At 49.0% G+C, this 285263-nt stretch overlaps 4 protein-coding genes and 1 long non-coding RNA gene across 8 annotated transcripts in view; 2 read left to right on the top strand and 3 right to left on the bottom strand.

Moving 5' to 3' along the window:
- EDA2R (ectodysplasin A2 receptor) overlaps window positions 1-12379 on the bottom strand; it is a 12938-nt gene extending 559 nt beyond the window's left edge. Inside the window, exons 1-9 of one of the 3 annotated variants that reach the window (XM_076347116.1) lie at window positions 12217-12379; window positions 6254-6353; window positions 5398-5576; window positions 4456-4541; window positions 3955-4119; window positions 3283-3429; window positions 2323-2813; window positions 1643-1691; window positions 1-1210 (exon numbers count right to left, since the gene is read on the bottom strand). The exon at window positions 1-1210 is cut by the window's left edge and continues 559 nt beyond it. In XM_076347116.1, coding sequence (XP_076203231.1) covers window positions 915-1210; window positions 1643-1691; window positions 2323-2813; window positions 3283-3429; window positions 3955-4119; window positions 4456-4541; window positions 5398-5576; window positions 6254-6340 — 1500 coding nt within the window. In that variant the 5' untranslated portion in view covers window positions 6341-6353; window positions 12217-12379 and the 3' untranslated portion in view covers window positions 1-914. Of the gene's footprint in view, window positions 1211-1642; window positions 1692-2322; window positions 2814-3282; window positions 3430-3954; window positions 4120-4455; window positions 4542-5397; window positions 5577-6253; window positions 6354-7447; window positions 7498-11279; window positions 11337-12216 lie in introns of those variants that run through there. The other 2 variants (XM_076347117.1, XM_076347115.1) reach the window with 2 other exon arrangements.
- Window positions 12380-106094: 93715 nt separating this feature from the next.
- LOC143164473 (uncharacterized) lies at window positions 106095-111144 on the bottom strand. The gene is made up of 2 exons (XR_012996081.1): window positions 110962-111144; window positions 106095-107283 (listed from the first exon to the last, which is right to left on the bottom strand). It is a non-coding gene; the product is annotated as an uncharacterized LOC143164473 (long non-coding RNA).
- AR (androgen receptor) lies at window positions 109670-176638 on the top strand. Its single transcript, XM_076347114.1, has 8 exons — window positions 109670-110670; window positions 142135-142286; window positions 152222-152338; window positions 159126-159413; window positions 166790-166934; window positions 167818-167948; window positions 168520-168677; window positions 169688-176638. The coding sequence occupies exons 1-8, from the start codon at window positions 109670-109672 to the stop codon at window positions 169841-169843; spliced, it is 2148 nt and encodes a 715-aa protein (XP_076203229.1). The 3' UTR covers window positions 169844-176638.
- A 9637-nt stretch (window positions 176639-186275) lies between these two features.
- Window positions 186276-257866, bottom strand: OPHN1 (oligophrenin 1). 2 transcript variants are annotated; one of them, XM_076347112.1, is made up of 24 exons: window positions 257667-257866; window positions 236327-236422; window positions 230100-230161; window positions 227609-227680; window positions 218437-218538; window positions 217292-217402; window positions 216451-216555; window positions 215370-215499; window positions 213923-214023; window positions 211683-211774; window positions 211481-211559; window positions 210167-210200; window positions 208263-208325; window positions 207136-207210; window positions 204626-204710; window positions 204197-204255; window positions 202559-202664; window positions 200609-200768; window positions 196149-196296; window positions 194489-194794; window positions 191804-191969; window positions 190238-190288; window positions 189381-189431; window positions 186276-188996 (listed from the first exon to the last, which is right to left on the bottom strand). In XM_076347112.1, the coding sequence occupies exons 1-23, from the start codon at window positions 257818-257820 to the stop codon at window positions 189389-189391; spliced, it is 2400 nt and encodes a 799-aa protein (XP_076203227.1). In that variant the 5' UTR covers window positions 257821-257866; the 3' UTR covers window positions 186276-188996; window positions 189381-189388. The 2 variants fall into 2 exon arrangements, with proteins under 2 accessions (XP_076203227.1, XP_076203228.1); XM_076347113.1 differs by lacking the exons at window positions 236327-236422; window positions 257667-257866 and adding an exon at window positions 231684-231770.
- An 830-nt stretch (window positions 257867-258696) lies between these two features.
- YIPF6 (Yip1 domain family member 6) lies at window positions 258697-265778 on the top strand. Its single transcript, XM_076347110.1, has 7 exons — window positions 258697-258756; window positions 259800-259928; window positions 260459-260537; window positions 260953-260995; window positions 262036-262161; window positions 262267-262424; window positions 263022-265778. The coding sequence occupies exons 1-7, from the start codon at window positions 258718-258720 to the stop codon at window positions 263138-263140; spliced, it is 693 nt and encodes a 230-aa protein (XP_076203225.1). The 5' UTR covers window positions 258697-258717; the 3' UTR covers window positions 263141-265778.
- The last annotated feature ends 19485 nt before the right edge of the window (window positions 265779-285263 follow it).

Below are 285263 nucleotides of genomic sequence, written 5' to 3'. Positions count from 1 at the left end.
CCTCCAGCTGCCGCCCGGCACTGGCACAGCGCCGGCTGCTCCCCAGGGCACGGCGGTGAAGCGGCCCTGCCTCTGCCGCCCTGTGTCACCGCAGGGTGGTTTGCAAAGCCTCGGTGCTCGGAGGCGGCGGTCAGCAGAAGTCCGCAGGGCCGGGGCGCATGGCAGTAGCCTGGGGAGTGAGCCAGCACCCTCCCCAGGCTGGCAGCCACAGCACTGCGCTGTAACAAGGACATACGTCAACCCATCCTGGGGATCAGTCTGAGACTCCTGCAAGAAAACTGCACCGCTTCACAAAAAGGACATGAAGGGGAAGGCGCCAGGGTGGCACAGGGAGACCGAAGGCTGGAGCCCGGCGCAGCAGCCACAGCCAGATCCTCTGCCGAGGACCGTCTCCGGCACAGAGGGAGAGGAGCGAGCAAAAAGTAAACTGGGAAAGTGGCAACTGGCACCTGGGAAAGCGGAGCACGGGCCAGACAAAGGACGGGAAAGCTGGAATGGGAGGGCCCGTAGGAGGGTGGCTGCCTGTGGAGACTGAGCCCTGTGGCCGAGGGACCCCACGCCAACAGCATGGGGCTCACTGCAGAGTGAGAGCACCGTGGCACAGGCGGCACAGCGACTGACGACACTCTGCTGCCAGACAAGGGTGTCAACACAGCCAGAGAAAAATGGCCTCTGGAGGGGCCTGAGCGAACCCTCCCGTATGGAGGCTGGGAGAAAGCACGGCTGCAGCCTCCCAGCGCTCCCCCGAGGAGGGACGCTTCCCCTCGCGTCCTTCTATTCCACGGTGCAAAGACCATCTCCACGTACTCCCCACGTGCACGCCAGAGAGATTACGTGACCGCAGGGCTACCGGATCCTCTCCCGTACCAGTATACACAGTGCCTGGAGCTTCCTCCGTCCCTTCCCTGTCCTCTCTAGCGCTGGCAGCCCTGAGCCTGGCTGAGTGCGAAGTGGTCGCAGAGCAGGAGCAAGGCATCGAACCGCTGGAGCCGCTGCAGAGCTTGGGCCAGGAGTGGGATGGTGACCGCGCCTCCCGCGTAGGTGAAGTGAGCGACGAGCTGCTCAAATCCAGATATCCGTCCCAGCAACTGGGGCGCGACCCCCAGCTCCAGCGCCACGTGGCTGAAGTTCTTCACACCATTCAAGGAAGGGTCCAACAAGAAGGCAAGTGACTGCACCAAGGAATGGGGCAGCTCTGCTACTGGGAGACCTGGGGGCAGCAACACAGCAAAGCGGTGTTAGAAACCAACCTATGGGGCTAGGATAAGGATAAACAGAGCAGCCAGACTCCAGCCCCTGTCCCTGCCAAGCAGGTGAAACGCCACCCTGCCAGGGTAGGTATCTCCTCCAACATCACTTTCAGAGCTCAGCAACATGGAGCTGGCTCAGTCCTGGGGAGGCTGTTAACTAGTGACAACTGGGCGTCCATCCGCCACCCACCCACAGACCATTCAAGGCAGCATCACAAAAAATCTACCCTGTGAACTAGCACCAAAGGCCACAAAAGTCAGGTAAGTCCCTGTGATGACTGGCACCTCCACGTAGCCGTGGTGGGCTTCTGGAGGAGCTCCCTTCCAAGAATCTGCCTCTCTCCGCTACCCCAATACTTGTAGAACAAACTTGAGGCTGGAGAGACACTTACCCTTCGCCGTGCTGCTGATCTGAGTCACGAGGCTCTGGGCATCACCCACCTGGCAAGACAAAGACCCCAAGGTTGGTGGCAGTCTGGTGAGAACAGCAACGCCTGTCACTGCTCTCAGGGCCATCACAGAGGCTCAGAGGAATGCTGCTTCTCCTTCCAGCACTACCATTCCACGGAGCCAACGACCTTCTTGGGATGCTCCAGGGCCTCCCAGCAAACTGCTTCCATAAACGGTCACCTGGAGCTAAGCTGTTAAGCCCATCTCTCTGCCAGACATTTTCTGAGCCTCAGTGATGTTAGTCACCGGGTTCTTACGAGCTCACCAGAGAGGGAGGAGGAACCAGCTCCCCCCCACTGCCAGGTAAGCTTTCTGGAGAGCAAGAGGACAAGAACCACTCAAGAGCACATCAGTTAAAGATATGCTTATACATTCAATAAATTGACTCTGATCTTTTGAGTGTTTGAAACCGCCCCAGCAAGTCACGTCTCCATGGCTGATGGCCTGTTGAGTGACACATCACTAAACATCTGGCAAATAATTTTTGATAATTACCAGTTAGTCCCAGATATTAATGAACCTTAGTCTACGTCCCTAACCCACTGGCGAGTCCAGCACCCTGTGCCCGAGCCCCAGGTGTCCGGAGGCGGTTCAGAGGAGCAACGAGGCCGGAGGAACTTACCGGCTGCTCCCCGCTTTTGGTGGTGGGATTCGGGAAGGCGGAGGGCGGGCGCCGGGCCCCCTCCTGCCCTGCACTACCGCTCTCTGCCGGGATCCTCTGCGCTGCCCGGCTCGCCGCATCCTCCGGCCGCTCGCCGCCCACAAACTCTGCCTGGGTGGAGAACTTCTGGAGGTCCAGCTCGGTGCACTCCACCGGGGTGTGCGGCCACTTGTGCTGCATCTCGGAGGCGCAGGAGGAGAGGGGGGCCAGGGCCTCCACCGTGCCTGGCTGGCCTTGCCTGGGGTTGGAGGGTGGCAGGACCCCAGCCAGGCAGTCACCGCGGCCTGAGGCCCGGATGAGGGGCTGGCTTTCCAGGAGGCTCCTGCCCAGCTGGGCTTTGGAGGCAGTGCCGACCACGACGGCCGGCGGCAAGTCCATCTCCGGCTGGAGAGAGGGGAGCTGGAGACCCACGGCTTCCACATCTGAAGTGAACTGCACCGCTTCCACGGGGCCTGAAACCAGAAACCGGTACGGCTCAGCAAAGCCCGGGATCTGCCCTGGCCCCTTCTGGGGGTCTGTCAGCCCTGCTGTTAAACCCATTGGCCCAGGGCCTGCAGGGAGAGCTGGGAGCACCCTGCCAGAGACCAGACCCCTGTCCCCTGCACCACCACTGAGCAAAGCCACTTTTGTGCCTTTCTGCAAAGTTTTGAGTGGGGTCGATCACTCCCCCAGTCACAGGGAGAGCAGGAGCGGGCTGGGGGGATCAGGAGCCACAGGGGCTGCGCGCAAGCATTTCTGGTACAAGGTCTGCAAGCGTTTGTTAAGAGAGGTCCCAAATTTCATGTTGGTGGGACTCAGCCACCGTCCAGCTTTGTCCTTCCTGCCTAAGGGCATATCAGTAGGTCCTAGGACCGTGCGAGCTGGAGCCCAGCACCACCCTCCCTCCCCCCAGAGAAAGAGGAAGGTGCCAGGAGCAGGTACCTTCTGCCTGCCTGTAGCAGGGGCTCAGGTTCTTCACACCCAGGCAGCAGGGACCAGACATCTGCTCCTCACACAGGAATCTGCCGGGCACTGCTGCAGTCGGGAACATTGCTCGCTGGCCCGAGAAGTTCTGAGTCCTCAGGAAGACTTGGAGGATAGAGGAGAACCAGTCTGAGCGAAGCTTGGCTTGCTTCCCCAGCACGTCCTCAGCTGTGCGGTATGTCTGCCGGCGAGGAGCTGGAAGCCAGCAGCTCCCTGGCACGCTGCTGGACACCAGTGTGCCCCAATCCCAGCCACCAAACCTAGTGCCCTCTTCCCCCACCAGTCCTATGGTCCTGCCTTGCAAAGAGGCACTCAACCTCAGCCTGCCCCTGAGAAACTCCAGGAAGAGAAGATCGCCAGTTCTGACAGCATTGTCCTCCGACTAATTACGGTACTAGGGAGGAGGGAGGCTCCTCCGTGCCTTTGAGCAGGCAAAGCACAAGAGAGGTCCTGCAGATGTGAAAAGCAGGATGACATGTTTATTCCATATGAGCAGAGGAACCTTTGGGTCACTGTACGCTGCAAGAGCAGCAACGCTACAGACAATGCTCTACACAGTGAGGAGGGGGCCACAGGCATGTGTGAACAGCAAAGGGAGAAGGAAGAGAAGCACTGTAGGCATTGACTCACCTCGCTGGCACTGGCTCTTCCAAAACCGCTTGCAGTAGATGATTGAGAGTGCCAGAAGCACCAGTACGATGATGACCAGGGCACTGCTGGTCAGTGCAAGAAGGGCCGTGTCCTGCGGCGGTACGGTCGGGACGGCTACCTTCACCAGGTTTGTTCTGGACCGACCTGCAAACACACCAGCCACAAAACATTGGAGCCTAACCCCGAGGCTTGGGCCACCCCCTCCCTGCCAGTCCCTCTTCATGTGTAATGACCATGCCTCCTCCAGCAGGTCTGTGGGACAGTGGCTTGTGCTGTGGCCAGCGGAGTAGGCTTGGCCAGCAAACGGGATCAGTGAAAGGATGGTGCACATCTGAGCGCACACCTTTGACACGGTCACAATGACTTAGCATGTACCATTACTCTGCTCCACCATGTCCTCACCACCCCCTCTACCCCAGAACACCTCGCCCCCCCCCCCCCCCCCCCCCCCCCCCCGCCCCGGCAAGGGACAGCACGTACACTGAGGCTCAGAGGAGGGCGTCTGCTTGGTGCAAGGGATGCACTCCCAGTCCAGCTGCCCGCTGATCCGCGCCTTGCGGTAAAACCTGCCAACAGAGCAGAGGGTCTCAGCAGCGCACGGCCCCGCGGCGAGCCCCCACCAGCCCGGCTCTGGAGAGACAGGCGGTTTGTCCGCTCCGCGGCAGCGCGGGGAGAGCCGACCCCCCCGCACTCCTGCCCCAGCAGGCTGGGATGCCCCAAGGTAGCAGCTCTCTCAATCGCTGGCTGAAGCCATACCCGCAGCTACTTTTTCATGTCTGTCGCCACTTTGGCCAAGGAGTGACATCACTCGAACTGCCTTCCCCCCCGGCCCTGCATCTGCTGAAGTGGGCAATAGTGATCAATAGCCCCATGAAGCCACAGAAACACCCCAGCCTACCACGGCGTCTGGGAAGAGGCTCATAAACCAGAGCCCCGACTCATTCCTCTGCCCCGAGTCCCACTGCTCGCCAGCACGTGGTCTGCAGCCCTTGGGCATTTTGCAGGCTGGTTGTATACAGCAGTCTTCATTTCAGCAACTCCTTAAACCCATCACCCGAGGCACAGTCTGTCCTCCTCTTTGGGGACCACCAATTGTAGTCATCTACAGCCGCTCATCTTCCAGGGCTTAGCCACCCTGGTGTCCACAGGAACAACTCAGGCCTGGAAGGAGTTTTCTTCCACTGCTTGTTCATGGGAGCCTTCAGGTTCCCTTCTTTGGAGCTACAAGGGGGCCATCGGATGGGTCTGATTTGCATGTCATTAGCAGTGTCCTCAAAGAGGCAGCCCTGGGTCACCAGGGCTCCTCTTACATCCCATGTTCTGGGTGGCCTCAGATAAAGCCCCCTCTGTCCATCCCCTCCCTGCACACTCCCAGGTGCGGCCACTATGGCTCCGCTTGAGCCAGGATCCGGCCCCACTCACCCCGGCAGGCATTCCCCACAGATCGCGTTGGTCGTTGCCGTGCAGTTGGACTTCTGGACGCGGTTGATGAGGGTGCAGGACAGGCAGGGCTTGCAGCCATGATGCCCCCAAATGTCCTTAAACTTCCTGGGAGGGCAGGCAACGCACTGCGCATCCCCCCCGCTGCCATCGCCACAGTCCTGCAAGACACGAGGTTGAGCGCACAGCTGCGGCGAGGAGCCACTTCAGGTCCCAAAGTGGTACCGAGGTGAGCGGCATCCCTTCTTTGGGGGCAAAGAGTGGAGGGGTTACCGCTCATGCAAAGGGTCCTCAGAACCCAGCCGAGAGCAGCTGCCACCAGAGCAGCTCCAATGGAGACACGCGGGGAAGCCCTTTGCTGCCCAGCCAGGGCCCACTGGCTGCGTTTAGGGAGGAGGAAAGCTCTGGCAGCGACGCGCTTTGGGAGACACCGCGGGGCGCCTGGGCAGGAAGCACCAGTCCCACCGCCGAGGCTGGGCCGGACCTCCCCCGCAGCCATGTCCTGCTCGCGCCCACCCAGCACGCAGCCTGGCCGGGCAGTGCGGCTTCACCCGGCGCTATGGACCAGGAGGAAATTTAGATTTCCATCAGCAAAAAGGAAAGAGGGCACCCCGAGCAGCAACCTGAAATCCCTTCCCACCCGTTACTTCCATCATCTCGCCCTCCTATCCAAGGTGAGGGAAACTGTTCACCGTCCTTTCCCACTGAGTCCCAGCTCTTCCCAACATGCCGGCACCTAAGACTATCCTTCTGAAGAAAGGCTGGCAGAGGATTCCCCTAGCACTGTAAAAGCCTCGGTGCCAGATGATTCCTAGTCCTTCCAGAGCAGCCAATTTACCTTGGAAAGCTCCTGCCCGGGCATGCAGTTTCTGCAGGGGATGCATTTCCCATGCTCATCCAGGTACTCGCTCTCTTGGCAGTCCATCGGGGCTGGGAGCCTGAGGAGGAGAAGAAGAGAAGGCAGAGAGGTCACAGCCAGCCCCAACACTTTTAAGATGAGCAGCGTGCCCTTTTCTGGGCAGAAGTTTCCGCTCTGGCCAGGACGGCAGTCTGCATTTCTTATGCATCACGGATGTCACTGGCAGGAGGAGGCTGCCTGCTCCCACCGCACGGCAGGCTGCTCCAGCAGCTCAGGAAGGGCTTCCCAGCAAGGCTGGGGATGAACTGCCTGGTTTTGCTGCCTCATCGTAGCCTTCATGATGGAGCAAATGAAATTTCGTTTCCAGTATTAAGGTAGACCCACCGATTGCTCAGGTCACCGATTCGCAGGAGGCCAGTGGACTTTGCCAGCCCTGGCTGTAGGTCTGGGCACCCCAGACTATCGGTAGAGAGCTCAGTCCCAGCAAAGTCCCAGCTTCGGGACCCGGCAGCCCAGCTCCGGCCAGCGTGGCTGCGTTGGTCTGACACGACCAAACGCTGGTGGCCGGCTGTGTCCCCAGCAGAACAGGACACGCACTTGCCGCCCCGCTGCGCCGGCCTGGAGCCGTGCAGGCTGTCCAGGCTCTCGCTCCGCACACATTCCGGCTCAGTGCAGGCTCGCTTGCAGACATCTCAGAGCACCAGCTGAACAAGCACCCACCTCCCTCAAAAACACCATCCAGAGCCTTCCCGAGGTGAATTAATGGCTCAGCTGAAGTTAGCAGCAGAACTGCCCCAGCCTCAGTGGAACCACAGTTTGCACCTTCAACGAGGGCAGCTCACAGGGGAACACGGGACCGGCATCTCACCGAGAACAAGCAACTCAGACTGAAGCTACAAAACTGAGCAATTTAGTTGGAGTTTTGGGGCTGTCTGTTCATTTCTGCATATTCTAGATAGGTTCGTACCATAATGACAGAAATGGAATAAAATCCACCCCCACTAGACCAATCTTCATTTTGCTTTCCCCATAACCTTGTGCAGCAAATCAGAAGAGAAACAGTGTTCAACCAGCCTTGAGAGCAAAACTCATTGACTTCCAAGCACCCACCAGGAATACGGAACACCTGAAAATGCTCTTTTGAAGACCACCGCCCTGAACAGCCTGAATCACCTGGGAAAACCTGGCATTTCAACCAGAGCCGTCCTGCTCCACAGCCTCGGGAGAAGGAAAAGCTCAGCCGGGATGCCCGTCCCCTGCAAGGCTCTAGCAGCAGAGGAGGGAGCAGACTGCAGGGCTCTCAAGCACCCCCCGGCCCCTCCTGCCACAGCCCCCTTCCCCTCCCATCTGCACCGTTCCCGGGCACCGAACACAACGTCCCACAGCAGCATTCCTCTGCAGGCTTTTTCTGCGCTCCTCTGCTTAATCCCCCACCACTCCCTTGCCGGCTGCCTTTTGGAAGCAGACACTTGGACGGGCTCCCCAGGCTCTGAACAACCGAGATTCATTTGAGATGAAGTCTGCCCCGGACGAGCATAGAAAGTGAGTCACCCCTCGCCGCAGCTCCCGCACACGGCCGGGTCTCATTAGCTGTTACAAGGAAAGGCAGCGCAAGCCAGCGAGGATTGGCGATGAGAAGCTAAAGGAGCTAAATTTATCTTGCAAACATCTCGGGAGGGGCACGATCACAGCCTATAAATAGTGTAAAGGTTACTGACACTACCGAATAAATAAAGGAGATTTGTCACCATCTCAGAAGGTGGCGAAGAGGGAGCTCGGTGCCAATGCCCAGGGAAAAGCACAGGGTTTAGTGTTAGGGTTCAGCTACAGGCTGAATGCAGTAGCAAAAATAAAAAGGGGGGAGACAGGCTCAACAGGGGTGACACGCAACTGCTTCGGAGGGCTGGCACACTAACGGCCTGAACCCAACCTCTCGGTGAGCTCCGAGCCCACACCCCCTTCACCCGTGCCAGCGGGTGCCTCTGCCCAACGCAGGGGGGTCAGCGCTGCTGATGCTCTGGTCCAGAGCTTGATTTAGGCTTTCGCTCGTAACAAGAGCATAAAGATGTATGAAACAGCGTTGTAGGCAACAGAAAAGGAGCCAAGACACTGGAGTCTGGAGAACAAGGGGACCGATTTTCATCGGCTCTCCAAAGTGCCACTGTAATACAAGAAAGAAGAACTGGTGGGGAAAAAAGCCTCCCAAAACCAAAAAGCAAACCAACAGTCTTTTTGGTGAAACTGTCTTGCGAACGCAACACGACCACTTTCTCTCACACATTTACAGATTCTTCTGCACTTCAGAAGGGTCTGCAGCTAGGGATACATCCCTCCCAGCCTGCCTCCCCAGGAGAGGCACAGCTTAAACCAGTTTCCCAAATACAGAAAGTTACACAGGCAAAAGGAATCCCGTGGCAGTGCAACTCCACGCATGAGGATATCTGCCAGCATGACGGTATCACTCCGGGATGGCGGGGGAAAAAGCACACCACAACCATGCCAGCAAAACTATTAAGCATAGAGCAGGCCTGCTATTTCTCAAGCCACAATATAATGATACATGGAAGAACGCTTTGTTGAATATCTGGCATGAAACTCAAAGCTGTGGGATTTTTTTTTTACTTCTTATTTTAACCATACCAGAACCAAGACATTTAATTTGTAAGTGGAGCATACATCCAAACTACATAGCACTGCCCTGGTAAAGCAGCAATTTCGGATAGTCTAATAAGCCACTAAAACAACTGGTCCTAATTAGCAGAAAGTAAAAACCAAAAACACAGCAAAACCCTCCCACCTCTTTGGAAACTACATGGGACGTCAAGGTGACTGCCAGAGCAACAGATTTTATTTGCCAAAGAGGAATATAAACATGACACAGTATCAATGCACTTTTAAGTTGGAGGGAAACAAAATGTACTGCCATCGTTTTGAGATGCATGAAAACTTCTAACTTAAAAACATCATCATTTGTTAAAGGACTCTTTTATTGTCTTAGTGGGACAATTTGCCTCAGCAAGGCAAGCAGAGTGTGCTCCCCACTGCGTTGTTACTCAAGATAGCAAAAACATGAGTTGCTGAATGAATTTCACTGCATGAGATAAAAAGCGTTTCAGCAAAGCTACAGTGCAAGTTGCAGTTCATTCACCTCTGTGACAGTTCTGGAGCTCTCTCATTTTCTTTTTCCTGTGAAATGTAATTGTCAAAAAAATTTGACTATCTGGGAATCTAAACTATATATATATATATAAAAAAATTTCTTTTGTGTCCAGCTAATGGATTCTGGTAGGAAAAAAAGCGCAAGGAAATCAGTAAGTGAAAGAGTACAAAAAAATCATCAGTGAAAGCGTTAGCGCTTCTGGTTCTCCCTGTCTGACCACGGCCGGTACCGGGGGGCAGGCAGGGCAGGCAGCACGGCGCAGGACCCGCAGCAGGAGATGGGCCGGGCTGGTCCCTGCCCCAGGCGCAGGCCCTGTCCTCTCGAGCCATGGGTCTCTGCTCGCCTGGGACAGGGGGGTGGCCGAGACCCACCTTCAGGGGCTCTGACACCTGCACACCTGCAGCGGCTCTTCTACGTCACCGCGCGAACCAGCGGGATGTCGCAGGAGGTTTCTACTCTGCTGCACGACAGACTAGCACAGCCAGGCAGTAACTGCGGCTCAGATGAGATACTTGTATATATTGGAACATAAAACTAGAGAGCTGAAATCCTAAGTAAGAACTGCAAGTGAAAAGGAGGGGGGGAAAAATTGAAATGTTATCTGGAAAATATTACTGCATGCCTTGTGTATGGCAGTGTCTAGTCCCAGCCTTTGCTCAGTTATTCCTCTGCTCCTGCTCATTAGTCTGCACTCGTTTTGTCCGGACAGCATCTCTCTGTGCCTCCCTCCACTACAAACCATGCTGGGAGTGACTCTGCCACCCCTGAAGGATGCTTTGTAGATGAAGGACTGCTCAGGGAAGCAAAAGTAGGGGAAAAAAGGCTGAATCTGACTCTTTCCACGTGGCTTGGAAATCAGCAGGTTTTCCAATATATTTGGAAATTCTACTCACAAGATCGTCCACTAACTGTTTAATTTGGAGTGGCTGGGAACTTATGTTTGCTTTAGGTGAAAACACCCCAACCTCAGGCGGGAAGCACTCTGGGCTGGTCTCATCTCTCTTAACTGCACTGCACTGCAATAGTCCCCAGGTTGCAACACTCACTTTCTACTCCTGCTTGCTCGTTTTAGCTGCAGAGGGGAGCAGCTGAAACACTACCAAAAAAGCCCCCAATACAGGACAGAGTGCATTACTCCTGGTTTTGCTGCTGTTCCCATTCAGCTTTGCAGAGTCCCACGAGGCACCCACCCAGACACAGGTCTATCCCTGCCCAAATGGAGGGCTGCCCCCGGCACCACGTGCCCGCGGGGAGTGCCGGTTCCCCTGGGGAGCAGGAGCCAGTTTACAAGCTGCAGTGGACAACCGAGGCTCGAGAAAGGAGAATCCCGGTTCCTGGAGGAACATGACATCCCTCCGGAATGTGGATGACTTCAATTCTCGGCCACCCCGGGTTGCGGCTACAGGGCTCTACTCCTGTATTCACTGCGTAGAGGTTTGATAAATAATTATAGATTGGGACCATAACTCCTGATTTTTTTCAAGTTCTGGCTGTCCACCTTGGGCATCCACACTCTGCCTTATTAGATATCTCAAGTAAGACTTCCAAGACTCCTATCAATTTTTATAAAACCTTGGATTTCTACCTGGTTTTCACCCCACACCTACTTCTCAGTAATTGTCACTGTCTTGCTTGCAATAATAATTCAGTCTCTTCGGAGTGCCTGGTTTTTTTCTTCAATTCTTAACACCATCATAAACTCACACAGATTACACCGAGAAAAGCATCATGTAATCTGAATAATGACTGTTATGAATAAAAGAATTTGCAATCAGCACTTATTCTGAACTACTTAAACGCGCCCTGAGCAATGCTTGACACCTTTCGATAGGTGAAAATACTTACAGCGCTTTCAAGGGGGGAGCGCACCACCGCGTGCCCCCGCAGCCGACCCCAGCAAGCACCCGGTTACGCAGCTATCGCCGCTGCGCCCGCAAATCCTCGCGTGGAGGTGAAGAGCGAACCGAGCACCTCGCGTCAGCACCTGCAGATCCGAGGCCTACGACCGCTTGTTTTTGACTTAAATAATCAAGGGAGGCTGGTGGCGGGCTGCGAGACACGGGTGCGGTGCGCCATGTGGCGTGCGCGGCGCCCCACACGCGCTGGCTCTGCGATGCGTGTGGCGGGGGCCGCCCACGCGTGTGCGCCGCCCACGCGGTGCGGGCGGCGCCGTGGGCGGGCGCCGTCCGCGAGTCCCCGCCGCGCCGGAGGCCGCCCGCCCACCTGCCGCGCTGCGCGGCCCGGCAAGCCCCGGCTCGCCCGCCGCCTCCCCCGGCCCGCCACGCGCGGAGCCCGGCCGCCGCCCGCCCCACGCGGGGCGAGCTGCCGGCGCGGCCCCGGCCCGCCGAGAGCCGCCCGGCCCCGCCGGCGCCCCCCGCCGCCCGCCCGCGGGAAGGCGGGCGCCGCGCCGGGATATGCCCGGGCACGTCACGGCGAGGGGCTCCCGGCCCGCGGCGGCAGGATGGCCCCGCATCACCCCGCCCGGCCCCCCCCAGGCCCGGCACGCCCTGCCGGGGCACCCCCGGTCTCCGCATCCCCCGGCCCCCGCACCCCTCGGCCCGGTACCCCCGGCGCTCGGAGGCGCCCGCCGGAGCCGGCTGCAGCCCACGTGTATCGCTGCCGCTGCCCTCCCGGTTGCGGGACCCGCCGCAGCCCCCGCCGGTCCTCCCGACCTCCGCAACAGCCCCCGCCCGGCGGTGACACCGGCACCGGGGAGGGTCGGGACCGCCGCCGCGGGCGGGCAGGCAGGCGGGCAGGCAGGTGCGCGGACCCCGCAGCTTACCTGTGTCCCGGTGCCGGCAGGGCGGTGCGGACCTGGACGGGCAGGGCGGTGCGGAGCGGGACGGGCACCGCAGGCAGAGCGGTGCGGACGAGGACGGGCAGCGCAGGCAGGGCGGTGCGGAGCGGGACGGGCAGCGCAGGCAGGGCAGGGCGGCGCGGAGCGGGACGGGCAGCGCAGGCAGGGCGGTGCGGAGCGGGGCGGGCAGCGCAGGCAGGGCAGGGCGGTGCGGAGCGGGACGGGCAGCGCAGGCAGGGCGGTGCGGAGCGGGGCGGGCAGCGCAGGCAGGGCGGTGCGGAGCGGGGCGGGCAGCGCAGGCAGGGCTCCGTCGGACCCCGCGTGGAGCGGAGCGCAGCGCGTCCCGTCCCGGGCAGCGGGGAGCACCCTCCGCCCCGCCCCGCCGCCTCCCATTGGTGGCCGCCGCCGCCTGGGCGGGGCTACGCAAAGGCAAGGCCCTTGCCGGGGTGCCCGCGAGCGGCACCGACCGGCCGCCCCGAGCACCGGGGCGGACGGGGAGCGGGACCGCCCGGGACCGCCCGGGACCGGGGAGCGGCAGGGCCCGGCCCGGCAGGGCCCGGGAGCTGGAGCCGCAAAGCGCCACATCGGCGTCTGGGCAGAGCAACGACGGGGCGTTCCGGTGTTACCGGCCGCGATGTGAAAAAAGAGAAACCCCGGGCCGCTCGTGTCCGTGCGGGCTCAACAGCCACCGGCGGCAGCGAGTGGGTGCCGTGGGACGGGGAAGGCAGCCGGGAGCCCCAGGCGAGGACCTTGCTCCCGAAGACCTGGATTTGTTTGGCATCTCAGCTACAGGCCTACGGGTGTCGGAAGAGCCCCTGTCCAACCACCCCTCGCCATCACTGGGAGTGAATACACATGATAAATGAATAAATTTACCTTTTTCGGCTGTGGCTCTGCTACACCGTGGGCACGTACAGTGTGTGTAGGCAGGCAAACACCGGGGCAACACAAGATAATTTGCTGGGTAAAAAACTGGCTGGAGGGCCGGGCCCAGAGAGTTGTGGTGATGTTGATGTCGGTGGCCGGTCACGAGCGGTGTTCCCCAGGGCTCAGTTTTGGGGCCGGTCTTGTTCAATGTCTTTATCAATGATCTGGATGAGGGGATCAAGTGCTCCCTCAGTCAGTTTGCAGACGACACCAAGTTGGGCGGGAGCGTTGATCTGCTCGAGGGTAGGAAGGCTCTGCAGAGGGACCTGGACAGGCTGGATCGATGGGCCCAGACCAACTGTATGAGGTTCAACAAGGCCAAGTGCCGGGTCCTGCACTTCGGCCACAACAACCCCCTGCAGCGCTACAGGCTTGGGGAAGAGTGGCTGGAAAGCTGCCTGGCGGAAAAGGACCTGGGGATGTTGGTTGACAGCTGGCTGAACATGAGCCGGCAGTGTGCCCAGGCGGCCAAGAAGGCCAATGGCATCCTGGCCTGTATCAGAAATAGTGTGGCCAGTAGGAGTAGGGAAGTGATCGTGCCCCTGTACTCGGCACTGGTGAGGCCGCACCTCGAATACTGTGTTCAGTTTTGGGCCCCTCACTACAAGAAGGATGTTGAGGTGCTGGAGCGTGTCCAGAGAAGGGCAGCGAAGCTGGTGAGGGGTCTGGAGAACAAGTCTGATGAGGAGCAGCTGAGGGAACTGGGGTTGTTTAGCCTGGAGAAGAGGAGGCTGAGGGGAGACCTCATCGCTCTCTACAACCACCTGAAAGGAGGTTGTAGCGAGGTGGGCGTTGGTCTTTTCTCCGAAGTAACAAGTGATAGGACGAGAGGAAATGGCCTCAAGTTGCGCCAGGGGAGGTTTAGATTGGACGTGAGGAAAAATGTCTTTCCTGAAAGAGTGGTTAAACATTGGAACAGGCTGCCCAGGGAAGTGGTTGAGTCACCATCCCTGGAAGTATTTAAAAGACATGTAGATGAGGTGCTTAGGGACATGGTTTAGTGGACATGGTGGTGTTGGGTTGACGGTTGGACTCGATCTTAGAGGTCTTTTCCAACCCCAATGATTCTATGATTCTATGACCATGACCAGGGGGCTTCTCTCACGCTCAGAATTAAACTCCTAACAGCGCCTCTGGCGTGACTCATCGCTTGAATCTTTGGGGTGGTTCAGGGGTGTTATCCTGGAAGTATCCCAGGATTATTGTGCAAAAGACTGACTCCACCACAGTGTTTACCAAATTGCCATGTGGAATCTAACTTTCTTGCACAGGAGGGAGTTTATTTTCCCAGTAGTACTGATCTTGGCACTCTCTCTTCGGTTTATTGTGCCTCCAAACTACTTAGCTCTTAAGTTTTGATCTGCCAGGCCCATTGCAAAATCGTGCTGTCTTCCCAAGCTTTGGGACGTGGAGGGTAGGCAGAGTTAGTGCTGCTTATCTCGGTGGCTTTGGGCAGTAGCTCTCAGTAACAGTTGCACGAGAATGTGTACCTGCACTGTGTTTGGTTTTAAACCTGTTATTTTGGGACATTCTCCCCATTTCTCTCTCTTTTTTCAAAATTCAAGCAATGTCTCTCCAGCAAATGCTTTTAAGAAGTCCCATAAGTTCCCCACCATCATTGCATAACAGATTCTAGAGAAGCTAGACTGTCAGGCTGGAATAACTGGAAGGATTTTATACGAAATTCAGTTAAGCAGTCAACTTCCTCACTGTTTTCTCACTAAAGTCTTCTGATTTTTCACAGCTCAGTGCTTCAGCCAGGTTAATGATGCAATCTCCACAGGAAAAAAAGCTCAACATGAGCTGTTCTGCAGTGGGATAAGGATGACTTCATCTTTCACATGGGGCAGTTTGCCTCATGCGGGTCCGTGCCTGATGCAACTGGCCTGCACTGTAACGCTGCTGCCCCTCTTGCATCATGCAGACGGCAGTGTGCAAGAGGCCAGCGCTGACGGAGGGGCTGCCTCGCGTCAGGGCTCTGAGGCAAGCAGGACAGTCAGGGACAAAACCACCAGCTTTTGGAAGGCTCATATAAGAGTTGTTTAACTGAGCAAAATTACATCAGCAGAGATCATCTGCAGAATTATTTTCCGCTAAAAAGCTGATTGAATCAAGGTGAAAGATTTGCAGTAGAGCACCTGGCACACCACACCGGCTGGCTGATGGGTGGTTATCCGCAGGAGCTTCCCCGAGCCCCTGCGGTTTTGTGGTGGTCCCGCTGGTGGCTGATGCACAGCGCTGCTGAGGCACCGGGAAGGTGCACTGCAATGGCCAGCCTGAGCCCACCGGCGCTGGGGCCGAGACTGAGGCAGGCAGCCCCGCTCTTGCCCCAGTTCCTTTCTCTGGGGTTCTGCTGCCCCGCTTTGTGGCCTCATGGGAGCCAGAGAAAACTGCCAGTAGCGCTGGAAATGCTGTTACTGTGGTGGTGTTTTTTCCCAGTCAGATCAGCACCTCACAGCCACATACATACAGCACCAGTGCTGCCCCGAGGATGGCTATGAAAGCCTACAGCGACCTGGGGAGGTGGCAGGGCTGCCCTTTTGGTAGCAGCACAGACTTAGACTGGCTTTAGTGGCTTGCCAAACTGCACCAAGGAGTGACTGGTTGTGTGATGTTTGCCAGATTTCTGATATTCCATATGCAGGGATCGTTGGGTCAGGTAAAGTGCTGTACATCCAACAGATTTGGGTGTATTTTGCAGGCTAAGGCCTTTGAGATGTTAGCTTCAGCCTACAGAAACATGTCCTGAGGTATTAGGTGTTGTGACTGTAATTACCTGATATGCTCAGGGTCACATTATCGTCATGAAGTTGTAACTATGTAGCATAATTAACAAAATTACTGTATTATGAGTTAGCAAAACCATGAATTCTGAAGCAGGGAATCTGGTTTACAATTTTTTCTTACATACTGGAGCATTTACAACACTAGAGGGCACCAAGTCCAGGCACGAATCTATCATGGGGGCAAAGCAGACTGTAAACACCCCACCCGCACGCAGACACACACACACATACGCACACACAAATACCCTCCACTGACACGGGTGGCTCGTCCACTTAACACGTGATGTGGTGAAGAAGTCACGCTTGTACAGTCAGCTGGATACCTTCCACCTTCCCCTCCGTCTCAGATCAGCGCTCTGCCCATCCCTGCCTAAGGTGTCACAAAATCGTATTTTAACTGGGTGGGGAGGCTATAAAAGGCAGTGGGAGCAGTGCAGAATTCCCCTCTGCAAATGCTCTGATGCACCTGGCCTCCAGGTGAGACCTGTTGGAGGTGCTCGATGGAAGTGCCCGGTGCTCAGCCAGACACGGCATTCAGCTGAAGTGTCATCCCTGCCAGGCTGACGTTTCTCCAGTTTTAGTTCTTGCTTCACGGTCAAGGCCACCTCTTCAGAGCTGCCTTTGTTGCTTACCTTGTGAGAGAAGCTGCTTTGGGCTGAGATCTACTGAATTTTCCCTATGAGAAATTTCCTGTGGTTGCCTAAGATATAGCTGAGCAGTAGAGTTTTGAGGTGATTTGTGACTTATTTGTTCTTTGATTCAGTGCCCTTTCCACTTACAGTGCTCAAAATAATAGGGCGTGTGTTCAGAGGAACTTCTTACCGTGCCTGGCCATATGGCGTTTACTGCACCTATACATCTAACTCAGCAAGCATGGTTTCTTTCCAGGGCCATTGCATAAATCAGGTTTTTCACATGATCACCCCATGCATGCTATGACTCTTCTGTACATGTCAGTTAGGATTTGTTGCTGTCTTTTTTGTAAAGGTATTTAGAAGACATTTGGCTTCTCTAAAATACTGTCTTGTGGTGCCCCAGGGCTTGAGCCAGGAAACTAGGTAAGCCTTTCCCAAGACAGGAACGTGCTTTCCAGGGCTCATGGCGCGTTCCTCCTGGTGTAAGCCTGTGCCACTCTGGGCTGCAAGTCTAAATGTGAGCTGGACGCTGCCTGGGAGGTACAGCCCGCGGAGAGGTTTTAAGATTCCACTTAAATCCAGGTTCATCTGACCAAGAGACTATAACCCTCCGAAACAGAGACCTGTGCCTCCAAACCCATCCAGGCTGCCCTGTCTTGACAATGATTTAGCATCTTCATACCGCTCTCAGAGGCAGCGACACTCGCTTTCTGGACACAGCCTGAGGGAAAGGGGATGGATGGTAGTATCTGCTCTTACATCAGCACCCATTGGCTAAGTCGCTTTCCTGGGAAGTGGCGGAGGTAAATGCAGCTCCCCTCTCAGCGTGAGAAGTCACAAGCTCACCTAAGAACAAGTATTGCTGGCCAGAAGTCATCTGGCCGACAGTCTTTCTCTGGCAGAAATAAGGACAAAGCTAATGTGATACTTCTCCAGAAGACCCTCCCAGCCTCCCAGCAAACTGAGGTTCAGGAACAAGTGATGCCTCTGCATTAAATAATGCAGATGGCTTATTTGTCCAGTGAATTGTCCAGCCCATAAAAGCCAGGTAGGCTTTTACATCCTCAACCTTCCTGAGCAGAGTATCCAAACTCACCTGTATGGGACACAGTCATGTCCCCTTTCAAACCTGCACATTAGCTCTTGGGTATGGGCCTGTAAAAGTTAATGACACAGCATCTCATTTGCCAACGCCTGAAGTCCTTACTTGGACCTACGGTACCCCGTCACAAATCTTTCCAGGGCACTAATGGTTAAAAATGTTCCCATTCTGCTCATCTTCACATTTGGAAAAAACAGCCTCCGAAATAAAGGTTATCACTTCTGTGCCGGAAAGCTCATTTGTTTGGTTTCCCCAGCTATCTCAGCCTGTCTCTCGCTGTAAGCCTTGCCTTTGTACCACTCTCACAGGGCTGTTTTTCCACAGCATCTCGTGAGGCTGAATCACGGGAATTTCCGTGTGCGCTGGAAGGTGTGAGGACGCACATTGGCAGGCAGGCATGGGCAGGACACAGGACATTGCCCGCAAGAGCTTTGAGGAGGGCCAGGCCAGCGTTGATTTCAGCACTTCCCCAGAGGGGAATTGTTGTTTTTTCTTGCTGCCAGAGGAATTAAGAGCTCAGAAACTTGCCATGCGTTTGTTAAGCTGTCTGCAGCCGAAAACGCGCGGGCTCCCTGAAGAAGCTGCTGCTCGGCCCCGTGTCAGCAGAGGGCACTGGATGCTCGCTGGGAGCAGCCAGACCCCGCAGCCGGGACTGCTCACCCCTGCACAAAGCAAGTTACATCCGCAAATTACCCTCTTGTTCCCAAGCTTAGTTTATGAAGGTCACGCAACCACCGGCACAGATTTCATTTTACTTTGCCTTAAATTCCCCTTTTCTTTCCTTCTACTCTCCCACCCAGTTTCACTCATTTTCTCCAGTTTTTCCGCACCACTCCTCTGCTGTGTTCCTTCCCAGAGATAAAGTGCAAGGCTTTCTGAGTAACTGAGACCTCTTCCCCACGATCTCGTTGACCATGCTCTTCACCCCTTTCAGTCCGCACAGCTTGCTCATGTGTGACAGGACCCTTTGGACCTCTCTGTTTCATACAGTTATGTGCAACAACCAGCAGTTTTAACTGTAAGAATAGAAGCAGGCAGTACCCCGGACAACAGAGGTGATCTGTTCAAACTCAGCATTGTACAGGCAAATGGTCCTTGCTTTCACACTATTATTCTCAACAGCAAGCCCCAAATGAGTTGTGCTTTGCCTCACTCCATTGTTCACTCCTCTCCATACCGTTGCTAAAAGCCCCTTTTTTCCCACCAGGGCTCGCACCCTTCAGACAGCTAAAGACAACTCAAATATCCTTACTTAAAATCAGCAGATGAGCCAAGAAGGGGGACTCAAACCATTCTGTCTGTGCTTGGTTTTGATTGTAAGCAGGTGGTATAGTATGGCCTTGGGGCGTCATCACATCAGAGATGGGACACACCAACCAAACTTTTCCAAAACAGCAAGTATGGTGAGGAGACTGCTGCATCTTCTGGAGAAGGGGCCAGCGAGGCTTTGGAGGCTCTGGGCGGATCAGGGGTGCTGTGGATCTCTCCCCAACTCCTCCTTAACTCACTGCTTTCCAAGTGATCCAAGAGAAGAGAGCTTGGGATCCATCTTTGGGGGACAATATCCTGCCAGAGAAGCTGCAGTAGGTAATGATCTCTGGTACTGCTATGTGCCCCCTCCACCTTCCTGAGAACGATGACCAGAAATGGTGTTGGAGGACACAGACCATCTCCAGACCTTTTCCACTGCTTGAACAGAGAGGGCCACTCCAGCTCTGTGGGGAGAAGATTATCACAAAGGCACGTGGAGCCAGAGGGCCTGGGCTAGGCCACCACGCTATGACCACCGACATCATGGTCATGCAGCGGAGCTGACTCCTAATGGCGCTGGTCTCCTCTGCGGCACCTGCAGTTTGGCAGTGGCACCCCTCTCCTGCTGAATAGGAGCCGTCACTGCGCTGGGGCCACACTGGGATTCATGTACGGGGCTGGTACGGGACCACCCCACCAAGAAAAAAGAAGAGAGCAGATGTCCTTTATGCCTGCTGCTCAGAGTCCCCCTGAAGAGAGCCCGTCTCTGCCCCCCAGACCCGGGATCAGACGCCGGATCCCGCCCAGCACTTGCCCCAGTCATCCTGCTATTGCCCCCTTTCGTTGGCATCCTCCAGCTTCCCCCTTCGCTTTGTTTTTCCACACCGAGGCATTTTGCTCTTTCCCTGCTGTGTCTCTCACTTGTCTTGAGTCACTCACTAGTGATTTCCAGCCGCCATTTATTTACCTCACTCCTCTAGTGGAAATGTCCGTAAGGGACTATCGATTCTTCTCCCATCGGGGCCACAAGGCAGCAGTCGTGCTGCCAGACTTGCAGTGACCCTCCGACTGCTCCCGGCTCTGGGCTGCCCACCGAGCTTTGCCGTCACCAGCTGGCATGGGTTACTCTTCCCTGCAATCAGTACTCTTTCCTGAGCAACATCTTTGCACAGTCTCTTAGCTAGGACAAACACCCCAAACTGGCCCAATTCCAAGTGACATCAGAGAAGGCAGCATCAGACCTCTCAGGAACAATGGGAGAGACTCAATTGTCTTAGGGGACCAAGTGTATATGTCCAAGAGCAACACGCAGGGAGTCCACTGCTTGCCTAGGAGTGGTCAGATGCAATTGAAAACTCTCAAAGAGAAAAGCACTACTCCTGTACCCAACCCTATTGCCTACATAAGTCTTGCTGGACTTAATATGCTTGGTTTTGGTTCTTTGCAATGCTCTTCAGGTGGTCTTTCTTAAATGAAAAAGGATAGGAGTATCCAGAGAGGTATTCTACTTTGTTTCACACAATTAAAGCCATTAGCAAAACTGTATTTACAACTACATAAGGGAAACAATCACACATATGTGGGCAGTAAAGCAGAACTGTTTTTGATGGAGTTACTCTAGCAACTTAGAGCCTTGGAATTATCACCTTGCCATCGGCAGTCTGCCGCTCTCCTGACACAGCAGCATGCTCTGTGCTCCCCTGCACTAGCTGGGCTGGAAAAGCAAGGAGGCGGTTGTCCATCAGATTTCTTGCCCTTTGTCACTGCCTCTGCTGCAGAATGAGCTCCCCACAGGCTTCCTCAGCCTTCATCGGGGGCAACGCTATTTTTCAGAGCACTGGCAGAACTGCAGAGGGGCCTGGAGGTCTTTGGCAGCAGGGAAGAGAACAAAAAGAAACTCTAATTTGAGAGAAAAAGGACAAGGAATGGTTTTAGCTTTTTCACACTCCCAACTGGGAGGATGAAGAGTTCTAAACGGTAGAGACTGCACACCAGCGAGTCACAGCTCCAGCTAGCTGGGTCACGGACCCTGCCACAGGGTCTAGGAGTGTTAAGCATTCAGCTTTCTTACTTGTGTTGCCGTTAAGCCCAGAGTTCAGATTCTGAGTCCTCTATTAACAGCTGACATTTACGTAGGGACCACAGCAAATAAGGGCTCATTCCAGCTCCCGCTGCAAAGAAACTATGCACTGAAACCGCAACTGCTGCTGTACTCCCCGCGTACGTCTGGTGGGTCATCACCAGGATACTCTTGTGGTGGAAGAGTGGAAAAAGGCATAGTGGAAAAGGCATAAATACATGAATAAGACCATGAATTAACAATCAGAATGAATAAGTTGGTGAGCCCCAAGCAAAAATTAACCTGGCAAAACAAAAAGCACAAAATATCCCCCCAGTAGGGAATTATTATTCTCATGTGGTCTTTTCCTTCCTTCCTTCCTTCCTCCCTCCCTCCCTCCCTTCACCTACCAGAGTATCTATGTTAGAATGAGTTTCACCTAGGAGGGCACACACAATTCTGCTTATCCTGAGTGTCACAGGGATCTAGCTGTTGGTACAGGGTGTTAGGAAAAGGCACAAAATTCAGAAGACTCTGGAAATCTTTGAAAGAAATAATATGGCAAAATATTTTTCATCTGGAACACCTCTTGTGTTTTCTCTTAGCCTTTTCAAAAGTAGGTCCATGTTTGTTTTGGTTTATAATAAAATGAAATTGAGTTTGTGTGTTGATTTTACTCTGTTTTCATGTTGAAGAAGAAAAGCAAATATATGCTGTCTCCATCCTTTTCACAAATTACTGGATCACAGGAAGCAAAAAGAAAATTCTTTCATTTGAAGTATTTGATTTTTACAAAGCTATGTGGGAATGGACACATTGTGACTTTCATGCTTCCCAGGATATCAGATTCCTGCTGTCCATGATCAGTTCTTCTGGAAGAGACAGATCTCACCAGATGTATGAAAACCTGCAAGGCATGCTAACGTGACTGCTGAGGGAGATTTGGTAGCAAATTTCAAATACACCAGATGAGAGCAGGATGACGTTTTGTCTTAGAGCACGAGAAGCTTCTTGAAGCTCTGTTAGTTTGCTGAGCGATTGTGTTTTAGGGGGGCTGCAATCGGGGGCTGAAGAAGAGGCCATCGGTGGGCTACAAATGCTCCACGTTACAACACTGCAGACCAGAGTGCATACAGAAACAGGAAGGGCAGAAGTAATTGCCCCAACTGCAACGAACAAAAGCTGTTGCTGGTTGTAATACCCACGGCAGGTTAGGATCCCCTTCTGCCCTCAGGTAGCAGTGAATCAGGTAGCAGTGTTTTTGTGGTTTTGGTGGGGTTTTTTTTAAGGCGGAAGGTGCTTCTCTGGTCACTCCAGGTCAGAATCCAGGAGGAATACCCCCAGATAAATGGGGGCAGTGAGAATGACAGAGTGCCTCCTAATTTCAGAGGGGAAAAACCCACCCAACAGATGGGTGGAACAACTGGCTGGATGCTTTGCTGTCCTTTGCAGAAGGAAATAGTTCCAGAAAGTTAGCTGTCAGCTGGTTAATGTGTTCCAGCTGTCTTCTTCCCTGAGCCGAGTTGTACAGGGAGGAAGAAACCCCAGGAAGGAAGATCCTGCCCATGAAGGAGGTTCACCAGCCAGAAGAAGACTGGTCCTTCACTGGACACCCACCATTTTTCATTCCTCAGTTACACATCCTTCCAACACTTCAAGGAAAATCTGATGGGAACCAGCGTCTTGGGCATTTAGCAGGAAAGAGGCAGAGTTTTACCTGCAGAGTGAAAACAGTTCTGCATAATCCCTAATGCTTTTCATGGCATCCATTTTTGGCAACCTGTTCTTTCAGCATGATTAAAAGTAAAACCAGAACAAATAGAAATTGTTGGCACACATCTTTCCCCTGCAGCATTTAGAGGACATTACAGTGTATTTCACGAGCTCTCCTTTGTCAGAACTGGTAGAAAGTTACTGACAATCTTTCTGGCAGTCCCAAGATGCTCTCAGAGAACAAGCAAGCATGTCCTAATAATTGCATATTTGAGAAAAGTAGGAATTATGTGCTTAAAACTCATTGGTTGTTGCTCCCTAGTTAAAAAAAAAGATATTTGGATATTGTATTGTTTGTTCTTTACTGACTCACCATCTTAGCTAAGGGCAAGCTGGTGTCAATCCCAGAAAGAGTAAAGACGGCATAACTGCTTGAATAGCACTGAACCAGCCCTTACGCCACAGCCTGGATGCAGGGCGCATCGCGGCATGTTTCAGCGTTCATATGACTGGGCTAAGTGCCCCTGTGCCTTTCCCTTCTGGAAGAAGACACCACGGAGATACTGCTATTTCTTCCTCACCCCGGCTCAGTTTTACAGGAAGAATCAAGTAGATAATAAAAGCTACAAACTCCCCCATACACTTTGAACAAACCTGGTGCATTTCTACCACTATTCTAACTCTCTCATGTACCACTTTTAGCTTGTCAGACAGGGGTTTCTTTGTTCACTGTTTCTGCTGTCACGAACCCAGGGTCAGCCATCGCTGGGCACCTCCTCACTGCTCAACCCTTCCTTCGTGGTACTGCCTCTTTCACTGGCAACACAAACACTCTCACTGCTCTCTTAACCCTGATTAATGATTATTCTGTGTTGTTGGTCTTTTGCATGGCACCCAGGAGGAGAGATGTTCTTCCAGACCTCAAGGACAGACCCTGCCTTGAAGATCTCTCATGCCAAATTCCAATGGCAGAATAAAAACGGCAAAGAGCACAGGGAGCCTGAGCCAGGCACTGGAGCTGGATTGCGTAAAGCTGTTGATGTGACAACCTGACAAACAGTGGGGTGAGGCTGAGAGCATTGGCACAGACTGTTGGCTCAAGGACAAGGTGGCATGAACCTGACAAAAAGGACCATATGCAGATGACCAGAGCCATGTAAAGGTTTGCCTGCAGGTAAAGACAAGGGTTTGATTTAATGGAGGGAAAGACTTCAGAAAGGGAATTACCGAAGAATAGAAGAATGAGCTTCCAGGGCCATGCCAAAGGACCCTCCAGCCTGGTACCCTGATTCTGACAATAGCCAGATGTTGGGACAGGGGGAAGAGAATAAAAACAGAGCACAAACATTTAATTAGTAAACCTCGATGGACTTCTCTTCCTTGAACTCTCTAGTTTGCTCCCAAACCCGTGGACAAATGTAGCATCCACAGAATCTTTTGGCGAGCAGTTTCATGGCTCAACTACCTGTTGCGTAAGGAAGCACCTCCTTCTATTTGTTCTGAACTGGAAACCCAGAGCTCGTTTGACAACCTCTAGTTTTTACGTTACAGGGGGAAGTGAGCAATCCATCCCTGGGCATCCCGACCAAGCCGAGGAGCAGGAAAGAAGAGGTTACTTCTTCAGGTACACTGCAGCCTAGTCCGACTTGTTTACCATTTATTCTTCTTGCTTGTGTGACTGGTGCTGCTAGATTGCAGCTGCAAAAACAACACTGCTTTTCATATACATCTTCCAGTCTGCTCACGGTAAAGAGAAGAGCTTAAGCTTTCTGCAGGGAAGGATTTCACTTGTTGCCACTGAGTCCATCTGATTTTGCAGACGTGTAACTCCTCTGATTTCAATAGCAGGCATTCCATTTGCAGCTGAACAGAAGTCAACCTTAAATGTGTCTATACATCAGGTGCCAAAGCTGGCAGTTCAGAATAAATAGTTAACCAGAAACTCAGCAATGGCAGTAGCAACCTCCTGCCTAAGGTACGTTTGTAGGCATTAATACAAATTGACTGTTCTTAACCACCTGGCAATAACTATGACTGTTACACAGCTACAGTGTTATTGTACAACTAAATAACATTTCAGCCTTTGACAAATGAATATTGTAAAGAACTGTTTCAGAAGGGCAGTCACAGCATGAAGTCAGCTTAAATCAGTGCGATTCTTTAACGTACCAGGATCTTTGGGCAACCTTTTGCTCTCACTTGTACCCATAGCTTCATTCTATGTCAATTGATTACATTCTTAGAATTGATTTTTTCAAACTTACTTTCAAATCCATGAGAGATCTTCCTCTCTACAAGAGACTTGGCGGTGTTCAGGGGCTGCAGGCATTACTTATTCCTGTTTTCCACTAAAACTTGAGCCCTGACCTTCCATCTTGATAACCCATGGAAGCTAAGAAGAGCAGATTCATTTTTTTTCAACCACTAAAAAATTTCTGGTCAGAAAAGGCAAGTTCTTTTGCCAAATAAAAAAGTGTTGTTAGCACTAGCTAATATACCTTACTTTTAAGGATCAATTCAGACTTGTTTATAAAACATCAGTGCACTGGTGCTGGCCCATACTTTGGGATAGTGGACTACATTGCAGGTGAAGTCACTGAGTGTCCCATACTCGCGGGGTGCACTCAGCTGTGAAGCTGCGCTGCCGCTGCTTTCCCTGTGGCATGAACAGTGGGAATTAATGTGTGTACACAAGAGCGTAGCTGTCCAGATGTCAGGGTTAGAGGTCTGTTACATACAATAAAAAGCAGATCCTGCTTCTCTCTTCCTTAAATATTCAGCTGTTTTCACATGCACTAGAAAGAAGACTTAGTTTTCAATTTTATTTCACACACACAACCCCCAGAGCAGCTGAAGGCAGGAGCAGACTGTCTTTTAGACAGAACTGAGCACTGCCAGCTCCTTTGAAATCTACTGGCAGCTGAGAGCATTCAGTAAGTAATATTTTTGTTGAAAAGTATTGTTTTATTAACATCAAAATACTGCTGGGAATCATACTGATTTAGAAGGAGTTTTTATCAGCTTTCTGAGGTGCTCTCTTTCAGTGAAGGACAGATTCAAATTAAAACACTGGCTTTTTGCTTTTCTATCTAAAAGAGGTATTTCAGCACAATATCATGTCACAAAAACACCGGAGAGATTTTAGTTTTGGATTCAGAATGGACTTTTTGCTCCCTGGAAGGTGGCTTATGCCATCACTCCAAAGCCTGGTATCAAAACCTTCCGCATCACACACAATATGAATTTGCATTCATTTGTAACGGAATAATGCAGTGAAGATTCAGCTTCCCCTGTTGTGAAATACCTACTTGGGGTTTGTTTGTTTATTTTGCTACTCAGTGCATTACATCTTGGCTGCCACCACTCCAGTAACATAACACGTCTGCAGACTCATTCCTCAAAACCCCCTGAACCCCCATGGTGGGTTCCACACAAGTGTGTACCGCTGTAAAATCATTCAAAAAGATCATATTTTATCTAATTTATGTCTCTTCTTTCTTATTTAAAAACGCACATCCCAGAAAAATCATGCCATTTATACTGATCTATCGTATTTTGCACATAGACAAAGTGCTGCAACAAGCAGGGGTACAGCTGGACCGCTCTTGTGAAGGCATGAAGGGGTAGGAGACGCTCCAGCTGGTACGCATTAGTCAAGCTGGTTCAATACAGAAGTAAGAAAAAGAGTCCCTATGAATAAACAGAAAGCCAGCTACAAGCTTTGTTTTTACAAACTCAGCTTTGAGTCATTCCAACTCAGGTATCAGCACTGGTGTTGCCAGTCACCCACAGCTCAAAGATCCCTTTTTTCACCTTTCTCTGAAGGCAGAGATGCTTTGCTGTGCTTTCTTTAAAATACAACATTTAAGTCAGGAAGCACCAAAGCAAGGGCGCTACAAAGTCCACATTTCCCAAAGAAAGGGAAAATGCACATAAAGCATCAAGGCTTCTGAATACAAAAGCTAGCTAAAGAGGTAAGCAATCTCAGTTGCTCACAGAAGGGTCTCTGGTTGTAACCTACACGTATTGCAGGTTCCAGTAACGCCCTCTGGTAGGTTCATTCAGCTCCCACTGAACAGCAGCGTTCATCCTCTGTCAGTGAAAAATTAGACTTAACTTACAGAAAAAAGTATAACAGCAGCAAAGCCGAGATTTGTAACCACATCTCCTGGCTCCAGCCCATTCCCCTTACACCATGCAACTGCCTTGCGGGAGGACAACCAAAACTAACGTACAGTAGAACTGAATTTAGCACTTCACTTAAAGGCCAACAGGAATGCAAGAACGAAGCCTTTTTCTGCCATTCTCTGTGTTATGCTTCTTATATGGCTATACCGACATGCATAAACCCAGGAGGGTTTTCGGCCTCGACAGCAGTTCTGCTCTGCTGTCCTGCACCCTCAGCTGCTGGGACACACAGCAGCTCTGCTAGAGCTGAAGTGCTGGGGAGTCACAGCTGAATAAAGGATTTGTGAAAAGTGAGTGATGGTCATGCCACTCTGAGATGTCACCCTGAGGAAGGGTTGGTGGCCAACACCACACCAGACGGGTGATGTAGATAAACAGCCATTAGGAGCCACAGGGATGGACAGACCTTGCTTCATTTTGGACTTTGAGCAGGACTGGAGCAAGGTTTCCAGAAATGAGACAAAAAACTTCAAAACACCCACAGTTGCCAGAGGTTTGTAAGCAAGGACAGCCTCTTATTTACTGGGCCCAACTCCTACGTCCCATCGAACAAGCAACAACTTGACCTACAGGACACTTTCCAAGCTGGATGCCATGTGTATGAGAGCAAGCCTGTAGTTATCTACCATCCATGCTCGTATTTATAGCCTTCATTTATGGCTGTGTTATTGTTTGGTGGCCTTTTGTCTTTTTTTGGCAGCGACAATGACTTTTCTGCTGTAATATAAACGAGAAGCCATGCCCATGAGCGTATTCCAGGTCATTTTCACAGTACAGTGGTCACAAACACTGGGCAGGCCGCCTGCCAGGACGTCTGCGCTGGCCTGCTGTGGGGCAGGCAGCTCCAGCACTGCCACGCATGCTGGTATGTGGGTCTGCAAAAATAGAAAGCTGCTTAAAGACGGGCCTGGGCCATGATTTCTCTTGATATACCTCGTGGAGGAAGCGGTCAGAGCATGAATGTTCTCTGAAGGTCAGGTGGAGACATTTGCACCAGGACCTAGTGCACTCAGAGCTTCAAATATTTCTTGGCCCAGGCTATTGGAGCTCCCAGGAAAGTTGCTTAGAAATCCAGGCAATGTCATTGTTTAATTCGTTTCTTCCTGGGCTCATTTTCTCTTGGAAAGTAGAAGCAAACTAGATGATCTTCTTTCCCTCCTGCCTCCAGCCTCTTCTCTGGCTAACTTCAATTTGAGCACTTTTGACACAGCTCTTATTTTGCTCACCTAGCTGCAGACTTCAGCTTTTCCAAATTTGCTGTTTTCCCCAGAGGACGAAACGTGTCCATGGACAAGCACAGCCTCAGAGACTCCCCAGAGCAGGAGGACTTGGTCAAACCCAGCTCAGCAGAGCCCAGCGGGCAGTGTGAAAAGAGTTAGGCACTTCTAATTAGGCTCATTTTCCTGCCTGAATCACCGTGCCGGGGCTGGTGATTCCTTCCTGCAGGCAGGAAGACACAGAGGGAATAAAAACCTGAGGGGAGAGTCTGAAAAGGCGAGCTCCCAGGGGTGAGCATGTGGGGTGCAAATGAGGGAACACCGAAACGAGACGGGAAGGGTGAGGGTGAGGAGAGCAGGATGTGCTCTCCCATTCGGCCAGGGCATGCGAAGGAAAGCACGCTCAACGCTCGTGGAGATGTCGGTCACGCAGAGCAGCGCAGCAGCAGCAGTGCATTCCCAGGACGGCACGCACTGGTCCACGCAGCCACGAGGCAGGCCCAGGGTCCATCTGGGGAGCCCAGAAAGGGGGAGCTCAGTTTGACACCCACAGAAGACACGGACCCGAGACCCTCGTGCCCGGCTTGTCTCCAGTGGCGTGGAGGGAGGTGACCCTTCGTAGCCACTTGCACGACTCGGGGACCCGCCGGCACAAGAGAAAACAGTAGATGAATCTATCACTTCTTTCATTGCAGCTGGTTTTGCCTTTGACTTTGTTGATCTTTTCAAGGCAAATATCAAATAAAGCCCTGGTGAAAACAAACTGCCACAGATTTATGACTTCAGTTCTTAATTAAATTTTTCTTTTGTAGCTGCTCGCTCACATGCAACACTCGGCTCCACAGTGAACCTAGAAGAAGGTAATAAATACAGCTTTGCCCTCCTGATGGGTAACTCTCCCTTCTGGCCTGGGGAGAGATCACTCATCGTTCCCCTGCTGGAAGCAGACAGGGCCAGGGGGGCCAGGCTGTCCACGACCGCAGCGAAGAGCCAGCAGGGTCTTTCAGGCGGCTGGTGACCGTCCCTTGATTCTGACTCAGCTTCAGCTCAAGGTTTTCCAGCTTGGTTTGACATTTGGCAACAAGTGAGTCATGACAGGGAGTCACTATGTGACATCTGCTCAGATGATGGATATACCTCTTTGCCCAAGAGGTGCCCTCTGTGTAAAAATCCCAGGCAAGAAAAGGCAGCCCCGATTAGCGCTCTTGTCTATCGAGAAGCATTTCTGGGTCTCGATAACCTGCCTTCCGATTCAAGGAAAGGCACAATTATGAGGTAGCTCAGAGGACACACGTAGAGCAGCTGTCTGTGCTGCATTTATTCTGGGTTTTAGCTTTGCACATTTTCTACATGTGTTACAAGAAGGAAAAAAAGCGAGCCCAGGGCAGGCTGCTCCCGGAGAGCAGCTCACAGCAGCCTGAGCAACACGCGCAGCAGAGAAGGGAAGAAGTGTGAGTACGTTCTCCGTGCCAGCTGTTGAAGAACAAGATCTGAAGCAGACTCAGAATAAATGCCCCTAAGAAACGGAGAAGAAAGGAAGAGATTGTGAGGAAACAATTCTGACTATGAAACATCTTTTGCTGTAATTTTTGGCTTGTTGAACAAGGGACCTCCAAAGTACTCGTGCTTTGGACTGTGTTTTATTGCATGGATATTTTTGTGGATGTACCTCCTCCCTTTTGTGATTCTGGGCACAGTTTCCCTCCCAGTGGGACCCTCAGCATTCCTGAGAACTGCAGCTATTTTCTACACAGGGAAATAGCATCGGAGGAGCTAGCTAGCCAGATGAGAAATAAGGCAATTATTTTTGGAGGATAATATGTGTTGGAATTGATTTCACTTCTAAGGGTACACTATAATCAAAAACTGACCATTCATCAGTTTTTCACAAAACTGCTTACCCTATTTTTCCAGAAATGTTCTTGAATCCAAATTTTAATGAGGTATTTTGTCTTTAAAAAACTCCAAATAATGACTCCCATGTTTAGAGCAATAAATTTTCTCATTGCAAATTAGTAAAATAATAAATGCAATTATGAATTCTGAAAAGAAAATATTTTCAAAGAAAATTTGGCAAAATATACCGCAAAACTATTATAGCACAATACTGCAAACTGTTCTAAGGTAAACACTACCTAAAACATTTGCATTTAAAAAAAAAAGATTTTTCACTCAAAAAAAAGTGTGGAAAAGCAGCAACTGTTTCCTATAAGAATTATGTTACTGGCTCTTTTTATCATGATATAACAAACTGAAAATCAGCAGAGAAGGCAGCAAAGGAGGACAAGGAGGACATTTCTCCTAGTCATCTATCTTCCCCTGCTACAGGATACATCTAAAACTTATTTCACCTGGTGAAGATTTTCTCTGTTGCCATTACAGTATCCTCTTACGCTCCTGAGCTCATACCTATATTGCTCCACAGCATGGTAATCTGTGCCACACAGCCGACACCCTCGCACAACAGAAATGCTCCTAGCCATACGCAACACTGCTGGGGGAGCGCTGCTTTAACAGCGTAATCGCAGGATACTGCAGTTATCCTGCTACCCGAAGCTCCACCTGACACAGGTGGCCAGAGCGGTGTATGTAACGCTATCTTTAAGGCCTTCACAATTTTACTATTTGCAAAGGACAATGTGTACATCTTGCATTATACATTGACTACATTTGTATTTATGTTGCCCAGGGAAAGCAGAGCGAAAAAAACAACAGACCACAACATGAAAAGACTGCTCAATATAGAGCAAAAATGCGTATGTGCAAGATCAAACTGATGTATACAGACTTATTAATGGAAACATGGAGATACTGACAGCATCTATTAGCAGCTAGTCCTTTCAGGTCCATCCTAGCTATTATCCTAGCTAGTTAGGATTTCCGTCATACACACGACCTTATCCTAGATGCTTTGATAGTTCGTTTCCTGTTTCAGCTGGCTTCTGTTCATAGCAGTGAAGGCTGGATTCATACATAAGTTTCTTCTGCAAATTCAGAAACCCAACAAAGTAAATTTTCTTTCCTAGAAGCCCTTAAGCGCAAGTATCCTTCATTCTTTCCACTCTGTCCTGCCTGTCACACCAGACAGTATGTGTGGAAAGCGAAGTATGTTTTATTGAGGGGGGAAAAGGAAACAAATCACTATGTGTGTACAGCTAGTAACTAAGCTGTAGAGTTTATGACTACGATTTCCCAGCTGTCAGCATCATATGGCATGAATAAATGTCTCTCTAATGTCACTTTAAATGTCACTCTTTCTTCCACTCCCTATTCCACTACTAATTTTCTTGTAGGAAAAACATCTTTGCTCAAGCGATGTACCTGGTCAGTCTCCAGCCTCCCGGAGGATGAACTGCTCCCTGCTCTCTGTACAAGCCACCTTACACCGATACCCACTGCCCAGGCGGTGTCCAATGCCCACTGTCCATCCCACTCAAGAGCAAGGTGTTGTGAACACAGCCCTGTAACCATCTAGCAACACGGCAAGAGCAATGGCATTGTGCTACGCTGATGCATCAAACTGAAATGAATCATTACCAAAACGGTCCCTCCGGGAGGGCAGCCGCCAGTCCTGCAAAGGAAGGTCTGCCTCTCTTTTGATTCCTGCTCGTTAGCTGAGCAATAGATGGTGATAGAAAGCATGTTCCCTTAAATCCTCTTGCCAAAATGCTCTGGCAATATAATATCTAACAATAGTAGCAGTTATACAAAGCAACGTAAAAGTCATTTCTCACTGCATTTACTCAGCCAATTAAAAAAAATCAATCCTGTTTATGATAATCCTTTTGAAGATAAACGTTGCTGTGTGTTTCCAGTTCCGTCTATTTTTCTCTTCCATTTCCTCAGTGATATGCATGTTAATTTTGTATTGTTAGTTGTGTCTGTGTTTGTGTGCTAGACTCCTCAGTTTTCCTTCCATTATTTTCTTTATGGACAAAAAAAAAAAAACCAACCCCAAAGCTTTTGGCAATTGTTTTGAAAATAAGAAACTGCATTTAATGACTCTGATTCTATAAAGAAATTTATATATAAAGAATGGGCCAAATTTTAACTTTCTTAATTTCGACAGGCTCTCTATTAAGCATAAGTGATGTTTCCTTTCACAGGAGACTAAGCTAGACTTTTCTTTGCCTTGTTACGTGGCAATAACCATGAAAGATACAAAGCAATCACCTAAGCATTTTTCCTTTCTCAAATCCCATCCAATATATAGATATTACTGGCAACAGTCATGTGAGAAAATATACCAGAGGACGAAGCATTACTGACATCAAAATACATTAAATGAAAAATACAGGGGATCTGAGATACTTGTGGTATGTATTTAGTAAGAAGACCCTTTTCGGTCACATCTAGCCCACTAAACAGGCAAGTTTGAGACTGATGATGTCAGTGTGCCTTTTACAGAAAAGTTTTAAATGATCCAAGTGGTGGGTTTTACAATAAACGCTTTAAGCCCAGGTTTCTGACTGTGTATTCAGATCACTTTCTTTCATATTCAGCCTATTTTCCTTTTATCCACCCTTTCACTGGCATGTTTTAATCTTCAGGTTGTAGCCAAAATAAATTAAGTTGACAAGTATTCAGTTAGTGGCATGTTTCCTTATTAAGGAAGAGAAAGTGAAAATATAGAACAAATTACACAGATAAGTATCAGAAAAGTCAAAGCTAATCAGATCTCGGCATGTTCATGTGAGAGATTGGCACAGAATGCACTCTCATTGGACTGAAACATCATTCTTCCGTACAAATTTCTATCCCTTTTCTTCTTCTTCTCTTCCTTATACCATTTAATGATCATGATTGCTCTTGGGAAATTTTTTTTAATATTTTCCAATTGAAAATACCAGTGTTAGTGCTTAATCAGATATAATTTAGCTCAAAATAACACATTTCTACTACTTCCATCACAGAAGTCCTTAAAACCATGTCAGGTTTGGAACCACAGTCTAGATGAAAATAGACTGAAACATCAAACAAGCATACGCCAGTATACAACATTTAGACAAACTTCAAACAGGAGTTTGAACTCCTTCACTTTTGTTCTGTACTTCGTCCCCAGTCTCACGGGAGCAAAAGGAGGATTCAATGAAAAACAAATAAGTCAAATACAGAACTGAGTTCAAAGACGAATAACAACAGATACTGCTATTATCTATGGCAATAGACACTACAAAAAGAACAGTTCAGAGAAGGACATAAAACCCGCTGCTTCAAGCTTTAAACTGATTTTGGTTTATATCATTGGAATATTTCGCATCTGCTTCCTGTACAGCTTCTTTCACATTTTTATCCAGCACTGCTGGATATAATCACAGGCGCAATAAGTAGTAGTCAATTAACAGAATTAGTGGTTGGACGAGGCAGTGGTTGTCCCTATCCTACTAGCACTAATGGGCACAGTATAGGTTCTGTGCCAGGTGGCGGGATGATGGGGTACCACCCCACAGCGCCTCACATTACAGCGGCATCCATCTCCAACCTTTCTTTCTCTTTCCCTTCCTCTACTTTTAGCATAGGATCCCAGTCCTTTAATCAAACTGGTAAATGGCAACATCTACAGTATGGTCTAGTGTGTGGTTTAGTATATATTTCAATATGCTAAGCTTTCCACATAACTCTTTCAGAATGGCCACCAACATGAAAGCTAGAAGCCATAATCCCAGCTTTGGTAGCACATCTACTACTAATACACAGGGAAATATGCATGCAGTTTGTAATGGCCACATTTTCTTGTTGCAAGCCTGAAGTGTCAATGAAGGCACAAGTGGCCATGTTGCACAGAAGTACAGAAGACATGCAATTCACACAGCTGCTGAAGATCCAAATGTCAACCTGGTCTCATTGCAGGACATAAATTCATTAAATGAAAGTGGCTGCAGAAATGAATTATCATGAAAATTACTATTTTTCTTCTTTTTGCATTTCATGTACAATCAACGGTGCAGAAGTTTGTGAGGTGGCTGATTGTGGTTCTTAGTTCTTCAAAACAGAAAATGTTTCACAGCGACAGCTCTCTAGATTCATCAGAAATATTCTCTTTATCAGTTCGGAGTAGGAAACCCCGCCTGAATTCCATGACTGGCTGCATCTGCGAAATCAAATGGAAGCAAACAAACGCAGGCTTCAGCGGAGCTCATCTGTGGAGACCACAGCTGAGGGATCACCATGCAACCTGGATGACAACAAAGGGAAACTTACCAAGCGTGAAGATGGTCTGATAATACCATCTGATAATATAATGATAACAAAATTAGAAAACAGCCCAATCAAATCTAACAGGATATCCTAGGAGTGTACCATTGCTTTACAGGCAATGACACTGAATCACAAAGTTTGAGTGAGTTTTAACCTCCTCAAGTCTCAGAATCAAATGAATGTCACCTGCTTCAGTCATGTGCCTTCTTCATAAGAACAAAGGCACTCATTATTCAGGGTAAAGCAAATGATAATCTCTCTTGGCCAAGGCACCGAAGCATGCTTCTGTGCTTTTGTTGAAAAGGCATTAATAGAGGATGTGGAACTTTAATTCTAACTAGACTGGGTTACTGTGTATCTTACTCTGTAACTGAAGCAATTGATAGATCCCTTGGCTTCCGGAAAATACCATCAGCTTCTTCAGAACAGCACTCAGTTGCCAACTACCATTCCTCCTAGTACAGATGCCAACCTAGCTTGAAAGAAAGTTGACAGACTTGTGGAGGCAAGTAGTTGTAGAAGAACGCTGCAGCACAAAATGAAACCGCTATTTACTTCCCACTCAGGGAGCCACTGCATGAAAAGCAGTGCGAATCTACTGTTCAGGCTCCAATAATCTATGCACAGAAAACTGATGTCCACATTAATTCAGGTGTTGAGTGGATGATGAGAACAGCAGAATTCAGATGTGTCCTGAAGTTTCTTAAGAACTGTGAATTTCCCTGCCAAATCATGGGAGGTGTGTGCATTGGTAACATGCTCAGGAACGTGCAAGCTGCAGTCTTGTACGAAGGAGAGACTGAAATGATCTTGCACGCTATTCCCTCTCTATTGTAAAAAACTGAGAAGAGGCAGAAGAAAATTAAGATGCTTGAAATGACATCTCTAATGTCTTCTAAGTAATGCGCAATATATTTAACTGCTTTCAGTGAGGGTTAATATTGTGTTTTACATTTTGCATAAACGTATAGATTAAGAATGTCTTCTTTGATCAATAATTGTTTAAAGCACTGCTTCTTGTAAAATATCTTTTATGTGGTATTAGAGCCTTTAAGAACAGAGACATATGTCTTCAAAAATCACCATCAGTTTGGCACTTCAGATGGTACCTCTTGCTGAATCTTTTAACTTGAGTCACCAATAAAAAAATAAAACCTATTGCCTCGCTTTCTGTTTTACTTTTCACCTAAAGTCAAGCTGAACTGGATCTTTGCCAAATTGTAATAGTTAAATACTGTTTTTCCCAGTGTGTCTGGCCCAAATGAGAAATACAAGTGCCAAAACTTTGCAAGGAAGCCTGTCTGCATGTATCTGTGACCCAGCTGGAAGCAGGAAGTGCTAAAACACACCAAGAAATTATTTTCACAAAACTTCCCACATACACTGTGTGACACCAAAATTACTTGGAGACGCCTATGACCATCTTAAAAAAACAACCTTTGGGAAGGTCATCCGTCACTAGCTCTCATCACGCCCTTTTATCCCCAGTGAATTAATGATTTTGGACATATACATAGAAACTTGAGGAATTAAAGTAGCTTATGGCCAACTTAAGAATGCAGGCTTCAAAATTTTGCTGTTTCTGAAGAGAACTAGTAGGAATACCTCATCTCAGCTTGGTTAGCAAGCAAGCACCGCTGTGTTGTACATAGGAGCTGACCTAATATATTCCATCCATTTCAGAAGAGCGGTGAACATGTGTAGGAACCGTGTCCTGATCTGCACCCTGCCAGCTGACACTTTTCGACCTGCAGCTGTTTGCAGCCAGGCTCCATGACAACACAGAACCTGATAAGCTTGACCAGCTGAAAACAGGTTATGATCCACACTGACGGGCTTCCCCAGCAATCCATTACATAAGGAAATGCCATGAGCAGCTCTTTGTTGGTCGTGCCTCTCTTCATTTTATCAGTGCTCCAAGCTCCAGCTCCTGCTGTAGTCCTGCCCTCCTGGTCGTGGGCCATGCCTTGCCTGCTGGCCAGGTGCATCCATGGATTTCCCCAGTTTCTGACTCCACCTCATCCTGACCTCAGGGTTTGGCTTCACCCTTGACCTCTGCTTGATTTTCCACACCCCCATATGCAACACATGGCACATCTAGACAGTCCAAACGGGGACGTTGTGTTATGCTTGACATTAATGACCTTTTCTACCATTTCAGTTGAACATGACGTGGCATCCTCTAAGAGAGGACTGGAAACAGATAGGTTAACTTGCGGACAGGTGCAGGCAACTGAGAGCAATATGATAGTAGCAGAAAGGCCTTAGGAATTCTCCGATGAAAGGGAAGTATATATATTACCCTCCACAAACTCCTCATTTCACACTCTGGAAGATCTGGAAGATTTAAATCATGTCTCTGCAAGTGGTCATGAGCTGGGCAAGCCAAAGAAGAGGCATCCAGACATGCATTTTCCTCGGAATCAGAGGAACCTCTGGCAGCCAGTAGCTGGCTGTGCAACTGAAGCCAAGGAAACGTCATGCTGCTGGTAGTGAGTGGCCTCCTCCCCTCCTCTGGTGACAGAGGGATTCCTGGAGTTCCTTTATTAGAGGGAGATGTGTCAAAATGAGCCTAACAGGAGTGCGTGTAATGAAAGATACCCAGTGAAGGTACAAGAAGCAGAGTTTTTCACTCATCCCATCATAGGATGAATTAACACCTACACTAATTGTTCTTACAGCAGTCACTGATACAGACAGTAATATAGGAACGGTACAAAACCACTAAGTGAAAACCGTAACAAGGGGAGATCCTTGCTGCCATTAAAAAACCCAGAACTGACCACCTCTAAACATTCGCCCATGCATATGCACTAACGTGGTAAAACAAATTACATAGACCTCCTAGCCAACATGCTTCGGGGCACACGCTATTGCCACGTGAGGGTCAGGAAGAGTGTTTAGGACAGTATTGTACCAGTGCATCAAGAAGACTTGACTTTTTTTTCCTGTGCAAAGGGTTAGACAACATCCTAATAACTGTCTCAGTGAAGGAATGAGTCATTTAAGAGGCTGAGACTGCTAGAGAGCTGTCTCCTGTGAACAAAAGGTCCACACAGCATGAAGCCTTTTACAGACAGCACCAGTTCAAATGTGTTAATTATTGTGAGCGTGCTTCCAGAATCACTGGGGGTATTCCTGGAGTAGACTGGGCATGTGACTGCCATTATTTATTACCAAACACTGCCAAAGCCTGCTGCATTAGACATGCATCATGGCAGTTGACCCAGTTAAATACACATGCACTAAATCAGGTCTCAGTTACAAAATCATTTCCATAGTTTTCAGCATGCATGTCCATACTCGTAGAATATTCTCAAAAGGCAGCATAGCATATTGCAAGCTTTACCACTTGCTGTAGCATACAGCGGTGAACATATTCCAGAGCAGAGGAGGTAAAGGAGCAGTATGAGAGGAGGTGCTCCTGGTACTTTTCAAAAAGCACACTAAAGTAAGTGTGTATCTTTAAAGAGTGCAATAAGGGACTAGACACTTGGGAGATTATCCTACAGAAGATACTTTCTGTTGACCAAACCTTGCGCATTAACATTGCTGATCCTTTACTGAAGTGCTAGATATCAGTGGTTCCAAGAAGTTCAGCAGAGCGGTATCAGACAATCGTGTTTTTCAGTAAACAGAGATGATCAAAGCCGGAGGGTAACTCGTAGGTGTTCAGGGAATGCCACATTCAAAGCTAACAATAGGCTGAACACTGGATGCCATTTCACGCCCTGTTCCAGGGCTCATGCCAGCCAGACTGTTTCACTGATCAAAAAGACTGAAGTTGTATTTTTACCTTTGACCCAGTGATTCCTGTGGGGCTAAGATTTCAGCCCTGTCCGTTCAGAGGCACTAAGTACTCAAAGCTTCCAGTGGTCATAAAGAAAACAACTTGGTCTAAAAGTCAGTGCTGAGCAGACTTTGAGAGGGAGAGGTCACATTCCAGAGAAAGGGAAAAAGCACAGGAAAGCATTGTGTATGGTGTTAGCGTGTCTGCAAGGCTGGAGCCCCCCTTCCTCATTGCCCTCTCCTCCACCTTGAGCAAGACTCCCTCCGTCTTGTTTCACAAAACATCACTGGGTCAGAGAAGTTACTTGCCTAGAAAGTCTTGTTGAGAAAACTTCTTTTTCTTAAGGACAACTGCTACATACTGTAAGGGTTAATCCAAGCACTACATAATGAAGAAAAAACATAAAAACTGTGGGGGGTCAGTGGGGGGTGGAGATTTCACACACCTATCTATATGCATTTAACTCAAAAGAGCCGGTCTGGGCATGCCGTAAAGCTGAGAGAAAAAGAGAGATTCCTCTTCTTTGGCACCCCTACAGCCTTCAGGTCTGTCTCTCTCCCTCTACACTGACTGTCTAGGGTACTTAAGGCAGGAACCTAACCTGGACACTTGAAGTAGATCAGGTTTTAAGCCCTACATGAGGACACTGAAGAGCTGGATAATGAGCTGAAGTTTGTTCACATCATTTAAATACCTAGGAAAAAAAAAAGTAACTTTCACCTTGCTGAGATTAATTTTTTTATTTGAATGATAAAACAGGAATGTCTTGGCTTCTTGGCCTGGGGATGTGTGTATAACTGAGATTAATTCTGCATCACTCTTCTGTGTCACTCTTCTCTATCACTTCTTTCTCCAGAAATCAATTAGTCTTGAAAACAGAAATAACTGAGTCCCATAATTAAATCTCATCCTATCAAAGCCAGTGGTTTAACTGGGACTTGTGACTGACAGTAACACTTTGAAATAAAAAGTTCTATCAATATGAAAATTGTGCATCCTGTACTTCAAACAGTTATTTCAATATTTAACAGTTATTTCTAGTAATAATCAATAATCATGGGAATTGCTCTTGCAGGTGTAGAGCACAAAAATGGTGTGCTCATTTCCATTTGCTCATTAAAACTGCACAACAAAAAATATTGTACCCATATTTCTCCCTGCTATGCATGGATTAACACTGATTCAGCCATTAATATCCCTGCCTAGCATTAATGTAGATAAATAATCCTACCTCTGACTAAAAAAAAAAAAATTATTACCATTCCACAGATTTTAGTTCCGTTTTCTTGATATTATATAGTTAGAGAAAAACCTATAGAGTCACAGTTACAAACTTAGTATAAAATAAACTTTAAAGAAGGGGAAAAAACCCAAACCCATATTCTGGTAGCAATGAGATGTTAATAAAAATCCCAAAAGGTTATTTTCAATGAACTTTCTTCTTACCCAGTATCACAAATTGTTTTGTACAGAGAAAGGAACCAGTTAAACATTTTGTGGAAAGAGGAAATACTGAGTTTCTTCAAGAAAGAGGGGAAGCACATGGAATATAACTGTGCAAAACGTGGTTTTCAGTTGGATTGTCACTCACTCCGTGTTGCCAACACCCAGAATTTCACCATTAATCATGCAATGTTCAGATTTTTAGCTTCAGTTCCTGGTGTCAGATGACTACATTCAAACATCAGTCTCATTGTTTTGTTGTTTTGAAAGCAGAATTTTAAAGGAAAGCCCTTCCAGTTGCACAGGATAACAAAAAAATGGTCTGAAAGTTCAAAAACAATGAATTTTTTTTTCTTCACAGTGCTCTTTTCAGAAATATGAATAATGAATGATTTTGAAGCACTGTCTCCTGATATTTTAGAGTCTCACCTACGATTCTGATAGACTGGATAACAGCACTACTGTTTATTTTCCCTGAAAGAACATACCAGCAGCAACTGTCTGTCAACAATGTCTCTTTTTAACCTGGTTTCCTAAGTGAGTAAGGCTTATCTAATTTTATTGCCTTTCTGTCCTTACATCTATTTGTTAATAGCCTCGTTACCTTTTGAAGCCATTGCTAGCTTCACTCAGATGTGGCTCAACAGCAAAGGTCTTAGAGAAACCAAGCTGCTACAAGTTTTGCGCAATCAGTGGTGTCAGTGATAGATGAGAGAGATCCCAAGTAATACTCTCGTGAAAGGAAAAGCTACGGTGTGAGCTCAGGCATGATCTGTTCTGCTATTTGTGTGCTGCTGCCAGGGTGGCAGTTAGGAGAACGGGAGGGAGTCAAGGGGATGGAGTAGCAGAAATGGATTAGACAACGTGGGTGGACTCTGCAACAGAAGATGTCAGGATGCTGTTGGGAGAGATGAAAAGGGATGTGGAATGAACACCGGTAAAGAAATCAGGTGGCAGTGCTCAAAAGACAGCTCGTTTTCAAGGGGTGTTGGCTCTTGGTCCACATGGCTAGTACTTGGAGCCTTACGGAATTGTTTCTGTTAAGAGGTGAAAATTATGACGTGAGTCAGGTCTTTTTTTCAGTTCATTCCTTCCTATTTACAGGTGTCGAAAGTTCTTTTCTGTAAACATGGTAAAGGTCAGCAAGAGCTAGAAGTTTCCATGCTAACAGTTTCCAAGCACATTTTTCTAGCCAGTCCTGTGACCTGAAGCGCTGGTTTTGTTCTCTCCTTGCATCAAACTTCCAATGAGTTCTCAGGCTTTCCAATTGCCTTCTGCCTGGAACACAAAGCCAGACAAAGGTGCAATGCCCCACAAGCACTGGCAGCCAGTTTCCTAGGAAAACATCTTGTTTCGCCACAGTTATTTCTTGTTTAGGACTTGCAAAGCAGCATTTCTGCTGCAACCGTGGGCAACGGTTTCTATTGTTTATACTGTTGTTACAGAAAGGTGCGTAGTGATGTTTTCCATTTATCAGGATGAGAGGTAGCCACCTCTTCCATTAGCTTTATCAAGAACTTTGGTTCCCAACATCCCAGGCACGTTTGTTAACCATCATTAGTATCTTTTGGTATAACAGCTCTTTTTCCATATGGAAGCAGACTTAAATTGTGATTTCCACCATTCTTAAGGAGGTGTGTGAAGGAGGATTTATTTTTCAGTGGAAGACACCTATCACACTATTACATGACTGAAGAAACAGTAAAGTGAAAAAAGGACTTACTTTCCAAAAATAGATCCTTATCATGCTCTGTAGCTGAAGTATATGTTGGAACATGCACACAAGTCATAGGTAACAGATATCCTGACTTTAGATCATAGTTTACAACAAAATAAAGCTGAAGTGTAAAACCAGTAGAGGTTAAAACTAGAAGGGGACAAGCACATATTAGTGATGGAGAAGCAGGTAACAGAAGGTTGTGTTACAATTACGGAGGAAAGAGAAGAACCAGATCTGAAGAGCTGAAAGCAAGAGGATTTGCTTCTCGAGTTTCTAAGCAAACTCCAACACATGACAAGGCAATCAAGGAAATGGAATGTAAAATTGCTTTTTTTACAGCTGAAGCCTTCATATTGACCTCATATATCAGAACCTCTAAAGATGAAACAAATAAACTATGCTGCCAGGCTGGTCTTGCCTTCCAGTGGCACTGCTGCACATAAATACACTATGGATTTGTGCCTGGGGCTTGACTGCTTCACTTCAGAACTAGCACTGCGGTTGGAAAAAGCAAAAAGCTTTGCCAGGCTTGTGTGGAGCGGGAGCGAATGCTGCCTGCTGTTCTGCAGTGACCCCCTCTGACTCATCTGGAAGCGGTGCAGGTCCGTGGGAGGCAGAGAAAGTTCTGAAAGGAAAAAGGTGAGAAGCTTTATGCCACTCCTCCTTAATTCATGCATTCTGTGCCAAATTCTAAAAGTCATCAGTGAAATCCTGCTTAAGGTAAGAGGGGTGTTTTTGGAGAATTGGAAGATTGATTCTGAGACTCACCAGTGGTGTACTTAGGTGGGCCAAACTCAAACTCAGTTTTGTTTCTTCAGTGGCATGCCAGGACACATACAGGCACGGTAGACAAAAGAGGCAGAAACATAAGACTTATCAGGAAGGCAGTGCCGTGTGTCTGTAATATTTACCATGCTAAGGCATTACTGTCTGATTGGCAAATGTGACAGATTTATGGGTTGGGAAGGAATCCTAAACCTTTGGGAAGGAAACCAAAGAAAGGAAACTAAAGCAAAACCAGAAGATAGTGTGAATTCTTGATCACCACTGAGGGAAAGTTCAGCAGTGTGGGCTAGCCAGGGAACTGTATGCGAACAATGACAGCCAGATGCCTGCATCATGAAAAAGGCATCTTCACCTCTTTGGACAGCATCTTTTTGTTCTAGAAAGAAGAAAGACATCTGTGCAGGGAGGAACTGATGGAAGAATGTGAGACTGCCTGAGGAGCTTGGAAGAATGAGGGTGTGCTAACTGAACAGAGAGTAAGGAATTGTTCCAGCACAGCAACAGGATGGGCAGGAAGAAATTGGTGACAAAGGTGCTGTGTGGGGATAAAGGAAGTCCTACGGTACCCACAGTCTCCAAAGCCTGGTATCTTCTGATACCACCAAGGCAAAGCGGGTAGAAAAAATGCCATCATTTCATCAAGTAGCATCTAACTTTGACTGTTACTTAAACTTTCACAGAGTTAAAGAGGATTTAAAGTAGGGAAATACAAAGTCATGATAACAAAAGCACAGCACTTTCACTGTGAAGGGAATTGCAAGAAATGGGACCAGTGATGTGGCTTTGTGAGAAGGTTCTCAAAAAGCAGAAGAAAAAGAAATCTGGGGGATTCCGCCACTCCTCACTTTGCTGCAGAAATGGCAAAGGTAGGAAAAACAACAACAAAAGACAAAAATTGAAATCAAGGAGAATTAAAGAGATTTTAAGCACTTTAGCAAGTATATTGAGATGAGAAGCAAGGAAAGTGCAAAGGCAGTTTTCAAATCAATGAGTAACGGTGTTAGTGATGGAACTAACACTGGACAGTGAAAAATCTGTCAAAAAAATAATGCCAGCACACAGACGATGCTAACACTGCCACTCTGGGCAGTAGATTGGCGTTGTTAACGGCTCTGGTTCTTTGGATGACAATCTACGCAATTTCTGAAGGTTTTCAGACCTGGTTTCTAGTGTCCCTCAAATCCTTGTCAAGCGGTGGGCTGGTTCCACATCCCTGGCACAGCACATCCCAGGCCCACTGCCCTCACCAAAACGTGGCGTGAAGCTGCTCTGTGTGCTGCTGCATGGAGAAACGACACAGAGACACCCCACAGAGCAACCCTGGAGTCCAGGCAGCCCGGGAGAAGTGAGAGGAAACGCCATGCTTCCCTCCCGCGTTACCTGGAGAGCAGGGCCTCCTCTCGCAGCCCGGGGCGGCTGACCCGCTGCTGTTCGGGCTGCAGCCTCTCACCTCCCAAAGGCTGTCCTGGCTGTGAGGGTGCTGCAGCCGCCAAGTGAACATGCCTAAAGCAGTGAGCCGCCTTTTGCTTTCCCTGACAATTAAGAGGACGCTGAGGTGAGAACAGGGAGATGAGATGGGTGCAGTCAAGGACAGGGGAGTGAGAGCCTGGGCGCTGGGTGGCCTTACAGAGCCAGCGCTGCAGGGGAACCCGCAGCAGCAGCCCCAAGAGGGAGGTGGGGGAGCACATTTTATGTGAAGGTCGACATCCTGCCCTACCACACATCTCACACCGGCTTTTCAGGATTATTACATATCTGAGCACCACACACTCATAGCAGGTCTTGGCTCTTCCAGCTCTTTCCGACAGCGATAGCAGCGACAGCTATCGGCACTAGGCGCTGCAATATCATTACACGTCTACCAAGCTGGGAAGGTTGCCGTGGGGTTTCAGGAGGCCGTGGACCATGCCCGGGCCCGCGGTCCCGTCTGAGGGAGCGCTGCCCCCCCGGCCGCAGAGCGAGCAGGGCAGCAAAAGATGGCGCCGCTCCGCCTCCTGTTCCTGTGGCGAAGGCTCCGCGCTGCCCCGGCGGCGGGGCCACGCATGCGCGGTCGCGCCCTCCCGCTCCTTCCCGCCCGCGGCCGGGGCTCGCCCTCAGAGTGGAGGCGCGGCAGAGCCGCTGCCATGGCGGCGTGTGAGGCGGTGGGTGGCGGCGGCCGCTGTGCCTCCTCGGCCCAGCCGCCCCCCTCCCGTGCCTGTCGGCCGGGCCCGCAGCTCACAGTCACTCTGAAGAGCGAGCTACCATGTGTAAATCTCATCGAGTTCGATGGAATGAAGTTAAATTGTATATTTTAGGGCTTCTTGCAAGAATTGGTCCCAGTCAGTGCCTGTGAGCACTCTCAGAAGATGCTTTTTATGCAGCTTTCCTGCAGTGTTTGCTCAACCTGAGGGCCGTTAAATAGCAAATACTGCACTCTGGACTCAAACCAAAGGACTGATACGTCTAGGGGCACGGTGCGCTCAGACACCGATCTCCAGCCTTCAGCAGCAGCCCGAGAGCTCTCCCTGCCCAGCACAGCCGCGCCACCGGTGAGGAGAGCCCGGCCCTGGAGCCCCCACCCGCCTCGGCGCCGCCATGGAGGAGGCATGCTCCAGGAGCAGGGCCTGGGCTGGAGGCCTGAATGTCAAACCTCTGCCTGAGAGTTCCTTAAAGCGGTTTTCACACAGAAAAACCTCTGGTATCAAGCCATAAGGTAACAGCCAGGGCAGAGGGGAGGACAACGAAGAAGGAATGAAAATGCCGGCAGGAGGAGAAGAGACCAAAAACGTCTCCGAGTGTGGGCAGCACAGTGCATGCAGTTGCTCAGCAGCTCTCCCACCTTGCTGTTGTTCCAGGGAATGTGGCAGCAGTAGTGGGACCGTGTGGTTTCTTGAGAGAAAAAAATGGCACAGACACTGTTTACACATGGACTTCAGGGCCTAATTTTAAATCAGAAACTAGCTCCGCAGGCAAATATTTTCTTTTTGACTGCACAGTGCTGCTTTTAATGAAACGGGGCCCATTCAGTGAGGTATCACATACTGATTTTCTTCAGCCACCTTCAGTAGGAGATTATGGTCAACAGCACTTTCCGGGACTTTTTCCTTTGTGAAAGTAAAATCATTTTGGTGTACTTTTGAATCTACAGCTCAGTGCTGCTTGAACTCAGTAAAGACAATAGACACCTCCACCAGTATTCAGCAGCACACTGATTTCTGCTTGCTCTGGCTGAGATAAAGAAAATTGGTGTTTTGGTTTAAACTGGCTGTGAAGTGCTGCTGTCATGCAGTTTTTCTCAGGTGGACGCTTGCTGCTCTGTTCTGAGCTATCTAGACCAAGATGTGATGAAGCCTGCAATTCACAGGACGTGTGGTAGACAGCTTCTAGAAAAAAAACCCTCACCTTAAATAACCTAAATAGTACCATTTTTTTCTGTAACTCACTGGCCCGTCTTTTGCTTGTGGAATGACTTCCAAATCCTCACATAAATACGCAACACCATGTGTCATTACTGCATGCTTTACCCCTCATGCTGTTTCCTCACCTATGACCACAGTGACAAAACCCCTGACAGCTTTTTGGGGTGTGAGAAGAACATTCCCAGTGGCTCTTCAGGAACTCCTGGCCTAAGGGGAACGAGTCGAGTCTAAGGCACGCGGGGCAGTGTTACTCATTTGGCCAAAGCTCTCGTGCACAGGCAGCTTTGCCGTGGCAGCATCTGTGTGATGAGGATGCGGAAAGAAGGGAGCACCGGGAAGATACCAGGCGGATGTAATGAGCTTGAGCAATTATAGTATCGCTGTTGTAGCTGCTCACACCAGGGCTGAGTTGTGCTTTGGGGCAGAGGGCAGTTTTGTTGAAACAATTACAACTGAGGTTTGACATTGAATAAAATGGATTCCCATCATTGGAAAACAGAAGTGGGTTTCTCTGTAGGAAGTAAAGGAATTGGTTTTCATAGGATCATAGAATGGTTTGGGTTGGAAGGGGCCTTTAAAGGTCATCTAGTCCAACCCCCCTGCCATGGGCAGGGACATCTTTCACCACAGATCAGATTGCCTAAAGCCCCATCCAACCTGACCGTGAACACTTCTGGGGATGGGGCATCCACAACCTCTCTAGGCAACCTATTCCAGCTGGACATAGAACCATTGACTGCAACACTTTGGAGGCAGCCATCCAGCCAATTCCTTATCCGTCAAATAGTCCATCCATTTTTGTTTGTGTTTGCAATGTCTGGAAGTTGTGGCTGGCTGACCAAATGATCACTGCACTTTGAAACACACTCCAGGTGTTGTCCTTCATGGCTGTGGCTGACATAGCTCACATGAGGCATTTTGGGGGCTGTTCTGGAGCAGCCAAGACAGCTTCCCTGCTGCTGAACTGTTTCCAGCACCAGAAGTTCACCCCATCCTCCCCCCTCCTTGCGATGGGGTGTTTCTCTTCACTGTGGTCTACGTAGCAGCAGCAGCAGCTGCAAAGTTCAGGCATACTTGTGCTCATTTGAAAACCAGTAAGAGTAGCCCTGTTGTGCAAAGCAAGTGTAGGGACATAGAGAGCTGTATGAATAAATGTGAGAGACCAGGATAAGCAACATAGATTGAAGTTGAATGAAGTTAAGGTGATCACCAAAGGCTTCATATTATTCTCGTGTGATCTGCATGGAATGTCCATAGAAGTAAGATGAAACAGTGAACAAAGTGACCCAGAATTCCTCATATGCCAGATGTCCGCTAGTTCCCAGATCTTTCATGACAGTTTGAAATTATGCCTATGCCCTCCTCTGAGGTGTCTCAATTTGCTGATAGTGGAACGAACAGTCCTAAAATGTTACTTTTATTTTCAGTTCTTCTGTATAATTTTCTCTAGTCTTTCCAAATATTGGCATACTGCTATATTCCTTTTCAGCAGTCCTGGAGTCTGCACTTAGAATTTGTGGTGAAAGACAGTCCATCAGTATGCAAGAATAGTTGTGAGTTAGTGCTATTAAAACCAATGCAAGAGACTTAATGGCCCTTTAATCCCCACTTCTTTTTTGAACTCCCCAGTATCACAGTATGTTTTCCCCTTGATGGAGCAGTATTTATGCTCCATATTTCATGCATAAAATGCATTCAGTTGTCAATTCAGAACAAAAGTAAGAAGGCAACATTACCTATGCAAATGCTTTAGCTAAATGCTTTCTTCATTGTTCCCAAAAGGAAAAAAATGAGACAGCATGTAGCCATAATGCCCATCTACAAAATTTCTGATCTTTAGTTTTAGTCATCCTTATTAGGTGCACATACACTGCTTATGTTACTCTGCTGGATGTGCATTTTCTTCTTACTGCAACAGTTTGTGCATGTCACCCTCAGTGAGATGTTCAAATTAGGTGCAGCGTTTCCAGAAAGATGCTCCAGCGTACACCCAAAGTGGGGAAATCACAAAGAAATCATTTGCTGTCTAGCTGAATGAAATAACTTTACTGTTAAACTATAGAATTTGCGAATTTTCATAGAAAAATGGTCTAAAATTAGGATTACTGAAAGATTGCTGAAAGCATTCCTAACAGTGGAAATTGTTGGGTTTTTTTCAGATTTATTTTTCCTGGCTGTTACCATCTCTTTCATCTCTCCAGAAGATGCTTAAAGGTGTCTGCTCTAGTTTAACAGGTAAAAGAGAAGTGATCTGCAGTGGGAACTGGAGAACTAGCTTTATTCTGTGATGACTTTTTTTTTCCCCCCCATTACATTATTTTGCTTTTAACCTTTGCCCAAAGAAAATTCACTAGTCTGTTAGGCTAGAAGGGGCATCTTCTACATACCCCTGTTCCCCAGGCAGGATCAGCTGTATTTATATCATTCCCAAAGGTTTTTTAACCTGTTTTTAAAGACTATTGTGACAACTGTATGTTTGTTCTCCACATACGCACATATGCACATAAATGTGCATATCTATTTAAATACTTTTAACCAGGGCAGCATCATGTTAATACCTCTATGCACGCACCTTTGAAATCTGATTACACTGTTACATGTGGCTGGTGAGGTCATTTTAAGTTGGTAATATAAATAGATTTGGCTACTTTGCAATTTGATTCTACGTACTAAACTGCTGTTGTTCTGCTAACATGATGGCTGCGTAGCATCCATATCATCTACTCCCAGAATTTATATGGCGTGCATTACTGTAGTATCTGTCTGGGATCCCCTTTAGCAAACTGCAAAGTGAGGCTCAAAACACCAAGGGGGAAACCCATGAAACCTCTTGGGTATTGCAACATTCAGCACCTGGTGCCTGAAGGTGTGGCAGCTGACAGAGTGCAGCCTAAAGAACTTCAGGCATTGAGCGTGTGGCCACTTTTATAGATGTGGTATTCTTTAGGTGGAAGCTTAGGGCACTTAAAGACATTCAAATGTCAAGAATCAGGCAAGTCCTGAAGGCACCATCATCTCTTCACAGACCTTTGCCTGTGCAACTTTCCCATGGCTCTATAGAAGGTCTATAGCTCAGCACAGAGTCCTTTGATCTTCTGAGTCAACATAGTAGGTGTGGGTTCATCTTTTCCCTATGTGTAAAAAAGTAAAGTCAGGTTTTAAAAAGAAGACTATAATCTAGTGTGTCTCTGAATATTATATACATCAGATCTTTCAGGGATCCAGTTTGGTTTTGAACCCTGTAGCTTAAGATTTGATAGAATTTATTGAAAGCTTTTTGATGGAGACAGGTGACAATTGGCAAACTATGTCTTAGAGCAGTCAGAGTTTTCAAGGAAAAATGTATTTACAGTAAGAAAAGGAAAAATTGTCAAGAGATTTAGAACTTCTAAAAATAATGTGATCGTGATTTAAATCAGATCTTTGAACTTGCAACTGGCTGGCAAATTATGTATGCAAATTCATTTTGGTATATCTTTCCTTCATACTAAAATGGTGATTGATATAGAACTTTATGGGGAAAGCATCCAGAAAGAGCTTTGAATGTTTGCATAACAGATTTCTATTTAGTTAGGAAAATAGCTATTCTCAGGCAGAAATTTTATTTTAAAGGCAAATGTTGTTAAAGTGATAGGAGCACACAATATGGAATCTGTGAGTTATAGAAAAGGAAGTTCTGGAAAACAAACTTTTACATATTTCTCAAGCAGCCTCAGGAGTTTTGGGAACTAAAATCAAAGGTCTAGCCAGAGGAGTCTCCAGGTCACAAATAGAGGTAGCTCAGCAATTTACAGAGTGCAACTTAACCATGCACGGGCTGGTTTCTAGGTGTTGCTCTGAACTGCTGTAACTAGGACATTCTCTGGCTTCTGCTGAGGAACACTACCGTGATAGTTCAGAGAATTACTTTTAGATCTTGCCTTCTGACCACCAACTTTGAACTAATGACACACAGATGCAAGTCTCTTTTTCTGTCTGTTCTCCAAACTGGAGCAAATATGACAGAAGCAGACAAGCATGATCCTTTTTATCACTCTCTTTTTATTAGACTACTTCATATATGGGTTCCATGAAAGCACAGTACCATAAGACATGAGTCCTATTACAGAATGATTAGTCTAAGGTTTCTAAAAGGCCTGTCCTTCATTTAGGCCTTGTTTTTTTTTTAATTAGTTTTTCTCTGCTATTCTGGCAGCGTTCACCAGTAGTTTTCTGGTATTGACACTTCCTGGTTATTTAACATGTCAGAATCCTTCAAAAATACAGTTACCTGTTGAATTAGTGACAGTTTTGTTTGTTTTATTCATTTTATTTGCATAAAATGGAGGGACACGAAGAACTGCTTCAGGGATTGTGTGAAGACCGTGAGCTTCTTTCTTCCATGCTCTGGTTCACTGGTGGGCCCCACAAAGCCCCGGAGATGCTGCCCTGGGTCAAAGAAGTTGTGCGCCTCTCTCTAGTGAGAGGTAGCTTCTTAAATTGTGCAACGCTCCTCAAGGCTTTGTGGGATTGTACACCTGGCTTTGTTCCACTCTGCTTCATTTCTCATTTCTGATGACAGATTCATCAGTGCAGCTGATAGCAGTGAAATGAGCTTTTGTAATACCTCCTCTCTGTAGACATTTCATGGGAGCAACAAGTTGAAATTATGCCTGCTCCCAGTCTCTTCTGCTATTTTAGTTTAAACAACTAGTGTTGTGTTCTTGTGTGACCTGTCCTGGAAGACTACAAAAAGGCATTAATTTTGCAAATGGCTGTGCTGCCTGAAGACAGCACTGTCCCAGCTGCTCAGCCCCACTCACAGGCTAGAAGTTTCCACCCCCACAGCTCTGTTGGCAGATGGGATCAAGTGAGTACTCTCTTCTAGACACAACATGTTAGGCTAGTGTAGTGCTCCAGTGGTGAAACTGGGAAAGCAGAGACCTTCACATTGTGGATGGTGATGAACCAGCTTCAAGCTAACACAGCGAGGTCAAGAGAATGTCTATAAATGGTTGCTGTCCTCGTTTACAAATAAACATTTCTCTCATTCCTGGACTGTGTACAAATACTGCAGAAACAAAACAGCCTTTCAAAGCAGAATCTAGAGCACTTTGTGATACAGACTTCATCAGGTTAGCACTGTTTGTCTAGAAGGTCCACCCTGATATCTCATCATATGGGAGACTATGCAGGATGTTCTTAACGGTACTATTTATTTCAGTCAGATACAGCAGAACTGTTCGTAGTAATGGGCATTATGATGTGCTTTATCGTACAGATCTTATTGGCACCAAAAAATGCAACACAGTACACAAAACATAGCAATAATATTCGGCCTTTAAGGAGGTCTGTGCCATGTCTATAATTCTAAAAAGTTGTTTGTATCTGTACCTTACATGCTGAACAACCTAAATTCCATTGTGATCTAGAAATTTACCAGCTTATCTAGCAGAAACATCTTGAATCCTAACGTACACTCTTAAAATCTTAACTGTTCTATCAGTGTATCAGCTTCGTATCTCTTCAGCATAATACCCATAAACTCATTCCTAACATAGAATGTGATCTATCTTCATATATAGTGTTGGAGTAAGGAAAAGAATAGTGTTATTTAGAGGCAATTACTTATGTACAGGATTTGTAAGTTAAATGGTCACCATACCTCAGTGAGAAGCATAATTAAAACTCAGTCACAGCAGCATTAGATTTGTTGGTACTGATACTCCCTGACCAGTTTGGACACAGATTTATTCCATCTTTGAATTAAATTCCAAATGAAGGAACATAACTTTTTTGTTGCAAATTTCTTCAGTCATCCACTGAGCAAAGACAAGAGTGACCAACCAGGAAATTATCCTCTAGTCAAAATTACTTGTTTGATGAAGATTTTGGAGATGTCCAGCCTGCTGCTTCAGAAGTGACTGCAGTGTAGTGGAGAGATATCTGAGCTAGCAGTACTTGAGTACCAGTAGCAGTCCAGGCATGGCATCACAGATGTCACCCTGACCTGTATCACCTGGCGCAGCAGTATGTCTGTAAGACAGCGGTTTTTACATAACCTCTACAGATGACTAAGAATTAGGGGAAATTAGGGACATTCCCTTTACCTCACATGCATCTAGGACATGAGTTCAAAATAACTTAATGACATAATCAGTTGATTCCTTTGTTCCCTTAAGTCTTTGCTAATGCTGCACCTATCTCATTTCATATGCAGGAGTCCTCTGTATACCAGATGACTTGCAAGGATGAAGTTACTTTATTAGTAGAATAAGAGGAAACTCTGAAGAACTATGAAGTCTTTTTCAGAGCCATGCCAGAAGCAATCTGCCCATACCCTTGGATAATTTTGTACAGAAGGCTCCATATGCTTCTAATTTGGGCACTCTCTTGTATATTTTTAAGAGTATCTTTCCTTGTCAAGAGTGATCCTTTCATGACAGTCTGTATGCAAACACCATGGAAAGTGGTGCTGAGGTTATGACAGGAAGAAAATAGATGACAAGGTTGCAAACTGAGAGACAGAGAGTTTCTCTCTGCTTCTGAGAGAGGTTCAGATGGAGCCATGACGGGGAGAGACAGCAAGATTGGAATGAGTCTGTCTTTGTTCCTAGACTGCGTGTGTTAGCATTAAAATCACCTTTGGTGTTGCATATGAGGCTGGACATGCTGCACATTAACATCCGTCTCTTTGCTTTGGTTTGTAAGCCAGGGTGACTTCTATGTCTGTCTGGGCTTTGTTAATACATAGTAGAGGTGGAATTACACAGCTTTCAGGAAGCTGTGGCCAAGTTCACTTGGGTAGAGTCTCAGTGTGGACTGTTAAGTAAAGAGCCTTTACTTGCTGCTGTAGAAATGCATCCCTCTCTCTGTTGTGCAGGAATGAGGAAACAATGTCAGAAGACAGGATAAGCTGATATCTGCACTGAATTTATACAAGCATGCAATTAGGATGATAACACATACTGCATCATGGGGAATATCAGATAATAGGAAGAGTGATGGAGAAAATGTAAAGTGTCCCACACCTTCACTATATCCACATGCCAGAAGTTTCAGGAAGGCCTGTAAATCTATTTAGTCACTTTCTGCTTTCCCTTTTCTCACATGTATCTTAAAATTCCTGATACGGAACAGAAGGAAAAGTACCAAAGGACCTAGAGGGAGGGTGCTGTTCTGTTATTGGCTTGGCCGAAACTAAAAAACTCTGGAAGTTGTCTTTGAAATAGATCCCAATAGCATCCTATCTGAAAAGTTTTCCCAGTCCATTTTGGATACTGCAGCAACAGGAATTCCAAATAAGTCTTTGAACAGTCTGACATTCTTTGTCTGTTCAATACGAGCAGCATGTCACACTCAGCAACATATGAATTCAGGCTTTTGAAAAAAGATGTGGGAGGAAAATAACATTAGCTTTATTTAGGACAATGCAATCATAATGTATTTATTTCTTCATATGAAAAGATGGCATGGGGTAATTGTGCAACTAAACTCAGGCATTCATTTGGTGACTGCTTAGAAAGCTTCAGATGCTTTTTTCTTGCCAGAAGGAATTAGGCACTAGATCCCATTTCTCATCTGAAAGAGCTGAACCGTTTAGTTCTAGCATTTACATGGATGAAGTTAATGAGAGCTGCATCACATTTATGTCTACCAGTGAGTCATTGAATGGCTTGAGTAAGTCACTTGCTGACCTTTTTCATCTTGCATTCATAATTGTACAGTTGTTGCCTTCATAAGACAGGATGGAGAGCCTTGTTGTTAAAGTGAAGTCCCTGGAATTCAGAATGGTGTGATGAAGAGGTGGTTAAGAAACGTCTGTGGCTGAGAGAGCCTAGAAAGCTTAGCAAGTACTTTGGGAACAGTCGCGCTAACCACTAGGCTATTGCATAGAAAGCGAGCTCTGCCAACACTTCTTCCTTTAAATGCCTTTTCTACTTCAGGGTCTTCATGTTCTAACTTGTGAGCAGACAAAAGAAGTCATGATCAGGTGCCTAGTCAGACATCCTTGGTGCACACTGTGCAGCAGTGATGTCTCACCAGCATTCAGATGAGCAAGTTGCTTAGCAGATAGCCAGGCTCCCTATCCAGTCTCACTTAGACATTCAGTACCTTCCTTGCTTTTTGACCTCACAGCAGCCTTAAGCACCTTGGTTAAGTAGCTAGGTAAATCAAGTACCCAGTCTGAATACTACCTGTGACCTACCTACCTTGTTTATGGGTTTACAATGCTCTCTTATTTTATTGATGAGATGGGCTGTCAGTATGTGTGCTATCACTTTAATAGTCCTTTGTGAAAAATAGGTGCCTTTCCCTTGCTACAACTACAGCCAATAAGGATACTAGGTCCGCTTAGCACAGGATTTCTGGAAAATGTAAATAGTTGAAATCCGAGTGTGCCCTCATCACCAGCCTTGGAGAAAAAGGTGCACTTCCCTCCCCACCAATGGAGCTGCTATTGCACAGAAAAGAGTTCAGCTTATATTGAGCCTGAAGGAGAGAGTGTGTGTGCCTAACTCTGTAGCCTATCGGTTGGGGCCATCACATTAGATTGTGAAAGTTTTGGATTTGGTTCATCACCTTGAGGATTCTCATGCAGTGTAACTGTTGTCTTGAGCTGTCTGCTGCCTCCTGGCACAACTTCAGCAAGGTGGAGTGAAGAAGGTATAATGTCTGAAAGATCCTTCATGCTACGCACTTGGGAGTTGGAAAGGAGTTGAACCCAGATGTCTGATTGCCCAGACAAAAGCATTATTTGCTGAGCCAGTCTGCAAAAAGGTATTGTCGTTGTCACCACCTTGTTGACAAGAACACTTGCGCATGTGAAAGATGTGGGCACACTATTCTCAGTGCTAGAATGATTGTAAGTATTGTCATTCACAACTGGTTCTGAGTCACAACAACAACTTTTCAGCCATGGCATTGGTTCATAAGCTCCACAGAACCATGGGATTTTAGATGAACGACTATTTTGAACTTTGTTGTTGTTGTTCCATCATGTGCAGTTTGGTGAAGAGCAAGCTGAATGTTTCTGGCACAAGCTGCTTTGGGTCCCATTTTGAGGTGTTTGGCTCTGCCTACATGCTGTATATGTAGTCTGGAGTTCTAGATCTCACTTGTAAGATATATTTTTAGGGATCTGAAAATCAGATTGAATCTAGCCTTTAGGCATGCCAGTGCCTAATACTTGCATATTGTATCTCAAATAGAAGTGTTATTTAAGGAGAATTTTACTTTTTCTGGCAATTTGGTCTTTTTTCTTTAGGGAGGCTGAGATTTCTGCAGAATACCACTATTTAGCTTGTCAAGAGTACTCCTTCAGGAACAAAAAAAAACCCCTGTTCTGGAAAGTGCAGTTCTCCTTTCTCACTTTCCTACAACTTGGATCACAAATAACAACTGGTTTTAGCTCATCGGGATTTCTTTCCATGACAGGAAAGTCCATAGGGTGAAGCCATTTACGAGCAAATAGATTTGCCGTAATGGATTTGTCGTAATTGCAAAAATTGTCCTCACATACCCTGCATGTGTATTACTTGGACAAAAACTAAAATGCTTTTGGAATCACTCTTGTATGCATTTCTTTGTGGAAATTAACACAGGCCGTGGACAGTTAACAGTTCTCCATGTTCACTCTCCCTAAATAATATTTTATGGCAAAGGAATAATCTGAGAAGTCCAAAATATAACTGTCATTAAAACATTTGCCTTGTAGTGTGCTTTTGCACATTGTGACTTCCAGGATTCATAACCAGTCGCTCAGAGCATGACATTGGTACAAGACTTGCTCGAGGCGTCAGTTTACCAAGTATATGTTTTCTATACACTGTGTATGCCACGACTAACCAGAACATCAACCAACCATTCCACATTCTTTGGTCTACTCCTGACTACACCACTGTTTAGTTGGAATATATCTGTTCTGATTCCTCAGCTGACACCATGCTTCTTAAAAAATGTACTTTTTTTGGGGAACAAGCACAGCAACAACAGTGGCAGAAAAAACCCATTGTCCCTCCAAACCCTTTCCTTCTTGGTCATAATTTGATTCTACTTTTTTTTTCTGACTTTTGAGAATTTCATAATATTACCCACATGATTCTCTTAGGTCTTTGCTGTATATAAATACCAGACGAGTGGAAGCATTGGAAGATAACAGAAGGGAATAGCCACCAACATGAAGGTGCTAAAAATAAATCATGTCAAAATTGTTAGATTTCTTGTCATGACATGCTAAATAGACATTATGGGTAGGGAGGATGACTAAAAGTGATTTGAAGTTTGTCATGTATCATGTGTATCATAAGCAAGCTAGGGAAACATGATCACTCGGAAACTTACTGTGCACAAAAGTGTTTGGAACCAGTACCCAGGGAGGCTTGATCAACAATTATTGATGAAATGTTTCAGATGGGAATTCAAAGTCATCTGTTCTAGGCTCGACTACATTAATGTCTCCTTTCATGTGCTGCATGAAGAAATGAGAAGTAAATTTACTAAAATGGCAGTTGCAGAAACTGCCATTTTGCAGAAACTGGACAACATGGCAGATGTTAAAAGACAATATTGGAACTCTTAATACTCTTGGAAAATAGGAAGAATGACTGGGTGTAGGATGTAGGATAGAGAGGACAAATAGAGATCAATGCATAGAATCATAGAATCATTAAGGTTGGAAAAGACCTCTAAGATCATCGAGTCCAACCATCAATTCCCAATGCAATTGGGAAGGAGTGACCAGGTGCCAAGATCCAAGATGGGGAGTGAATGGCTGTTCAGAGAAGAATGTAGAGTTATAGTGGATCACAAACTGAACATAAAATAAGGTCTTACTGTTTTAAAAAAGGCTGATAATACGATGTTTAATTAGGAATACAGCCAGCAAAACAGGTGAAGTAATCTTATGGCTCAACTGAGTTTTGGTAAAGCCTCAAATAAAACACTTAATTGAGGCTACTCTCCAAAGAAGATACAAACTGGCTGGAGAGCCTGCAGGCAGAATAACAAAAAATCATCATAGATCCTATAACCTGTCTTTATAACCTATAAAGACAGATTACTGTCTGCAAATATGTAAAATGCTGTTGCACAGAAGGGAATAATCTGTTCTTTGGGCTCATGCTGGATAAGATGAGAAATAATGTGCTTAAACTGCAGCAAGAGTGATTAAAGCAAGACATAAGGTAAAAAAAGTATTGGCAAGGGACAATGAAATCGCTGGAATAGATTGCGTGGGGAGGTGGTGAAGTCTCCATTACTGGAGGTCTTTAAGAACAGGCTGGACATGCATCTGTCAGGAGTGGTTGGTTTTGATTAAACTTGGTTTGTGGCAAAAAGATGGATTATCTGGTCTCTGGGGCCCCTTCTGGTTTTCTGTGATGCTATTGTTTATCTTATGTCATTGGAGTACTCTTTCCTGTGGTCTTGGCGTGCTGTAGGAGACTTAGTAAGGAGTGTGAACTCATTCTAGCTGTCATGGTGTAGTGAATGCTGCCAAGTGTTTGTTGCTATTGTTTACAACCTCTATGATGGAGAATGGAGGCTAATGAGTTTCCAACCAAGTTATCGAGGATCCCTTGAGTTCATGCATAAGATGTTCCAGACACAACAGAAATAGGATAGCTTAGGTGTTTTTATGAAACCTCAAAATCATGTATGTTTTTCTCTTTCTCTACAATTGCTGGCCAGTGTCATTATTCATTTTGTAGATTAGAGTCTTGTCAGGTCGTTTGTCTCTTTTGAAATTCTGATACATCCTAAGTCTGACTCCCTCCTTGCAGCAGTGTTGGCACAGTATTTCCTGTAAGCTTCCTGTTCTCTCTTGCTGAAATTTTGCAAGCCAACAGAAGGGTCCGGTGTTTCATTGGAGATTTATGGGGTGTCTTTATGATTGACCAGAAAAGTTTGGGATGTTTATTATGCATTTGTTCTTAGGGGTATCCTGATTAATTTTGTCAGGCATTATTGCATAATATGATCAGTAAAGACTATCTGGACTCTTTTCTGTACAGGTTTCTTCTTTATGATGATGTAATGTTCACTCTCAACAGATGAGAGTTTCTTTTGGGGAAATGAATTAGATGGTTGGAAGTATCCAGCCCTTCATCTGATATGTGCAGTGCTATGGTTTATCTTTACATGTAATCGGAGAGAAATGCTACAATCCACATCGTCACATCAGGAAATTTTCAGAATAAAGACCTCTATTTTCTCTTTCTTGGCTGTGGAAATAGTCTCTGCTCTCTTCTTTTTTAAATTACTGATTTTTGGTTTTTTGTTTAGCTTGTCTTATTTAATATTGTGGAGTTTGCAGACTTTGAGAAAGGGACATGACTTTTTTTCAGGAAGTCATCTTAACAGTCTCTTCAGTGACAGTGAAAATATTCCTAGATTGGGCTTCCTCTCCAACTCCCATTTTCTGGCAGTATCATTTGCCAGGGGCATAACCATGCAAGAAACATTTAATTTAGAGTAGCACATACAACATTTGTTCTACTCAAGTCTTCCAACATCCTATAACAAATTTAAACTTCTGTAAGACCAAGAGCCAAAATGAAATTATATCTTAAGTGAAAAGCAGTAAGATCTAGGACCTGTATGAGCTGTGAATTTGTTTGAATAATTCTAAAACACTAACTGCTGCAGATGAGGATGAAACAGCTTGTTGTGGTTCCCATCAGACTGACCTGGAAGTGAAATTGTGTCGTAGGCCTTGATCTAGCAATTTGTCTTGCCATGAGCCTGTGAACAAGACTTATCAACCAGGCACTTGCAATACCACTAGAAATGCAAGTGCGCATTTCCTACACCTCGTCTGTAGCTGAGTCCAACCATCAATTTCAGAGGAAAGCAGGAAAAACCTGCAAGCTAAGTCATGTGTGGCAGGGGAACAATGGCCCATGGGGTCTTTCCAGGAGCATACAGTCAATCAAAAGAAAGCCCCAAGGCAGGGGGGTCAATTCCATATGAACAGAATATAAAGAGTTGGAAAGCCAGTCTCCTTTCACACTCCCTTGAAAAAGCTTGGAACTTTTGTCATCTTTGTGTCATCTTTAGCGAAAGATAATGGATCTAAATATTTTGCTTTCCTCTGCCGGTGGCATTTCTTTTCCTAGGCTTTAAATCACATCAATTTTTTCATCAGTCATGGGATCAGGGTCTAGGAGAATGGGGGGGGTCAATTTTGCCAATTCTGCCTCAGTCACCTGGTTACAGTACTGAGCAATTTACACACTTGGCGACACCTCAGCTAACTCTCTAATCCCTATGGATTTGCACATACACACCTTGTTGAAATCAAACCAACAGCTCCATGGACTCTTCCCGAGCTGCTTGCAAAGCTGACCAGGACAGAAGATAGTGACATCTAACTTCCCTTCAAGGAAGCAAATGGGACTCTGAGCCCCCAGCGGGAGCAGATCTGTAGCGTAAGAATGGACATAAGCAACAGAGCACTGCTTTAAAGGTGAAAGTAGTACTAGAAAAAATGAAAAGAGGAAAAGAAACTCACTCTGTTCTTCCACCATGCCACAGAGATAATTCTAGTGCTATTGTACTAGTTTGTATAGACGCCTGTGGCAGACCTGTCTCCAAATACAGCTACACTACTCAGTCAGGTTGCCTTCCAGTGTCCCTAGTTATCTGCATCACTTGTTTTCTCATGGATTTGGAAAAAAAAAAAAAATCAGTTAAAAAAGAAATCAAACAGAATGGACACTGAAGTTGGTCAGTGAAACAGGCACCAAGACAGTAAGCATTTAAAAGGCAACTACCAGACTTCCCAGGCAGAGTTTTATTCCATCCCATCCCATCCCATCCCATCCCATCCCATCCCATCCCATCCCATCCCATTCCATTCCATTCCATAAGCTGAAGTAAAAAATAACATGGCCAAAAATCTAAATGATAATAATGATAACAAAAAACCCTGATAGACATAGGACAGATACTTCTAGTACCAATACAGTTGAACAGAGTGTACCGTGGTAAACATTGCTGCACTGGGCACTGGCCAAATTGCTTTATTCAAATGACCTTTGGTTGCAAAACCATGCCTGCTATGTAAAAAGTAAATAAATAAATAAATAAAAGTTTGCAGCGGTTAGTTGATCAAAGCTATTGTTTGTCACTGTGTCCTCAGCAGAAAGCAATGTTACAACCTACAGACTGGATAGAATTGTTTGTGTGAGGTCTGATGGGAACTGATAATTCTGTAGCCCAAGAAACTGAGGAGGAAGAAATAGATGGTTATCAGGTTTTTGCTTTTGGGGATTTTTTTCCCCAGTGGTTCTTTATTATATTTTTGACGTTTGCCTCTCATATGTCCCATATGAGAATTTCTCAGTCAGTGTTAAGCAATAACTTGTATAAGAAGCCAGATTAGAAAGGGAATTAAATGGTGTCACAACTCTGTCTTGTGCCATTGTTCCAACATGTTTACCTTAGAAGTAGATGTAGTAATTAAAATTCAAACTGGAGCAGGTGTGCAGAAAGAATATTAGGATGGCAGGGAAACAAAGAGCCTTGTATACAGACACCAGAGTTATACTCAAAGTGCAAGCTGCCATATGGGCTAGAGGTATTTGAGTTATCTTTAAAACTCGATAGCTTGAGGGCTAAAAGAAAGAAAACTCTTTGTGCATAAATGTGCCCTGTTCCCAGGAGGAATAGAAAGGAGGAGGAAAAACAACCCAATTACTTTTTACGATGATGTTTGATGAATTTCTGAATGGGGTTATGTGATATGGTGCCGAAAAATATGAAGAACTATACCTAATGACTTGCAATATCTCTAATGTCCTCTGTTCCTGTGAATTTGTGCTACTAGTCTGTGCTTCTGTTCTAGACTGGAAAGCCTTGAAGTAAGGACAGTCCACTTTTAAAAGGCATAAAATAATTGAGCCTCACCAGTTCCACAAAACAATGATGCTGGAGTTTCTGTTCTATTACTTAACTCTGGTGGGCAGAGGTGGGGTATCTGTAGGGAGAGACACATGAATATTTGTCTCCGATGCTGGTGTTCTGAGAGTTTTCACTTGTATTTTTGCTTTTTATCAAGAAAAAACATGCAGATACAATCCCCTGTTAAGATCACCATGGCCAACGTGTCAGAAAAATTCAGTAGTCCCTCATTATCATCACCTTCTGCCCTTGTACCATTGCAAAAACTGACAAGAACTGTGCAAGGAAATATATAGGTTTATAACAAGGAAATATCTGGGGGAGCGTGGAGGGGAAAATAATAGTTCTTGCTTTCAGATAGCCATGTGACCCTCTGAACATGTCAGGAAACTGAGTTCTCTGACATTCTGGCTTTAATCTTTGAGTGTATTCGCAGCCAGAAGTGAGATGAGGTATTTTTATCTTTTAATATGGGGAGAGCAAACAGAGGAAAAGAATGGGTACGCAGATATTGTGCAAGTGGAGTTGTGTGCTTATGTATGTGTGGGAGAGAGACGCAGTCCATTCTGATGGAAGAAGAGGCTCTTGCTAGCTGACAACAGGGAATGCTGTCTCTAGTACAAGCAATTTAGGGATCAGCAGCTGATCCCTGATGAGATCAGGGTATTAAAGCCCAAATAATCTAATCCAAAAGAAAGAAACAGTGGAACTGCAAAGTCAGCAACACAATGCCTGTCAGATTTGCACCCGCAAATACAGTATTATAAAAGCAATAACAAAAACTAGAAGGCAGAGACATGCAAATGCAATGCAAGTCATTTAAGAGAAGAATGCAAAGAGAAGCTAACTCGCTCTTTCTCACCACCTCACCCCATTCCCCAGATGATACACATATCTTTGTCAAGTTTTCAGTTCATTTTTCAGGCAATTATTGCTTCCCACACAAGAATGAACAGAAGCTGGCGGATATATTGCGTGGGTAGCCACAGACGGAAGTGGATGGAATTGGGTGGATTAGCCCTGGGACACAAGCACATCTGTTAAAGGATAACTTTCTGAGTGCAGCAATGCCAGGAGTGGGACGCTTGGGTACGACAGCACTGGACCTGTGGCAATCATGTAGTGTCTGTGTGTAACAGGCAAGTGTTAAAGAATGGTTTGATACTAAGCTGCAGCTCAGGTCTGTGTACCAAGTGCAATGTAGTGCACAGTTATCAGAGCTGGAAAAGAATAAGCTTTCACCATAGTTTTTGCCTGAAGCAAATGAAACTCATATCTCGGAGATATATCGCTAGAGAGAATCCTGGAAGGAACAGCCTGTACCATTATTTATGCCTAGTAGAGGCATAACAAAATAAAAGGGCTGAAAACTCAAGTTAGGAAAATGCAATTCAGGAACATGACATGGGTTTTTAATAGTTGGGTGGGCAGCTGTTGGAACACACTATCAAGAGAGAAGTTAATTTTTCAGCACTTCAGAGAAGTAAATCAGGACTGGAAACTTTTATGAAAGATGTTGTCTAGTTCCATGAGCAGTTATCAAGCTTGATGAGAGTTTATTTGCACAGCAAGGCAGACTATACCCTAATATCCTTCATTGCAGGTGTTACTGGGCAAAATTGCTACAGCTTGTGTTTCAGAGATCAAGTGAGATACAGTGGCCTCCTTTAGCCTTGAAGAATACAGGAAGGGTATGGGAGAGGCAAAAATGCAAAGGTCTACTTTTTTGTGCAATGGCTGTTCTCTTACAACAGGAGGATTTTCACCACCATTATAGGACATTATTAGGGAATATGATAATGGACTTGCCGTAGCTAGTATAGCTGTGTGAATAAATAAAGTCAGTTAGCATATCCCCATGAAACATTCACAATAGATTTTGGTTCCTGTAAAAGAACATTAATGACTGTGTTAATTATGTAATGTAGAAGCAGCTTACAGTGACATATACCTAGGATCGTGTATATACATATGATGGCTAGATATTGAAATATTCCTTCCCACAATGTTTTTTGTAAAAGTTCCATCAATTTGATTAAATTTACCTTGTGTGTTACCATTTACTAAGGAGGTTGACTATGGTGACTGTCTGAGGAGCCTCAGAGGACCATGATGACCCAGGTGACTCAAATTTCTTTCTTGCTGTGTTAGAAGAAAAGAAACTGCACAACAAAAACTCTCCTTTCTGTGGCCAGGCATGGTTGGTCAATCAACCACATACACAGGTAGAAATTGGGGATTACAAACCTCACAGTCTTAAGCTAATAGCCTGGGGAAGAACAGAAGTTTCCCTTATCTTGTGTATTAATTTGTACCTGCATGTTTTACAGCCAGTGGAAATAGCATATTAGTCATTCTTAAAAGCTATTTGATACGAGTAGACCAGAAGTCCTTCCCAGTATTTCACTGTCTAGATCACCGCAATCATGTTTATCCATTTTTAGAATCCATTTTTCAGTCACTTTTAAGAACTCCTGCCTTGATGCATTTCCTACTTTGTCATGTTTGGAGTGTGGGCTGGCTCATGTTGCACCTAGGCAGAGAAAGAAGCAGAATTACAGAATTTGGAAATACAAAGAACCCATGAAATCATCCATTCATCCGTCTGTCTATCTATAGATTAACATTGTGATGTTCACTTCTGAAAGGCTGCTGGATAGATTTTTCAACCACTTTCAATAAGAGATAGTTCCACTGTCTTAAAACACATTGCTATGAAGAGTTTCCAGATATTCAGTCTTGACAGTCTTCTCTGGAAGAAAAGAAATGCATCTTCTATCCACTGTGCAAGTTCAGTGCACAGTGGCTAGAAAAAAAAGTCTGATCTGCCTGCATTCTTAGCCTGAGAGAGCCCCAGAAGCAGCCCTCTGAGAGCCCTCAAAAGAATTGTGAAGAGGTGTCAGAGAATGATGAAAACGCTCCATTTTCTATGTTATTTAGTGGGCTGAAGATTCCTGATTTCATCCCAGTTCACAGCATTTGAGTGGCAATTTAGGAAAGGTTGAAAACTGCTGGATTTTCATACTGTAGGTTTTCTTTAACAATGTCAGCACATTTCCTTGAAGCCATGTGTCTAGTCTGTGTGGATGGACAGAGGAGGAAGTTTTGTTTATATTTAGACTTGTTCCAGCCATGAAATTAGTAGAAATAATAAAGATAGAAGTAAAGATTAGAGAGATTTTAATTTGGTACAGGCATCATTAATGGTTTATTTGCTTTTTGATCTTGGAACTTGTGCCATCTCTTAATAAATAAAAATGCTCCATAGCAGCTGCAAAGAACAATGGGGAGATGAAGACAGAGCCAAAAGCAGTAGAAGCTAAGTGGCCTGGGACAGGTACTAAAGTCACGAGCAATGGGCCACATCAACACACTGTTATTTTTGACTGATGTAAATGGAAAGTTGCAGATCATACAGAAAGGAAGTCATCCACGAGAAGTATTGGGAGGCTTTCTGTCATTGTTTTGTGCATTATTACCATAGTAAAACTGAATTAAATGATGCCATATAGTTGGTAACAACATAGTCTTCTTGAAAATGAGTTAGAAAGCACTTCCTCGTCCATGACAGAGGTTAAGACAGAGTGAATTAAGCATGAGGTCTAAATATGTACGTAATTTCCGTGGCCTTCCCTGAGACTGAGAAATGTTTTTGTTTGCAGAAATCCGGGTGAGTTAAACCAGGGCTACTCCTAGGCATTCCTTTCTGAACTCAGGCTTTCAGCCTTTACTGTTTTCAGGGGAAGACGCAGCGTCACTTTCACTGAAGGTAGAGTGTTGCAGTCTCTTCATGTTAACCTGTGACCATTTTAGCATATCTGAAGTCAGGACAGCACCTGCTGTTTTTATTTATCAGGGACAAAGACCAAATTAAACAGAAAGTGTTATCTTTCACAAAACTTGGTGATAATTTTTTGTGGATTGCATCATAAGACAGAAAAAAAAATCATAAATCTGCCAAGAATCCAGTCATTACCTGTCATCCTTGGAGGATTCGCTGAGTACACACAGAGATTTTGGGGTCTTGCTCTTTTTGACCACCGTAGGTATATCTTTACTCTCTGGTCAGATTGCATCTTTTGCACTTTTTTTGGCCTTGATTCAGAACAAATGAATATTTGCAGCTTCCATTGTTAGGATAGAGAAAGCAATTCTTAGAGGCCTTCACTGCCCACAGAATATACAGATATTCCTCTTTCTTGCCTCTTTTCCCCTGTGTTTCCCACAATTCGTATACAGCTTAAGCATAGCATTAATGCAGCATTGTTTTTTAAAATATTCTAGGTTCACAGCATTCTAAAATATGTCAGTGAACCATCTGAAATTTTTGCTTACACGTTCTCACATCTGTGCTTATGTATCTTTCCTAATAGTGGTGCTGTCCTGAGTAAGGCATTTTACTAAGGAAAAAATAAAAATGGTTTATCAGGATAGTCAGTGTTCGCTAATGCCTTCAGCAGATTAGAACACTGACTCACAGCTGCTTTACTTCAGTTTTATGCCAACATAACTTTATCATGAATGGGAAAGAAAGGAGGCTTTTCCTACCTTTGCCACTGAATCACTCCTTTACCTCTATTGATGTGCCCAGGGTTTCCATGTCTCAATTATCTTCCATTCAAAGGGATACATTTCCTCAAATTACTCAAAGGATGTTTAGCTAGTTCAAGTTTGTGTAGTACGTTGTCATTCTTGTTGGAAAATCTCTGTGTAAGTGTTGATGCTATTCCTTATTGTTTTCAGCTTTGTACTATCTAAACTCACATGCCTTTTGATTTTTTTTCCTGTGTTTATTTCTGTATTTATTGAACATATTCATCAAGCTTCATTTAGAAAGTTTGATGTAATTACAGCTATGATTGAGTGAAGTGATATTTTCCCAGTGTTTCATTTTATTACCCTTTGTACATATTGGAAAGAAATGCCAACTCAGTTCTGGCTTTAGAACAAGTTTTGCTTTTGTTTTCAGTCAAACTAACATTCTCTTCCTTTTAATGGTATCTTTTCCAAGTCTTAAGAAGAAATCAGCAAAATTTAGTTGTCTAGGCTTCTTTATATCCTCTAAGGAATTTCAGTAAGCTCTCCTACAATACCTTGGGGTGGTGTTGGTGGTGGTTGTTTTCTTTCAAAAATCAGAATCTTTTCTGGCTTGACTATATAAAGGATTCTCCGAGTGCAGCTTTGAGTGCTTATGAAAACACGCTGTCAGGTAGGAATAGGTGATTGGAAATCAGGTCAAGGCCCAGTACCTTGAGAACTGCAATCACGTGGAATAGTTATGACGCTTTCATTTCATGTGTTTAGGAGCCACTGAGTAAATATTATCCCTGATTTACAGTTAGACGAAGCAACTTGACCGAGACAGACTGTGGAGGAACTGGATTAAAAGTTTTGACTCTGGTGAGTGCTTGGAAAATAATTAGAGGGTATGCTAGGGCCTTGCAGTTCCTTGGCATTTTGATTTGCAATTCATGTGAAGACTTGCCTAATACTTAGTAAGCAGCATCAAAAGAAGTCACGCCTTGATCTTTGAGATCTTTGCCAGAAAAATCCAAACAAAGGAATTATCTTCTCTTCAGTGCTTGACAGCTGTCTGCCAAACAGATAATGTTCTTTCCATTCTTCATGGATATCCTAGAACAGTCCCAAGCTGATGATTTGGCAATGTGTAAGGTCTGAAGTTTATTTGGGAATTTGGAGTTCTCTGCAGGCTTCAGTGAATATCTAGATCCTCTCCAAGGGAGCAGTTTGCCATCAGTACTTCTCCAGTCAGATCAGTGTTATTTTTTGATTGATTAATGCTTGCAATCCAGAAAAAGGCTAGATTAAAATTGCATAACAGAGTTCATTAACTTAAAAGCATAAGTTGGATGAAGCAATGCTATACAGAATAACTCTTTCCCAATAATCTAAATAACTTAAAAGCTCGAATTCACTTTCATCGTAGAATTTATTTACCAACATTTTGTCATACATATGATTGAACTCCATCCATGGAAAGCAGTATAGCTGACGCAATCAGGCCAGGGGAACTCACCACAGCAATGAATTAGTCATGGATCCATCATTCCAGAGATTCAAGAAGGAGGTTATTAGTTAAGTCTCTTTGTTCTGTGCTTTGCCTGAGACAATCTTAGGTGATTTTGGCAGCTTTTCCAGCCTTCAGTTTTCCAAATTGACAAAAATCTTGAGTCTGGTTGATGAATGGGTGCTGTTATCCCTTGTTGCTACTAAGAGATTAGCTCCTGTTTCGCTTAGACATTCAGATATTTTTGATACCAGCATTGTCTTCTTGCTTGCAGAGAGAATATACAGTAGTGATGATTTCTCTTTATATTATAGCCTTTTTTCCTCTCTTACTTATATACTAGCTGCTTTCTGATATGATTGCAGTTTCTTGGGTGTAGATGGCTCAGTTACTCTTTTGGAATTATGTGCAATCCCCTTTGCTTTGCATGTGTTGGCATAAAAAAATGACAGATTTGCCTGAAGAAAAGAGAAGACAACATCATCACATGGCCAGCTGAGGTCTGAGAACTGCTGGGGTAACAAAGTGTCTGTAGGCATAGACAAAGAGCTTCAATACCCACTAATAATCATGGTTTTCTACTTTCAAAATCGTGAGTTTGGGTATCTGATTGAACATCTGTTAACAATATGAATAATTTCAGAAGTATCTAGCAATGGAAGCTGTATAATATCATGCTTGCATCTCACTTAAGAGCAGATTCCTCTAGTTAAACATGAGCCAGGTGGAGGTCATCAGTACAAATGCAGAGTACAAAATTGCAAATAGGAAGAAAGTACTAATGTTCATTATCTACCAGTAAAACTCCCCAATCAATAGTCAGAGTTCTCAGTGGAACTAATTTTCATTATCTTCTGGGTCATATGCTTAGAGCAAGATTTGCTGGGCTTCTTTAAATTTCTGCAAAAAAGATTTTATTATTTCTCCTTCAGTCTAGTTTTTGACAACTGTAACAAAACACTTGAAGCAAGTGTGTACATTGTGCTAGTCACCTGACTTTTTGAGATGCCTGACTTTTAAGAAGACATAGCTATTAAAATACCTCCAAAACCAATCAAAAAATCTGAACGCAGATTTATAGGAAAGGAAGCAATTACTTTACCTTTTTTTTGGAAATGCATTCTTATAATGCACATGCCTGGGGGTCTGAGCAGACCAGGCTGGTCCAGGAACCAGGCAGGTGACATTTCTCTATAGCTTTGCCAATGAACATCGATCTTGACTTGTTCCTCCACTCTGAATCCAATCACAGATTTCTAGAAATCCTGCCTTTTTACCTGAAGAATCTTTGAGCTTCCATCTTCCAAAATACCCTTAATAATAATAATAGTTTGTGATACTAATAGTAGGTAGCTGGATATACAAAGTTGTGAAGAAATCTCCTATCTGTTTGAGTCCTAAGTCAGCATGTAATGGACCCATGTCCTTAAAATTGTTCTGATGCTGTCCTACTTACCTTCACCGAGATGGAAAGTCTTGAGTTTGTTTTGCATCTGTCTGTGTAAATGCAGGTGACATCATCTGATGGACAAATTCATTAATGATTCAGATAGCTAGAAGCCAGGTCATTTGAACTTTTCTACTAGTTTCCATCCAAAAACCACAACATACTTCAAAAAAAAAGCTTGTAAGTAAAGACTCTCAATCACTACCAGAGCAAAGGAATAAGTAATGGCTATTTCACAGGTTAGAAGATAATATATCAAAGCAACAGCATGCAGCATTTTTTAATATTTCACAAGAGACGACATATCAAAGAATCACAGAATGGTTGAGGTTGGAAGGGAACCCCTGGAGATTATCTAGTCCAACCCCCCTGGCCGAAAGCAGGATCAGCTGGAGCAGGCTGCCCAAGACTATGTCCAGGCAGGTTTTGAATATCTCCAAGGATGGAGACTCCACAGTCTCTCAGGACAACTTGTTCCAGTGTTTGATCATCCTTACAGTAAAAAAGTTTTTACTTAGGTTTAAACGTACTTTAGTTTGTGCCCCAAATCTACATCAGATATAAGCACATGCCTTCTCTTCATGTTCAGTTATGGAAGACAAGATGGAGACAAATAAGCAGCACATTTCCCTGACTCCTTGTCCTTTGGCCCAAGCATCAAGCAGCTGCTCTCTTGTTTTTCTTATTTGACTGTCATTGCTACTAACATTAGAGACAAGCTATTAGCAGACATTTCATAAGACATCTTCTGAGGCAGAATGCAAGCTGAGAAATACTGAAGTTCTAAAGTCTCTGAAATTAAGAGATACAGAGGCTATATATTAGTTTAAAAACCCAGACAAATACAAAAAGATATATGGGCTAGCAGGCTTGCCACAGTGCTGTGACCATTTCAGCAGCTTTATTTACTACCAGCATTTTGGAAGGAAGGACAAAAGCGTAAGCCAGAGGATGATTAAAGAGTGAGCTGGGGAAGTTTAGACTCCTTCAGAATAAATCTGAGTAATGAACAGCATTTATTATGTCTGTTTAAAGGCAAAGTAATAAGGACAAAGGGTAAAGCTACACTAACAATTAACTATGAATTCTGGTTTCTATTTGTGACTCTGCCACACAGCTACACCCATGTAAGATTTCTATACTTGCTTGCCAGAACAGTTACTTTCCAAGACCATGATTTCTGTGCGAGCAGGAGGTAGATATACACTTCAGCCATTGTCCACAGCTGTAGACAATCAATATGCACCGTGCTTGCAAATACAGATAGTTCTTCCCAAGAAAAGCTTACTCCAAGCTGAATTCCTTACTCTGATATCTTCTTATCTTCCGCCAGCATCAACTCTCTCAAATGCCGACTGCAACTTCCCCTTCTGCCTACCTGGAAATTTAGCTGGCTGTTTGTAAATCCCTGTTGTGCATTTAACCCTTATTTTCCTTGTGGACTGCAAGCCCAGACGGGGCTTAGCAGATCCAGGCTGGTTCCTTCTTTTCAGTATAACCAGGTGCTTTCATTGTGCTGCCTGAGGAACACAGTGCTGCTGGGTCTGTACTTCAAGAAACACAGCACGTCCCTTGCTTCTAGTCACAGTAGCCCCAGTAGCCACCATGCCTCACCATTTAGAATGAGCATTCAGAACTGGGCACGCCCTGGTCAGAGTGCGGTGTGGAGAGAGTCTCAAACATTGCTCTCCTGAAAGGCAAGGGACACAAACAAGAGGTGTGATAATGCTCAAGATACGTCCTCGCTATGCAGAGTACAACAAGGATTTGTCAATACTCCACAACCTCAATCCACTTCAATTTCCCCACTAACTTTTTTCACCAAGGGGAAAAACTTCCTGATACCATACCATTTTACGCAGAGAAAAGTGTCACTGCATATATCTTGCCCTGTGTTATTGTGGTCTATGGCAATAATACAAGCTCCCAGGTAAATATTTTTATCATGAGATCTCAAAGATGCCTGAGATTAATTATCAATACTGGATATGTTCTGTCATTCAGAGTGATATCTTGCTCAGGGGCTTGGAAAGCTACTTACATCTGATTGTTTTTGGACAAATGCTCTCATTCACCACAGAAGTTAGTAGTTGTAAAGACCAAAAATAAATGACACTGAGGTGCAAAATCCCCTCAAGAGAAGTCATAGCTCACCAGGTAACATGCAAAAAATAAAAAGGTTTCTATAACATGCTGACAGAAATTTTTTAACATGAAACCACTTGCATATGGTACCAGCCATTTTGTCAGCTGAAGAGGAACATCACTCATGTCTCTACAATGTGTTTACATGTCTTTACAATTTCTTTCATGCTTCAGTGTTGGTTAAGCTCTTGAACAGAAAGCTTCAGTTCACAACATTTTAACATCTGGGTGTAATTACTGAGTTGTGTCAACTTTCATCAGATAATGGAGCTAACTTCAGAACAGCCTAAAGGTTGTGTTTTGTTAGAGAGCGGTCAGAGCAACAAAATTTGCAACTGGACTTCTTCAGAGTTCAAGTCAAGTGCCTACTTGGTACTTAATACGGATGCAGATTTGCAAATTACCTTACGTTCAGTTTTCCATTTGAGTCTCTCTCAAACTGTTTGCCTGCAAATAATGACATACCTGATCTTCTCAACATGATTTATTGTATATGCTGAAGCAGAAGCAAGTATTTCCCTGTTTGAATTACTGGATTTGTTTTCCCAGTTCAAACTTTCATCCACTTCTCAGACTATGACCATATGTTTTCTTTTCTCTCCCTGTTTTTCTCTGACTTGCACTATTACCTACTAAATTTACAGCTTGTTTATGTTGGTCAGCAGCTTCAGAACCTATACATGGCTCCCATCCTCTAAGTACTTGGATGAATCACTCTTCTTTGCAAGATGCTATCTGTTGCCAGTGTTGCAAAATACCGACAAAACTGTAAACTTTTACTTATCCTGTTGAATTTAGTAGTCATTTTGCAGTGACTGCAACCCAGATAAATTACAGTATCTGCCTCTTTATTGATTTGTATTAATTCCTGAGCTTGGGATGGATATTTTTTGGTGTTCCTTTCAGAAGTTGAAGTGGGAATCCAGTGCAAAATTAGCAACTGGATTCCATTTACATCATTTCCCTGAACTATTTCTCATCTAAGAACAACAGCCGCAAACCCCCTCTGGCCAAAGGAGGAAAATGCTTCTGTTTTTCTCTTTAATTGCATATACCTCACAGTGCCCATGGGACCATATTCTGAATCTTGATAGGACAGCATGAAGTATATAACCTTGCTACCTTGCTTTTTTGGTCAGCATTTTAATGCCAATGCTGGGCCAGGCATCTGAGAATCCAAAACCCTTGAGGGTTCTGTCTTCTGAGCATCTCTGTAATACAAAAAAAAGATGATACACTGGGGGAGAGAGGAGAAAGGCTGTTGATCTACACTGTATTGTCAAATGTGATATTCCTATTGTCAGTTTGTCACATGTAGCTTCTATAAGAAGTCACGAGTATGTCACCAACACCAACTCTAAGGCTGACAAAACTCTTGTACAGCAGATAGTTTTAGAAATGCTGCAAAGTCAAGAGAATTTTGTAATATATGTTACAGCCCCTGCAAAGGAGCATGCCCTTAACGTTGTATTCAATTAATTTCTTAATCAAAAAGACAACAGAGGAAGGAGAAAAAAAATCATAAACACTTCTTTGTGAAGCATGTATGGCCCATTCCTGCCTAGTCTAATGGGGAAAAAAAGAGACAATGGCTGGAAGTCACTCTGAGGTCACTCCAAAGTCAGAGAGGCTTAAATAAGAAAAAGGGACTCATTTTTAACAACAAAGTGATTAAACCCTGGAAGAGACAACCTCAACAAAGAATGAATTTTTCATTCTTGATGCCACATTCTCACTAGGTTTCTTTCTGGACCATGGGTTGAACTTACTAGGGTATGGTCTTTCATCAGATATGAGTTGCTGAACTCAATAGAATAGGATATACAGAATATCCCTCCTGATCTTGAAGGTTAGGAATTTATGGTTTATCATTATGAGAACAGAATATTCTGAGTTCTGGATATTTTACATAAACGTTTCTCACAGAATTTTTTAAACAGGAGTTCCACATGAAAAAAGGCAAAGAGAATTCTTAAAATATACCTCAACATATCTAAGACCCTTTTTTTTAGGAAGTTATGGACAGACTTCCTATGCCTTCAACCAGAGGGAAGATGTAAATATTTTTAATGTTAAGTTTTAGCACTTTCTTGTTTCTTGTAGGTGGATAACCAGATTTGCAGAAGCCTATGCATAGCTGAAGAAGCATGGAAGTCTCTGGAACAGGCTGGAGGCCATTTAGATGTTTGATGAGCTGCAGGATAGGGAGGTAGTTCTTAAACGATATTGTCTCCCTGCAGAGGCTGATGGGGCCTGTGTGAGATCCCTATACCCTATCACCCCACTTATACTTTTCTTCCCTTTATGTAGGTAGGAGAAACCATGTTTCTGGAGAAGAAAGAGCATCCAGATATCAGTTTGATAAACTTTTCTGTCTAGTCCTGTTGCTGTCAACCCTGGCTGAAGTGCAAAAGCAGTTGCTCAGCTATTAACTCTTTTATTTACAGTTTCTGCTGAGGGTATCTCAGAAAAAATGTTTTCCTGCCAATCCCATTTTCAGAAGGAACTACCATAAGTTCCACAGACAGAACTTACAGTTGACTTGAACTGTAGTTGTATTTGATCTAGGGACTATATTGATCTAGGGACTGTATTAAACAGCAGTGAAATTGTTGCATAATTCTGCTTTCCAAGGTACTGACTTAGAGTAGCAAATGAGTCTAGGGTCTGTGTGCAACCACATGGCTGGATCAGGAAGAAGGCATGTGTGTCAAACTATAAGTCTGAATTTGTTTTCCTTTGCAGAATGCACATCATGACTGAAAGAAGCTGCCATACCAAACCGTATCGGTGGCAAATCTCTGTCTGAAACAGGGTGCTCACCCTCTGCATTCTCTCTGAGTTTCATGAAGCTGAAGTCCAACTTCTTTTGAATTTGTGAAGGCATAGAAAATTTTCAAGGGAAATTCAGATCCTATAAGAAAATTAACATACATAGTCTGCTATATGTAGCACTATTACATATGTAGCACTATTATGTATGTAGTATGTATATAGATACTTGTGCTGCTTTCCTTCTGTTTACATCAGCTGTTTAGAATTAGACCAGGGATTTAGAAAGGGTGTAAGGGCCACCGGTTGAAAGCCCCTGCTCTGGAGAGGAGCCTGTCTGGAAATAAACGTTCTTGAAGTGTTTCTTCAGACACAGTAACAAGGCATTCCCTGTGGTAGCTACATGTGTTTCTCACCATTGGGCTGCTTTTTCTCTCTTGCTTACTTCAACAAAAATGTCTTTCTTACTTCTTTGCTCTCTGTTCCTGCTTCATGGCCTTGCTGTGACCGCAGGCTGCCTTGATAGAAATCACTAGCTGGAACAATGTGCTTTGCCAAGGTTGTCTTTATTTAGACAAGGCTTCTGCTTTCTGAATTCTCTTGTAGGAACGGAGGGGTCATAAAGTAATTGTGCTGCACCTCAAATTTTGGAGGCTATATGGTGCGCTCAGGGGAAAGGGAAAATGCCTTTGACATTCCTACCTTGTTTAGTTTCTTCTCTCAGTTTTTTTACAAGGAAAACAGGAACTTCTGAATAATTTAGCAGTGTAACAGACAATAAGGATTTTTTGCTTTGAATATAAGCCTGGGTTGTGGACAATCCTCCTTGCTACCAAGAGAGATAGTCAGGGCAGTAGCCTGAGCTCAGACATGACCCAGACACCCCTTTCTAGAGGAGTGGCGAATGAACTGTGGCTTGAGTTTTGCTCTCTTCACTGTATACCAGAACATGGCAGACTGCAATACAAATAGTATATGTGTTGAGCATGCATATTGTAATTGTTAGTATTCCAAGAGAGTCTGAAGAGTCTTAACACATATCAGCCTCTTCAAGGCACTGTACCTGTGGACAGTGTTTATACTGTATTTATTAAGAGTTTGCATTTAGAGACAAGAAAGGTTACAAATGGGGATTAAAAGAGCAACAGAAAACAGATTTTTCCCAGGCCAGTGGCAAAACCAGGAATGGAGTTTTGGTTCCTGTCCGTTAAACTAACAACCTTTCCTAAATTTATATCAAATGGGCACAATAGATTGACCTGGGTTTAACATAATCAAATTCTATACATATTGGTAACATTTTCTGGCTAGTTGTCAAGCCTAAACCAAAGAGCTGAGATATGAAACAAAGGGTGTAAAATAGAACACCTATGTTTTTTTAACTGGAAACAGAATTCAGAGTTGTGAGCCTGATCCTCAGTATAGGCTGTGAATTCTGATGAATCTGTGCAGAACGACAGGAGCAAGATCTGAACATAGGTGTTGGTTTCATATTTTCACACAGACGATTTGGGATGCATATTTCATCAGTTCAGAAAGGTCCTGAGAAATACGCATGATAAAAAGTACAAGTTAGTTTGAAAGAGGTTAACATCTATTTAGAATAGCATAGATTTTATGGGGCTTTCAGCTAGATAAATTCAGGCATCTTTCCTCATTTATCTGCTGTGAAACAGTCTTCTATTGCACACTTAGTCTTTTCCTTTCACAGAGGTGGAAAATGGAGGCCTCAGACAAAGCAGATGATGTTTGGTCAGATAAGGATTTAAATCGGCCAACTAATGCTGCTGATAGTGCTGCCTATTTAAGATTTTTATGTGCTGAAGAGAGATTTTGCAGTAGACAAGTAATTCATAGTTGTGGAGCAGAATCTGAATAATGGGACAGAATTACTCTGTTACCAGTTTCAGCCTCCCTGGTGCAATCTGCCTGCATGCACTGCACCTTGCCTGTCAGTGGAATTTGTAAATGCCCCTTGCAGAAACAGCCTTCCTACTGTGCTTGTGTGATTTATGTGACACAAATTCATATCAGGCAATCCATAAACATTAGTGTACAGTCATTACAGAGTGACAATGTAACAGTCATACAGTCACAATAAATCATAACGCTGGGACTTCCCTTAAATATATAATTTTCTCGCCTGCATGCAAAAGTCAAGGTACAAATGCTATTTTTACCATTAGCTTTGCTGAGACTAAGTGATTGGACTGATTATGTGCATGATTTTGCTTTTAAATACTCCTAAATGGAGGTTTGTGACATGCTGGGTCAATTACTTACTCGGGGCTAACTAGACTTACGGACATGACTCAGTGACTTAACTCTTATTCTACTCTAGAACTAGTCTCACTCAGTGCAACTGCCTTTGGACATGTTTGAAAACTTGAAATATTTGAATTTATAAACAATTAAAACACTCTAACATTTAAATTCTGCAATATAGACTCTGCTGGAACATCTGTTGAAAAGATGAAGTTTGCATTTGGTATCCTGATTTGTATAAACCTGAGGTATCATCCACATCATAATCACAGCAGAGTAATTCCCCCAGAATCAGAAGTAGTGATGCCCAGTCTCCTCTTGGTCTGGGTGATGTGATTGATGTTCCAGATGGGTTTGAAGGAGCTGGTACTCTCTAAGTGAAGTGTATTAAGGCAATGATATGAATCTGCACCTTACTAGGTATTAGTGAACAAAATATCTTCAAAAGTGGGAACTCTAACTGAAGCATTTCCATGCTTAGCGAGTGTGCAATACCTTTCCCTTATGCGACTTCTTCAGTGCCTAAAAGGGGCTGAGGTCACATTGCAGCTTTTCACGCAACAAGTCATTAGCAGGTTCTCCAACCCCTACAAATACACTTTTTTCACAACACTGTTAGGATTTAACTTCATGGCCCCCCTGGGAATAGTCCTTTTCTATCAAAAAAATTGGAGGCAGTGAAAAGATCCCACACCTGCATGCGTATGGACATACACACGCAGACAGCATGACTGCATGAATTTAATTTCCTTAGGAAAATGGGCTGAAAAAGAGGAGGAAGAGGAAGTACCATCTGACCTTCCCAAGTCAGTGATTTGTGAAATAAGCAAACATGGAATTAATTTCTTTTGTACTCCAATATGAAAACAGAATGAAATCTATGTGGGAGTTTAGATTGAAACACAAATAGACTTTAAAAAGATCAAACTGAAAAGTGAATGGCAAAAAAATATCCAGAAGGAACCTTGGTTATCTAGTAATATGCCCCAGGAGAGCAGGTTCCCCTCGCAGCTTAGCCTCTGTGCTGTGCCCAGGCTCAGATGTGAGGGCTCACGCAAACAAGGGGGTTTTGGAAACACTGGTTTGGAACTACCAGCTCTGAGGTCTGCCCCTTTTCTCTCTTAGTTTTGGGGCTAGTTGCCTTGATTCTCTGCTGACAGAATGAAGCAAAAAACAGGCAAGAAGTTGGCCAGCTAGTAAGCATGAAGAAGAGAGCTAATGAGATGTAGGTCATAAATTTCTCAAACTCTAAATATGAAGTACAATGTCATGGCTGTTTCCCTCTTCTGCAATTTTCACATGCTATTTGTTCTCAACAGACCTTTCACTGACAAGACATACATTTCCTGACATGGACATATTTTGCTTTAGCTCTTTGTCTTTTAGCCTGTAAACAATTTTGAGCAAAAGGTGCTTAGACACTCAGCAGCATATCTGAATGCTAGCAGGGAGATCCTTACCCTTCCTTTCCTCTTCTCACCTCCAGCAATAATACAACACAAAGTCATGAAGCAAATACTACTGTCTCCATCCATACCCTGATGCATCAACTCAGCCAAACGTGGATCATGCACTGGGTAGTTGAGGATTTTGGAAATGCACTATATGGCTCTTCTTGACACGAGCCACTGGTTCAGAGGAGAACCCTTTGAGGAGTCACTCCAAAATCCAACAGACAACTGATGGTCATTCAGCCTGCTCCTGAGCAGAGGGTGTTCAGCAATGTTGGAGCTGGTACCTGATTGCCCCAGTAAAGAACTTGCAGTTGGGAAGCTGGGGTGAAATGTCCGGCGGTGGTCGACTGCCTTGTTACCAATGGTCCCTTTAGGTCTGGGGTTGGCACATTTGCAGGGAAGCCATAAAGAAGGCAGTTCTGCTGCTCCACCTCTCCTGCCACCATTTCACCTGGCCAGCCGGGTAGTGCCAATGAACTCGTACTTTCTACCAGCACTAAAAAAACCCTTTTATTTACCATTATATTTAAAAAGAAATCAGTTATTTACAAGCAACCTGGCAGCTGTTCTTCCCTGAATGCTTCTTGACATCTGAGCTCTATAGCATTACTGCTGCTTGCCAGGAAGCATGCCTTTCTGAAACATCTATGTGTCGTTAGTTAGGCTGAGACGGATCAGTCTGGCCCTGTCCCATCCAGCTGCCAGCCTCAGCATCAAGGTTGCAGAAGGCTGTGACAAAATACTTGTTTTATTTTCACTTCTTTTAGAGCTTATTTAAATCTTCTTGCTTTCTAATGTAAATTGAACATCAAAACCTCTCTGGACAGCAAAATGCACATGATACCCAGGACTACCAGAGTTTTTCCCATGAAGAGTTCTTTATGTTATTTGCAGCTTTGCGCAACAGATTTTTACTTTCTGTGATATTTTCAAAGGAACTTAAATTTCAAACAAAACTTAAGCTTGTGCCATATAAGTAATAAATATTCTCATTAGAAAGTCTTGAAAGGTCTCTGGGATGATCAAGTAAATGAAAAAAATAAGCATGCGTTCAGAAATTAGATATTGCTTTAGCTGAACAGACTGTGCAGTGAAAGGCACTATAAGAATCACGGCTGTAGGTCCTGTCTCATGCAGAAGTACTCACTGCCTGCATCATGTTAGGTTATCAATTCTCTGTTGTAACAACATGGACTTCAGTGTGTCCCCTGTTTCCAAATGCACCATGATTACTGAACCTCAAAATCACTCATGTTCTTCTAAGTCTAGGACTATGTTTGTTGTTAATTGTGCAAAACTTATTCCTAATAAATTTGTTAGCAGATAAAAGTCCAGCAAATTCCGTGCAGATGGAAACAGCACAAAAAGCCTGCACAGCTATGAGCCTATGTGTAAGTATGGAAGGAAAGAAGGAACCCCCAGTAGCTGGGCAAGATGGTTTGGAGAACATTCCTTGCTAATGAGAAACACTGTATCCCAGGTGCTTTTCTTATATCTGTTCTTCAGTGGTTACTGGATCATACTGGGCATATACCTGTGATATGTGAGGACTGCTGTTCATAGGAATGAGCTGTTTGGGTAACAGCGGTACAGGAATTGCGAGTTGGTTGCAGGAATAAATCACACCAGCTAGCCAACACAAAAACAGGAATGACCTCAGCACTGGCTTTGCAAAGGCAAACTGCTTTAGCAGACTAAAAAGAAAGAAGAGGTAAGAAGGGGATCATGGGAGCACTCCCAGGGGTACCCTTTGTGTTTGATGAAAGGCTGCTTTTGCAAAAGGCCAAGGCAAGAGCAGCAGTGATTAGAGCTGGAAAGGAGCTGAAGCACATTCAGCTTGTAATGAGGCTGGACAGGGCTAACCACCTGCCAGAAGAACTGCAGCCAGCCCCGCACATGCCGACAGAGACCAGAGCTGGCCTAGGCACTGAAGGGAGGACTGGGATGAGGTCAAGCCTGTCTAACAAGAGCCCAGAACTGACCCAGCATTTAGTAAGAAATGCTTTGCCTTGATGCTAGAAATACCTGGGGAAAACTTCCCATCCATCAATGATAGACAGAGGAGATCCCGATCTCAGTATGGTAAGGGCCAGGGACAGTGTGCAGCACCAGTAACACTGATTTGCTGGCACAGAAAACTCTCTCTAGAAAGTCCAGACCTCACAGAGAAACTTCCAGAGTGGATAAAACCTCAAAATGCTGAAAATTCAAATCAGTAATTGCTAAGCACTTTCAGTTATTCGTTACCCTCCCTTCATACAAACACAATATTCACTATTTCCTCTATTTAATTGGATTCTTGAGCAGAATTTCAATTGCATCTATTCATTTTTTAAGCATAAAGAAATAGTTTTAAACCTTTTGTAAGTATCTGAATGGATTGTTATCTTTTACACATACACACACAGACCAGTTCCTGTATTCACACCAGAAAGAAACTAGACACCAGACAGAGAAAGGAGCTGGAATAGAAGAGCTAATCTTCATGCTGTCTGCTGGATGACAACTAAAAAGCCTGAAGAAACTCGTCACATGTAGCAAGTTATGAAGTGTACCTTATGTAGTGGCATTTGGGAAGCTGAGCAAGCCTGAGTTCTCTCCTAGCTCTGCCTCTGACTCCATCTGTGGACCTGGGTCACTCACTTCAATCCCAGTCAAAATACTGGCAGGCATTAGATGCTTAATGCAGATACTGCAGTCTAATGGGAAGAAAAGTTCCACCTCTCTCAGCATCCCTCTAACTCGGAAGATGCCTCATTTGACCTGAAAGTTCCTTTGGACATGTGTGAGTCTGGTTCTGGGCAAGACAAACTGACCCAGCTCAAGAAGCTTAAGCGCTGAAGAACTACACATCAAATAGCATCTATGTCGATTTTTGAAGTGCTGACAGTGGTGCTGGTTCTGCTGGCTAACATGTCATCTTAGTGAAAATACTTGTTCCAGGCAGGGCAGCTATTACGCTTGACTTATTCCACTGTTATTAGCTTTATTACTATTATTATACTTGTAATTATTTCCCGACCTGGGGGCATCCAAACCTGTAAGAGAGGACCACATCCATAATGCTTATAGACTAACCTTGCTGGTTATATGCAGAAAGGAACAGCTTCCACCATTCCTGTTGATTCCTCTTCTTTTCCTAGAAATGAACGCAAGATTTGCAGAGAAAACAAAATGCGTTGATAGTCTCAAGGACAGGAACATAGCTGAATATGTGGGGCCCTGAATTCTGGCCCCAGTTCCACTGCTGTTTAGGAATTCTCTTAAGTAACAATTGAATAAAACTCAGACTTCTCCTGCTCTATTTTCTGCTATTTTGGTCCATTCTCCATTTTTTAAATGGTCTAGATGACTCCAAAGTTTCATTATATGCCTTTTGTTATTTTACTTTGCAACAGTTATGATCCATTATTACCATAGATTCACTAAGCATGGAGGACTCCATGAGTTGCTTACATCAGATCACAAACAGGCTCTGAGAAATGTCTGTTTGTCCTTGTGAACATGTATGTCTGTAAGTTGGCTGCTGAATTCAAGCTGTAATGAAGTGCTTTGCTTTTTTTTATATATATTGGGTACAAAACAAAAGTGGAAATTTTGGGTTTCTTTTGGTATGTTTGCTTTTTAAACTCGACTGAAGAGCTGTAGAGTTCTAGATTATCCATTAACTTCAAAATTGTTTTTTCTAAAGAACGGACGGAGTTATTAAAGAGAAAAACAAAATAACCCACTCCAGGTTATTCCTTGAGTGGGAATGAGTCATCTGCAAAACTTCAACTACTACACAGCACAAGATCCTGTCTTTAAAAAGTTTCTGAAATGATTTTAAATTTGGACAAGGATTTTCAGTGCATCAGCTGAATCTCTTACTACTAAAGCAAAGGAGGAGAAGTAAAGAAAAAACCTCTATTGGAAGGATGAATTCTTTGTTTGTATTTCTAATTAATTTAAGGCTGATAAAATGCGCTGGAGTATCAGTCTCAGACCACCACAGCCCCTGTTTGTCCCCAGAACAGGTGCAATGTAGGGATCTTCTACAGGGCCATCTGTGGGGAGTGCAGCTTACTCCTGAGGTCTGCCCTAAACACTGTCCTTATTAAAGAGCATTTGCACATTGGCAGCCTGAATTTGAGATAGTTCCCGAACTAGAATTGCCTTTGAGACAAGACCACCTCTTTAAGGCCCCTTAATATACCAGCTGTTTACAAATTCACCTCATTTCACCTAATTCCCTAACTTTCAGGTAGCACAGTAGGGCTCTAATCCTCCTCCAAAAATGTAATGTATCCAATTTAGCCTGAGCTCAAAGAAGCATCCTTGACTTCAAAAGCAGTGACTAGATGAGGCAGAAATGCTGAGTTCACTGAACCCCAGTTGTACCCTGACTTCAAGCCCTGCTGTTGGCAGGAGCCAGGGCAGGACCGCAGGGCATGGTGCTCCTTTCTGTAGCAAAGGGATTTTATTAGAGCAGAATGACAGCTCTGTTGTAACTATGGCTGAACATCTCTCTCTACTTAAAGGTCAACTATTTTAAGTGCTTTAAAATCCTCATGCTGACTTGGGCTGCCTTGAATTTCCTGTGCTTCTTCAGGGTGTGATGTGAGATAATGGCTCAGGTAGGGGGTCATTTACTGAAAGACTCTGCGATTCAACCCCCTTAAAACAAGCTGTATCTTGTAACCTCCTTTAGAGAGCCCCCGCATTGCTAGGGTCAAAGTTGGTACCTAATCTTCCAAAAAATACTCTTAGTTGTTCAGGAATGACCTCAGGTAGCCCACGCTTTCCACAGCCCCTGCAGGGAATGCTTACTGCCAGTGTGAGGTTGGTGTTACGAGGCTGGTCCAGCACAGGGAGCAGGCAGAGCGCAGAGCAGGGCATGGGCTCGCGCCTGCCACGCTGTCTGTACGTCCCTGTTGTCACAGGAACCTTGGGAGTCTGTGCGACTGTCTCTGAAGCTGAGCAGCGCTGGCAGGCTGGTGAGCTTGAAATCCATCTGGTAACTTACAGGAATTGTGGCACGTATTTTCTTCACAGACTCCTAGTGACAGTCTGGGGGCAAAGATCAATCCTGTATGTTCTCAGCACTGTTTTATCAGGTGATTTAAAGCCCACAAACGGACAGAAATTCTACTTCAGAAATGGGTTTGGGAAATTAGTGGCCGTTAAATACCAGAAAGTCACTAGTAAGCAGGTGGTAAATTATGCAGAAAAAACTGTGAAGGGCATGAGGCATCAGCAGTTCCTTGCTGTTCTTCTTTCAGCCTTCTTTGTCCTAGGTGACTGAGTCCACCTTCATCTCTTGGCCTCCGGACTGATTCCTTTGGTGACCCAGGAAACTTAGCAACCTCAGCACAGTGCAGAGCATTGACCTGAAAAGTGGGCTTTTCAGGTCAAATCTGACAGGAGGATTGCTGTAGAACAAGGGCTGTCCCTTCCGTACTGCTCCAAAGTAAAATTGCCCTAATAGAGCCATAGGATAAGCCCTAATAATTTACAATTCGCATTGTACAGACCTGTTGGGAGTCTGGTAGCTACATGATCTGAAGCATGCTCTAGCCTAGATGCTCAGTCAGATTCTCTCTACAATATTGCTTCTAGCTGTTGTGGAGACCTCTGGCACCAGAAATGGGAATGATAATACTGTGTGCTGTGGCCCAGCCAATAATGGGGAACAAATTAAATAACACAAGTAGAGTCAGACCAGAATTAGACCAGATTGAGTAAGGGAATATGTTGCAATGTGGAAACTGGAAGGTTCTGCAGCAGAAGGTTGTAATTGTATTTGTGGTAACAACTTCATGTCAGGTGATACCTTGGAGAGTCCCTTAGTATATAGTTCACCCCTGGAGCAAAAGGAGCATCTGGAAGCCACAGCAGAGCTAGGAAAAACCAATGTGTATGAACACATTCTCCCATTCCCTTCTGTTTTACTAAAGATGGATTGGAAATGCTTTGTGACAAACAGGAATTTATTCATTCTAAAGCGGTATTCCAGAAGGAAACCGTCATGGATTGCCATTGGCATGGCAATGCACCAAGACCAGGTTCAAGACTGACTTTTTCAAAAATAGTTGTATGAAAAATTCTCATGGCATCCATAGCTTTCATCAAATGAGTATTTTCTGGGCTGGCTATACTAGATATCTGTGATATTAGCAGCATTCCAGACATAAATAATTATGAAATTATGAGCTACCACGGAGGGAAATTGCCTACCAGGTTGAGCCTGGTTCATCTTGATAGTCCAGTGGCAGACTGTAATCCATAGATTTCCTCTGGACAACTGTCTATCAATCTTGTCATCAAATTGTCCTAATGCTCAGACTGAGTTAGAGCACAACTGATTGTTTGAATTTCTAGCAAAAATGGATTATATTGATTTTGGAGAAGGCACAAATCAAATACTGAAATGTGTTCGTATTGGTCAAAGACCTGAACTTCCTCCTCACTTTAGTTTGGAAAAAAATGGTACTGTATGCAGAGGAGAGCTGCCGTGACTATGCATTATAGACATTTAAAGGAGGGAACAGAAGACAGCTGTTTCAAATTTCTATTTGATTTTTTTAAGGATATAATCTCTCTCGCAGTGTGTATTGGAGAACATCCGATTCACAGGGCACACATATCAGATTCTCCCAGTTTCTAAATGGGCATTTTAAGACAGTATCAATGGGGTCTAATTTTAAAAAAAAAACAAAACGTATAGATTTAATCACTGTTGGTAAACTTCTGTATCTATAAGTGTATACATATATAGATACAAGTGTATACCTCTGTTCTGAGGAAGGTCTGGAAGTAGGAGGAGGCTGCCTCACTAGACTGAGGAAGAGGTTTGAGGTATGGACAAGCAAGAGAAAAGCTACAGGAAGGTGGTGAACGGGCTGGCAAAGTGCATAAAGCTGAGGGCGTGCCTGGTGCAAGAAGGGAGGAATACGAATTGAGATCTGGAGAGCAGCGGAGACAGACAGCCCTTGGAGGGGGGACTGGAGGAGTTAGAGCATTTATAGAAGGGGATTAGAAGGCAGCAGAAATGCTCTAGCAGAAGGGGAGGAGGGGGAGATTCACCTCCACATGGCAGGTAGGTATGTAGGATCCCATGAGCAATGAGCTCGTGAGGGGAGAATTATGTTGGCAACTGCCAGAGACCTGCTGGTGTTCAGCCATTGTGCTGGGCTTGCTGTAGTGATTGGGAAGGGCAGATCACAGAGGGGGAGAGTGGATGAAGAAGCTTGCCCAGAACATGGGCTGGTGGCACAGTCTGGGATTACTGTGTTCTGGGATTGGGTGTTCTGGCAAAGCTTCGCAGACACCCCAGACCTTAATGGAAATGGAGAGGGAGAGAACAGTGAGAAAGAGAGCAGGGCAGGGAGAGATAAATTAGCAACAGAAAAAGCTAAAACAACTGAGACTTGCAAGTTTGGACTGAAAGACCTAAAAAGAGCTGGAGGGAGAAGGTAAAAGAGTGGGTCTGGACATGTGTTGGCAGTGCTGGGTAAGAAAGCCTGTGACGTTTCTGTGTGCGAGGCCAGCTGTCTGCAGGTGTGAGGGTCTGCTCAGTCCTCGCAAGGGCTCTGCAACACATCCAGCGTTCAGCTCATCAGTCTGGAACCTGCGGGCTCAGGGCCAGGTCCAGATCCCAAAAGGCGAACAATCAGCCGCTTCACCACCCTTCTTGCTAGCAGCTCCTGCCTTGGAGTCAGAGAGCCCCATGAGCATACTGGGAGCTGTGTGGTCACTCCAGCGCATTTCCCGGTGACCTCGTCTGCACTCCCCTGTCAGGAGATGGTGCCATCAACACCTCACCTCTGCCCATGTTGAGAGCTGCCACTGGAAGCACTCCCGGGTTCTGGTCTTTCCGTTTCATCGTTACGCACACATAACCTTTTATTAAGCAAAGCATCTTGCTCCACTCTCAAGCAGGTGTTTTCGCATGCAGCAAGCAGCCCAGCATGGGACCCTGGTTTACCTTTATCTTCACAGCAACAACCAAGCAGCTACTTTTCTGAAACTAAGTGAAGAACGTCAGTGTCCATTAGAAGGAGAAAAAAATCAAGGACAAGAACAAGCTGCAAAATCCTGGCCTGGACAAGAAACACACAAAGGTTTCCAAGTGGTTTTCTTTTTTTTTTCCAGGGGAGCTAAATATCACTGACCTATTTTAACCCTGGTTTCTCTGCTAAAATTTCCAACAGGAATAGTAAGTAACTGTGCAGGTGGGTCCTGATACATGGGATCCTGTTCATCAGCAAGTACACTCAAAGAGCCAACACCTGGGCTTGCTGATAATTAATCCTTCTTGTAAGGAGTGTGTTCCTTGGACAATAGCTCATTCACAATCTTTGCTTTTTCTGTGCCTGCTTCACAGGGCAGGACATGCTCTTTACATATTCTCCATGGCACTGATATTGATCTCCATTAAAACAGTCCCAGAAGAATGAAAGTACAATCACAGCGATGGATAGAATTACAGTACAGTGCCTCAAAGCTAGGCAGTGACAGCTTAATAGGCCTGCAATAAATGAACGGCAAGACAAAAACAATATGCTGTGGGAACCATAAATATGTGATTATGAAATAACAAACCAGGATTCCCCAAGTGCCAACAACCTTCTGGCATTCCATTTAAAAGCTATAAATCTGCCATGGCCCAAGTTAAGTAAATTCCCCTCGGTGTATTAAACTCTTTGTTTACAGGGAGGGTAATTACACTGACTCTTAGTGCAAATAAGAGATGCCCACTCCAGAGCATGTAAAAAATTAAACAAGGACATTTCATACTAAGCTGAAAAGCTCCCTCTGACATTCAAGGAAAACTCCCATCTTCTCAGGCAGGAATAGTCTGCACCCAGCATTGCTGCATACCTGCAGCCTTTCCCTTGATGCGGTGGGAACAGGAAGGGGTTAAAGTCTCCTGGTAGTTGTCAGTGTGGGCAGGAATGGATCATGCAACATGCCAGTTGTAAACTGAATGGGGAGGTTTTCTTCGAGAGGAGCAAGGTCAGATCCCAGGAACAGGAGCTAAGGATTTCTGAGTTTTAACCTTGATTCTGACATTGAGTTTTTATGAGCTTGGAGAAAACAGAGAACTTCACCATGGATAGATGAAGGATCAGAAAGCTCACCAACCTTACAAGGAAGTTTTTCAGGTTAATTAGGGTTTATTTTCATAGTGCTCTGCATGTGAAAGTTGCTAAGAGATACACCTGATAAGAAAATTTACAAAAGGCCACAGATCAAACCACAGCTGAGAGAGCTATAAAATATTTGTTGCAAATTCAGTGGGAGCAACAGGAATTGTTCAGATACAAGAAAGGAATGGGAATAGTGTAGAAAACCAACTCAATTTCCAGTTTCTGAATACCATCCCTCTGTAGGTCATGAGGCTGCCAAAGAGTGACAGCATTAAAGCATTCGCTTCCACCATTGACAACACTAATTCTTAAGGTTGACGGATAATTACCAAATGGACTCCCAGGGATACTGTGCAACCAGTGCCTGATACCTGAATCTAGATTTAAACTGAACAGTGGTGAATGAGCTTAATTATGCCTTGGATAAGAATGGAAGATGAAAATAAGATTGACATCAATCTAGTGGTCCTCAGAAATAATCACTGAATAATGAAATAGTCTCAGATGCCTAAATAGATCTCCTGATCTCCTTCTATGACCAGGTGACCCACCTAGTGGATGAGGGAAAGGCTGTGGATGTGGTCTACCTGGACTTCAGCAAGGCCTTTGACACTGTCTCCCACAGCATTCTCCTAGAACGGAAAGCTGGCGGCTCACAGCTTAGACAGGTGGACTCTGCGCTGGGTCAAAAACTGGCTGGATGGCTGGGCCCAGAGAGTTGTGGTGAATGGAGTTCCATCCAGTTGGCGGCCGGTCACGAGCGGTGTTCCCCAGGGCTCAGTACTGGTGCCGGTCTTGTTCAATATCTTTATCAATGATCTGGATGAGGGGATCGAGTGCACCCTCAGTCAGTTTGCAGACAACACCAAGTTGGGCGGGAGTGTTGATCTGCTCGAGGGTAGGAAGGCTCTGCAGAGGGACCTGGGCAGGCTGGATCGATGGGCCGAGGCCAACTGTATGAGGTTCAACAAGGCCAAGTGCCGGGTCCTGCACTTCGGCCACAACAACCCCCTGCAGCGCTACAGGCTTGGGGAAGAGTGGCTGGAAAGCTGCCTGGCGGAAAAGGACCTGGGGATGTTGGTTGACAGCTGGCTGAACATGAGCCGGCAGTGTGCCCAGGCAGCCAAGAAGGCCAATGGCATCCTGGCCTGTATCAGAAATAGTGTGGCCAGCAGGAGTAGGGAAGTGATCGTGCCCCTGTACTCGGCACTGGTGAGGCTGCACCTCGAATACTGTGTTCAGTTTTGGGCCCCTCACTCCAAGAAGGACGTCGAGGTGCTGGAGCGTGTCCAGAGAAGGGCAACGAGGCTGGTGAGGGGTCTGGAGAACAAATCTTATGAGGAGCGGCTGAGGGAACTGGGGTTGTTTAGCCTGGAGAAAAGGAGGCTGAGGGGAGACCTCATCGCCCTCTACAACTACTTGTAGCGAGGTGGGGTCGGTCTCTTCTCCCAAGTAACAAGTGATAGGATGAGAGGAAATGGCCTCAAGTTGCGCCAGGGGAGGTTTAGGTTGGACATGAGGAAAAATGTCTTTCCTGAAAGAGTGGTTAAACATTGGAACAGGCTGCCCAGGGAAGTGGTTGAGTCACCATCCCTGGAAGTATTTAAAAGACATGTAGATGAGGTGCTTAGGGACATGGTTTAGTGGGTGGTGGTGTTGGGTCGACGGTTGGACTCGATGATCTTAGAGGTCTTTTCCAACCCCAATGATTCTATGATTCTGTGATTCTAGTACAGATTACATTAGCTCAGTGGCTAGAAATTTGGATAAACGGAGAAACCTCCACTGCAGCATGTCTAGCTGCAGATTCCAGGACCCATCTGCTGAAATAAAAATAATCTCTACACTAGCATTTTTCTATCCGTGTCTTGGAGTACTTTACAGAAAAGGGTGGGAAGACCCTAGATGCTAAAATCTTATATGTCTATGCATCTGTCTGTTTATCTACCTGTCTGTCTGTTTATCTATTTACCTGTCTACATCTACAAGCTACCTGTCTACCTACCTGTTGGCTGGCAGCCTGTCTAAAGGAATTTATATTTTTGAGCTAATTTATAATTACTATGTTTCCTCATTCTTCTAGTGAGGGTAAAAGCCTTATTAGCCTCATTAGCCACTACAACATTTGAAGTAGATCTAGCAACAGGAATCACAGGCAATGAGCCATTAGCAACCTATTGTCCAAATGAGCAATAAATGTAGGAAGCAGCCACAGAGACCAAATTTTTGCCCTTTTTCTTCCTACACCTGCTTAGATGCAAGAAGCAAATACCAGCAGCACTGCCAGGACCTTTTGCAACTGTAAAGAAAGTAAAGGAGCTGTTTTTGTCAAGAGAGGAGGAAGTCAGGAAGCTGGGTACTGCACGAGCAGGCAGCACCGTGGTGGTGTGTCACTGAAGTGTGCAAAATATCCAAGTTCAAAACAGAAAGCTATTAAATTAGATACCCAAGACCATGGACATAAATGCAAGAGTGACTCTGGTTTTGGAAAGAATTCATGCACATCTTTGGACCCTCCTGTTTTACAGAGCAAGTGAAAGTTGGCCAGGACATGGTGCTTTGCCATAGAAAGTGCTCGTGTCTTCCAGCTTGACTGTTGCCAGAGTTTGGTTCCAGGGGAAGAGTTGTTGACAGAAGCAGAGGGGCTGGCCCACTCAAAGGACTGGGGAACTTTATGGAGGGAATTCTGTCTTTTATGCCAGTGGCCTTACACAGAGGAAAAGGAATTTTCTCTCTACTTGAAAAAACAGCTTTTTCAAGATAGCAACATCCTAGCCATTCTAAGGAAGGGCAGAGCTGACATGGAAGGTCTCTTTTCTCTGTTGGGTGTTGGTGATTCTTTCATCAACATTTTTTTGTTTTGTTTACTATTATATTGTAGTCTGTGCAGCTGTTGGTCCCCCATTTTCCTCTCAAAATTTACAATTTCATCCAAAATCAATAAGGTCCCACCCTTAAAAATGCCTGGAAGCATTCCCTGAAACTGATTGCATATGAAATGTTCTTGCTGGCTGAGAAGAAGATAGAGCTGGATAAGGAATTGTATTTCACTTTGCCAAATTAGTCGACACAATGAAGCCAGCAGTCAGTCAGTAAACATGAGGCAGAACCTGGCACCTTCTTGCAGATAGATAGATAAGACAGTACGGAGGCAACATGTCCCATATTACCCAATAGGCAGCTAATATGGATTTGCAGTGTCGTTACTGAGGTCTGGAACAAGAGCAGATAGTTTGTTGAAAAGAGTCTTTCTTTGCAGAGGAAAAGATGAATTGTAAATACTACATTGGCCCACTCAATGCCTTTGAGACACACTGGGATTTTTCAATGGGACTTTAAATATTTGCTCTCGCACTGGTGAAAACAACCGATTCCTTTCATATCATTGTTTTTCTGAGCTCTTAAATCTTTTTCCTAAGAAAATCATGGATAAGACTTCAATCTTATCTGCAGCACTGTTACGCGCTCTGATTCCTCCTTTTTTGAATCAGGTCTCTTATTCTTCAGGCCTGGCTAGATTCCACCAAAAAGTACAGATAGTTTGGACTTCACACAAACCTTAGAGCCCAAAATATTGTGGAGGCTCAAAGACATGCAGAAATCTCATTCTCAGACTTCCCTTCCTGGCCTTTGTTGTCTCTTTGCGTATCAGTTACAGTGGAGAGTAAAACCAGACAATTCAAATTTCCTTGTTGTTTGTCATGCGGCTCATTGATCTAATACTAGATGTGTTTGTGTTTTCAGGCCTAACAGGATTATTTATACATAAACCAGCTTAATTCTTGTTTGTTCAGATCAGTTTTCTCATTGTGCTGGAGTCCGGTTTTATAACAACTAAGTTTTAGGGCTGGAGAATCTTACGAGCTCCATTGGATACACAGCAGGATGATTACACTTCTGTGCCTGTGAGACAAAAGCATCTGACACGTGAGCAGAGTGCAGAGTAAAAGGACAGCAGCTGGACTGCTTGCACCAGGATAAATATGCAGAACTGTCTTGTCTTATAAAAAGCACAATGCCCCAAAGGCATTGAGGCCATTGAGGGATTACAGTCCTATTGCAGTGCTGTAGGAACATCAAAAAAGGGAAAGGAAGGACTAACCACCACTAAAAGAAAAAGAGGGAGAGCAGCCTCTCAGTTCTTTGGCTGCCAAAAATTGTACAGCCATTTGCCTTTGCCTTTTCCCATGGTAAAGTCATGGACATCAAGGGGGAAGATCACCTGCTTGGCTTTACTGTGGTCTTTGGGACATCCACTTTTTGCATTTCTTTTAAACTTGTTTCTCCCGGGCTGAAAAGTCTGAAAACATTTGGTTCTGTTTTTTTTTTTGCTACCACGTGAAGACCAACTCAGTTCAAGTCACGTTCAGCAGACAGTACAGATTTAAGGTACTCAAAGATCAGTTGTGAGGCAGGACCTGAATAGTGGCAATCAATTTGAAATTGACTACTCATTTTGTTTGTTTCTACTTTACTTTATTTTGTTAACACCAAATAGGGTTTTGTCTAATAGAGCAGAAAAACAGATGCCCCTGATGAGCTGGTGTGAGCAGCACCAGTAAAGAGGAAGGAAGCACTAAATAATTGGTTGAAACTCTTGGCTTCCCAGAAAACAGTATAAACAAGGTTTTCAGACAACTGACAGAGATTCTGACGCAAGGAAATTCCATTTTTCTTTTAAGCTGTGTTTCCTATAACATGGGTGTTTTGCCTAGCTTTCTGCTGCAGATTTACAAACACAATATTCATCCTCCAGCAAGACAGCTCATCTAAATCCATGTGGCTGGCTTCACATTTGTAACACTTCCAGAAGCCTCTGCTTTCAGCAAAACTGATGGACGCTGTAGAGTATGTGCTTCAAGGGATCATAGAATGTACCAGCTTGAAATAAATGTCAAGTGTGTGTTGATATGCTGGACCAGCTTTGTTATATGCCTGGGCTGAACCGCTGCAAGGAAAATCACATAACAGTTTTATATTCTCTGTGGCTCAGTGACAGTTGCCTGTTTGGTGCAAACAAGACCAGAAAGTTAGTGTTTCAGGCTGACTCTGTATAGGTTAGAACATGACACTGCATCAGTTTATTTTTGAAGGGTTACAACTGTATCCAGACAGAATAAAAAATGTGAAACAAAATTCATCCAAGTAAGTGAAGCGTAGCCCTGCAGGAACTAACAGAGCTACAAAGGCATGGCTTACCCACCACCCCCCCTTTTGGCCAACTATGGCCAAAATGGTCCCAGGTTCAGGGGGAGGAGAGGAGACCAGACACCAGGAATGAAATCTGGTGCTTGGCTTCCAGATGCAAAGGAAGAAGAAACAATACCATCATGCCTCCCTTCGGTCAGTGAAAAGACAGCAGCTTGCTGCATCTACAGGGGAGAGGGCTTGCAAACCGGCGGCTAGCTGGTCACAAGGGTGGCGATTATGGAATGAATCTGATAATGAGCAAGGCTTTCTGGGGAGGGGTGTACACTAGGCTAGTGAAGTCTGCAGTGAGGATAGGTCAGGTTTTCAAAACCTGACTGGACAGAGATGGCATTTCTAGTCTCTGCTTTCAAAATAGGGCTTGATATCAAAAGGCCAGATTCCTCAGGGGCAAAACTGAAAAACAATACAAATACATGCAAGTAGTGAAGACTTTTCTTGTTTAATAGGGAGCTACAGTAACAAGAACAACGTTTGTTTTTTTTTTTTTATTAGTAAAGCTGCCAGTTTCTTGATGTTTCAAGAAAACGAGACATCTGCCCATAATTTACAAGCACAAAAAGACTCCCCAAATGAACTTGCAACAACAGTTTATGAAAGTACCCAGAACATCACATGATGAACAATAATCAGCTCTAAAAAGGAAGCTTTGGACAATATGGTTCCAGTTACAATTATGTAAAATTTTAAAGTCAAGAAACATCGTTTTTTGGTTGAGCAAGGCACAGACCAACACTCAGCTTCGTAGCATTTCTGTTCTCTGTTCAGTCCACCAAAGGGTAAGAGAAGGGTTGTAACCATTAACAGCTTTCCTTACCTCCATTCCCAGTATGGGACAAGACTGCGGCCATTCAAATGCAAACCTAGCATTGAAGACTTGAATTTGAGAAGGTTGCTTTTGACTGTTAAAGCCTTTCCTGAGATTTCACAACATTTTAAAGCTTAGTAAGATATTTCTCAACCATACATCAGAGCAAGTATTGATTGCATAGTCCTGCTAATCATATAGTTCCTGCTATGTCACTTGCTCTGTGCACTGCAAGGCAGGTGTGCCCTACAGTTTTCTTATTGTTCAGAGCAGGAACCTGTCTGAAATGTGACAGGGCTCCCGCCTGGCTCCTGCACCCAAGCTGCTTTTCCGGGGCAGAAGGATGCTGGCAGTAGGGCACTGCATGCACCAGCCTTGTCCTGCTGTGGGGTTAAGACATTGCTAAACTGAGCAGCTGGACCCAAGGGATGGAAAGTGCTACTGAGTCCCCAGATTTAGACGTATTCTGTGAGACAGTATGAGATTTACTGATAAACAGAAACCTGGAAACAAAGTGCTTTGTCTGATCCAGCTATCTCCTGTAATGCATATGCATGCATACACCTCCTTCATTTTTTGGGTTCTTGTCATTCATAGGGGCTGAAAGAACTCCAGCGTGTGTGTGTGTGTGTGTGGGTGTGCGCGCATGCACGTGCACACATGTGTGCACCTATGTATGCTGTTAAGGCTGGAATTGGAGCAGCAAAGATAAAGCCTAAGAAATAAACACAACATATCTCTCCCCATGAGAGCAGTATCCTAGAAATACTGCTCAGGATGCAGAAAGGCTAGAAGTCTCTGTTGCCTCCTTATGCCAAGATTTACTGCCCTGTAATGATGTCACCAACAATTTTTTGTACTATAAGCCAAAACTTTTCAATACTAATTGAAGGGCAGTAGGAGGCAAATCACTGAAAACCTGTTTTGCCAGCAGGTTACTTTTGTACTGCAGAAGAACACTTGGTGAACATAAACCCATCCAGCCCCTCAGAGTTTCCTTTAAATTATTCTCACCTCTGCTAAGGGTAAGATACTGTGCTACATCTGTCCTAGTCACTTCAGATTGCTGCACCAAAAGGTTTCTTTATTTTGATTCACTGGAGACACTTCGGAGACACTATACTACCCATATAGTGATTTTAAGTTAATAGTATATTACTATTAGCAGGACAAAATCTATTACATCTTTTTATGGCAATCTATCTGTACCTGCACCTGAACTCACTGATCTTTGCTATCCTTATATTTCTTCATTCTTTCTATGCAGTATCACCTCAGGATACCTATGTTGTAGATTGCACAATTTGCTGTGCAGCATGAGAAGAATTCAGTTATAATCTTTAAGATGTGGACCCTCAATCCATGAGAAGCACGTTACCCTTCTGCATTCTGGTGTTTCTTATGCTACAGAAAATTTTAAAAATTAAGACTTGAGACCAATAGGAACTTCAAGGAGGTTGTTACCTACAGCAAGTGATTGCTACGGCATTAGTGCAGTGGATGACCCAGAGACAGTTCCCTTTTGTACATGAGCATATGACGTGCTTTTTTTCTGTCAAATCTGCAGGTTTCACCTGCAGTATCCACTGGGATACTGACTGTCCAGTCCTGGTCAGTGGAGACAGACGACTGTAAGTACTGTTTGTGGTGAAGATACCCCACCACAAACTCATCATCACAAGTGGGTCTAATCAACGACCACCATCATTTTAACTTTCCACACAAAGAAGCCGGGCTTGGATCAGCTGTGGTGGGCTTTGCTGTCACGTCATGCTCAGTGAGAGGTCCCTTCAGGATAGGTGGGGTGGGGTGAGAAACAGTTGACATAGCTGTTGCCCAGATGTGTCAGTGCTGTGTGTAAATAGCTCTCCTGCAGACTAGCTGGCATTTTTCCCATCATTGTGCTTAGTAGCTGTAAAATACGAAAGAGGAGAGGGGGAGACAACCCTCCACACCTGTGTGTTACAACCATTTTGCTATTTATGGCTTTCTTTTCCAGGTCATCTAAGTGAGGTTTCCCTTGACAAATACTTTTCATCTCTACTGTCTCCCTTGGGGATGCACTGTTCTAGTTTTCCTTTTCATTTATTATACAAGCATGCTTCTTCCTTATTCCAGAGTCAGGGCAGTTCCTCAGAAAGTGCATATAAGCAGTACACACCAGCCAGGCCTGGATTTACCTGACCAGGGCAAGCCCGAGGACATGTCTGATCCACCTTGCCTGTTACTCCAGGATGCTGCGTGGTCTTCAGCGTGGAATACAGTTGGAGCTGCTCAGCTCCTCCAGCCACCTTGCAGCTGCCTCCAGGTCAGTGCCCCAGGGTGTGTATTAGTCAGCAAAGGAGCCACATACAGAGAAGAACAGAAGAGACGGAAACTATCCACTTCAGAAGCTTGCCTTGCTCTGTAAGGGACAAAGGGCGCTTTTCATACTGGCCCATGCAATGCTCTGCAGGAAGAGCTCTGTGCTCAGTTAAGGGAGGCAAAGAGCTCAGAAAAGACAATAGATGGGGAGACTGTAGAGAGAACTCAAGATTCAAGAGGAATGACTTAAAATTGGCATGGGAGTGATGCAGGTTATCTCTGTGCAGTGTGCATAGATAGATTAAATAACTGGGCAGTTTGCGTTTGCACATTTGGTCACTGGCTTACTGATGTATGGAACACAAATTGGGCAAAGATTTTTCAGCAAGGATGGATAAGGGGACTAAAGGGAAAAAAAATCAGAAAAGTCAGTTCTCCTCATACACAGCTTAAATGCATTGTCATAGCGTTTGGGAGATTTACAGTCTCTTGCTGGCTAATGGTTGTGTTATCAGCAGGCTCTGTGATAGTGGATCTGTATAGCTGTCCTCCGTTGCTGCTCCTCCTTAGAAACATTCCAGCCGCCTGGAGCAGTGATCAGCTCCATCCTGAGCAGGGTTTTGCTTCCAGTGCTGCAGTCTGTGTGCACTGCTATTCAGAGTTTCAGGAAAGGCAAAATATATTAGTGCAGGAGTAAGCGTACCACGCTGCCTCAAGTTTTAATGAAGATCTATGACGCGTTAAACTACTTCTTCAGTCACACAATATATTTACCTGATGAAAGAACGGACTCCTTAGTGTCCAGTTAACAGTGAAAATATGCTTACGAAGTAAACTGTGCAGTCTTACACCTCTAGGACATTGCATCAGAGTTTTTGTGACCTGACGTGTACTGTAACAATGTGCTACACGTGTAGTTTTACTGAAGTTTCCAATGGGCAATTTCCTTCCCACAGCAGCTCATACTATGATCAACACAACCTAATCCCCTCAATCACACTCCCAGCTGAGCCATGACACATCTTTCATCTATGATATTCTTTAGATATGTTACAGGGTCTTTAAATAGCAGTGTTGGAAATAGGAACTTAAAATGACCTCCGAGACATACTGAGGAAGAGCTGTGCCTGCTAAGATGGGACAAAGACCAGTAACGTTAGAAACTTCAGATAAAGGAAGATGTTCTCATGCTTCCTTGAGATCCTCAGAGTATTCAAACAAGCAGCAACAACCTAACACCAACTATGTATTTAAGCCTGGATGAAACGCTGGCCTGCTGAAGGCAGCAGCAAAGCGCCCATGGACTTCAGAGGAGCCAATGAATCTCCATCAACCTCTGGTATCTCACCTTAGGTGGTCATCCCTGTCCGGCAATGGAAGTGGCCTTACCCCAGGCTTCTCCCAGCTGTACACTGGGAAAATGGATCTGTCAGCATTGCTGCCTTGCACCAGATTTCATACAGGAACTTATAAGTCACAACCCCATGGATTACCTCCCCAGCTCCTGAGGAACTTCAAACTCTGCCCAAAATGCAATTGTGTAAGACACGATAAGTGCTGCAAATGTGTGTTTCATTAGGAATGAAGTTTCTTAAATTTCTCAGCACCACAGTGATTGCCTTTGATCAAATGGACCAAGCACTTCAGTCATTTTGTTCAGGTGCCTGAACAGGCCGTTCTGAAAATCTGTCTCCAATTTGTGAGAGAAGGAAAATATGTTAGTGATTCTTTGGAGGTGACAGGGATGAATTTGGGCAAAGAGAAGAATAACATTTCAGGTCATTAACTGTTCCAGAAATATTACCTAAGACATCTGCTTAGTCCTGTATTTAAAGCAAGATCTGTTTCAAAACGTGTGAACAAAGGCATTTGAAAGCCACCGTGTGGGTCTCCCACTTTCTGTGCAAGCATGCTGCCGGTTGCTGAGCAACCTGGCGCTGGCCTGATGCTGCTCCTGGGCAGGGACCAGCCGGTGGATCCTGCCACATGCCAGGAATTGATCAAACTCATCTTCTCCTAAGTGCTTTCTTCTTGAGAGGTAGATGCTCAATCAATTCCCCCCGCCTCGCTGGGACAAGGCATGCAGGGTGACTGATGAACATAGCAGGATCCCCCCACTAATCTGTGCCATAAGCTTGATCAAAACTCGCTGAAGGCAGTGGCAAGGAGCCAGGCAATTCCTCTCCCAGGAGCACGTGAGGTTTGGGCTTCCTTGAGTAAAAGCAGCGTGAGCGTTGAACATCAAGGAGAGGTACAGGGGAGAGTTAAGCAACCTATGGTCCTAAATCAGAAGGATGCAACATACTGAGCAACAAGAGATGTAAGGCATGCTTACCTTTCAGAATTAAAATAGATGAAAGTGAAAACATTTTCTGCACCCGTCTGCAAAGACAATTTTTAAAGCTTCTTAACCCACCCATGCGAACTCACACGTTTATCTGACAAGACAAGGCAAAGTTAGCAGTCCAGGATTGATACAAATGGCCAAAACATTTAAAATTTTAAGAAATGTGCTACTTCTGTGTAGCACTAGGCAATCTAAGAATAAGAGACTCGATCAAATAATGAGGAAAAGCTGTGGGCGGTAGAAGTAACGAAGCCTGGCTTCCTACAGACTTCTGCCTTGTCACCGTCTGTAGGTGCTGACTGGTGGGAGGTCTCTGGGGCTGTCTGCTGTACCAGCTCTCTGGAGCCTAATAACCCATCAGCTCACATCGTGGTTCCCTCAGCGACAGCATCCAGAAGAGGTACAAATAAGATCTCTCTCACCTACTTGCATTTTTCTTTCTCCCAAATTACATGGTCTTCACTGCCGCTGAATCCTTGCTTCCCTGTCATAATTAGGTGAGAACAGTAACAAGTTCAAATACACGCACACACACACAAGCACTCACACCAAGGCTGGAAGTGCCTTTGGCTAATCAAGCTGCCTCTGCCCCAGGCAGAGAGCGGGATGCTGTTTGTGCTCCAGATTCTTTTTGAATATTTGCCATTATTTTAAATGTACTGCAAGAACGATTCTTAATTTTCCCACACAGGCTACTGTGGTTGGAAAGAACTTCATTATTTCAACATTTACGGGAGATTAATAAGGCAGGTCTTCTGCAGCTATATCATAAATATGTTAATCACTTCATAGCTGGGATAGCACAAAAGAAGTAGTACAATCGAGGTAATACTGTAAGCAACTGGCTAATGGATTATGCCTGCAACTCGCCTCAAATGAGTGGAAGCAAAACTGTTGAACTGTGTGCTATCGGCCTTTTTTTACTAGACATTAATGGCAAAAAATGATTGATTCTGCTCCTGGCAAGCTCCACGGGAGTACAATAACATTTGAGCTCTCAATGGCTGTAGATTTGTGCTCTTAAAGTTCACCTGGTATTGAATGTTTTTCAGGAAACAAAACAAAGGAACAGCTGTTAATCTTGAGTCTAGAGATAAATTTTTAATGGAATGTCCCCTATCTATCTGAAAAATGTTATTTGCTGCAATTCTGAGCAGTCACATAGGATATTCCGAGCCAAAGGATTTTTATCAGAAAAAGTGTCTGATGGTGGTGGTCTGATTGGTGTCTGATGTACTTGACAGCACTTTGTAAATAATCATTTTGGTACTGATCCAGCAAAGCACTTAAGTGAATACTTAACGTTTAGGACATGAGTATTTCCTAGATTTCAGTGGGACTATTTATATACTTAAAGACGAAAACGTGTTGAAGTGTTTTGCTGGAACAGGTCTCTTCAGCATCTCCCCCTGCCCCTAATTTTTTAATTAGATCTCATTCTGCTCTTGGTGAAGTCAAAGTTCCTGTTCAGTAATGCAGAATCAAGTCCATCATCTTTTATTTTTTTTCCTCCTCATGCATTTAAATTGACTTTCTCTGAACTGAAAGACAAAACTCTCAGTGACATCCACAGATCAAACCTAAGCCTATGGTGAAGGTCCCTTATAAATAAATATCTGTAGGGGACTTTAAAATTCACCCTTAAAAAGAAAAATTTACAAACAGACACAAATTACCTCAATACATGCTGTTGAGAGAATGGGAAAATAAAATTCAAAACCTTATCAAATTCAAGTTGAGAATAGGTCATCTCCAAAATATTGCATGATGCCTCAAGCAGAAGGAGGGCCAGGGAACAAGTTCTTTTTCATACTGTTCTCTCAGGAGATTTTGTTTGCCTCCTCTGCCGGGCAGCCCAGGTTTCTTCTCTGCGTTCTTGGAAAGCAGAGAGGCCAACGCAGCTAGAGAAAGGCAGGCTTTTGAACTCTGCTTTTCTTCACTCTCAGTGAGGGTTGGGGAATATGGGAGAAAAGAGAGATGGATTTTTTTTTATCCTTGTTTGACCTGGCAGCCCTGTCAGTTGGAAGAATCCTGCTCTGTTTATCGAGCAAGCTGTCTTTGGGACTGACTGAGGGAGAAGAAATACGAAATACCCAGATAGATGATAACTTTTCTAACCATGACTGATTTGCAATAAGCCATATGTGGAAAAAGCTTGCAGTCAGAGCACCAGAAAGAAAAGAAAGCTGTGAGTGCTGTTCCCAGCCCTGCCACTGACTCACCATCTGATCACCACCAGGTCATGCTGCTCCACAGCCACCTCACATTTTCCTGGGTGGGAAACTGGAACAATTAGTGGTACCACCGCCTCCCTCTTCCCAGATCTGCACTGAGGATCAATTTGAAAAAGATTGTAAAGCATTTTGGTGCTCACAAATGGCGAAGCCACAGGAATGGGAAAAGCAGAGATGTCTGACAGTTTTCCACCCATTTGATCAAAGAGATGAAATTTCTAAAGGCTGCAGATCTGAACCTTCCTTGAATGAGGATTAAGCCCTCTGTATTTCCACTGATTTTTCCTTCACATCTTAGGAATACACTCAAAATACTTTGCTTTTATAACTGTAGTGCATGTCTCCCCAAGGTAAGTCAGAGGTTACCTGAAATCTGAAAACTCCCTGCATCCTGCCGAGCAAACTGAACCCTGAACGGAGAGAGTGAAGCGAGGTGTGACAGCACCCATCCTGCACGCAGAAGTCAGTACTGATCTCTCCACTGACTTTGTTGAATGCTGATAGTTTGGGAGAAAACGAGCATGATAGAGATCCCAAATGTGGGGCAGGCCACCCTGCGATGCAGAGCTACAATCTACCTCCTTCCTTCCCTGCTCCCCTCGTGCTTTCAGGGACCCTGCCCTGTGCCAGGTGTCGAATGCACATTCTGGCCCCAGTGGCGGTTCCAGTCAGCTGCCTCCATGGCAGAGTCATCCCAGTTACCCGCTGCCTGCCTACCTGCTCCCCGCAGGAGAGAGGGAAGAGCCCCCCAAAAAGAGTGACAGCAAAAGGGAGATATCCAATGTGTCCAGGGGGCATGGAGAGGACAGCAAAGGTGGTTCCCATCCAGTTCCTCCCAGGGGTGATATCTCAGCAAATACCACTGATGGGCTGACACTAATTTCAAATTCTTCCTGGCAGTTCAGTGTTTTAGAGTATTAATAAGTTGTAAATGTTAATAAAACTACCGTGTTCATTAGAATTGCTCCTTTTTTTCTTTTTTTTTTAAAAAACATTTTTCCAATAGCTCTAGCTGGCAATTTCAGTGAGAGGCAAAGCACTGACTGTGGTCATGGGAATGAACTTGCTTGCTATCAAGGAGAGCTGGTCCCCAGAGAGTATGTGGGCAAGCGCAGGGGAAGCCTGCATCATGGTAGGGTACCTATTTTCCTATTTTCTCCATTGCTTTCAGCTGGAGACTCTTACCCACCCTTCAAATCTGCGTCCAGCCCACTGCTCAAACTGGAGTGTTGCCAATTACACGATGCAAAAGTTGTAGAGTTGAATCTTGTTTTTTAAACTGCTAGGATGGGGGGGCAGGTGCAGGGGAAGATTCACTATTTGCAAGCTCTTCTTCAGACCCTTCCTAAACTGGCATGTCCGAGTTTCCCCTGTAGAACTGCAGAATTATGTCGCAGTCGCAGTCTTGAACCCGTGCCCAATAATTCTCCTCAACCAAAGAGCTCTCCACATTTCAACAGCACCATTGGCTTCAGTGGGTAGGTGTTGGTTAGGGGGATGAATCCAGAGGGCAGCGAGTGAATACACACAAGTGGGAGCAGGACAGAGCTCCCATACAGAAGGACTCAATTTAACACCAAACAAGTCAGCGCTGGTTGCTGTTCGTGTTACTTATACCCCAAACAACAAATGCCTGTCACACCTTCTTTGTATGGCAAGCCCCACTGCAAATCACTGAAATATAGAAAAATCTTTCCACAGAAGGTAATAAGTTTTCCCTCATTGTGCAAGGCCCTTATCCAATAAAGCATGGTGGACACACGCTGAATTTTAAGCATAGAGGCCTCTTAGAGTTGAACATAACAATTCTTTTGTCTAAAGTTAACAGCATATGAGTACTATTTGCTATACCAGCACCTAAATGATTTGAAATGAGATGGCTACTGCAATTTTAGGTTCCTGAAATCTTGATGTTAAAATCTAAAATACTCAAACAAGAACTATGACTTCAGTGCTTAAGCTGAAATAGAAATTTTACAGACAAGGTTTGAACAAATTTCTTGCAGTTAGTTTAAAAGCAGAAGTTTTAAAAGCATTTTTATATGCTGTAGGCAGGCACAATCAGCTTGCTGAAGGTGTGTGACTTCATAGTAGAAAGAAACTGAAAATTACATGCAATAAAATTTTCTGTCTGTGGTCAGAGTGGCAGAATAAACTGTCTAATTTCCTATGAGAGCTGCATTCAAGAATAACTAACCATCCCCAGTTGACTGTTTGTTGTCCTTTAGCACAACCTGAAGTGTATTTATAGCTGTCGTCCTGTTGTACCTCTAGAGCATTAAACATTTTGAGCCAGATTCTAATGTACGGGGTTGCACTGAATAGGCCTGCAATCACCTCCTTGGAGTAAGTTCCTACAGTGTAAGATACTCAGAATCTAACTCTCACCTATCCAGGTACTAACAATCTGCTGCCAAATCATACTCTAACATGTTTAAGTCATACAGAAGGGAAAGGCTAATAAGATAAAGATTCCTAGTTAATACAATTAGAAAAGGCATCCCAAAGGATTTTATTACTGAAGCAATTGCAGTGTATAGTTAGCTCCGTATATGATTACGTATATAAATACTGGGAACCCCCCTTCAATCAGTGGAGGCCAGTCTCAGCTCTCAGCACATACCATCTTTTATAGGCTGGTGTTACTGGCATTTCCTTGTCACAGTGTTTAATTTTACTTGTCAGGCAATTCTCTCAGCCAGCTAAAACACTGAACAAGGAAGAGAATCTATTTTAAATTTGCAAAGCTTGCATCTCAGTTGCAAGCTGCACCTCACCCATGTATCTGTAATCTTCTGGTGCAATCGTTTCCATTGCAACACCCGACAAGTGCGTATCAAGCTACTGCAAGAAACCCCCATGCGGCTGTCTTCCTCCCATTCTGAAAACTCAATGCCTCCTTGATCTTTTCAGCAATTGTATAATGTCTCCAGGGAGCATTTTCATCTGTTGCAAAACTCATGATCTAATTCAGCTGCTTGCCAGGGAAAGCCTCCTTGAAGAAATTACCTCCTCTGACTTTCAAGAGAAGGTGTATGTTCCAGATGAATAAAATTAAGTCTCTGCAGAGACATTTTCACTGTCACACCAAACAGAAGTAGCAGGTAATCAGGTCACCCACCTCGCTACTGGCGATTTTCCCCCACCTTCCTCTTGCCCGCTCCCCCAGACGGTGACCATGTGGTCCTGCCGAGGCTTCTCCTGAGGGGTGCCGCGGGTTAGAGGACAGCCAAAGCATTTTAGGTAGTGCAACAAAAAGCAGGACTTCAGGAACTGAATTTTTTGGTAAGGATTCAAAATGGTAAATGCTAATAAGGGCTGGAAGAGTCAAGCTTTTAACTTTGTGAGCCTGTAGGTATTATTGAAAACAAGCCCCTCTGGTATCAGTAATGCAGAAACAAGCTACAGAAAGAACATAAGAAATGTTTACGTAACAGCTGGAGTGCTGTTATCAACACTGTGACGGGTTTTGTCTTGCTGTCAGTAACAGGTGTTTCTGGCTAATAACCTACATTTACTTTTTAAAGCACCTTCCATGGGCAAGTGAGGTCAGTCATTAAGATGTGAATACGGCTGGGGTGATGCACAGTATTAGTATAAACATTGTCACGCTTTTGGTTTTAACATAATTAATGTTTTTTTTCAATTTTAACTGTCCTCTTGAGGTCTGCAGCACTAAATAAAAGCACGAAAAAGGAAAGAGAGAAGTTGTTCGCTTAGTTCTTTTTCATGGGAGGCACAGTGCTGGGAGGAGTAGGAGGGAAGGAGGCCCTTGCTTGGAGAGGGGGTGGTGTGGCAGGAGGCTGGAGGACGTGGGGAGTGCTTGGGTGGGTTCTCAGCAGAAGGGGAGAGACCCGCAAATCTGAGTTTCAGAGTAATTCTGGCTGCTCCCCTGACTCCGCCCAGGGGCTCTGTCGTGCCTGTGGCCAACCCTGTACAGCACAAGGTGCTACGAACCGCTGGGAAATGCACAGGTGATTCAGATAAAGGATGCTTAAAAGCTCAGAATGAAAGCAGACGTTTAATCCCTTCCGTCTGTGTCTTTATGCACAAGCAGCTCCGGCAGTGGAGGAAGCTGCACGTGTGTTTCCATCCATGGCACTGGAAGCAAACGCTGCCCTTTCTCGGAGAAGCAAAGGGACAACGTGTCGCTGGAAGTCCTGCCCGTCCCTCTGGCAGTGCCAGAGCCAGGCGGTGCCTTCTCCCTCTGATCGGGAAGGACCAGTCAGTAAGCGATGGTACACACACACAAAAATGTTTTGTAGATTCACATTTTGTTCTTGCAGGATCTGCTCTCACTCCTTTCACCAACCGATCCCTAACAAGAAGAGCCATCTGCTGCTGGAAAACAGAGAGGCACCAGCGTACAGGCAGAAAGCGTAACCCGATGGCTGACAAGAGGTAGCAGCATCCTTAGGAAAGATAAAATGACGAGCTAAAAAAATCACTAAAAGGCTAGAGGGGCTTGGGAAGCAAAAATGGAAGCTTATTAGGTCAAACGTTAACTAAAATCCCTCATATTGCTTTTCACTGCATCTGAGTGATAAATAAATATTTTAATATTCTTTATGATAAAATAAAACATAAATTATTTGGTCTTGTATGAGGGTCATTAGAAGGCAAATATTAGACAGTTTTATTGGTAAACAGGCTTGTATAAGTACCAAAACGGAAGCTATAGGAATACAATATAGCTACCACGGAGCTGGTTTTAAAGTCCCGAAGATTTTTATGTCAAATTTTCATGTATTCTATGTGGGCAAACTTTCTGTTACTCTGACATCAGTAATAAGTAATTGGTTATGTGAAATCCTTTTTTAGTTTTAGCACTGTAAGGGGTATACTGCCTTGTAGCCAAAGAAATTCTAATTATATGCTTGGTCCCAACGGAGTAAGTTTAACAAATCCAGCTGTATGGTAACCATAAAGGTTTTTAACATGAAGTAAATGCAGTAACAGTTTGCTTCCATTTTCTTGGGTATCTTTACGATGTGCCTAACTTCAAGGCAAGAAGAATATGTTCTTTTTAAATATTTTTAATGGAGAAACTGCTTGTAAGATACGTATAGCTGAAACAATAAAATACATGCAAACTGATTTTTTAAATCAAGAGAATAGAGAAAAATATCTTTAAGGTTTTATAAATGGGTCCCTTTATTAAATGCCTTTTTTGTGTTGCAATTCATGCAAGTGTACATAGTGCACTGCACTAGTGCTCTTCCCACCCCAAACATCCAAACAAACATGTAAACCTACATCTTGTTTTACAGCTAAGCACATGGTTACCTCATTCAGTTGCTTTTTATTTTCTATTCAATACGCATACAACTCGCTGGTTATCTAAATAACTTGTATTCTGCTGTACAGGTCGGGCTAGTAGGTGGTTAATCAATATCAAGAGTTTTCATTCTCTATTTAGATAAGAGAAACAAACCACAAACATTGAGCTGTATCTTGTTCAGCATTATTTTTTTCAGATTTTTCTTAACATTACATTAAAAAACAGCGAATGAAGTATTTCTTAATTATAGCGTGATTACTCCTTTTATTTGTGTGCTGTATCAAGCTGCATTTGAAATCAGTTAAAACATACATGCAGAATTTTAAGATAATTTTTTCAGTTAAAGAAAATGCCATTAAATTCTGAGCATGTAAAAACTTTATTATTTAAATGTAAAAAAGTATTAGATAAATAAAGCGCTATGCACGTGTAATGCATCGCCTCGACTGCACATGGTCCCTGTCAAGCAGTAGATCTCATCCATTCACATCCCGTTTTGACCGTAGGATAGAAACAGAAGGGTTTTCCTGCCTTTCCCAGCTTTGAGTGCATGAGTTACTGAACTGGACTACTTGAACAAACTAAAATGAAAAATGTCCTCTGACCCTTAATAAGACACTTGGAAATGGTGGTTTAACTTTTCAGTAAACTTTAGGTTTAGGTGCTCAAGCAGTGACTCCCACCAGGCAGATGACAAAATTTTCTTTATGATCCTGGGAGCAAATGCAGAGAATAATACGGTGTTTTCATGTTTAATTTGACGTATTTCATAAACGATATTAAGTTTAGACATGAATCTAGGGTCTCAACTTTTAAAAAAATGTAATCAATACTCGTTCAGTTTATGTCAGTAAACCACTCGTAAAATAAAGGAAAAGTTGATGGTTCTCTTAAAATTATTTTATGCACTTGATGTATTTTATTTTCGAAACATCCCCTTTATTCTTATCTCTTCACTCCCCCGCCCCACGATACAAATTCACATCTCTCTGTAATGCCAGGTATTATCATGTTGATACGCTACTCGCATATGTAGAATAACAAAACAGGCTAATAGCTGTGCCTCCTTCCGACCAAACAGAAGAGAAAACTGAGGCAGCAGATCTTCACAGCGCCGGGAACCAAGGGAAGAGCCTTGCAGAAGCAGCTGGGGCCGGCGGAGACCTTCAGCAGCGCTGCCAGCAGCGGGGCTGTGCTGGACCCTGCAGGCACACGGCTTCTCGCTGCCTGTTCACCTAGCAGGGATGGAAGAGGCTGCCAGCTCCCCGGGCCGCTGGGAGTAACCCGGTTTAGCAATACCTTCCTCCTACTGCATCGCCTCCCCTTCCCTTCCCCTTCTTCTCTCAGCACAAAGCCGTGGTAACCTGAAGGAACATATGCTACCAAATATTCAGATAAGCCCATTGTGCTGGCTTTTTCTTTGAGTCATTATTTTATAACAAAAGCCACATGTGCCTCAGTTAGAATGAAACTGGTTTGTGAAAAAAATCTGTTTTCACTCATGGCTAATTTTCCATCTAAACGATGCATTACCCAGTTAGAAAAATAAGTGACTGCGGGGAGACGGCAGAGAGGGGCAGGGCCCCGTGCTGGCAGCCCCCGAGGAGCCGCGGGCAAAGCTCGGCCCCACGCGGGGCTGGTGCCACCGACCAGGCAACGCTCGGCTTCACTCTGTCAAGACAGCCGATACGTCTGTATGTCTCTCCAAACATATTTATCTGATTTAAACTGCAGTACTTTTAGATTGGATGTCCACCCCGATTACTGATTTTAATGTTATTTTATGTAACAGAAAACAATGTATTATAAATCTTACATGCAGATTTAATGAATAAAACCAAATACCACTGGAACGTTAGAAAAGAACGCTTCAGTATTTGTGAGACGGTAAAGCGAAACTAAATACTTTCAGCCTGCCTTAATGTTTTAGCAATAAAATACAATCAAATGCATGAATACCTTAGCCTCAACCACTGACAGGCGCGCATAAGGTCCAAGCAAACAATCCATAACACGTTCTTCAACGTCGTTCTAAAGAGAAGCACAGACTCATTTAAGAGAAAGGCACTTTTCTGAAACGTGTGTAGGCTCATACTGCTGTTCATTTTTCACTAATTTGATAATCAAAACCCCAGCTTAGCTTGCATAAAGAAAAAAAATGCATTTGCGTAGGTTTTGCCTGGTCTTTCCATAAACGATGCCTACTTTACTGTGTTAAAACATAGCTCTCAGAATTTAAGATGTAAGCGGAGATTGTGGTTGACTTCTAAACCATAGAAAGTGATTTTATGGAAAGGACTTAACTCTGCTTTAATGAAACTAGTAAAAGAACTTTCAAAGACTAAAAGTTACATTTTTATATTTGTAAGATAGTAACTGCAAGTAAAACACATTAGCAGTAGAGATTTTGCTTCGTCAACCAAGTATAAAGATTACAATACATGAAGCCTTTAAAAAATAGCATGCGCAGCCATACACATACCCACCCAGAAAATCCATTAACATTTAATAATTTTTAAAAGAAACATGCGAATACCAGGAAAACAAAACACTCGCAAGATGCCTTTTCAGCAAAGAAATAAATAAAAAAGAAAAGAAAAAAGACCAGCTTCTTCAAATTTATGTGAAGATCCAATCACAAAACTGCTTCTAAAATAACACGTCTTAGCCACATAGGCAATCAGTCAAAACTAAAGTGTCGGCTCTGTAAACTGAGAAGAACATAAGCCATTTTGCAGTCTGTCTTTATGCACGTCTGTTGTGATTAACATCTCACAAACCCTGGCAGCAAACTTCAGATGGTGGGAAAATCCGTGCACCCGAAGGTGTTGCAAAGATAGGAGAGGCCAGGAGAACACCGAGAGCAGCAGGACCAATACCAACCCAAGAGACAGAGAGCCAGGAGACACATGCAAAGGCCCAAATATATTCGATCCCAGACAGAAAAGGCTGTTTGAACATAAAAAGTCTAACTTGTACTGAGGTCTTCGCAGCTCATGATGTTTTCAGGATGTACGAACTGGGGACATTTTTTCCTTGGTGGGGATGGTGGTGTCAAACCAAGTTCTTATGCGGCTTGTCAGAATCGCATGTGTGAATAACCCACTTTTTGTTTAAAATACAAAGCCATCTGTTTCTTAAGGGATATTACACCACATCTCTGATCCTCAGCTTTTTTCAATACATTTCTTGATGCTAATCATGTGAATCCTCCCCTTGATGTTTTCCAGAGTCCATATATTTTCCTCCAGAGGCTTGACAACTGTTGGAGGCTGAAAGAGCAAAGACACTGGAATCCGCATCCACTTGGCAGGTATCTGCACGGATTTGTGGCAACAGCTAATTTTCCAGGACAGGGTGGTTTTTTTTTGCATCATTTACAGGGGATACCATAATAAGGTTCAGTTGTGAATCCTGGGTTTGTGCCTCTAGCTTTTTGCCATCGTTTCTCAAGTGCAGAGCAGCTTTGCAGTAAAGCTAGGCCATCATTATTACTGCGTAGCTGGTAGGCAGAGTGAGTTCGTACACTCATCTGTCTCCAAGAAAAAAAAAAAAAAAGGTTGTTTGTACTAATGGTACTAATCTTTCAGAAAATCCAATTAAGGCTTTATACCAGCTTTTTGAAAAGCAGTGCACACAACCTTACTTCTGCAGGAGACACTTCTCTCGCAAGCCTACCCCATGAAAAGGCACCTCCACACGTGGGTACGTGAAGAACAATTTGTAACGTGGTTAACGCTTGGCGACACAAATGCCCTCCTTCTCTCTACGTGTTTCTTTGCATCCCTCCGAAACCCCTCTCTCATCCTCTCTCGCCGTATTCCCCTTCCTCATAGCTGGAGCTGCAGCTCTTTGTTACTGCAGGGCTGGGCAGTGCCCGAGTCACCGGGCTGGGGCTTCTGGGCCACACGCAGAGCGGGAGCCCGCACGGAACTTCAGCCAAGCCCGTCTCCAGCGGTGCAGGTGAGATTGCTGAGACCTACGAGTGTTTAAGTAGGCACTCTGCACATATTCTACCACATCTCCCTCTATTTTTACCTTTTCAGGTTTTAGCTTTTTAGGGGCTATATTACTTGTCATTAAAAACCAACTTGGTGTTTCATCCGTACTGAAAGCCTACAAGTTTTCTCCGTAAATGGTCTTCCTCACCAACAGCCAGGAAGAGCTGGGCACAGCCCCGGGCCCAGCACCACCCAGGTACCGCCAGCCCCTGCCCGCTGCCTTCTTGCCCCACCGGTACCAGCTAACGGCGAGGTGCCGTGGGGCGGGCAGCGATGCCGTCCTCACCTTGCACACCAGCCCTGTGCCTTCCCCAGCTACTTTGCTGACGGGAGGTAGGGTTCTCTGGCCACTCAGGCAGTATGGAGGACACTGCCAGATTTTGCTTGGCTCTACTTAGTTTTTAATTTTTATCTTCTAAGGCTTGTAAAAATGCTTTTAAAAGTCTGGACATGATTCTTCATTTTCCCAAGTAGCTCCACTTCTTCATTTTCAACAAATTACTACTTTTTCCCTTTGTCTCCAAAGGCATTGAAATTAATGGGCTTATTTTAGCCTATCTCAAATGAGTGTGATTCCATTACCAGGTTGCCTGGGAATGGTGCCTACTAGAAGTTGCTTTAGGACTGTTATTACAGGACCAGTAAGGGGAGCTCAAGTCTTGTTTATGGTAGGTCCTACACTAATTGTCTGCTAGCTAGGTCTTTTTCAACCTTGTGCATGACCACAGTGGTCATAGTGGTACGTATGCACAAGTTGCACCGACCTGCTGTTTCTTGCTGGTGGTGAGTGGGGATTACGACAAGATGTGGAGCAGAGGAAGGAACTCTCCCCGTTGGTGAGGCGAGGGCGCCTGGTTCCCTCGGGTAGGAAGTGAACGCTGTGCGGGTGCTGAGTTGGGCAGACCCCCTTCGCCAGGCCCAGCTGGAGGAAGCTGTTGAGCACCGACCACGTCAGCGCACAACGAAAAGGAGCGGTTTTTCTGCCGAATTCCGCCCCTCCGTGCGCACTCCGCGAGCTGCCAGCCGGGGAGCGGGGAGGGCGAGCAGAGCCGCGGAGGGAAAGGAGCCATCCCGGGCCGGGGGCCGGGCGCCCGGCGGGGCTGCACGACCCCGCTCCCTCGGCAGCCGGGGCCGCCCGCCCCGCCGCCGCCAGCCGGCAGGAGGGGAACGGGGGCCGCCGCAGCCGCGCCCCCGCTCCGCCCCGCCCGGCCGGGGCGGGGGGAGGCGGGCCGGGCGCTCGCCCAGAGGCCGCGGTGGCGGGCGCTGTTCCCCGGCGGGCTGGGCCGGGCAGCCCCGTCCCGTCCCGTCCCGCTCCGCCCGCGGGGGCCGGCGCCGGTGAAGCGCCGAGCCCAGAAATTGCGGCGAAAGCCGGCGGCGGCGCTGCGGCTCCGCGGGCCGCGCTGCTCCGGGGCCGCCCCGCTCGCCGCCCCCGCCGCCCAGCCCGGCCGCCGCCGCCGGAGGGGGAGCCGAGGCGAGGGCAGGGCGGGCGCCGCGTCCCTCCGCGGCGGGTTACCGGATTAACCATTGCGGAGCCCCCGGACCGCGCCGGCGGCGCGGAGCGGTCTCCCCCGCCGCACCTCCCTCCTTCCCCCGCCGCACCTCCCTCCTTCCCCCGCCGCACCTCCTTCCCCCGCAGCCTGCCTCCCGCTCTCCCCGCGCCGCCGCTCACACGGACCGCAGGCAGCTGCCCGCGGCAGCCGCACCTGCCCGCTCCCCCGGCTCCAACTTTTCCCGCCTGTTGCACGCACCGAGCATCCCGCCCGCCGCCCCCCGCCGCCGCTCCGGCGGGGATGGGCGCCGCGGGGCAGCGCGGCTACTAGCCTGCACGGCGGGCGGCCGGCCGGGGGGCGCCTGCCGGGGCTCTCCGCCCCCGCCTCGCCCGCCGTCGCCGTTTTCGCTGCCCCGCGCTCGGCGGGCATGGAGGTGCAGCTGGGGGTCGGCCGCGTCTACCCGCGGGCGGGGGGCAGGACCTTCCGCGGGGCTTTTCAGACCTTCTTCCAGAGCGTCTGCGAGGCTTTTCAGGCGCCGCGGGAGGAGCCGGGCACCAGCCAGCAGCCGCCGGCGTGCCCGCCCTGCCCGCCGAGCCCCCGGCCGCCGCCGGGCTCGCCCACCTTCCTGCCGGCGCAGGAGCCCCGCGGCGCCGGGAAGGCGCTGCCGGCGGGCGGCCCCGCCATGGGCTCGCCCTTCCCCTGCGCCGGCGAGCTGAGGGAGCTGCTGTGCGAGGCGGGCGCGCTGCCGCTGCTGCCGCCGCCCGAGGCCGAGCCGGCGCCCAAGGAGGACCCGCTGGGCGACAGCGCCAAGCAGCTCTGCAGGGCCGTGTCCGCCTCCATGGGCCTGGCCCTGGAGGCGCTGGAGGCGTCGGGCGAGCCGGTGCCCCGCGAGGACTGCATGTTCGCGCTGCCCGCCGGGCCGCCCCGCGCCCCGCGCCCGCCCGGGGGGGGCCCGCCGGAGCCGCCGCCCGTCCCGGCCGCCTTCGCGGGCGCCGAGACCGCGCTGGCCGTCGACGCGCCCGCCGGGCCGGGGCTCTACCGCGCCTCTCCGGGGCCCGCGGTGCGGCCGCCCCCCGGCTTCAGCCTGGCGCCGCCGCCCGCCCGCATCAAGCTGGAGAGCCCGCCGGGGCCGGCGGCGGGCGGCGGCTGGGGCGCCCCGTGCCGCTACGACGCCGAGACGGCCCCGCCGGGCCCCGCGCCCCCCTGGCCCGCCTTCTTCGCCGAGGAGGGGCAGCTCTACGGGCCCTGCGCCGAGCCGCCCGCCGGGCCCTTCGGCTGCGGGCGCGGGCCGGCCGCCGAGACCGCCGACTTCCCCTCCGACGCCTGGTACCCGGCGGGCCGGGCGCCCTTCGCCGCCCCCGCCGCCTGCATCAAGAGCGAGCTGGGACCCTGGGCCGAGGGCTACGCCGGCGCCTACGGCGACGTCCGGTGAGTACCCGCGTCCCGCCGGCACCGGAATCCTGCACCCCGCACCCCGCCGGGACCCCGCACCCCGCCGGGACCCCGCACCCCGCCGGGACCTCGCACCCCGCCGGCACCCCGCCGGCATCCCGCCGGCACCGGCACCCCGCGCCCCCCGGGCCGCCCCGCCGCCTCCCGCGGCTGCCCCGGCAAACGCCGCGCGTCCAGCCCGCCTCTGTCCTGGCCGCCCCCGGCTTGATTCACCGCTCCGCGGTCGGAGCCTTCCCTTTTGCCGACATGCTGTCGCTTGTGACTTACTAGGCAAGACTGTGCCATAAATACTGCGCTAAACTCCCGGTATTCTCCGCCGTCCCCTTAAGGTTGATTGCGTTTATCTCATTTCGTTACGGGTCTGTTATCCCCCTTCTCTCGGCTGCTGTAAGCGTGCGGGAATCGGGACACTGCGCTTCAAGCGCAGACCCATCCTGAGATCGAGTTAAAATTCTCCCTGCACCTTGCTCTGCCGTGAGGTAGACGAATGGGGAATGAGTTGGTGCAGAACAAGCTGAAACTGCTGACTGTATAGGCAGGGAAATACTGCACGTGCTTTGAAGCTCTGTTTGACGTACAGATGGAAGATGTGTTTTAAAGTAGAGATAGAAGAGTATTTAGGAATACAGCAGAGGAGGAAAGGTTTATGTGTTTGAGAAGAAGGATTCGATCAGAGGTAATATTTCCTGGTGGATTAACCTCAAAAAGGGAGATTAACGGTCTCTGTAAAACAGGTATACACAATCTAAACCAGTGGGCATACTGCATCATTGCCTTTCATCATGGCAAAATGCATTACTGCGTGAGAGAACCACTGCAGCTGATAGAAACGGGAGCGAGAATGTGACTGCAAAAGGATTTTTCTGCTGGCTCGGAGGTAGCCGCAGCCACAAGTGGTCGGTACGGCCTCAGCCGGGGTTTGCATCGTTGGAGTTTCACATCCACATGCTCACCCTGTGGCACTCCGTGTGGTGGGAGCACAGATTAAAATGAACAGTAAGATTTTCCCTTTAAATTAGCACAGGGCAAATGCATCACACTCCTGCTTCTGGGCTTGTTTTGCTGCTTTAAAATGCTCACAGCTTTATTTGGGCCGTGTAGGAATTATCATCCACACAGCGATTTACTTGGGGATTTTATGAAGAGGTTGAGGGCTTGGCAAAAAAACTGGGATAAAAGTAAGGAAAGGTCAGAATGAGTCCAGCTGTGAGTGTCGTACTGGTGGCAGGAGTTGTGTGTACCCTGTGTATGTTCCTCTGGAGTCTCGATAAATCTCAGCTGGAGTCAGTGCAGAGTGAGCAGGGATGAATAAAGTTGGAAAAGTTTAACTGTCCAAACGCTGTTGATGGATGATGCAGGTTTTTGATAGCAGAAGGCTCAGCCTTGTGATGGTTTATTTGCCTGCGAAGCCCGTGCAATAGAACCCCTCACAGATAGGGAATATCGTGGTAAGGAAAACAGGTTTGGGCTTACGTGGTGGTCAGCAGGCAGTCGTGTGGGCTGGACCTGGGCAGCAGGTGAATTTTGCCTGAGTCTTGCCTTAAGAGATAAATGACGTCTCCCTTGCTCCCGCGGGAAATGCTGTATCCTCCTCTTCCTTGCGGCTCCGTTCAGCGTGCTGCATCCGTGTCCCCGCTTCCCCTGGCACAGCAGCTCCGAGGGGACCTGGGCTCCCGCTGGCAGACTTCTGCAGGAATCAGTGGAGTTGGAGCTAGCACAGAGAGTTTTTAAAATACTATTATCTTGTCCTTTGAACGCCATTGCTCGTACAGCATTACCTGGCTGCTGCGAGTGAGCGACGGACTGACAGTATTTATACCCCTCTCTGTGCTCGGATGTAATTTTAAAATGCCGTAAAGAAAGTGGAACGCTCCTTTGTGGTCTGGCTAAAGCCGTACGGATTAATTGCTGCCAGGTTTATATTTCGTCCTAGCAAAGTGTTCATTAACTTTACAGTGTGCTGCCTATCGATTGCTGTGGCTTTTAATTTTCTCCTGGATATGCAACGGTGCCAGTTCAGTGAGCAGCCTCTGCTGGCTGATGGCAGCAGATCGTGTACCAGCTTCCCAGGCAGCAGCACTTGTACGGAAAGAGGGTCATTGGAGCTAAAACACTTTATAGTAAAGTTCCCTCACCGAAGGATGGTCTGCTTTGGACCTGTACTCCCTGGCTAGCTCCTAGTGCCAGGTTTAAGTTCCTGCCCTACGTGGCATTGCACAGAAAGCTTTACCCTCTTAGCCTCGGACAGTGTAGTCTCAGCATTTTCTTTGGGAGCGGTGGAGGGCACTTCTGTGGGCTCACTGCAGCTTTACCACCCTAAAGAGATCTGCGATTCAGATCCCTGCACCGTTGCAGTGCTGGCAGTGGCAGCTGCAGACACAGCCCAATCTTCTTTGAAGAAGAATAATGAGCATTTTAAGGTGTGTTGCTCCTACTTCTTTCCCTTTTTGAACAGTCCTGCTTTGTGCTAGCAGGACCACATCTCTTCCCACCAAGGTGAACCTCTCTTCAAAACCCCAGCTCTGTCCTGGTGCAGTCTCGGTCAGGTATAGATCTGTATTTTTGAAGAGACACACCACACACACCCCCATCTTCATATATGTCATTAAAGCATGAACAGTTTCTTAATATTTTGGGGGAGTTGTTTACATTTTCCCTTCATGTAAAGTACTCTCAATTTGGGTTTGGGGTTCTGAGTAGAAGAGTTTATCTCTAAAGCCGTGAGAGAGGGGACTGGATTGCTTGAGGGATCGTTAATGGAAAATCGGGTGCTGGCATCTACCTCGACAGGATACAGCACGCACAGGTCATAAAACAAATGCTGTCAACTGCCGGGGATTGCCTCAGAAGCCAGCAGATCTGACGGGAGCGAATTAAGGTGTCCCCTTGGCAGGAGCCGTCCTCACCATTTCGTGGCGTGGTCGGTGGTCTCCAGGCGCAGGGTGCACTGGGGTGCGGGGTGGGACGGGTGCTCGGAGCAGTGCCGGTGCAGATCCGTAACTGCTGCCTGCCCCTTTGCTTGTGCAGAGGGGGGGATTTGTCTGAGTTTAGAGGCACTGAAACATTACAGAGGAAACAAAGTAGGCATTAACACAATTCGATTTAATTTAAAGCTTTTGATATGGTGTACCTGATTGTGCCAGTAATGCTTACATATAATTAGCAAATTAATCCAAGCTTTTGTTACACTGTGGACTTGTAGCTGTTTATTTTTGTGCTCTGGTTATTGCATAATTGTTACCAGCAGTCTTTGAGGTGACTAAATAACCTGTTTTAAGAGTGAGAGGCAGCACTGATAGAATAAATCCAAGGTTGCGGTGTCAAAATGACTTATAAGACCAAACACAGCATTGGGTAAGTGGTGTAGGCCTATTTGGTTTAAGCTAAAATGGAATCGAAGAAGGAGCTATTACTGAAGCAATGGAAACAAAGGTGATAAATGAATTTAGGGGGTAGTTGGCTCAGAAAAATCTAGCTGTCCATGTAGTTTCAGACATTTTTTAAGTGGCATTCGCTATTACTACTGTTACCTGTTTGGTATGCCTGTGTTTGCTGGTTACGCCTACCTGCAGATTCCTTTCTTTGGTTCAGTTGTAATCAGCTTGGGCCAGTGCCATGTGTTTATGCATCACCTGGCATAATGGCTATATAATCTTTTTGTGGCCAGCTATGTAATTGTGATACCACTTACAGATAATACCTGTAATAATTTCTACCTACTGAAGGAGGAGATAAGATTCTGATAAAAAGATCAAGGCAGGTTATTACACTAACAGATGAGACAAGGCAGGAGGCCGTTCTCTGGGCTGCCCTCGCTCCCAGCCCGCACCCAGCAGCCGTTTGCCCTGCGCTCGCCTGGGCACTGCTCTGGCATCCCCTTCCCCAGGAGAGGTCTGGGGGACCCTCAGCTCTTCACTGGCGGGACTCAAAAGCCCTTGGGAAGGGGATGACCCTCAGGTCTGCTGTTGTCAGTATGACCTTTCTGCTCAGGCGAATGGCGATATTATGTAAATATTTCTTTTGAAGACAAGCCGTGCATGGAAGAATGCTCTTTCTGAAGCCTGTCCTTCTGGCCAGCTTTGTAATACATACTCATGGTCTGCAGCTGCTGGTACGGATCCATGGACAGTGAACCTCGGGTGGCTGGGAACGTCATTGACGTGCTAAAGCTTTTCGATGGTTCCTGATAAAAGCAGGAGAGAAAGCATAAAAAAAAATTCTTCCTCATCACCTTTTAATTCTTGTTTTTTCTTCCTTAAACTTACACATCAGGCACTCCTGTTACCAGTGCTCTCGGCTGGAATCGGGTCCTTCTCCCGGGCCTCAGCTGAGGTTTTGCTCTTTTCAGGAGACTTCAGGCATCGTGTTCTGATGTTTCTGCGTAGGTAGGAGTCATTGTGTGGCAAATGAATGCTGTCTTCAGAGCACTGCATCTTCACCAGGAAATGCCCATTTCTCGTCTCTTTTATTTAGTAGGTGATAGGGTTGATCTCTTGTCAGATGTTGTTTGAAAAACTACAGATTCCATATTTTTCCTGATCACTTCCAGATTTTGAGCAAGTCGTGGGTGAACAGTGAGTTCAGTGGTGTACACTTAAATCATGGTCATCTGTGTTTTCATGTCGTGCCAGGCCAGCTTGCGTCGCTGTTATTCACCAGGCGTGACTATTCCTCAAATTAGCAGTAAATGCTTCAGGTCACAACAGAGATCCCAGCAAATTTACAGTAGGAGAAACCCTTTGTAGGACATGCCTGGAAAGTATCCTGAATTTGTGTAGGTGCTTGCCAAGCTGTCTTCAGTCACTGCTAACCGTCGGGCTTTTCACACTCAAAGGGGGAGCCTGGGGTGGATGAGGGGACCCCAGACCCTGCGGCACTTGGCTGACGGGCTCCCTGGCTTCAGCAGCTGCTGGATCAGGCCGCTGGTTTGAAGCCTGTAGATCCGCAGGGTTTATAACTGTGTGCTAAGGTCTTCTGCAGCCAAGTTTTGTCCCTGGTTGCCAAACTAGCGTTCCGCTTTTCTGTGCAGAATCAGATCCACATGGAGCACGGCTGAGTCATGGGTGGCTTCTGGAGCACGGAGCAGGGCGGCTGCCTGCCTTTGCCAGCAGTGCTGCCTTTCAAACTGCCTAAACACAGAGGGGGATGAAGCAGAAGACCCATGCAAAGCTCGGGAGGGATCGGAGCTGAGCTTTCCCCAGGATACGGCGTTAATTAAAAGCTGCTTTCATAGGTTCCCTACTGACAGGCACAAGAAGGCTGTTGCAAGCACAGCACAGAACTGTCCTGCACCAGTGCTGTGTCTGGTTAAGAGAACTTGAGACTCATTTAAATGTGAATTGGCACGCTACCAGGCTATGACAAGACACTCCTCTGTCCTGGCTTGAGTTAAGGTTGTGAAACAAGTGGTACACTGGGGCAGGGTAACTGGAATAGCCGGGATGTTCAAGTTCTGCTCAAGCCTTATTCTTGCAGGATAACAGCAGGTGCAGAGAACACCTTGTGACCAGGGAGAGCGGCAGAGATGGGCACTGCCGGCTTCCCCCACGGCTGGTGTGGCTGCTGGGTCACCCAGTGCTGGGGCACAGCGGTTGCAGTTCCTTTTCCTTGCTCTGGAGAGTTGCTGTCTGAAGGATTGTGGCACGCAAGCCAAAGCTCATTCATTTTCTTCCATGCTTAGCTGGTTGACTTGCTTTCAATTCATTTTGAGGATGCTGATTTACTTAGTCTTTCCCATGAGTTAGTTTTCATTTAAATTGATAAACGAGATTGTCCTTTTTCACAGCTAGTTACCTAGACTCAGCCCTCAGTGGTGTGAAGGCAGCAAGTGGCCCTTTCTAAAGATGGGCTGTTTGACTTAGCGCTGGGTGCACATTGGAATCCGCATCGGCAGCCTGGGTCCTGGTGGTGTAACACATGGAAAGACTGGCTGATTTTCTTTGAAGATGCCCAGAACCGCCCAGAAAACTCTCCAGACTGGAAGGATCATGTTCCTTGTGTAACACACTAGCTGAGCCCATGGGCATTAAAAAAGTGTTGTTACTCTCAGTCCTCACCCAGGTTTGTACTTGCCAGTGCAGCAGCCCAAGTGCAGTGCCGGAGGTGGTGAACAGCTCTGCCCAAGGGGCTGGCACGGCCCTCTCCTGTGCCATTAAATTGGGATTTATGTCCGTGGCAATGAATGAAGGAAAAATAACCGTTTCCAGTGTTCTTTATTTTCCAACTTGCTCCTTCCGCTCAATTGATTTTGGTTCTGGAGTTTTCCTAGTGTTTCCATAGCATATACCAAGTATCATAAAACGGTCTCCCTCTTTCCCCCCCCCCCCTCTGTCTGTCCCTCCCTGTCTTCCCTCTCTTGCTGACTCTCCCGCTCTCCAGCTCTCCCTCTCTCTCTCCCCACCGGGAAGGGGAGATGCATCACCTTGTTAAGGGACGGGCTATGGAGGGCATACACGCGCAGTGTGTTTGTGTGGGACCTGTCCATCTGCTCTTACAACACAAAACATCTATTTGCTTTTTCACCCATTCCTTATAAGACTGTTCAAGGGCAGACATTCCCCCATCCCCCTCTGTGCTTTCCCATCCTCTTCTCCCCATGTCTTGAATTTCTGAGCTCTTACACCCTCTGGAAACTGGTTCTGAAGTCTCATGCTTGATATCAACAGTGATTACTTCCCCTCCCCACCCCGGTTTCTCTTAAGTGCTGGTTGCAGTGAAAGGATACAAGACACTTGGCATAGAAAACAGTGGCTGAGAATTCAGAAAATTTCACCAAAGAAATGGTGCATAAAAAGCTGTAAGAGTATAGGTGGGTTTGAGTTATACAGGCATTTTGTGTACTCTGTCCTGTATTACCGAGGACTTCTGGGCAGGAAGCAGTAAAGGTTTTGCCCGTGACAGCTATTCTCCTACTTGTACAGATTTTACATTTTTTCTGCTGTTTGCAGTATTCACTGGTATTTATTTGTTACGCAGATGCTAGCTGTGCTCTGCATTACTTCTTGCAGCCAATCTATAGTATAACCCATTGGTTTTCCTGTTCTGAGAACTTCATTCCAGCTAAAGAGAACTAGTTAAAAATCAGTAGTGATTTGGTGCTTTTTCTGAGGTCAAAAGGGCAATATATTTTGATATACTGATTGTGAGTGAGAGTTAAAGCATGTGTTGTAGCTCGTGTAGGAACCTGTGGCTTTGCATATTGCCATATCTGAAAGAAAACCACGGCGGTGCACAGCTGTGCCTTTCCACCCACGTTTCCTTCTCGGGAGGCTGCAGGGACGGTCATCAGCCCCCAGGGCAGGATCACCACCTCAGGGACGGTCATCAGCCCCCGGGGCAGGATCACCACCTCAGGGACGGGCATCAGCCCCCGGGGCAGGATCACCACCCTGGGGACGGGCATCAGCCCCCGGGGCAGGATCACCACCTCGGGGACGGTCATCAGCCCCCAGGGCAGGATCACCACCTCAGGGACGGTCATCAGCCCCCGGGGCAGGATCACCACCTCAGGGACGGGCATCAGCCCCCGGGGCAGGATCACCACCCTGGGGACGGGCATCAGCCCCCGGGGCAGGATCACCACCTCAGGGACGGGCATCAGCCCCCGGGGCAGGATCACCACCCTGGGGACGGGCATCAGCCCCCGGGGCAGGATCACCACCTCGGGGACGGTCATCAGCCCCCGGGGCAGGATCACCACCTCGGGGACAGGCATCAGCCCCCGGGGCAGGATCACCACCTCAGGGACGGTCATCAGCCCCCGGGGCAGGATCACCACCCTGGGGACGGGCATCAGCCCCCGGGGCAGGATCACCACCTCCCTCGGGACGCGCCTCCCCTGGGGCTGCTGCCGCACGCCGAGCGGGAGGACGGTGCTGCTGCCGGCAGGTGCCTGGCAGTGCGGCCGCACTCGGTGACGATCTGTCATCACGCCGCTGAAGCCCTTGTGGGCATCGCGGCGTAGAAGGTATTGGCACGGGGCAGGGCCCGTGCCATGCCGAGGAGCCTGGGAGCCTCCGGCGGGTTTGTGGGTGCTCGTGTCAGGAGCGCGCTGCCGCTGCCGCCGGCGTGTCCCTGCGGCACGGAGCAGGCAATTCCTGCAAGTCCCTGCCTCCGGACCCCAGTCCCGGCAAGAATTAAAGCGGAAACACTGTAGCGAGGCAGTGAATGCTGAATGCCGTTCGCCGCCCGGGCAGCCCCTCCGGACGATGCGCAACTCCCCTCGCCTCCGCTCCGAGGACCCTCCAAGGCCACGCTTTGCTCCAGGCAGGAGACAACAGTTCACACTGTGTGCATGCCAGGGTGGCACCTTTGCATTGCGTGCTCTTAGGCAAATGAAAGATAAAAGGCATTGGAGAGCAAATTTCAGATGGTCAGTTCAAGGCAAAAGCACAGTGAAAACCGGAGCTGATCAGAAGTCAGAGTCTGTGCGTGGTGGGAAGGGACCCCTTTCACAAGCACACTCCTGCACTGGGAGGAAAACTGGAAATGCTGCCATTTCCTGCAGGAAGAAATTCCAAAATTTCCTAAAGTATTGGAAATTTTTTTAGTCATATGGGAACATTTCTTTTTTGTATGATGAAAGCAGTTTCATTTCACAGAGTTAAAAATAATTTGTAACAGAGAGCAGTAGTTCAGTTCTTTGTATTTTTCTGTGATTCATATTAATTACATTTTTGTCTTAGCACTGAGCTTTATTCATATTTGATAAATTGCTGATTTTAAAATGGCGGTCCTAATTTGCCATTTCTGTATTGGCAATTGTTATTCTAACTGGCTTTCAGTCTGTACTTGGCATTCTCGCTGGTGGCTGTCCACTGGGCTGCCTCAGTAGGCTGTTTAGTTTGAAATGGATACTTTCCGCTTGTGATTGTAGGCTAAAATTACAAAGTTAAATATAAAAGAAAGAAATTGTATTATTTTATCATCCCGTGGAACATTTTAAATTTATCAAATGAGCATTTATTGAAAGAAAACTATTCTGTGGGAGACTTTCTACTACTTCTAGTGAAAACCATTTGTTTCTCTGAAGCTACTCTGGTGGATCCCAAAGATCTGTGCAGTGGTTGTGTGACTGACAGTTAAACATTGGAAATATATAGAAAAACTGAAGTTCCCCCTTGCACAGCCGTTCAGCACGAGGCCTGGGAGCATCGTGCCCATGAGATCATTGCAGCCCCTGGGGCTGCGGCGTTGGCTGGGACCGCGTCCCCGCTGCGTGGTGCTCGGCACACCTGCCCGCGGCCCCGGCAGCTGCCAGGCTGCACCTTCCCCTGGGGCAGCGGGCAGGGAGCGCCCACCCCGGCCAGGGTGGGTTGAGAGAGCAGATGCTCCTCTGCAACTGCACCGGGCGAGCGTGGTGCAGCTCAGCTGGTGCGCAGTAGCTCGCGAGTGTAATCTGTGAACACGCTGCGTTGCAGTTGTTTATAGAGGTCCCGAGCAGCCTCTGCCCCTCGTCACGCAGTTCCTCAGCCCCCTCCTTTGCCGTTACAGCTCACAGAATTCTTGACATAATAGCCCAATAAGCCTTTCACCTCCACATACACGTGAGTTTTTGAGGGAGGATTTTAGTGTTCGGCATATTGCAAGATGATCTACATACATTGAGAGGTACCAGCTATGCCCGTTTTGCTCTATTCCCCCTGCATTCCCCTGTTGCATTTTCAGGGTGTTAGCAGTCTTGAACGCATTTGCAAGTGGAAGAAAAACCAGCATGGCATCATAAGCCAGAAGACAATGCTAAGCAAGAAGCATCAGGTGAACCTGGCTGCCTGAAGGGCTTATGAGACGTGGTCTTTTCCTCCTCTTGTTCAGTTTATTTCAATATTTTTTGCAACTTAAAGTAAACTTTCTTTTTTTGGAGAACGTTTTCTGCCAAAAGGGACATCTGCACTAGAAACCGATGCAAAGCGAACACTGCAAAGTCATCTCGGACAGACCAACTGACTTGTGTCAGCTGGGAAGAGGCTGCTTTTTGACGCCACATCAAATTGGTGATGTGATGCAGAGGGCATGGGCACCTTCCTTTGTTATTATCACTAGGGAAGATGTGAGCATTTGCCAGAAGTGATCTCCTCTCTCCTTGGATGAACCCATTTCTACACCATATTAATAAGAATGCCACAACGGCAAAGTTTTCTGCATGGGTACCGGATCCTTTCCAGCTCTTTCTTTTCCTCAAGAGAGCCAGGAGACAGCGTGCACAAGAGGCAGATGTCCTGTCTCCCTTTTTAGTGGAACATTGATGCCCAGCAAACAATTAAGAGACAGATACAGGCATGTCAACTTGTCGTGGTTTAAGCCCAGCCAGCAACTAAGCCCCACACAGCTGCTCGCTCACCCCCCTGGTGGGATGGGGGAGAGAATTGGAAGAGTAAAAGCGAGAAAACTCATGGTTTGAGGTAAAGACAGTTTAATAGGTAAAGCAAAAGCTGCGCACGCAAGCAAAGCAAAACAAGGAATTTGTTCACTCCTTCCCATGGGCAGGCAGGTGTTCAGCCATCTCCAGGAAAGCAGGGCTCCGTCATGCGTAATGGTGACTTGGGAAGACAAACGCCATCACCCCAAACGTCCCCCCCTTCCTTGTTCTTCCCCCAGCTTTACACGCTGAGCATGACATCATATGGTGTGGAACATCCCTTTGGTCGGTTGGGGTCAGCTGTCCCGGCTGTGTCCCCTCCCAACTTCTCGTGCCCCCCCAGCCTGCTCGCTGGTGGGGTGGGGTGAGAGGCAGAAGAGGCCTTGACTCTGTGTCAGCACTGCTCAGCAGTAACTAAAACATCCCTGTGTTATCAGCACTGTTTCCAGCACAAATCCAAAACACAGCCCCACACTAGCTACTATGAAGAAAATTAACTCTACCCCAGCCAAAACCAGCACACATGTCTTAATACCTGGCCAGTGCAGGCACGCCATCCTGTCTCTGCCAGCTGTCTTCCTCTTGTTTTCACGGTTGCTGGATTGCAAACCAAATTGTGGTATTGCAACTTCTCGTTGCTACCAGGTGTCAAGAGGTGGCTCCAGAGTGGACCTCACAGGCTTCTGCCCAGACCTGCCTGCAGCAGGGCACAGCTGTGGCAGTAGAAGACATCTGGCAGAAGACATCTGGCAGTGTCTTTTGCGAGCCTCTGCTTCAGCTGGATCTTCTTCTCCTCCCGCACAGGCTGGCGCAGATGCCAGCAGGGAATACCTGGAATATCCTCTCTGGCCACTACAAATCTTCTGCATGGGAAACCTGCGCAGCAGCATGGCCTTAGAGGGACTGGTAACCTGCTCAGAGTCCTTCCTTATAGCCCAGGCTTCACGGTCCAGCAGGCAATGAGTGTGGGGAGCCTATGGGACCACTGTCTGGATCTCATTAGTGTTCTTTGAAGAAGTCTTGAGGACAGCAGTGGATGCGTTACCTTCCAGTACGCTGGTAGGACGCGGTCAGTGCCGAGGGATCACACCGCCGGCTGTTAGGATGCTGCCACACCGACACGGTGATCCAGCATTCACCCGGGCGTCCCTGCCCAGCCCTGCTACAGCTCTCCTCAGGTTGGAGCACTACCAGTTCTGGGTCCCGCTTCCTTTCCCTCTCATCCTCGGCTGCCAAGGGCGGACCAGGCAGCCCAAAGGGTTGGTCCCTCAGTCCGTACCAGGCCTGGCACGCTGCTCAGTGGGGGCTGGTTGTTGGATGCAGGATGCTGTGCTTGTGCTGCACTGTATGGAGCACCGTGTTGCACGTGTATGTACCATCACTGCTTCTCTTCTGCAGCCCAGGGGAGCCCTGATGGCTGTGGCGTCCCGCAGCGCGCTCCCTGGGCAAGGGAGCTGGGCACAGGCCCCTGGGGTGTAGGCAGTGCAGGAGGTACCGCCATGCATCAAGTATCATCACACGTACGGGTCCTTGCAGAAGCTTGTTTTGCTCTGCATAAGAGCTTTAAATTAATCAGTACAAAGTGTAACTTAGGATTTGACTTTGAATATGAACAGTAGGAGGATACAAGGAACTTCTATCTGATATACAAAAGCACATTTGTTTTCTTGTAGGTCCCTTGTAGTTCAGGTCTTTTGCAGAGAGAGTGATGGTGGGTCATATGACAGAAAGCTGAATAAAAATGCTGATTTATTTGGGGGAGTGAGAAGCAAATCTTAAATTTTGTATACATCCTTAGGAGTGAGAACAATACACTTCCAGTGGCCCCATCACTCGCAGTTTTGAGTTTGCACCTAAGTGAGTAGGGTGGCAGGAGCCTCAGCTTGGATGTCCAGAGGCCTCAGTTTCACAGGCTGCAGCTGCAAAGTGGCGAACCTTCCTTTGGAAAGAGTTTTGGGACCCAGGGGTAGGAAATCAGGTCTGATTGTTAACAGTATTTGCTTGAAAAAGCTAATGCCTATAAAAGAAGTTGTCTTGTGAACTTCAGATTTGTGCTATGCAGCAGAAAGCATAAATTTTGCTTAGAGAAAAAAGAGCCTGTGGAAGAAGTTGATGTGTCTCTGCAGGGCTGACAGTGCTGCTGTCAGCAGCAGTGTCCTGCTGACGGAGTGCTTTGCTGATGAGCGAGGCAGGGAGCCTCATCTGTTACTGCGCTCATGTGCTAACAGCAAAGGATCCCCATGATTTCCTGCGGTCCCGGTGGAAATCCCAAGAGCAGAGGCTGGGGCTGTGGGAGGCATTCATCCTCTGCTTGCAGGTCACGCAGAGGGAGTTAAATCTGGACCTTGAGGAAGCTGGCAGCCGGGCAAGCTGCAGTCTGGTTGGGCAGGTGAGCTGCGCTCTTGACCGGGTGAAAACATCTGTCTTTTGGGAGGGAAGTGTTTCAAGGCTTGGGATTTGCAGAATACGGGGCAGTATTGACGCAGGGGAAGTGAAAACAATGTAGAGATGATGGTCATTTTCCATCATTCAACAGTTCTTGTCATTTTGAGATGCCAGTTGTGACAACAGGGCCGTAAGAAGTCAGTGCTGGCAGTTACGGTGGGAAAAGGCGGCGAGATGAACCTCAGCTCAGCTGTGATGGGTGGCGGTGGGGCTGCTGGGCTGGGGGTGCCGTGCTCCACCAGCCCCGGCTGCCTTGGCACGGCTCAGCGAGCGTCGTGCCACAGCTTTGGGGCAGCAGCCTTCAGGTAGTCCACGGGTCCCTGGGGACCTCTGGACTGCTTTGGGGGTCTGGGGAGGGTAATTGGCAATTATCTGTAGGTTTGGGTATGCTATACAGGGGGACCCAAAGGGAAACAGAAGATGGTCAATGGCTATTTTATCCTTTTATCTTCCTTTGGCCGGGGTGGGGGTGTAGTGCTCTGTCAGTCGGTGTCACTGCCCTGCACAGTGTGCCGGCGTCGCCGGAGGCTTTCCCAGCTGTCTCTGTGGGGTGGCTGGACGCAGTAATCTGTTCTCCTATCAAGATATGGAGCCAATTACTCTTCAGCCGAGGAGAGCAGAGTTTGTTTAGATCAGTGAGTCTGTCATAGCACTCGGGAGACTGATGTAGTTTGAAAAAAGCCTGATGGCTGTATGCAGCCCAGCTGGCCCTGTGCGGCCGTGGTGGGCGGTTGGGCACAGCTGTCCCTGAGCCGGCCGCGCCGCTGCATCCCAGTGCCTCCTGGTGAGGAATGAAGCAGTCCCTCCTTAGCAAGCGAGAGGTGAGGAATATCTTCACCGCAGGGAATCAAAGGAGTATGCCCGCATGGGGATAGATAGTTTGATGGCCGCATCTGCGTGAATGAGCATTCCTGGCTTTTGAGTTGGAGTGACCTCGTCCAGCCCTGACCTGGCGTTTGAGGCCGAATGCCGTGGAGAAGCCAGGCTCTGTTTTCCTGTGGTGGAAGAAAGCAGTTTGGTCGCTTTGGGATTTTAACTCAGACGGGCTGGTGGCCCTGGTATCGATAGTCACTGCACACTGCGTGGACCAGAACTGGCTTTATTTTTTAACAATAATAGTGGTATGAGTAAGCTCATTAAAATAAAAAGGAACTGGCCCAGTTGTCATGGCAAAGACTTGTGATGGAGGTTCTTCATCCATATTCCCTTTCACTGTATCCACTGCTGACTCTGTCTTCTCCGCTGATATGCCTGTGCTGGCTGTGCTACTCATCCACATCCAACTACAGCTTAATCCTTCTACCAGCTCTGGATGTGGGGCAAAGTGAAGGAGGAGCCGCCCCCGGGAGAGCCCCGTAGCCCTGCGTCGCTCGGGTGGTGAGATGCCTTACTCACCCGGGCGAGGTGCCTGCAACAGGCAGTGTTGGCAGTTGTTGCAACGTGTGTGGGTCTTTTATTCTGCTTTAAAAATAATGATTACAACCCTGATTCTTCTCATGAGTATTTTTAAGTGAAGTTCAATGTATCCTGTAACAGTAATAAAAATACTACCAGTAATAGTACTTTGTGCTTTTATGGCACTTTTCTTCTGAAGCACTTATGAGCAGCAACTCATTTAGCCTCCAGGCAACCATGCAAAATATTATTATTTTATTATTATTCCTTTTCTGTAGAAGGAGGGAGGTGAGGTTTGTCAGGAGCCAGTGGCTTTGGCAGCAGTCTCTCAGTGTATGAACGGTCGTGGGCCCTGGCAGCCGTCGGAGCTGGGCTCCAGGGGGACCGGGTTGGATTTTGTGAGAGTCCTGCAGAAGTGTACTTGTGCACTGGACTTTATGCCCTGTGTCGTGGTTTAAGCCCAGCCAGCAACTAAGCCCCACACAGCTGCTCACTCACTCCCCCCCGGTGGGATGGGGGAGAGAATCAGAAGGGTAAAAGTGAGAAAAATCGTGGGTTGAGGTAAAGACAGTTTAATAGGTCAAGCAAAAGTCGCACACGTAAGCAAAGCAAAACAAGGAATTCGTTCACTCCTTCCCATCGGCAGGCAGGTGTTCAGCCATCTCAGGACAGCAGGGCTCCATCACGTGTAACGGTGGCTTGGGAAGACAAACGCCATCACCCCAAACGTCCCCCCCTTCCTTGTTCTTCCCCCAGCTTTACACGCTGAGCATGACATCATATGGTGTGGAACATCCCTTTGGTCGGTTGGGGTCAGCTGTCCCGGCTGTGTCCCCTCCCAACTTCTCATGCCCCCCCAGCCTGCTCGCTGGTGGGGTGAGAGGCAGAAAAGGCCTTGACTCTGTGTCAGCACTGCTCAGCAGTAACTAAAACATCCCTGTGTTATCAACGCTGTTTCCAGCACAAATCCAAAATGTAGCCCCACACTAGCTACTATGAAGAAAATTAACTCTACCCCAGCCAAAACCAGCACACCCTGTCAATAGTCCCATTTACTTTAGCAGACCCGAGTGCTGTCCTTGGGGATGTCTGGCCCCGTCCAGCTCCCGGGCGCCGGGACACTGTTTGCAGGAGGGGGGTTACAGGAGTGCAGCATCTCACCTCAGGGGACCCGGGTGGGAGCCTCTGCGCTCCCCGGGTGCCTTCGCGGGCAGAGGGAGACAGGACAGGCAGGGAGGGCAGGCTCGGCTCGGGTTGCTCTCTTGCCTCTGCTTTTTTCCTGTTTAATGCAATCTGAGCAGAAGCCAGAAAGAGCAAGGTCACCCGCGCTCCTCTGTGGTTTGAAACTTCCCAGCCCCCCCTCTGGGGAGGCCTTTTTAAATAGTGAGAACAAACAAAGTCAAATGCTGACACGTCCTCAGAAGCAGTAAGAATGATTTGTTGGGACACAGACCACAGATTAAGTGATTTTGCAGTAGTAGCAGTCATCTTAAAAATATAGCCCAGCTCTACAGGTATTTATAGCTGCTGCCCTTTCCATGGGCAGCGGGTAGCCCTCCCACTGGGGTGGGAATTGGATGCTGCCTGGCTCCAGGCATCTCGGGTATCCACGCAGGGTGAATTACACCCCAAGCTCTCTGCAGGTCTCCCGGTGACTTTTCTGTGCAATCAAAAAGCAGAATGGAGCATACCGTAATAAATAAGTAACAATCCCCAGTGAAAAGCGGTGGATAAGCCTGTGTTTTTGCTGGAGGGGCTGGTTGGGTGCCTCCATCATGCTGCCCAGGGCGTGGGGCTGCCAAGGGGCTGTGTGGTGCCATGGACAACGCTGAGCTCCTTGAGATTGCACAGAAGGTGGCTGCGGCTTCCAAAACAGCTCTGGGAGCAAAAGATAGGCCTTAAATAAGGCTTAGAAAGTCAGTGCAGAAATGCCAATATTGGGACACCAGTAGTGTTTGTATGGGGCATCCTCTGCTGCGAGAGTGAGGGAGCGCTGCAGGCAGCTGTCCTGTGAGTTAGCCGGGGAGAGCAGCCAGGCACGTTTTACTGTGTGTAACCATAGTGGACTTTGGCGGCTCTGCACCATGGAGGGCTGGACTGCCTCCAGGACACACTCGCTGTGCGCCTGGGCTGGCAGAGCCCTGGTCGTGCTGTGCAGAGTGCAGAGAGCCCCTTCAGCGCGCCGTGCAGTGTCCCGGCCGCTGCTCGCGCGCTGTGCATGGCCATAGTTGTAGTGATTTATCTTTAACTCGTTTAATGTCTGTAGCCAGGTGTCTTTGACAGGCAGTGCTGGGAGGGGTGTCCCTGGATGCTGACCGCCTGATCCGGGGTGCCAGCACCACCTGTGAGGCTCGGGGTTAAGCTCTTGCCGGAGCCTGGGGGGTCTGATGTGCTGGCGACTCGCCTGAGGATGGGTGGGTGCACGCTGGGTGGGTGCAGGCTGGTGGGTCCCCTCTTCCTCTGCACTGATGTGCTCCTGCAGGGACTAGAAACTGGGGCTGGCTGCAGCCGGTGGCTTTGGGAAGAGCCCCGGAGTAAATGCCACGTTACAACAGCATCTTCACCCATGCCGCCAGACCACTGTCCCGCTGGGTGTTCCTGGAATTGCTGTCATCAGGAGCAATCCCCAGAAATGCCAGAGGGGAGGCTGCAGATTTCCTAAAATGCATTTTGTAGAGTCACTGGGACGTGTTTAGTTCCCGGGACGAGGTGGGAAAACCCTGGGCTTTGCTCTCTCTCCCCCTTGTTCTCACTGGTCAGGGAAGGCCTTAGAGGGCTGCTTCTTGTTGTCTTTCCCAAGATGATACTTCTTTTTCTGGTGGTTTCTCACCAACCCTTCAGCAGTTTGACTGGTGTTACATATTTTAGCTGCATTAGCTTCTTTGCTGGTTAGAAATGGCAGAAAAAATGCTTTGACCTTGGCCCGTGTGCTGAGAACAGAGTCCAGGCGCAAGTTTTTGTATCAGTAATTTCCTAGCGAAGGCTCGTGCCTCCTCCCCCTCCCCGCCTATCTGGAGCGGGCAGCAGCAGCGTCCGCACATTTTCTGACGTGCCGTTGGGGAGGGTTTGCACGGGCTATCTCGGCAGCTCCTGTTTCCTCTTGTGAAAGGGAGAAAAGGAGAAAAGTAATTTGTGTGCAGATCAGGTTAATTGCTTTCATTTGGGTGGCAATTAGGTGCATTAACTGGAAAATGAAATACCGCATGCAAATATTGCCCAGATGATCTACATTTTTTCCTGGATCATGTATGTGTGTGTGCATTTGTGGGCATGCGTCTCCTTCTACCTGTGGACACAACGCATGGTTTTTGTATGCGTATTCTCTTCCTGTATAAATAACTTCTCCATCCCTTGCCATCCCTTGCTCCGTCTGCAGACACCGTGGAGGAGATGTGGAGAAACACGGGTGCTTTGCACCATACTGTCCGTGGGAAGGAGTGCCAGTCACGGGGCCCCCCACCCCAGCTGGATGGGGCTCTGCGAGCCTCTGCACGGGGACGTCGCAGGGGTTGGCATGAAATCAGCACCTCTTCTTGTCACTGCTCAGGCACAAAGTTGAGAACTGAACCTCGAGGTCACCCTCGTCCCTTCTCCCACTGTCTGGAAGTGCCGGCTCTGTTCAGCAGGGCAGGTCTGGGTGGCCTGTGTTCAGCTCGGGTCCGAAGCCTGGAGCTGTGGATCCTGCGGGGACCGTGTCCCCTCCTTGGCTGGCTGCGGGCTTTGTCCCTGTGCATGCTTGTATGCTTCAGAACGCGTGAGGTCATCCCAATTAGCTCAGCCTGTTCACATGGATTTAGTTTTCTGGCTTTCAGTTATTTGCTTTGTTTTTATGCGTCCCCCATGGTCGGAGAGGAAAGTCTTTCCCTGATAATATGGTCTTCCACTTGCAAAGAAATCCGTTACTTCCTGATCTGCTCCCAAGTCCCCAGGAACATCTTTAAATGGTTAGAAAAAAGCTAGCAGCACAGGGATTTTTTTCCCTTTCGTGTTTACGGCACAGCCTGTGCCAAATGCCAGGTCCATGGTTCCTGGCCGTGTCGGAGGGTGGCTTTGAAGGGGGAGCAGTGCCGGGGCGCCTGTGGGATGGCGCATCCTCCCTGCATAGCTGTGCTGAGGGTGGGATGGGGCTGGGCTGAGGGCGGCAGCTAAGAGGGGCCTGGGGGGCAGCGGTTTTCCCTTTATTCAACTCATCCTCCGTTTTGCCACATTGATGCTTAGACACTTGAATTATGGCCTGAGTTGGAACCGTTGCCCAAGTCCCCGCAGGGGTAAGGTGGCAGCCTGAGGTTAGCAGGGCGGCGGGCTGGTCCCTCTGTGCGCCTGTTTCCGTTTAACAGAGGGGGCTCCGTGTGTCCTGCGGGGATCCCCTGGGATCAGCGGTGATCTATTTGCTGCCGGCTGTGTGGGCGGCAGGGCAGAGCCGTGCCCTCGTGGCCAGAGGAGAGGATGGGGCTCTGCCCCTGTGCACCGTCCGGCTTTCCAAGAGTTGGGGTCAAGGTGGGTGCTTGGCCGCTTTGGCAACTTTGTCCTGAGATGACTATCTTGCTGCTTGCTTAAAAGAGAATTAAGTGAGCACTCTCAAGGCTAGGAGGCCTAAAATTAGACGTGGCATCTGTGTTTTGGTTTGCAGGTGGGCTTAAAAGAGAATGATTCCTGGCTGCTTTCATTCTTCGCCTGCTTGGCAGAGTGTAGCAGAGGTGGAGCAGACAGGGTGGTGGCCTCGTAAACGATTGCAAAAGTGCCTTGGCTCTCTCAGGACATCGCTGCCCAGCAGGGTTGGCGCATCTGCAGGTTTCAGTGTCTGTCTGTGGTTACAGGGGTACCTCCCACACACACGGATCCTCTGGGGTCAGCCAATTGCTGCTGCTGCAGGGTTTTGCCCTCTACATTTCCCAAGGAATGCTGTCAGCCCCCAAAACAACAGGTCCGGCTGTCCGTGACTTGTCACTAAAAGAACGTACCGGCATCAAGGCAACGTTTCCCACAGCCGTGCTGGGTTGGGATGCCCTGGGCTCACCATGAGTGTGCCGCTGGGGTTCGTAGCAGCACAGCTCGCTGCTCATCCCCGCCAGCCCGGCCTCGCAGAGATGCCGTGGTCGTGCCACAGCCGGCAGGTGTGGGCAGCTGTGAGCCGCGGGCACGCACGGCCTTAGGGCAGCCACCGGGGAAGGCAAGGCCACGGAGCAGGAGGACCTGGCTGGATGTTAGCCGGTTGCTGTGGGATGCTGAGGAATTTGCCTCTGCGTTGCCTCTGTTGCTGATATCAGGGCTAAGAGTGCCAAGAAGACCATAGATATGTGAAACCTTCGTTATCATTTGCATGTTTACTCTTCATGAGATGACTCAAAGCATGATCTGCTTTGATGGCATGGGAGATGATATTGTTGCGTAAGTTGTGAAGTCTCCTCTAGGAAACAAATGGTTTGCCAGCAGAGCGGAAGAGAAACTTTGCAGATATAGCTTATACCCGTTTCCAGACATAATAAGGAAAAGCATTTTTATGCCCCTGCAGCTGTGTCTCTGCAAAGGTTTGGTCTTGGTATAAACATGCGTAAAAATAAACCAATTCTGCCAGTGAGTTCTGGCACCAGCCCGAAAAACCCACCGCAGGCTCTCGGCAGCCGCCTGCCCCTTCTGCGAGGGGGGATGCTGCGGGGCCGAGGGCGGGAAGTGGGGGCCGCTCCCTGAGCTGGATGTCGCTGTTTCTTCCCCTCTTCCCCATCTGTCCCCAGGGCCGCCGTGCTTTGCCGGGATGAGGAGGAGGCGGGAGGGACTGGAGCAGCGCCCCTCTGAAAGGCAGCGATGCCGCCTTTTGCTTTGCTGCCCGCGCTAGCATGTCTCGCACACATGGTGTGCCTCCCCAGTCGAGTGCCTCTGATATAAGCGGTATTTGTGGTCTTCTCATTTTTCCATGCTGGATTCCTCCGTTGTCTGCCATCTGCCTGTTTTCAACTCATGCTTCATCCAATAGAGAAATAAAAATGCAGAATTTGCGGCACCGGTTTCCTTAGCAATAATTCCACTGCCAGATGAAGCGGGGAAAATATTATATGTTTTAAATATCCGAGTCTGGAAGTGAATCCTGACATCCCTCAGCAATCCGTCTGGGAGCCTTCCTGTTATGGAAGTTGTACTGGTGGTCTGAGGTCCGAGTGTGGCAGGGAGGGCTCCGGTCTGCAGCCCCCGTTTGCACCAACTTGTTCTTTGGTGGAATAACCGGGGAGTGGGATTGTCAGACAGGTTTCCCCGAGTTCCCGCAGGAACAGAGGCAGATGCCGTCTCCAGCTGCAGAGCTGACAGGGCAGTTCATCGTCCGTAAGTAAGAGGAACGCCGTTAAGCACATGTTGCAAGCGGGGCAAGGTGTGGAGCCGTGTTCCCACTTTCTCATCACAGAATAACGTGGAAGCCTGTGTCTGCTAGAGTCTGTGAAACTCACGGGAGGTCGGTAAAATACAGTGGTGGGTGGTTCACGGGTTTTGCTGGTGTCTTGGAGGAGGTCAGGCTCCCAGCAGAAGGCAGCACCTCAGCACCAGGAATTCACTGCGTTGCTAAACCATCTCCAGAAAGTAGAGAAAATCCAGTTTATGCAGCCGGTTCAGTTCAAAGGCTAGTCATTCAAAATGGAGATCTACTCAGAGCTGAAAAAGCCAGAAAATGTGGGAGGTTTTCTTCTAACCTGTGTAGAGAATGAGGCATGGGACGGTGGTGGTATCCAACGGGTACTAAATCTTGGAGATCCCTTAGAAAAGGGCCAGTCAGCAGAGTTTGCAGCTCACAAATAAGCCTGGCTTGGCTTTAGTAGTTAATTGATTGGAAATACAGTCTGTTTTGATAAATTTAGTTCTGACTTACCAGAAGAGCAATTTAAAATGTTCACATTTCCATTGAATTTATGGATCCATTTGAATGCAACTTGACACATACCGCAAATAAAATATTAACACAGCATCTAATAAATAAGAACTGTGTCGTACACCATTTTCTAAGTTATAGAATGGAAAATCAAAAGTCATGACAAACTGTATAATTGCTTAAAAAAAAAAAAAGCGTATTTGCTAAACAGGAGAAGGCTCTTGCTCACGAAAAGAACTGTCACATCCTCTGCAGAGGCATCAACATGGCCCTATTTAAAATGAACACATTCTGCACATTGCAAAGAGAAAATGTGAAGGTAGGGAACATTACTGAATGCATTCTTTAGGGGAAGTCACTGCAAAAGACAGACGTAGAAAAGGTGAAAATGGATTGTCTACGTAGAGGTATCCTTGTTGCCAGATTAAATTCTGATTACATTTGAAGTTCTATGTGATGTTGATTTAAATCAGTCCACCTTGGTTTTCTTTCTGCAGTACCTTACCAGGTTCGGTGGAGTTAGCTGAAGGTCCTGGGGGGACCACGAGGGAAACCCTGTTCCAGCAAGCATCCTCCTCCAGGGCGTGGGCGAAGGCGAGCCCCTCTGGTCCCTGCCCAGGGACGGCTGGGGGGGTCAGCCTGGCTCTTGGAAAGAGGCAGCGCGACTCGGGGTGGTGCCCGGTGGGGGGCTCAGGGGGGTTAAGATGCTCGGGTTGCTCGAGGGTTGGCTGCCCGATTCTGCTGCCCGCGGGCTGGAGGTGACGGCGAGCGCTCTGCCAACGCTGCCCAGAGGGACGCAGGCCCTGAGGTTTCCCGTTCTGTATTAGAAAGCCAAGGCTGGTGAATGAGGCTCGCAGTGCTCGTCCTGCTGCCAGGCTGTGGAGGAGATGTCCGTGGGTTGGAGAGGGGCTCTCTCCTTGTCCGAGCGCCGAGGTGAGTGGGGGGTCTGAATATGGCATTGGCATCAGTCCCCCCGTCCTGCCAGCGCCGTGCGTACCGTATCTTCTCTCCCTCCAGCAGCTGTTGTTTTCAGTTTGAGACATGGCAGTACTTTGTTCATTGGCCAAGTGATTTGTGGAGATACCTCAGGGACCAAGTGGCTGGTTTACATGAGGTGCTCTGGCTGCACCCCGTCACTGGACACAGGTCTGTTTGTGCTGGCCGACCACCCGGCGTCTGCAAGCCTCCCCTTATCCCTATATCCTGCCAGTGAAAAGTCTCGGAGCAGGTATTGTTCTACAAAGGCTTTGTGAGCAGGAGCAGGGACTACTTGTCTAATTTATAAACGCAGTGCTGGCATTAAGATCCGTGTACTACAAAAAGAAAAGGAACATTAATCTGCACGTGAAGGGCATGTGGAGAGAGTAGCTTTGGTCTTCTGCCCCACGTTGTTCTCTGTGGTTGCGTGAGCCCAGCAAGCCGTGGGTGAGGATGGGGATTCCTGCTGGCAGAACCCCTCCTGCCCTGGGAGCACTGCACTGGTGCCGTTCGAGGTGCGAGGAGCCGTGCTGCTGGTGTGGCCGGCTGTGGGTCCGGCCGCCTCCAGTCCCCCTTCCCAGCCCCAGCACACGTGGGCTGCCGAGGGGTGGCCCTGGGCAGGGGGGTCGGAGCTGGCTCAGGCAGGGAGACATTTTGTTACCTCTGGAGATACGCGCTTCAGATCTGGCTGTTGTGAAAAGCCTCTAAGGAACTCCCATCATCTCTTCCTAAGTGTTTAATAAATGTCTTCCTATAAAAACAGACTGTTAGTACGTGGTACTACAAGCCTGCGGTACCCTGCCAAGTGCAATGACAGCCAGGATGCTTTCTAGGGGACGGTAAGCCAGTACTCCCTATCTGGCATGATGGCAGTGGGAGCATGAAATATATGGATCAAGACTATCTCATTATCTGTGATTTTCTTTATAGTCACATTTTCTTTTTGTCAGCAGAGGAGATGGATTTGAGAATGGAAGATTATGGTGTGGGTTAAACTAACTTAAAAAATATTAGTCAGGACAGACTGTTTCCTTGGGAAATAAGTAGGGCTCTCTGTGCACCAAGGACACCAAGGTCTTGTCCTTGGAGGCTCCAGGTGACTCCGCAGTCACCTGGACGATGTGGTGTGCAGCGCTGATGGCCTCGGGGGTGCTTGTCAGGGCTGAAGCCCGCTTGCATTACTCCTGTTTTGCTTTTTGTCCCCTTCATGCTTCATAATCAGGTGAGGTCCCATCTTAAGTAACCTTGCAATACGTTTACGCCGTCTCTTTTCGTAGATACCTTCTCTGTCTGGGGAAATCAAGTGTTTCATCTTCTATGAGCTGATTTATTTAAGCTGCTCCCTGAGCTCACTGGCTGGAGGTCAGGTTTGGAGGCAGAAGTTTTGGTCTCAGTACTGTATCCAAAATGCAGGCAGCTGCCTACTGCAGAGGCCACCTGTGTGGTACGGAGGCTGCAGAGTGACTTTGCCCAGGCTTTGCATTTCAGGTATAGCATACCTGCCTCCTTTCACCTTTTTAGCCTCATTTTCTGCTTCTTTCTTAGGCGTGACTGGAAGGTGAGAGCCCATGATGATCATTAAAATCAGGAGACTCCCCAGAGGTTTGGGTTATGACATGGCCTCTGCCGTCCATCCCCGCAATAGGTGCGCAGTGGCTCGGTTGGTCGGGGTGGCCGTTTGGGGCTGTCCCCTGGGTGTCGGTGCAAAGGCCGCCCCACGGGGCAGCCGGCAGCCGGTTTCTGTGCAGCTGCAGGCTGAAGCAGCCTTCTCGTGCAGCAAAGGAAAGCAAAAGGAAAAAGAGCCGTGGGGCTGGCCTGGGCCAGGGCGGGTAGGGGTGGGGCTTCAGCAGCGGCTGGGACCCAATGCATGAAAAATAAAGTGTCAAAATAAGTAAACAGAGCATTTGAGAAGAAAAAAGATAATTTAATCTGGGAGATTTGAGAATGGATTTGTGCAGCTGTGCTTGCTGAAGTTATTTGTGCCCCCTGGGCTGGGAGGCAGCCTCTGGGCTGCTGCCTGCTGCCGTTCTCGGCTGGAGAGCCCCACGCCGCTGCTTCTGGCGGCTGTTGCTGGGAGGACCTTCTCCTGAGGGCGTGCTACTTCTGCCTGCCCTCACTGCCAGGGGTGTTTGGAAAACCCGTTGTCATCTGCTAATGTTTATTTAAATCCAATGAAGATCAAGTTCCCGTATGTGTTTGCCACGGACTGCCCCTGTTGTTCACACTATGCACCGTGCTCTGCTCTCTCGGAGGTGCTATCTTGCCTCTCCGCCTCCAGCAGTTATACGTGAAAACAAGGCATGGTCAGTTTAGAAACATATTCAAGGCTATTTAGAAAGAAGGAAATAAATGCAGTGTACAAGGCTGCATGTTTATAGATTAAATCGCTCAAAGCATTTTAACAGATGGGATGCTTTAAAGTTTCCGTGCAGGCCTTGTTATCTGAATCAGCGCGGCTTAGTGACTGTGCATTGAAGATTCAGTTCAGCTCTGGCTGAAGCCAGTGGCAGTGAACGGGATTGTGCAAGAGGACGTGAGACTCGTGCCTGAAGTGAACAGTTGTGCTCTTAGGTAAACGTGGGTCTTGCACCTCGATGTGAGTCACAGACCTTTGTCCAGGCAGGAGCCATGCAACTCCATTGATGGGAAGCCAGTTATATTTTTAATACTGCATTTGAAAATGTCATGCACAGATGATGCCATTTTAAAGGCAACATTTACTACTGAAAACATCACAGTATCTCAGAAATGACAGTACTTGAAATGACCGGTCAGGGTTCTGTCATCCAAGTTTGTGTGCAAGTGCTTATTCAGTTCATGGCTCAGCATCTTCTTGAGCATTATGGCCAGGCTGATTTTTAGATATAGCGTTGTAAAGGTGCAAAACCACCAGTCACTTTCCCCAAAGGGCAAGGTGTGTGACCAAAAGTGCTCTGCTCCGGGGATTCCCAGCTGATGGCTGGTCGGGCCGGGATGAGCTGGGGTGCATGGCAGCCGCCGTGGGTGGGCAGGCAAATCCCGCTTAGGGATTATCCGAAGGCCAGTCCAGCTGAATCCCTGTGTTTGCAAATCCACCGCACTGTGCTTTAGCAGACATGTTTCTGGACAAGGCAGCTAAATCCCGGAGCGGGTTCCAAGCCCGCTGGTGCAAACACTGACACTGAGCAGTTCAAGCAGTGAGCTCATGCTGTGAGGAGGTTGTGCCAGCCGTCAGGGCACAGCCGTGTCGAGAACAACGCTGCAATGTTTCACTTCAGTCTGGTGGATTGTGCTGCTGCAACTGTTAGAGTAATTTTAAGATGGAAAATATAGTCAAATTTAAAAGTGAAGGGGGTGGAAATTGTGTTTGTTCAGTTATGTCAGAGTAGTGGAAAACAGAGGGAGTGTGAGGAATATGCATCGTGTTATATTAGCATGGTGAATTGCTTAACAAATTACTCTTATTCGAGCAGGTAGGCATGGACTGCAGAAGGCATGCAGATAAAGCAGCAAACATACTTTTTTGTGGTCTGTCTTAGGAGTCGGAAGTTCTGGGCAGTGGGGGCGGGGGGGCAGTTGTGCCTTGGCTCCTTTTGGGTAGCGTGTGCCGTCTGTTGCTGAGATGGAAACTTTCTTTGTGGGTTATGAGAAGTGGTTGATTTTTCTCTTATCCATGATTGCCCTTGGTTTTCTGTGTGTGTTGTGAAATCTGGGCTGTTTGGTGAAATTAACTATTGACAAAAAAGTGCTTGCATTGCAAAATTGTAGTTCCTACTCTACAAAAATATTTGCATGTGGCAGGAGCTCAACAGACTCTATTCGTTTCCTTAAAGAACCCTTCTGAAACGACAGTAAAATTCTCCCTATAGCCATAAGAGAGATACTGAGGTTGTTTTTTCTCCCCCCTGAAAACCACCGTGCTCCTTTGTGAGCAGCCCTGACCTTGGCCTTCAAGCCGTGCGCCAGGGCTGGAATCTCTGCCCGACGTCACTGCTGCACCAGTTGTGTCTGCCCGCGCCGCGCTATCTCCCTGCTTTGGGTTTCTGAGGCAGTGTGACACTTGCCATATATTGTGCAAACTACGGTCATGTATTCTGCAGCCCTCCGCAACGCACTCGGTGCTTGTTTTTGTCAGACCTCAGTATTCCTGTGGCTCTGTGGGATGGTGGGTGCAATCAGCAGGTACCGACAGAGTAAAAACTTCCGCTCGGAGGAAAGCTTTGAGCGGTGCATCGTGAGCCTGCTGCTGAGCCACCCCTCCTGTCCCTTGTGCAGGGGCGGAGGAGCTGCGAACGCTGCTGGTCGCTGGGACCCCTGTGCAAGTGGGTGTCTGGGGCTCTGCCCAGAAAGCTGCCAGTTCACACACCCCTGCAGCCTCCGTAAGCCATCTTTTTGGCTCATTGCAGTGTTATTACTGACATATTTTGAGAACGCCCTTAAAAGGTCTCTTAGAAACTGGAAAACAGATCATTAAAGGTAGCATTATCACAGCTCACTCCGAGTTGCCCATGTTTTCAGTTATGTTTTTCTTACAATTTTCCTCTAAAAATAAAAAAGAAAAGGCAAATTGGCATCTTTTTAAAATCAAGGGCGTTCCTGGGCAAATCCTCCCGCTCTGTGGACAGTGGCTGCCGGTAGTAAAGGTGCAGGAGTGGGTTGGAAATTGCCTTGGTGCAGGAGTGGGCTGGAAATCGCCTTGGTGCTGCGGGGCTCAGCCTGCAGCCGAGCCGCTCCGCAGCTGCCAAAACATCAATCTCCTGACGCGAAGGGGCGCTGGGGCTGAATGCTCCCCTCTGCAAACCCTGAAGGTAGGAGCGTTACACCTGGGATGAGCCTGTCTCACAGCCAGGATTAACCTTTAGTGTCTGCCAGCTCCCTCTGATTTCCATCAGTAAACGGGCAGCGGGGGGTGAGATTGGCCGAGCACACAGGGGTTTGCAGGGAGAGCCCGAGCGCCTCTGGGACGCTCTGCTGAGCACCCTTTGTGGGTGGGTGCACATATATAGGTACACTAAATACACACCTGCATGAAGGTATATTTGTACTTGCACAACTCTTCTCATGGAGAAACAGCTATTTAAAAAGCTGTTTAAAAAGCCACTCAAGCCTTAATTGCTAACCCAGTTTTCAGCTTTAAGTAATTAAGCCTCAAAAATACTCCAAGGTCTTCTGGGGGTCCTGCTTCTGTCATCACAACAGCTGCTACTGTGAGAGTCACTTTTGCTCATTTCCTATCTGAAATACACAGTGCAAAGAATAGGGAAAGCACAGTATGGAAGGCCTTATGGAAAAAGATAAATTAGCCCTTTTCAGATTTCTGGTTGCATAGAGAGGAGAAAAAAGGTAACGGGTCATTAGAGGAAGGGTCTGGTACTGCTGGAATCTAAAAAACTGCTGGACAAATAAGGCATTTTTGGCAAAGTTCTTATATCTGCTGCTGGTTATTTCTTAGTAGTGTCTGCTCTACAGTAGCACCTCAAACTGAGTGCCAAGGCTGTGCAGTATAGGGTGCTTGTGCAGACGTGGCACGGGGGAAGCGGGGGGTGCCCTGGGCCCCTGCTGGGGATGGGACAGTGGGATTGTGCCGGGAGGATGGGCGGATGCTGGGGAGGGCGATGCAGGGCCATGTTTGTGGCATCAGGACTTAACTATGGCAGATACGTTGCAGCCGACTGTATCTCCTCCTTTAATCAGTAATTCAAGAAAAGCCTTGGAAATTGAGATTGTCAGGGAAGGATAGTTGAGCAGCATCTACGGATGAGTCACTGATTCTGATTGCTGCTGCTAAAAAGATGTGAAAATGCTCAAAATGTTTCTTGCCTTAAGAACAGAGGATAAAATTGCTGCTCCAGTTATTAACCTACAATTTTGGTAGGATCTGCATAGCTCTCATATGAGGAATAGAAGATAGCAGCATTCTTGAAGGACACAACTGACAGCAAGATCAGAGGAGAGAGGTGAGCCTGGGTTTTGATCTCACCAATAATTGTCCCATTTCATGCTTTACTCTCAAGGTGTGAGGGGCTTAGAAAAGACAGCCGTACTTCAGCAAAGAGCCCTGACCTGTGTGAAAGGCAAGCCGCACCGGTACTCTGGTAACAGAGTTAGTCTTTGGTTAAAATTAAGCATCCTGGCTAGTTGTTCACATAACAACAGCAACAGTCCCTTAAGTCCTGTCTGCATCAGAAAGATTTTTCAGCCTATGGCAAGATTTAAACCAGTCAAATATTGGTTCCTCATCTGTTCTTGAGGAAACACTTTTTCTCACTTAAAACCTCTCTCTCCTCAGTTTAATTTATGTCTCTTGGGAAGCGGAACAAAAGGGAATGGATAGTCTGGACTAAAGAAGCTACTCCTATTACCAGAATTAAAATATCTGAGCAAAAGATGATAACCAGGCAGCTGCCCCTACGTGAGTCCATCGTTGTCCTTGCCACAGTTCTCCTTAAGAGTGATTGTTTTTTAAGCTCTTCCACTATAAGTAGCTTTAATCCCGATGACCTTGGGACTGCTGCTTGTGCGAGTGCAGGTTGCAGGTTCTCCCTGCATTTTAGGAGTAGTGAAACGAGACGGGGGAGAGGAGGCGGGAGAGGGGTGGGAAAGGGATGGGAGAGGGGTGGGAGAGGTGGGGGAGAGGTGGGGGACTGCGTGGGGCCGCCTGCTCCGGTGCCTGCTGCAGCCTCAGCCCGACAAGTGCAAGGCAGCAGTGCCGTGCATTACAACTTACCACAGAGATGGAAACCCCAGTGGAAAAGCTGGTGATTAGCACAGACAACACGCATATCTTCCCTTAATTAAACCTCGGCGCTGCCAGCTGCTCTTTCGGTGTGTGAGATGTCCCCTTGCTTGTGTTGTACCCAGGTGGGCAGAGCTGCCTGCGGACCTGCGGGACGCAGAGAGGCACTGGCCATGGGCGGCAGTTTGGGGCAGAGGGACTGAGAAACAGGACAGTGTTCCCTTGCCCTGGGGTCTGTGTTGGTGTTTGACCCCTTTTTCTAAAAGTTGCAAGACTTTTCAGAAGATTCACCGTATGGGTGCTGGCTGCCGTCTCTCCCAGGGCTATTTTCTGTTTCAGTGGGTTTTGGGTGTATTCACACTGTGAGCCCAAATGGGGCTTTTCTGAGTATAAAGATTTTTCCCAAGAAGTCCTGGCACTGTCACATTCGCTCTTAATATAATTTGATTTCTAAGAGCTCGCCTGCAAGCATTCAAACAATACCAGAAACCAAAAGCAGATCTGATTTTGACCAAAAAGTTGCAGTGACCTACTGACTGTTAGAAACTAATTGCCTCATCCGGTGTTTTGACAAAAAGCCAGTTTTAGCAAATAACTTAAAGTGCTATTGCTCCCCATACTGCCTGGACATGTGTTGACTTGTGATTCTGATAAGCATCTCTCCTGCTGCCATGCCTTCTGAAAAAGCAGCTTCTCCATAGATCTGATCAAATAAGTGTGTGGCAATGTGTGTCAGGAGGGAGGCGGCAGGACGGGTACCAGCCAAGAGGAAAGGGTTTGGGCATGCGGATGGAGGGAAGGGTGAGGAATACGCGGTCGGAGAGGAGGGCTGGCTCTCGGAGCATGTCGGTGCTGTGGTTAATGTGGCTGGTTGGCACTATGTCAGCCTGGCGCGCGCGGGCAGCGCGGTGCAGCGCGGCACTTGTGGGCGAAGTCCTCCCACGAGGTCCCAACTCGCGGAGACCCAGTCCCACATTTGCAGCACCATGTAAGCTGCGGGCTGTGCTGGCCAGGGAGCGGTAGGAGGGGTGGAGGTGCAGAGCTCTGCTTACTGAGCACTCCGGCACCGTCACAGTCCTCTCTCTCACTGTGCTCGGCACCTGCTTGGGTTGAGCCCGGGCTGCAGGAGGCTCCTCGTGCTTCCCCAGCAGACCTTGGAAGAGGTTATGTCAAAACTGGGGGTTGGGGAAAGCAGCAACAGGCAAAGATGGCCCCAGGTCTTCGTGGGAGTCCGTGCTCTGCCCCTGCTAAAAGCTGGTTTCCGTCCCCATCCTTGTTTCCAGCTACCCAGAGTGAAAACCCAAAATGGGTCTTTCAGACTCCTGAGCTGGCGAGTGGAAAATATGAAGCTCCATAATCCACACTGACCTGCTTCCAGCATTTAATCATAATTATTATATGGCAAACTCTGCAACCTTTATTTTTAGCTCTGAGGTTTGTTTTTGCCATTTGGTGGTTGGCAGCGCCGTGCTCTGCCCATGGGGCCGTCCCAGGGCAGGGACCTCGGTGGCACTATCCCAATGTACCTCATGTGACTGGGAGACGCAGAGGCAGTGCCTTTAGTCATGGGATGGGTATAAACAGGAGTCTACTGGGACACATTCACAGCAAATGTTTTATGTTTTCACTAGAGGCTTCTGGCTGGATTTAGTAGTCATGTGGATGAGCAAGGCATCCTGGAAGAAGGTTCAGTCCAGCCGTCGCTGGGTATTGAAAGAGGGAATAGGTAGAAAACAAGCAAGACAAAAAAGCAAGAAGAAAAGAATAGCTTAAGGGAGTTTGATAGCTTAGGAAAAATTAATTTGTTTAAATTAAGAATCAAAAGGATAAATTCATCTGTAATGAAGGGACAACAATGACCTTAATGGAGTGGGATCATGTAGCTTAATGAGCATGCAGAGTCCTTTTTTGATGTACAAGCCTCGCTATTGAAGGGTCTGGAGAATAAGTCTTATGAGGAGCGGCTGAGGGAACTGGGACTGTTTAGTCTGGAGAAGAGGAGGCTGAGGGGAGACCTTATCACGCTCTACAACCACCTGAAAGGAGGTTGTAGCGAGGGGGGTGTCGGTCTCTTCTCCCAAGGAACAAACGATAGGACGAGAGGAAACGGCCTCAAGTTGCGCCAGGGGAGGTTTAGATTGGACATGAGGAAAAATTTCTTTACTGAAAGAGTGGTTAAACATTGGAACAGGCTGCCCAGGGAAGTGGTTGAGTCCCCATCCCTGGAGGTATTTAAAAGACGTGTAGATGAGGTGCTTAGGGACATGGTTTAGTGGGCATGGTGGTGTTGGGTTGACGGTTGGACTCGATGATCTTAGAGGTCTTTTCCAACCTTAGTGATTCTATGATTCTATTGAAGCCAAAATTACATGAACACTGCAACAGCCAGTGCCAGTTGTCTTCTCTTTCTAGGCTGTGCTGTCACCGTGCCTGTACTTTGTCACACATTGTCACATATTGTACCTAGGGGCAATGTCAGGAAGAGCACCCCAGCATGGTCTTCTGCATGGTCAGAGCGAGGTTTGGCTTAGTCATTGCTTGCCTCCTTTCTGATCAGTGCTTGCCTTGTCCCATCACTGAAATTTTGAGTTTTGCCATGAACGTTCTCCCAAGCGCCATCCGCTGTGCTCACCCATAGCTCATCCTAACCTCATTTGCTGACCTTTTCCCTTGTTCTCTTTCTGTTTTACACTGCAGGTTGGAGACTGGTCGTGAACATGTCTTGCCCATTGACTATTACTTTCCACCTCAAAAGACTTGCCTGATCTGTGGAGATGAAGCATCTGGGTGCCACTATGGAGCCCTCACTTGTGGTAGCTGTAAAGTCTTCTTCAAACGGGCGGCTGAAGGTAATGCATACAGAGAGAGGAGGGAAAATCACTCCCACCTCCAAGTGTTGGCTTTCTCTACCAAAGTAGCCTGAGAGTCAAATGCTACTGACAAAAGTTCCCTCATCAGCAGTCAAGTCATTAACATATAAGTGCTGGAGGCATTTGCAGCATCATGATGTTTTCCTCCTGTTGAAAGAGGTTAAGCAGCCTTGCTTTGGGGAGCCTGCCAAGCCAAGGGGACTGAGGCAAAAAGAGTGGTGGGGACAAAATGTGGTGGGTTTCCAAGGTCTCTTAAATTACTAAAGGAGAAAATTCAAGGATAAATTGACTTCTTTGTCCTGTGTTTGTCATTCCACATTACAGATTGCCCTCAAAAAGTAGCCAAACCAGTTTGCCAAAACACAATCCTTTTCAACGCCTGATTATCTTAGTGACCTAGTGAGACCCCTAGCAGTCAGCTCCTGCTTCTCCTCTTGACTCTCAAGGGTGCTTTAAGTTCCCATCAGCCCTCCTGCGATCTCAGACCCACAACTCCAAATTTAGGGGATGCTTTTCCTCTCTTGCATCCCTTTCAGAGGGTCACTTCTCTCAATACCTGCAAAGCAGCAGAACTGTCTGTCCATCAAGAGCCGTGCTCTGACCTTGGTGTCCATGATCCTTCACCCCAACCTTTGAGAAAGCAACCTCTCCTTCATGTCCAGCTCTGTAGTGCCAGGCTCTCCAGAGATAAGTGTGAGCCCAGATGTTTCCTCTCAACAGCAAGGTCTTTGCACCATCTTTCCTTGGTGATTAGCATGTAGAAGGACCTAGCCCAGCTGTTTCCTTGGGCTGTGGGTCAGCAACATCTGGTTTCTAACTGCAATTAAGAGTCGTGATTCCTTGGCAGCAGAGTGAGAGACTCCATTGTGATAGCCTAACTGTCCGGTAATGTAATGTGCCTGTAAATCACACAACAGACTTGTTTGCTGGAGTGATGAACCAATACAAATCATCAATCTTCCATCTTCTTATTTGATGCACAGGCACACTGTTGGCCATTGGTGTTACAGGCCATGGCATCTCCCAGGGATGGGAGCGCCTTACGTCACTCCTCTGTCGAGCGGAGGTCCCAAACTGATGGTTGCTCACCTGCCGTTGTCAGAGCACTGCTTCTAGATTAATTCTAGCATTATCCTGCACGTTTTCAGAGTCGCATTTTTCCTCATTCATCATGCATGCCAGGACTGAACTTGCCAGCACTAGTTCAGGGAAGAATCGGGGCTGTGCCACAGAGGACAACAGCATCCTGTTGCCATAATAGGACAGTCAAATAATACTAATAGATAATAAGTTTGGCATATTTTTCCCAAGTAAATAATTTACAGATATGTGTCTCTGCTATACACCAATTCTGTATAAGGCCAAATGGATTGGCTTGTGCAGCCAGAGTAAATAACAGATGCTTGTTTAAGTCAGCAAGTTATCGTTGATTTATAGTAAGTGGAGTTTTGGCTCTCTCTGTCAGATAAGCTGCTGCTGAAATACCCCGTGTCAGCTGGTGAGTCCCGGAGCAGTGCTCCTCCTCTTACACCAGGGTGGGCCCCGTCCTGCATGGCGTGCGGATGTGAGATGCCTGCTGGGGGAGAGGAGGCAGCCTGGGCTGCTTGCACTGCTCCCAATCATATGCTGTGGTGTTGTTCCCTCTCCTGATTGTGATATGTCATTAATTTAAATGGTATTTATGCCTCTTCTTAGTTTTTAAGCCTCGAGGTATCGCAGAGGGTTAGAAGTGTTCGGTTGCGTTAGGATCGGGCAGCAGCAGCCCTTTGCTTTTCCCCTGGACGAGACCGTGGAGTGAAATGCCTCTGCAGTGAGGAGTGGCAGCGGGGGGGGGGACCTGCCTGGCTGTGAGGTTTCATCTTATGTTACGCTGAGGTACGTGGATAGAGTCTTTACTTTGGGGAAGAGACAATAAATCAGACTCCTTTATAAATACTGAATGCAGGGTAGTGGTAGGTGATGATTTCTATCCTAACTCTTGGTGATTTTCCAGCCAGACCTTTCCGTCTTAAAGTTGAGAAGCGATATTGAAAGCTGATATTTCAGTGTGTTCTCATGTTTTAAAGTCCATAAAATGCTTCTCTGAAAACCTTAGGTCACCTTTGGAGACTTTTTACAACAGCAGATCAGAAAGCTTCCCCGATGAGAAAAGAAACCTTTTCTTCTGCCTCTGTTACCTTCCTGTTACTGGTCTAAACCAGCAGCCTCCGACGGGTAGGAGAAGCGATGGACTGGGAACTGAAGAGCAGCACAAACAGATCACCTCGGAGGGAATGGAGAATAGCTAGACACGTAGTTTTTATTTTATCATATTCTTTGCCTAATATAATACTGAACTTACTTGGCAGTAATTCAGGGATATTGAAGAAGGTTTTATAGACATACACTGCCTTCTAAGGGATCAGAAAGGGAAAAGATTTAAAAAAAAAAAGTTATGACATTGATTCCTCTTCCCTTTTGAAACACACTGAGGGATTCGTGTGGTTTCCAGTAGAGCAGATCACTCCTGCTTTGATAAAATGTTTGACAGATTTGAGGTTTTTTGCAAGCTCAAGTCCAACCAGTTCTTCCAGAAAGATGCTGGAAGAGTTAACAGAAAAGATATGAATATTTTCCTGATCTCTTTCTGTCAGCTCTCTTGATGTATAGACTCTCTCAAGATGTTGAGGTTATATGCAGATTCTTCAGCTCTGATGTGGACTTCCTCACTTGCAAGATGGCCAGCCTCATTTTTGTAATCAAACCTGGCATTTGTCTCTCCCTTTCTGTCACCCTGCTCTGGTGTCCAAGTGCTGAGGGGTCCAGAGGGTTGGGGCTCGCTGCCCCAGCGAGAAGTGCTCCTGCTCCTCTGCTGCCAGACACACTCGCAGCCTGCAAAGGAGAACTCCTCCTCCTTCTAATTCCTCTTTCTCCTACAATAACAAAGATTTGGTAAACAAAAAGTGCATCCACCGCAGCACAGATTTTGTTTTTTCTTGACACAAGTAGACAGGGCATCACTTCGCATGGTTAGGATGGCTTGGATGAGTTAAAGACAGTAGGGTTTGGTCCTCATGATACCACACTTGTCCCTGAAACAGAAAAATGTTTTGAACACAACACACTTCCAAACCAATTGGCAGTCCAGGGGTTCCTGTTGTCCCATCCCATCCAGGAAGGGACTAATTTTTGTGTCCCCTGCATCCATCCCTAAAAAATGGTAGACTTTCCTCATCCCTCCAAGATTGCATGAGATCTGATGGCCACCTTGGCCAGTTCAGAGCTGCCTCTGTGCAGTGTTCCTGGCAGCGCAGGACTGGGATGCCTTAGGCTGTATTCCTGATGGGACTGCCTTTAAATAGCAGAGAGCTAAATGAAAAAAATAACACAGTATTTGGCAAATTTCCTAGAGGGCTAACAGCCAGACTGCTGTGCAGTCTGTTCTGATTCCCTTTCAGTCACTCTCAGTCACTCTCCATGTGGATTATTGTTCTACATTCTGACCTGCTGAGGATTAGCCTTGCACCAGAGAAATGCCTCGGGGCCAACTCGACAGTTTCTTGCCAGTTTTCAAGAAGACAACAAGTTAAAGTGGACCATTTTCAAAGACGACCACCACGTTTTAAAATGCTTTCTTCTCCTTCTCGTGGCTGACCTGACAGCATGCAAAAGAGTCAGGTCTGCAAAAGACTTCCGTGGTGCTGCAGCACCATGATGCTCCTGCTTCAGTGGTGGGTTTCTCACTACCCTTTGGGTATTATTGGCCTTAAAAATCCGTGGGAAGAGCGGAAGGTGGAATAACCAGACCTTTGAAAGCTCAGGCCCTCCTGGCACAGCCTGCTGCCTGTCTCCCGCGCTGCCTGCCAGGTGGGATTGCTTTTCTCTCCCCTTGGCGCCCGCAGACCAGCTCCCCCCAGCCCTGCGCAGCAGTGCCTCTCTGTGGGTGACCCGGTACTTCAGCACCCGCTTCGCTGGGTGTCCTGAGGGGTGGCAGCTCTCTGCGCTGTGCCGCTAACTGGCAGCTGCTTGCTGCTTCAGCCTGCGCTCGAGCTAGCTATCAGTCGGTGAACAGTCAGACATGACATTGGTTGGAGTCTGAAGCAGACAATTTGTCTTCAAACAGGCTCCAGAGTTAAAACATTACGGTTTTGTCTTGTTGCCAGAGAGCTGAGCATTTAAAACATTTTTGCTTGCTGGATTTAAGCATCTTTAAAATAAAGCCTTTTCAGTTTGCACAGTCCTATAGTTGTTTACTTTTAAAGCTCATCATTTAGCCTTGGTTTGCTCCAGGCTTCTTGCTAGATTGTCTCCTGTACGGAGCTGTTACCTGCCCATGCTGTTAGTTCGCCAACATCTGTAACTTCCATGCTTGCATTTCTCTGGCTAGCCAATGTTTTCACTTGCAGACCATCGTTTCTGGTTCCCTGGAGAGCGTCCCCCTTGCTCTTCCCACAGAGCCAGCCTGCCGTCCCAGCCACCGCAGGCTGCTGAGGTCGCTGCCCCGAGAAGGAAGAACTGGAGCTGGTGCTGAAGCCTGAAGCCTGCACTGTGTCACTGGGGCTGGATGCTTTCCTTTTGTTTTCTTTAGTCTTCTGGTAAATACAGGTGACTATTAAGAAAACAACTTTGCAAAGATAGTTTATTAATAGTGGCTTAGTGTTGGTTCCTGAGAGCTTTATAGCTGTGCCCTCTGATTATTTCTAATGGGGGCATAAAGTGGGAACTTCAGAGCCGTCCCAGCACCAAACCCGGAGGCTCAGCTCTTGCCATAGCCCAGCTGGTGACAGCGATGGGGACCAGAGATTTACAGAAGAGCACTAGAGACCCTGTGGTTACATGAGACCCTGGGGGATTTGCTTTCTCAGAAAGCTTGGCTTTATCCCCGAACTGTTAGAACTTGGTTTATGCCCTGAAATACAAGGACGTATCTCTCTTCCAAAAGGCATTTAATGGGTTTTCACATTCACAACCATAAATCTTACTCCAGACGTTTGTATAGATTACTTTGCTTTCTGGAAGAGAAAGCTACTCTGGGCACAACAGCTCATGTGGCAACAGGCGTTTAGTTAAATAACTTCTCTGGATTGAGCAACTAATCTTTCTCCATAAATCTTTATTTTTAGTCGAGACTGGAGAACTGCTCTTCCCCTCTGCTCCTGATGTTCATTGCAGTCCCAGGTAATGAGCAGGAGGACTCGGTGGTGGCAGAAGCATCTTTCTGCCTGGTGTGAGGTGGCACAGGAGGGAGCCCGAGCCACCGGGGGTGTCGCCAGCGAAGGGGGCAGTGGTACAGCAGCGTATTCGTGGTGTGCAGTGAAGGGGGGAGCGACAGCAGCCTGCAGGAGCCTCAGTTGCACAGACTGACCTCTTGGGATTCCTGTGCTGGTCTGACATAGCACAGGGGAACTGAGTACCTTTGTAACTTCACTTCTCACCTACATGCATGTCAAACAGTACCTGGATCAGCAGGGAAGAGGAGGGGTCTTCTCTAGGCATACATCTGCGGTGTCATTAACTGGGTAATTATATCTGAGGCTGACGCCTTGGCAACGTCCCCATTGTAAAGAGTCTGGGTGATTGGCTTTGCAAAGAGCAGGACCACTGGGTAAAATAGGAGAGTATGTTTAAAGTTTAGACCTGTACATACAGGTTTGCAAAGCAAGAGACTCTGCTTTGGAGTAATGTGAGAAAGCATCTCTATTGTTTGCAGGAAAGAAAAAGAGAAAAAAAATTCCAGTGTTAAACTCAATGAAAGCAAAAACAGTGCATAAAGAACAGCTGATTGCAAATGTCTCAGCTTGTTCTTAAATGAAGAGGGTAAATTATCCTGAAATTGAAACCAATTCTCTGTATACGAGAAGTTACTTAAGAGAGGTGGAACCCATCTGTATTCCAGCCACCCTTCCTTGTTCTCTGGGCATTTACAGCCAGTGGCACCTTCTCCTCCATACGCCCATGCTGTGCTCCGGTTACACAGCCGTTCGTGTCCCTGTCAAGTAGTGCACGGTCCCAGCTTGGAGAGGAGGGACGGCGTACGCCGGTGCGAATGGAGCAGAGGAGCGGCTACTGCTGGCGTATCCACCAGAGGTGCTTGGTCCGGCGGTGTGTCGTTCCATGCCGGAGGCGATGAGCGTCCCAGCCGTCACGGTTCTCTGCGGTCGATGGGACGAATGCAGGCGGTTCAGGACGTTGGCAGCCCCCCAGCCCCCCAGGCTTCGCTGGGGCAGTGACACGGTGTGGTCCCTCTCCCAGGTCATGGATTCGTTTCACAGACCGTATCCACAGCTGGGGATAGCAGTGATGAGAGTGCTGGGTTTCTCCAGGTATTAAAAGGAGAATCTCTACATCCCTAGGAATTAGGACAAGATGGGCAAGCGGCTTATTCTCATGCTGAGCAGAAGCAGACTCATGAATAGCCATTGCACGACCATTTGTTTCCCTTTTTGTTAATGGCTAACAGCTTAAAATAAACAGTGCCAGACTATGCATGTACAGTTAACAGAAAATCGGTTTCTGCCCCAAAGAGTTTATTTTGTGAACCAGGAAGCAGGCCCTTGCCATTTCAGCGAAATCACTGTACCATGACCGTGGGCTGAGTTGTTGACTGCAACTTAAAAGCTTTCGTTCATCCGAGCCCATCGGCAGGGAGGTAAAGTTGTTGTAGAGACTCTTCTAATGTGCCCATTTTGTGCACAGTGATCCAGGAGGGCTGCAGGTGCAGAGGCACCTGCCTGGTCTTGGCTGGTAGGAGATCGCTCCCTCTCCGTGTCCCTTCCCAGCAGCGCCAGAGGTGGCGGATGCTGCTGAGGAGCTAATGGGAAATAGCACGGCTGCCTCGTCGAGCAAGGCTTGAACCTGCTTCCCAAATCTCATCCGCCCCCTGCTCCCCTCCCGTGGGTGCCCATGGGTGCCTGGGGGGACAGGGCAGGGTGGGGGATGAGCCCACATGTCGGGATGCTGCCCGGAGCTTGGGGGAGAGGAGGGGGCTGGGGCATGGTGGATGTTCCTCCTCTTGGCAAGAGAATTTAGATAGAGCTGTGCCTGACCCTGAAGTGTCCTTGGGGGGCTGAGGCAGTGACTGTGCCGCCTTCCCTTACTAAAGCCATTCACAGGAGAGGCTTGACCTTTTTGAATATTTTGCGCTATTATCGTTGCAAAAATGCTGTAGTTTAGACTAGGGAGGTGAGATAGGGAAGGAGCAGGAGCCGATGGGCGAGGGGAGAGCAGGAGGGTTGTGCGGATGCTTCCGGGGCAGCACCGCTCGCGGCAGCCCGACAGCCTCGGCCAGAGACCGAGTCGGCCCCGTGGGCTGGGCTGGAGCCTCCCCGGTAGGCCCAACCCCAGCCATTTTATACTTGCGATAGTTTTGATGGGCATCCCAGGGTCAGACGTTGTCATGAGACAGAAATCTTGCAGTGCAGCTGGAGGGGAAGGAGAGCAAAATCACCTTACAGCTCTCCATGCCCATGCCTGGGAAAGCAGGGCATCCATTCTTGTTTGATGTATGCACGTAAAGAGGTCAAGTGGAGAGAGTGTGGCCTCGGCACTTGTTTCCCATAGCACAAAAATAACTCCAAGTAACCCAGTTTCAGCTGAAGTTGTTTATTACTCATCCTCCTCAATGAACTGTTAAAAGGGAGGACGGTGCTTGTGTTCTCTGGGATTTGGTGTAATCACTGCTTCTGAGGCTTGTCTAAGTGTCTTTAACACTGGTAATGAGCAAAGGGAGGGGGATGAAAAGAGAAGTGCTGATGAGAACGGTGTTAAAGGGGTTTAGCAAGATGTCGCGTGCTGCAGGCAATGCACTCTTGGCCCATTACGTCTCCAGTCTTAACAGCTAAGGCACTGGGAGTGGTGTAATGATCAGCTTTTAATGGGGACGATTCTAAGAAGTTCAGAGTCTGGTATTTTTGCAGGTCTTTAGCATAGTCCCATGCGCAGGCAGTGTGAGAAGGAGTTGATTATAACCAAGCCTTGTAACGACTTTTCTGCCACCCTGTGATGAGAGGCTGCAGGTGGGATTTTGCAGCTGGCTGCCGGTGGTGCCAGCGGAGCTGCAGCGGTGTGCTGCTGGCAGCCAGCGCCGGGGAGGAGCGGTGGGACCTTCGGTGCGCTCCTCCCTCCCAAGGGCAGAAAACAAAGCTGCTCTCTGGAGCAGGGACGGCGATGGGGAAGCAACAGGCTGAGCCAGTGACGTCTGTGATACTGGGCTGCTAAAAATGTGCTGCTTTTTCTGATTCTGGTATCTTCAGAAGTTGTGGACGTGTGTGTGGGAGATAGGGAGCTGTTAAATCAGTGCACCAAAATCAGTGCATCTCTTGCCAAAACTGGTACATTAAGCGGTTAGAATCAACCTCATCCTTGTAATGGATCTCTGATGACTCCAAAGGGCTATTCATGTAAGAATATAGAAAGCAAACACTTGCAGGATGATAAATGAAGGTTAAGCCGGATATAGAGTGATTTCCCATGTAGGCTACTTATGCAGAGTCTGAGGTGCACAGCTCTATGATTTGCTGAGACTGGAACGGTATGAAGAACATCAGATAAATCCTGATCCAGTAAATGTGTTTAGACTTGACAAGAAAACAAACGATGAGTCAGGAAGGAAAGTTCATTCTTGGCATGTCTAGCAAATGAGGCATTAAAAAAAAAAAGAGCTGAAATCTGGAGCTCTAAGGGCTGCTCTCTGAACAAGTGGAAAGGTGAGTCTAAGATACCGGTTAGTCTGACAATAAGTAACTTCTGAAATTTCTGCAAGCCCCCCTAAACCTACTGCTGCGCAGGGTCTCCCTTACAGGGAATCGCTGGTCCCAGTTTCCTCCTGGCTGGCTGTGAGTGCAGCCCAGGGGACGGGGCGGCTGGTGACAGCCTGGCATGAGACCCATGGCGGCAGAGCCTGTGGGGTGGCAGCTCCCCCCCAGCCCCGATGTCTGTAACCTGCAGACAGCAAACCCAATTAGTATTAATGGGTGGCACAAAAAATAATTCAGCCCCAAAAAGCACTGTAAAGAGAGTCGTGGTTGTAGAGGAAAGGCCACTGTCTGGAGACTATATTCAGCAAACTGTAGGTAAGTGCTGTGGCAGGGGGATCACACTGTGTTTTGAAGGCATTCTGAGAGAAAAACAGCTTGTTACAGCAAAAAGCCAAGCAATAGATGTATGACATTTAAAAAATGAGAACCAAACTATCCATATTTCATTACTTTTTATTTGCTATCTATTGACTATATCTCTGCTGTGCTGCACAGTGCAGAGTGATTTTTCTCCTTGGAGATCTTGGTCTAAAAGCCTCTGACGTGTGTGGGTAAAGAGGAGCAGTGCCACCTGGCAGCGGGGAGGGTGAGCAGAGAGGGGGTGCTGAAGTATGGCGAAACAGCAGTGACCGGCCAGCTCTCATAAAAAGCGAGTATATCTGGCAATGAACCACTCCCGTAGCAGCAGAGGAAGAACTGTGCTGTTTTTCCAAAAGATACCAACTTCCAACATAAATTTTCTGCTGGGGGGTGAACTGGGAAGCCAGCACCGATATGGTCTTGTCTTCTCCTCTCCTCTCCTCTCCTCTCCTCTCCTCTCCTCTCCTCTCCTCTCCTCTCCTCCTCCTCTCCTCTCCTCTCCTCTCCTCTCCTCTCCTCTCCTCTCCTCTCCTCTCCTCTCCTCTCCTCTCCTCTCCTCTCCTCTCCTCTCCTCTCCTCTCCTCTCCTCTCCTCTCCTCTCCTCTCCTCTCCTCTCCTCCTCTCCTCTCCTCTCCTCTCCTCTCCTCTCCTCTCCTCTCCTCTCCTCTCCTCTCCTCTCCTCTCCTCTCCTCTCCTCTCCTCTCCTCCAGCGATGCCGGTGACCCTGGTGATACTGAGAAAGCGTGAGCCCATTTCTCCGTGTAAACCTGGTCTGATCGGTACCCACCACCCATCTGCCGTTTCCTCTGATGTTTGCAGGTAAACAGAAGTACCTCTGCGCCAGCCGGAATGACTGCACCATCGACAAGTTCAGAAGGAAAAACTGCCCATCCTGCCGCCTGCGGAAGTGCTACGAAGCTGGGATGACTCTCGGAGGTACTGTCTGAATAATATCCCCTGGGTCCTTGCGACGGGCTGGGGCAGCCAGGCTAATCCTGCAGATAATGAATGTACTTGGCATATTAATAGTCAGTAAATGTCTGAAAAAATGAGGCTGATGGAGCATAATGAGCTTCGGGAAACATTTGCAGGTTTCTAATACCACAACTGTGAATATCATTAAACTTTTGTTTGAGTTTCAGGAAACATTCTTTTCCTTAATTTAAAACCTTGTTAATCTGAAAAGATGTAAACATCTGGGTTAGCTGGATTCTCACTCACACCAAAGCCTCTTTGAACAGAGCACTTCCATTTTAAGATGATTTTTCCCGGGCAGAAAGTGGCATTTTTCTTTATAAAATTACAGCCCCGATATTTTTCTTCGCTGAATGGAAGTTGCTCCTGTATCACTGGTAAAGATCCTTGTTACAGTTTGTCTCTGTTCCAAAACCTGTAGCTCTGCCAAAACCTGATAGAGTGCCTGTATCCAAAATCTGACGTTTTCTGCTCAAAATCTAGAAGCTACAATGTAGATCACTGGGTGGCTCATCTTTGAGTTCATTTGATGTGAGACTGAAGAAGAAAATGCCCTGAAAAACAGGGCTGATGGACCTGACCCACGATGAAAAGGCCTCTGACAGCCAAGCGGAGGGGAGTCCACGGGTGATACAGAAAGGAAAGCCACTGGCAGCGCAGGGAAGTGGGGGAGCCCTGGCTAGTTACATGTGCCAACATTTTAGTTTAAATACTTTCACCATTGCTGGGGTGGGCAGTGCCTCCCGGAGCTGCTGGACTGCTGGAATGTTGTCTTGAAGAACTTGCTACCGAAATGGTTCTGGTTTATTGCTCATCGAGGAGCAGTGGTTTTAATTTTATTTCTCCCCAGAACAGTTCTTACAGCTCAGGTACCAACAAACACGTTCAGTCGGCAGGGCAGGAGCCAGCCTGCTCCCCTCTGCTTTCGCAGCAGCAGGTAGTAGATCTGAGCGCGGTGGGGACACGGCTCTTGGACGGGGGTGATGCAGAGACGTGCAGCTCGCTCTTTTCCTCCTGGTAGCAAGCAGAAAAAACAAACGTCCCAAAAGGTAATGCAGTCCTAAAACCTTGTGACATCAACCCCGTGCGTTAGCTCTGACCACTCTTCACTTAACACTCCCCCTCCGTCGCAGGCAAGCTGTTGGCAAACGGCAGGGTGCTGCTGCTGCTGCGGCACTTTGGGAGCAATGTGTATGGGCACGTGCAAAGGCACACCGCAATTTCGGAGCACCAGGGAGGTGCTCGATCCACCTGATGCGACCAAGCAGGCAGTTTGCGTGCTGAAGTTACCAGGCGGCTATCTCCATCTCTGCTTCACCGGTTCTGGCCCCAGCCCCGGTCATCCAGCCCAGCTGGGGGGGAGCGAGGGCAGAGGAGCCTGTCCCGGCGCCGTGCCTGCCCGCACGCCTTCTTGCAGGAGTTCCTGATGACAGTCATTTTCGTGGCCGCTGGTGGCCATTCATAGCAGGGAGACTCCTCTGGCACCCTTCCCTTGTCTGCCTGGGAGGGTCAGGACCGGGATGCTGCCACCGCCCTGCCCATGGGATTGCTGGGCTCCTGAGCTGGGGGACAGGGGTGAGGAGCCAAACCCAGCTCCCTGGTCCACAGCCAGCAGAAGGGCTTCGTAATGCCATCCAAAACAAGCATGCTCTTACTGTTAAGTGCTTTTTTTCTGGTGATATTTCCTTAAGTAAGAGAAGACATACATCAGTGTAACCTTCTTCTGCAGGACACACTGACAAAATTAATGCTAATACTGATAGCCCCCCCCCCCTTTTTTTTTTCTTAAGCTCTTTGGGTCACCCTGACCTGTTCTGCCTGGTCTGTTTTACATTTGTTTTGAATGTCGGTTTAAAGGCAATTGTTAGAAACATGCATGCTATGAGTTTGTCCACAGTTATTTCTCCCACAGTAGAGAGGCAGAGCATTTGAAAATGCTTCCAAGCTCCAAACAGTTGTTTTTAACTGCCTGTTAATTACCAATCACTTGTAGGGTATAATAGAGCCGCCTGTGACCAGCAGACCTGCAGCTCTCAGTGTATTTAATGGGAGGAGGAGGTGACACACTGAATACCTTATTTAGGACTCTCTGCTTTGGCACAGAATGGCAATATGTCGAAGCACTTCATTATTGATTGAGATCACTCTGACCTGCAAGCTGAAATCCATTAAACAGAATCTTCTCTCCTGATCAACACTGTAAAGCCCAAGAGAAGGAAAAGCAAAAGAAAAAAGAAAAGTGATAACGCCGGTTTTGTGTACTCGGTTTGGGTGGTGCACTGTCCTGCGTCTCCCACAGCACCAATTCCTACTGCGAGCGCTGGTGCCTGCACGGCTGCATGGATCCTGCCAGCCCCCCTGCATGAGAAGTGTGTCGCTGCACGCACGGCTGCACGGATCCTGCCAGCCCCCGTGCACACACGGGCGTCCGGACCCCTCCGTCCTGCTCCAGTCTGCAGCCCGCACGTCACTCGGCCAGCGCAACTCCTGCTGAACTGCGGAGCTCCCGATTTGAGGCGCTTCCTGTTCGTTTGCTGCCAGTGCATTTTAATCTTGGCGTGCGAGGCCCTGAAGGCTGTTCCCATTGTGAGAACCAAGCGCCTCTGCCCTCGGCCGGAGCTGGCAGCCCGCCTGCCCTGCGGGACGTTTCCTCTGCACCTTCAGCCTCGCGACTGCGCCCCGTGTCGGTCCTGTCTTGGGGCAAAACCTCCCAAACACGTAAAATTCATTTCACTGATGGTAGGGCTAGAAAACTACTGTAATAACTGCTGATAGCCTGTAAAAGCCCAAGGCATGAGTCATACCTGTATTTAGTCCTAATTCAGGTCCAGTTACTGTGGTTAAAGTAGAGCTCATGTCTTATAAAAACATTTGATATCAATGTAAGCATTTCCAGCAGTGGAGAATCTAACACATTTTTTGCCACGCAGTTGCAGTAGTTAATTGCGTTCGGTGTTGTGATAGACGTACCTTATTTTTCATCTTGCCTGTCCTTGATTTCCAGCAACTGGATCTTTATTACGTCTTTGCTTGCTAGATTGAAAAAACTACTTCTACTGAATTTCTGTCCCTGCTGTGAGTATTTGTTGGCTGTGACTTAATAACCCTTTAGCCTTCTGCATAGCCACCTAGGTAAAATTGTTTACTTCCTTTCTCCAAGGTGCATTGCCTAGTCTTTACTGTTCTTACAGCTTCTGCAAGTTTGCAAACACCTCCCTCGTACGGTGAACGTCTAATCACAGTTTCCCAGTGTCAGCAGCATCAGTGCTTAAAGGCGGTGGTAAGAGGCTCTCCAGGCCAGCGTTTTCCTCCTTCACGTGGCATGGGATCCTGCTAGTCCCGTGTCCACTGAACCATCCTGCCAGCTCGGGCCTCTGTGTTTGTCTGTCAGCTTTGGTGCGAGTTCAGGCTGCCGAGGATGGAGCTCGACATTCATTGCATAGGGCTCACTTTTTCAGTTGCTCGATATATCTACTTACAGTGAAATTTAGTTTGCTTTAATAGACTGAACTTATCTGCAGACCTTAATCAATCTGTTCAGTTATCAGTCCTTAATGTTCGTTACTGTTTTCCCATCTTTGCATTGTCATACAGATTTTAGTAGACTTTAGTAGCAACGGTTCATTTTCTTTTTGGAATGAAAGTAGGCATTTGCTAGCAAAGGGTCATGAACAGCCATCATAAGAAACAAACCTGTCTGATGTTGTTTCAACATTTATAATTACTTTTGAGATGTATCACCTGAGGGATTTAAAATCATTCAGTGGTACCGTGTGATTTTATATCTTTTGAGTTTTTTAGTTCATGTGGGCCGGACTGACTCAGATCTCTTAAACGTGTCTGCTATACCAGTACTATTATAATTATCAACTAAAATTATCGTGCCAGAAAAGATAGATAGCTTGACAGGATCTGGTTTTGACAAGCCGCACGCTGATGTTACTAAAAAATTTAAAGAACACGATATAAGTCAAGTCCTGTTTCAGCTTCTCTGTCATTTTGCCTGCAGCTGAAATCAGTGTGCGGTGCCTGGGGCTGGCAGGATTTCTCCGTCATTGCTAGTGCAAAAGCCGTTTTATTCTAGGTCCCCAGAACTTCCCCGAGTCTCAGCACTCGTCAAAAATCCGTGCTGGAGCCGGAGTGCTCCTTCACCAGCTTCAGAAACGCCTGGCGGGAGGGTGGGCGGGTTAAGTCACTTAAAATGTGTGTCGCTTCTATAATCGCTCTATTGTGTGCTCCTTAGGGATTCTTGCACGGTGAATATTTTATCGTGATACCGTATAATTATGTCCTCTAAGCTTTTTTTCGAATACGTACGATATTTTCTCAGTTAACCCCAGGCCGGACTGCAGATGCGCTGTGGGTGTGACGCAGGGGCGGTGCTGTGCCCGCAGCTGCTTTTCGAGGCTTCCTGAGCGTTGTTGTCCCGACTAACAGCCGAGCCCGTAAACTGCCTGTTTTCAGTCACACGTGCTGGGGTTCGTCCCACCTTGGTTTGGGGAAGTACGGTGTAGACTTCTGCCTAGCTTAGCTCATCCCAGAACAGAAGTACAACGGATGTCTTCAATTTCTGTTTTTTTATTTGTTCCCAGTAGCTGCTGAGTAGGAGCTACCACCAAAAAGGGCTTTTGCACAGGTGACTGAATATAAGCTACTCTTTACCTCTGAAGCTTTTCTCCATCTAGTAACATCAGTATTTCAGTGATCTGTGGAACAACTGCTCCTGGAAAGCACAGACGTAGGGCTCCTCTGATAAGAGCAGTTACCATCCACCTTCACTGCTCTCCAACACGGAGGGGTTTGGTTTACGGCTGCAGTCTCAGAGCCAGCATAGTTGGTTGCTTGCTCTCTTCTCACTTCACTCAATATCTTTTAGTACTAGATAATTCAATTTTAAGAAAAGAAATTTAACATTCAAACCAAACTATGTGTGTATTTTGTATGGTGTGGGTTGGGCTCCAGTTACGCACACGACCCGATGGGCACTGATTATTCATCTTTGGAAGATACAGTTTGTTTTCTATTTCTTCTTTTAAGCCTGGGAGCTTTTCTTTCCTAGCAGCATTCCTGTCTCTAAAGGTCCAGTGCCAAGCACGACCATGAGACATGGTTTCTGCCTCAGGTGGAGTCAGCCCTGGTGCCTCCTTCCCGAATTAACGCAAGGTTGTTTGGAAACATGGGATCAGCGTTCTGCGCTCCTCTCCTTCCGTGCTGCTTGTCGAGAACAAAACCCGAGTGCAGCTTCCAGGGAGAGCGGTGCCTTACCTGTCCCGGGGGATCGGCTCTCCGGAGGTTAGAGAGGAGAGCATCGGGAGCCTGCCGGACCCTGGTGCTGCCTGTGCTGCCTGCGACTTCTGGAGGGGTGGGAGAGGGGAGGCTCGATGCTCTGGCTGGCCTGCCACCCGAGCAGACGATGGCTGAAGCATGTCACGCTGCACTGCAGCCCTGTTTTCCTGTTGCTCTCTTATTTTTATTACTCTTTTCTCCTCCTTTTTTACAGAGCAGCCGGTCTTAATTGCTCTTACAGTAGATCATCGAAAGTACATTACTTAAAGATCAATGTTTTGAATTGATTTACAAAGCTGCACTTTAACTCGACATTTTTATGTTTCGCTGCTTGTTTTTCTGATTACAGCTGAAAGGAAATTTGAGATAAGTATAATGTAATGAAGGAGCCAAAACCCCAAGGACAATTGGTTTGATGTTACATTCTTTGCTTGAATTAAGCCATCGGCTTTTTTTCTCTAATTAATTAGGGTTTTTGGAGTCGGTAAGGGGTGAAAGCTGTTCCTATCTGCAGTAGGCTGCTAACCCATGTTGTGCTGAGCACTGTCATGTAGATAATAAATTAGGTGAACACTGACACTCCAAGAATTCTGAAGTCACGCATCTGAAGCTCCTGGTGTATCTTGCTAGCAGACTGGCATCTCTAATTAACAGCCGGGTGCACAGGAGAGACACTTCATCACGGTGACATGGGCACAGTCGTTGGCTGCCTGCAGTCCCAACCCCACAAGCCCACTCTGCTGACGTTCCTCTTCAAGCTGGCCGGCAGACCAAGGCCACCCCTGCTCGAGTCTTCTCCTCGTTGGTGGGCTAGCTGGGGAGACTCCAGGGAAACAGCCATGGGACCACCTGCTAGCTTTTGAAATGTATTTTCCATAATATATTTGTAGAGCAGTGACCCAGCTGGGAGAGCTTGGCTGTAGGGCAGCAGGGGTTGCAGGAGCCCCGGGCAGGGAGAAGGCTTTTCTGTCAGTTGCAGCCCGCTTCCACTCTGGCCTGGGATGGAACAGTCCCACTTGAGCATCTGAGTGCAATGGCTTTTTTCCCTGGAACACGTCCATTTACTGAGTTTATTTGCTTGTGTTGCTTCCCTTTTTAATTGCACGTGAGTAGTAGTTTGAATCGAGTCACCTCTTCCCTCTTTTCCCCAGTTCTTCCTCTCCGTTTCTAAGTGGGAGTTAATGTGAGGCAGGTCACGGCTGAGGATGTAAATCATGCTTGTTCTTTTCCATATAGGATTAACGAGCAAATGGATTTCCTTGTGCAGTGTGTGCTCCCTTTTGTCCTTAGGTGAGGTCTGCGATGCCGGGGCACTCTTTGGGTGGCGTGCACTGAAGGAGTAGCTGCTGCTGGCCGTCAGTTTCCCTTTCCTCGTAAATACAAGTGATGGAGCTGGAGGCCAAGAAACCTCAAGGGGTTTTTTTATTTTTAAGCATCACACTAAAATGTGTCATTTCCACAGCCCGCAAGCTGAAGAAGCTGGGTAACCTGAAGACACCAGATGACGCGGAGACAGCCAGCTCATGCAGCCCCACAGAGGAGCAAGCTCCCAAGATGGTGATGACGCGCATTGATGGGTATGAATGCCAGCCCATCTTCCTCAACGTCCTGGAGGCCATTGAGCCTGGCGTGGTGTGTGCCGGCCATGACAACAGCCAGCCGGACTCCTTCTCCAACCTGCTGACCAGCCTGAATGAGCTCGGGGAGAGGCAGCTGGTCTACGTGGTCAAATGGGCAAAGGCCTTGCCAGGTGAGGAAGAAAACTAACAAATCCCGTCCCTTCCCTGGCACGTTCCTAAAGCCCCCTGCTTGCATCACCTGGAGTGGGTTTCGAAGGAGGTGGTCTGCAGCCCATGTCCCACCATCACACAGTTCCTTGGGGGAGCGTCTTCACAAGGTGCCTGGCTGTGTAATATCTCCATAAAGCAGGCTGCGGCAGCAGCAGGTTTGTCTCCTTTGGGTGGCTGGTTAATGGGAGAGGTGACTAAGGGGTGACAAAGTATGTAGAAACTTGGGCTTTTGGGTCTGTCCCCACTGATAACCCCCGGCACCGAGTATTGTGTAGGCATGCGTCTGCTTCCCTGCGTGGGAAGGGCTGTTGCTGGTCAGGGGTTCAGGGTCTTGCTCTCTTCCCGCTCTCCGTGCAGGGGTTTTGCTCCACTTCCAGGGCTGTGTCCGCCAGACCTGCAGAAGTCTTCTCTAAACAAGTAATAGCCCCATCCCGTAACCTGCATGAAGTGGTGAAAAGGGTAAATTCCCCAGGTGAATCAGAAGTGTGCCACTTCATGATGTGAAAGTGAGATGGGGGAGACTGGGCTGAAAGTAGCTGAGGCTTGAGAGATGGGAGAAATCCTTCCTCGCCATTTTTGTATTTCACAAGACAATTAATTGTAAAATAGCAAAAGAGAGATACAAAATCCCAAGGGGCTTCTTCCTGGCAGTCAGGTTGCTCTTGTGTGACAGGCTGCTGGAATATATTTATGATGCATTCAGAGTCGTGATACGGGAGTGCATTAGGGTCGGGAAGTTTCCAAATGGTGATAGTTATCAGGTGCTGTAAATTAAAACATCCTGGTGATATATGTGTTTCGCTGAATACACTCCTTGGTTCTGAGCATTGCGTGTTACCAGTCTAACACGCTGCCCGTTGCATGTTGTAATCCTGCCAGCGGAATGAGTGAAATTACAGAAGACTGAGATCACTCTGGGTGCAGTGGGATCTGGTTCACCTTCCAGCATCCCTGAGACTGGGGCGTGGGGACGATACCAAGCTGCCTTCCTCACCCTGGCCCTGTTCCTCAGGAAATGCCACAGAAGACAGGGATCCTGCTCTTCATGTGTGGGGTGATATGACCAAAGGAGGAAACTGAGGCAAAATAAGTTTGCCACTACGTGCCAAAACCTGGTGATGAACTGCAGTCAGACGTTTGACTGCAGTCAGACGTCAGAAATTCAGCAGTCCCCCTGGAAGTAGCTTGACCGGTGGTCCAGGAGGGGTGTTAGTCTGAATATGATTAAGTGAAGAATAGCCCATTCTATTTCTTGTATTCTTGAGTCAGAAAAGGTTCACCTAGCTTGTGAAACCAGGGACAAATCATGCTTTCTCTTCCGGCTTATCTACATCATACATCAAGATTTCTTCAGAAAAGTACACGGAGACACCACCAAACCGGACTGGCAATCCGGGGGCTGAGGTTGTAAAACTGCGGTAGTGCTAATGGAAAGGGAGAGTGCATTGAAAAACATTTTTCATCGTAACCACCCCCTTATCAAAGGCTTTTACTCTCCTGTACTGCACCTGCAGTGGTGCATGGCCGCGCGGCAGTGCCAGCTGCTGCACCGCTGCCTCCCGGGGCCAGCTCCCGCGCCTGCTCTGCCAGCGACGGCATCTGGACAAAATTAATTCTAATCTTCTTATGTCTGAGCAGTCACCGCTCTCTGGGCAGTTACAGTATAACCGCAACCCCTTCCGCAGGTCAGGGGATCCCTTACGGAGCCCAGCGCTCCTGCGTGGGCGCGCTGTGGTGGGGTGCTGCCTGGCTGCCCTCCCCATCCCACCGGCCGCGGAGCTGGCGCTGGCCTGACCGTTAGCATCACTGTTCTGCAGCGAGAGGCAAAGCCGGTTTGTTTTCCCCAGCTTTCTCTCAGCAGTTCCCTGACATGTGCCAGCGCCAGGGTTCAACAGTAATAACCACAAATTCGCCACTTAGTCATTCTCCTGATATTTTCCAGGGAAGGAATAAACAACAGTTCAGCTGCCGCTGCGAGGTGGATCTCATCCACTGCTGGGTTCTGCCTGCTCTGGCGCTGGTGCTCCCCCGGGAGCCGGGCGAGGACCAGGCGCACAGCGCCGGGCCGGCTGCAGGAGCGGGCGGCTGTGCCCAGGCGCTGCCCTTCCCTGCGCACACTGCGGCCGCCTCACTTTTTGGGTAAACTTGCAGAATCCTACTCCGTAGCCAGAGGTAGTTTGCTATCTATAATTTATTTAAGTGATATTTTGGTTAATAAAGCCAGAAGTGTTTTCAGTTCCCGGGTCTGCAGGTTGGCTAGGCAGCCTGATGCTCGGTGGGCTCAGGAGAGGGGCGATGCGGGCAAATGCATGCAGGGAGAGAAGTGATGGAAACAAAACCCAAGCAATTTAAAACAGCGGGATGTAGTTGTTTTTATCAAAACAGAAAGATCTTCACACAGTCTGTTGGGAGACCGGAGGCTGCTTAATGAACACCGTTGCTGGCGAGGTGCGATGGGAGCAGACCAGAGGGCTTGACCGGCCGCTGCAGTGCCACGGCACAGCCTGCCTTGGCCGTGAGGAGGAACAGTGCCCGAGGCCGACAGCCAAAGCAGCGCATCTCAGCGGCTGTTTCTGGTGCTGAGCAGGCAAACCTCGCTCTGTTCCCTGCCCCGCAAGGCAGCCCAGCAGCAGGCGTCAGCTGGCTGCTGCAAGTGCTGCGTGGTCCTCAGTGGGTCCGCAGTAAGGGTGGAATGTTATCCCCTCTTCCCCTTTCCCCATTAACGAAGCACATCTGGCACAAGCGATGGCTTAACTAAGCATAAGCAGCCCCGCGTGTCAGTTAAGATATATATCAATGTAAAGGGGCAAAGGTGTTACTTTCCAATGACTGCTGCTGGTGGGAGGAGGGGGAACTTGCACCTGTGATAGAGGTAGCCTCAGCCTGATAATACTGGCAATAGATTAGTATTGGTTAATAGGTGATTATTAACCTTGCATCCTGCATTGAACATCACCTGTATACCAAGAGTGATTAATATGCAGCAAGGTGTTCCTGCACTTCTTCCAGCGAGGTTTCAGTGATATCCTAGAAACAAGACTGCATCAGGTAGGAGCATTTCTGAATCTTGCTTGCCTGCAGTAGCAATATCAGCCTCTGTCTAGTGGAGAAAATGTAACGTATGGCCCTTTGGACCCTATGCAATTGAAATTCTGTATAGGAGAACGTAGAATCAAACTGTGATTTCCCTGGAAAGGAAAAATTAAATAACCACAGCTTGCCAAGAAAGCTGCTGAAACACAGGATTAAAAAAGCTGATTAAATCCATAAAATCTGTCCACTTCAAGGTAAGTGGAAGGAGTATGTATTTTCCCTTTTCCATATACATAAATTCAGTAAAGGTGTTACAGTTAATTTAGATCAGCACTCAAACACGTTAGTTTAAAGATCATTTTAACTGGCAGCAAATGAAAAGTCTTCAGTTCATTCCCGAAGCTGTTAAGAAATCAGTCTACAAAAAATAACTGGACTGTGAGCGTATGGGGAAGGGCTGCTTCGCAGCAGAGCAGCGGAAGGGCACGGGCAGGCTGCGGCTCTGCTGCCAGTGAGGCAGATGAACACCCTTTGCGTTTTTAGCAACCCTGCACATGTGATGAGGTGAAATACTCCACCGGCTATCATGGGAGATGGACCTATTTATTAGAGCTATTGCAAAAAGAGTCTCTGTGTACTTGCCATTAGTTAGAGCTTTATGGGTGTGCCAGGCCATTGCTTGCTCGCTTGCTTTTCTGTTTCAGATATACTGCCTACCACATATCTAACTCGCCCTTTAAGTATACAATTAATTGTGCATCTTTTTCCATTCTCTGGGCAGTAAAATTTCCAGATACAAAATGAGTATTTGTCTATATTAGAAATGTTATTTATGGTAACATCTGAGGTGTTCAGCTACTGATCTCTTAGGAAGATATCATTCTGGCACAGCAGCGCATCAAGAGAGAATGTAAAGAATTTATTTCCAAACTATGCTGCTTTACGATTATTCACACGAAAAAGGTTATGCATTGATCTTTTTCAAGTCATCAGTAAATTTAATTTTACTTTTGCTATGATTTCTTTCTGTAGAAGGTATCTTCATTTGGGTCTCTTCAAAATATGCCAATACTAAAAAATTAACAATATATTGTGGCATTAAGTTTGTATTTATTTTCTTTTACAGTGATTTTGGCCATACACCATCTAAGATGCCTGGAGGGGGGGTGGTTTCCAAGAAATGATAGGTATCTGGTTTCTGAAAATCAGTTTTGTTTCAAGGCATTTCAGCTCAGAATGGCAGCAGTGATTCCTTTTAGAAAAGTCAGCCACTGTGTTTCTAGAACTTGTTTTTGTGGACAAGCAGAAAGCAAACTTTAAGTCCTGTAACAACAAAACTGTTGTGTTCAAATACCTTTCCTTAAACACTGATAAAGCTTCCGCAAATATTTTTTTTTTAGTGAACATAATTACAAAGTAATGAACAAGTGCACCAAAATCCTTCTCATAGCAAAGATTAGGAGCAACAAACACTTTCCCCAGATAGGTTGAAAAGCTGATACTTGGCGGTTAAGGGAAAGCCAGTCCCAGATGAGAGCTGCCGCCTGCAGAGGCGGCTTTGGCGCTGGTTTGCACGGGCACAGGCAGCGCTTGCAGCATCACGACGGGGCGAGCGGGATGAGGAGGTTCTGCCGTAGATGTTGGTGTTTCCAATGGCTTCGTCCTGTTGATGCTGAACCCAGCAAAAGGGGGATGGGTCATTTGTGTGAATTAGGGTTAAATTTCACAGAGTTCGCTGTTCACAGGTATGTTTTCTGCCTCCAACTCACAGAGTACAGGTTTCCTCTTTGGTGGTAGGATTTATGGGCCTGGCTCCCAGAATATAGGCAGAAGGGAAACCAAACGTGAGAGACCTCCGATTTGCCCCCACCTCATCCTCTCCGTCATGCCTTGGCTTGCCGTTCATTTCTGGCCCTATAGCACCTCTTGGGCCCAACTTCTCATAGGCAAGTTCTTGCATCTCTTTTGAAGACAGAGGATCTGCCGTCATAAATATGTTCGTATTCGCAGGATTTTCTTGTCTGTGTGGTTAAGAGCATCTTTCCCGGGGAACTCCTTCGCCCGAGCACGCTGGGGTGTGTGTCCTCGCCGTCCTGTCGGGAGGGCTGCGCTGAGCCTTCTTCAGAGCTTCCTTCAAACTACGGAGGGAGTTCTGACTGTCAGTCTTCAGTTTGATCTGCTCTTCCGCGTTCGCTCTGTTTTTTAATAGAACGTTGTCTGCTAATTCCCTCAGAGGACAAGATGCATTCTTCCTTCAGTGAGGAATTTAAAAAGGGGAAAAACCCCAACCTTGGGGATTTGGAGGGGGGGTGAGTGTGTAGCAGACCTACGAAATGTTCATCGTCATCACTCGGTGCCAGTGTGGGAGCGTTCCCTGCACCATCTCGCTGCCTACTCACCGCAAAGTCTCAACTGCAGGGACCAGCAGCATGGCTCCTCTTCAAGTAATTCAAGTTTTTCCAATCTTTTCAGAAAGTCTAGGCAAGGAAAAAGAGCAGTGGCAAGTATGGAGCAGGAGGAAATTCAAGGAAGCAGTCACTGTGAATGGCTTAGGTTTTACTAGGCAGTGAATTCATCTCTGAGCAAATTTACTGGATAAATAGAAAGATTTTTTTTATAGCATGCAGTACTGTAATTAGATATGAAAATCTAACTTAGACATGTCCTAGAGATGACTATGACTGATTTTATGAAGTCCTTGAGTTGCCCAGATGCCTTGTCTGTACTCGTGTGCTGTTAAGGAGTTTCACTCTGGCTGCCAGGACGTTCATGTTCAGCTGGTAGCTGAGAGCCCTCCGGGTGGAAGTCACCTGTTCAGGTTTGGTAGGACACTACTTGCACGCAAGCTTCAGTTTTTTAATCCGGTGACATGAAAGCTGAAAGGAAAGTGTTCAAACGTAAAGCAAGTTAAGCCAGCAATAAAGCATGACTTGTGCTCATTTGCAGTTGGCAGCTTCCCAAGCAAAAGACAGATGCTTGGGAATGCTCAATGGATTATAATTATACACTGGTGGTGTTAGAATTGCTTTAATATTTGATTGAAATAACATACGATTTTCTTGAAACCAGATTACATTTGACTACTTACAAGTATCTGGAAAAAAGTACAGTGTTGGAGGTGATGTTTGTGCGTGTTGTAAACATGCCTGGGATTTGACTGTGAACCACCATCTGGGAACAGTAATTTGAATTTAATTGATATTTTTCTTTAGCTTGCGATTCGGCAGAGGTTTTCATATTCATTTTCGTAGTCGTTAGATAAATGCATTGTGTATTTGACAGAGAAACCGAAGCAGTCTGTTAACCGTGTGATGAGGCCTCGGGGTTACTTGCTGGCTCTGAGCATTATACATTGAAATCCATTTACTTAAATTTTGTGAAGTCCTAATGGGTTGAAAATAATGGAAGTTTTTCCGCTTATTTCCTTGAGTGCCAGAATTGCACCAAAGGAGGTAATTGATTAATGAGGGCTTGTTTCTGCCTCAGTGCCTGGAGAATGTGATATGGTTAATTGTATTGCTGCTGGGGCTCCTGCTCCCCTTCAGCTGATTTATTTCTGTTAGCAGAGCAAAGCAAACAAATCCTCATCGGCTGTTTGTTTCACTTACTTTTGACATACTGTCTCACATGGTAATTGTGAACGTTTTGGAGCGGAGGCTTTGGGGGTTACGCCATGACTGCAGAGCACATGGCACAGTAAGAGTCAGTTGGTCTGGGGGTGTAATTAGTGCCAGAAATGAGGGCTATGGCAGGGCGAGCCTGGTGCTGGGGGAGCTGGACCTGCTCAGCACCTGTATCTGGACATATTATCCTGCGGGACTTTGGGAAGTCACTAAATCCCATCCTGCTATATCTTTTTTGTCCAGTCTGTTGCAGAATGAGGCTTGTTCACCTCACTGGGTCTTGCAAAGCCTTCAGATACAATTTGTGAAGTTCTCTGAGACTCTTAGGGGGAAGATGTCATTTATTACGACTTGCCGCTGCCTTCCTTTAAAACACTTTGCTGCTTGTGTTTTTCTTTATCCCCTCCTTGTGCCTGGGGATCCCCTTTCTTCCCTTCCAGTTGCGGTTTTGTGCTTTGGCTGTTTCTGATTGCCCATCGGGGTGTGAGCACCTTGCTGCTGACACTGCGGTTGTGTCACCCGGCTGTCCGTGTGTGTCCTGGGACGAGCTGGGGTTAGGCTGTGGACCACCTTGTCCTAAGAGTAGCACTGCAGGAGAGCTGGAGTCTGCACAAAAACAGTCCTGGTAACTGCAGGAAGCCAATATTAATTTGTAACATCCCTCTCTCATGTTTTAATAGGATTTCGCAACCTGCATGTGGATGACCAGATGTCAATAATCCAGTACTCTTGGATGGGCCTTATGGTTTTTGCTATGGGTTGGAGATCTTTCACCAATGTCAATTCCAGGATGCTTTACTTCGCTCCAGATTTGGTCTTCAATGAGTAAGTGCGAAAAAACAACCACCTAATATTTTGCTTTGTCTGGGTCAGACTAGGTGAGAAATGAGAACAAGACAAGGAATTTGCTTTCCCGTCCACTTATGAAATGTACAGCTTGAGTAATCGTGCTTTCAGAGCTGATCAACAGAGCATAGGAGGGCCCTGCTTTTCCCCTCTAATTGCTCTGCAGTGATCTCCAGGAGCAATAAGGAGAGTTGCAGTGTCTCTCCTGGTCCTTCTTCCCTTCCCCTCAACCTTGCCTTGGGTTCGACTTCCATCAGGGCAGCAGCGAGTGCTGGTGCTGGGTGTGAAGGGCCGGTCCATACAGACCTGCCTTTTTTCTAAGGGATTCGAGTTCCTGTTTTCAGCTTGGTTGGTCAGCTGGAGTGAGCAGAAACAGAAACAGACGTATATTGTAAGTTCCTGATGGGTTCTCTCTGATGTACCATCAGCTTGGAGTTGGGGAGGGTTTGTTGACAGTAAGGTATAAGGGCTCAAAAACAGTAACTAAGCACAGCAGTAAGCAAAACCACACCTCTCTGAGAGCTCCGAGCTCAGCTTCGCATCCCTTGCGGATGGCCACATTTGGTGAATCGTTGCAGTCGTTTTTCAGGAAGGCAGAGGGTCAAACCAACCCCATAGATCCCAGGTAGTCATCTGTTTCCAGATGAAGAGGATTACACAGGGGCATTTTGGAAAACGTTCCTCTCCTGCGTGCAGGCCTGTTGCTGCCAGCATCCCCCGAGGCAGAGCTCAGGTTCTTGGCAGCGGGGATGTGCCAGGCGAGGCTGGGATTGCTGGGTCGGGCAGAGTGTGTCCTCCCCCACACATCACACAGGCAACGCTTTGATCTCCTTGCCACGCGTTGCGCATCTTGCCCTGCCAGGTACCGGATGCACAAATCCAGAATGTACAGCCAATGTGTCAGGATGCGGCACCTCTCTCAGGAGTTCGGGTGGCTTCAGATCACACCCCAGGAGTTTCTCTGTATGAAGGCTCTACTGTTCTTCAGTATTAGTAAGTACTCACATCCTTTCCTCAACAGATCTCCGGTTGCTACACGCTGTATCGCCCCAGAGGTACCTGGTGCTTTCCCTGTGCGCGTGCATGTACTCGTACTTCCCGAGGGGTGGCTGTGGATGTTCTCCTCTCTGCTTCAGTTTGAGCTGCTCAGAGACAACAAGCTGCCAAGCATAAGGGTGCCACCACCCAGCCCCCCTGCAGCTAGCCCATCCCATCTCTGCACATTGCAGCATTCTCCCGTGCAGCTCCTGCAAGAGGTTGCTCCTCAGCCTAACTGCTGTCATCATGGGGACCTCTGAGAGCCAGCTGCTGAGCACGAAAATAGCACAAACAAACTAATAGTTTGCTACATTGCCTCTCTTTTATAATGAGTGCTGAACAAGGGTCCTGGGGTTAGCAGTAGTCCAACAAGCTGATCAGAGCGAGGGCCATAGCGGAAGCAGGGCTGGTGGGCAGATCTGTCTTGTTAGGTCTGCACTGACCACTTCTTCAGCCTTCCTCTTGCTCTTTTATTCTCTCCACTCACTGGGCAACTCTCACTGTTTCCTTCTCATGTTCCATCCAGTTCCAGTGGATGGCCTGAAGAATCAGAAGCTCTTTGATGAACTTCGAATGAATTACATTAAGGAACTTGACCGTATCATCGCTTGCAAGAGGAAGAACCCTACCTCCTGCTCTCGGCGATTTTACCAGCTCACCAAGGTCCTGGACTCGGTGCATCCTGTAAGAGAGGACAGTGAAATGTCTATCTATACACATAAGACATGGTATAAGAAAGAAACTTTTTACAGTGAGAACGATCATTCACTGGAACAACCTCCCCAGGGTCGTGGTAGTCCCATCACTGGAGGTTTTAAAGATGCAATTGGACAGGGCGCTAGATGGCCTCATCCAGGCTCCCTTTCCCAAGGAAGGTTGGACCAGGTGATCTTTCGAGGTCCCTTCCAGCCTGGGCTGTTCGATGATTCTGTGATTCTTTGTGGTTTATTTTTTTAACTCTTGGCACACCTTTGCAGGGACAGTATTGCAGTATGCTCCCAGCTTAAGCGACAGAGAAAAGGCAGCCACTAACTACTGAGGGAGTGAAAGTCATCTGTGTCTGTCATCCCCTGCAATAACCACTCTTGTGCTTGGGTTTATGAGCTTCCTTTTTTAGCAATGAAAAGCTCTTCGTAGACGATACTTTTCCATCGTCAGCCTAGCAGAACAGCTCAAAATCTCAGCACCCCCACTGAATCTTTTCTGATTACAGCAGTGAAAACAAATTCTCTATTTGTGACTTAAAGTTGTACTGGTGAATGTGAGCTAGACCTTTCCTCTTTCCTGGGGCTCAGCTCCATGCCCATACAGTTATATGTCTACAAGCGAAAAGTAATTTTTAATAAGTGAAGTCAGCAGCATCTGCGCACAGTAAGACAAGTTTCTGTAGGAGTAAGAAAGTGCCATTTTTATACATCCCCGTTTTTGTGGGACTCAGTAATGTCTGAGTGTGAAGGGCCATGGCAAAATACGCGACATGCTCCCAGGCTGGCTAGTTCCCTCGCTCATCCCCGGGATGCATACCTGCCAGCTGATAACTGCTAGCAGGGCGGTGATGGCCAGTGAGCAAAGCAGGTCCCTCTGCAGCAAGGTCCAGCCCTGACCTGCTGTGCCTGCTAATGTCTGCTCGGCAGCTTCTCAGAGAATTTGCTGACCAGGGACTTCTCGCTTAACAAACTTTCTTCCTTTCCCAGATTGCCAAGGATCTGCATCAGTTTACATTTGACCTTTTAATTAAGGCACATATGGTGAGCGTGGATTACCCTGAAATGATGGCCGAGATCATCTCTGTGCAGGTTCCCAAGATCCTGTCTGGAAAAGTCAAGCCCATCTACTTCCACGCACAGTGATCTTCCGGAGGGACCTCCCAATTCTGCCACCCCCATTTCAGCCATCTCCTGCCTGTTACTTCTGCACTACTGTACTGCAGTGCCTTGTGGAATCCCCTCTACAGAGGTGGTGTGCCAAGAAGATGGACAGTAACAAACGACTACCTGCTGGGATTCCTGAGATTTCTATTTTTCCTGAGGTACCTCTGAACTGAACTACCTGCCACGGCTTCTGCCTGGATTTGGCTGGCTCGCTGTGCTGGGACAGGGGACTGTGGCATGGTGGCAGCGGCACCATGTCTACACTCTCTCGTTTGTGTGTTTTCCACAGTGACTTTTAGTCACCCAGGGCCATGGGAGATAGGGAGAAATGCCAGCAGTTGTTGGGTTTGGGTTTTTTTTAAAAACAGAACAAGACAAGAAGCAGGTTGAACCTATAAGTTTGGGTGTGGGTTACTTTACTGGCCTCCTTCGGGACTTTTTATTTGCATTATGGTGCTGGGAAGCAGGTGAGTTAAAATATTGCAGTAGAGAAACAGAAGAGCTGGGGAGATGAGATGAATTTGCAGCCTGATGAATTTACAGGACCTGCTTGCTGGGTCAGAAAGCTGCCGTGCAGCCGTTGTGGGGTCTGCTCCAGACAGCACGCCGCTGCCATCTGCGGCCCCGCAGCCCTGCCTGCGCAGCAGCGCGGATGAGCATTAATATTAGTTGATGGAGCATTACGGGGTTGTCAGCAAAAGGGCTGGAGAGGAAGATGACCTTCGGAAATCCCCAAAGATGGCGGATAGCTACTCTTTTCCACCTGGGATGTTTTTCCTACGGCCAGTAAAGCTGGATCTCGGTCTGCCCCGCAGACACCCAGGCACTCAGCAGTCACATTCCCATCCTCGACAGCTGCTGCTCCTCCAACACAGCCGTACCCACCTCCACAAGTGCCTGACGTCCTCAGACCTCACACTCTCCCCTCCTCCCACGGGCACCCGAAGCCCCCTGCCCAGCCCCTCACCAGCTCTGCTCCCGCTGGGTCTCCGCAGACCCTGGGTTTCCAGCTATGCTACTTATTTTCCATTTGTCCCAACTATTCTTGGGGACAGCAGACGAGCATCCCAGGAGCAAAGCAGCGGGGCCGGGATCTGCGGGACCTGCGAGGCCACGGGACCCCTGCTGTTACTCCTGTCCTTTGGGAGGCGGCTGTGGTAACTGGCTGGTGCTGCCATGGCGCTTCAGGGGGTTGTAAGGAAACGCCAAAGAGACCTTCGGCCCTTCCGAGCGGCGCGCTCGGCTCCTGCTAATTGCAGTGGTTGATTGCAGCACAGGGGGATACTGCCCCATGCGCGCCATCCTACGCGCAGCATCCACGCGCGGTGTCCCACGCGCACCGCCTGTCCCCGGCAGCTCCACCTGGCATGGTGGTGGCACAGCCTGCGCCCAGGCTGACGCAGCACGGGCTGCAGCTCCGCCGTGAGGACGGATAAACGCGCCCTGGCTAACGGGGGTACTCGGTCCACAACCAGCAAACAGCAAAGGCTGATTGGTCTGCAGCTGCCGGTGACTCCCAGCAGTCAGGAACACCTGGGAAAAGCAGGTTGTTTTTTCAGGCATAAGTGTTGGCTTGACCCCGTTTCATACCCCAAGTTCAGAAGGAAATGCAGGCCTACCCGACACCCGTATTCAGATTTGTTTATTTAGCGGGCTCTGCTTCCCATCAAGTGGCCAAGCCTGCGTTCCCCACAGTATTTCAGTCCCCCCCTTCCCGCACAACCGTGAGCCCACCAAAACCGCCTGGTCAGACCTGGCCGGGGTGTCGGTGAGTGCGGCACGTACAGGCTTTTGCCAGGGCAATACTTCTCATCAGGGGCTGCGGCGCAGTCTGGCTTTACTGACACAGACATCTACAAGGGGTCCTCATGCCAGCGCAGGCAAGCAGCAAGTCCGTGCCTTGCCGCACGCGGTTCGCTGGCGGGCGGTGGTTTCGCCGCTGTGGCACGGAACGGAGCTTGTGGCGGAGCTGTGCCCACCCAGAGCACTGGTGTGGTCCTCCGGCACAGAGACGCCACAAGCACGAAGCAGACGCTGGAGTCTGGAGAGGTGAACCTGGTCAGACAAGTGCTTCACATCGCGCTGTGTTCCCCCTGCATAATACCAGCTACTTGTGTTTGTCAGATGTCTTTGAAAGTGAAGGGAATGAGGTTTAGGCCAATTGATTGCTGCGCACGTGTTGTGCAGAAAACAGTGCTAATGCTTCTGCTGCTTGGGCCGTTCACGAGCTGAGCATCACCGTCAGCTCTTCAGGCAAATGCCCTCATGGTATTTTGGGTTCTTTGCAAACTCTCAGCAAGAACAAACGCTTAATTTTCCTGATACTTTTCAATCATGCTATGGGATTTTCATTAAGGGAAGGGGTAGGGAAAAAACCCCAAACTATCGAAGGGGAGGATCTCTCTTTACAGTTATTTGTAATGGGCTTTCCTCCCCTGCTAGATATGGCTCTGATCGTGCTCTTCTTCCTGAAATACCTTCATGTAGGTGGGAACAGAAACCATAGATAACCTTCCTGAGTGCCAGCCAACAGGACGGTGTCTCAATAGCTTTTCCTGTTTTAGAGGGCTGCAAGCATTTTAAACGTTGATATGATCTACTAATATGTGCAAATGAACCAGTAAAAAAAATCCTGCTGGTGCATTCCTCTCTTCCTGAACATTTTCTGGCTATTAGCAGAAGAATACAATGAATAACTGGGTTGGTAATGCCCTGCTCTCTGTCATCAACAGGAGGATGTTTATGAGCAATCTGAATAGCTCCTTTGGAGAGCTTTGTATTTTGCACAAGGTCATGTCAGTAAAGTTTTCATTAGTTAATGAGAGTGGGGGTATCCTGCTGGGTACTTTTCTGCTGGGAGATTGGGAAGAAATCAAACTTAATAGGGATTTGCATACACTGATTTGCTGGTGGAAGCATAGTGCAAATGAAAAATGGTTTAGAAGGGGATACTGCCTATGTACCATCTGCCAGATGCATGCAACTCACGTGTACGCTGCCTCTCCAACCGCGTATGCTTTAAGCAGGGAGCAGGAGCTCACGTGGAGTACCCCCCAGCCGACGGGGCAGGGGAGCAGACCGGCTGCCTTTGTCAAGTACCCCAGAGCCCCTCTGCACTCGAGTGGGGCATTGGGGTTATGTTCTTGCATCTCTTCAGCATCAAAGTAAACTTCTGCAACTTTTTATTCAAAGGTTGACTTTTTATGATGTTATTAGAGGGATGGCTGAAGGATGTGGGAACCAGGATCACTAGCACCTGTGTGCGTTTTTTGCTGGGGAGAGTAAACACTATTTCCTTGTTTATTTTCACGGGCTGCTGCAGGAACTGGGGAAAAAAGAGGCTTAAGAAATACCAAAGTCCAGATCCTGCCGTATATCTTCGTACTTTGTGTTTTCTTCTGCGTTTTCTTGTCTACTTTTGCTTTAATAAAGGAAAGAGAATTTCACCATCTTCACAGTCATGTAGAAGGTGTCCCTGAGGCTTCCCTCGGGATGGCTGCGCCCCTGGAGAGGGGACCCCCTTGGCATCGCTGACGCGCACAGCCGGGGAGCAGACCACGTCCAAGTCCCCCTTCGGTTTCACTGGCTCTGCTCTGGTTTATCTAGGATGTGTGGGCTTTTGCGCTGGCTTAACCTGGGTCACGGCTCAGACCATCAGCTCCCGCCGAAGGCAGCAGATGGAAGACAAGGAGCACACACGTTGGCGTCGGCTCAGGAGCAGCATTTTTGCACGCAAGAGTACAATTCCATGAGAGAAAGGGTGTGAGATGAGGTTGCCTTTAGTTAGCATAGGAGGAACTCTTCCTCAACCCTTTGTAATGCCAGCAGTGAGCCAGATGACGCGGTGCAGTGGCATGCCCAGGCAGGCAGCATTCTGGGCCAGCGACTGGAGACCTTTGCCCACCTTCGCCCAGCAGGCTCCTGCCAGCACCGTCTGCAGTCAGCAGGGCGCTTCGCTTAGCAAGAGTAAGAGCTAGGGTAGCGGCTCTCCGCTTGGGGACACTGTGTGAATGTTTCTGGAGAGCCTGGCAGCATCTGAACACTGTTCCCACAGAAGTCAAAAGGCCCTTTGTGCTTGGCTTCAGGAAAAATGGAGTTAAGCCAGAGCAAAGAGCATCGCACACTGTGCACAGCAAGGCAAATACCAGTGAGTCAGCCCTGCGGAGGGAAGGCAGGACACTCGCCGCCTTTACCACCATGTGCTGGTTTCACACTTGTCGCTCTGGCCTGTGCGGTGCTGGTGGGGGTCATTGCCATGGTCCGTGGGGATGCCGAGGCGGTACCCAAGGTGTCACCTGCCTCCCAGGCAGAGGGGCCGGCAGCGCCACTTGGAAGAGCTGGCCTCCCTTGCAGAGTCACCTGCCAACACAGGCTGTCTCTGCAGCTCCCTGCCACGTGCGGCTGTTGCTCCACTTACTGATCTCTCTCCCTAGATGTTTCAATAACATATTTTAAACATACATATATATATATATATTAAAAAAGGCATGCCCCATTTTATATTGCTGAAGATATCTATTTAATGTAATGCTCTAAGAGAGTTTCTTTTCTGATTGCACACTATTGCAACTAAATACTCTTCAGGAGATGAATCAGTATGTGCCAATATTAATGGAAACTTTTAATTTAATAATTTTTTCTGGTTAGGTACCACCCAGTTTTCAAAGGTCCAGCCTTTCATGGCATGAATGGAGCATACACTGGCATAGTCTGGTGCCAGTATCTGCTTCTCCAGCTTTCTTGTAGATGATTCTGGTTAGACAGGGATAGCATTTGCACTTGGGGGACAACGGAGTGTCCTTTATTTCTGCCCTCCTTGACTGCACAAAGTGTCCTTGCACTTTAGGGCAGAATCCTGGAATTACAGAGTCGTAGCTGTTTTCTAACTGTTTCAGAGTAGACTTCTAGAGGCACAGAAATCCTTTCTTGTACCGTAACGACTGGCCGAGTCGTGCTCTGCACCGTCGCGTCCTGGTGCCCGCTATCAAATGTCAGAGCACCTGGAAACTGGCAGCTGTGCGAGATGCCCGTGTGGTGGGGGGACCGGCAGCGGTTACCAGCGCCGCAGGGCTGGGACCGTGTGTGCTGCCTCGGGGCAGCGGGGATGGAAACCCGCTGCCGGCTCTGGGCACGGCCGGGCAGCCCAGCTGCAGACAGGGTGCTCCAGCCTGTTCGTGGGGGGGACGGCGTGGGTCTGGAGGAGAAAGGCGCGGGCTGCAGCCTTCCCGCGCCCACCTGCGCTTGCTCACCTGCTCCCAGGTAGCACAGAGGGACTTTTGCTCATTCCCTTTTAAAATGGCAGGGGAACCTGCACTTGTGATTCGAAAAGTAAATATCTGCACCGCACATAAAACCACAGCAAATTTATAATAAGCTGCTCTCTGTGCCGGGTATTTTGTGTTCTGTGGCAATTTAATGCTGTTTTTATTTGTTAATATGTCTCTGTAATAAAGAGAGTTCTCTATATTGATATATTTTATTTTCTTTGTAATAAGCCAAAAAGCTCATTGCTGGTGCCTTTTTGCCTGGGGAGGACTCCCAGCCCACAGCTATATTCTTGCAAGTAACAAAGCATAATGTCTCTGCAATTGCTCGTTTCACCGTAGCTGAGTAAAGTCATGAAGCAAACACGGCAGGATTACCAAAAGGAAAAGAACAAGTAGCCTACAGAATGGGGAGAAGGACTGTCAGGTACGATAATGTGGTTATTTCCCTAGGCCTGGTTCCAAGGCGAGTGGTTCCAAGGTGAGGGCTGAGCTTTCAGCTTCCTACGTGTGACACGGAAAAAGCCTTTGCCCTGTCTCGGTGGGACTTTGCTGCTGCTTTGCAAACCTTTATCCTCTGCAAGACGTGCAATGTGGTTGAAGCGTGCACACGTCGTTTTGTTATGGTTGCAATTGCATTACGGTTGCAACACTAGTCTTTTTCAGTCACCCTTCAGAAATGGCAGTGTTTTGCCTAAATGAATAGCATCTGAGGCCAAACGCTGCTTCTAGAGAAGGACATATTAGTTGGATTGTTGCCACTGCTCTTTTTTTTTTTTTTAATTGGAACTGTGATCTGGCCCCGAATACATTGAATAAGGAAAACAGAGACCCACAATGCTACGGTGTCATCGAGACTGGCGAGCAGTGGCACCCGCTGCCTCGGCCAGCGAGATGCGGTGGAGGATGCCCAGGAGACGACCGTGGCTCGGAAGTCACCGTACGGGACTGAAGGACATTTATTTTCATAACCAAAAAGAGGAGCCTGTCTGGCATCCAGGATAAAGACAAAACCAATTACACGATGCTAGGGGAAATGAAGATACTCACTTTTTGACAGTTTTAGTCCATGCTTGGGTCCCATGCAAGCACTCAGCCTGTGCTGTGCCACAGGGCAGACCTTCACGCTTGGTGTTCAGCTCTTTTTGTAATCGTAAAACCTGTTGTTGTTCTAAGTACAATAAAGGCAGAATCTCGTTTGTTGGAACACTGCGTGTATTTGGCTTTTGTTTCAGTTATGTGCGTGAAAAATGTTATCCGGTGTGACGAATATCAGCTATTGAAGATGCCAGGAATAAGTGGGTCATTTTTCAGTGGACGAGGCTGTATGTCGGGTTATTCACAGGCTATTTTTCACAGATTTGGCTATTAATCACGTCTGAACTGTTAATTCATTTACACGTCAATTGACTAATCATTTCATATATGCCTCTTGGTCTTTTAAATTGAATTTCATTTGATTAATGTATTTCTCAAAGCAAGAAGCTAATAAAGGCCAGTGTCCTCCTCCTTTTGTTGTTGTTTTCAGTATCTTTATGAGCAGTTGTAAATCCACTCTGCTGGAACTTCGTTATGAAATTGACCTCCGCTCTCCAAGTGATAAAAAAGACTGCTTATCAGCCCGCTTTTTTAATTCAAAGCACAGATGTGAATACTGCACAGGGTCAAGATTTTGTTCACTGTGAGTCAAACCAAAGAGCTTGGGAAAAAAATAATACCTCATCATAGTCCATAAATAGCTGGCAATGTCTAGTGTATAATTGCACAGCAGCAGGACACGTACCAATACCGCGCAAGCTGAAAGTACAAGGTACTTAGCAGTGCAAAAAACCTTGCCCATGTGAGTACTGTCATGTTTAGTCATCTGCAGAGAATCTGGTCCCATCCCTCTACTTGAGTCACAGTTAAAAATGAATGTGTTCTTTTCAAAATTCACCCTTAATCGACATTGAAAAATCCACCGCTGTTCACGGGCTGCAGTGCCATCTCAGATACCTGTCAGGTATCTTTTCGATCCAGTGTCCCCCTCCCAAACTTTTACTTGGCCACCAACGTCCCCCGGGACATTCAGGAGCCGCCTGTCCAATACGTGATGGGGTGACGGACCCCGTCCTTCCCGTGGCTACGCATCCCCTGGTCTTACGCTGGCCTCCGTCCTCTTGATGGGCTCCAGCCTTGTGTGGCTTGCACAACATTTCCCTGTGTGAGAACAGTAAGGAAATTAGTCCGAGTGTCTGCAGAGGATTGGGGCTGGCCAAAAGGGCAAATTCGCTTCAGCTGAAACTAGTTTTGCTCTGTCACGCTCCAGCCATTTCTGCTGCACATTGTGCATCCCTCCACCACGATGTTCACTGTGACCTACAAATTGCATCGAAATTGCTGATACCCCTGACCATTTCTAACAGCGCACGAGCCGTGCAGTCTGGCAGAGCTGGTGACTGCCGCCTTGCCGGCGCGGTGCCGGCACTCGTGCTGAGCTGCCTGCCTGGAGTGCTGCAGAGCAGCCCTTGGAGAAGCCTCAGCTCTCCAGCTGACCGGCACCGAGCTTTCCAAAGAAAGTCCAGTTACCATGAGGAAGAAGGAGGTAATTATGGTGTGCAAGTCCAGGACGGGTTCAGCCAACATCTTCCTTCTTACCTCTTTACTCAGATGCTTGCCAAAAGCCCAGCATGCCTGGGTAAGACACAACCAGTAAATGTCTGGCAAGGACAGTTTCCGATACTAATAACTGTAGAATTGGTCAACTCTCTGCCTTGGCTCTGAATTCAGAGCACAAGGTCTCCAGATAAAGCTGCCAGTGTCACTTTGGTCTGTCTTTCGGGAAGCCCTTGTGATTGCGCTCAGACACACACATACAAACAAGGGCTCCAGGGCTCATTTGCCTCTTAGCCAGGTCACAGAGCTGCCTGTGCCATGCCGCACCGATCACTGCCCCATCGGCTCTGACGGTCGTTCATCATCCCCCAGCCAGAGGAAGAAGACCAGGCATGGGAGACATGGTGGTTGCAGGCATGGAAGGGCTCTAGGGTGGGCGAGCAAAGAGCCTGGTGAACCAGGCCTGACGCTTATGTTGGCAAGGGGTGTCTTGAGGCGACGTGTTTCTACACAGAGAGAAACAGAGGTAGAAGAGACACACCTGTGAAATCTCATGAAGGTGATCATGCAAAAAAAAGACCTTTTTTTTCCCCTCTTCGCTGCTTCTGGCATTGCCCCGTTCCCAGCACCTCAGTTGGGAGGCTGCAAGCTCTCTGCCGCTGGTGCTGGCAGGGCTACCCCATCCCTGCCCCACAGTGTCACCTCTAGCTGAGGCCAGGACACTGTGCCAGCCGAGCAGGGGCTGGGGACCACGAGCAGGGCACTGTCAGGCTCTCCCGGCTGTCCTCAGGGCAGCGGCTGGTGCTCATGCGTCTCCATCTCTGCTGTGACCGCAGGAGAGCAAAGTCCAAGCTGCCAAGCCCGCTGTGCGGGCAGAGCCAGGCCTCGGGCAGCCCAAAGGGACGGGGGATGCGCAGGTCCCTCCAGGCAAAGCCGTGCTCCCCTGACCCGGGCGAGAGCCGCCCCAGCTCTCCATCCCAGCGGAGACGGGGGGCTCAGGGGGCTCAGTGCAGCCCAGCCTCCAGAGGGAAGGGAGAAACGCTCGGGCCAAGTGTTCTGTCCTTGGCAATGGTCTTGCTCTGGAGCAGAAACCCACTTAATAACCACAATAACCGTTCAATTTAGAAAAAGCAACACTTTTCAGCAGGGAGGAGGACTTGCTGGGAGGTCTAAAAGGGCTGCAGAGCCTCACTTCACGCTGCCAGGTACATTTTTCTGTAGGTCTCTGCAGCCCCCTGGCCCTAACCCTCCTGGCCCAGTTAGCAAATAGCCCCTGTTCCAGGGCAGGCTGCCGGGTGCCCTTTCTGGACCTTTGTGGTAACAAATGCAGCGGGACCTTTTCTGAAAGACTCCGTCAGCCGAGCGAGCGGGACTGCTTGGGGACACGGCAGCTCCTCCGATGAAGCAGCGGGGAGCAGCAGGCTGTACTTGGCAGGGGGCCCATCTGCTGCAGGATGGGCTCTAACAGCAGAAACCAAGTGAGGAATCAATCTTGCCTTTTTTGTGTTTTTTTTTTTTAACTGAAAACATCTCATGTCAAGCAGCCCTAAAATGGTTCTGTGCTTTAAAGCAGTTTGCTTGCCTTTGTCCTTAGAACAGCCAGTGGGAAATTTTTAAAACAGAAAAACTGTTCCATTTCCTCAAAACGATAATGAGTTGCTTTAAACCCACATTTCGACAGTGGTTTACCTCCCCAGGGCCCCTGGGAGCGCTGCGCACACTGACACAGCTGCACTGGCAACCATTTCCCTGTATGCCTTCCAGTTGTATCAGGGTTTGGGCTGCACTGACCCTCTAAGGCTCCACCAGAATGAGCCAGTGGAGGGCAACGCTCTGCACGCTGGATTATTTCAGCAGCACAGCCCAAACCCATTCCAACTGCAGGGACCCCCAGCGCAGGTTTGGCCAGCGTCCCTCGTGGGACACCCACCTGCTGTTGAAGCCCCATGTCGGCGGGGGCTTCCCCGCTCGTCCTCCAGCTGCGGTCACAGTCTCCTGTCCCCAGTGGCCCGGGCAGCTCCTCCGTCCCCCTTGCCAAGCCGGGCTCAGCTCTGCGGCTGGACGAGTGCAGGGCGAGCAACGCGGGTGCTGAGCCGTGCCAGCAGGCAAGGCTGCTGCCTGCGCACGCCGCCCGGGCCGCGCACACATCGTGCCTCTGCATCACACTAAGGGTTCAGAATCCGGCCATCGAACTGTCCTGTGACTGATGATATCTTACAGCACTTATTCATCCCAGTCAAAGAACAGAAATAGGACCAGCAACCACCAGGACACTGGCTTTCCGTGGGTCTAAAACAGCCTATGGACTATTTAAACAAAGCAATTGCAGACAATGGCCCGAGACTGCTGTTTATACAAATGCCGTGGTAAAGGACTCCCAGCTGTGAGAAGCTGAGTGGGATGGTGTGCCTGAGGCCACAGGGCCTGGTAATAAGCAAATTAATTCTTTATTATGAAAGTCCTTTAAACTTAGTTTAGTGTCTCCAATCTGTGTAGCATACAAGTTTTTGCGGCTCCCTCTGGGACAGACTAATTAAAACTCGAGACTTCACCTGGAGCCACAGAGAGAGCTTGGCTGCTGCTATCCCACTGACCCCCCCTCCGGTACCTGGGCTGTGTTCAGTGCTGCTGCAGAGCCCCCCGGGGCAGCCCCGGGAGCGCCCGAGGCCCCAGCGAAGGTGGCGATGGGCTCTTGCAGCTCGCTGCTCTTCTCTTGCCCAGCTCAGCAGTTTGCTCAGCCCAGCCTGAATCCCTGTGGGAGCACAACGAAGTGCTTCAAGGTCCAGGTTTTAACAAGAGAGCAGCTTACAGCCGGCACGGGAGTGGGAGTGCAACAATATGCTGTCCATGCCAAGCCTCTGGTACGAGGCTTTTGGGGTGGTTGGGGGTTTTTTTACCACGTGTGAACACACCAGCTTCACACAGAAATCATCTACTGTCAGGAAAAGCGTGGAGATAAATAACGAGGCTGCCAGCATGCACTGCCAGCATGCACTGCTGAGCTGGGGCAAAGTCGTCCGGTTCACCCATGTAGCCGTCTCTCTGATGAGGAGACGCGAGACCTGGCCAGTCCAGCTGCAGCAGCCCCCAGGCTGGCTGTTCTGGGGGGGACACCCAGGCTCCGGCCCCCGGCCCCCCTTTTGTACCTGCCCTTTCTGCGGGGCAGCTCCTGACCGCCCCTGCAGCTCACCCCATCCCTGCCCGGGGAGCAGCAGGGAAGGCGGCAGGGGCTGCTTGCACGTGACGTTACCCCTCAGGAGATCCCGTCTGTAGCACAAGTACGCGATGTACCGGGCGAGGAGCATCTGGTGCGGAGAAGGCGTTGCTTCTTCACCGGAGGGATGCTAGAGCCGCCAGAAACTTGGTTGTTTGATGACAGGGGTTGCCTGTTTCTCGCTACTGTTGAAGTTCGTTTTTGGCACACTTGGCACCTCCTGCGTTCCTCCTGACTTGAGCAAACAGTGCTGTGCACAGCTGGGAGAGGTGCCGGGAGCTCTGCAGCAGCAGCCGCAGCGGGGTCACGCCGACTCCTGTGCTCTTGAAATGAGGAATGCCAGCCAGCTCTGGGGTTTGCTCCTTACCCAAAATTGCTGCCGCCTCCCACCACCGCCAGTGGGTAGATGCCAAGGACGGGGTGAGCAGGGCCCTGCGTGCCCCGCATCCCGTCCCCGCCAGAGCAGAGCGACCACAGGGGCACGGCGCGGCGGCACGGTGCTGGGATGAGCCCTCAGGGCCGAGGCACCAGGGAGGGACCAGGGTGTGCAGGACGTGGAGCAAAGGATGCCAGAGTCGCGAGGGGACAGAGGTCCTGGGGGGGCAACGTGCTGGGGGGGTGAAGTGGTGTATTTCTCTAAGCCTCCATGGGAATGGCAACGTTTTATGTATGATTTCAAGAATCTTCAGAACTTCTGCCTTTTAGGAGCTCTCACAGACTCTGATAGAGGCTGTGAAAGCACTTCTTCCATACGCTTCTGAAAATATAAGGAAAATAAACAACATCGCAGCTTTTACTGGTTCAAAGCATCTCCTGATTTTTTAAGCCAATTGCTGGATTTTTTTTAGTGGCCCGACTCTTGATTTATGGATGTATAGGCCGAGTAATGCTCCTGACAGTTGCCAAGAAAACGTCCGGTGTAGAAAGCTGGTCCTAAATCAGAGCATTCAGCTGGTTAATTGTGCAGCGAGCTGGGCCAGAGAGAATTATGGAGCTTAAAACTAAGACTCTGATCTTGCAAGAACTGCGTGGGTGGATTCCTGTGCCTTTATGGGTCTCTGTGCAGCACATAAATTTAAGATGTCAGTGCTCCACTAAGTACATTTCAATTCTAAATTTATCATATAGATGTGTCTACTGAAGTGTGCCTTTAACCTCTCCAAATTCTTCCTCTGGGAAGTCCTCACTGAGGCCCAGTCTCAAGCTTTGAAACTTCTTGTTTTGATATCTTTTCTCTGTATAAAAACCTACAAGGTTTTACTTATTCTAGAAAATATTTTTCTTGCTCAGATGAAATCAAAACATTTTCCTTAAGAAAGCAAACCATGCACCTGTGGGTTGGGACACCAGAATTGTTGGGATAGTGCCTCGGTGCTTGTTCCATCTATAATCATTTACTACAAGGGTTAATAGAAAAAGAAAACAGTTTCTTTCCCTGAAACACGGTTGTTTTGAAGGCCTCCATCCCTGGAAAAATTACAGCCCCAAAAGGAAACTTCAGAGAAACAAGGAGCCAGGAAAAAAGGAAAAAAAACCCAAACCCCTCAAGCTGCTGCTTCAGCTTGTGCTGCCTGGGCACCGAGACCCTGTGTCCATCCCAGGCAGGGGACACTCCCAGGCACAGGAGCGGGGTGGGACGTGCCCCTCGGCAGGTGCCCGGCGGGGGACGCCACGCGTGGGGCTGCGCCTGCTGCCAGCCCCCCCAAGGGGTGGCCGCCGCTCCGCAATGCTGCTGTTTGTTTGTTTTTTCCAGCTTTAACAAGGATCTTTTGTTAGCTCTGGGTTTGAAGCATTTTATGCTTAACCAACAAGCCTGGAGCCCGAGTGGCTGCGGATGAATTATGCCAGGAGATTTTCTGCTGGCCCCACGGTACCCGCAGTGGCAGCTGCGGCTGCGACGGACCCTTTGGGCGCAGGTCGGTACCGCAGCCGCAGCGAGACCTGGAAAAGAGACTCATCTGGTGATGGGAGGGCAGATGGGGGCCGCTCCCAAGCTCACCCACCCGCGCACGCTTTATCCGGCTTTTCCCTGCATCCCGCACCGCTCCCAGCACACGACCCCGGCCCTGCTCTTCATCTCCTGCTCCTGGCTGCAGCAGCACCCTGCAACTGCAGTCCTGGTAAGCAGATCCCATCTCACTATCACCATTTCCCGCCCAAAATTATTGCTGACAAACCTTCACCCTGTCCTTCAGTACCCTGAAGGTACTGCAATAACAGCCCCAAATGATCCCAGCATAAAAATCAGGAGGAGGTTTCTAATCATGAAAGAAATGAGATTTTGCAGTCTGTATTCTTGCTCGGGGGGGTTAATCAAAACCTAGCTGTGGTTAAGATGGGATTTGGTTAGTTTATAAAAGGACACACACGTGGTCATGCCCTTGCCTGTGCCGGTGGCAGACAGGACCCATGGGGCCATGGAGCATCTCCAGGTGATGTCCCAGGGCCAGCCGGAGCTGCCTGCCGGGTCCTGCCCTCCCCAGCCCCTCTCCTCCCCCCCCGTGCCAGGGGGTGCACCCCACAGCCGAGCCGATGGCCCCTGGCTTGAGCACCCACCTACATGCTGAGCCCTCCTAATTACGGATTTGAACCGAGCCCTCGCGAGGGAGCGATGTCGCCGTCTGAGCCCTGTGAACACTCACGTTATAATGAGCTGCACATCAGGCTGGAGGAGCTGAGGAAGAGTTCTCTGCCAGGCTCCCTGGCCTGTCGTGCTCTGTAGTAATTTGATCGGGACTGTGGGCTCTCGCCAGCTTACGTTATTAGTCTTTCCGGCTGAAGAGATGGGGAAAAACAAAAAAGGAGCAAAGGAAGCATTTCACGTTACGTGCAGTGAGCCTTATGCATGAACCGTGCGATTCAGCTAGTGCTCCCCCACCGCTAACAGCAGAGCACAGCTATGAAGAAATCAGCTTTTCACTCGGTGCTCCCTGTCAGAAGAATGATTTTCTTCTTCGGTAAAAGAAGAAAGGCCAAGACTGTCAAATGCACAGAGCTCCAATAAATCCTGCTGTGGGGAAGGTGCTTGGGGGACTCCTTTTCCATTCCTGCCCTTGTCAGTGGACAGTGCAGGGGCTTAAAGGGCACCGGCGATTCCCAGGGCTGGAAGAAAGATGCAGTGGTTTAGGGGGATGGAGGGGCCGGGCACCCCATGTCCAGCTGCCCCTCGGGGGAGCCGTGGAGCGCTGCGTGCCACTGCTGGGGACCGCTCCTGCTGCTGTAAGCGGGGTCTCAGGCCCCACGCCGCAGTGCTGAACGGGGAACGGAAAGGCAGGACCGTGCTCGGCAGGGACGGTGCCCAGCTGGGCGCTTGCTCTGGGGCCCGGAGCCAGCGCATGGCACAGACCTGCTCCGAGCCTGCAAAGCCGGAGCTGGGGACAACGGGGGAGATGGTCTCTCAGGGAGACCTCCTGGACAACCAGGACACAAATACTCTGATGATAACGGTCGGCTGTGAAGCCATGGGGCGTGCCTGCAAAGCTCAGCACCCTTGAACTAGGGCTGGGATGGTACAAAATAATTACAGAAAGGATACTCAGAAGAATACAGCAATTAGCGGCCTGAAAAAGGGTGTAGGTGAGAACACTCCCCGTCATTCAGCTGAAGACCCTCACAGACACTAGAGCCGAATTCATTCATCTTAAACTGCTGGAGCGGTTCCAGTCTCGCACGCCATTCCTGGTCTTCTTTCCACCACTAAAATATTACCTAATGGGTCTCCTCAAAAGGCTGATGCACTCTACCCAAAAAGTAGCTACGCATCAGGGGTGGCTGCAGATTTATTCATGGTAAGCTTATGCAATCCTGCGTGCATTTATTTCAAAGGCTGCCCGGAGTCAGTGCCAGTGTCCTAGCAATAAAGGCACAAAAATCAAGGGTGCAGGAGCGTTAGAGGAAGCTCAGGCAGGGCAGCAGCCTGAGACAGGGGTCTCAGGAAACCAGCCCCTGGCCAGGTGACCCCCCCGCTGCCCGCTGACATTCCCACAGCCACTTGGCAGTGCCCCCAGCCCTTTTATTTGGGCAGGGTGAAGCAGCAGAAAGGAAGCAGCACGCTGAATAAAATTCAAAGACAGAGTTTGGAGGAAGGAAAGCTCCAAAGGCTGCTGCTGTTTCCTGGCAGGGACAAGGGGCTGGGGGGGGCACAGTGCCCCCTCCCCGCGGCTGGCTGGTGCTCAGCACCCGCATGCAGAGCTGAGCAATGTGGGGACCCGGCAAAGAGCCGCCCAGGGTTACGCCCAGAGCCCTGCGTGTGCTGCTGTGAGCGATGGCCAAAGGGACTGAAGGGATTCAGCTACAGGGGGCGAGCTCCTTGGTCGTGCATGTGCCTGAGGACAAACACCAGCGAGCGGCGCGAGCCAGAGCACCTCAGCTTCCCGCGGGCTGCATCCGTGAGATTGCTTCCTTGGTGCTCGAGGGGCTCTTCCGCCCCTGCGCATCCCTTTCAACGCTGACTCTTCTCGCGACGCTGGGACTAGAGATCAAGAAGCTCCTGCTTGCTGCTCTTTTCCAGCCCTGTTGTTAGGTAAAAAAAAAAAAAAAAAAAAAAAATCCCTCGACAAAGAACTGAGTGGTGTATTTAGGAAATCTTGTGGAAAGAGGCCGCATTCTCCTCTTCGGAGAGCGAAGCAAAGGGTGCAGGCTGCCCAGCTGCGGGGCAGAGGGCGGCTTGCCCACCCCACGCTTCCCCCAGTAACACCTTCCGTCTCCTGGCGCCTCGCCTGCTGCTCCTGCGCGCTGCTGCAAGCTCCTGCGTGGTCGTCTCGGTTGGGCACTTCTCCATAAATTCTGGCTTAAAAGCAAGTTGCAGGACTTAAGAGAGAAAGCTGTTTTCTCCTGTGATAGGTCTTTTTGTTAAATAAAAGCAAGAAGTCTGAAAACAAAATGCTAGTGCACATCATCACAACGTCAGAGTTGAGAGGGATGGGAAAATAGATGTGAGGAGGGGAAAAAGATGCTGGAGAGATGGAAAGAAGCTGGTGCTGTATCTGCAGTCATCATAAATAAGTAGAAAGGTGCTTATGCTGACAGAGACAGCTGAACAAGAACCAGTGAGCTGAAGTTATAAATGAGAAAACATTTAAAGAACACATACTGTCAAACATGCCTCTCTAACAGGCAGAACAACCCACCCCTGTGCAAACCCACTGCCCCGAGCCATGCTCGCACGCCCTGGCCACGCGCAGGGAGGGTCGGCCGCATCCCCGGGGTGCTGGGATGGGTCCTGCGCTGCCTGCGGGACCCGAGCAGTGGGATCTGCACAGCAGAGGATGGCTGCAGCGCATGCAACACTGGGACATTGTTTAAAGAAGAAAAAAAGCACACTTGGACTCTTTTTTTTTTTTTTTTACTTCATGGAAACTTTATAAACACTTGAAGTAATCTACGCTTTTACATGACAAAACGGCTCCGACGGCTGATGTCCGGGGGCCCTGCTGCGCTGTATGGGACGAATCCCGCGCTCCCAGCTGCGTCACTCCTGTGGCACTGGCAGCAGGGATTGTGCCCCACAGCCCTTCACCAGCACAAGCGAACACCCTACTGCCGCTCCACCGCTGGTCCCCAGCGTTCAGCTGTATGCACGGAGGAGGGAAAACCAGCACTGACACACATGTGACAAATGACTTTAAAAGGACACAATGAAATAAGTTTCTAATAAGCTGCTTCCCTCCATTGTTTACAATGTCAGACTTAAAACCAAACTCCCTCGGATTTCTTTCTTCCCACGGACCCCAGCTCTGTCCTGCAGGCTCTGTGCCGGGCAGCGAGCACGAGGCTGACCGTACACGAGCAGCGTGGGGGATGCAACAGCCAGCGTTTCCAACGGGACGGGTACGGTGGGCACCAGCGCTGCACAGCGTCCACGTGCAGCGTGGGGGGGTGCCACCACCAGAGCCACCCGGTCCACGGTGGTGTCCACGGAAGCCTGGGCGCTTCCCAAACCGACAGCCTCGAGGGGCCCTCAATGCACAGCCCTGAGAGGGGAAGGCATTTTGGGAAACGTTGGCCTTCTGTGGAGGAACCACTGGCACAGCCACCCCAGGAGGTGACGAAGCCAGTCATCCCCAAAGAGCAGGCTCGGGCGCCAGTGCCTGCCCGCAGCAGGAGAGACCAGGGGCTGAGTGGGTGCCGCAGGCAGGTGGCTCCACTGCCTGGCTGCTGGAGAGGCTTCCCCAGCCGTCACAGCCATTCTGGGCTGGTCAGAGCGCCTCTCTCCTGCCTTCAGACTCGCTGGCTCACAGTCTTACCTGCTCTCCGAGATACCTGATCAGAAAAACATGATGCGCTGTTTCGGTGCTGCTCACACCTCCCGGCCACTCGCGAGAGGGTGCAGCAGAAAGGGCTCACCATAGCTTTGAAAAGCCCTGAGATGCCGGTGTGTGTAATACAGTCTAGGCTTTGATACCACTGTTCTGTTTGGTTTTTTTTTAAAGCCACTTTTATGTGCCGCTGTTCAAAGCAGGAGTGCAGGAGCGAGCAGCTGGGGCACCGCCAAAGCCCGAGGGAGCAGAAGCACCATTGACACAACACGTGTGTGTCCAGTGAACGCCAGAATTACATTCAGCAATAAAGCAGGCAGGCGCTAGATGCACACACAAGGCAAGCATCAGGAGACAGCATGGGAAGGACCGCGGCAGCGTCCCACCGGCAAACCTGTGCCAGGCAGGACACAAAGCGCGCTCGAGAGGATGGAGCAGCTGGGAAGCAGCTAACGGGGATGTTTGGCCACCGGTTTGGGAATGCTCCCAGCACCCAAGGAAAATCATTCAAAACAGGGAAGCTGCCTTTGGGCTGGTGAGAGGAAGCAGGGAAGCCACTCATTGCCTATTTACAGGTAAATGCTACAGCTCAGGAACTGAGCCCTGGTGTCAGCTGGAACCACAAATAAGCCTCTACTGTTAACAGGGGTACTAGGGGTGGTCCTGGCTAGGAGAAACCTTTCCAGACCAAAGGGCATCATCTACACGGCCGCTGCTGAGGAAAAGAGACTGGACATCTCTTGGATTGGAAATTAATGTTACAAGCAAACAAGAAACTGTGTGCCTTTTAGAAAAATGGTGGGCTTTGACCCATATTCAGCGAGTTTCAGTTCCTCGCTGCCTCTGTGCTGGCCCACCAGAATAACCCCGGGGACAGAGACTTCTCAGTGGGCTCGTGGGAAGTGGATCTGGTGGGAGAGTGGCTCCTGCGGGAGGAGGAGGAGGAGGAGGAGGACCGCCTGCTGCCTCCTTCTCCCAGCCATGCTCTCGGAGGCTGCTAACCCGACCGGCACTGCCTGGAAAGCCGACAACGCAGGCAGGGGATACAGCCCCGCTCAGGCAAAGCCCCCGGCACAGCTGCGTCTGCTGGCGTGGTTTCCCAGGACAGGGGCACATTGATGCCGGGGAGGAGATGAAGAGATGTCCCGCAGAGCCAATTCCTGTCCTGCCTTAGCACAAGCAGCGTTTCCAGTAACATACACTGCTCTCCTACACACTGACAAACACACTATAGCTTACTGAGTGAGGAAAACATAACATAAAGGAAGGAGCTTCTCATGGCAAGGCGTCCAACCCAAACTCCGGTCGCTCTGCCCTTGCCTCCAAGCACGGGGAGTCAGCCCCTTGCATTTCGACTCCAACGTCTCCCAAGGTCACCCTTGCCAAGGTGCATTTCCCAAAAAGTGAGCAGGTAAACAGCCACTGCCATCCTCCGCTGTCCCTTCCACAGCCCGTCGGCTGGATGGCTCTGCCCAGCGCTGCCGGTGCTCGCCCAGCCCTGCAAACGCTGCGGGTCACCTGCAAGGGCACACACGAGTACCCTTCACAGCCTGCGCAGAGAGGAGTGGCGGAAGGACTGGGAACAGTTCAACACAAATGTCTGGGTAGGGTCTTCTCTCCGTCGTTGTCTCCCTCTCTTCTAATTTCTTGAGCCACTTACGACAGCATGCTCCGAAATTATCGTCCGGTAAGATAGCTGCTCTCCAGGGGCACTGGAACTGGAAAAGTCTTAGCTGTGACACGTCCGTTTCACAAGCACAGAAAACCTCCTGGGTCTAGCTGGGCTGAGGTGGTTACACAGTCTGGAAGAAGAAAACAAGCATGCTCTATGCAGCAGTGTAAATTCATCAGCGACGGCAAAACCACAACCAGAGCAAGCCCAGATCTCGGCACTGCTCACGTAGCACTCACGTTTACCCTGAGTGCTGCAGCGAGGAGGCTCAGGAAGGGAAGAGCCGGCTGATTTACTCCACCCTGCCATATTACCCCCCCCAACGAAGAGCACGGGCCACCTCCAGTCATTGTCTTTCCTTCTGCAAGGGTCTCCTACAGGAAGGACATTTCTCCTGATCTTTCTTTTGAGATTCCCATCACCTCCACTGGACTCTTACCACCCCATAAATGCTGAATTTGTGTTACAAGTGTGCTTTTGGTTTATTATTTGATTTATTGTCATAAACACATACCTTTAGCCTCAGCTCTCATCACCTGGGATCCGGCCTTGTGGTGATGAAGAACTGTATATAAGGAAGTAGAAGAATACAGAAAAAAAAAAAATTAATGCAATAAGCAAGCTCAGACTCAGTTCCACAAACCTAAATAGAGGGCTGGGTAACAGTCAGGTCAGGGATATATTTTTCAATATAACAAGTGAACTCACTGTCAACACCAGCAGACAACATTTATCACTCACATGCAAACCTTGCACTTTTGGCAGAGGTTGGTGATCTTTAAAAGCAGGAAGCTGAAGCTTATTTGAGCAGATATTATTACAAATGAAATCTGCTGCCACAAACCACAATGCTTGCAATTCAAAGCCCTGCCATTCCAGCCTAGCCCGAAGGCTTCGATGCCCAAGCTATCACTCTATCACACCGTACCTCTCTGTGGTGGAGCTATACCTGCACATACATTGTGTGTAGGACCATCCACTCTCTCGTCTCGCATCTCTGCTCAGCTGCTGCGATCTAACCAGCCCTCCTCATCTCTCCCATGATCTTATCTCTGCTCTTCGCAAAGGCTGAGAAGTACAACGTGCACTACGCTGACTTAGATCCACACACATGATAGAAGGAATCCATAGATATGCTTATTACTTAGCAGATTTACATTTAACTTATCAAGTCTGTATCTGGATTCACATTTTACACTTTGTGCTCTTTGTTTAGTTTCAGCATTTTAGCTGAGACCCATCATCTGCCCACGAGTACGAGCCAAGGTCGGGGATGGAGCTTCCCGAGCTGACTCGCTCTGCCTCGGAGGGAGCACCCTATGCAGCAGGGCTGCTTTTATATACATGCCAGCTTCACAGTGCCAGGCTTACTTGCTTGTTCTTCGGGAAGCTGTCTCAAAGAACTTTGTCCTAGAGGCCACCCTGCAAAGAGAACAAGAGAGGTCACTCTAGTCATCCGGTAAGGCAATTTGCTAATTAGATCCCATCTGTGCCAGGGAAAAGAACAGTAGCATGAGCAGACACTGAAGACGATCACCTTTGAACAATGTCTTTTCTGCCAAGGCAGCAGCCGCACTCCTCATGCTGCCAGCTCCATTCTGCTCTGCCTTCACACCGCCCTGGCCAGGCAGCCCTCGATCGCTTTTGGCTAGACTGCTTATTTCCATGCTCTTGCTTATAATCCTATGTGCTGGTTTATAAACCTGCATCCATCACTTTTTATGGCCTCTCCTTTAGTTTTTACGTGCTTCATATTTAGCTTCCAACTGTCCTCATAGAAAGAAAAGTTCTACCAAGTGATTCAGGAGAGCAAAGGCAAGGCCTGTTCCTGCCCTGCAGGTGCGGAGCTGAACCTCACGCACCTTTGCTGGACTAAGGAGTGAACGTGCAGGACTTGGATCAGCTGCACAGTGTGGCTTTATCGGGGGCTCTCCGCAGAGAGCAGGGGCCAGCGCAGAGCGAACTCGGGAGCTGCTCCCACAGCAGGCGCTTCCCCCAGGACCGCTCCTGGAGATCGTCACTCGCGGGCTGCGTGGCTTCCACGGTACAGAGGCACTTCAGTGTTTTTGCACCTCGTGTCACTACGGGCAGGGTGAGGCCCCAGGGGTGGCCCCCGCATACCCCAGGGCTGCGGCGTGGTGGCAGAGTGCCAGATGAGGGGCATTAGCACAGACTTGGGGTGCTGCCCTGCTAGGATGGCAGGGGAACGAAACGCGCATCTTTGCTGGATGCGCAGCAGCGAGCTCCGCGGCAGCACCCAGGTTACAGCCTCCCCACCAACCGGTCCTGGATGCTGGGCTGAGATCCCAGTGTATTTAGTCACAGTTTTTTCTGTTTTTAATTCCCATTGAAGCCAGCAGGGCTTCTGTTTCTTTAAAATCTGAAAGAAATCTGATGATGAAGCTGAACACCATCCGATTCCCTTAAGAGAGATCCAAGCTGGATCTTGTCCTTCCCCAGGAAGCGTCTCAGTTGAGAGGCTTGCTCAGAGCCAGGCAGGGAGGGGCTCTCCAGCTTCACTGACACGAGAAACAGCACAGAAGGTGACGGGACAAAGCTCAGCCCCAGGGCTGTACTTGAGAAGGTTCAGAGCTTTGTTTTTCCTGCGTGTGTTTGCTTTTGCTATGGCCACGCTCCCCTACCAGGCCGTGCCCTCTGCACAGCTTTCCAACGTGATGTTCAAACCCGCGCTTGCACCGGTGTTGAAGGGGATGTCCATGGGCTCCAGCCATTGTACGCCACTGGCGCTGGAAACCAACATGGTATTTCTCCTCCTTCTCTTCCAAAATTCCCGGTAGGTGACACCAGCTCCTACTCCTGCCGCCGGGGCTGACCTTGTCCCCCTGCATGCTCCCCAAGCCCCGGGGTGCCGGCAGCTCCCTCGGGCCGAGCTGCCCGCCCCAGGTACCGCGTGCCCGCTGAGGGCTGCTGACTTACACAGATGAAGTCATCTCTTCTGCTGTTCCTGCTATCAGATCCGGCCTCTGCTCCAGCCTCGGAGGGACAGGAGTCCTGCATGGTGGGTCTGGAGGTCTCACGGGGGGACGCGTTATCACAGGCTTATCGCCATGGGATCGTGGCTTAGGGACACCATCGTACTCGCCTGCAAGGTTGAGGATTACAAACACTGAGTACGAAGCTTTGGTGGAGGGCTAGATGTTTATGAAGAGGCATTAAAAAAGTTAGTGGGCTTAGTTCTGTCTGTCTGTCTGCCCCAACATCCTCTCTTTGACAGCGGCCAATAGCCAGAATTTAGGCAAAGAGTCCCAGGAAAAGGCAGTTCCCATTCTGCCTGCCCCAGCACAGCCTTCCTGGCACTAGAAAGAGGGGCTGAAGCTGGACCCTGTGATGACAAATTTGATATAGTTGCTGATTGCAAAGATGATATTGCTTGGGAACGACAAGTTTTCTTAAACAAAACCTGTGCAGTGCTGCTCTTCAAAAGTGAGAGGAATAGCACAAATCGGCGATCCCTGCAGTTCGGGGCCATTGCTTCTCCGAGCTTTTATCTTGAGCAGTGGCACTACCTGTCCTCTCCCCTGGCTTTCTGCTCTGCTCACAGGAGTTCCTGCCTCGGCTGCTTTTCTTCCTCAAGATCCAGCCAACCTCATTATTCAAGGAATAAAGGAACAAGTGTCAGACTTTACCCGACACCCCTGGTGACCCCACACCTTCCCTCCAGCGCCCAGACCTGCAGGGCGCATTTCTGTAAGACAGCAATCTTGCGATCTTCTCGTCTGGCCATTTATATGGCTCGAAACCATCTTAAGGGCTGGGTTCCTGCCCTTCCGATTTAGACATTTCCACTGCTAGAGAGTCCTGTTCCTGATTAGAAATAAGTCAAAGATGTTTTTCTATTTGGTAAGATAATTAATTGCTGCAACTACTTAACCAAGGCTTTGTCAACCCCTTAGTTACTGAACCTTATTATATCCTGGTGTGCTAGCTCAAACACCAGTCCTTAACCAACTCTCTTCCATACTTGCACTTGTAAATTCTGATCCTAAATTTTCCCCTTGGTAAGCTGTATAACTTGAATTTCTCAGTAAAAGGCCTGTTTTCTAATCCTTCAACCCATACTTCTTTGTTTCTGCAGTTTTTCAAAATTATCTCCAAACTGTGCACATTAAAAGCTCAATACAGCGTTCTAGCACTGATATGCAAGTATCAACACAGATGTAATGTAACTTTATTACTACTTCAGTGTTCTTCTATATATACGTTCAAGGATCAACACAGCCAGTTTTATTACGCTGTGGCTCCAGGACATGCTGTCAGCACGCTATGTGTGATAATGCAAAACCTTAAAACTTGGAAGCACTAAATGCAGTTGATGTATAAGCCAACTTTAAAAGCTATCTTACTCTTCCAAAAGCAGATTTCCAGCTACCATTTATGCGACAAATTTAAGTTAAGCCAGTAGTGTCAGTCAGATGAATTTGATGTTTGTGCTACCCAGCCGGGCCTTTCTTCTTTCTCTCCATTGCGCATGGGAGTCATTTGTCAAGAATGCAGCCTGGGTTTTTATTTTCTAACTACAGGACTGTGAAGCTGTCAGGGTATGACAGCATCTGAAAAGCACTGGAAAGTGCACAAGAAAAGCTGGCAAATTGCAGAAAGCAATACATCTTTTATTACGACCATCGTCCCGAGTATTTTATAAAACTCAGCACCAAATACCTGCTGTTACAGCAATGCGTACTGTCCTGCAAAAGGCTCCCTGGCGATGCAGGGGAGAATGTCTACAGACATGCAGATACACAGACACCTACCTGCCTTCCTCCACTGAAACGGACAATACCAGCTCAGATCTGGCCCCAAACAAATTATTTCTACCTGTAATAAATTTCTGTATAAAGCTTATTAGACTACAAATAATAATCATTATTTATATTTAACACCAACAGATGAACTGTTGAAATAAATGTTCCCAGTAAAGCCTCAGTAAGCCAGAAGCTGCATCACAGGGGGCCTGACAGATAAAACCATCAGAAACTAAAATGTGAAAGTGACTCTTGCCGTTTTCCTTGTCTCTGCTGAGGAGAGCACTGACAATCCAGAGTGCTTACGGCTGGTTACACCGGGTACAAATTGCTTTGGGCTTAATGGTCTTTATATCATTACTCAAGCCTGAATTTTATGAGTCCGCTGAGCTAGGTTGAGCTTAGCACAAGCAGAGGCTCAGCTACTGCATGGAAAGCCTGCTTCATCTGACGCTGGTGGCATCTGCCTGGCTCAGCAGAGGAGGGGCAGCACCAGCACTGGGTTCTGCAGGCTGCTCCGAAACCCCGCAGCAGCCACACCCCCAGTAAGCAACAAACCAAAAGTACCCACTGTCTGAAATAAAACAGGACAACTCAGGAGGCCAAGGCCTGACCAAACCCTTGGGCTGCAGGCCCGTGCCCACATCTCAAGCTCTTCTGGTCTCCCAACCCCTCTTGCTGAGCTACATCAAGAGGACTCAAGGCAAGAAGCCCACCACCCGCTCCGGCCGTCCTGGCGCTCGATGCGCAGCGGGGAGGGCTGGCTCAGCGCATAGAGCTTTCCTCGGGAGAGCGGCACTCCTTCTGCCTCGCTTCGGTGGGACCCCGGCGCGAGCCACGGCCCCGGGCGCACGCTCACCCTCTCTGCCATAGATCCCCGGCCGGGGAGCCGGTCTCCTGGCCTGAAGAGTGGAAGTCTTCAGGGCAGGGCTGGCCACCACCCCGTTGGCAGCCTTGCCGGCAGGCTTCACTCCTCCGTCCTGCAGCCTGGCCACCAGCTTCCCCACCTCCGCCTCGGCGCGCAGGTCGGGCCGGCCCTCGGTGGGGGAACGCCCTGGCTCGTCCCCCCCTGGCCGGGGCGCGGGCAGGCGGCTGCGGTGCAGCGGCTTGGGGGCCTCCGCGCCGCCGCTGCTGCTGCCGTTGGGGGTCTGGCCGTGCCGGTTTTCTGCGGAGCCAAGGGGACAGATAGCCATCGGGTTAGGAAGCAGCGCGGAAGCGTCGCAGTCTCTGCCCCACGGGAGTGCAGAGCTCTCCCCCAGAGCTGCACAGCTCCTGCAGCTCCGCGGGACAAGCACACTCACGGCGGGGAGCCTGGAGGAGACGCCTGCTTTGGCAGTGATGGTTCCTCACTCTGAGCAAAACGCAAACAGCAAGTGGCTCACGCAAATGCTGAGGAATAAAGAAAACTGAAACAATGCTGAATATAACAGAATATACTACGGGTTTCTTTTAAATTTCCAGTACTTTTGCTCATGAGAAGTTGTGTACCATGCTTTTATGTCCCTCCAAAAATCATGCATCTCATTGCTCTTGCTGTCCTAGAGACCCACGCACAGGATGCAGAAGCGCTGCTATGAAACTGATTGTACCCTGCAGCCTTGGTGCAGACAAATGCTAATGCTTCTGCTCCCAGTTTGGAGAAACATTAAATGCAAGGCCATCTCTAATTACATGAGCAGTCTTGTGATTTTAAAGAGCAATTTGAATCAATCATGTTTTGCCAGTGCCAAAAAGTACACTTGTAGTATTAAGCCTAAAACATCATCAAAGCTCTGAAAACCGTAACAGAGTAAAAGACTTTTCATCTCTTTGGTGATGATGTGATCTAGGGCACAGATTGCAACGACAATTAGAGGAAATCGGGTGCAGAGAAAAACATGATTTTAAATTGACATGCCCTTCGACATGATAATAAGGGCCTTATCATTTCCTTACAATCATATGAACTTAACAGCAGAGTTGTACTTGGTCTAGAAAATACTATCACTGGGTCCTGAAAAAGTGCTTCAGTGTTCTTGCTCTGGATGTAAAATCGCCAGCAGCTAAGCCAGCCCCGCAGACCCTCTCGGGACTGATGCACTCTGGCAGGACAAGACTCCAGCAGCACCCAGCCAACCCCCAGCCCGGGCACACTCGCTCCCACCCCACCAACTCTGCTCCTCATTTGCATTTGCAAAGTTGCATTTGCATCACTTTGCATTTTTGCCTCTGAAGCTACAAAACCTCTCCACTGGGCTTCTCATAGGCAAAATCCAGTCTTAGTTTAGCTAACAGAGAACGCTGCAAGTAAGAGAAAAGAAAAAAAATCCCAGTGGAGTCTGAGTTGTGAGATGATGCAACCTATGTGTGAGTATTTTTTTGCTTTCCTTTCTCACTGAACAACAGACCTCACTGTCTGCCGTGTTCATGGCCTGGGACGTACAGTCCTGCTATCGTTATCTCCATTGCTGCTGGAAAGGTGTTAAAAGAAACAGGAGGGGTGAGATGCAGGTAAGGCATCAGTGACCAGCTGGACTGACCTCCACTTTCTTCCACAGAAGCACCGAAGAAGACAGGTCTTTCCCTCAGAGGACGTTTGGAAATGGTGATGGGTTTGTGCCGCCGGGCAGCCACCCTGGGAGGAGGCACCGGGGGTGCGGTGGTGTCTTCTGGGGGGCCGGAGTAGATCTGTAAAGGCAGACACGTTTAGATGACCCAGCCTGATGTGAAGGGGCTGCTGCCTCACCTCCAGCCAAAGGTCCACCCGCCCAGCACAGAGGTGGATGGTGTCCACCACCGACACCTTCCCCATGGCCCTGCCCAGCCTCCAGCAGCACATGGTACAGAAACACCCCCGCGCCAGGCGCCGCGCCGGCGTGTCGGGCAGCCCTCCGAGGACAGCATGCCACAGCCGTGCTCGAAGCCGTCAGGTCCCTCAGCTCTGGGAAGGAGTTTGGCGGTTGAGCCACGCCAGGAGCAAAGACCCAGCTCCCGCACGGCAAGCGGCCACCCGCTGCCTTTGCCAAGGGCTGCCCTGCTCCTCTCTGCCTTCCAGCATGCACAGAAGCCGTCTGTGGCCTGAGTCACCTCTGACTGACCCAGGAGGGCTGGAAAAGCCAGGGCTGCTCCAAAGCATCCCAACCAGCCGCAGCCCATGAGAGCCTGGCGGGGCCCTCACCGCCCTTTGCTCCAGCCCTGCGACACCAGCTCCTCCAGCCTCCCCGGCGAGGGACAGACAGCGCGCAGCAGCTGCTCTGAAGGGTCGGCAGCACCCGGGAAAGCCCTGGCTGCCAGTGCTAGAGAGGGGCTGGAGCAGGGCTGATGCTTTAGTTATGGCTCTACAGATGTGTCCTGCCACGGGCTTTCCTACCGACAGGCTGCCTGCTCTGCACCTTGCACACCCACTGCAGCAACTGCAGCGCTAAACTAATTAACACAGCAAAATCACAAATACAGACACAATGTGTAGAAGCAAACTATCCTGGAGCAGATGAAGGAAGCTTTGAAGCTGACAGGTGCTGAAAAACATCAAGATTTCCACACCAGCGAGGTGATACAATCTACAGAAAGCACCCAAACAAACCACTGCATTGTTTTAGATTTAACGCTAAAAAACCCTTCAGCTCTTGGCTTACAATGAAGTGTGTGGCACTATGAAATTATCTTGGATGAAATGCTGGCATAAAAACAATGCTGCTAAAGAGTTTTATCTCCTTTTCTCACTGGTCATATGGCACCTACTTGGTTGGGTTTAGTTTAGAGGTTCTTATTTATGTCAGTGCTTTTTTTAAGAGCTGAAAAAGAATTAAGCCTCTGGTCAGTCTCTTTGAAGATCTGAAACAACACATTAAGGACCAAAACCAACTGCTCTTGTGTTTTTCCCATGGATATTAATTGAATTTACATCAGGCTTTAAAGAGTGAGTTACTATGGACGGGGTGGCACGGGCTGCCGAGACCCGAGGCTGTGCTGCCCGTCCTGGGAGAACGTGGAGCTGGTCCCTTCCCGGCTGTCAGCAGGAGACGCCTCAAGCCCAGAGGACGAGAGCTCACACCAGACCCAATCGACGAGCAGGGTCACCGCTCCCTCGTTTCACGCTTTGTTATGGAAGAACAATTTTATCGTGTCACCCAGAAAAATTTTTAAATGAAGAAATTAACATTCTGATTTTGATTAAGTACGCCATTTTTGTAATTTAAACCAAAAGCATGTTCTTTCTTCTCCCAGCCAAAGAGCAGTTCTGGGAAATCAAGACAGAGGATGAGAGAGAAGAAACATGCCCCCACTTTAACCTTCTTGATCCCAAAGACCAGGTAGCGTGTACCACGGTGAGGGGGGGCACCGGCCACCTCTGCAGCCGGGCTCCCCATACCTCTCTTGCCTGGCCAGTGCAGGGGCAAGGTCGGACCTGAGCTGCGCCTCGCCTAGTCTGCCCAGGCTTTCACGCGGTATAAATACAGTGTGCTGGTACGCGGGCTTCGCTCCTGACTTAGTCTGCCCTACTTTGCATGAAGGGAGAAGGAACGACACACTCTGCAGCCGCCCGTGCAGCTCCTCTTGGGGCATTTAGGGCAAAGACCCAGACGAGCTCCAAACCCCGATCTCATCATTTCAGCTGCTTTTCCTTCCGGATTCGGTGACACGGGGTGGCTGCTGATGCTTAATGCCAGCAGGGGCTCTGCCCTTTGTGGGGGCAGTACATTTTCCCCACTCCAGAATACAAGGTCCGGTGCATTCCCCCTGCCTGGATTCAGAGGAATTTGGTGTGACATTAACAGCCCATGATTTAAAAGCTGCAGCTCGTGTATTATTAAAATAGCAAAGGTTTACCTGCAGCAAGGCAATTTTTTGGAAGCAACTTCATTCCTATATATTGACAAGTGTCCAATATTGTTTTTTAAAGAAAAAAAAAGTGTTAAGTTCCCCATGGATGCTTATACAAGTACCACAGAATGCTGTTTTCACAAGATGCTTTTCAACATCTGAAAACCATGCTAAAACCCACCACAAACTACTGTTTTTAAGATGTGGGTGCAGCCTCTGCTTTGCTTCTGCCTTCTAAATGAAAATCCAAGTTAAAGAACTTGAAGATACAAAGATATTGACAGACCCTCATATTTAGAAGGTTTGTACAGTGAAGAAGGTGCTTCCAGAGTGATCAACTTATTTAATTTAACCGTGGCACTGAAATATAAGCTGTGAAAACAGTAAATATCCACAAAGACTTCATGAATAGTTACTTTGTCCTTAGAGTCTTCATATTGCACTACATAAACCATATCCCTCTATTCTTCCAGACTCATTTACAGTGTTTGCTCATGTGTGAGCTGAAGACACTTTCAGCACTGACACTGAACTTACAAGCTCAATCTAATAAATGTTACTTACTTAACCTTATTGCTGAAGAAATTAAAAGCAAGCAGAGAGATGTCTGGCTTAATTAAAGATTTAATTCCAGCTCTTAGAGGTGGCAGTGTAAATCGTGTGTTGACTCAGCCTGCACTGCAGGCTGTACAAGAGGGGAGGACAGAGGCTCAGTTCTGGAGCAAGTTGTGCAAGGACCCCAGCACCCAAACGATTCCCTGTTTTGCTGTGGGAACTTATTTAAAGCATTTGCAGAGTCCTACAAAGAAACTGGCTTGTGACTTTCATGAGCTTCTTGCGTGGATACTCAAAAGTCTCTCTGAGCTCTTTCATCCCGTTTCTCTGGTTTCAATCCTCAGCACCACAACCGACTCCCATGCCACCCATCTGGTCCCTGTTTGGTTGCTCCGACTCCACATCCACTGTTGCAAGGACCCTGCTCTTTCAGCTTCGTCCTCCTCTTCCTTTCCCGAAAAGGGAGCTTCACTTCTGCACGTGTGCTGCCCTGTCTGCTGGGAGCGCTACTCCATCCTCCTCACAGCAGACAACATCCTTTAAGGGATGGCTTCAAACTTTCCCTACCTCTAAGACGTAAGAGATTGTTTGGACACTGTAATGTAAAGTATTATGAAAAGCTGAAGGACCAAACTCACTCCTTCGAACCTAGTGCTATTATCAGGAAAGCAATCTGGTCCCATACGCTGATCTGAATGCAAACACTGCTCAAGTTTCTAAATATTAACATACAGCTCTATCATCCTCCAGCCACCCTGAAAACCCTAAGTCATTGTATCAGATATCACAAGGAGAAAGCGCTAATACAGAAGACAGTGGAATATTCTGCTTTCCATCAGGAGACAAAACGCCACACGACAAAAAGCTGTTGTCTACATGCAAATCTTCAGCACCCACCACAGCAGACTAATCCAGACTGTGCATTTAGGCAATGCTCTCAGACAAAAATACCCAGCAAAGATCCCATGAAAGGCAAATGCTGCTGGAGCCCTCGCCAGGGTGCACTGCCCTATGCAGAGCACTGCCCCAACACAACAGGCACCGTCCGCTTGCTGAAGTCTTCTCTGACTGCTCAACCCCAGGCAGCAGCTCCCCTCCCCAGACTTGCCCACACCATCCCTACAGCTGGATCTGAACAGATCGTATGCACAGCTGAATTATTTTCATCAACCTTTCAATACTTGTCTGCTTTGGGTTTTTTTCCCCCCTGTATTAATAGCTGTATAGCGTCTCATCTTGGACTGTGCCTGCTGAAACCAGTTATGCTCTGGTCTAGCTCCTGTCTTCAGCAAAGGAAAGCGTAAAGTCCTGTAATGTCCGGGCATAGAATAGGTTTTTTTCATTAAAGATTCCTCTTTCTTAAAAAGAAAAGCAAAAAACCCTAGACTCAGGGTTTCCTTCAGAACTAGCTAAAGGCAACAGTGAGGAGCATATCTGCTACACTTTTTGTTTCCTTCTGAAGCATTTCAGAACAGTATATTCTAAAAAAAAACCCCAGCCCCTAAGGAGACTCCAGAAAAAGGAGCCAGAGCTCTACATCGTTGCCACAGCAACAGTTTGCACGAACACGATGGAGCAGCCAGGAGCTGCGCAGAGGCGCTCCCGGGGCTGCCACCTGTACCTTCCCAAAGTGCTCGATGAGGATCTCAACTACTATGTTTTGGAACTTGATGTTCATCATCGCTGCCACGGTGTCCTCCTGTGCTCGCATGAGGGTAGGTCCAAATATCACCCCCATGTTAGACGGTGACATCAGATTCTCTCGGCTGTGCTCACATATGCTGCGGAGAGGAGGGAAAGAAGGAGTAGGTTTTGGTTTGGTTTGTTTTTTTTTTTCAAACAGATCTTATTCCAAGCAATAAAAAAAGAATACAGTAAGAATCGTTCATTCAATTTTCTTCATTTTGTTTCAGCAGGATTTGTTTCCCAGCGCTACCAGAGATAAAACATGTCCCTAGCTACGACATGCACTTTTGGCTCGGACAACTGTTTGGGAGAGCAACATGCTGACAGTATTTTTATTTGATCCCACTCCTAGCTCATCTTTGAACTCTGTAATCAAAAGTCGTCTGTGCAACACACACACAAAAGGAATAATTTAAATCAGAATATCCTATTTATCCAGAAGTGACTTTTGGCTTTAGTTTTTCCTCTCTCTGAAGGAGGACTGAACGAAGGAGGCACACTTTGGAGTTTTTCAGTAAATCTCTACACAGCACCTTCCTTCTGAAAGAACCACCGTTTTCACAGAACAGAGCCCTCTCTGTCCAGCAGCCTTCAAGTTTTGGAGGAACACGCAAGCCTGCGGAGCAGCACCGGTTGTTGACTGAAGTAATAACCACCTAGGTGGGCACTACCGGTTTCCAGAAGTGGACCAGAGGAGAGAGACTCTGATGCTGACACATAATGAATTCTGGGTTTGCCCTGTAGCTCTGGTGTTAAAGAGGTTTCTGTCAGCACGAAGGGCAGAGGGAACAGAATGTAAGTGTAAACACTTTAAGGAATAAACACAGTGACCACAAGTACAGCATTAGCTTCATCGGACCGCACGCCAGACACTCGCAGCTCTGCCACTTACACAGAAAGGTTTCTAAAACCCACACAAACATGTGCGTGAAAGGCTGGAACCGCATGGCAGGCAGGATCCCCCAGCCAGCCCTCCTCGCCCCAAAGAGGGGGCATGGCACCGAGGGGCCAAGCACTCGCCTTCCAGTGCCAGGGCGTGACAACCCCAGGTCAGCCCTGCTTATTTCTGAAACAGTCCGGTTTTGGAAACAACTTCTCCAGAGGTCCAAAGCAAGCCCTGTCATACAAAAGCCATTGCTTCTGCAAGCCCTGGTCCTTCCTGACCTGCACACAGATTGCTCCCTTGCTTTTGAACTTCAGCATGGCTTGTCACAAGCCTCTCTCCCCGCTGCGCCCCTGTTCGTCCCTGGGGTGGAGAGGGCAGAGCTTCCACGCTGAGCCTTTGCATTCAGTGTGACATGGAGGCCCGAAAATAGCCATTTCCCAATGCATTGCTGGTGCCATTATCATCAAGTAACAGACTTTTTCAGTGGCTCACTGGCAGAAGCACGTGGAAGCAGTGCTGCTCAGTGCCACCAAGCATCCAACACGCCTGTATGAGAACAGAGACTGACACGTTTAAGCCTTCGTGCTGCTCCAAGGGCTCAGGACATTGAATCCATAGAGCTGGAGATAAAACCAAAGCATGCTTCATGTTTAGCCCATGGGCACAGGTCCTACAGCCGTTCCCAAACACCGGAACTAACGTTCTTGTTAACTGGAGTGAGAGGTGACAATTTATAGCTCTGCTGTCAGAGGGTATTTTCATTTTAAAATTATTTCCTGCTTGGTGCTTCTCAGAAAGGGGATGAAAGTGGCAATTAGAAAGAGAAGCATCACTTAATGCAGTGGGTAACAAGGATAATCATACCATTTGTGCAATCCAAATGTAAATTCCGAGGGGGACTGTGGCGGATACAATTTTCAAACCTGCCACAAAAAAAGGCTTGTTCTGCTGATTCCATTATTCCCCTCACTTTGGCTTTAGAGAAAAACATCTGCTTACTTGACGAGGTGTTGTATGAGGAGCTCTAACATCTCTCTGTTCTTGTCAGGTAGTTTATAGACCAGCGCGTGAATGGCTCCTAGCCTGTAATCCAGGTTCTCAGATTCTGGAAAGAAGTAACACAAAGAAAAGTTTGTGCCCACCACTTTCAAAGTAAATACATAAGAGAAAGATAAAGCCAAAGAAAATCTGTGGGAGCTGTTCCTTCTGCAACGTAGGGCTGGCTGGCCCAACCCGGTGATGGGAAGCAGAAGTAAAGTCAGATTACATAGCAACAGGGCAATCATTGTGAGAAACAAAATGAAGTGGAAAGAGGGAGAAATGAAGCTTGAAAGGGAGCTCAGGGTCACACTCTGCCTCTCAGCATGGCCAAGGAAACAGGCTCGGCATGGCTGGGTACTCCCCTTTGCACCCTCGCCCCGCACACCAGCACACCTGGGGAACACACGGCCTCTCTGCTGGGTATCTTATCAGCCCAGATAGCTGTAACACTGAACAACGCGGTAAAACATCCTGCAGGGAAAAAAATTGAGTCCCTGACCCAAAGAGGTCACCCTTAGAAGCATAAATAATCAAGAAACAATAAAATACTCGGTGTGAAAAGAATAGTGTGGGATCTTGGTAGCTGGGAAGCTTAATGGTGCAAGTTTCTGGGGGAGGGTAGGGAAGGGATTATGGTTTTGCACATACCCAGCCATCATTGGTTTAACCAGTTCTGAAACTAATAAATCTTGGGCTTGAGCACAATCAGTAGGTGGTGGAAAATTTTCCTTTCCAAGAAAGAACAAGTGTTATTAATTCTCCAGAGGTCCAAACTGAGGAGAGGCAGGCGCTCTCCCACCCTCCCCGTTGACTTCAAGGAGGCATGAGGGTGTGCAGGATGCTTTAACCCAAAGTGTTTCTGAGTGTGCCATGAATTTCCAAATGCCAGTACCCTCATGCTGAGGGAGATGACCAACTCCCTGTATCCCTCTAGTCTCCATCTCAGCATGCTGGCTCTCAACACGCTCTGAGGATGAAGCCAGTTCGAAATTATTACGGCTTATTTGAAATGGCCGTAACAACAGGACAGCCGAGGACTGGCCGGTTTAGCACAGTTGATGCCCTATCAGTATACCCATGTTACTTGCTAATCTCCACTAATACTGGCTGTGTCTCAGTCCCAAGAGCTGCAGCAGAAAAATGTCTTTCATGTACTGGAAGACGCTTTGGATTCAACATTCCAGGACAGATTTCATGACCTAAAGGGAGCACCTATCTATCTGCGTGGCAACAGCACACCCCATTCCCTCACAGGTTTTAAAATAAATATATTAATACTATTGAGAAACAATTCTTCTGGGACACTTGTGCTGATTTCAGGTTAGTTGACATCCCCTGGCTCTCCAGACCCTCCGAGAGCATGAAAACCTGTTAGAGGGAAGAGCACTACAACAGCAAAGGAAAGAAGGGAAGAAATACCACCACCTCCCTTGCACAATTAAGCACTCAGAAGAGAGAGTCACTCCTCTTTCTACAGGGGGAAGCAGCCAGACACCCCACTGTCGGGCTGGCAGAGCTCTGTCAAGTGATTTTGATGTACACTGGTTGGGGAGAGCAGGGCTAGGGACTGTCGGGCAGGGCAGCTGCGGGACTTACTGGCAGCCAGGACCAACTCTTTGTGGAGCTTGTACGTCATGACGGGTTCAGACAGGTTCCTGCAACAACCGGAAAGAAAACTCAGCTCTGGCAGGGCAGCGCGACCCACTCGTGATGGATCTCCAAGGAACAACGGGCAAACCTGCTTCTTGCCCTCCAGCACCACCGGTTCCCGGTGGCATCTCCCCCCCAGCCAGTATTAAACAGTTTTCCCCATAGGATGTGAGGTTTCCACAACAGACATATTTCTAAAAAAAAAAAAAAAAAAAAAAAAAAAAAAAAAAATCCATTCCTCTTCCCAAAGCCTTCGTCACTTCTTTGCCCTTTCCAACAGCCAGATGTTAACATCTGGCAGTTCACTCTGCTTTTCACCTGGATCAGCCCCAAGCTCCTTTGCCCACTCAGGGCAGGTGTGACCTGCAGTGCTACCTGAGATAAAACTTCAGTGAGCTGGTAATCGTTTTGATGTCCCAATCGCCGCTTTGGAGATCCACGTCCCCTGGACATTTTGGATCTAGAGGAAGAACAAAATGTCTTTAAAATAAGGTCCATTTTGAGGTTGTTAATAAATAGCACGCTCCCAGGGAGTGTATGCTCTCGAGACAAATGAAGCTACAGCAGCACATGAAGAAAGCTGCTGATTCTCACGGCTGGGAAAAGCGAAACAACAGTACCAGTGTCAGTATTTTGGAAAGGCTGAGGAGCAGTGCTAACTAGGGACAAAGGAAGAAGCAGAAGGTAACATTTCAGCAGTGGTGAAAAGTTAGTGAGGGCATATCCTCTATAGTTTGCTTTTTCCCAGCACAGCCAAGACTGGCAGAAACGACACATTTCAACAGGTCCAAGACAAGCTTTCTGATACCCAGAGTAATCTAAGTGTCCAGCTCCAATCCCTCCTTCGCAGCTACTCCCCTGAAGGCTGTTCTAGAAACATTCCCTCTCACTGCACGGAGAGGAGGGAGCTCAGAGGAGGAGGCACAGCAGCGTGGAAGTACACTTTGCTCCTGCCTATCCTCACTGAACAACCACATAATTTCTGTGGTACGATGAAGTAAAGGACATGGTTGGAGGATGGGAGGCAGCTGGACTAAAGAAATAAACTGCATGATTTATTTTAAAAAAGAAATAGGACTAGAGACAAAAAAAGAACAAGGAAAAAACCCCCCTATCTCCTTACTGAAGTTCAGCATGAAATCCTTCTGCAGCAGTTATTTCTGTGTTGTTGGACTTTTCATCGTGAGTTCGTACACAGTAGGGTGGCAAGTGGTCAACCAGACCAACGCATATAAATAAAACAAAAAACCGCTCACTGGTGGCGTTCAGAGGAGAAAACCACAGAGCTACTCACAGGGAGGGTGAGAATCAAGAAGCAATAAAAACTTAGGCTAAGTAATTAGTCATCAGGCAAGCGTAACCGGATAGCTGTCTGAAGTCGTGGCTCCATGGGAATCGGGTACAGCTATGTGTCAGCACAAACCAGCCGTTTTAATAAACAACAACAATAGTAAAAGCAATAGTAACAATAGTAAAAAACAATAGTAAAAGCCTTTGAATACTACATTAATATCAGATATCTGCACAGGGAACTGGTGCAGGCCTGAGGCACACAGGTATCAATGTAAACATACTTTCTGCCCTGTGCTCCAGCCCCTCGGGCAGGGATGGTGGGAACAGCTCAGCCTTCGGGCATGTGGGAGACCGACCCTCGGGGCTCACTTAAGGGGCTCGCAGCATGCCCCGGCCCACACGTACCACGGGGCAGGGGCACGATGGCCTCAGCCAGGTCCCAGCCCGGGAGCACCTGTCCTGGCACAGAGCAACACTGCTGAGCCCCACAACCTGCTGCAGGGAGTTTAACCGTTTCTCACACGAAGACTGCCCACCAATTTACACGCTTGTATGAAATACAAGATTCAGTGCACAGAAAGGCTTACAGCAGAAATGCATGCATTGACTTATTAACGTATACATTGCATACAGTGAGGTATCCCAGTCCTTCTGGGTGAAAACCTTAAACCAGGGTAACGGCCTCCCTGCGGAGGCCACCTTCCCGGTATAGCTTTCCGCGATACCCCACTGAGGAAAAGTGTCCCCCTGAGCTCATCTGCGGGGGCTAGTTTAGGAGGTAGCCGTGCTGGACCCATGGGACAAGGCACCTCCCCATGAACAGCATTGGCCGGGCGAGTTCCCTGGCAGCAGTGCTGCAGGAGGGGCTGCCCGAACACTGAGGCCCTCAGGATCCCGCACGCTAATTAATGAGCGCTAACCTGCAGGTCTGGTTCTCATTTGCCCTGCCTAAATAAGAATGGGGACCCAGGCTGTTACCAAGGGAAAGGAGTCGTGATGGCTGGGTGAGCAATGATTCTTGCTGTTGCCTGACTGTCGGGTGATGCTGGCAAACCCGTGCCACGTGCGCCCAACCGCGCGAGCAGCCCCGCTGTCCACAGCCCCTCCGCTGCTGCCGCGGTTTGACCGGGAGCTGCCGCAGCCCCGCTCCGCACGCTGGGAGCTGCCGGCCATGCAGGCAGTGGAGGAGAGGGCTCGGGCTCATCTCTCTTTGACTCATGTCCCGAACCCTGGGCCTGTGTCAGGAACGCGTCCCCAGCACGTGACTCCAAAATGCCTGAATATTTTTAGCACACGATGGGAGAAGGCTTGTCCCCACTGCTCCAGGGTCACTGCCTCCCTTTATCTCACTGCTGCTCACTTAACTTAAAACGCAGGTTGCACCACCAACAAATAAATGCAGTTTAAAGGGAGAGGCACTAGAGCAGGCTGCAAAAAAAAGCCCAGAAAAGAAGGGGAAGATGTGCCTCAGAGGGGCCACAGGGACCAAAAACCATGCTGGACATTTCTCACTGTGAAACCAGATCCTCTCTGTCCCTCTTAAACAATACAAAACCAGGACAATCTAGCTGCACGGAATAATTAATTCTTACCAAAAAAGGCATTCAGCAACTTCTGCACCTGAATATTGCTGCCAACAGTCCGGTAGACGCCCTCCGTAGTTATCCCTAAGCAGGAGAAAGCCAAAGAGCATTAGCCAAAGGTCTTCCCCAGCTGGTGGGAAGTCCAAAAGCCCCATCTAGTGGAACTCCTCTCCCAGCTGTCGGGGTGCTGACTCAGCAGGAAAGCTTCTGCCCCAGGAACCACCCGGGGCCCTGTCCCTCCGCACCCCGGGCTGCCCCGCAGCAAGGGGCTGCTGCTGCCCGCGCCCGGCTCTGCTGGCAGAGGGCAGGGGGCTGCGGGCAGGAGCTCGGCTCGCCCACGGCGGGCACGGCCACCGGCACAGCCAACGCGTGGAATATGCGCTCGAGCTGGCAAGCCCTACTGCCTAAATACTCCATTTCTGGAGAGTGCTGCTTTAACACGAATTTGTTCAAATTGTCACAGAAGGCAAACGCATTTAAGCAGATTCTTTGAAAATATTAGCCAATGTTAGGAAAGACAGAACTGCTGCATTTGCCCGGCTCTGTGAGGAGGGTCTCATTACCCTGCTCCTCCCCACTTCAGCGGGGCTTGGCTGGCCACATCCCCCAAAGGTTCTGGAAATGAGACCACTGCCACCTTTCCCTGCAGCAGCCTGGGGATCCAGCTGCTCTGGAGTGATTTATCTTTGTCCTATAGCCCATGCCGGTGATGTACACTGGTACAAGCTGGGCGCTTCATGAAAGACCAGAGGGTGAGTTAGCATCCACCAGCCTGCTTCTGTCCTACTGCTTTTAACAAAACGGGTCTGAATAACCCAGTACCCCAGTTAACCCCTGCCTGTGCCCCCAGTACAGAGCTGTTCTCCTTCTGCCTAACAATGAGTTTTCTCAGAGCCAACCGATGAATGAAAACAGCATGAAGGTGGAAATTCAATCCTAACCGGAATTGGGTGTAACAACATTCCAGACCGTGCAGGATTTCTGCTCTTCTGACATGCGTTCTTCAGTCAATGACATGAGACTTTGACTTTTAACTAACAGCGCTACGCCGCAGAAAATGCAATACAGTTCCAGGCCGCGGGCAGCAACGCGTGCCAGGACGGCGGCACCTCCTGATGCCACGGCGGGCACCTTACCTTTCGTTTCCACTGCGTTGATGCACTTCCGTACAAACTTGAAGCCGACCTCATTCAACTCCACTGTTTCAAACAAGGGAAGCAGTGTTAGCTGCCTGAGCACCAGCACGCGGCTCCCCGTGGAAAACTACTGGGAAGGCCCCATACCCAGACCCTGCTCGGCACACAGAGCTGCAGTGCCCCAGCGCAGAGCCAGGTTCACACGTGCATCTGCATCGTGTACGTCCCTCCATGAAAACACGGGCATGCTTTAAATCCTGACAAGGAATTATTAGTCCCATATGTTCTCCACTTTTCCTCAAGTCTATTTTGAGTTACAGCATTGCTCCCTACCCCCTTTCTGTCTTTAATAATAAAAGCGTAAATCAGAGTCCCGCCACATGTGAATTTGTGTCTGATAAGGAGTTGATTAATCATTTCCAGAGCACTGCAAAATCTGCAGTTAAAGCTCTTCCACATCATGGGATCGTGTAATTTCTGCTTATCTACTTGACTAGATTAAAAAGCAAAACCAATACAGCTTGATATGCTGAGTAAAGCAGAACACAGTTTTTTGTTCCAGCCAATTAACCACAGACTGTCTCTGTGCCTGTTTTGCAGGCATCATGAAGCAGGTAGAAAGTCAGGATTTTTTTCTATACACATATTTCATCTTCTGTAATCACATTACTACTTCTGCTAATTTTTCTGGGATATATGGAAGGATTGTCCAAGTTATAATGTGAAATATCTTTCTGTTCAGTGCAAACATTTATATTGAATTTCTCCTAAATGACCATGCTGTTGTAGGTTTGGTTTTGTTGGTTTTTTTTTTTTTTTTTTTGGGGGGGGGGGGTAAGTTGTAGGGTTTTTTAGAGGGGTGGTTTGTTGGTTTTTTTTTTTTTTAACATAGAACAACATTCTACTTGAAAAAACAGCCACAGGACACATCTGGACCAACTCCAGCCACAGCACAGGCCATGTTGGTGAATCCTATGAAATTGCTGTGTTTTCAGCAAGTCATTTACAACGATTCTCTCTTCTCTGAGCAACAGCGACAAAAAGCTCAGACATACCTTAGCTCTAACGTAGGAATGAGTAAAGACACTATTAAGCACAGATCCACTCGGTACTCGGTACCGAGTGGTATAATACGACTTGAAGTCTTTCTAGCTCTAATCTATTAGAGCGTATTTACTTTTGTGAGACACTGTGAACATTACACGCGTTCTTTCCAGGCGTGTAATGCAAACACAGTCAAACAACAGGTTTCATGCTTATGCCTCTGATAATGCTACCTCCATGCTCATTAAAGTCAGCTAATTAAAATGCTGATAAAAGTAAGCTCTAAGATACAGAAGGCAAGTTTTCACCTAGCTAATGAAGTCCCAGAGTTTTCCAGGGCAGCCCGCTCAGCCACTGCAGTAACGGGCTGTAAACGGGGAAAGGCAAGAGGGGCGGCAGCCTGCACCGGGGCTGCAGGGGTGGTGGGCAGGGTACGCTCCGCTTGTGAAAGGGGAGACACGGGACAAGGCGGTGGGATGGGAGCTCCAGGGAACTAAATGCCACCTCTATTTTCCTATCATAATCTTTGCTAAGGGAAATGTCCTCAAAATGTCTCACTGATCTTTTTTCCCCTCTGTTATTTTGGGGTTTAAAGGTGCAAATTGAACTCCGCATCCCGCTAGTTCTTGCTAAATAAAAACTGCACATTGCAATCGGTAACTTTTACCGTTTGCAACTCATTCTTATCTGGCCTCAGTATCAGGCACTGTGATGAAAAGGAAAGAAGTTACACTGCCGCCACGGAGGGAATACACAGCCTATTCAGCAGAAATCGAGGACGAGTGTGTCTGCAAGGAAATACACTGCCTGACCTCCGGACAGCTTCGACAGGTCAGAGAACAGCAACAGAAATGACTCACTTTCTTCCTGTTTCGTGATGGGACTGTGGTAGATCTGAAAAAGGGGAGGGAATGGAGGAGGAAGAAACAAAAACATAGCGCAATGTGATTCGGTATTTATTTTTGAAAGAAAATGCAGCACCCCCTAAATCACCCAAAGCCAATCACAAACAGTAAGACAATGTCCCAAAGAAATGTCATTTTATAATTAAGCAAGACACCATTATCTACACAATAAATGAGTTTTTGCTGACTTCCTACATTTCACTGGAGCACCTGTTTCTAGGAAAGAGGTCTCCCAAAAACTGAACAGGAAACTTTTGTTTGTCCTTTAGGTGCCCTGTAGAAACGGCAGCTGGACAGTCTGGCACACAGCGGTTGTGGGTTTTTTGTTTGTTTGCTTGTTTTTAAAAATTCAAGTGTCAAGACATTCCTTCATCCCATACAAAAATAAATTTTGTATTTTTTTATTAATAATAAAGAGCAGGTGCCATTCTTGATAGAAAATCAAAAATCCTTTATACATAATAACGTTATGCAAACAAACTGAGCCCCAGACATCCCCTAAGTAACTGGCTGCCCAGCACAAGCACACTGACCCTCCACACTATCCCACATCCTTTCCTCTTTAAACGAGTAGCAGAAAAGTGCTGCGGAGGGTGCCCATGTCCCATCTCCCTGCTCCCACATCCCACCTCTGCATCAGCAGCCACACAGCCCTGAGCAGGTCAGCAAGCGCACTCACTGCCAACCCTCTTCACCGAGCCCACCGAGGGAAAGGCAGCTCTCCAAAGGCAAGGGGAGCTGCCAGAAATGGGTTTTCCCGCACTGCACATCACGCTGTCTGTGCTTTGTTCAGTCTGAAGGAAGGAAACACCAGCAGGCACAGAAAGGCGGGTGAACACTGGTGCAGGGTGGCTGTTCCCATGGGCCAGACTTTCCAAACGCTGCTCACAGCAGGGACAGACAAAAAAAATCACCTCCCGCAGGTTGGAGAGCGAATTGTGAGCAACAGAAATATCGAGTGTTCCAGAGCCAGTAAGGCCACAGTCCTTAGGCAGTCTTGCACAACTAGGGAACGCACCAGAGCTTTAAAGGGGGAAAACCAAAATCCCCGTTGCAAGCCATACCGCGAGCAGAACAGTACAAAACCCCATTTCGGCTGTGCAGTGGCTGAACTGATGCCTGAATTACGGGTAAGCAACAGCAGTGAAGTGACAGCTGTAAAAAGGAGCCTGCCAGTGGCTGTGTCACTGCTCTTCCCCAGGACTCACCGGCAGAGGACACTGCTAGGCAGCATATTCACGGCTGGGCAGCAGCTCCCTGAACACTTACCGGCTCCTTCCCGTCCATGGCTTCCATCCACAGCCTTCGATTGGCTTCCGAGAGTGCTTGCAGCGTGATGGTCCCAGACCTGCGCAGAGTTCATCCAGGGACAGGCAGGAAAATGAAGCAAAAGTTGTTTTTAATAAACAGCAGAATGCAATTTCATCCAGGTTTATCTGTTTGGAGGCCATTTGAATACTAAGCATCTTACCTTTCATTGGTTTCAATGTCAAAACAAAACCTTTTGTCTATAGAGTCAGTCTTTCTCCTTACACAGGATTTCAGTGTCAGGTCTAAGGTGCCCTAGGAGAGAAAATTAAAGCCAAGATTAGAGGAAAGAAATACGGGAGAAGATTTCAGGTTCCTCAGCACCCTTAGGCTGCAGCCCAGCATGGCACTGCCCGTAGAGCACCAGGCTCCCAGTGGGTGCCCTGCCAATCCGATGGCATTGGTACCAGCACAGAGGTACCAATGGAGCACAGATGGTCCTTCCCACCATCAACAAAGACAGAGATCAAAGGCTTTGTGAGCCAGGCTTCCTCTCCTCAGCCACAAAATGTTCTAGACTTCACGGCACTACCCCGCAAACAAGTGCTAAATATCTCAGCAACAAGCAATATGCCTCCACAGAGCAGGAACACTGCTATAAACAAACCTCACGAGGCCAGGACCATGCTTGTCTGTTATCTGACACAGCTGGGTCCTAATTTTTATCAGGGCTGATCAGTGCTACCAATTATCCATAGCATTCATGGTCCAAACAGCTTTACACAAAATACCTTGTAGAAAAAGAATGTTAACCAACCAAATCTAGAGCAGATGTACTCTGATGAAAGGCCGGCCCTGCGGAACTGAGCTCTGGCCCTTTGCGTTCGTGCCCCTTATTAAAGGGGCATTAACTGACTCTACAGCAGAGTCAATTTTTAACGTGATTGTGAGATCTCCACGACTTTGCAGGAACTCTGAAGAGACACCCGGGAGATCTTACAACCAGCCAGACCCTAGGGCTGAGTCTGCAAACCTGGAACATGTTCATCACCCCGACTGTCACCACCGCTGCGTCTGCAAGACCTCTGGCAGATGTGGATCAAGCAGATCCAGGACAGCCCAGGGCAATGACACCCTCCTCCAAGATTACGTCCGGCTTACGCGCTGTGATGATAATCTCCCGGCTGTGTTTTGTGTGCGTGCTGGTCGTTTGGGGCTTTTAAGAGCACTCCTTGTAATTGTGGCATTTGAAGCTGTGTGGCCAGCTGTGACCCGAAGGTGCACATTACCAGAGTGCAAGAGTTTGGGAAGGGGACTAATTTACATTTTCACAAGCCCCTACCTGCATTAATTGGCCTTACTAGACAAGTTTACGGCAGAGATGACAATAGATCTCCCCGGTCAATGTTTTGGACATTTCTTTGCCAACGTCTCTGCCAAGGGCTTCCAAAAAGTACATTTTACTTTATTGCTGCAGCATGCAGAGGGCTGCCAAAGAACGGACCATGAGATCACGAACTGGAGAACAGCATGCCTGACCGGGAAGTCCCCGGGGGACGTCGCTCCATGGCAGAGGAGGGTGGGTGGACTCAGCTGGACGCACTTGCTGTACTCTGAGCCACCGTCCGTCATCCACGCCTGCATCCTACCCCTCCTCTGTCACACCGAGGAACTGTAGGGAACTCCCAGACACATCACTCACTGGTAAAAACCAAAGCATTTTGTGAAAGAAGCAGTTCCCCAAATTGTTGCCTTATCGCACAGTTTAGAGCTGCAACTGCTGTCCTCTCCTCCTCTCCTAACCAGTTCTGAGAACAGAAATCAAAATCACAAACCAGTGACTGTGTGAACATGCAAAGGCAGAGAAATACTGCTTTTAGAAGCACTCATCTAATAACTTGAGTAATTCAAGTACTTGCAATCACTGCCAGAGGCCTACGTGCAAACCAGGCTGCAGGTTCACCGCCCATTTGCATGGATAAATATAAAAATTAGCTTGTCTAGAAAGGCAGAAATTTCACACTAGACCAAACTTCCAAGTCACCATTGCCTGAATAAAGCTCACATTACATGAACCCGCATCTCTGCTGCCACACCCTGCAGGGCTTCGGGTCATTTCGGAGAGAGGGAGGTGAAACTTCTCTTCACAGAGGTGCTTCCTTCAGGTCACACCAAACCACCCGCCTGTGCAGCCAGGCAGGGAGGGGACACGAAGCCCACCCCTCTGCTCTGTGGTCAGGAGCCCTTCCACAGCCGCAGCGTTGGGACCAGCTCACTGTCAGCACGTCTTGAGGACTGGCGCTGCCAGACAACTGCTTCCGACAGCGGGGCTGGCCTCTACCACCCCGGACGTGGCACTTGTACGTCTATTTGCTTACGGAAAGAGATGATGTGGGCGGACTGAAGGTGAGACCTGATGGCTGGTTCAATGTTTGCAGACATCCCTCCAAGAAACCAACTCACTTGCTTAGCTCCAGGCTTCTGGTCCATGGGCGTCATCCGTAAGGTTTTTGCCTCTTTTTCATACTGGCAATAATATTTCACCCAGGAGATGCCCAGCGCCCCTGCAGAAACACACGGGAAGCTGGAGTCAGAGACAGCGCCTTAGTTGGATGCAGCTGGCAAGGCACAGCCAGCATTTCCCGCACGTCCGTGCTTCTCTGGGGACAGACACCGCCGGCCCTGGGGGACACCTCCCTCGCCAGCATCTCCACTGGCAAGGGCCAGGAGGAGCAGGAGGGGAGGAGAAGAGCGCAGGGCGGCAGCCGCTTCCAGCGCCCTCCCAAAACGCTGCTGGTGAAAGGGCGTTTCTGGGACTCTGGTCGCAAGCCAAGCTGGTTTGGCCAAGTCCAGCCAAGACCTACACTGGCAGGATCCTACGTGTCTTGAATGCTTGTTTCACACAGACACGACTATTTTTTCCTGTTGATGAAAACCTGGCAGTAAAGACAACAGCATCTTTAAAACACTCTAAAGTTCCTATTTATATCACACTAGATTTATTGTCACTTTTCTTTGTTGTCTTACCTGAACCCCTTTATATGAAATACTTCAACTGCTATTTTTTCTGTAATTTTTTTTTAAGTTGCAGCATCAAGAGGAACAACTCACTTCATACTCGATTTATAGGGGAAACATAAATAATGGCAGCAAACAGTCATTGGCATGCAGGAACATGCAACGTTTGTGGTCTAAAATCTCTGTCTATGTTTTTTCTTTTAAAAGCAGGATAAACATACATACAAATATATGTATAAATACGTTTGTATATATAATCCAAAAATTAACTGCTCACAAAGTTGTCTGTAGACTCAGAGGCCACAGCTCTGCATACAGGCTTTTGTCCCCTGAGTGTTCATGCTTGCATGGCCGTATAAAGCTACAGTGAGCATTTGTAAAAGACTGAATTTAGTTTGATTTGATTCCGCACAGAATCACAACAAGTTTTGCTCTCAGCAGCTTAACTCTCATTGCTGGTTAACACTTCAGCTGTACTCAGATGCCCTCAGAGACACTGTGAGAGGGAAGCTGGGCAGGACACCAGATTCATTCTGATAAAACACAGCCAAGGTGCAATCTGCCAGAGCTCCAGTCTCTCCAGCGCTACAAGAGAGTAATAAATCTCATCTAATTTGAGTGCAGGGCAATTAGCTCCTTGCTTACACGGCTCATGTAACCCAGAGAAAGCTCTCTGCCACCACTGAGAAAGCTGGCAGCTACAGCTGCTGGTGATTCCCCGGGCACCCCGTGCATTGGCAGGCGGTGACACCCCATGCAGCACAGCCCACAGCAACACCGCGGCTAAAGCTGGTGCACGGGAGCCGAGCACAGCCCACGCAGTGGGGCTATGAGCCGGGCAGCCCGGGCTTACATGTTTTTAACGCATTCAGGTGCATATAAAAGCCATTACATTTCTCCTGAGTGTACAGATAGCCCTCAATGGTCGGCTGCCCAGGTAGCTTGCAGGTTAGGGGGGCTTCCTTCATCCTCTTCTTCAGGTCTTCCAGCTCCTCCCGCGTGCTGGAAAAATGATTCCTTGTCTGTTAAGAGAAAACAAAAAGAAGCACATTTGAACGTGAGCAAAGAGCAAGCTTCATGTATCCCTGGTCAAATTTTAGGTGCTCTGGCAGAAATGAATCGTTCCCAATGTACAAAATGCAGAAGCCACTCCACAAATTCACAGCTATGAGAACACTGGACTCTTAAAAGATGATCTAAGAGACAAGGTTTAACATACCGTGCATGGAAATGGCGTCGAGGAGTCATAACTGGGAGGACACTTGTCCTTTCAATAAAAGAAACTTAGCACATTCTAAGGCTAGGTGGAGCAGAAGGAAGCAGGCGTATTCTCCTACAAACACGGGTGTTGATTCCTCAAAAGATCACGCTACGCTGCTTGGCATGAAATGATTTTTAAAGAGTCAGGTCAACACAGGGTACATAATCAAGGCATTTTTAAGGAACACCTCTTAGACCAATTAATGAGCCAGCAGCAAACTCAGCTTGGCACAGATTTATGGCTGTTGTTACAAGGGAATGAGGGTGAGCCATGAAAGACTGAGGATAAAAGAAACAGGACACAGATATTTTACCCCATGAGCATACTTAGCCAGTGGAGGAGCTTATCAAAGCACGTAGTAAGCCAATACTATTAAGATCAAGATTGGAGGCCTTTTTAGAAGACGTATACAATTTCGACCTCATGAAATTAGAAGAAATTCCCAGGCTTGTTTATGCACAAGGTTAAATGATACAATTGCAATAGCCCCTTCTAGACAGAGAAAAACACTATAATAGCACCTGCGGACTCTCTTGTGCAGGAGAGGAGAAAATACAAGTGAACTGAGAAGGAAATAACTTTATCTGCACCTCCCACAATGCAAACATGGACAGTCTGTTTTGCATGGAAAAGCCTTGCCACCAGAGGCGTTTAAATACAAATGAGAATAGAAGTCACATGCAAAAAATACTTCAGCTGGGCAGGAACTCACATTCTGCAGGCTGAGCTGAAGCTGCTGTTTATAAGGGAGGAAATCCTGCGTGAGCTCAACTGTCAGGTTGTTGTAAGTAAAGAGACTGTGGAGAAAAGCCAGCACCTGCAAAGGAGGGAAAGGACACAGATTAAACTTCTCTTCTATATTTCTGATCAGAGGAAAGATAGACAGGAAACAGAGTTTCAGAAATTACATATACAATTTTTTTTTTCCTTACAATTTTGGAGTGATGCAAGTTTTAGTATGACTTATCCACCACAATGTCCCTAAAGCTCAGCTCTACCACCCACACATCTGTCTTAATAAAACACACCCGAAATGAAAGACCCTGCTGGGAGAACACGAGCAGATCTGCAGATTGCTTGTCCACAAGACCTACACGATCCCACGCTCAACCATGCCCGGTGCCAGGGCAGAGACACCCACCCAGGGCAGGGTCCTTGTACACAGCCACGAGCTGGTACCACTGCAGCCCATGCCATGACAGGTAAGCGGACCAGATAACAACTCTCTCCCTCTGAAGACAGCTAATGCTAACCAAACACAAGGTGTCCAAGATAATTCATGACAAGATCTCTAGCTACCTACAGCGTCCAGCCTGTTGCTCAGGATCGACTTACAGACATGAGAAACAAGTTTGTGGCTTCACGGTGCTCCAGCAAACACCACTAAGGCTATTAAGCTGCAGCAATCCAAGTGTACAAGGTTAACTCCCGCTCCATCACAAGACTCCCCAGGACCGAACCCAACCTTGTAACTCATCCCTTCCTGCAACTGTCAGCAAGTCAGCATATCTGAGCATCAAACAACAAGGCCTGAAAGAAAATGAAGCTCCTACCGGTTCAACGATACTGAATTTCTTGCTTTCTTGTACTTCCTGGATCTGGTACACATACTCGAGGGAGGACTCAAAGAAATTGTGTCTCTCTTTGTCAACCTGAAGGTCAGCCTGGAAGAAAGAGGGAGAGGTGAAAAAAGAAAATACATCACATCTAGCTTGACAATATTTGACTAGCATTTGCCTGTCAGCCCACAAATAGTTTTGTCCTCACTTCAGAAAAAGTCTGCCAAAGGTGCCCAGCCCAGGTTTTGAACACTTTGCACAGAACCAGAAGACTGGAACATTGGCCATTCTTCTCAGGTCTGCCCTTTTCTGGCTTCCTTTCATTTATGGATCCAGAACCTCACTCCCCTCTGCAAGGGCAAGGCTTTCCCAAAGCGTATTTGTTATTTTAGCATAAGCTCCTTCTCCACCCACAGCTCTGCACCAGTGAGGACAAGGCCACTGTCATGATCCTCTCACCTGACTCCTGCTGTGACCCGAAACCAGCAATTCCAGAGCTGCAGCACCAGGTAGCACAATGTGGCATGCCACGTTACCACAGCTTACACAAATTTTGCCTTGCAAAAATGCTTGTAGTTTGATCTGACAACTGTTTTGACAGATCTGATTTGATCTGGCTACTCTGATGTGGGCTGGAGCACCTGGGGCTTTCCCTCCTTGTTGCAACATGTTTGGTGGCAGCATCAGTTCGAAGGAGCACCATCCCTCCTCTGCCTGCTGCTCACTGCCACCGTGGGCCTGCTGCCACAACTACCCCTGCAAACACCAGGAGCTAGGCAGGAAACTAGGCTGGCAAAAATAATAATAACCAGTTATTTTTCAGCCAGATCAGTTCCCCGAGCCAGTTCAAAGGGTGGCCAATCCCCAGCTGTGCCAGTATAACTGGTCACTGCCTTATACTATAAGGGTGAGAACAAGCGATGACAATGCATAAAGCCACTGTTGCTGCTTGACACTTTACAGTGAACTACCACCTCGATATCCCTGGTTTCATCCATGTGAATAGGCCTTAGGTAGATTTAATTGCTCATCAGTTTCAACTGGTTACTGAAAGGGATGATTTCCCCCCCCCTTTTTTAAGATCTAGAGCAGCTGGTGGTGTTGATTCTGGACCCAACTGAAGAAAACTCCATACACACCTCCTGTAACTGGGATTCCTTCTTTTTGGAAGACAAATGCAAATGGCGATCCAGCATAGAATAAAACTTCTCACCATCCTTCTCAAACTTTTTCTTTCTTTCCTGTAGATGCAAGAGTTGAAGCAGAACCAGTTATTGGCATTTTCCAGATAAGAACATGCAACAACGCCAAGACCTTTTCTGCAATTCAGTATTCCTACGGAAAATTTCTGGTCGACCCACCAGAACAGGAGGCCACTTTCCATTTGCTCTGCTTTCAGTCAGTTGCTTACACTGGATTCAGTTATGCCTCAAGACCAAGCTCTGGCAATACTTGGTGGCAAAGGCACTTGAAGTATTTTGTCACGTCAGCATTGTAGCAAAAGCCCCACCGACAAGGTATCATTCCCCTCTCAATCTCTTCAACGTCAGGTAAACTCGAGACATACTAATACATCAAAAACCTATTCACCACTTGCTAACGTGCTGTTCACATAGTTCAGAAACAACTGGGCAAATACTTTCATGTCAAAGACATGTCCGTGATAAGAAAAGATTTGTTAGGAGTTTGGCAGTTTTCTGTTTTGAAGCTTTTATCGTGTGTTTCTGAAAAGCATCAGAACAGAAGCAGAAGACAAGAAGGGTGATAAGTGGGAGGGAAGTCATTGTCTCTTTATTAGCAGTGGTGGAAACAGAGATCACAAACCTCGCAGTCAAAGCTTACCCAAGTTTTACTGCGTAGTGCCCAGCCCGAATACGGCCCAGGTGAACGCTGCCTCAAACAGCTGTTTTACAATGCACAATGTGAAGACTTCACCTCTTGGAGGTTCCCTGCAGATGGTCTGGTTCTTATTGACCTACTGTCCATCTCAAACATGCCTACCACAGGCATGCAAACATGAAGTGTGGACTGATTTCTTGAGAAAAAAAGACTTTGTGAAGGAACCACTATAACAAAAAGAGTTGTTTGCACTGACAAACCTGAAAGGGTAAATGTCTAGAATGAGAGCAAAAGGAGACATTTGACAATGAAACCCAGAGAGAACACAGGGAGGAGCTGAGCTGAGGACCAGGCCGTTTGCTTGTGCCTTACAATGACACTGAAACCACAGAGCACTGTGGCAATCAAGAAACAACCATGAGTAGAAGCCAGGTTGACAAATACCCACATCAGATGGTAACTGAGCCATCAGTGATTGCTGAGAGGCAGTTAAATTGCTAAAGTAAGGAAATTCCAGCCTGGCAGCAGCTGCAATGCCAGCTCCAAGTAGCTGAGGACTAGTGTATACATACTACAGGGCATGTATAGGATGTCCAAATACTCTGTCTAGCTTTTGAAAGCTCAAGAAAGTGGAAAGCAGAGTTAGGAAGTCCCAGCCTCCTGCAGAATTAATGGTATCTTTCAACAATTATCTCCCAAAAGCCCTGAAATCCTGTTCTCTTGCCCCCATTCAGAAATTCATGAATAAGCAAACACACACCAATGCCACCACGAAACAGAGCAGATGGACTCCGCCAGACTGGTGGATATTAGTTATTCTCCTCATGAATTCAGCAGTGACCACAAAGTTTGAAGCTGTGTTTCATAAATAAAATCCTTTCTCTTTCTTTAGTTGTTTCTCCTGCTATGAAGTTTTGCTTCCCCGTTTCACTTGCACGGACTATCCAGTCTGTCTAATGGGATGTCCTACACAGCAGGACGCCTGGGGGCTCCCCAAACTGGTACTTTGGCTCAGCACAGTTAGCCCCTGCCTAACTGTCTGTCGTCTTCTCAGACCCTTGCTCATGGCGGCTACTGCTGTATTCCCTCTGGAAGCAGAAGAGTTATCTTCTGGTGGGCACACACAGGGAGATACTCGTAGGTTGTTTACTGGAGCACATGAAGCTTGCAGAGCTCCCCATGTTACCCATCATGGGTAGCATCTCTCAGAGAAGGACAAAGGCACTCATATTCCTGGCAATAGCCATTTTGGCCTTTGCTGGAGGAGCAGCTTGCCATCAGCACCCAGGCTTGTGGGCACTGGTTCCTTAGAGGCACCTCAGACAAAGGGCGGACAACTGTTACTGCCGGCTGCCTTCCTACGAAAAGGATTTCTCACCCCACAAGAGCGTCCTGTTTCTCTAATACTTGCACGTTGCTGTTGTGAAAGCACAATTACTATGGAAAAATGCAGTAACGCTTGCAGAGGCACCGACTTGAATATCCCTGCTTATATTTAACTGTATGGAGTAGGGCAGGCTTAGACCAGCAAACCTTTTAACCCCAGTAATTACACCTACGGCCCTACAGAGACCCTGTAATCACAAGACCCCTGAAGAGAAGTATATCTTCTGGTATCATCCTCTGCAATATCAGGGATACTGTAACTCCGCGTTAGCAAATTCATGCCTCAGAATAAAAGAGATCCAGCCATCAAATCCAGAGGAGCAGAGACTCCTCCGAGAGTAAAACCTAATTTAAGCAGCACTGCAGCTGCAGAACCGATGCCAGGAAGGACTGTCAAAACAAAAACACCACCCTCGTGACTAACAACACCCCTGATAAGTAAATCCAAACCCAGAGAAGCAAAAGCATTGGCGAAGCAGCAATTACCATGTCTGTAAGGTCACACTTCTGGATTGTCTGTCTATGCCATTAGATGCCATGTCTAACGCAGCCAGGAACCTAGGCTTGTTTTCATTTCTGTAACGAGGAGTCACCAAACCCCAAGGCCACAGAAGTGTAGTACAACACAGCTGCATCGAGAGCACCGGCGGCCGATGCAGCGCTGCGGGTCTGCAGCTCACACCTCTCCTGCTGCCGTCTTCTTGCATCTCAGAGAGGATGGCTACGCCGGCAGCAGGTCCCAAAGTCCCCCGGTGATGGAAAGCTAGCTCCGAACTCAACCAACAAGAGCTCAGCTGCCCCCATGGAGGTGGCACGTGGAGGTGGTCTCTCAACACAGCAAGGGATGGTGCCAGCCCCGCTCCTTAGGGGACCCGCAGGCGAGCAGCTGAAGGCGCAGCAGGAGAGGGGCTGAAGCATGCTCCCGTGCTCGAGGCGCTGCTCCAGGCGTACTGTCCTGCCTCTCGATGCCGGCGAGCAGCACAAGTAGGGTGACTCAGCCGTCCCCACCCTGGTGGAGTGGCTACGAGGGACGGCAGCCACGCTCCAGCCCAGAGCAGGGACCAACCTCTCCTGCCCTCCGCCATCTGCCCTCCGGCTGGGCGGCTGCTCGGCTGCCCCAGGAGCTGCGGGAAAGCGTGGGGCAAGGGAGCAGGGAGCAGCTGCCCACCAGAGCCTGGTGCTGCCATGGCCAGGCATGACAGAGCCCGCAGGCAGGGGTGCGGTGCCGGGCAGGGCAGGGGGACGCACCTCTGGATGCAGCAGCCTGGGAGCGCATGGCTCCTGGCGAGATAAGCATCTCATCCCCAGGAGAGGCAACGTCACTGTGGGTGGCTGTGGTGCCCATGCTGATGGCCACAGGACCACGAGCCCATGGGGAGACCACAAGCTGTGGGTGGCCATGGTGCCCGTGCTGACGGCCGCAGAACCACAAGCCTGCGGCCACAGGGAGACCATGAGCTGGAACCTGCGCAGCAGCTCTGCCACCAGCTCGCATGGGCAGCGCTCTGCAGGAAGACACGGCCCGTCCTGTGGCAGAGGGACATCTCTGCAGCAGCAAAGATTGGTGAAAAGAAAGAAAAAGCCTGGGGGAGCAATGGAATAGCTTTTTCTGCAGCAGGAGCTCGGAGGCCAGACAGCAACTCCTGCAGGGAGTGCCTCCTCCTCCGCCAGTGCCCATGGGCAGGCAGGGGCATGTGGCTGCGCCAGGGGTGCGGAGCGCCGAGCTCTCCCTGGGGATCGAGAACGATTGCTGAGACAGACACCGGCATGCGGAGCACGGCTCGCTCCTGCAGGAGAACTGCTGCCATGCCGAAAGGAGCGCAGCACTGAACAGCATTTTTGGCCACTAAAAGGGGACTTGCCAATCATTTCCCACTCTGGCTAATTAACATATAACTGAAAAGCAGAAGGATGAACTACAAATCCCTCCTGATTGTCAAACCAAAGCTTCTAACAGCTTGTTGGCTGCTGAACAGAGCAAGCCAAGACAAAAAACAACACAAAAAAACCACCCAGACTGAAGCACAATCTGGAAACATAAGCACAAATTAGTTCCTCATGAATATTCAGCAAAGGACAGCATTACCTCCCCATTAAGATTTGCCAAGTCCAAGAAGCCACCCAGCTTTCATTTATTTGCTCACCAAGAGAAACCGAGACGATTTCACCCGAATGCAGGCAGAGTCGCGCAGCAGTGAAGCAGGGTGCTCTTCGAAAGCTTTGCTCTCTAAGCTTCAGCAGATGCTGCTTTAACCAGAAATGAGCAGGAGTCCCAGGAACAGCACAGGCTGCCCAGTCCAGCGATCGATCCACCAGCAGCTTTGGCTAGCTGCGCGTGTGTGGGGTCCTGCCCTGCAGACCGGCTGCTGCCGGGAGCAGGCAAAGACGGAGCCCCTCAGCAGCCGCTTAGCTCCAGCTTGAGCGAGAGATGGAGCAGCTGAGGACTGGGGCGAGAGAGGGGCAAACGGACTTGCCAAAACTCTCCCTTAACCATCAGTTGCTGATTAGGATCCTCTGAAATCCCCATCCTAGAAGAGGCAGTGAGCAGCAAGCAAGGAGCCCAGCTCACGTGGCTACTTCTCTTCTTAAAGGAAAACAAAACACAACACGCTTTGCCTGCTGGGAGCCTCCACCTCCAAACACACCTGCAGGGGTTCAGGTGGAGGATCAGCACCCAGCTGGACGTGCAGCCGGCCGTGAACGGGAGACGGGCGCGCAGCCGGCACTGGGTGCTCCCGGGCTCCCCCCTGCCTGCCCCCTGCCCCCACGTCCCCGTCCCTGCTGCCTCCTGACAGCAAAGCTGCAATGTGGCTCTGAGCAGAGCCTGGGAAACACCGCAAGTTGAAAGCCTGTAAATATTAAATTAATCTGCTTCTGCTGCATTTCCTACCCCAGTATGACACGTTTTGATGAAGGCAACACTAATCCTGCTGAAATTGCAGCAGAGCTACTGCACTCGTGACATGGACGCCCAGTAATGAACACAAACGGTGATGTATTCACCACCACTCGATAAAGAAGACAGTACTGAATAAATTCAAACCCCTAATCAGTTTGGGGAAATCGCAAGCTGTTGCTGCAGAGGAGCTGAAGGCGCGAGATGGGCGGCAGGTTCTGCTTCGGCTTGCAGCCTCATCTGGCAAATGGTGGAGGGAAGAAATGGGAAAAAGAGAAATATGTTCATATGGAAAAAAATACTTCATGCCTGAGCTTAACTAATTTTTATGATGCATCAGCAGTTAACACAAAAAAAGATAATTTCTAAAAAGAAAAATGCCATTGAGGGGTGTAGAAAGAGCATTTCTATAAAACCACATTCAATTTAACCTGGCCTTTTTCCCACACCCACTGTGTTCTCTCAAATGCTCCTTAGATCTTTCTCCCACAGAGATGAAATCAAGTAGAAGTTACTGTCCTCCCTTTCTTTTAAAATTATTATTAATGAAATATTAATAACAGAATTAACTAAGTGCTTTTAGCAATACATGTTATCTCCTATGTAAGAACTTTTTGAAAAACACTGCATTTATTCAGCATCCCAGAGCGTAGTAAACATTCCTCCCGCAGCTTACAATGAGTCCAAACAAGTTTTTCCCCTCTGACTTTTTTGTGTTGCTTTGTGTTTTCATTTTTGTTTTGTTTTGTTTTGTTTTAAAAAAAAAGCTGTCTCCTTCCAAGTGGAATTGGAATGAAACTTTTTCTATTCAAATCCTCCTAAACTTAATGACTTGCAGCAAGGCTCTTAACGAAAGTACCCCAACCCCAGAACAGAGCTCACCCACAGCGTGTGAGCTGAAAGCCAAGGGCTTTGCTGGGAGGCTGCCGGCAGGGAGGGAGGGACAGCCACCGTCCCCGTGCGAGGCCCCCGCGGCAGCGCTCCGAGCTCAGCCCCAGCCCCGCCGCCGTGCCAAGGGGGTCTGTCCTGCGAGAGGGTGAGGAGGGGCTTTCCTCGGGTTGCTGCAGCGTTGCATCTGCTGCAAAACACATGCATCGCTCTGCCGCACAGCTCTGTAGATCAGGAGGAACGTGCGCTAAGTAACACCATGTTCATTTGGGGCTTCAGGTCACAACCAGTCCTACCATCCTGCTTCGCATTCCCATTTGCGGTGAGCACATCCCTCTCATTACCCCTCCTCCCCCTCTTAATCAAGAACTCCATCACCCCACATGCTACTCTGCCCCTTTTCAAACCTCACGGTCAGGCATGCCTGGGAGTCAGACGGCTTCTGCCAAACAGAGATGGCACATGGCACAAAATCCACCGAGTTCGTAGCCTGCGTGGACCGAGCATACAGTCTAGCCTCCATGAATATGACCTAATGTGAAATGAAAAAATAGACCACGCCACACGCTCTCTCCCTTAAGCAATGCCTGCGCCTCCCTGGTACCACCCGTGGCCTTCCTAGCACTCGCAGCAGTCTCGATTATGCTGGTTCCTTTAGACGCTCACCAAATCAGTGCTGCACCCCCAGCCATGAACTCTCACCAGCTCTGTAGCTTTTGAGCAAAGTGCCAGGGCCAGGGCTGAGAAATGGGTCAGCTCAGGGGATCCCGGATCCTCCGCTTTTATTCTTGATGTCTACACAAACAAACATTTACCAGCAAGTCACGGGAAGAGCAACGATCCCACGGGTCTGCGGCTAGCAGGGGAAGATGGCTGGAGGGGGGCGGCTGCGGCGGGTCCTAGTGACACCCCAGGGGCTCCCCTGTGTGGGAGCACACCATCTGACTGAGGAGACTCCATTCATCCCCAGGAAAACGGGTTAATGCAGACTCAGATGTCTTAGTCAGACTGGCTGGCTGCTCTCCAGCCAGAGTCATCACAAAGACCCAATTCAAAGGCTCTTCCTATCTGGCTTCAGCATCTTGCAAAGAGAACAGAAAACATCTCACAGAAGGCGACTCTGCCAAAATATGTGAAACGAAGCAGAGGGCACAAATTCTCTGTGTCATGTCTCCGGTCTGCTCCACAGCCTGGCCCCAGCCTCTCTCTCCCTGGTGTAAATCAGGAAGGATCTACTCGGGTGATGCCAGTCAGTGGAGCCACAGCAGAAATGGAGAGGGACCCCTCGCTGACAGAGCACCATTGTGAGGAGTCCTCATTTGTATTTCACGCCTTCTGCTGAGGGATGTGAATGACCCAGAGGAGCTCTGCAGGCTGGCAAGTGAAGGAAGGCTTTGTGCCCGAGGCAATACCCAGCGGGACCCAGGCCAGCGGTGTAGCGCGGGCTCCTGTCAGGAAGGCATCGGAGGTGAGGGCAAGGGTCTGGAGTGGGCTGGGGCTCGCTCTGAAACTCGCACCCACTCAAGGCTGCAGAGCGTCGTTGGAGAAAGTGCTACCTCCCTGTGCATCCCCTGTCAGCATGGGCGCACCTGCAAACGCAGTGGGGTGCAAAGTGCTCCCCTGCAAGTTCCTGCATGCGAGCACTTCTGCTGAGCCGCGGCAGAGCCCTCTCCTCACCAAGGTGCCCCCGACACCTTTGCAGTTCATGTTCCTCATAAGAAACAAAACTCAAAGCCAAACCACAAAGACCTCCAAGCCACCTGCAATGAATACCTACCCTCCACCACCTCTCTTAACTGCTTCTGAACAGCGTCTTGCCATGGTCACTGCCCGACACCTCCACCCTGCCCCATCAGCAGGGACCAAGAAAGGGCTGTAAGCTGCCAGGTGAACCCGTGGCAGCACTCGGAACCCCCCCACTGCTGGGTCTATGGCACCAACCGTGCTAAGACACATGCCTGCCAGCCGGGCACCAGCCAGCTCTGGAGCAGGAGGCAGGGTACGCAACCTGCGGGCGGGAGGCGACACGGCTCTCGGAGCAGAGAGTGCTCCGGGCTGTAGACAAAGTAATCCTTACACACCTTAAGGGCTACCCGAGAAGAAAACAGCCTGTAGGACACTTTAATACCGTCATCTTAACATTTGCAGACCGTTGCCCTCTTGACTTAAGTGTTCCATAAACACAGAGGGGAAACTAAGCTTGACCTTGTCCCCATGACTCCTTCCCCATGACTCTTTTCTAAATATATGCTGGCCGTACTGTTAATGCAGACAGATCAATCAGGAGGGAGTTTTCTCTCAGCCCTGGGCACGTCCACGTGCTTGTATCACAGAGGTCTGCTGCAAAACCCGCTGGCGAGGAGGCTTTCCCCCTGCGCCCGGCGGGGAAGCGCAGGCAGCTTTGCCAGCACGAGACTGACGGCTGCGGCCACCGCCTTCGCCATGCTCACGCTACTGCGGCTCCTCAGAGAGGCGTTCTACAAACACAGTTGTACAGGGGGATTCTGAAGGGCAGGATGGTGATCAAGTATCGTTTCTCAAATCCTGTATTTATTAAACGTCAAAGACTCCAGATGGGCTGGGTTGAATCCAAGCCCCAAGTGTTCTCCAAAACATCTCCATTTCTGAGCTGGTTCAGAGCCAGCCCCATTTCAAGCTGCCGCCGAGTAACGTGGAACCTGGACTTCTTGATAGCAGGCAAGGGAAAAATAATCTTTTCTGCTCAACATGTGCAGGATTTGCTTTTTATAGTTTGTTTCTTAAAAAGTTTGGTCCATCTGAAAGACTCATTAGATGCTTTATTTAAATATTTCGTAACAAAAGCCCTATGACTATAATCAAGTTCTGACTGCTGGACTATGCTGCTCTCTCTCCCTCCCGCTCTAACACATGCTTATCCGAAGAAAGTATTTTATTCTCAATAGCACTGAATGAACAAAAGGGAGAAGAGAGAAAGAAACAAGGAGTATCTCCTGATCACCGGTCGAAACAAGCTCTCCTTGCTCAGGACGGAGACAGTGCTGGAATTAGGCCAGAAGAGAACCCAAAGAATTCAGAAAAAGGTTTTGGAGCCTCTTATGATTGAAAAATCAGACTAAAAGTCACAGCATGGACTCTCTCTCGCCAGCAGCTGAAAGCCAACATTAAACGAGGAAGTTTCTGAAAGCATGAAGCCAAACGTAGTACAATTGTCTACTTTTTAAAAACAACAACAAAAAAAAAAACCAGGAGAAAAAATTGAATTCATAGTAATAGAAAACAAATCTTTTTAAATTTAAAACAAACAAACAATCAAGCCTTACCTTTGTGAACCCTATTTGCTCCTTCCTAAAGTTTTCCAAAGGTTTGATCAGCAAATCACTAGCGTTCTGTACCTACAGCGCAAAGAAAGAAACAGTTTAATTATAGGACACATTAATTTTCTCCTAAATAGAGACTGAACAGGGCTAGAAGCCAAGAACTCTTAGATTTTAATGTCTCTGACTTGCAAACTTGTTCTCTGTCCGCAGGTGAAGTCACTTAACCCATCCGTATCCACACTTCCCCATCTGCAATACACAGAAAACCCCAATCATGGCACACGAGGCTTCGGGGACATTCTGTAAATGACAGACGGGTTCCCCCCAACCTGCCACCAGCCCTGTGCCACCGGCTGCGCTCAGGCAGGACAATCCCGTCAGTGACAGCACCTGCCACCCATCCCGTTTTAACAGAACCGCTGTCCCTATCAGACATGGGAAGGGCTGAGAGAACTGATGTTCAAAGTATGCTGGCTGCTGGGTGAGCCCTCACTCGGAGCAGCCCCAGGAGGCAAGGCTGTTTGTTTATCTCTCCGAGAAGCACAAACCAGAACCAAATATATTCTCAAAGCACACTGGAGACTGCTACTTACTTGTCAGCTCAGCTGGGTCCCTGCCTGCAGCGAGCTGCCCTGCCTGCTCTAATGGGAGGGAAGGGAGCAGAGAAGACCTGCTGCTGCAGCTGCTTCCCCTCTGCCACTGCTGCCGGCTCCTCTGCTGCGGACAACCCGGCCGCACTCCCTCCTGCCACCCAGGCACACCACTGCACTAGCCCTGCTTTCCACAACAGCATCCACCCTTGTCTTTAATGCAAAGCCGTGATGGGTAAGATCCCAGAGGCAGGGACATGTCGAGTTGCTAGCATCTCCCAGTGAACACAGCAGATGCTCATGCTGGTGAGTGCACTGCCAGAAAGCGGCTGCTGCAGTCCTGAAACGAGCTGTTTTCCAATGCTAAACAACCTGTAAGAGCTCAGCAAGGCTACGATGGGCAGGACCTGCTTCTCAGAGAAGGCATGCCCCAAGCTCACGCGAGCAGAAGGCAGAGCTGGGGCCGGCTCCCTGCCGTGGCTTTCTCATGGTCTGGCATTTCTCACCACAGACAGCACTGGGCTTGATGGCTCTAATAACACAGCTCTCAGATAAATGACTTTCCTTCTCCTGAGATCTAGCCAGAAGAGGAATGACAGCAGGTTATCTGTCACAGCGAGAGAATAACAATAACAGCTAGGGAAAAAGGAAAGCCTGCCTGTGTCTCTTCCAGTCCCGTCAGATGTCTGAAAGACACTTTCCTGGGACATGCTCTGCACTCCCTCTCCATGAATCCACAGGCAAACTCACCCCAGTTTGTATCACTGGCTCCAGCTCCACTCTGGCACTGGGACACTACCTGCCATCTCTTCCCATCCCCACTTCTACTGCGACAGGCTGTCTCCCGAGCTCCAGAGAAGGGAGAAGGGAAGAGAAGGGGATACGACACTATACTGCCACAGCCCTTTCAGGTAATTTAAAGCTGATCAACGTGGTGAGAGTGTGAAACCTTCTGAGTGAGCTACTGTCAAGGACTGGTCCTACAAGTGGAGGGCAAAAAAAAAGATTTAGAAAAGTTGGACAGCATCCCTAAAAGCATCCATGATCCCTGAAATGATCCCTTCCACCCACTTACCCACTGCTAAAGGAGCCATTGCATCTGGGATGTAATTAATAAAGAAATATCTTACTGCTTTCCTCCAGCCGCTTACTAGTTTCCTCCCGTTCCCTGCCTGCCTGCGGACCCGCAGAGCGGACGGTGGCGTCCTGCCGGCACAGCCACCCCTGCGGCGCTGTTCCAGCCAGCGGCCTGGCATGAGCTCTCACTGCTGCACGAGGCAGAGGAAAGCAGAGCCAAGACGCACATTCCTGGCATGCTGTAAAAGCTCTCTACTGAGCCCAACCTTCGTGTTTTTCCTGGAGTTAGGAGTGAAACGGGAAGCCAATGCTCACTCTGGAGGAGTTGTGGAGACGCAGAGGGCACAACGCAGCGGAAGACCGAAGGCAGCACATCGCCCTGCGGGAGCTGTGCCGGCAAGGGCAGTGGCACAGGGGGACCCGCGTGCTCACACCCGGCAAAAACGAAGCTAAAAATACATCTTGCTTCTTATTCTTTAACACTTTGTTTCACCACAAAACCAGCTTGTTACCAGCTCAGACACACCTGGCTCTGCAGAGCAAACCTACTGCAGGTGGCATGGTCCTGGGGCTCCATGACTACCTGGCAGGCAGGAGAGGTTTCGGACACTGTGTGGGACAACCTCTCCCTCTCCCCGCCCAGCACCTCCCCTTTGCTGCTCAGGGCCCACGGCGATGGCACTGTGGACCAGATGTGGTACAAAGCACAACGCTTCCCTCCGATGGGAAGCTTCACACCAAGGTGCGTGATGCAGTTCGGCCATGATTTAGCATTTAAACATTGCGACGAGGCAGTAATTACCAGAGCATAGTTCAGATCATCTTACCATCATGGACCTCTCCAGCTCTACCTCGTGGAGCAGCTCTGCGAACTCCTTAAAGGATTCGGCTGTAAAGAAAAGAAGAGGCTGGTCAGCAGAGCTGGGATGTGGCACCGGAGCATGGGACACACGCCGGGGTACCTGAATCTGGCTGCACCCCCAGCATCGCCATCTAAAGGCTTGCCAAAAACCGGAGAAGAGGTGGCCCCTTTTGGCAGAAACCGAGTTAGGCAAGGCCATCAGTAAAGGCTGGCCACGAAGGGTATTTATTAACGCACTGGAGAGGAGGGCCTCCTGCCCGGAGCAATGTGGGAGATAACATCCTGGAAAGGGCAGACAACGTTAATTAGCTTTCATCAGGAACTGTACTGCAAAGCCAGTAAGGCAGGCGGCAGGGAAGGGGCAAATGAGGGGAAGGGGCAGCTGCCAGCACCAGGGGCCGTGGTGGGACGGGTTCTGCCACAGCGGGGGGCTGCCTGTCCTGCCTGGACAGCCGCCAGCAGCACCATAACGGGCCCAGCACCTCTGCCCGAGCTGGGAAGAGATGCAGGTGCTTTCTAGAACCAAGACAAGTCTGTAAAATGAAAACAGCCCGGAATGACAAAGATTACGTTCAGTGACAAGAAGCACAAAGTCCGTGTACCTACAAAGGAAAGGCAGAGGGTGTAGAAACGGTCACAGACATTGACACCACTCCCCAAAATGTTAAAAATTAAACCAAAAGATCTCATTGATCAGCACTTTTCTTGGAGTCCAACTACAACAAAAATAATATGAAACCTTTCCTTTAAGAAAGTGAAACAACAAGTTTTATTTAGCCTGGGGAAAAAAGAGACTAGGTAGAAGCAGTTGACTCTCCCCACACCAACAGGGTTATCACCAAGAGGGAATGCTCAGCCCTTCTCTCTGCCCACCGAAGGAGAACATGGGAAGGGGCTGAATTTGTAGCAGGGGAGAAAACCTCTCTCACCAGAAAAGCACTAACAGCACTGAAACGAGGAGCACTGCAAGTCTTGGTTCTCTGGGAGGCTGTAAGACAAGGCTGGGCAAACATCTGCCTATGCATGTAGCGTGGCTGCATGCTGAACGCCTGCAGGGAATAATCTGATTGCCGCAGTGTACCTGGGAACTACCTGGGAGTTAGCTCGGAAAGGCTCCCACGGTGCCACTCATCACCTGCCAGCTGTGGGAGCAGCACCCTGCTTGGCTCACAGCTGCCCTGCTCGGAGCAGCGCTGGGGACAGGTCCTGCGGGCCTCGTGCTCACCCTTGCGCTGCCGTGTGTAAAGCACAGAACGGCTTTGCAAATCCTACAGTAGTTCCTGAGCTTGCAGTTCAGACCCTGCACTCACTGCAAAGCACGCAGAGGCACTTGACCACTGCTGAGCGATTTAAAGACCACCTGAGAATGAACCAAAGAACCTCAGAAGCGCCTGGCTGACACCAGAGCTTTTGAGCAGGGCGGCATCCACAGCTCCGGCACGCCTGGCTTGGCAGGGGTAACACACGAGGGAATAAGTCAGGCATATAGCAAGGCATGTACAGCAATAGCTCATCCCCACATCCACAGGCGGTACCTTAGGAGACGTACCTGTCCTTCTGCTAAAAACCAGCCGTAATGCATGAGCTTCCAGTGTTAGAGGATTCACTTTGCAGTTGCTGAGACAGACACAAAAGGGAAAAACCACAGCCTCGTGACACAGTCCCCTCAGCTGGCATCATCAAAACATAACCTTCTTGATGAGTCAGTAACTTCTGAGTTCTCTTCCAGAGCGAGGGCTTCAGAGCCTGGCACATGCAATCTCCTAATAGTTTATTACGCTCGACCACAGGGCCCACATGCTGACTTTCACTGTGGTTACTCAGGACAATGTAAAACCTGAAGTGTGCACAGACACCAGGAGCCCGAGCCAGGAAAGGAATTATCACGGGGCGAAAGAGAATCCAGCCCTGAACTTAAAGGGAAAATGTCAGTGCCTAAAATTTTCACTAGATGTTTTTCTTTTTTCTTGCTCTACAGGAAGAGTCCAGGCACACATTTCCTGGCTGCAGTCACAGAGCAACTCACTGAATTTGTCCTTGCACCACAAACACGTGGCTCAGGCTACACCCTGCTGCCAGACCAGCGGTGTCCAGGAGCACTGGGGTGGACCTGCACTACTGGCCTGGGTCAACGCTTGCAAACCCTTGCAGAGCAGAGCAGGGAGGCTGCCGGCAACCGCTGCCTGCCAAGCCACACCTGGGAACTGCCTGGGAGTGACTCAGCTGGCCTCTGCCAGAAGCATGCCAGGAATATCAGCTGCTTAAGAACAGAGGGCTTCAGGTTCCCGTGCCTGGGAGGGAGGAACACGCCACCTGATTTCATTGCTCCATTCACCTCTGAAGGAGCTGCTGATTTGGGTCCCATGTGGGTGACTGGTGGAGGGACCGCAGCCGCTGTGTAATGCGGATGCGTCTGTAACTATTAACATCCCTGGGGGAAAGCGCTGCTCACGACAGACAGCATAGAATCACAGAATAGTTTGGGTTGGAAGGGACCTCTAAAGGTCATTTGAGTCCAACCCCTCTGCAATGAGCAGGGACATCTTCAACTAGAGCAGGTTGCTCAGAGCCCCGTCCAGCCTGACCTGGAATGTTTCCAGGGATGGGGCATCCACCACCTCTCTGGGCAACTGTGCCAGTGCTTCACCACCCTCAGCGTCAAAAATTTCTTCCTTATATCTAGTCTAAATCTACCCCCCTTTAGTTTAAAGCCATTCCCCCTTGTCCTGTTGCAACAGGCCCTGCTAAAAAGTTTGTCGCCATCTTTTTTATAAACCCCCTTTAAGTACTGATAGGCTGCAAGAAGGTCTCCCTGGAGCCTTCTCTTCTCTAGGCTGAACAACCCCAACTCTCTCAGCCTTTCTTCACAGGAGAGGTGTTCCATCCCCCTGATCATTTTCGTGGCCCTCTTCTGGACCCACTCCAACAGGTCCATGTCTTTCTTATGCTGAGGGCTCCAGAGCTGGACGCAGTGCATCAGGTGGGGTCTCACCAGAGCAGAGTAGAGGGGCAGAATCCCCTCCCTCGACCTGCTGGCCACGCTGCTTTGGATGCAGCCCAGGATACGATTGGCCTTCTGGGCTGTGAGCGCACATTGCTGGCTCATGTCCAGCTTTTCATCCACCAGTACCCCCAAGTCCTTCTCGGCAGGGCTGCTCTCAATCCCTTCATCCCCCAGCCTGGATTGATACCGGGGGTTGCCCCGACTCAGGGGCAGGACCTTGCACTTGGCCTTGTTAAACCTCATGGGGTTCACACGGGCCCACTTCTCCAGCTTGTCCAGGTCCCTCTGGATGGCATCCCATCCCTCTGGCATGTCGACCACACCACTCAGCTTGGTGTCATCTGCAAACTTGCTGAGGGTGCACTCGATCCCACTGTCTATGTTGTTGATGAAGATATTAAACAGTGCCGGTCCCAATACGGACCCCTGTGGGATGCCGCTCGTCACCAATCTCCATCTGGACATTGAGCCATTGACCACTGCCCTCTGGATGCGACCATCCAACCGATGCCTCATCCACTGGGTAGTCCACCCATCAAATCCATATCTCTCCAGTTTAGAGAGAAGGATGTTGTGAGGGACCGTGTCAAAGGCCTTACAGAGGTCCAGACAGACGACATCTGTAGCCCTTCCCTTGTCCACTGATGTAGTCACTCCATCATAGAAGGCCACTAGGTTGGTCAGGCAGGACTCGCCCTTGGTGAAGCCATGCCGGCTGTCTCGATCACCTCCCTGTCCTCCATGTGCCTTAGCAGAGCTTCCAGGAGGATCTGTTCCATGATCTTCCCAGGCACAGACGTGAGACTGACTGGCCTGTAGTTCCCCGGGTCTTCCTTTTTTCCCTTTTTAAAAATGGGGGTTATGTTTCCCCTTTGTCCAGTCAGTGGGAACTTCACCAGACTGCCACGATTTCTCAAATATGATGGATAGTGGCTTAGCAACTTCATCTGCCAGTATGCTCAGGACCTGCGGATGGATCTCATCAGGTCCCATGGACTTGTGCACCTTCAGGTGCCTCAGATGGTCTTGAACCTGATCTTCTCTTACAGTGGGCGGCTCTTCATTCTCCCAGTCCCTGCCTTTGCCTTCTGCGGCTTGGGCGGTGTGGCTTGAGTACTTGCCAGTGAAGACTGAGGCAAAAAAGTCATTGAGTACCTCCGCCTTCCCCGTGTCCCAGGTAACCAGGTCATCAACCCAGCGTCTGTGCCCTGACTCACACTTGCAGTGTTCAAAGCCACCACCTGACGTGCAGGGGTGTCAGCCTGCTCTCTGCCTACATAAAAAGAAAGAAGTGCGCCGTGAGCTGTATTTACAGATCAAACGCATTCCCTGAAGTACGATAAGAAGTGCTTGTGAATGTTTTGCTTCATTCCCATATCCTGCACATCAAATGAGCTCCTACGCTCCCACGCAGATCTCTGGCACCCTTGCAGGAGGTGGAAGCTGCTATGGAGATGTCAGCGCCCTGCTGCTGTTTCAGGAATAAGGGAGCCTTGCAAAGTGGCTCAGCCCCAGCAGGCACTGCAGGGTTTGGTGCAGGAGGAGGAACACAGCACAGGCTTTTTCATACAGGGAAACCAGGGACCTCTTCTTGAAAAAGCAAATCAAATATGCCCCAACAAAAACAGAAGTAGGGAAATGCACTCGTTTCGCCACAGTGTTTTACATTTGCTGTGATCTTTTCTTGTTCTTCTCCGCCCGTGATCCCCCCATTCAACCTCTGCCATTTCCAGCAGTCTTCTTTGCCTGCCAAGCGCCACGGCCCCGCCGCACCGGCTCACCGCTGGCGGGCTCCGCTCCCCTCCTGCGACCAGCGCACGGGGGCCAGTGGAGAGGCAGCACAGGGACATTGGAGCTTTGTCCCTTCCAGCCGAGAGGAGAGACACTCCTTTCCTTGGCAGGCTGTTTGCTTCAGATCCCTCTGCTCCCAGGAGGGGCATTTATAAGGCAATGTTTTCCCCTGCCTTATTCAGATGTGTCTGGAAATTCAGCACCTCTATTGCCATTAGGATTTGGAGGCTGACTCATTTCCAATGAGTTTCACCTACAGACTTTCCATAAAGGAAATCAGATTTTGAAGGGCAAGCTGCAGTCTGCTTTAAATTGCTTTAAATAACACAACCAAAAGAACAGGCTTTACTTCCTTCCCCTTTCAGCGATGGCTGAGAGACCTGACATCAGCAATGTCACATTTGCAGCTGCTCCCCAACAACAGCCTGACAAAAGTGCTTTTTTTTTCGTTGTTGTTCTTTTTTCCTATGTTCAGCCCCCAGGAGCAGCCTGGCTAATGCCCTGTGCCCCCCGCCATGGGCAGCCCCATCCCCTCAGCCCAGGCAGGCACCCCCAGGGTTTTGTCCCATGGGCCAGGGTCAGACGCTTGGGGGCTGGAGGATCTCCTGCCATTCCCCCCACCCACTGCCACCACCGCAGCACCCAGGGCCCCGCACCGGCCATTCAACAGCACCAGCTAAGCCAAGAGCAGGATTAATTTTGAAAGTGCTGGGTTTAGGGCATTTAGGCCATTTATTTTCGCTCCCTGGGTGCAGCTGGCAGCTGTGTAACCCGCACAGTTGCACCAGGCTGGCAGGGACGTAACATGGCTTCAGGACTGCTAATCCTGAAACAGATGTGCGGGGAGTAGTACAACATATGTGCCACAGGCTTCCCTTCCGTGAAGGCAGAGACTGGCGATTATTTGCCGTACAATGACACATCCAGCAATTCATTTTTCCTGGCAGTTTGCAGCCTGGTCCCTTTTTCAGGGCAGCGCAGGACAGCTTTGTTTTTGTAACGTGTTCTCTGCCGAGCAAAGGCAGCTTTAGGAGCAGCACCCGCCTGGATCGGGAGATACACCAACGCTCCGGGCCACGCTGTTCCCAATCTACCTGCGGCACTGGGAAGCGAGACTTGCTGGGAGGCCAGCGCTGTGCCACCATCCTCCCCAGCGCCTGGCAGCACGGAGCAGGGCTGGAGCCGTGGAAAACCTCCGCAAATTATCCACTGAATTAGGAATGTGAAACTCTACCCGTGAAAGTTCAACTTTGTAAAATACGCTATGGAATATCTGACTGGCATCTGAGGAACCCGGCTCCTGATGCTGTTTAAAAACCATCAGAGCAGGCAAATTCCTAGAGAAGGAGAGACTTTCTCAGTTACTGAAAGTTTGCATCAAAAAGAAGAAAACTTACCAATATTAATCTCATCATCCGTTAGTGTGTCACCAATAAAGTCGAACTGAAAGGACTGCAAAGTCTGGGAGAATTTCTGTACTGCCGATGAGTAACCTGGAAAAGGACAGAGCAATAAGGCTGTGTATTTTTGCAATTGTTGTACAGAAGCGGCAAGTCTTAGAAATTTAGCCTGAATGGAACAAAACTATAGTGAGGTGGTTAGAAAAATCCATAGGCATTATGAATTTAAGCACTTCAGAAAACGTTCCAATGTTAGTAACCATTAGAGGCTGCAGAGAGCATTTGTTTTGTCTTGTTTTCTTCTTCTTTCTCACTGTTGTTGAAAATGCTTCTGCAATACTAATGGATGCACCGAATCGTACAAACAGCTGATCGATAGCCTCATGTCCTGCTACGTACAGGAAGGGACACAGACACATTTCCCCTGCAGGAAAACATGCAGCTTCAAATGCAGCATTCACCACCGGCACAGGAACGTTTTCAGAGAAGTAGATATCCCCAGTGCCATGCGTGCATCAGCACAGCGCCTCGGAGCACGGAGGCTGTCAGACAGGCTTCTCACTGTTCAGAGTAATTTTTTCATTATATGGGAGAAAAATCTGTAGAGTCAGAAAACAAACGTGGGGAAAAAGATAGGACTCAAAATAACTGCCCTTCTTTAGGGGGTCACAGACACAAACAGGCCCTAAGAGAAGTATGACAGTGCTGCAGCTGAGTGCAGTGAGCTGGAGGGCTCAAGCTGTGCTTGTCGGAGTGTCTGCAGATGGCCCTGGGACCTGCTCCTGGCCTGCTGCTGAAGAAACGTTCAGTCTTGAAGCAAAGACACTTCCTGATGGTGGTTGGTAGCTCAGCCCAAATTATTTTTGGACTTTCCAGAGAAGTTTCTAGCCAAAAGGATCCTTTGTGTCTTTGCATCCTGTGCGGCTGCTTCGCAGCGTCGTCAGTGGCTCCGCTGTTGTGAAGGCGTCTGCTGACATTGGCAGAGGAGCTGCAGCAGGGACGGGGCAGCGACAGCGCAGCGGACCCCAGCACCAAAATCACCCGCCTCACGACAGCGGTGACAGCCACAGGTAACACTTCACCACAGATCCTTCTCCCGCCAGCAGAGCACAAGCGGGACACGTGATGGATTTGACAGCCTTGCATCATCCACATCTTCCTGCACAAAGTTACATGCTTTTTTGGGGAGGTTAGTCTTTCTCCAACCGCAAATACCCAAGATACAAACAGGAGGAGGCTGAACTTCCCTGACCTCAGGGAATAGGATGTAGACAATAAAACAAAAACAAAGGAATAATTTTATACTTTGATTTATGTTGCTATTTTCCCTAATTTTGGACTCCAGCTATAGGCACAGTCCCAGGCTGGATTCCTCTGGGGGGGTGGGGGTGCACAGGAGATGGTGCTTTCTGAAATTCAGGAAGCTGCAAGTGTGGAAGACGTGACGGCACAGACGTTAACGTGCAACCAGCACACACAAACCCTGCTTTGCCAAACCGGGGGAAAGACTGCTGTAGCAGAGCAACGCTGTGTACATGGGTGGTTTTTTTAATTTGTCTGTTTGTTTAAAAAAATAAGACAAGCACAATCACTTTTGGCATCAGTTGCTAAAATCTGGGGGGAAATAACCGCCAAAAATGAGGTGTGAATTAGTGAGGAATTGTGTCTGTACAGTATAGGCTACTCCCTGCATTTCCAGCCTTAGGAAAATGGTGATCTGGGTGTATTTTTGTTTGTTCTTTTCCATTGCAGACTCAGTGACAAAGGAACTTATCACCACAGTGGCAAACATAGGGTTTTCTGAAACACTGCTACAAAGGGGAGAGAAAAATCGGACAACACTAAATTGGATGTTGGGAAAAGGAATCAAATGGCCCGCGTGGGATCCTGGCAGGTCCCCAGACTACTCTGCTTCCCCTGTCCCTAGGCTGGGAGCACCCCGGGGCCCCCGGCCCTCCCCAAGGCCCCCGAGTGACTGCGGCTCGCAGGGACAGCCAGGTCCCCGGCGCAGGGAGGAATGTGGCCTTGAAGCGCACACAAGTCCCCGCTTTCCCCTCAAAAGCTTCGTTCAGCAGTTTCCTCTGACGGGTCAAACCTTTGCTCCTGAATGGGCAGATTCAGGCCTGAATGTCACTATTTAAGCACAGCTGCCGGGGGGCTGAGAGCGTGTAAATGGGTGAACTCCAGCACAGAATGATGTCATTGATTTGATGGAAAACCTCAGCAAATAATTCTCTCTCAGTCCCCGCAGCATTCGCTTCAGGCCGGGGCTGGAGGCTCTCATTCAGTTGTTGCTCAGGGGAATCTTTGTTCGTCCCCCTGCAAACCCTCGTCGTCTTCCCTGGACGCTGCTGATGGCCCCCGCCCAGCCCCTCCTCGCTCCTCGACTACACTTATTAGCGGGTGAACTTCAATCGCTCCATTTGAACACCCATCCCCACCCAGCGCCGGGTCCCTGAGCAGCCCCTCCGAAAGCCAGTGGCACCCAAGGAGGCTCATCGCATCCCACCCTCCCGCACCCGCGGCCGGCATCCGCCTGACCCCCTCCACATGCGCTGGCCGGGGTGCGGGCGATGAGGCACCGGCCAGCTCCGGCTGCGTGCGTCCCCGTGAGCCAGGAGCACGGCTGCACATCCAAATCCCACTCACAGCACCTGTGGGGACGGAGGATTTGCATGCACCGTTTTTCCATCGCATGTGTCAGCACAGCGTTTAGCCCCAGCATCGGAGAAACGGTCCTTGGCGAGCTGCCTGCCTTTTTGGTTTTTATAGAAACAGGGGATAGGGCAATAGCAGAGAAGGGTATGAAAAAGCCAAACACAATATATTTTAACCAGAAAAAAAGAAACAGTATAGCTGATTTCAGTTACATTTTCCTTTCAAAACGTTGTCTGGCCTGAAAGTTTATTTGCCAGTTTTCTAGCTGAAGGAAGTCCAGGTACACGTGCTATAAACCACATCTCACATTAGCTTAACAGTGAAAAAAACCCCGATTGCCCCTTAATTAGTGCAGCACCGTTTGGTTTCACTTGGGACAAGGAATTTTTTTCATTTTGGGGAGCCATCCTCATCCTCACCTTCAGCAAAGTCGGGTGTGCATTCACCCCAATGTGCCTCCCCACTGCCCGGAGCTAATGGTGGCTGAAGGCGGACAGCCATCCCCGCTGTCCCACGCTGAGGTGACAGCCCCCAAGGACATCCCTGGGGTGGCCGGGGCAGCCGCCTGGCACCGTGCACAGACCCCACCATAGAACAACAACTGTGGAAGATTTAGGGTTGGGAAAGGAGTGGACAAGCCAGAGGGAGAGCTAGTGCTGTGAACGCCTGGCATGGCTCCTGAGGAACATTTAATGGAAACCAGACTTCTATGGACCAACATGACTCGTCCTCGTACACGTACAGAGCCTTGGCTGAACACCAGCTTCTGACAAACCCTATATATACACGCAGGACGGACGGCATCGGGTACTGCTATGGTGCTATGTATTATGGGTGTTGTTATAGCGATGGGGTGTTTACTGGGTAATTAACACAGGGATGACTGGCAGCTGACCCCGCTGCAGCAGTGCCTGCTGGCACCACTGCCACCGAGGGAACAGAAGGTGCTCACGCCCAGGGGGCTGTGTCCCTGTGGGGTCCAGCAGCCAGGACAGCACCAGGGCCCGATGCAGAGCATCCCCACCCAGAGACGCTTGGCGGGAAGTCGCCCCTTCCCTCGGTGGCACCCGAACGGTGGCATGATGACACCAGGGGCCGAGGCAAGGCGGGGGGGCCGGGGAGAAAGGGATGAACCACGGCCACAGGAAAGCGGCTCGACAGCAGGAAGGGGCCACTGCGGTCAGTAGCTGGAGCTGGGCAGGGAGAGATCAGCTGCGTGGAAAAACGGGGCTACATCTCCATGCTGGGAGAGAGAAGCCCATGTTCTCCCTCATTTTAACAGACACTCGGAAGTATTTTCCCCCCTGATACAAACACGCAGCTGTCAAATGCCCCCTGCTTTGCACACCCAAAGCCTGGCAGCAGGGAGAGGGTGTGGGCTGGAGAGAGGCGGCTGCAGGGTCTGCCCTGCTCGTGCAGCACCAGGAACACGTGCAGAGAGCCAGACCATTGCTGAAGGAATAACGCTGTGCTTCCAAGCCAGGGATATCACTGCAAACAGCATGCAAAGCCTCACCACCGCCTGACAGCCCCGAAGGACCCTGCCTGCTCTTGGTACAGCTCAGCCCGTTTCCGTGGAAATGCACCAAAATGAATTCGGTCAGGAATCCTCCAGGACTCTTCTTCCTTACAGCGTTCAGTAAGCGATGCCAGCTTTCACAATTTGTGGTCACAATAATTTACTCTTCTAGTAAAAATAAAGTCCCATCTCTCTGCACAGAATAACCCCGGCCAAGCTGCGCCTGGCAGGAGGGAGGGAAGGAGTACCAGCTACAGCCGCGCTAGTCTTAGGAGGTACACAAGGAACTTTCTGGTTGTGTTTATGTACACATAAACACACCTCCAGAGATTGCAGCTATTGAAGGACGTGCCCTACAGCCTGCTCAGCAAAGACCTAGTGGGGATTCTCATTTCAACCTTTCACAGCAACCATAGGTAACCGAAGACTACAAACAAAAAAAATGTGCTATCTTTGCAAAAGCCGTGGGCCTCTGAAAAAGCACGGATTACAACCAGGAGCCCTAAAACAGGTTGTGGTTATGCTTTTCCCCCCCAGTGCTTAGAATTTAAAATAGAAGGAAACCATCGCCGCAGGACAGACCCCGCGGGGGGATGCAGCCCCGTGCACCACCTCACGCTGCCATGGGGACGAGCAGCTGCAGCTGCAGAACAGGGCACGGAGGTCCTACTCGAGGGTCCGCAATGCTCGAGATGTCACAGATGCACATCTTTAATTAGCTTTGCGCTCTGCAGAGAAGGGTCGCACTTATCTAAGTTTCTGTCTGTGTGATTGCAATGGTCCTCTCTTGCCAAGAGAGGAAACCACGTCCCTGAGTACATGGAAACAGAAGTGCCAGTGACAACCCGCTGGCAACAGCTACAGGGACCACCAGGATGCCTGTGCACCAGGAAAGGAGGGCCGTGCTTGGACTGCCTCATCCAACACCACAGGGACACAACATGACATCGGGTGTAACAGAGACATGGAGAAAGTAGCAAGATTTTTAGAAATAAACATTTTAAAAAACAACAAAAAACCTCCTACTGTGTAAAAGAGCAGTCGCAGAGCATACACTTCACATCTGCCAGGACCAGACCACCAGTACCCTCACACAGGTTATTCATACCTAAATATCCCCTCGCTGACCCAATTATTTCACATTCGTTAGCTGTGCAGCAGTTGGTAAAGCCAGGACTACCTCTACTTCTCCCTAGGAAACAGCCGGGTGAGAATCGCCACTCCTCCAGGATCTCAGGGGCTGAATGGGCAGTGGGTTCAGCAGGTCTTTGGCTAATCCTCAGTCCCGCACTGCTCCCTGAATATCACACTGCAAATTAAGGAGGGAAAAAAACCCCAAAACCAACAAATCCCCCCCCCCGCACCTCATCACCATAGCAATCATCGGCCAGTGACATTTCTAGAGCAAATGCAGTCCTTAATTTAACTTGACTCCAACCGAGGGTAGATACAGTGAGGCATGGACAGCTGAACTGAGATGGGGCTACAGCGTCCCCGTCTTGTCCCCTTCCTGGGGACAGGAGGACTCTACCCACATTGGAAGGCAAGAAGCAACTTTAACTGGCCTCCCCGCCTGCGCTGATGCACAGGCAGTTAGTGGAAGAGCAGCCAGCAGAGTCTACCATGGGGGAACAAGCCGCTCCCAAGCTTCTGTGTCCGACAGACCGCTGCGCGGAGGTGTTCTGCACGGAGCAACTTACCGACAGCTTCAACAATCCGTAAGGAAAACCCAAAACGATTTTGAGCTATGGCAATGCAAATAAACGGATCAAATGTAAGGAGGAGCTCCATTTTTACATTTTGCTTTCCTTTTCTCCAACTTGAAAACAGAAATATCAAAACCAGCCACACGCTTTTTTTTTTCTTTCAAATAAGCAAACAAAGACAATAAAAGTTCATTCTGTACTTAAATAAGAGCATTTTAAGCCAAGGACAAATTTTAGGGTTAGGAACTGAACTCTGGAAATCCAGTTTTTCAGGGGAATGTTGCAAGACCCTGATGCACAGCAGCTGAGGATGCACCTAAATTTCTTCCCAACACTTGGTCACTATGGAATGTTTTCTACTTCCTTGTGGAGAGCTGAGCAACAGGACATGCAGAACATGAGAAATACCGTTTTTCCTCCAGCATGCAAAAGAGAGGGCTGTGATCCCTGAAGGGAAAAGAATGTGCCCATTATTACCGACTCCCACTGAAGAATTTCCCAGGGAGTTGCATCATGAAGGAGACGGAGTTCATCCACGCTGCCACCCCAGAGATGAGGTTCTGGACGTGGTGCCCAACCCACCGCTTCCAGGGGATTCTCTGTACTTGCAGCAAAGTTTTACGAGCCAACACACAAAGTGTTTGGCCAAGGGGCTGGATTCTGCTCCGAGCTGTTGTATTTACACAGCGTGTACTAATTGCATGAAGTCCCCAAACATTGTCCCACCAAAATACCTCAACTCTGAATCAATGAAGTTACCCCAACTGAGCACAGATGTGCCATTAGCAACGTGAGTAATGAGTCCTGACTCACAGAACACTCCTAAATACTCTACAGCTGCTTGAACACAAAAACATGTTGATTTTTTCCAATGAGGGGAAAAAAATAATCTTCCGGTCAGTCTTCTAGGTAGTCCCAAATCTACATAAGCATCTTGCGAGGAAAACAGCACTCCTTGTTACTCCATAAACGAGAGAAGCTTACCATTAGGTAACTAAAAAATGGCCCAGTACAGCGTCCAGTGCTCTGCATTAACCCACGGCAAGTTGTTCGCGCGTGCCCCTGAAGGCTTTCTGGATGCTGTGGGGATTCAGAAATACTGACACTTTTTACAAAGGCCATTTTTCACACACTGACACGGGTTTTCCACTTGCCAGCAGTAAATAGCTAGCATGAACGTCTAAAAATAACTTGCTATATTTAGCTGTGCTTTACAGATCTGTTGCAAAGGAATTTACTGAATGTCTAATACTTCTGTTATATATTTGTCTTTTCTAATCAGTCCTTTATTGACCGAGTCTTTTATAAACTGCCATTTCACTATCGCAGTTGATCTAGCACAGGCTCCAGGGGGAAGAGCAGGGCTGTGGTTCAAGTACAAATACATTTTTTGGTAACTCCCCCTACCCAGTGGCCTTTTGCTTTGCAAGCTGGTTATCTGCCCTCTGTACCACTACCTAAACTTACACATCACCCTCCCACTTTTCCCCTGCCTAGTTTCTGTTTCCTGTCCTAAACCTAATTTTTCATTCTCATAAATTCTCCTCCTTGCCCAGGCAACCTTGTGGTAAGTGCACAACCTTGCTCAACAGGCTTATTTTCTTTATTTACTGTTTAATTAAAAAAAAAAAAAAAAGACCAACACAGCAGTTCTTCACATTTATCATATATTCCTTATGCTTGTCTTATCTCCCTTATTGACTGATGGAAACCTGCTATACCGTACCTGTCACACTTCAGAAAAGCTGGCAAGCCTTATTACGCTGGATCAAAGATCAAGGAAGTTAAATGCACAGAGAGGCTTTTCTGGCTGCCACAAGCAGAAGGAGACTGCAGGTTTCCTCATCAACAGCTCAGAAGTTAGGCAATGTATCAGCTCAAGAAACAAAACAAAAAGAAGCAAGCAAGGTTGGAAGGACAACAAAGTTTTGGGGTATATTGGTCTGTTTTAGAGAAAACTGGAAGTGAGTGACATGGGTTACAGCTTCTGGGGAGAACGTTGCCCGTGTGCTGCACTCTTCCCCTACCTCTGATTAAGTGAACACTAATTATCCAGCATAACTTTTCTTCCCTAGACCTTCATTGTGATAGATACTGTTGATCAGGAAGACAAGCACGCAGCAAAGCCACATTTTAAAGCAAAGTCAAGGAGCAGACCATTCTCCCAGTGACACCCACTGGCTTGCAGTGGTTTCCCAGAGAGCGGCACTTGAGGCTGTACTTTTAACGTTTTTATAAAGCACAGTGTATAGGTTCATTTTTTATGACTTTTGCTTCTGAAATACCAGGACAGCCATGATCATAAGTTCCCACGAAGCGCAGGACCCTTCATCGCAGCCTCCTCCCCGGCCCGGCCAGGCAGGGACAGCACACACATGGATACCCGCGCACTCTCCCACGAACAGCAGCACGACAAAACTACCACTGGCATCAGCACTCCACTTAATGCTCCTCATGATGAGCGAGAGGTAAAACTACACTTTGAATGCTTGAACTCCTCAAAGGACAATTTTTCACCTCTGGCATTTTTCTGGCCTTTCAAACCGATCTCGCAGCTCTGCAAAGCTGGAGGAGTTCCTTCAGCGAAACTGGGAAAAGACACGAGGCAGGCAGCCCAAAACACGTGGCTAACTGAAGTGGAAGTTAAAAAAAGATCAGCAACCTTAGAAATCAGCAAAAGTGTTGAAATGCGCATTAAGAAATACTGCAACTATAATTTATCTCAATCATATATGTCATGACACCCATCCAGTATGTCAGAGGGGAAATGACCAGGTTTTCTCCATTAATTTGAACCCCAGGTTAACAGACAAGTTGCCTTCAAGAAGAGCTCCCACCGCCCCAGAAGACCAAAGGGGCTGGCAATCACCCCTCTGCCAGCAGCGCGGCTGCAGTCAGCCCGTCTCACACGTTATTTCACCCCAAACTCTCACAACAGGAATTCCTTCGTTCACAATTCAGCTCCTGGCAAAGCCTGGAGGAGTAATTTAGGAAATTACTATTTTTTGTATTCCAGTTGGGTTAAGGTGATGCAGAGGAAAACACGTTTCATGAAGACCACCTGACCACAGCACCCAAGGGTGCCAGGACGCGACGCCTGCGAGCACCGTGCTCGGCACAGCTCTAGGACAGGGGTGACGCAGACCGCGGTCGAGCTCTGCGCCTCGCTGATACAAATGAGCGCCACACTGCATGTTTCCAATATAAGACTCAGTTTAATCACTCAGACGAGCTCTGACAGGAATAACTATTTTTTGAGCAAATGCTCAAAGGGTCACAGATGCAGAGAAGATTCACCGAGGAATAAACGCCGCCGCAGCCCTTTGGCCCACCATAGACCAAAACCCAACCGCGGGGGCTGGCTGCCCGCTACACCTGCATGAATTTCAGGCCACCTGGTGTCCGAATCCAACCATCACTACAACAGTGAATTGCTCAGCACCGCCCTGGAGCGTACTAAACTCGAGCAAACGAAGGAGAGCCAACTGAGAGCTGTAGCACGAGGGGATCGCTGCCCGGCTCTGCAGGCATCAGTGCCGCAGAGGAAGGTGTTGCCGGCATTCCTGTGCTGGGGCGGTCAGCAGCTCCCAAACCCATTACGGGAGGGCTCCAAGGGCGGCAGCACACAGCTGCTTTCCTTGCAAACTTCAAATGCAGAGGCTGCCGGACGCCTGCCCGCTGCAGCAGAGCATGCCAAGGCTGCCGACAGGTGCAGGGACGGCGCTGCCAGGTGAGCCGCGGCTGCGGTAGCTGGGCATCACTGCGTGGACTGGGGCTGTAATTCAAGCAGGTGGCCAGATGGAAGTAGGGTGAGGCTATAGCAGGTGGCTCTGTCTGCTGCACCTATTTACGTACCTATTTATATCACCGTCCCATGGAGGCCAGTCGCCTTTTCTAACAGCCCCCCAACCCTGGGAACAGGGCTTAGGGATGTTGAGTAAAGGACAGACTATTGGGAAAAAAAAAAAAAAAAAAAAAAAAAAAAATAAGCTGAGGCATGGAAAGGAAATGAATTTTCTCCTCCCTTGGGAGAGGCGAGCTGTCGAGGAGGGGCTGAGCAGCCCACCTCCCGGGGGCATCAGGAGAACCTCGTGCAAAGCGGCTGGTCAGTAAGGACAGGGCAGAGCTGCACAAATCCTTGCAGCGCTTCAGGCTGCCTAGAGCTCCCCGGCGCCAAGAGCAGCCGAGCAAGCTTTTGGCACGGCTGCTTTGGCGTAAGCGGCAAGAGAGGGTGTGCTCCAAGAGCCGCGGCTCCCTGCTGTACAAGCAGTACGAACACAGGGAAAACAAACACGAAAACAACAGACTCTTATCCGGGGCAGAGCATTAGCAATCCCCACAGAGATATCTTATGATCTGCAGAGCCATCAGATGCATCTCATTTCAGCTTTCCAGCAGCCACCCTTCCCAGGCAAGGGCAAGGCAAGTGAAAACCAAGCGCTTTTGCAGGCGGCTTCAACGGGCGAGCGGAGCCAGCAGCTCACTCCCCCGGCACACGATGATTTCAGAGTTTCCTTCGATAAGGGCACAGAGAAGGCCAGGCAGGAGGCTAGATGAGTCACACGCAGCGCAAGGGGAAGACTCGCGAGCAGCTTACGAGCGATCCGAAGTGGTTCAGCGTGGGGAGGAATGCGCATCCCTCCTGCTCCAGGGCCAGGAGCCGCTGCCAGCATGGACACGGCCCGTCCCACGCCAGCCAGCACCACCTGGGAGCCCTTGGGCACCTTCAACCCGACCAGCACCGGGACAGCCTGGACCCACCGCCCTGCGGAGCACTGTTAGGTGGGCTTCGCTGAGAGCTACCCCACCTCTGTGCACCTCTGCAAGCCCCACATCCCACGAGGACTTGGGGGTCTGGCTCTGTGCCTCTGCCACAGAGGGTCCCCCAACACCCTGCAGGTCCCCAGTTCATCATTTGATGGCACAGGACAGGTCATGTCCCTCGATCTCCATTTTCACAGCTACGAGGTTTAGTAAGATTAATAAAATTACCCTTGTTTTAAAAATATCTAGCGTCAGCATTTCATAATCAGTCTTGGCTGGAGGAACAGGATAAAAAAAAAGGAGAGAGAACAGACTGCAGAGAGCAACGTGAATTCTGGGTTTTACTTATATTTATAAACTTTATCTCAGGCTATTCAGCTGCTCTTATCGTCATTTGAACAACTCGTGACTGCAAATTCACCTGCATGGAGAATTTGGTGACAAAAAGGGACACCAGCCACAAAGGCAGTGTTTGAACGTGCCCCAGAAAGGAAAAGCCAGCACGACCTAGGGGATCGCCGCTCCCAAAGGAGAAGCTCAGCCGACAGCGGTGAGGAGTCTGCAAGGCCAAACAAAAGCCAATGTGGAAAAGCCCACCATCACCAAAACAAAAATGAGAAGTTTCCAAAAGCTTTTTTCTTCATACTTATCAGAAACTCATATAGAAGGTTTACACAGTTTGAAACATTTGTTTAATGCTTAGTAAGAAAAATAACTGCTGCCTGCAGAATTTCACCAGCAGTTTCAAAGGAGCTTTCATTTTGGCGTTTCAACATCTGTAAAATAGCACCGCTTGTTCACAGGAAAGAAGTTTGTCCTTTTTTTCCATAAGCCTCACAGTTCATCAAACTGCACAGAAACTGTACTTCTGAAAGCCAGTGCTGAGGGGCAGCGCTCCTGGCAGCGAAGGTACCGCTTCGGCAGCACGGGGCGCTGCAGCCTGGCATCACAGCATGCTCTTGCCCCTTTCCCCCTTGGGGAACGGGCCGTCTTGGCACTTCAGCTCCTCCTTGCAGACCAGATCCACAGCCGGGCAGCCAGAGATCGGTGCTAGAGCCATGTTCTCTAGGCAGGTACAACACGGCACAGGGCTGAGGTGCAACATGGCCAGCACCGTGCCACGGGGAGGTTTCCGGCTGCGGAACGACTGGGGCTGCCGTTGCCGCTCCACGAAGGCAGGCTGGCACACAGCAGGGCAGAAGCCACCCATGAAAAGCTTGTGGACGAACGCGGACACCACATCTGTAGTTACCAGTGTGCTACCAACAGAATTAATAAATAAAATATTCCAAAAATTTCTCAAGAAAAAAGCCAGAAAAGCTGAGTCTTCGCATGGTGACTCAAGAGGAAACTCTTTGGTCAGCAGCAGCGCTGCTGTGAGCCCGTGGGCTGTCAGACACATTACAAAACATGGATAACACCCACATCCTCCCAGGGAAGGAGCCAGGAAAGGCAACAGAGGATGGATGAAAAGCTCTCTGCATGTCTCATGCGTGGCAGAAGAAAAAATACACTTAAACACATGAAAACAACTTCACCTCTTGCCCTGGCCCTTTGTGCCGACATAGGCAGGCGAGTTCTTGGGGAGCGTATCGGGGCACTGATGGGGCTGGAAAAAGCCATCACAAAATATTGCACATTGATTTGTTTTAAGCTGGACCAGGGCTGGTCCACAGCCCATTCACCAGCCCCTACGCTGGCAGCGAGAGGGCTGGCACGTGGTGCTGCCACAGCAGGGCCTGGGGAGGGGCAGGAAGCGACCCCAGCCGATATTCCTGCCCTGGGCTTCCTATCAGCAAACCAAGCCCTGGGCACTCCTCCTGCGGGCGACAAGGACATGGACGGAGCGGCTGTAATCAGCAGAAGCCAGCAGTTCCCGGGGAGGAGGCTGGGGTCCCCACCAACCCAGCTGGGGGGGCAGACCTGGCTCCGAGGGCCGGCAGGGCCAGGGAGGGGAGCGAGGCCGGAGTCTGGCACTATGCAGCTCGCGCAGGAGCCACCACCGTGCAGCCATGCCACTCTGCCGCCGAGCCCGGTGTGTCAGCCACATGGCAAAGCAAACACAACGGCGCCGATGTGCAGGGCGAGCAAGTTAGTCCAGCCTGGAGCAAAATCTAACAAACACACATCAACGAGCCCCAAAACAAGGGGTAAGAGATGCCTCGCAACTGGGGTAGGCAGATACTGTGCATGCTCCCGGGTCTTTCCTGCCTGCAACTGAAGATACGGCTTTGGCAGTTTGGGGGAGGGCTGGCTTTTTGGAAGGGTTTTTTGTTCTTTTTTTTTGTGCTATTGCTTTTTAGTTTCTGGTTAAAGCACGTCTGGTTTAGATTTGCACCAACTTGGGGCCCTAGATTCTGTGCACAGTGCCTACAGCCCACAAAAACGAGCTGCTTCATCGTCTGCCAGCTGCAAAGAGACTCCCCTCTTCCTACCTGTCCTGAGGACGCCCACGGAGCGCGGATGCTCGCCAGGGAGAGCGGCGCCAGCAGCACGTGAGCTGAAGTCCACCGCGTTTACATACAGACACAGAAACTCTTTTTGCAAGCTGAACTGCTTCGGAGCTGCTGCAGGGGATGGGGAATTTGAACTCCCACTCCACTCAAAGGCAGAGACACAGGCCCATAGAGGAAAAAAAGGTGATGTGATTTTTTTTTCAGTGGAAGGAATCACATTTGGTGGATATTGTTATGCACGTCCTGTTAGGTCAATGATGCCAGAATACTTCCAGTATCACTTCTGTAAATGGTATTGTGTGTTACCAGTACTGCAGAATACTGTGGTCTCTCCCACATACAGATATACACACACACATACAGTTTATCTACTCGAGGCCTCCCAAGGTCTCTGTGTGAACAGCTTCCAGGTGTTCCTACTACCGCCTTTGTCATAAGATGGTGCAAACCACAGCCCGCAGCGCTGTAGCACAGTGATACTCAGGAGCACGTAGGTCTCCAAATCCTTAAGAAGACACTTTCATTCTATTACTGCATGCTTCTCTTTTGCAGAGGATCCTGGTTCCTGGCTAAATTAGCATGTCCTCGATGTCTTTAACTTACTGAGTGTAATTGGTTTAGGTCTGGAAGGTGTCTAGGTCCACACAACATCACCCTAAAGCAATTGATTGGTTTTAAGCTGGATATAGGTCTGATGTCTCTTCAGACAACTAGAGCTGACAAGTTAGGAGAAAATTTTAAAAGTTATCAGCAGTAACTGGAACCCTTACTGGATGAAACCCCCAGTGAGGACGGAGAAGACCAGCAAGGAGCGAACAAGTACAAGGAGAATACATTACTGCTAGAGGGGAGTGATATATTTTCCAGCAAGTCATTTTTCCCCTGCTAAAGTCCAGAAACAGCTTAACACTAGCTGCTATGGTGTAATGTGCTCTGGCAGGAAGGGGGAAGGTGTCCCTGCAGCAGTGAGCCGTCCCCTTCTGGAGAGTCAGCCCAAGGCAGCTCCTCCCAGTGCCACCAGCATGGGTGGAAAACCAGGTCCACAGTGAAACAAAAGACTTCAATGATGCTTCAGTGGGAAAGCGTCAGGGAACAAGCAACAGGTCTGCGTCTGTGTTTTTTCTCTGCAATGCTTTCCCCAACCTCCTTCATTTGGAAGGTGAGTGAGGAGGCAGCGGGGCTGATACCCGGCTGAACTCTGCCCCACTCCGGGCAGGAGCATCCAGTCGCTTGCTCTGTCTGCAGCTCCGGGCTCAGGTTCCCTGTAGTGCTCTGCAGCCAAGCAAGATACTGAGAAAACAGCCAAGAAGCCACTTTTATTTTTTCCTGTTAATGCACCCCTAAGCTGGTGTAACAACGAATGTCATATCCAAATGCAGGGACAGCAGACCAGCCAAGCTAACGAGACCACCAAGACCTTATTCAGCTGATTATACCCAGCCAGGGCCAATTCTCTGTTTTGAGACCCGTGCCTACTGGTACAGGGTCTGATCCTGCATCTCTTCAAGTCAAGGCTCAGGTACTGACTGTTGCTGGGGCACAGCATCAGGAGAGTGCAAGGATACAACCAGAGGAGAAAAAAGAGGACAGACCAATTTTTAAGAAGTCAGCAGCAGCTGCATTACCGACTGTGGGCTCATGAGCAGCCTCTTCACACTCGCCTAGCCAGCGGCATCAGAGAAACTGCTTATACGAGTCTTGTTTGGACTCCAGATTCCCCCGGGGTATACTGGGCAGTTTCCATGAGACAGAAGGCCTCTGTGCATCCACACGGACGATTTCTGTGCACATCTTCATTAATGTGCCATATGCTGGCTCACAACTAAGCGGTCTTTGTGGGACAGGATATTTTTAATGCAGGCGCCTCGATGCCAAGCCCTGCCAGGAGTGCAGAGCTAATGTTTGCCTGGAGAGCTGCAGCCTTTCCTGCGCCAGCAGAAGGGCACATGAGGGACAGATTCATTCCTCTTCCTCCTTTTCCAGCGGAGCTTTAGGTTTGTTCGGACATAGACAAAAACTAATATCTGGCTCTAACACACTGTAGTAACAGATTCAAGCCTTTGTCTCTACAGACTTCACATGAACCAGCACATGGGGTTTCTGCAGGAACCGGGCAGACAGGCCACTCCAAGGCTGCTTTAATCTCATTAAAATACCGCGTTCTGTTGACACTCTGCTTTCTACACTCCAAAGCATTAAACCCTCAAGCACCACCTCTAACAACAGCACAGAAACTTGTTGAGAACAGGTCTGCCATGCTGAGGACCGCAGAGTCCCCCAAGCCGACAAGCGAATTCCCACACACAGCGCCACGGTGCCGGACCTGCGGGGAAGAGGATGACGGCAGGACCTTCCCTGGGTCCCCCGTTCTCACCCATTCTAGGGGAAAAGCCCACCCAGTCCCTTTTGTCACAGACTGCCACGTGCTTCGCAGGCATAGACGCCTCTACGCATTCCTTTTTAATGTTACCCTTCCAGGATAAAACACTTGCACTGCCTGGGGAGGCTGGTTAACTGACATGCAAAGTCAGAAGCAATCTGCAAGTCTTTATGCAGTACAGAAATCAAGTTCAAAACCACGTATGCAACATTTGCATGAGAACTCAAAGCTCTTCCAGCTTCAAAGGACAGTTTACACCACTGCAGCACTCGTACGTTAATAAAAAGAGCCTCAACTTGACATTTCTCAAACTCCATTTGATACATAATTGAGAGAGAAGATCAAAGACCAGGGGGAAATAGATGGTTTTGCATTACCACACACATAGCAAAGCGCAGCAAGCAGGAGAGATTCCAAAAAACCCAACGTATTGAGCCACAGAAAGAAAATACTGTAAAGAAGCCATTTTTACAACAACTATGATGCTACACAGTCACCTACTTCTGACATCCTTGCTTGTGGCCTCGAGCACGCAGCCTGAAGCAAGTCTTGTCCGCAATGCCAGCGCTGGCCACCACAGCACAGGGCTGCGAGCTCCAGGACACAAACAAGCTGCTGCCAGCACCGGATCCCCGGTGCCCACGCTGAGCCCTGGCCAGCCCGTGGGGACAGACGCCAGCCCGAGGGGACAGACGGATGGATGCCAGCCCGGCACGCTCTGAGCAAGGCGGACCTTGCAGTTTCCGCAGGGGCCAGAGAGGAGTGCCGAGCTCAGCTTTCGGGGGCAAGCGAAGCAGCCCCGGAGCAGTGCTGGCCTATGGAGCACTGAGGAACTGTGCCGCAGGCAAAGACGCCGGCCGGCCACCCCAGCCCCGGGGAGGAAGGCTAACGTCCTAGCCCCTCTCCCTCCCTGGCCAGGGCCAGGCCACGGGCGGGCTCCAGCACCTGCCAGCACAACGTATGGGACCGGCACCATTGCTTGGCACTGCCAGCGACTCTGTATACTCCTGGCATGAAAAAGAAGGGATGCAGCCAATGTTACAACAAAAATAACTCATATTTCTGTCTCAAAGTAACTTACTTGCTATCACTGACTTTCACGCCCAAGATTATTACAAACGAACAGTATTTTTCTCTGCTTTAGTCAGTTTAATATCTCATTTGGCACAAGCTTATACTTAGTCATCTTACGGTGTCCCACATAGAGTGAACTGTCAGGGGCTTTTCAGTCAGTTTCAGCCACGTACAGAGGCAGCAACACGTCTGTAATTGCACGAGGACCCACATCAGGACGTGGGGAGCTGCACGGCACTCAGGAGGGCTTTACCCGTGGTATTTTATTTATTTCAGCTGGTAACATGTCAGAGTCGGGTGGGTGGGGTGGAACCCGTGTCTCTTAATCCCTTGAAAGGCAAGAGGAGTTTAAGGCACTGAAGTGCACCTCTCATTCGGGCAACAGCCCCCCACTTCAGACAAAGCCCTGAAGCACTATCTGCTCTGCAGAAGGGGAAACTGAGGCACGTAGCAGACCAAGGGGAGCTGACGTTCCCCCTTACTGCCTCCCTCCTCCGCGGAGCAGGACAGCACGACTACCACCACGAGCACACGCCTTCCCGTTCGTGTGAGCTGGGGCAGCTGGGGAGGTGCTTTCTGCAGCCCCCAGACAAGCCTCCTCCAATGCACGTGCTTTGGAGCAGCCCAAGCCATGGCTGCTGCTGGAAGCCCTCCTTCAGCCCACTCCCACCGCGAGCTAACCAGTGCGGGAGCTGCTCCTGGCTCTGCCCCACTGCAAACCCAACAGAAGCAGGGCTTTCCAGGGACGGTTGCCAGTGCTGGCCCCTGAACAACTGCGCCAGGCAGCATACTCCCTCCTGCTTCTCCCTGCAGAGGAGCAAGAGGCGGGGAAGCCCTGCTGCCTGGGAAAGCACTTACCCCGCGGCCCTGGCTGCGCTTCCAGCCTCTCCCCGGGTTGGGGAAGGGAAGGGAATGGGAAGGGAAGTTCAGCTTTTCATTAGAAACGTGAAGGGAAGCTGAAGTAGGCAGACTCCTGCAGAGGAGCGGCAGCTTAAAAGCGGATTAATTTCTTTACCAAGGCCCACATCCCCCCGCCGTGGGTCCCTGCTGCCTTTGCCTCCCCATCTGGGAGCTCAGGAGCGGCAGTTTTGGCAGGAGCAATGCTCCCGAGCTGTGTCGACAGACAGACTCCCCGTCAGGGACAACCCCCCAGCAGATCTCCATGCCACGGCATCTCCTGAGGGAAGGGGGGACTCACCTCTCCTCCTCTCCAGGGTAGTGGGTGGGCACCCACGAGCAGGATCCCCCCCCCGAGCCTTCACTCATCTCCTTGAGAAAGCGCCAGGCGCCTGCACTGCTCGTGCGTGCCACACGTGGGAATCGCTTAGGGAAGGGGATTAAACGACACTTCATCCAGATCAACAGGAATTCTCCTCCGAGGAAGGGCCCGGGTCACAGCAAGCCTTGAGACCGTTGGGTATAAACACCAGTAAACAAGTCTGGAGTAAAGACGTGGCTGCCTTAAAACTGCTCCCCGTGGCACATCACAGCCAGGTCACACTTGCAGTGATTCACCGCTCGCCATCACTGACCATCGCCACAGACGGACGGAGCAGACGGGCTTAAAACCGGGAAATGGAAGGGAGTACATGCATTTGTAAAACAAGCAATCCATCTAATTAAAACAGCGCACCTACCAGCTAGACATATACCTCTGGAAGCATTTAATATTACGCATTTGCAACTCCATGGTACTTGAATGACTTGTTTAAAAAATTTGCACTCAAGTTCACATATTAATTTGCTACAAATACGATTATGGTGAATTAATCTACCAGTAAAAGGGCTACGAAAAAAGTCAAAAGACATCCAAAAATCTCAAAACAGAAGTCACTGAAGTAGACGTTGGATGCCTAGCTTCTGCTGCTGACATAATAAAGTGATACCAAGTGGGTTTTTTCTTTTTTAACTTCTAGAGACTCTGCTAGAACACTCCAAATGTTTTACCACTCAGCAGGTAGGCTGAGACAACCTTAACTGGCCAGACACTTTCAACAAGACCGCTGCCAGCAACCAAGAAAAGAACAACATACGCACTCCTCGTATCGCAGACAACTCAAAACCACCCGGCTTCATCCAGCGCATGAACTGAAGGTCCTGCAGAGCTCCACGTAAAGTCACGCTCACTTTTTTCCCCTATTACTTGGCAAATGGAAAATAAAAGACAACTTTGGGCGGTCTCAGGTTTTTGAGTCTAAGTGTGGACTGTGTTTATGGCAGATCACGTAAAGCCTAGCAGACCCTATCTTCCCGCAATGGGGAACTGCATTTCTTTTCTTGGTAGTCTGCATGAGCATTGCTGTGCTTGCATAATTCACGCGGATGCATGTGTTTGTATCCAGACTGTGCTGCACCCGAGTCTTTTGTTCGGCAGTTTCCATCACCATGTCAGGCTGAAGAGCCCGCCAGCTGGAGACAGCAGGTGTTTGACATTTCTACAAGTCCGAGCAAAACGGGGGATTGATTTGCTTTAAATCTTATGTTGGAGTTTATTCATTAATTAATCAGCAAGCACGCAGACAATATATACATCTGTAAAGTCACCAGAGGTCTGTACTCAGCGCAGTGAATTAGTACCTTGAACAGTTTGGCCAAAGGTTTAACCAAGAGGGAGTCTCACCCACTAAAAGGGTAAGGCGGAGGACAGGGCCTCTGGACTGGTAACAGACAGGTCCAATCAGAACAATCATTATAATTAACCCTCTACCCTGGATGAAGAAATCTCACTCTCTCTCCTGGTGAGACTATCATCGCCTTGCTTCCCAGCTGCTGAGGGACACATCCATCCCACAGCACTGCCAAGGGGCAGAAACGAATCGTCAGTCATCGCTGTCACTGACCGGGAAGCGGGACAGTGAGTAGCCCCAAATTCCTATCCACAGTCCCACATGGACAGGATTCAGAGAGGAAAGCCTAGAATTTTTTTTAAAGTTACCTGTTAACTAAATGGGAGGGGGTGAACCCCCGGGAGCTGGTGGAAGCCCAGGCGGGTATCGGCCCCAGCGCCCTTCCCAGCTGCACCCAGCAGCCTGCTCTGCCAGGCCACCCCCCTGCCTGCTGGTTCAGCTGCACTCTTAAAAAAGAAAAGAGCACAAAAACACCGCTACAGCATTTCAGGCAAGAAATTTGGGGTTTCCTCAGTCCTGGGGGGTTATCTGTGCTGTCTGTTGTACTCGGTTTCCTTCTACCTCCCCCCTTCCTCCTTCGCCAGTCTCACAAGGACGGGCCTGCTGATCCAGCAAAATCCCCTCACATCCTCAGTCCGAGCGCAGCATTACGGTTTACAAATATTAAAAACAGAAACGGTTTTGACCAAAGTGATGAAGAAAAAGCAAAGTATTTACATTAACAAGCAGGCTTGTTAAAATCCCTCCGGTTTTCTTTTTTTTTTTTTTCCCTTCCCCTGTACTGAGGAGAGACTTGGGGTTATTTTTTAGTACATTTTAGCATCTTACAGCCCTGTGACATCTGCTGTTTCAGTCATACTAGCTTTTGTCTTCACTGTTTTCCAGATGGGCAAACACAGGCTATTCCAGTCATGGCCCTGATAACAAGGAAGCTCTGAATTATTCTTAACAAAAGGGCAGCAGCTAAACCTATTAATACCCACTAAAAACCAACCAGCTGGCAAGAAAAACAGCATATGATCAGAGTCTGGTTTTTTTATTTGTCTTCACTTGGCCTGATGCAAGCGCAGCATTCATAGCTGCTGTGCTGTCCTACACTTTTGGCCATATTTTTATGCACGTTTATAAAAGCAGAGAAGACGTGAGGGACGACACAGGAAAAGTGTATCTACAGCTTTTGGGGGGAAAAAAATTCTAAGCAGAAGGACAGGTCAGTAAAGCGTTAAACACGCAGGGCTGTGTGGTTTCAGATGACACAACCTGGTCCAGGTACCTCTGATGGTCTCAGCCAGCACTGCTGAACAAGTGACTTCCTTTAGAGTCAACGCTGAAATCGACATTTAATTGTAAAAAATTCTCATAGTTGTTAAAAAAAAAGAATAAAACACGCACAAAAGAAAGACTAAAGACTGTTTCTGGACGGAGCCCTCATTCTCACAGCGGGCCACCCCAGGGAAGCAGGGCTGGGTGAGGAGGTGACCCGCGCTACCCCGGCCACGCTCCACCCGTTCTCTGGTGAAGCAAAATAATCGAGCATCTTCCCCAAACGCGAGATCATTCTCCTTAAAGGAAGGCGGTGCCTGGGAGAGCTCAACGGGCTCAGCAGCCAGTGCCCTGCGATGCCGGCGGCGTCAGCCCAGCTCGCCCAGGCGATGGAGTCCGACCCGTCCCCGTGCCGGGCCAGCTCCGGAGGGACGCCCAGGCGTGGCGGGAGGCAGAGCTTGCTGCCCGCGGCCCGCCAGCCCACCCCGAAGCGATGCCGGCGGCGAAGGCAGCTGCCAAGCGCCGGGGCACAAGGCTCCGCGGGAGCCGAGCCGAAGGTGGGCTTCCAGAAGCACGTCTGCAGCGTCGTGTTCGAGAAGGAGAGATCCCGCTCAGGCCAGGGCAGAGAGGCGCTGGCCGCTCCGCTGCTGCCCGGGCAGCCTTGGTGAGGCCCCGTCCCCGGACCACCGCGGCACCAAACGGCACGGCGCCCGGCACCGGCGGTGAGGGGCAGGACGCGGCCCCCGGCCCCTGCCCGCTCGCCCAGGGCCGGAGGCCGCCGGGCCCCCGCCCCACCGCCACCGCCGCCGCCGCTCCCCGGCCGCCCCCGCCCCACCGCCACCGCCGCCGCTCCCCGGCCGCCCCCGCCCCGCCGCCGCCGCCCCGCTCACCCCGTATGGCGGCGATGAGCGCGTTGCCGTCCTTGATCACCTCCTTGATGAACTTGTTGGTCCGCTCCAGCTCCTGCTCGTAGCACTTCAGCCGCTCTCGGAAGTCGGGGCTGTCCAGGTAGCAGTCGCTGAACTCCAGCGGCGGGTGCCCCATGGCTCCGCGGCGGCCGCTCCTCCCGCCGCCGGCACCGCCGCGCTGCGGGGCGGGCGGGCGCGGCTACGGCACCCTCCCTCCGCCCCGGGCGCCCCGCGCCGCGGCCATGCCGCCGCCCCGGCCCGCCCCGGCGGGCACCGGCACCGCCCCCGGCCCGGCCCGGCCCGCCCCGGGAGGCTCGGGCGGGCGGGGCCTACACCGGCCCGCCGGCCCCCCGCCGCCTGCCTGCCCGCCCGCCTGGCTGCGCGGAGCCGGCCCCAGCGCCGCCGAGACCGCCGGGCCGCGCTGCCGCGGGGCGGGCCGGGCCGGGCGCTGGGCTGAGGCGACCCCCGCCCCGCCCGACCCCCGCTTCCGGCCGCCCCGCCGCTGCCGGGACTTGTAGTTCGGCGGGGCCGGCGCCGGGCAGCCCCCTCGGTGCGGGCGGGGAGGAGCGGTGCCCTCTGCCAGGCGGGTGTAGCGGCGGCCCTGCCCGCGGCGAGGCTGCCCCTGCGCCCGCCCGGGGCGGGGGGCCGCGGCGCCTCCCTGCCCGTCCCCGCTGCCGGGCCCGCGGTGCACCGGGGGGCCGTTTCGTTTCGGCGAGGCCCGGGGCTGGCCTCCCTCCCTCCCTCCCTCCCGAGCCGGGCGGGGGACACGGGGGAGGCCTCGGCTCGCCGGGCCGGGCCGGGGGAGGCCGCGGGGGCCCGGATCGGCCCCGGGGGGCTGCGGCGGTGTCGCCTCCCCGGGCCAGGCCGGCCGCGCGCGGCGAGGGCGCCCCCCGCCGGCGGGGCGGAGCGGGGGGGGGGGGGGGAGGCGGCCCGCCTGCGTTGCCATGGACGCCCTGGCGGCGCGTGACGCGGGAGCGGTCGCCGCGCGCGTCGATGACGTACACAGGGGCTCCACGTCGCCTGGGCAGCCAAGATGGCGGCGGCGGAGGGGAGCGGCGCCGGCGGGCCGCTGGTGAGCGGGCGGGCGGGCCCGGCGCCTCCCGGCGGGCCGCGGAGGGCCGCAGGCGGCGCGGCGCAGCTCGGCTGCGGGGTTGGGGTTGGGGTTGGGGTTGGGGTTGGGGTTGGGGTTGGGGCTGGGGCTGGGGCCGCGGCCGCGGCCCGCCCGGCCCCTGCCTTTGCCGGGCAGGGGAGGGCCCGGCGGCGCCGCGGGAGCTCCGGGTGCTCTGGGCTCCGGGCGCCGCCGCCGCCGCCTGAGGGCGGTGTGGGGGGTCCGCGGTGCGTGCGGCGGTCGGGCGGGCCGGGGGCGCTCGGCCCTCCCTCTCCGAAGCAGGGGCAGGCTGCTGCTCAGGCGCGGGGGGAGCAGGCGGGAGCGGGGGGCCGGGAGGCCTTGGCGGCCGCCGGCGGGCAGGGACGCGGCGGGCAGGGACGCGGCGCTGTCGGCCTCCCGCCGCTCGCTCCCTGCTGCTTGCCGCCTGCCCCGTCTGCCCCGGAGTTTCCTCTAGGCAGCAGCACTGCTCGGGCTGTTCCCTGTTTGCTTCCATCTCTGGGAACTCGAGTGCTTTAACCTGTCGCTGGGGTGGCGGAGGTCAGTTTTGTTAACGTTCGGTGCTCAACGGTCCCGGCTTTGTGCTCGGGCTATAGATGCCTGTACAGTTTCTCGTGAGCTGTTTTCCCACAGAGTCTGCGAAAGACAGCGTACTGGGGTGCGCTGGTGTGGCTGTACAGCTATCGGGCATTACGTTGCTTAAAAAACGCAGACGAGCTTTCTACTTCCATTAGTTATTGCTGTCTAAATAGAGGACGAAAAGCAGGTTACTGGGAGTTACTGAAGAAAACAGAAATGCTTTGCTTATATGTATCTACTCACCTCTTTAGACTGCGAGCTGTTTAAATCAAGCAGACAATGGCTGGGCTCTGTTGTTGACCGTGTTATTAAGTGTTGTTTCTTTGAATTCTGAGCAGTTGTCTTCATCCTAAACCCAGCTGAAAAACATCTGAAGTGAGTATGAGCTGGTTTGTATTTCTTTCTTTCTAAAGGCTTTAAAAACCATTTAGTTTCCAGGTCTCGCAGATGTGTCGATATCTGAAGATATTCCAGTGGAAGGGGAGATTACTGTTCCTGTCGGATCTCGCTCTCCTGATGAAGACTACTCCACACTGGATGAGCCTGTTAGGGATACTATTGTAAGTCTGTGCCTGTATCTACGGTAAAACACGTGTTTTGCTGATGTCTTTGGCCAACTGTTATGCAAAAACTGTATTTTTGCATAGCTCTGCTTGACTTGTACTTCATCATAAGTTTGGGGTTTTTTTAGAACTAGCTATGTAAAATGGATTCTTCTGGGTCAAAAAATGTCTGAATTACGTCCCCGAAGCTTCTCTGTGATCTCAAAATCTTTTCAAGGGTAAAGGCCTCAGAAGAAGCTTGGAAGAAAACTGTTCTGGCTAATAGGATTTTTCATTAGCTCTCTTTTCCTAGAGGAGCAAACAAATTATTGTTCTTAATTGGGTGTTACTAAAGGATAAAATATTGTGGTTGTTAAGGAATGTAGAAAAAGTAGGTGGTGTTTGTTGTAGAGGATGCTACAGAAATTTTTGGGTTGGATCCCATCTTGATTTACCATCAGTACTCCTTTACTTCTAGCTTGCTGCTTTTAGTTGTGAACTGTAGTTTTCATGACGGGATAAATTAAAGTGTTGCTTCTGTATTTCAGATGAGAGATCTGAAGGCCGTTGGGAAGAAATTTGTCCATGTCATGTATCCGAAAAAGAGCAGTGCGCTCCTCAGAGACTGTACGTATAAGAAGATTTGCAAAATCTTGAAAGGATGTTTTGCCAACAGACTTTGCCGATGTGGGAAAAGGAAGAGTTCAGGGGAACGGGGATTCAGAAGTGTCTGTTCTGTGTTCTTTCTGTTGTTGTAGAATGCTGAATAGCAAACATGAAAAATCGGAGTGTTACCAAAGCTCTTTGAAAGTGGAACATGTGCTAGAATATGTAGAACAGGTAGCTGTACAGTTGGCAGGCTTTGAATAGATTAGATTATAGAATATGGCATATAAGATGCTAACTAAGAAAATTATAAGGAAGTATAATGTGCAAAATGGTACATTGGGAGTTGGAAAAAGAGTGCTTTACTACTCTCGGGAGAATGAAACTGAGCATCGTTCTGTGATATTTATGATTTTTTTTTTTCCTTTACCTGCAGGGGATCTTTGGGGCCCTTTGGTGCTTTGTGTCTCACTTGCACTGTAAGTACTTATGGTGGGTGCATTTGGGCTTTTATAGTCTTTTTTACATTGGAGAAATGAGAAATTACAAATTTCTGACTACATGTGTTGAGATCAAATTCATCTGATCCTTCTCTGGTCTTCTGCAAACACTGCCTGTTTAGATTTTTGTATAAAATGTATTTCTGACACTTCAAGCCCATTAAGACCTCCCTTCTTTAAACTTAGGATTTAAGGGTGAACTCTTCCTAGTCCCCTGTCTTACGAATGATTTTACTGAAAGGTATCCCGATTCACGTTGTCCTTGTTTCTAATGCGTTTGGCCGACTTTGACCCTAACCTGCGGGTCAAACCCTTTGTCTAAGAGCTGCAGTGTACGTGCTACGTATCCTGGAGAACCAGTGGAAAAAGAGAGGCTGTTGTAGTAGTTCACAGATGGGAGATGATGGTGGCTCCCGGGAGCTTCTGGTGCTCCACTGGAGCGTATGTGTGCAGATGTGCCTGGGGTAGGACAGAAATGTTGGTCAGATCTGTCAACTAATTGAGGCACACCTATGCACTCAATGTACAGAAACCATTCAGTAAAATGTCGGTAAAGATTTAGCAGAAGTACACGGCGTCATGTAAATATTCAAATCAATGCATGCTCGCTTTTCCAGGCTTTGTGTTGCTTGTGTCCTGTAGTTGTTACAAGCTTTTCTTAAGGCTTTTGTGTTTTATCATGCGCTATGCTGCCTGCTTTGAGAGGTTACCAAACTTCTGGTACTTTAATTTTCATCTGTTAGCCCGTTGCCTAGGGTTTTATTCTCCTCTATATGCTTACACAGTCCTCAAAACAAGTAAACAAATGGACTGATATGCCCTCAATTGAGCCACAACCATTTTCCTTTCCTATTCAAAATTGAGGATACTACTAAAAATAAGAAAACGGATGAAAAATAATGGGTCTGCAGCCTAACTGGGACTCAGTGTTTCGGGCTTCTGTTCTGTCATCTACTCCAAGTCTACGAAAACTCCGTCATCAATTGCAAATGACTCCTTTTATCTGTTACCTACAACAGGATGCTTCAGGGTGGATCAGCAGATAGCAAAGACGACGGAGGGCCCCAGTTTGCTGAGGTCTTTGTCATCATCTGGTTTGGTGCAGTTGTCATCACACTAAACTCAAAGCTTCTTGGAGGAACTATGTGAGTGCTGGTTTATTTAGTAGCAGTTACGATCCTCCCATGCATGGAGTTTCTGCAATGCTTTGGTTTGACTACTTTTTTCCCATTTCTCTCTCTCCTTTCCAGATCCTTTTTTCAGAGCCTGTGTGTTCTGGGTTACTGTGTCCTGCCCCTGACAGTAGCAATGCTGGTGTGCAGGCTGGTACTGCTGGCAGGTTCTGGGACTGTCAGCTTTGTTATACGTCTTATTGTAGTAGTAGCTATGTTTGGCTGGTCAACGTTAGGTAAGTACCTTTTTGCATTATAACACTGTTCTGTGCACTGAGTAGCGCAGTGCTTAAGGAGGTAGATCTGCATGGGTTCTGTTGGGTAAAGCCGATGGATATTGTAGGTTAAGGTGTCCCCTCGGCTGCTGAAATATTGTAGAAATAGTTCTTCCAATCCTTGTGTTGGCAGAGGTTCAGCCTCTGCCTATGCTCCTGTTGATTTTCCTGGTCGTATGCAAATTGCCTTTGGCAGAAGGATGATAATTAATATTAAACCCCATGTGAGACTACTGGGTATTTTATTCTGTGATCTATGTTATAAATACTATTAGAAAATGCTAATTTCATACAGATGCATTTGCATTATTTCTCCTGTTCTTAATCTGTAAGTCTGACTCTTGTTACAGAACGTTAATCAGCATTTATCTTTCTATACGATAAGGAAAGCTTTAACTGGTGATTATAGACCATTGGTATTGAGCAATGGATTACTCTGTTTTCTCTTTCAGCATAGTTGTAATGCAGATCCTAATTCAAAATTGTTAACATCTGCAGTGGATCTTAGACTTTCAGTTTTATGCTGCTCACATTTCAAGTATTTTTCTTTTTCGCCAGCATCTACAGCTTTCCTGGCAGACAGTCAGCCTCCAAACCGCAAAGCTCTTGTTGTGTACCCCATCTTCCTCTTCTACTTTGTTATCAGCTGGATGATTCTCACCTTTACACCTCAGTGATCTCCGATCAGAAGAGACGAGACTGTAATACGGACTGACGTTTTTTCATGAACGCTGCAGTTAATCATTGGCTTTATCTCTTTCTAATTTATATATATATATATATATATAGATATTGTAAAAAGGCAGGTTATGGGATAAAGCCAGAGAACTGCACGAATTGGTCGTTTGTGTGTCCCTCTTTTTGAAAGATACAGAGGTCCAGCTGCTGAGGGGTTTTTTATTTAGCCCTGCTCTTTAGTTGTGTTAAATAAAAAATACCCACTGTGGCAGGGATTATTCTGCCTGAGGAATAGAGCAGGAGATCCTGGAATTTCAAGACGTTGGGTAGAGGAAGGTGAAATTATAGGATCACACGACTTGGCAGAATTCTTGCTTGTGCTCGGATTCTCACTGAAGATGAATATGCCTTATGAAATAATAGAACTTCATTGCTGTTATGTGTGGGTAGGGAAGAAATGTGTTTGACTCCTGTTCTTTTTCATTTGCTTATAGAGTGGTGAAATGTATATAAAGTGTATCATAGGACTGTGAGCTATCACTCTGAAATTGGATTTCAGCAAAAAATGAGTCGGGTCCATTTTGCAATTAATTGGAGCTGGGCGGAGGGGAACTGCCTTTGCTCGTGTTCACATATTGTGCAGTTATGTTTCATCCCTTCAGATGTCGAGAAAGAGTCTTTCAGCCAAATGCCTTCGTTACACTGACTAATCCTTGTGTCGCGTGAGAGGGAGTGTGTTTACACTGGATAGTTACAAATCTTTTCGTGTGACCATAGATTAGAGAGTTAAAAGTTCTGGAGAAACAGTCAAGACTGGTTTGCAACAGGGACTTAGCTGTCACTCTGCGTATTGAGAACGGAAAGTTGTCTGGAGAATACCAAGTAAAGTGTGTGTGTGTATATACATACACATATATGTGTTTAAAAAAAAAAGTTTGTGAGGTAAGTTGAGGTTTTGATATGTAAGATGTTTGGGTGCTAACATACCACACCAGGACTTGCGCCCAAAAGTTTTAAAATGGGTTGGAGGAAGGAAACTAAATCGTGATGAATGTGGTGGCTGCTGTGAAGTAGGATGTGAATTCTGGTCTTCACTGCTTGTATGTGACTTTTCGTTCGGTTGTTTACATGGACAGCATTTCAACATAAATGCGTACAAATTTGCATATTTTTTTTTTTGTTTTGGGTTTGTGGTTTTTTTTGCTTAATACTTATAAAGTATTAAGGGGAGGAGGCTTTCTTCTCCAATTCCCTGTAGGTGCACTTACGTACCTTGCCTGGAGAACCATACACAGGTGTAGAAGTGTGCCATTTATGTTTCAGCGTAGGGATTGAGACCTGGAGAATTGCTTTTTGAAAACTGTACAGAAATTATTTATGTTATCCATTATTTTCAGTAAGCAATCCAAGGGGAGAGCTTTGAAACATCTGGGAGTGAAAAAGCTGCTGTCAAAATGTCACTTTTCCTGAAAATGAGCATCATATTTCCTTTTTCCTATAGTAATGCTGATAGACTTGAAATTGATGTAAGTGGGTCCTGCCGAGGTGTAAATATGCCTAATTTATGTTTATATGTAACAGTGCGGTTTCTGCTATAAACACTATAAGTATTTGATAGTTGGGATGGAAATTTCTCAATGTGCGGATTAAAAGTACGTTTTTGCATTTCTGGGAGCATGGAGAAGAGGGAAGGAAAAATCAGTTGCTCTCTGCAGGGACCAGCTTTGCTGCAGAACAGTTGTCATCAGCGAGCATGTGTGAAGCTGACGGCTGTTCTTGCTGTCTCCCTTACGCCTTCGTCCGTGGCTGTTCTGAGGTGCCGCGAGAGGAGCTGTAGCGTTTCATATACATGGGTATAAAATGGAAATGGGGAATTTTTAAGCTTCCATTAAATTATTACTGGTATGGAATGTGATTTCTCTTTTAAGTGTGCAGTTTTCCATTAATTTAAACATTAGTTTAGCTTCATGAAGCTGAAAAGAAGTATTCAAGGGAAGTAGATAGTAAAGCTATTGATGGCTACAGTGGGATTCTTTGAGCCAAATCTTCCTCTCCTACTGCAGCACAAGAATTTAACCGTGCTTTTGGAGAACCCCTTGGAATTCTCTCTGTACTGTCTTGTGACTTAAGCTGCTATTATATCTGAAAAGTAATTGGAATAACATTGGATTGATCCAGTATCTTTTTGAAAAGAAGGAAAATTATTTTTAAGAGGAATTCAAATCCCAGATTTTTCCTTGATTGTTTTTGACTTAGATATAAGTCTCATGATGGTTTGCTCTGTAACATTGCTCTTGGCTTATACAAGAGAGAAGAAAATTATTTTTATATTAACTAGATTTACTTTTCAATTGGTCACTGAAGTTTTTAGTTGAGGTGTTTTTAATGTGAAAGAGTAGGCAGAAATGTACTGGTTATATGGTGAAGGCGTGATTTTTTTTTATTTGCTTTTTGACTCGTGGCAATCTTTCTTTAGTATGGAAGCCATCATCTTCTAAAGCTGTAAAATCTTTTAAGTGGATTTATATCACTGAAGGTGTAACTTGCCCTAAGGTTTTAGCTGGCAGGATGCAGGTAGGAAACTGGATTTTCTGAGTTTTCACGCTGCCAGTTGAATAAAGTTGCATGTCTTGTGTATGGTGGGTTTTTTGATCATTGTTTTCCTCTAGCGGAGAGTAGAGGACGTTGATGTCCTCGGCCAGGAGTTCCAGTTGCTGTAGCTCATTGCCTGATTCACCTTGCTTCTCTCAGCTTTCTGTCGTGTGAGATGTGCTTGATACACTGTGTGCTTTTAAGCATATTGGCATCTCGTCAAAAACAATTTCCCGCCCCCAATGTTATAATCGGTTCTGGAAGAGCTTCACTGAGTGGCTTGGCCTTTCTACTTGAAGATGATAATCTATTGAAAAACTTAGCCCTTTTTATAAGTAGAATATAATTGCTTAGGAAGGCAGAGCAAGCGATGAAGCACCAGTGGAAATGAGCACCGGATTGATTGATTGAAGATTAACTGTCTTCTGTGACTTCAAAAAATTAAGGAGCCAAAACTGGAATTTGTTCCTCAGCCAAACTTTGATGTTCTGTAGAGCCACCGCTTTCACTGAATCGGCTTGCCCTTCAGCAAACAGGTGGTTCCCAAAGTGAAATAGATATGGGCACATTAAAGCACGGCTGAAAAACTTCAGGTTTAGACAAGCGAAATACCTTGAGCTTACTTGATATTCGCCGGCTGCCCAGAATTCATGCTGATGATAGCCCTTTAAAATGATGGTATTACATGAGAGAGGTGAGAGTGCCTGTTCATTGAACGCTACTTCGTCTTGTTCAGCCAGTTATAGAACGCATTCCTCCAAAAAACGCATGCAGGTAAGTAATCCTTATAACCACAACGTAGATTTTTAATTTGTTATGAAAATGTATGTGATAACTCAATTGTCATGCTTTCCAAGGGGAAAAAGTCTCTTCCTTCTTCTTTAAAGCCGGCTGAGGAAAGGGTAGCAAGGAGAGAAGCAGATGTCTTGCCTTTAATGAAGTGTTTTAACTTTTCTGTAGAGAAAGTGGATGATTTTCTGATGCATAAACCAGGCTCTCTTTCCTACTAAGACTTTTTTAATGCTGTTTATCAACTGAAGTTGTTGTATGTGTTTGAGTCTGTATTTAATTTTGATCTGTTTAATACCAATGAAAAGGAATTTATTTGTTTTGACTTTAAAATTTATAAATTAAAACACACTGAAAGGCACGTGTGGACTAAAAGTACTGTGTACTTCGGGTCAGTGGTAAGGAACGGCCTGTCCCACAGGAGCGGGGGTCCCCGGGCCTGGCTGCGTGGGTGGGAGGCAGCACCTTCGGCTCGCGGAGCCTCTCCTAAAGCACGGGGGCACTCCAAAGGGATCCTGCCAAAGAAAGGCGTTTTATACGGCCTGGGAGTTTGGAGTGATTTAAAAGAAGGTGGGGCAGAAAAACAGCTGAATTCTCTACTCCTGTGCCTATGGAATGCTTTTGATTTGTGTGTCCGTGCATCGCTGAGTTAATAGGTGTTGGTAGGAGCACCAGGGTAAGGTATGAATCCCTTTTCCCTCTGCTAGAAGAGCATTGCTGCTATTACAGATGTGTGTAAATATTCAATGTTCTTATGTTTTAGCCAGCTGTGCTAATGGTTTTTTGGAGCGAGGACCCGAGAGAGCATTTGGTCTGTGTATGTTGGGGCCATTGTCCTACGCCGGGCGGTGCTGTAGGGGATCAGCACTTCAGCGTTCCGGGGAGGGGAAAAAAAGCCCCGAAGTTCTTGTTACAGGTCCATGAGAGAGATGCCCAAGTGCCAGTAACGCTCAGGCTCTGCAAGGACGAGACACCGAAGGGGAGCTGTGTATTGGTAACAGCAGCAAGGCAGAAGGGTGGAAGCCTCCCCAAAGTCCCTGCCCACCGCTTCTCCCTGGCCCGACACCAAGCGCTCAGTACCCCAGAGCGGGGCACGTGTGCCGGAACCCATCCAAGCTGAGCCGTGACATCAGTTTGCTCGTGCTTAAATCTTGCCCGTACTCCCGCCTGGTCCCAGACTCTGCTAAGGGGAATGATCAGCTGCGCTGGTTTACCCTCGAATCGGTGTTTGTGCAGGCAATCCCTCTCGTTGCCTGCAGCTTTGGGGTAGGAAGGTCTCGGTAGCCACCTAATTGACAGAAGTCTGCCCAAGGGGTGCTCACCGGGACTCGGTGCGCCGTGATTAAAATACGAGGGGACTAAATAAGGCACGGGTGAAGAGGGGGCAGAAACTTGGTAGGAGGGTGGCCTAATAAATGAATGGCAATTAAAAACTATCGCTGACCAGTACTGGAATTTGAAGTACCTGAAGCAGGTCCGTGCTCTTGCAGTGCGCTGTGGGGTGACAGCGGGGACTCTCCTGCGGGAGCCTGGCACCTTGCCTGAAGAGCCTTGGCTTGAAGGCGGTGGCAGCAGGGAGATGGCTAACCCCGCTCCAGGGCCCACGGTGGTTCGGCTGGAGAACGCCAGAACGTCCCGGTGGTCACAAGAGGGCGGCACGACCTTGCAGTCCCTTAAAGCTCGGCTTTTTCTCTTTTTTTTTTTTTTTTTTTTCCCCGCCCCCCCTCCCCTTGGGTTTTTTCTTCCATCGGAGATTGAGGACGCGGCAGTCCGTTTTCTCCTGTCCTCCGTTCAGCGAGGACAACTGCTTGCGGGCAGCCTCGGGGAGGTGAGTTCTGAGCTTCCGACCTCGCCATCGCCGACGCGGGAAGAGACTCGTGCTGTTGTGCCCGACCTGCTCATGCTGTCGGGTCTCTACCTGTTTTGCCTTTTCTGTAATATTTATGCAATTTTGAGCAAGAAGATTACTTTCATCAACACGGGGCATTTTTTTTTTTTTAAGCCTATTTACTATGGCAGTGGGGAAATGATTAAGCATGTCTTTTTTTCCCCCAAGATGGTCACAATCAAGATATGCATTAAAGCAACTTCACTTAGAATTGTGCATAGGAAATCGTTAAGACCTTCTGAATTATTTCCATCTATTAGTCAATTAACGTGTTTATGCTCTGAAGCATACCACCCTCTTACACTTCTGCATATCACAGAGCAACTGCTCGATGCAATTTCTTTTACCCTTGCACAAGTCATTGGTGGGTGGAAAACTGAGCAAATTTTAAGATTATTTTGTACAGTCAGAGTCAGGGCTTATTAGATGCTTAACATTTTAAAATTGGTCTTCTATAAGTGCATAGCAAATTTTAAGATAGTCTTGCTTTTGGAGCCATGCTAGAGTAATCCAGGTAGCTTGTCTTGCATATTAGTAAAAGAGACGTTACCAAGGGTATCAAAAGTGTCAAAAAACGTGACCTTTTTGGGGAAGCAGTGTTTTGCAATCTATTTAGCTTTGTTCCTGGAAGCAAAATTGTTGCACGTTGAAAGAACTGGTCTGAGACCACCCTGGTTTGTCAGCAGTTTGCACATGGTCCATTGACGCTTATTGAGCAGACGGGTTGTTGCTTCCTCCTCCTTGACAGCCTGCGTGAGCTTTCCTCTCATGCTGGTGCAAGGGAGGGGACGATTAGTAAAATGAAGAGTATAACTTAAATATAAGCGCAGACTGACAAGTAATGAAGGAATTAAAAATGTTAAGGTTTTGCCAGTGGCTACAGTGATTTCTGTGGGGTTTGGGTTTGTTTTCTGGGAACTTTGTATATCATTAATGCTGGTCAAAATTAACTTTTTTTTGCAAGGTCACTATAGGCAAAATGACTTCACCTTTTAATGTCATCTTTAAGAGTTGTAAGTAATTGAAAGTCAGAAAATCCCATTTGTTAATCAGACTCTTCTGAATACGCCTCTTCAGTCAGTCGGATCATCTGAAACGTTGCCCTCCATCACCCACGTTCTTTTTCCAGCCCTCCAGCTGGGAGGGAGCCACCTTTGCTTTCTGACACCCAAAGGGCCCGGCGTAAGAGGGACCTGCCCTCGTCCCGTGCTGCGGGGATAGGGCTGCACTGTGCACCTTCCTCCTCATGCGCAAACTGCAGTGGGGGGAAACTGAGGCAGCCCAAGCCCCTCGCCCCTGGACTGCTCTGCTTGGCCAGGGAGAGGTGAGTCCACCTGCAGGGTGCTGTGCAGCTGGGCTGCCCCGGGGAGGAGGAGGAGACCCCGGCTGTGCTGCAGGGAAGGGGGGGGACCCTCCACCAGTGAAAGGAGCTTGATGCGGCTGGACTGAGCAGGGCTGGGAACATCCCACCTCCCTCAGCCCAGCAGCTGCGACCGGGTGGTAGGGCCCAGGGTTGCAGGTGAAGTCCCTTAGCAGCAGCTCTGGGGTACCTTCTGCACCCCCAGAAGCTGGAGGCTGCAGTTTTGCCAACACATTGTTTAGGATTTTGTTTCTTTGTTTTGTTGTAGGTTTTTTTCCCCCCTCCAACTAGTGTGTCCAAATGTTTCGAAATGCGCATTCATGGCCCAGAAATGAAGGGTGGTGGCTTTTGTTTTCCTTTCCTCCCCATAGAGACAAGCCCTTGCTCTCAGACAGAGACAGCTCACAACCTGGGGAAAGTTGAAAGGCTGTACTCTGAACCCTCGCCGGGAAAGCAGCAGGGACAGAATCCCTGGGCTCTCCGGGCTGGCGGGAGCGGGCACGGCTGAAATCTGGTCTTGGAGAGGCAGCGGCTGGTGCTGGGGGGGGGGTCCGTGCTTCCCGTGTGCATGGGGGCAGGTTCGCGGCGGTGAAGGGGAGCTGCAGCCCGCTTGCAGGCAGGCAGGAGGGCAGTTTTGTCCTTGGCAGCTGCTCGTGCAGACAGTTCTGAGCCCTGGCGGGGATGCTCTCCGGGAGAGTGGGTCTGGCCTCTGGTCTTTCCCACACCCTGCGGGGAACCAGCGCTAAAAATGCAGCTCTTCTGCTCAAAAGAAAGTGTTCCTGGATGAAACTCAGTGGTTAGTAATTACACTTTATTTGGATAAAGCTCAAATTTAGCATTTTTTTTTCCCCCCAAAGCTAATCTTTTAAGGCTAATATTCTGTGTGCTGGATTGTACATCAGGGCAAATGAATGGTGTAGGTAGCAGCTGAGGGAATAACTTTCCCAGTAAAATCAGGGAGTAACTCATCCAGTGAACCTGTTGACTGCTGGCACAGCAAACCTGTGATTCCTGACCTTTGCCTTTCTTGACAGGAGACTGATGAAACGGCTGTAGGAGCCAGAAGTCAAGCCGGAGACTGCTAAATCTTCACGTCGTTTTTACTCTGCCCAGAAGCAAGGCTGTGTGTCCGGAACGTGCGTGCAGAAGCACGTGGGTTGCTCTTCGGGGTGCTCACTTCCCCCAGGAGCGTGGCGGGGCGAGCCTTTTTGCAGGCAGCAAGGGGAGCTGGACGGGGCACGCTGCACTGAGCAAAACAGGTATCTCAGCAGAGACGCCGGAGGATAACATTGCCAACGGGAATGGTGTGGCAGGGAGCTCGTACACATGGGGCTGCTGGTGTTGACAGACATAAGGGTCGCTGCGTTGCTCTGCTGTCGCCTTGTCTGGGGGGCAATGCCTGTGCTGCGTGGGGGCTCGGCGTGTGCGCGGCAGGGGACGGGTCCCTGAGAGACAGGAGTAAGGAAACCCTTGTTTCCAGTGTTTGCTCTAGATTTTGTCCTCGATCCTAGTGAGAATAAAAAGCTATAAAAAAATGCACTTGCCGATGTGGGAAGGATAGCTTCATTATTTCCACCTTGGTTATTTTCCTTGAACCTTGTCACCTTCTGCCCACATTTCAGAGTTCAAAGCCATTCACTCGTACAGGAAAGCGAACAGGGACGGTTTTGTTCAGTGTGTTACAGCCTCCCTGTGCCTGGCACCTCGGCACATCTGGGTCTCTAAGCCTTCTGTGTCTGATAAGCTGCTGTTTGTGCTGCAGACTGAAGCGAGGGAGCTGATGTCAATAGGAGCCTTAGGGACAGCGGGGCAGATGCAGGAGGGCAGCAGCCGGGCAGACTCCTGCCACCCTGATGCTCCGTTCTTGCCGCAGTGTTGGGGGGGGGTGTGTGAGCTCTCCCAGCGCTGCCGCTGTGCCCATGCCTGTGCGGGAGGAGACGGAGCGATTGCCATCTGTCTCAGCTGAACTCGTGCGCTTGCAGAAGGCATGGCCCCAGCTCCTCCCGGGAGGCTTGAGACAGCATCTCTTGCGCTGAACTGGCTTGAAACAAACCTTCAGACTGCTCGCAGGTGAAACATGTCTCAATGAGACCCCTGCAAGCCCCATCTCTTTCCCCCAGTGCTGTGTTGCTGGCAGTGGGAAGAACATAATGTGAAATACAAGCTCCCTCTGAAAAGAAGTTCTCTATTTTGAGAGAAATGAAGAAAACAAAACAAAGGTGGAGAAAGGCTGAGCAGCAGTCCCAATGCGATTGCATAGATAGCATCTTTTGCGGGAGGTGTGTTAGTGGACAGCATACAGGGAACCGCTACAGAATGGACAGCTATTGCTAATTACTGTTGTTCCAATGTGTACAAGGTATTTTGAAGCACCTGTTGACCTGACTGACAGTTAGGCTAGCCGAGCTGTGCAGTGTGCTGCAACCTCAGAAACAGGTGGTACAGGGTCTGGGCGCTCCGGTGAGTAAAGCATGGACATACCTGGGAGGACTGTTACATCCCTTTCTAGTCGAATGGAATGGAAAGGAAGATGAGGAAAAGAAAAATAAATGTTGTCTTCTGGGTGGGTCTTGCTAAGAAGTTATGTTCTTGTGTTGCCAGTTTTCCCTTCGTTGGGCGATGGTTTCTGTCCATGGACAATGGAGATGAGGAATGCTGAATGCCGAGCAAAGCCACCTGCGTCTCAAGGCCAGTGGGATGAGCTTCTGACCTTGCGCTCTCCAGCTGATGAGGAAGGTGTCTACGGCTTCTTCTGTCGGAGGAGCAGTGAGCGCAGTCCCGAGGATGAGCCTGACTATGCATCGATAGATGATGACTTCTCACCCTCCCTGCATGGATCTTTCCCCAGGAGAACCTGGGGGCACCGTCCAAGATTTATCAGCCTCAGAGAGGATGGTGCAGGGCACAGAGGGGATGCTACCAGCAAGAATAAATTTTTCAGTGGTGGTGAAGTGTTGGCCTTCGATGAACTTTCTCAGACAAAGCGTGGGCATGTGCTTGAGCGTGGTGAAACAGATCCAGTGCGGCTGCTTGAGCTGCTCTGGGCAGACCTGGGGAGAGACCACGACATCTCGGACTGGGAGGAAGACGAAGATAACGTCTTCTCTCTGTCTCCTGGGGAAATGAAGACACGGCCCAGCCAGCTGGTAAGTGTATCTGTCTTTCAGGCGTATTCACAACCAGAGCCGAGGCACTTCAGAGCGGTGGTGACTGTGGGTGCCCGTTACCTGTGCCCCGTTACCTGCACCCTTGAGGCGCCCAGCTGGTCCTGAGGTTGGGTTGCTCTGGCAGATGTCGAGTGTCTGCCTTCTCTATACCCTTAACTCCTGCTTCAGGCCAGTGAAGCGCAGTCCAAATCTAGTGCACGAAGCTGACTTCGTACCCTTTAGCCGTCAGTCTTACGCCCTGCAGGGTTTCTACCCAGGTAGGAACCAAATGCCTGCTCGCCCTGAGGCGGTGGGTGAGGGGAGCAGGGAGAGCATCAAGGGACTGAGGGCAAAATGTGTCCCCCGAGGGCTTGCAGGGAAGGCTGTTGGGACAAGCAGCTCTGGCCTGGGGAGTCAGTGCTGGCTGGTTTCCTCCGCGTTTGGGTCTGGTCGATTGTGGGCTTTGCTCAAGGCTTCTCCTGCGGCTGTGGACCAGCAGGCTCCTGGGTGGGCTCCCTTGCTCGCTGTGTTTGTGCTCCTTGTGCAACATGTCTGTCTGTTGGGGTCCCAATAAAATCTCTGTCCCCGCCAAGCCCCTCTGTTTTCAAGAAACTCATATGAACATAATTACCCTCGAGGCCTCTGGCTCCCTGTTAAATTTGGTTACAAACGGCTGACGGGCTCCGGAGCCCTTAAAGCAGAACATCTGTGCCTGTACACGGGCGCGCACGCAGCCGTCGGACAAGCCTTCTCCCTGTGGCTGTTCCCCGAGCACAAAGCAAGCGGCGGGCAGAGGGGCTCCAGGCAGCTCCAGCCCCGCCACTCCTGGTCCTGCTGCACGCCAGGCTGGGCCTTCTGGTTTGCTTTCCCATGCAAAACAGCTCTGTTTTGTTTCTCTGGTAACTGAAGCTACAATGCAGCCGTTGGGCGGGCTGCTGATGTTAGGACTGCTCCGCCGTTGCCGAGGTGGCTGCTGGAGTGCTGTGCAGTTTTCCGGCCCAGCCTCAGCCTTGTTTCACCTTTTGCCTCTGTGCAGGTTCACTGTCGGGCAGGAGCACGTCTTCCTCTGATGTGGTTCTGGTAAGAGGTGTCTGCTCCGGCGCTGAGTCAAGCGGTTATAGCCACGGCCAGGCAGTTAGGAGTGGCTGTAGCTGCTGCGTGTCCTGCCTCGCCCTTCCCTTGCGTATGGCCGGGAGTCAATTTTCCCTGGTTTTCCAAAGGAGACTGTGTGTCTGCTTCTCTGCCCTGTGTTGGGTCTGCTGTACCGGGCACCAGGATCAGCGCGGCAGTGGATCATTTCGTTTGTACAGATACGGTGGCCTTCGTATGAGCCACCCTTAGACTAACTAAGCCATCTCTAGAAAAGTAATTTCCAAAACCAGGCTGAGCCTCTCTAGCACCTGGCACTTTTTCCTGCCATTGAAATAAGAAGGGTGGTGGGGTGTGTGTGGTGGTGGGGTGTGTGTGAAAATCTACAGGGTAATGAGATTTAAAATTAACAGATCCCTACCTAGAGCTGCTGCTTCTCCACCTGCTGATGGGCGTCAGGCTGTGGTCCCTTGCATGGTTCCGGGGGTCCCTACAAGCCACTTAAGCCCACACACAGGCTGAAGCTTAAAATAAACCAACGACTATTGCCTTCCTGACGGCATTTCCTGGCTCAAAGCTTGTACCTTGTGCTCAAAGCATCCAGGTTGTGCTCAGGAAGATACTTGGGGTGTCACCAGTGCTCTGGCTGGGTCATGCTCATTCCCATGAGCTCTGGTGCATCTGGGTTGCACAGAACCGCCCGTCTGCTCCCCACAAACCCCAAACGCCTGGGTCGAGCTAAGAAGCCAAGAGCATGTGTCCTGTCTCCCCTCAAACGTGTTTTGGAGTTGGTCGTCGTTCCCCACCGTGTGCTGGCACCGTGCAGCGGTTGATGGCTGTGTTCGGGGAGGAAGGTGGGCTGGGCGCAGGACGGGCAGTGCAGCGCAGCTGGCTTCCCAGGCTGGGGGGCGTGCGGGGCGTCCCCTTGCCTGCTCACGCCGAGGGCAGCCGGCTTGCTGGAGGGAGCCGGGGGGCTGCAGGCCACCGTTGAAGTGGCTGCGAAGGGCTGACAGGGGTCCAGGATGCTCCTGATCTGGTCCGCCTGCGGTGCGTCCAGCCCCCGTGCAGGCAGGTGGCTCTTTGAAGCTCCCCCTGCCTCTGAGGAGGGAGTGGAGAACGAGACGGCTGGGTCTTGCTAAACAAGTGTTTTCGTGTTACACCGAGGCAGATGTTGAACTGCCTTCCTTACAGGAGCCAGCAGGGCTTACAGGGCTCTGTGAGCAAGGGCTTACACCAGGGCTCCCTGCTGGGAGGGGGGCCGTCACCTCCTGACGAAGTCGATCTGGAGGAGTGGCCCATAATCCCTCCCTGATTGATAGGACAGGGATGCTTCCTTGGTTTTTTTCCCATGCAACCCAAGAGATGGGAAATCCCTCCCTTGGACCATGCCCCATATTTGACTTCCCGGCAGGTGCTGCTTCTGCCCGGAGGTGGCTCTGCCCGCTGCACTTTGCTCAGTGTAAAGGAAGGAGAGGAGCTGCTGCTGGGCTCCCATGCTTCTCCCGCCGATGCCGCCTGATGCAAGGCAGGAGTCTGTGATGAGCTCATCAGTTTCTACAAGAAAAAGGCAGAGCGTAAATTTTGGAGCTCAGCAAGAACTGCTGGATTTCACTTGGATTGTGTTTTCTGGTTCTTTTCAAGTCTTATTCTGGCGTTTTGTGTTGCTCTCCCAGGTTCATAGACAGACGATGCAATTATTTATACCATGCACTTATTTAAAACCTGCCTCTCCCCATAATTCAGTCCTCCTTTAGCAAAACAAATGTGGCTGAGAGCTAGGATGGGGTTGCTGCCTCTTTCTTTCTCAGGGCTTCTGAATTCTACACGGCAGCAGCGACAGAAGCCCGAGACAGCGCAGCCCTGCACTCGGCGTGGGGACAGCATGGTCTGGCACCCAGCCTGCAGCCGGGATGTGTCCTGGGGAATCGGGCACTGAGACGGGGACCGGGGCAAGTGCAGAGATGGGGCAGAGGCTGCTGGCTCCTAAGAGGTGGCTCACGCTCAACAGCCTCAAGACACCTCTGTAATTTGGAAAGGAAGGGTGCTTTTGTTATGATGTTTTGTTTTGTTAAGGGACTTGTAACCTGAGTGTGAAAGTTTGGGCTTGGATGTTTCCAAGCTGGTGGGTTTGAACCTGAGAAACAAGTCTGTGTCGCTGTGGCCCCTGGAGCCCTCTCCCTGGCTGGCAGAAGGGTGGGCGGCCGTGCAGGCTGCGGGACGGGACTCAGCGCTTTCTGCCTGGAGCAGTGCGGCCGGCTCAGCCTCTGCACACTCAGGACAGAGATCCTGCTCGTTTAATCTTTGCTTCCTTTGCTTTTCCTCTTCTAGCTATTGATTCGCTTTGGAGCGGGGAACCAGAGCGCATGGGTCCAGCTCAGCCCTTCGGCGTGGGCCGAGGGCAGGACGCTCTCGCCAGGACGAGCCCGGCAGCCCCTGCGGCCACGGGGGGCCGGGGGAAGAAAAGAATTTACTGCTAAATAATAATGCTTTTGTGTGCATGAGGGTTTGCATAAAGTGTTTTCTGAAGCTGCCTCTGAGTTTTCCTGGCATCCCCAAAGAAGGTTAGCAGCAGTGCGCGTGGCTCCTGTCCAGCCCTGGAAGCACTCTGGGGCTGCGGTGTCTGTGGGCGTGGGAGGGACGGGCACTTGCTGTCCCCAAGCAAGAGCGTCTCTCCTTATTAGTGCAGTCGATGGCCTAAAGAAAAGGCATCGTTGTGGTAGCGATTTTGACTGAAAGAGCACCAAGAGGAGCTGTGCCTGACGCTGGTTTGTTTTAAATGTCTTCTGCGATGCTCCTGAATGGGAAGAGCACCGTGCAGCTGCCCCTTGCGTTTGGTGTGCCCCCGCTGCTGCCGCCTGCTCCGTGCTTGCCGGAGCCAGCTGCCTCTGCCCTGGGCCCCTCTCAGCTTTGGTGTGTTTTGCTGTTGGGGTGCCTGCAAGGTCGGCCCAGCTCTGGCGGGGTTTGACTGCAGCTGCTGCAGCAAACCTGGGCTCTTGAGGACAGCCCGGGAGTGTTCCCGGCCTCCAGGCGCTGTGCCATGGTCCTCAGTACTTTTGTGAGGAGGCTTGCTTGGCCAGGCAGCCCTTTGCTCGTGGTGGCAATCCTCCAGAGACCCCAGAGTGCTGGAGCATGATGGCAGAGCCCAGTAAGCCAAACTGGGCACAGGCTGGCTTGCAGAAACCTTTGGATCCTGTCATCTTCGTGCTTCTGCGTGCTCCAGGGATGCTCACGCTGATGCTTGGATCTGTCAGGGAATTTCACTCCTGGCCCTGCGCTGGGTGGAAGCAATGGTGATGCGTCCAGGGACTGTCATCCTGCAAGCAGAGCTGTGGTGTCCCTGGCACCGCACTCTGCACGAGAGGCTGTGCTGGACAGGGTTTGCCTCTGAATTTGGGATGTGGAAAGCTTGGTACATGGATGGTCCAACCCCTGCGCAAGTGAGAGGAGGCTGTATGTGAATTCGTCACGTGGGGTTAAACTTGCAAAGACCTGCCCTCACTTGCAGGGAGCAGAGCACTGCACCTGACAGAGATTCCTCTGTCTTGTTAATTAATCCCAAACCTCGGCCAGAAATAGGGCTGGGATCTTCTGCAGACAACAGCTGTTGCTAGAACTATGTGCGAAAATATATGAGTAGGTCAAATCTAGTTTATTAAATGGCATTTAATTGTGCAAGCCTGACAGACAGATGTGTCTCTGTTGCCTGTGATTATTTTTTTTAGCTGCTGAGCCTGTTGGCTGTTGGAGTCAGGTAGCCAGGCACCGGCAGGAGCGTGTCCCTTGCACCCAGCCAGCTGCTGGCCGTCTGTGTGTGCCCGTGTGCGCTGGTGCCCCTCGCGTGATGCCAGCCCTCCTCGTGCTGCTCTCGGGCAGGAGAGGCTGGCTGCGAAGGGGAAGGGCTCCCAGGCAGCCCCCTGCTAAATCAGCTGCATTTCTGGGCCTGAGCTCGTGCGGGGAGCGCAGGCGCTCAGGATTGTCCCTCTCCATTTGGCCTGCGGGACAGAGCCAGGCCATGCCCCGGGCTGTCCTCTGGCTGTTAATAGCACAGCCCTTTGCTTTTCCTATACATTTGCCATAGGAGCCTCCCTGCTCCTGCTAATAATAAGAGATGCTCGCAATTCCTTGTGCTGGTCTGGCGCCTGCCTTCGGGGGCAGAGGATTAATGTCCCAGCCAGGCTCTAGCAGCTCAGTAATATTCCCATGGGGAAGGGAAAGCTGCCTTGTGAGCATTCTGCTTATGCCACTCTTTTATATGTAAAAATGCAGCCTGTATTATATTTCTTTTTATCGTCAAGATGCCTATATGAAAACTGTGGCATAGCAGCGGGTTTTTGCTGGAGTTCTGCCTCGTGTGGGAATCTCTGTAGACTCTTCCCATACACTTACTCTTAGGTGCTTGAATATAAATAGAGTTAAAATCGGTTAGGTCTCAAAAAAGCCATTTTCCTTCTGTATCACTTTGGTCTATTTGTAATTTGTGTAACTTGTCTATAGTATCTCAAAAACGTTGCCATATCGGTCGTGCTCTTTTAAATGCATTTAAATAGCGCGCTTCGCCCACGCTGATCAAAAGCCCTGGGCACTGCAGCATCGCGAACTTAAACCAGCCGGCCCCAAACGCAGACAAAGCGAGGGGTGCGTGGCGAGGAATGACCGGAGCTCGTGTGCTGAGCCAGTGGATTTGGAAATGATAACGTAAAGGCCGAGACCAAGTGTCCCCTATGGATAGTAGCTGCTGGGGGTGGATGAAGGAGGATGAAAGAGGGAGGAGCGGGAGGAGGGATGGAGCCAGGCGCCCGGATCTTGCACGATGCCCTGGCTCGGCATGTTCCCGGTGGTTGCCCACCGCGGCTGCGTCCCCTGGCCGTGCTGCACAGAGCGTAGCAGAGCCCTGTCCCTCACCGGGGCTGCCGCCGGCTGAGTGCCTGTGCTGCCTGCAGGTTGTTTCTGCTTCACCCGCTGGGGTCGGGGAGGTTATTTTTCGCCGCTGGTGTCACTGTCCTCATCCGGGAGCGTGGAGGTGGGGGGTCCTGGCGAGCCCCGGGCGTGCAGCAGCTGGCCTCAGGGAGGGAGAGCACCCCGCTTCTGGGGAGAGTCACGACACTCGTTAACAAGGCTAATGTTTTTATGTTGATAGAATTTAATGGTGCAAACCTCCTGTTATTGAAGTCTTCAAGCTTTCTGGCTTACAGCTGTGGGCTTATAGATCTGTAGAAGTCTCAGTGAATCTGGGCAGGAGCACACCCCAGCTTGCGCAGCAGAAATTCCGCAAAAACATCATTGACTAATTTTTTCAGTGATGTCATCTCTTGTTTAGTGAAATTGGGGAGTTTTGCGAGTCTGTGAGGACGAGTCATCTGAAAAGTTTATTTGGCTTTTGTGTGTATACTAAATAAATCAGTATTTGTGAATACATTCACTGATATTTACAAACCAGACCATCCTTTGCGGGGAAATGCACAGATTCAGCCTTTGCCAGGACCTTTGAGGGGACTGGGGAGGGCGGGGGGCTTCTTGCAGCTGTGGATAAGGCAAGGGGCCCTCGGGTTGTCTAAGGGAGTCCAGCATGCATCGGGGTTAAGGAAAAACGTAATTGGTGTTGGAGGGTGAAGCATCAGCAGGATGCGAGTGCCACAAGTGCTGGGGGAGGGTGACGTCCCGCTCCCGTCTCAGCCTTCGAAAAGGGACTTGCCGAGGGGACGCCCGTGGGACCAGCTGGCTGCTTTATTGCTGTGGGGTGGGGGATTTACGCCTCTGGCCCCAGGAGGGTTACAGGGGTGCTGCCCTGCTCACCGGAGTGTTTCCTTTTGCCGCAGGAGCTGGCACGTGGGGATTAAGTAATTGCCTAATTGTCCATCGGAGAGGGAGGCTTTCCCGCAGTGCTGGGTCTCCGGTGCAGCCTGCGGCAGCGTGTGGCATCCCGGCAGCCGAGTGCCTGCTCGCATCCTCCCTCCCAGGCAGCGCCCATCCCCAGCATGTCCCACCCATGCCCCAGGACCCCGCGTATGCCTCCCGATGGGAGCCGCAGCCGAGCATGCTGCAGCTGCCTGCTGCTGATGCTGGCTCGCTCATGGGGAGGAAAACCTGCCCAAAAGTGCCGGCGCGGTGTGCTCGGGCAGGAGTGGACCCGGGCGCGTGACCCCTCTGCCCGGCGGGCTGCTCGCCCTGCTCCAGCCCTCGCACAGGGCGCGTGGTGCATGCAGTAGCTGCAGCAGAAGGAACGGGCTGGTTTGCCAGGTGAGTGGCATGTGCCCTCGTCCTGGTCACAGCACCAGCCCAGGCGGTATATTCATAGCTTGTCTGTCGCTCCTCAAAGTAGAAGCAGCAACTGCCCTGCTGGAAATAACTCTCCTTTATCGTTAAATGGGCTCTTTGTTTGCATGTGTGTGCGTGTCAAGGCTGATCACGTTGGATGGTGATCTTTTGTAATCGAGCCTGCGTTGGTCAAAACTGTTCCCTTACTGATCACCATCCATGGCGTCCCTCCCCGTGCTGCATGCCCCCTCCCAGGGTGGTGCTCTCTGGCAAGCGGGGCTGACCTGCTCCCCAGGGTGGATGGGTGGCAGAGCCGTGGCTCCCTGCCTGCCTAGGCTGGGGCCACCACCAGTGGTACGTCTGGCAACATCTGGTTGAGCAGCAAAGACCAGGAGCCCCGTTATGAGTGACAAAATTAGGTACCTCTTCCAAGAGATGACATGACTTCTCTTTGAATGGTTTGTTTTCAGTATTAAAACCAGATTAGACTCTCATCTGTTGAAAAAAAAAATGCAGATCTTAACAGTTTTTTCATGTTCCCGGATGCACCATTGGAGACCGGAGCATGCATGTTGGGATTATTTTTAATGAGAAACTTTTTATGGGGAAAGCAGTGGTGGCAGGCAGGGAGCTCGCTGCGTCACCGGCGGCATGGGGACGGCCGTGGGACAGTGGGAAGCTGGGGTATGTCTTCTGCTGCTCTTCGATATTCACGTATCTCAGTAGGCTTCTCGTGGTCCAGCTGTGGTGGTGCCTGGTGCCTCTTCAATAGCAGGGCACCAAGCCCAGCAGAGACCATTGGCCTCTCGGGCTGGAGCCCACTGCTGAGGTCCGTGCTGGGGATGGCATCGCAGCCCGAGCACCAGCTGTGGGCTGCCGTGTGCCAGACCTTCCCGGGCAGAGCCCCTGCAGCCCCTTGCCTGGGGGCACGGGAGGGCTGGTCCAGCGCAGGAGGGGTTCAGCCCTGTCCTTGGAAAGGCATGGTCTCCGCAGCCTCCCGGGTGACGCTGCCCGTGGGCAGCAGGTTTTATGCCTTCTCCACCCCTTCTTCTCTCGCCACCCGAGCGGTGTCACAGCCCCTGCCCGGCACTGCCAGCCCTGTCCCGTCAGCACCCGCCCAGCAATTCAGCGTTATTAAAAGAAAAGGGTTACTGTTCCTGCTATGCTAATAGGGCGAACGCCTGCTCTGCGAGTAGCTGTTCCCTTCCTGACCTCGGGGAAATGTCTGCACACAGCAGCAAGTGGAAAATCACTGCATGCTAACGGCTCGCTGGGGCTGCTCGCTGGCAAGGTGCAGCTTGCCCCCTGCTCACGCCTCTTCAGACGCCCCACGTTTTCCCGCAGAAGTGGGGCCAGCCCTCAGGAGCGGTACCGGCAGCAACGGTGGCTTCTCTTGCCGGCGAGGATGTTGCCTGGCAAGCTTGCCAGCCGGTGGCTGTTATTAATACTGCGCCTGGGTGCTGTTGAGCAACAGCTGTGACAGCAATAGCTCATCAATGGAACAGGAATAGCTCCTGGCCGCGGGCCTGTTCGGAGGCAACATGGGATCCTCTGGGGGATGTTCTGTTGCGAGAAGAGACTGTACGTGTCCTCCAAAATACCGGCCCTGTCCCATGACTTTACGGAGAAGGCAAGATGTTTGTCGCAGTGCTGGGTCTGGTTGGTGAGCGCCCCGGTGTCCGTCCCAGCTCCTGCGGGCAGCAGACGGGGCAGGGCTGGCATTCACCACATGGAAAACTCTTAGTGAGCCTGTACAGTGTGGCGTTTTCCTTAGAATCAGCCTTTTAATATTAACTCAAGTTTAAAATGGGCTCTCATGTAAGTCTGAAGGTGATAGTGATACATATATATATATATATATAGAAAGAATTAATAGAAATTGCTTTCGTTTTTCCTGTAGATGTCTGTGGAGCAGGTACATTAGAAATGTTGGGAAGAGACAAATGCAGCAGCGGAGCCTGTGTCCTGGCACCACTTGGCAGAAATACCCACTTTGGTGTGTACAGGCTTCAGCCACTTTGCAGGGGATCCAGTCCCCAGGACCTATTCTTACCTAGGATGGTATCCTGGTATGCTGAAGAAGGATCCTAGATTTAAAATTACTTGAATGCTTTTGGGATGACTGGATAGGAAGAAGCTACACAAGTATGCAGAAGCCTCTGTGGTTTGTCTCCCAGGCCCTGGGAAGGAGACAGCTTTCTTCTGTTTGCACTAACTTGGGTTTTTTTTTGCTTTTGGAGGAAGTGGGAGAAGGACTTAACACCACCAGAGCAAGCAGTGAAGTGAGGTGCTGGTGGGATCATTCTTCTGGCAGCGCCTTTCTGGTGGGCCGGTGTAGTTGTGCCTGTGCCGCTGCGTGGCTGCCCCCCCCCTTCCGCAAGGACTTTCCTGTTTTTGGCAGGACAGAGCCATCTCCATCGGTCTGTCGTGATTACCTTGCAGATATCTGCCACCTGATGTGCTGCCTGTGCTAACCGGGACGGGCAGTTGCCCGTCCTCCCCCCGAAGCAGAGCGCGGCGCTGACGGGCGAGCCCCTGATGGGAAGAGAAGCCCAGCGGGGCCGAGCCCGGCAGCGCCGCCGTCCCTGCAGGGACGGTCCCTCCTGTGAAAGCTGCCTTCATCCCCGGCCCTGGCAGAGATGGAAACAAAGGAGTGTCTCTCCTGTACCAAAACCTTACCGAGGACAGGAGCTCTGGGCACCAGCTGGCCCGTGCACACACGCGTGCCCCTGCCCGCTTCCCGGTCCGGCAAGGTGTTCTGCAGGTAGCGAGCCCTGCTCTTACAGCCCGGGGCTCCACAGCCAGCTCTGCCCGTGCACCCTGGCTCTGCCCTGCTCTGAGGGGAAAGCCTGTAAGAAGTGTTGAGATGTTTCCCTGGGCTGCCCGGTGTGACGATGGCCGGGAGCACCTTCTGCAGGATCCCGTGGTAGCAATGCCGTTCAGCGGCTCTGCTGCAGTGGCGGGTCCCCTGGCAGCTTCAACACTATGGCAGCGGTACCCAGTGAGCTGGATGGGGACGTCTGGAAATGGGCACTTGTCCCAGCTGCCTTCACCAACCGCGGGGAAGTATTTGCAAGTCCTCGGAATAAAAACTGTGGCCCTTGAGGCAGCGGTGAGTGAGTTACGGAGGGAGGCTGACTGTCAGGCAGCAGTGTCTGGCTTTAACTCCCACGCGCACCCTCCTATGGGTAAAATGCTTGCTAGGAAAGTGACCCCCTGGGGAAGTGTCCCATAGAGGTGAGACTGTCTTCCCAGCCCCAGGCGTTTAAAGGAGGAGAAAAGAGGCCAACGCACAAAGCTTACACTGTGCCTCGGTGCTCCCAGCCCCGCTGTGCTGGCCCGGTAACGCAGGGGACACGGCGGAGGAGCTGCGGCCGGTGCCAAGCCCAGGAGCGGTGCCAAAAAGCAGCTGAGGAATGAGCGAGGGGGAGATGGAAGGAGGCAGCTGGAGCCGGCGCCGGGACTGACGCCGCCCGTGTGCTGCTGCCGGGGCCATGCCGGTGCCATGCGGGTGCCGCCGGGGCAGCGCTGAGGATCCAGGGGGCCTGGGTGCAGATCAGGTCTGTGGGGTGCTAACAGTGGTGGCGGTGCCTGACGCCATCTTCTCCAGGTGGGTGCAGCTTCTCCAGCTCTGCTGCGTCATGGTCTCCCGTGCTCCTGTCCTTGCCTTGTCTCCTCGCTCCTACTTCCCAGGAGCTGTGACCACCACCTCCGCTTCACCGCAGAGGGCACCAGCGAGGCTGGCACTGTTCTCACCGTAACGGAGATTTGGGATCTGAGCAGGCCCTTTTGGCTCAGCGGTGGTGGTGGCCGTGGCCGGGAGGAGCTGCCACACAGCATGGGTTATCCTGTGCTTGCACTGCCACCGACACAGGTCCTGCCAACCATGGCCTGCTAGTGCTTTGCTCGCTCCTCTGTTCCTCTCCCTGATGGTCTTCCCCTCCGCCAGCATCTCGAGGCTGTCTCAGTGCCCCCCGCATGGACGAAGCCAGGCAGTCTGAAGGGCACTGGTGATAGGCAGGGAAAAGCAGTGAAGGTGGCCCCAGGACAGGCAGGAGTGGTCTGCCAAGGTGCCGGTCCTGCTTCGGGGGGCCCCAGCGCCGCATCCTGGTCTGCCCTCGCTGACGTTTGGCAGAGGGCTCAGCTGCCACATGCACCAACTGCTGGGGTATCGCGCTACAAACGGCACCTTGTCCTGGGGGAGAGCCACCGTGCTACTGCACGCCAGTACACGCTACCTGCCTGCTGTCAGCGTGCACGGGCGCCGGGCTGTGCATGGGCAGGATCGTCCCCTGGGGCGCGTGGAGCCGGGCGCCAGCCTGGGGTGGGCGGTGGGCAGGACCGGTGCCACCGGCTCGCTGGGCATCCACCAAGCGTCCTGAGGGAGCGTGGCTCAGCCCGGGCATCACTGCTGATCAACTTGCCGTTGCTTATTCTGAAATAATCTCATATATCACCAGTTGGTGGGGTTTTCTTATGTGCCTGCAAGAAGACTTCTCGCCTGGGGGCCTGTGCACCGGATGGCTTGCAGAAAAGTTTGTGGCATTGCCTTTCACTATGGTACTTCTTGTGAACAAATGCTAAGCTTGCACAAATGTTTGTGGAAGTGAATAAGGAGCTGTGAATAGAGTTGGAGTGAATGGCTAGGCCGCATCTGATGGCTGGGGGGTGTTTTTTCCCCTACATTTTTCTCCCTGTTGCAGTCACACCTGCAGGCTTGCCGAGCGGTACCCACTGCCCCATGGAGAGGCCGGCTGCCTGCTGTGCCTGTGGCGAGGCTGGCTGCCTGCGGTGAACCTGGCCGTACCGGAGCATGCAGGTGGCTGCGGGTTGTGGTGGGGGCATCCGGGGACGACAGCGTGACCGTGTGGGTATGGCATGTCCCTCAGAGAGGAGAGTGTCGGGAGCCCTCTCGAGTGCATCTGTGACCGCTGCTGGTGAGCTGGAGCAGGGGCCGGAGTGAAAACCTAAACCATCTGGGGTTTGGGTTTCCAACGTCCTAC

The sequence above is a fragment of the Aptenodytes patagonicus genome, chromosome 9, assembly GCF_965638725.1.
Source record: "Aptenodytes patagonicus chromosome 9, bAptPat1.pri.cur, whole genome shotgun sequence".
NCBI classification, from domain to species: domain Eukaryota; kingdom Metazoa; phylum Chordata; class Aves; order Sphenisciformes; family Spheniscidae; genus Aptenodytes; species Aptenodytes patagonicus.
The sequence above is the reverse complement of the archived record's forward strand: the minus strand, read 5'-3'. Positions and strand labels throughout refer to the sequence as shown.

Bases quoted from the DNA above. Each gene is read 5' to 3' on its own strand.
- AR (XM_076347114.1), top strand. From the start codon at position 109,670: ATGGAGGTGCAGCTGGGGGTCGGCCGCGTCTACCCGCGGGCGGGGGGC. The intron at 167,949-168,519 runs GTAAGTACTCAC...TGTTCCATCCAG, and splicing joins TCTACTGTTCTTCAGTATTA to TTCCAGTGGATGGCCTGAAG. The intron at 168,678-169,687 runs GTAAGAGAGGAC...TTCCTTTCCCAG, and splicing joins TCCTGGACTCGGTGCATCCT to ATTGCCAAGGATCTGCATCA.
- OPHN1 (XM_076347112.1), bottom strand. From the start codon at position 257,820: ATGGGGCACCCGCCGCTGGAGTTCAGCGACTGCTACCTGGACAGCCCC. The intron at 216,556-217,291 runs GTAGGAGCTTCA...CCTCCTTTGCAG, and splicing joins AATTCAGTATCGTTGAACCG to GTGCTGGCTTTTCTCCACAG. The intron at 214,024-215,369 runs GTAATGGCTTTT...GTGTTTCTGCAG, and splicing joins TCTGTACACTCAGGAGAAAT to GGGCGCTGGGCATCTCCTGG.
- YIPF6 (XM_076347110.1), top strand. From the start codon at position 258,718: ATGGCGGCGGCGGAGGGGAGCGGCGCCGGCGGGCCGCTG. The intron at 262,162-262,266 runs GTGAGTGCTGGT...TCTCCTTTCCAG, and splicing joins AAGCTTCTTGGAGGAACTAT to ATCCTTTTTTCAGAGCCTGT. The intron at 262,425-263,021 runs GTAAGTACCTTT...CTTTTTCGCCAG, and splicing joins GTTTGGCTGGTCAACGTTAG to CATCTACAGCTTTCCTGGCA.